Source organism: Mastacembelus armatus, chromosome 17, assembly GCF_900324485.2.
Source record: "Mastacembelus armatus chromosome 17, fMasArm1.2, whole genome shotgun sequence".
Classification (NCBI taxonomy): Eukaryota; Metazoa; Chordata; class Actinopteri; order Synbranchiformes; family Mastacembelidae; genus Mastacembelus; species Mastacembelus armatus.
Window position 1 is genome coordinate 9223941 of NC_046649.1, and position 270652 is coordinate 9494592.

Here is a 270652-nt window from a genome sequence, read left to right on the forward strand (position 1 = left end):
TCTATAAATAGTGTAAGGTTAAAGTACAGGTGAACTCAGCTTGGTCTGTCTCTGTGTTCGCTCGCTGTGCGTTCAGACCTGCACTCAGCCCTGAGGCTCAGATGTTTGAGTCTGAATCAGGGCAAATTATGATAAGCCCGGGGCTAATTTGGTACATGCAGATTTTCCTGTTTCACTGTGGTATTGTGATTTTTATAGAATGAGGAAAAAGTGTGTGCTGAAGATAGGGGAATTTAAATTTCTCTCAGTAGTTGTTCATTTTTATTATCGAACAGGACGTAATTTTAGGTGGCCATCTGCACAGCCCTAATTAGTCCTTTCATTTTTATCTTGTTCAAGAAAGAGACCAATAGAGTCATCTTGGGTCAAAGTGATTTTTTTGTGTAATTTTATGCTTGTGAATATGTCATTTAAGACCCTCAAGTATAAACACCAGAAAGCTGTTTACCCTACAGAGGACAACATTGTTAAGAACAATGTCTCTCCACAGAAAAGGCCCTGTGTATGTGATTTCCCAAGGCTTGATTCCCCTGTTCGAGAGCTGCACCACACCATTTGATTATAGCTTATCTATCCTGCACAACATAGCAAAAATCAAATTAGATTGGGTTGGATTTTATTGTTTGCGCACGGTCCACCTGCTACACAAACAAACAACAGTTTGATTTGGCACAGACATATGATCTCTTTCCCGCTTGATTGAGTGAACATCTGAGCCCTTGTATTTGAGCTACTCGAACAGTACAAAACTTTTAACATTACAAGCTTTAGGTGCTCGGGGAAGAGTGTTTTTTTAAAAAAAATCTCATTTTCCCTTACATAGTGTAAGGCAAATTAAACTAAACCTTTTTTATGTTTTAGTTTTTGTATATACAGTGGGTACGGAAAGTATTCAGACCCCTTTAAATTTTTCACTCTTTGTGTCATTGCAGCCATTTGCCAAAATCCAAAAAGTTCATTTTATTTCTCATTCATGTACACTCAGCACCCCATCTTGACAGAAAAAAACAGAAATGTAGACATTTTTGCAAATTTATTAAAAAAGAAAAACTGAAATATCACATGGTCATAAGTATTCAGACCCTGTGCTCAGTATTGAGTAGAAGCACCTTTTGAGCTAGTACAGCCATGAGTCTTCTTGGGAATGATGCAACAAGTTTTTCACACCTGGATTTGGGGATCCTCTGCCATTCTTCCTTGCAGATCCTCTCCAGTTCTGTCAGGTTGGATGGTGAACGTTGGTGGACAGCCATTTTCAGGTCTCTCCAGAGATGCTCAATTGGGTTTAGGTCAGGGCTCTGGCTGGGCCAGTCAAGAACGGTCACAGAGTTGTTCTGAAGCCACTCCTTTGTTATTTTAGCTGTGTGCTTAGGGTCATTGTCCTGTTGAAAGGTGAACCTTCGGCCCAGTCTGAGGTCCTGAGCACTCTGGAAGAGGTTTTCTTCCAGGATATCTCTGTGCTTGGCCACATTCATCTTTCCTTCAATTGCAACCAGTTGTCCTGTCCCTGCAGCTGAAAAACACCCCCACAACATGATGCTCCCACCACCATGTTTCACTGTAGGGATTGTATTGGGCAGGTGATGAGCAGTGCCTGGTTTTCTCCACACATACCGCTTAGAATTAACGTCAAAAAGTTCAATCTTGGTCTCATCAGACCAGAGAATCTTATTTCTCATAGTCTCAGAGTCCTTCATGTGTTTTTTGGCAAACTCTATGCAGGCTTTCATGTGTCTTGCACTGAGGAGAGGCTTCCGTCGGGCCACTCTGCCATAAAGCCCCGACTGGTGGAGGGCTGCAGTGATAGTTGACTTTGTGGAACTTTCTCCCATCTCCCTACTGCATCTCTGGAGCTCAGCCACAGTGATCTTTGGGTTCTTCTTTACCTCTCTCACCAAGGCTCTTCTCCCACGATTGCTCAGTTTGGCTGGACGGCCAGGTCTAGGAAGAGTTCTGGTCGTCCCAAACTTTTTCCATTTGAGGATTATGGAGGCCACTGTGCTCTTAGGAACCTTGAGTGCTGCAGAAATTCTTTTGTAACCTTGGCCAGATCTGTGCCTTGCCACAATTCTGTCTCTGAGCTCCTTGGGCAGTTCCTTCGACCTCATGATTCTCATTTGCTCTGACATGCACTGTGAGCTGTAAGGTCTTATATAGACAGGTGTGTGCCTTTCCTAATCAAGTCCAATCAGTTTAATTAAACACAGCTAGACTCCAATGAAGGAGCAGAACCATCTCAAGGAGGATCAGAAGAAATGGACAGCATGTGAGTTAAATATGAGTGTCACTGCAAAGGGTCTGAATACTTATGACCATGTGATATTTCAGTTTTTCTTTTTTAATAAATTTCTACATTTCTGTTTTTTTCTGTCAAGATGGGGTGCTGAGTGTACATTAATGAGAAATAAAATGAACTTTTTGGATTTTGGCAAATGGCTGCAATGACACAAAGAGTGAAAAATTTAAAGGGGTCTGAATACTTTCCGTACCCACTGTATATATATATATATATATATATGCTGAGAGAGATCAACACAAAGCAACACAGGAAAACATGCAGTTAGAAAACAAGCACACATCTTCACTCCTTTGACAACACATACATCACTTAAAAATCCCTAGATGCCATTAAAAGACCACAGTGAATAAAAAGATCGTTACATTAGACATAAAACAATGTAAATTCGAGGCTCATTCTTCGCCTTGGAAATCAGGCTTGACAAAACCAACCCTCCTCACTGTCCCAGAGCTTTCAGCCGTATCACAGACTGTAGTCTTCATCAGTGGATTGTGGATGATGCTGTAAGTGTCGGTTGCCAGTGAGCTGACTAACTGCTATGAGTTTATACATAGCACTTTCAAGAGTTTCTCATCTTTGTGAGTGTGGGAGATTTGCAGGAGTCCATGCTTGATCTCAAGCCCAGTGCTTGGTGTTGCTGGAATAATAACATATCACATCATGACAGCCACTGAACCGGCATGTCAACAGGACCCTCTCTGTGACAAGTTAGCAAAAACCACTCATTGATGAGGCTCTTGTGTCTGAAAGCTCCAGAAAATGCTAGTAGATTAACTGTTTTCTCAAAACGCAACGGATGTCTTCAGGGCCTATAAAATTTTTTGTCATTTGTTAGTGGTGTGTCGGCCAGTTCTGTGTACTGGAGTTGATGTGAAATGTGTTGTTTCGGACACTGTAGCCTATCGCATATTTTAAAGGCAAATAAATGCATTTCACTCACGTACCTACCATTGTCATTGAACCATCAGGCTGGATGCCACATTACCCCCAGAGACCGTCGGCCCTTCACCAGCATTTTCTGTTCTCAAACCAGACTCCTAAAGCAGATGAGTTGTTTGTTCCTGTGAACCCACCAGGAGCTGCCACCTCTCGCTGCTGCAGTGAGGAGGGAAAATAATGACACATCATCTGATAATGGCTGCTTTGCTGACGAACAAACCCTTTTAATGGATTTATAATTAATGCTCGTGCGTTGGCCGATGCCACTGATGGCTGCAGAGAGGCCGGATAATGTTCTGGAACTACAAAGTCATTTTAGATCAGTGTGGATCAAGCCGAGGCCACAGAATCAGAGATAAGAGGTGCATTTTTATTCCATGAAAGGTGTTCAGCTGGCAGCTGCAGCCCAGAGAGCTCTCTGTTCCTCTTCTCTATCCCCTATGTCTATTACACCTCTCAGTCGGAGTCATTAGAGGCCAATGACTCTCCAGGTTGCTCAATGCTTATCACTTTAAGGACAGAAGGTTGTTATTGTCCAGGTTTTTGAGGTCAGTGATTCATACCTGGACAACAAAGTCACATAATTGGTCTGTGCGGCTAGGTGCAGTTTTTCATTCTGTAATTTTCTATGTCCCGATTTGTTACAAGCAGAGTCAGATAACGGTGTATTGAGGTCTGGGGTTGTATTCTGGGCTCCCCCCCCCACACACACACACACACACAAAAGGATCTGTCTTTAATGAGCTGAGATAAAAGAAACAGGAAATGAAAGCAAGATTTTGTTGGGTTTTTTTTGTGGCCATCTGGTGGCGTTCTGTGGTACAGTATACAGTGCTACACAAAGACTTGAGGAGCCAACTGATTGTTTGATATTGTTGAGGCTTATTTCAACCACTCTTGAACATATTTATTTCATGGTTAAACACAAAGAGTCTCTATATCTAGAATTTTATAAATGAAAATGTCAAGCTGCTGCATCTGTTTCCAGCTCAGTAGCTCAACTGTGTGAAAATAAAGGCTTGTAATTACCGTGGACTGTACAAAATTTCTATCGTGATTCCAATTTATTACCACAGAGTTGATACATAAAATTACTGAGTTTTTGTGCGACTGCATAGACTTTATACAAGCCTAATGAGATTAATGTAGTGTGGCTAAACAGTTTTGCAATAAAGGCAAAGCCATAATCATAAGTTATCATTAAAGGGTATAAATCCAATATTTTATGTATATGATTTGGTAAAAGCTGAATGAAATTTGCAAAACCTTCATTACAGAAGTTTTATCATACCAGAGTAGTACTGCAAAATTCATTTCAAAATTCAATTGATTTCTACATAAAATAGTTGGTGCTGGGAGTTTAGTCATATAGTGACTACCTTCATTTGTAATTGCTGACCAGACAGTCAGTTAATACATTCAGTTCAAGGAAACACGTTTGTCAAGAATGAATGCAGATACTGTAGCATATTTTCTGTGAAGCAATTTGTAATCGGGGTTATATACAATTGGAACATGTGACACGGCTTTTGAAAACCATTTGGATTTTCACAAAAGGGTTTGGAATTTATCAAAATTCATCAAATCCTGAACTCTGTGTAAGACCTCGGTGCAGATTTATTTACAGTCCACCAAGAGATCCGCTAAAATGAAAGTTTGAAATTTCATTATTATGTGAGTTTGACTGGGCCCTGACATTGCTCCAAATCTCATGGAGACTAACAACAGGAGCTCCTTGGTGAAGGTAATAATTTCAAAAAAATGACATAAACCACTTTATAATTAATGTAATCAGGAAGGAAAAGGCATATTTGTCATTCATCAATGAAACACAGAAATTCCCATTAAAAGCCTTGTAGTGCAAGCCCAGGACTTAAATGGTCATCACAGGGAGATCAAGTTTGAGTAGTTCACCCTACTTTACTGATGGAGTGCAAGTGCTTCCTATTTTCTGTTCCTTCCCTTATTTTTTCTATTTTTGCAAGATCATTTGAGTTTTCAGAGTTTCCATGTCTCTCATTACAGTTACTTTCATTGTATTTTGTATTTAAGCTCTTGTTTTTGCGTCGGTAGTTGCTTGTTTGTTGCTTGTTGCTTGTTGTTTACATGTCAGTGTTGCTTCTGTGTCCCCGATACTGTCTAGTTTGTTCCTCTGCATTGTCTACACTCGTGTTGGACTCTTGATTAGTGTTTCATGTTGGCGTCTTGTCTCCCTGATTCCAATTCTCCCCTGAGACTGGATTAAAGTCTAGACTCTGTTTTCCATAAATTCCTTCAACCCTCTAGACTCACTCCCCTGGAAATGTATTGGACTCTTTCCCCGTCTATGTCCGTGTAGCATGTGTTTCCCTGGTGTGTTTTCCCCTTGCCTGTTTTTACGCCCCTGTTCACTAATTGGACTCTGGAATTCCTGTTCCAAACTTTTCCTGTTTCCCTGTGTTCAGCCTGCAATAGAGCAACTCCTAACATATTTTTGATTAAAATCCCACCTTCGTGGTTTGATCATTTCATTTTAACGTCTACTTGATCAGTGAGGCTGGTGGCACAAACTGCAAATACGGCGTATTCATGTGTGTTCCAACTGTTTGCTTAAAGTATTTGTTTGTGTATTTGTCTTAATGTAAAGTATTTCTTTTGTGAAATCTTACTTGTGCATTTTGACAAACAATGCAAAGATGTTATCTCTATCTCTTTTCCATTCTCACATACATAAACACAAACTTTTTACTGGGTCATATTTCTGCCCCTGAATCTCAAATATCTCCAGCTTTTTTCACCTAAACTTATTTTCGAGTTTTTGGCTGCTGTGCCCTCCTTTGATGCACAACAGCAAGCTTACCCCTTATATGACTGGAGTGACAGAGTGTGCAAATGTTTCCCTCTCTCATCTGTCAGACTGCGATGAAGAATGCCAGTGTCATTTCCGGTCAGTGAAACTCAGTGAATAGACACATTCACAGCTATTTATCTGCTGTAGTTGAAACAATAGTGTCAGCAGAGACTCTAGACCCCCACCACCTCCTCCTCCATACAACAAGACTGAGAGCATATGTGCACTTCATCTACATGTCTTGCCACATTTCAACATATGAGATAGAAGGTTGCATCACTTAACTTCCTCAAAACAGCTCAAAGGCTTCATCATTTGACTGGCAAGTGAACGCTGCCACAGAGTACAGCAGTGACACAAGCCTGCAATGTGAAATGAGATTTTTGAACAGTGATGGGATGCTGTCTGGATGATCGGTGCAATGAGTGGAGGGCGGAGAGAGTCTGGCTCCTTCACTTACCCTGCTCACATTTTCTCATCCAGTCTGAGGGTTTGAACAGACAACCTTTGAGTCACTGTGCAGATTCTTTCACCTTCAGGCGGCCGTCAGTCAACTACAGCGTATTTTCTATTCATGTTACCGCATTCCAGCATTAGGCATTCGAGATGATCCCAGTGGAGATCCTTTCTAGGACGCACACTCCTTCCTGGATCAAAAAGACTACAGTTATTATTTGGCCCCATAGCAAACATGGAAAAATGCTTTTGTTTCAACTTTTCCCTAATGATGAGGACAAAAACAAGCAGGCTTCCAAATTTAGTGATTCAAGCATTTTCCACATAGCAAGTGTGTTTTTTTTTTAATCTGTAGTTTTACTTTCAATTGAACTTCTTTTGCTCAAGTTTTCTAACCATCAAATGAAGGATGACAACATTTCTCCTTAAACTCCTTTATCCTTATTTTCCTGTCTGAATTTCAGATTAAACTAAGAATCTGTTCACTCAATACGCAAAAAAAAAACTACCATAGCATCATTTTTTTGTTTTAAAATCTTCTTTTTCGTTTTATGCTTTTTTTCACACCATCAAGAGACAGAATAAAGACTACTACCTTGTAGAAAGCACATCGGTGCATATTAATACAATACAAAATAACCTGAAACTGTTTAGCTTTATTAGCCTTTATTTCTTGGCCTAGTTTATGTCATTTTAAAGTGCACTAACCAATATGTTTATCTATACTATACATCATATATCTACGTGTGAATGTGTACATGTGGTGAAAAACTCAAATAAATGTACAGCTCCATCCTTCTGTGGAGCATTTTAGCATCTTTTAAATTGTTGTTTTGGTTTTACATCCTGCGTCTTAATAATTTAGCTCTACTAGCACTAAAAAACTCTAAAAACCTACTGCCCACTGTGCAGGTTAAACCAAAAAGCTGACATACAGTTAGTAACCAGCTGGTGAACACAGAGGAATATTTAGCAGCTAGACAAAGACAGTTCCCTCAGACATAGGTACAGATCAAAATCAGAGCTGAAAAAGAGTAAATATTGCACTTCCACTGATTTGGGAAGCAGAAATACAACCCTAAGTGAATGTTACGTTGAATATGTAAATAAGCCTAATATATCATAATATATTAATGTTGTATTTAAATCTTCTGGGCAAAAACAAACATGTCAATGCAGAATTCAAATTTATGAAGTTGTAAAGATCACACAGGAAAAAGACCTTTACAGATCTAACATTAAGATTCATTTGTGCTGCCCCTGTGGCTTACAGGTTAGGATGCTGTTCCTGAACCATAACTTGTCAGTTTCAGTTCCAGACATTTGTTGACTCACTCACTCTCACATTTCCTGTCCTTACACCACCTGTTCTATTTAAGGCAATAAATGTCCAAAACAACAGCAATAAATTTTCCTCTGAGCATGTAGAAACTTTAGAATCAATTGTAATTGAAATTACCGGTCCGCAACTCCAATAAAATATAGTGTGAGAGTCCTGTGGTGTGATTAATTAAGCTTTTTTTTTTAGTCAGTGTTTAAAACATCATAAATTCTTCCTGCCAAAAAATGACAGGCTTTGTATTAGAAAAGCTCAATTATTGTGTTTTTGATGGATGGAAAATATCTTCAACCCAGTCAGTCCCTGGCTAAATTTAGCTGCAGTTATAGATTTGATCTTTTAGAAACTTTAGAACAGTACTGAATTTCCTTTTATGACAATAATCACATATTTATCAATTTTGTGAAATAAGATTTTTATGCTTACCAATATTGATTTTAAAGTTGCATCCATAACGTTACAGCTACTGTAAACCCACATCACTCACACGTCTGTTTCATTCATAATGTATTTTATTAAAACAACATACAGTTTTCCCATAAATGAATACTGAAGTATTCATCTGTGGTTATTGAGATTCAGAGGCTGCGTTAACTTACGGAGCATCTGTCTCTCCTTGTTATCTAACCTTTGTTTTCTGTGAGTAAAATCTAAAACAGTCATGTGCAGCAGGAAAGATTTATTAAAGTTTTGCAGAAAGCTTAACTAGATTGCTATAATAAGGGTGTGATCAAAAGCTGACAAGCTCTAAATACAGTCTTCAGTCTGGGCTGAAATGCTAATTGTTAAATCTGCCTGACTCAGTTGAACGGTCCTGCAGACGTTATTGACTGGATGCAAAATGTGTCTTGTTTATCAGTTGTCAGGAATTCTTGGTTGAGAAAAAACAGAAATCGCGTTCTGATTTAGGTTTAAAGCTGATCTATCGATTGCTCTCCCTTCTTCTGTCAGTGAGTGATATGGCTGCATTTTGAAGATCTTTGCAATTGATCTATTCCTCTCTCAGACAGCAAACACCTGAATTACTAATTCATTACTCAAGTGCTTGACTGATGCACAGTTTGAAGTACTGACTAATTCACTTTGCCAAAAAAAATCTATTGGGCGCAAACTGACATTTTCAGCATGAGTGGTCTCTGCAAGTCTTTTGAAATGAATAGAATGAATATTTGAGGCTGATTTTTTACCCTGCCTGTTAATTAGTTCTTATAACAGGAATGTGGGAAAGGAAGTGTGTCCTCTATCACATCCAAAGTTAATCCCCCTGAATATTAGGAGGGTGGTACCTCGACAGGTCCCTCATGGCCTCACATGAATACCAAAGAAGGACTTTTTTTTGAAGTGAAGAAGAATGCCTCACCTATCTAATTTCCTGTTTTTTGTGATAGCAGTTTTCTCCATTGAAAGTAAATCACATCATATGGTGAGCCCCCCCCCACAACCCTCCGAACTGCACTTTCTCTACACACACAGACAAAGAAACAAAAAGAAAAGAAAGAAACTGGCCAAGTGATGCATAAGTCATCAGTTTATAAGTGAGCTCTGACGTACTTCGGTCCTGTGCTGGCTCACTTGGCCAGACTCTGAGTTATACAAGTGGTGAACCACCCAGTGTGCCGTTCTTTTACCCTTGACTTAAAACAGAGAAGATTGTGTCCTGAAGACAAATGAGGCTGACTACTGGCGCAGAATGAAAGGTACTGTTTAATCCTGGCCTCAGATACTATCTAAGTGGGTTAATTGGGGCAAAACACCACTCCTTCCACCACGGGGAAGATGTGTTGATATAGCTCAACAAGGGCACAATCTGAGATGCATCGTTATGGAGATGATTTGCATCTATACTTTTTAAGAACCAAATGAAATCTGGAAATGGAGTCAGAGTTTTATGGTCCACCTGCTGCACACGGGTCACCTCATCAATCAAACGTCCAACGTGTCTGAATTTGTTTGGATGGGAGCTGTACAATAAACAGCAAATAAAGGGTTGGGAGCAGAATCCCACTCTACAAAACAACCTCCACTGTCTGGACAGAGAGCATTTAAGCTGGGAAACAAAACTTTGTCACTGATTTGTCTTTTACAGATGGTATTTAATCTCTGAAATTTTCTTTGAGGACTGTATGATATCACTATGAAAAGCATACTTTGAGTAAGAAGAGCAAGATGTAGTAGCCAAATGAAACAAAGGAGTAGGCAGTAGGTCAGGAGGCAAACAACCTTTATAATTAGCTCTAAATACAAAGTAATGTTTAGGATGATGAGAATTTAATTTCTTCTCAGGTTTAGTCATTATAGTTTTCACCTAATCATGGCATTGGTTGAAAAGTTAAAGTTTGACCAAAGTGAAGAAATTTGGTGCTAGGTTAAATGTGTGTCGATGCCCATGTTCTCTGGACAGCAGCAGAGGGAACCTGATATTATATATGGTGACACATGCAAAAGGACAAAACAGAAGTTCATTAATGTAACATGTTGCATTTAGAAAAACAAAATGCAAAAGTGATGCAATAATAGAAAACAATTAAATACAGAAATGTGCTAAATAGAACAGACGACAACAGACACCATAGACAATAGGATAATAATCAGTGCTATGCTATCACTAACTTAGGTTAACAGCACATATCAGCAATGGAAAATTCCAATAAATAGTCATATAATGTCTGATACTTCATTTTCCAACAGCTAACAACGGTTAGCTGACTCTGGTAACTGCGCATCACAAACAGTGACAGTGTTTCCAGGTGGCACTGGAGTGACAGACGTGGAGATATACAGATTTATATTTAAGTTGCTCCTAGCAACATTTCTGTTGTGATCCGATATTTACAGCATATTTATGCATTTGGTGATTTTCCCTCTTTGCAGCATTTTTTTTTCTAAATGCTGTGACTGTTTGTCAAGTTAGTGAGATTGTTTTTTTTAATTTGCAAGTGTTGTGTTAGGTTTCAGTGCACTGAGCTGTCAGGGCCACTGTACGATTAGGCTAAATGCTGATACAAACTGCGCAGAGTGAATATAAAGTTAAGCTCGAAAGATTTTGTATAAATATTACATAGTTTGCACAAGTGGAGAATAGTCAGTGAAGTGACCCTTAGCAGTTACACAGCACTATTTTTCTAAATTTGACTAAAATGAAATAATATTCGCTGCCATTAGCTGGTGTTTATGACCAATAAAGCCTGTACCAGCAAAAAATCCTTAATGCACTGAATTGAAAGACGTTATAGATTATATTTTAGCCAATTAAAATTTTTATTTGTAAGATGAAGAGTGTGTAAATTCTTCTTTTAAAAGTTATATCATGCCACTTTAATGTGGCTGCTCTTTAATTTCCCAGAGAAAGTTGACTGGGTGTGCTACATGCTGGGAATTAATATCCATTCAATTTCTGCACAGGTTTGCAGAGAGCTGCTGGAGCCTGTTCCAGCACATTTAGCTCAGCCTGGTACATCTCCAACAGGTTGCCATCTAGCACAAGACAGAAAGCCATGTAAACGCATATTCACATCCACAGGCAATTTTGAGTCTCCAATTCACTAAGTGCATGTGTTTTGACTGTAGGAAACATCTGAAAAAGGCAGGGAGAGAACATGTTAATCCTCACAGATAGACTCCAGTAGATTCAAACCTATTTTAAGCCTTTTGCTCTGACTTGACAGTGTGAGTCAATGAGCAATCATGGAAATTAAATGCCTTGTGAAATTATTTTAATTTAGTAATCATTCAGTGAATTGCTTTTAATTTAACTATATTTTGTGTCTTTTTGTCAACGTATGTGTTGTATGTTTGTTTTTTATAATGGTCTGGTATTACCAATTGTATAGTCTGCTACTCGGTGGATTAGTGGTTAGCACTGTTGCCTCACAGGAAGAAGGTTCCTGGTTTGAAACCCAGCAGGGATCTTTCTGTGTGGAGTCTGCATGTTCTCCCTGTGCTTGTGTGGGTTTTCTCCAGGTACTCTGGTTTCCTCCCACAGTCCAAAAACATGTATGTCAGGTTGATTGGTGACTCTAAATTGCCCATAGGAGTGAGTGTGAGTGTGTGAGGTTGTTTGTCTCTATGTGGCCCTGTGATGGACTGGTGACCTGTCCAGGGTGGACCCCTGCCTTTCACCCAAAGAGAGCTGGGATAGGCTCCAGCAGATCCCTGTGACCCTGGTTCAGAATAAGTGGGTATAGATGATGGATGGATGGATGGACTGCCACTGAAGGCCGACAGCCACACTATTGCAGTGGATGGAGGTGAAGTGCCTCACTAAAAGGCACTTTACATTCAAGACTAGTTATCAAGCAACACGAGAGTCTCATTTATTCACTTCCCACATTATTCAAATCATCACACCCCATTTATAACCCTTATTGTATAACCTCCAGCCTAATGTAACTGCTAAACATCCCTGTGCTACCTTTAAAAGGACTGACTGCGACCACACTCAGTTCAGCTGAAGAGACAAAAAGCATCAGCAGATTTTTAGTGTGAAATGTGATATATATATCAAATGCATTTTATATGAAGTTTAATATTATATTATCATTACATTATAAGCAATACAAAGTTGCACTAAATGGCAGTGAAATTATAGGTTGCCAGTACTACACATACAGAGCTGCTCTATCTGTAATGACAGATACATATTTAGATCTGATTAGATCTGTTGAACTTCATTAACCTTTCTTTAATTTAGATGTTATTAGACTGCGAGAACATGTAATTTACATCACACACCTAAACAAAACTGGACAGATTTTTTTTTTTACGTCTAATATGGCTTACAGGAAATGACACAGTTGCATCCCTATCTTGTCATATGTTTGAAACTTGCTCATTTAAATAAATTAAATGGGATCATGACTAAATCCATTAGTGTCAGCTCAGTGACCATTTAATTCACGTAATGCAAATTGGGTATGTAATATTTTAATATTTGACAAGGCTGCCTCATATGTACACATGGTAACCATAGTAATCTAATAGTTTTTAACTGAACAATCATAAGGCATTAAGAGTAATAGCGGTACATACACACTCACAACTCCCAGCAGTATCATAAGGTGAGGAGGTGAACCATAGATGTGCCCTGGCCTCCACAGTCTTTCTCTTCTTTTTCTTTACAAAAGAGTATCCTACACTACTTAAATCAGGCATTTGCTGTATGTGGAATATAATTACAATAAAAAACACACTTTAAACAAACTACAGTTGATGGTGATGTTCATTAGGTTTTCAAAATGGCTTTGTCCACATTCATGGTAATCAGCCAGGATCAGCCTGAACTTTGATGGCTGGTGAGTCTAATGATGTTCTAAACCTTCACAGGTCAATAGCAGCTCACATTAAATTGCTTCTTTATTCATTTAAAACACTTTAATGAGACCCAAATGATTTGTGTTAACTAGAGCACAAACTATTCAGAATAACTAATAAGCTTTTGTAGTGTATAGTGGCCTGGCAGTGCTGAAAATTGCAGTGTAAACAATAAGATAAGAACATAAAGTAAATGTTGTTAGCTGTTGTGAGAGGATTGATGTTCCTGGTGGTGCCTCATCACCCTGCAGAGGGAGGACATTGAGGTTTACAAACCAAATTTAAATGATACTAAGACTGAAACACAGAAGATGGATTGTAATATTGAAATGATCATCTGGAGGTCAATCCTATCGCTACAGGGAAGAACTGACTATTACTAAGCCCCACCCCTCTAAACTGGGGACACATTGTAGATCCTATTATGGATGGGAGTTGGGTGTCATGACTGGCTGGACCAAGATGGATCAAGTCTGTCCCAAGTACACTACACTACATGTGGTGTAGTGGCCAAATTGTGTTACTACAACTTCCATGTTTAACCCATGATGTGCACTGCCCCCAAAAAAGCATATTTAGAGTGTGGCCAGATTAAATCATATAGTGTGTTTTTAGATTTTTTTAACATTAACATTTTTAACATTTGAGTTGAGACACAATGAGAATGGAGAAAGAAGGATGCAGTGACAGTTCTCATGTTGATTTCACTGGGACTAATTAGTTATCAGTGGACTAACGCCTGAAAAATTTGACCCTATGGCATCGACAGTACAGTCAGTGTAAATATACTGCAATGTGAATTCAACTGAGTTAACATTTGAGTTGAGACACAATGAGAATGGAGAAAGAAGGATGCAGTGACAGTTCTCATGTTGATTTCACTGGGACTAATTAGTTATCAGTGGACTAACGCCTGAAAAATTTGACCCTATGGCATCGACAGTACAGTCAGTGTAAATATACTGCAATGTGAATTTTTTTCAGTTGTGTTTTGGCAGTACAGAAATAATTTCAATGTCAACTGCTAAGTCAGTCTGACTAATTTTATCCTTCAGTGACAGATGATTAATCTAGACGATTCGTTTTTTCAAGACAGATGTTCATCATTGCCAAAACAAATGTGTTTTTTAATAATTAAAAAATAAATGATAGCACTTTTAGATTACACATAGCATAATCCCTAAGTAAACATTTGCAAGCTGTGTCCCCATAGTTCAAATTAAAATCAAATCAAATCCACTTTGTTTAAATAACACCTTTCAGAAACTATTGACCACAGTGCTTTACAAGATTATAAAAATATAGGACAATAGATTAAATAACTAAAAACCAACACATAAAACATACAAACAGCAAGCAAAAAATGATACAATATTTATTCCTTCATTTGTAACATGATCGCTTCTTTTATACAGTATTATTTAAGCATGTCCAGAGACTAACATCAGCTAAACGTAATTTAACTGCTACCTGGGGATGAGACACTTTTAGGACAAAACACACCATCAAAAACAAAATGCAGAGAACCCGAATATGCCCCTGTAGGAGTCTCCGGTTTGACCGATGGATAGTTTTATCGGTGACCTGGTTTCTTTGCATATTAATCATGCTTCCATCCACATACACTCACAAGCAGAGGGATTTCACAGATAACAGTCTGTTTATAGTACACTGATAATTGGCGCAATGTGTTTCACAGACCATCAGCCAAATAATTCACTCTAATTAGACTCGCTTCAGACAAAGTGAGTGCAGGAGAACCGAACTTTCAGAGATTGTGGCTATTGGAGAGGGGATGAGAGACAGCGAGAGGGAAGAAGGGAAACATTAAACTATGACAATAATTCAGAGAGAGACAGAGAGAGATGAAGGAGAGAAAGCAGGTGGCAGCATTTCATTATTTACCACAAATAGTCTAAATGAAAATATGAGGATATATCCTCTGTAATTAGTGCTACAACAGCATGCAGTGGGATCAATCTGACTTGCATTCTGCTACATGGCACAACAGAGATCAGGCGTCACAGGAGAGCTTTCTGCACAGCAATATTGTTCAATTAGGACTTGTATTGATTTACAACTGGAATGCTGTGGGAATGTGCAGAGCATAACAATTTTTTATTTTATTTAGATTATGACACCTTTACCCTATAGAGTTATTTCTGAAATACAAGTTAATAAACAGAGAGAACCATAATTAATGCAAAATACTGGTAGGAGGTTTTTTAGTTCATTGCTATATATTCAAGGCAAGTGTTCCAGAGGTGACTTTTGGGCAGCAGGGTGGAACACTGAGCAGGGTTAATGACCTCAATACCAAAAGGACACGGCAAGAAACCTTCTTAGCTAGATGTCCTAGAGCTCAGTACTGAATCCCCACCAGCTCTACTGGCCTGTAGCTGATTCTGACCTCTGACCTCATTGCAGAAGGGAGGAAGTGAATCAAAAACTCTCCCTGCTTTTAGGCATGACACACTATCTTCTTTTCCCCTGGCTGCACGGGTGTGAGAGCAGCACTGGTCAAACAGATTCAGTGAGAAGCAGGAGTTCTCAATCAGAATTATGGGTGTATGAGGGATTGGTATTCATAAAAAAATGGCTGAGGATTTTCTATTCGGGAAGGCTAAATTGACACACATTAGTAGTCATACCTAAAATAATGACAGAAAAACAGAAAAAATAATCACGAAGTCCATTGTCCATTTCTGTCTCTAATCCATCCACCTTACTGTTAAAATTATTATTATGTAGAACGGGGGGGGCAAGTGATGAATATGTTAATTTCACATAATGAAACAAATATTACACTGATATAAAGATGGTTGTGTGTGGCACAAGCCGGGTGTCTTGCAGAAAGGTTTTTCACATTCGGAGCTCCAATCTCTGTCACAGCATGAATCTGTTCTCTCATAGTCCAGCAGTCAAACGTGTATTACATTTTTTGCTATTGAGCCACACTGAGGTCGAATGTGAAATACAAGTTTTAGCAGTCCAGTGGTGTCCGGGCGTGCTCCAGTATCTATGACGGTGGAAATAAGGAGACTTCTGCCTCTTCCGACCTCAGGAAGGTGGTTAGCTGCTGCTTTCTACTCCAGCTTAATCAGCAACACAAACACTTTTAATTGATAAAAATGATCCTGTTAATTTACAGCAATGCAATTACTTCTGTTAGAATTATAACAGCTGCAGCAGTTGTGTGTCTACCTTCATTTTCTTGCTGTCTGACAGTATTAGCAGCCTGTTTCTGAGAGCGGATGGACAAAATAACTAAATTAATATCGAGATACGCTAAAAACAACATTTTGTTTATATACCTTGACAGAAAATGGATGACAAAAGCCATCCTCCTGAGAGGTCATCCCATTTGTGCATTTTCTCTTACATCAATAGAAAGGTTTGATCTGATTATGGAGACAGGCTTGCAGATGCAGCGTCTCCTTAGAAGTAAATGTTTATTGATCAAGAAAGACTTGAGCATGTAAATTCTGATTTGTATGTGTGTGTTGTCTGGTGCAGGGTAGCTGCAGAGTAGAATCCATCACTATTGGCATGTGGACCTGATTACTGGAGAGACTCTGAAAGTCTCATAGACCTATGATAAAGAACTCTGTCCAGGCCTCTTTACAACCACATCACTCAGGGTGTCTGCACAAAGGAACAGTGTGTTGCAAAAACACCCCCCTCTGATTGCAGGCCTTGTTTTGGCACAATCACCTTAACTTGGCTTATCCCAGCATATATTCTTGTGTCTGGACCACAGGGACACATACCTCAGAAACGATGGCGATAGAATATTTAAGGAATGAAAAACAAACTTGAATTGGATAAAAACCTAAATTAAAATCACATTAAAACATAAATGTCTGGAAAATTGAGAAACTCTAAGCAAAAACAGATGTAATATTCATGGGGAAGCAGAGTAACTTGACTTGCATTTGATTCGCATTTGAAATTGTAGGATTCAGTAGCAGAGCCAATTTGTTCATGAGGCGGGGTGGTCCATTTTGATTTGAAGCACCACACTGGCAAAAGAGAAAAAATAAAACGTGAAAAACGATCTTTCCAACAGCGGGTATGGTAATCAGGACAAAGTTAGCATTTTGCAACTGCAGGCAGAAAAGCCCAGCCTGACTAATCTCCTGGCTCACAGAGCAAGTATAGACAGCATATCTTGCATGTGTCTTATGATAACAGTTAAAACACCAAAATACATCAAGCTGTTAAGAGTCTCCATCCAAACTTCCCATGAGGAAAACATATTTTGTGTCCCAGAGTGAAAGTGAAATCCATGAAAACTACATTACTCATGAGGACGTCCAATTTAGCTCTTCATCTTTTGAGGATGTTCAGCTGTTGGTTGTAATATGATTTCTCAGTGTGACATCAGGTGGCGGCATTGGGTCTGCTTTGCCTGTCAAAGTACCTTATGCAATGTCCATATGTAAACAAAATAGATGCTGGCCTGGATTCATCAGTGTTCACTTGATGACCGCTGACGGATCGCACACACTCATTTTAGCGTTAAAATTAGGGTTTCAATTAATCTGGTGTATTATGTTCATTAATAGTCCATGTGAGTATTATTTTCTTGCCCTTGACAGTTTTTTGATGACAAACTGCTGAAGATATCCAGTTTGTATGACAGTATTTGTCAGCCTTAGCTTTTACCTAAAGCAGTGGCTAATTGATTAATGTCAAACTTTACAGACTTTAAAATAGAGCCTCCAAAATAATTATACAGTTAAATCCACACATTTGTAAAACAGGTTGAACAAACCTTATAAACATTATAACCTTCATGAAGATTAATTTATTATAGGCCCATCGGATTAGACTGACTGAATGTATGTAAGTTATGAAAAAAGCTATCCTAAAATGAAGTGACGCTGTAAGTTGGGGGTTTCAAGAAACTTAATGTAGAATTTGACGAATCAAATTAAAAATATTTTCAAGAAACATTAGAGCGTAAGTTCCTAAATCTAATGTTGATGTTTGAGTACAATCATTTCCCATATCAGAGCCATTTCCCAGTAAACCAGAGCTTGCTTTCCTGTACATTCCCCATTCACATACTCTTGTGAGCTGTCAATTTGCACCGGATGGCAGCTTGCCTTTCATCTGTGAAGACAGCACCTGTGTGACTCAGACAGGGAAATGATGTCACTGGTGTGCAGCCATGTTGCTGTGCTCACTCTGTGCTGTCTGCTTCTCAGATACAGTACATCAGCTAAAATTGGAGCTTATTTCCTGGAAGCTCTCAGTGTTCTTGTAAAGTCAAATGAGGGAGATCCCACGCCTGATCACAGATCTGCAAACCAGACAGAGATGTGAAAACCATCTTAAATGCACAGTGTTTAATGCTTTAAGACACCACGATATGTAATCATTGTAATGCAAAATAAATAAGAAATCAGCTAATGCATTTGCACTTCTTTTTAAAACATTTCCAGGTCTGATAAGTTTCCCCTTGGTGAGATCAGGGTTTCTGGGAAAAGGTTTCTGAAAATAAAAAAACATTCACTGCTTTGTGTATTCCTACATGAAAAAACACTGATTTGATGCTTAAGAAGCATATTGTCTATGGGTATTATTGAGCAGCCATTGCTCAATAAGCAAAAAAGTTACCTCTAACTGAAATCATGTTTTTGTACTTTCCCTTATATAGATTTTTAAAAATCTAATAACTTTGCTTACAATACCATGTTCTGAATGATAATTGTAATACATTCATTCATCCATCCATTATCTATACCCACTTATCCCTATTTAAGGTCACAGGGATCTGCTGGATCCTATCCCAGCTCTCTTTGGGTGAAAGGCAGGGGTCCACCCTGGACAGGTCACCAGTCCATCACAGGGCCACATAGAGACAAACAACCTCACACACTCACACTCACTCCTATGGGCAATTTAGAGTCACCAATCAACCTGACATACATGTTTTTGGACTGTGGGAGGAAACCAGAGTACCTGGAGAAAACCCACACAAGCACAGGGAGAACATGCAAACTCCACACAGAAAGGCCCCTGATGGGTTTCAAACCAGGAACCTTCTTACTGTGAGGCAACAGTGCTAACCACTCATCACCGTGCAGAATTATGATACATTTAATGTTAAAATATCTATTCAACATATTGAAGCCATTTCTCCTGTTTGTGTATTGACTATATTATACAGTGCTAGCATATGGGGCTGTACATGTGGGTTTCTAATGGAGACAATGGAGCTTCAAGAAACGCCCAAGTGACTAAACCCCAGGCCTCACCCTGACTGTTTTTGTGTGCATTTAATTGGGCTCATGTTAAAAATAAGATGGGCCCAATTATTCCCATCAGGTTAAATACACTTTAATATATTACTTTTTGTTTTGCATTCACAACACAAGCAATCTAACTGAGCTACCCAGCAGCAGCATCTGCCATCCTGAACTGGATAGTAAAGGTTATTTCAAATTGTGATATAATTAAAAACAAACAAATTAGATATTCCCAGTATTCCCCCTGACTTGAATCATCTTTGGAGGATTTTAATGCTGAAGACAGAACAATAAAACGTTCTCAGCAAAGAGCGGCTGAATATCATCTCCTGAAAAATAGGTGCAGTTACATAGACTATAATCTGATTAGAGAATTCAACTTAACTGTTTATATAGAATCTGATCCTATTAGATGCGTTTACATGCTTTAGAATAAACTTTTGAGACATGCAAATCACTGGCTCAGCCACAGACCAGTTTTGTTTTGCTTGCCACATGTTTCTGTCCCTGCTGGAAACTCGTCACATCACCTAATGCTTCCACCACAGGGTGCAGACAAGCACAGAAAAATGTATCCCAAAAAGAAACAATCAGATCAAGTATTACCATGGCTAATGTTTTCCTCAACACAAGACACTCCTTCATGTATTGACAGACAGCCATGTGGTCCCACCCCTGACTTTGGCCTTCTCTGATTGGTTAGAATGACAAGGTTCCCTTATTAACTTTAGAAGTGAATCTTTCTGCACTGCTACCAGGACCTTCAACGAGTGTGGGTCAAAGAAGCCACCAAGTTCAGCACAGCTGTGAGTGGGGAGCAATGATAATTACTGTCCCTGCAGGGGACAGCTGGAACAGCTGGAAATGAGCGTAGCAGCAATCTAAGCCTGAACAAGCTCACATCGCCGCATTTATTGTCAAAACTAGAAGTTCTGCTTAGTCTACAACTCTTCAGTCAGACAGAAATGTTGATCTTGGACAATTCTGTTAAACCTGTTACATATGAGGTGAAAAGTTTTAAAAATTCTCGCTTGCTACAGTTTCTGTGCATGGCAACTATGTTGTGGTTAAGCTTAGGAAACAATCATGGTTATGATGACATGGGTAAGGCAACACCAGGACCCAACTTTTGTTCTACAGCCTGAGACTTAAATGTGCCACACGCCCAACTACAATAAAGGGCAGGCTGAAGGTTGACACTGGACGCACAGCATGAGGTGCAAAAATCATCAAATATTAACATAGGTCCTAGTATACTGAACTGCACGCCCTCTCACCCTGCCCTTAACCACATGAAAACGCTTACTGAGATCATCATTATCCTAATACATGTTTGTACATGTGCTGTACCTTCAAATATGGACCATTTTTACATCAACCATTAATACACCCAGCGTATTTGCTACAATCACAGACCATACCGTAGAGTTTGTATCTGAAATCATGCATGGGCGAGTGGAGAATTTCGATGCCAAAACTGACACACTTTTTTCAGATAAAACTTAGTTTTTTTAATTGTTTAATAAATGAATGAGTGGATAACCTAATTTTCATATAAAAATGTGACAGAAACTTATAACTTGATGAATGAATATGGAGAATCATAAAAAGCGATATACATTCTTGAGTCTGTTTTGGTTTGACATTCCTTAGTATCTCTTGGGAGAGATCAAGGCCTTTTCAATGCCTGGCTTTCTGCTGAGCACCCAAACTTCTTTCTCTACATCACACACACTTTCAGTGTGCCATTTTTTAGATGAAAGCAATCCCACTGAGCCTTATTGTTTGTTTGGCATTTGGATGCAGGAACACAGAGGATCTTGCAAATTATGTGCATTTTCAAGAAATTTCCAACCTTAACTTTGTTTCTATGTTTGTTTGTGGTTTCAGCGTATTTTCACTTAATAACAAAATGTGCAGACATACCAGACAGACTACACCAATGTGAACAGATGTTTTTAGACAGGAAGTAACAACACCCCTTCTTCCCCTTTCATCCATGTCAGCATTTTGCACTTTCAACTCCCTCACTTCCCCTTTCACCAAGCAACATCCAAAGTACTCATAAAAATTTTCCTTTGCATGTTTTCACTACCCTCAGATGTAAAGTTCTCTTTTTATGATGCAGTAAAACAGGAACAACATGTGGAAATCCATGCAATACACATGTATGAAATTAACCAACATAAAATAACCAGACATTATGTGATTCCAATTTAGTATAAATGGTGTGTGCAGGCATATCAGTTGCTTACTTCAGTGGCAGACAGACAAACTGGTTATGAGTTAAACTGCTTTTACACAGAAACCGTCCGAAAAACGGAAAATGACTGGCCGAGCAGTCTTTAGTCCACTCTTTGCTAACGACATGATCTCACTGTACCACTGAACCAATCACAAGACAGAGTTGCATAATTACAATTGTGAACGTGAATATTATTTCAAAATGATCAAATGAAACAATCCTAATCTTTTGTGCCCACATGGTGGTTGCACCTTCTTGGCTCTGTGTGTGTATTGATTTTGTAAATTCTCTCATCTGGTATGTTGACAAGAGGCAAATACATACAGCGAAGTTAAATGACTGCTATTTAAATTGGTTTCAGTGATTCAGCAGTGTGCTGTTTACCTGAAGGGAAAGAATACTGGGGCTTCAGTTTATCAGACCACTGAGCTGGAGCTGCATACATGCATTGGCAGAATTAGTCTCTCTTCTGTTGTGTTTTTAAAGTGGGGATGGAGAAAGGCGTTGATTTAGCGTGGAGTTAGAGGGGCACATAACAAGTAAAGACAGGTTTCACCTTGCAGTATTTGGGTGACTTTGACCATTATTACTATTTGTGCAGTCTGTGCTGGTTGGCTACACCTACATGAGTATGTGAGGTGTGGATATGCTGCACATGGGTGATAGCTCAAAATGTACCATTCTTAGAAATGTCCCCCAGACTCCTCCCCTCTTTCCTCTTGTCTATATAATAGATGACTTGGACTCATGATGTTTGGCCTGTGTAACTGAAGTTAAAACATCGATTCAACATCTGTATCATTTGCTGCTGTTGGTAGTTGCAGGTGGAAGCATTGGTATTATTGGTAAGCTCTTTAAACAGTGTTCCCATTTCAATCTTAATGTTACTGAACATAGAAACATGGGACTTGTTTTAGTCTAACAGAGACAACCCAATAGGTTCATGTTAGTGCCATGGGTTTTGATTATTTGGTTTATTTATTACCATGGAAAAGAGATAATTCAGTTACACAAATTATAGTGGTAGCAAAGACAAAACACTTAAGGTGACCCAATGGGACAGGAGCTGCTGAACTTATCAGTAATTCATTTTATTTAAGTTGCAGTTTGTGTTTTCACTTTTCTTAACACTTTTCTCATTAGTTGTGTCACAGAATTTGCACTTTCAGAGCTGTAATTAACATTGCTTTTTATCTACAAGCTTGTACTTTTCATAATGGCACTTTTTCTCTCATATTAATTGGTAATGATTGAAGCAAGTTTCTACATTATGCCTTTGGAAGTTGGGTAAGTTGGCCCAAATAAAATCATCCTCATACATGCAAAGGTACAAACTCAGATAAGGTGTGTGCACGGGCAAAACCAATGTCAAACTCTGCACATCGGTATATCATTCTGCACAGTGAAGGTCAAACATCCATGTGAAGTAACTATAATCAAAAAACACTATTGAGGTTGTGGGGGTGGGGTGTCTAGGAAGAGGTGGTTTTTAAATTAAGCTCGTAATGGTAGTCCTGCTGCTTTTTGTTTCAGAACTTTATTCATTTATTTCATGTAGGAACTAAAGAAACATTGTCAAGGTCCTTTACTGGTACCTTTAAAGACAGTTTCAGTCTAACAGAGACATCACATTTGTCTCCATCTGCCTGAGAACGCACCTATTCCCTGTTGCTTTCCACTGTGTCACAGGGAGTTTGTCTTTTTCCATTAAGACTCTGATGTTCTGCAAAGAGCTAAGCCCAGACTCTGCACAGACACATTTTATTATTCATTACATTTCATTCTTCCCATCTCTGCAGTGTCTGGCTTTGCTGGTGGTGCAAGTGGAATTGCAGAATAAGAATGACTTCTCTTACAATAGCGCCCAGGATCACACAAGACATTTATCAATGAGCTTGATATGATTTGTATATTAACCAGAAAATTGTTAAATTGTTAAAAAAAAAAAAAGTTACAAAAATTATGACACACTTTTTTTTATGTTAACTGTATTTTTAGCTTATAACCGATTCACTAAAAATGTGCCAAAATGTGCCCTATTAATTAAGACAACATAGCACCTGAAGCAAAAACAATAAAAAAAAAAAATTCCAGTCTGTGAATGAGCATAGCCAGCTGTCTTCTTTTAAATTCTAACTAAACAATTGACAGGATGTTGAGCCCAGGGGGGTTTCTGTATTACAGATGAAGCTGTTAGCAGTAAGCAGTCACACTATTACAGGAAGTAGAAAACAGGTACGGGAGATGAAATACGAGCAGGGTTTATAAAAGACGAGGTGGTTCATCGGATGATGGGTTAACATTTTTTCTGAGAGCTATTTGTGGCCTGACGCTTTGCACGCCAGATACAGACACAACAGCATGGAGACACTTCTTTTTCTATTTCCTCAATTCAACTACATGGCCCCAAAGGAGGAAGCATATTTCAAAATGCTTGGTCCAGAAGACTTGCAGGCACCAAAGATGAAGGACGAAAGCAGCAGGTTGGTGTGTGAATTTCAGCTGTTTCCAAATATTTATTTGATTTGGGTATATATATATATATATATAGTGTTAAAACATATGTCAGAAAATAGAGCAGCTAGACTTTAATCGTGAGAAACAAGATTAAGCAACAGTTTCTTTTTAGACAGAGAAGTCTAATTTTATCAAGAGCAGCATAGCACTGAGAAAGGTGATGTTTTTAGCGTAACTAAAAGCCACTGCTCTGTGTAGCTCTGTTGTCTACCAAGGCTTTTTGTTTATCTATATGCGTATGTGTAACTTGTCCTGCAATTTGTGCTGTATCACAAAAATGTTGTGTAATTTAAAGCATGTAAACCACTTTAGGAATGTGTCTGTGAGGAGTGATTCTCTGAGAGGTAAAGGTTGATTTGGTGACTAGTGCCATAGCTGTGTTTGCAGACACTTGGTGGAACTTGATGTATTTTCTCTGTTGTTTGCAGACAGAAAGACAAGGAGAGGAAGAGCCGACTAAGCCTTTTTCTCACCAAATCAGGTTCTCATGAAAACGTCAGTCCCCATAAAAAGACAAATCCAACAACCAGCAAGTGAGGCGAAAACCATTAATTTGATATACAGCCAATGTTGTTTGAGACAAGTGGTATTCATTTTTAACCCCAATAACAGGCATCCTCCATGACATAGTCCACACTTTTAGAAACATGGCAGCTAGAAGTCTTATGAGAAACCAAACCATTTTTTTTTTAAAGCTGCATCATTTGGAAAGAACTGACTGCAGCTCTGATTTTTTCACAGCATCTCACCAGAGGCAGCTCTGCAATGGAGCGATTCTTTTGAAGACTTGCTAAAGCACTCAGGTCAGATTAATACCCCAGACTTCTCAAAAATGTTGCGATGATTTGCTGTCCAAAACAGTTTCTTCTGTTGTTAAATAGTTTGCTCCATTTGAATTGTAAACTCTTCAGGAGAGCGTGAGGCAATCAATAGTTAATGAAGAGAGCAGTGATAGTTTCACTACATCTTTTAATGTTTGCTTGCACACACAGTAATACAGAAACTGTGCAGCTTCCTCATAAGCTGCACAGAAGCAGCACTTTAGTGCCACACTGAAACACTGTAGACCAGTGGGTGGTCTCATTTGGATCTGGTTAATGCAGCGTACTGTACTTAATCCAATAACAATAACAACACTGGTATTTTAAAGCTATTTAAGGTTTCTAGATAAATAAAAAAGTTTATATAGTCGGTCCATTTTAGTGATTTTGGAATGAGGAGGGTATGGAAAGACCGGCCTTCTGTGTTTCATTTACCCGCAGGAGTTATCAGTTTGTAACTACTGTCTCTTTTACTGTCACTTTACTAACCATTTTCACTGTCGATGTGTCTCTGCTTCAGATGGGATAGAAACCTTCTCTCAGTTCCTCCGGACAGAGTTCAGTGAAGAAAACATTGAGTTCTGGTTGGCCTGTGAAGAATACAAGACCATTGATTCTGAGACAAAGCTGCTGTCCAAAGCCAAATATATTTATACAGTATTTATTGAATCAGACGCCCCTAAAGAGGTATGGCATGTTTATTTATCATAAAATGCGTAGATTTAATGCTGCAAAATAGGCCATAAAGTGCAGCTGCAAAGCTCAAACAACCCCTGAAGTTTAGCATTTTCTTTGGCTTATTTGTCACAGAGGGCTGTGAGCGGTTTAAAATATTTATGTCACTATAATAAAAAAAACAGTAGGTGAAATCTAAAGTGCTGCATGGTCATGAGCCTGCAGCAAGTTGACCTTTGTGCACAGTCGTCCTTAGGAGCAGCAGCTTGCTGAGGTCATACATGTATTGCATGCACTACTGCAGAGCGGGTCGTGCTATTTTTGCACGAGAAATCGGCGCTCTCTAAGGTTTCCATTCCCTTTGCGTTGATGATGAGACCACCATGAGATGTGCTTTTAACGGCACATCTGACCATTAAAGAGCCTGGTGTCTGGTTTGAGGTTTTGACATTCTCTACAGAGACAGCGTCACCCACACAGTTTCGGTTTAGGTTCAACGTGTATGTAAGCATGTAAGCAAGCATCGTTTGCAGGAATATCCACATGCTGATATTGAGAGATGAAAAGATTTCTTGTTGCTCTGTAAGAAGTTAGTCTTTTAAAATCAAAACTCTTGGTTAATACCAATTCTCAGTCTATAACTTACATTATTAGGATCATCTTAATCAGTGTTAGAGTAACAAACTCACAAATGGTAAAACTTGGAGCAAGTAAACTGCATTCATCTCTGTGATGATGTCCGGGAAGATGAGTGTCACTGATTGGTTTTTGTGAGTTTTTAACTCAGTTCATGACCTTAAAGCTTTAGTTCATGTGGTGCCAACAACAACAACCTGGCCTGTCGTCCTGTAGCAGTGTACACAAGTCTCACTCTTATATATCATCAAAAGAGCAGGGTTATAAATGAAACAGATTTTAGCTTTGGTTCTCATAATAGTCACAAACCAAGAATGAAAGTGTTGTTTGTGTCCTCAGGGACAGCTCTTCGTAAACAGGTTGAGGAGAATTAATTTGTCTCAATAACAAGCAGCAAAAATCATCTGTACAGTCTGAATAGGACTGTATGTTTGATGTAGGGTTATCTTTGAAAACATGCAGAAGTTTATTTACACTATTCTCACTGTGAACCATGGGATTTCCCCTTTCTTCTCCTCTCTGTCTGATATATTCTCCTTTAGCAGCCGTTCTACTGGGCCCTACATCTATGCTATTTTCTTGTTTTGCTTCAGTCAAATCTACCATAGAGTACACAAAAATCCCTAATTCCTGAATTCAGATCTAGACAGTTTTGATCATCATATATGACATTCCTTAAATTAAATATAGATTTCCTAAGTATAGATATATGCTATGTCAGTGACCAGTTCTGTGTGGGTTTTTATTATATACTAATCTTCTTGCACTCAGGTCAACATTGACTACAACACCAAAATGGCCATCCAGAAGAACATAGCACAGCCCACAAAGAACTGTTTTGATGCAGCCCAGATGAAAGTCTACAGCCTGATGAAAAAGGACTGCTACCCCAGGTTCCTGCAGTCTGACATTTATATGCGTATCACCAGGAGGAAAGGCCCCGGGGCCACCATGTTTCGTAGAAGGTCACGATCCTGTGTATTCAATGAGAGAGGAGAGGCCACGACTGAACACTCAGCCTGGTAGCTGTAACGTCGCAGGGGTGGTAGCTGTGAAACGTATCATATAGGAGAGAATTAATTACTTGCAGCACTGCTGTTGAAATGTAATATGTGGTGAGGAAGCTTATTATCTATAGGTTTGCTTCTGCAAAGGGTGCATTATTTTTTATTACCTAAGGGGTCACATTGAATTAGCCCAGTGACACAGTACTACTGTGACATGCCAGCAAGAAACATTTAAGGGAATAGTTTGACATTTTGGAAAGTATGCTTATTTGCTTTTTTTTTTTTTTTGCTAAGTGCCAGAAATTGATCTTCTCATCTAATTTCCCAGCAGGAAAACAAATAAGCATACTTCCCAAATGTTATACCATTTCCTTTAAATACTGTACTACACAGCTGAATAACAGCTTATACCATTTTCAGCTATAAATATCAATTTAGCAAGGTTATGAGACCACAACATTAAAGCCGCGTGGTTATCTGAAAATAATGCACACCCTGTGACCAATCAGAATTGAGTATTCCCTGTGGCCGTAGAACACATTAAGAGCATTCTGCAGCACTTTCAGCAGCAATCTATTTATTTCTTTCCAAGTGGCTCTGAGCTGCTTGTGGATTTAACTTTTATTAACCACTTCTATATTTTGTCAAATCTTTTAAAACTTGAATGACAATGCGATGTTTGTAGGGAGAATTTAAGCTGAGGTGTCACCATGCTACTGATAGCATCCAGCCAGCTGTACAGGCAGTGATCCTAAAGAGACTCTCCTGAGGTCAGGTCATGTTAACCTTCAGCTGCCTCGCCTCCAATCCAGCAATAGCACCTTATACAACATTAATACAGTTGATATGGCATACAAGCCAATTTGACCATATCTCATTAAAATGTGAGGGACCTTACCCCTCGCACTGTCCAAGGCCCTTCAACCTTAGCTGCAGTTAAAACCTGCAGCCATAGTGACTGTAAAGCGCTGGAACTTTTTAATGACAGCTACAGATCTCTCATTTCTGTTATTAAAAATGTTTCATTTTCACACATATAACATGCATATATCTTATTTAAATACTAATATTACGTTAGATTTGTTATGACTGCTGGTTTCTGATTGCCACCATCTAATTTATGTACTACTATGACGATTTGTGTTGCCTTGCCTAGAAATGTACATACTGTAAGAGTAACTCAAATAAACACTTTCTTATAAAAGCACTTTTAATGAGGTCTTTACTGTCATTAATTAGTTTGAATGACTGCATATAAATGTGACAAATGGAGCCATAATGTGTACATATTACACTAGTGGGGGGAATTGTGATTGTGTGTAGCTCCCAATTCCAAATCACTGAAAAATTAATAGACCTTATCAACTCCCACCACTCCAGCACAGAATTATTCATGTTACTGTATATGTATGCACAAGCTATACTTCTTACAAAGACAAATATGCATTAATTTGAAAACTGTCAGTGATCCAACCGAGTTTGCCCCCAAACTGTTGAATATGTATGAAGAAAAAAATAGATCCCACTGCATACATGTGCAGAACGTACAGCACAGGCCATTTTAGCTCATTAACACAGATGTAAGAGTTTTTAGTGGCTTTCAGAGGGATAAAGTCCACCTCAGCCTACGTTATTGTCATTTTACAAAAAACTGCGTGGAACAGCTCACAGTTCACACTAATTATGCATCTTTGTAGATGGCAGCGGCATTCATATACTGCAGCCTGCTGTCCTCTCACACAAATAGAAAAGGAGAGGGAAACGTAATGATGTGTTAACAAAGGTAGAAGCTCAGCTGGCCTGCCAAATTCATCACAGCTTAAGATTAGTTGCCCACTATGAATTCGCTGGCAGATTTTTTTTTTTGTTGCCTTCCCACTGGTATTTAAATTTGCGACTCAGTCTGAGCAAAAAGCCTCTGAAATCATTCATAAGTTAAAGATGTATTGTAGAACCTCTGAAGGGAAACAAAAGAGAAAGAAAGCAGTTTGCCGGGTGATATCAGGCTTGTAAAACCAGATGAATACCAGTCTAGGATGAGCAAAACGATTTGTTGTGAGGTGTCTAGTATGTTTTACATTTTCTAAAATAAGTAGACTACTTTTAAAAAGATGTTTCAGTCAAAGCCAAAGTGCATCAGTGGTTTAGCACCATTCGACTCTGGTCGCTAAACTTTTAGCCCCCCAGTCATCCGCTCAACCAATTTGTCCCATCTGACAAGCTCTTTTATCTGACATGAGACAAGTTCAGTAATAGATTTGCCGACTGCCTGGTTCATAGATTCAGTTGTGAAATTTACCCTCTGCAAATCTGTTTGCATTTGATGTTGTTGGCCTGCAATGATATTGACATAAATAAATTTCAGCGCAGTTCAAACAGAAGAGACTATTGTCACTTTGAAAACCTCAGGGTCAGAGTTGGTATCTTCCATTCTAAACAATGGATGGTCTTTAGAGCTTATTTAGGGAAGCCTGTTTATGAAGGGGATAAATGACACTATTGAAGGGCTGGCAGGCAACTTCCCTCCATTCTGTCAGCAGCCGCATGATCATCAATGAATAGGTGGCAGGTTTCTGGAGGCTGTTTCTAACTCCTAAGCAGAATTTCTGGAGGCTAAATATAACAGTGAACAAAGAACAGTTATTTGAGGAAGGATCTACACATGCCAGTCATTATTATTAAATGTCTTCCTCAGATATATGATATATAGTGCAAGTACATGCCTGTCCAGGAATGTTTCTATAATCGTTCTTTGTTTTGATGATATTTATTGGTCATCAGATATTGGATTATATTTACTGCTAAAATGGTTAAAGCAGGTAAAAAAGAAAAGAGGGTTACTGCACAAGTTGAGAGAAAGACACAAAACACTTTCTAATTAAAATAAATGTATGCTTAATGAATTACTTTCAGGGACTTGATATCTAATTTAAATAGGATTTTGGTGATATCTCTGGTCTATTACAACCACCATCCTGCAGTCTGGGTCTTGAGCAGCCTCAGCAAAAGGGTCAAAACCCCAGTCATGTTCAAATGAATAAAGCAAGCAGAACCACCAGAGAAGAGAAACACATATTCACTGCTGCTGTTACCAATCACATAGAAAGGTGTGAACACATGAGGTAGGAGGCCTGGAGAGGACTCGAGTGCCACCCTGTGTATAGTGGAAAAAATGCAGCGTGGCTTAAAACCACAGTGAACTGCTTTATCACTAGAATGACACCATGCATTTTATTGTAGATGTATGAAACCGAATCAGTGCTCTGTTACAAAATAAGGCTGCTCAGATACTTCCTTTTCTTCTTGGGTGGTAACATATGATGCTAGACTGTGAAAGGCTAAATCTCATGCTCTGCAGTGAATGCACAAAGCTTACAGTCCTCAGGACAGACCTCATATTGCTTCTGGCAGTGCCTCTTTTGAAAAACAAATTCATCAACCTGGTGCATCTCCACACATGCAAATAGGGGCAGCCTGGGTGTTTTCCATCATCCATTGTGATTTACATTCTTGGTTTGCTAGGGCCAATTACATCTCCACTACTGGTCAGGAAGGTCAAAACAGGTTAAAATGCACTGGAAATCCTTAAGAATATATATGTATTATCTATGTATATTTCTATTATCATGACCTGTTCACACCTGACAGATCCAAAGACAACAGAACAGTCGTCCAACTAGAGCTCACGACTAAAAATTCTATGTTATATATGTGCAGTAACAAATATTTCTTCTGTTTATCTATTTGAAACATACATTTATAAACTGTCTAAATGTTCGTATAACAAGGCATTTAGGCAAATGCACACACTGTGCTGTGTGAGCAAAAATACTAAATCAAGGAACATCCATTGGTTAAATTATGCACCTGCACGGCAAATTTCCCTCAAGCACAATCATTTTTAACCACGTGTTGTTTGGCCCATAACTTTGCTGCAGACCAAGTACCTCAAATATTGGATTTGGACATGCATGTTCCCCTATAGATGAATACCAACAATTTTAATGATCCCCTAGTCTTTCCTCTAGCACCACCAGTAGATTGAGGTTTTCACTTATTCTGTAAAAGACATAATCTACAACATCTACTGGATGGTCAGCATTAAGTTTTGTAAGGACATTCAATGTCCCCATATGAGTTCCATTGACTTTGGAGAAGATGACGACAAAGTTGACATGAAAGGTTTTAAAGAAAATGAATACTGTTAAATACTATGGGTGAAGACATTCATCTGCCCCTAAAGATGGTTTGGGTGACCTATTAAAGCTCCATCAGTGTTTCCACTACCTTGTCTTATGAATTAAACTAACTAAATGACAATGAATCAGCCTTGGCCGTGTTGTCTCATGTTAATTAACACATGATAACATGCTAACACAAATATAGAAAATGTTTTATCTGCCATCTTGTCTGCATCTGTCAATGGGAGAATGCTTTCATGTAAACATTAGCACATAGCCTCTCTGAGATGCAAACAATGAGTGAGCAGTGTAAACTGTTCAGCCACATTAAGATAGAATTAACATTATGCTTGTGGCTTGTGGGTAAAAAATAAAATAAAAAGTGCTCCTCAGTCACTTCATTCATTATTTCTAGCATAATTTTAATCATGGTGAGATTACAGCATACAGTCTGTAATAGATATGGACAGAACCTGCCTGCAGCTTGGTTTAACAGCACATTTGATGATTTTTGTTTTATAGGGTTTTGCTATCCATGTCAGAGCAGTGGTTCCCAAATAATAATATGTGTTGGTATTAACATGTTTGTATTCATCCAGAGTTTCACACTGAAGTCAATTTCACAAAAGCTGCAAAATGAAAGTAGAGAAAGCTGCAGGTGGCAGGTATAGTGGACAGCAAAAAGCTTCCGCAGTAAATCCTGGGCCTTTCTGTGTGTCCACCCCATGCCTCCATGCCTGTGTGGGTTTTCTCTGAGCACTCTAACTCCCTCCTACAAACATGCATGTTAGCCTAACTGGTGACAAAATTTTCTGTTGGCGTGATTGTGAGTGTGAGTGACCCTCGGTAGGAATGTGCTTTATACTAGTAAATGGATGGATGGACATACAGATATACTCATGAAAAAAAAAAATACAAGGACATCACTCTGATCAGATTTAAATTACGTGAATACCTCTGAGTTCACAGAAGAACATTACGTAATTTAACTGTTATTACTGAGGTGAAGGTGTAAATTACACTTGCTGGATGTGATTGAAATTACTAACCAGTGCAAGTCATTACCACACTAGAGAAACAAATCCAGGCCAAATGCAGCTTTTCTCATGTGAACATGAGGAAAGCTCCAGACCTTTTAGTCAATCCACATTTGTACCACAAGTTGCATAATTTTTGTACCGCAAATTGCATAATTTGTGGACATGTAAAAATCCTGTCTAAATCACACCACATCTCTCTGAAGAGTGAACGGAAGGTGTAGTATGAGGGATATTCATAAATCAGTTCTTGTTTATGGTTTCGTCACCATGATGATTAAGGAACACTACAGATATGCAAATGGAGGAGAAAAAAACTTTTCGTTAATAGTGAATTTGTTTATGGCTATTTGTTTATGGTCAGGACCTTTCCCAGAGCTTCCTGACTATTGTTCATTGCTTTACCTTAATCTTATTCAGAATTTAATATGAAGTGAGCTAGTGCAGCAGGCTGCTCCCTTACCATAAACCCATATATATCCTGGATTATTGTTCTTACTATGTGGTAAATAAATAAAGAATTTGATCTTTATAACTGAGTTGTTTTGAATCAACCTGATTAAATACGCTTATTTTTTTAATGCTATAATCCGCCCCCCTCCTATTGTCACCTCTGTGTTCATAATGATCCATAATCATCACTATTTTTGTCATGTGACGTCTGCTTAAATGAAAGCTGAGGGACGTATGCCCTGTCTCTCCCAACAACAACACTTTGCATACAGATTTCCATATATTCCATTCATGTTGGGTGGGGGTCATTTAGATTTGTTCAGTCACTTGACTCCCTCATTTCCAAACAATCACAACCCCATCTTCAGCCTGGCAGGATCTTATCTCTGTCTCCCTTGGTAGAGGACGAGGAGATGGCGATAAAGTGAGTTACTGCATATTTGATTATTGGACCTTTACCATTTTCAGCAGGCAACATCTTACAGCAGCCATGTGGAAAATACCAAGGAGGTTTTCATTCACTGTAAGTCTCAGCTTGCATTGTGCCTTTATTTCTGAAGGGGCTTTTAGTGATTGGAGGATGCTCAATGCATTCATCTGTTTACAGGCCATCCAAAATGCACAAAGATATCACATAGTTTCAGTGATTAATGGATTGGCCTGCCAGTGTGGTTTATAGGTTGTATATGCTGTGGAGTTCACAGATAACTGGGCTAGTGATAGATCTTGATGCTCTTTTCAAGGGTAGATTGTGTTGCTTTCCCAAGGATCCTCTGGATGATGTTGAGACTTGGAGTGAGTCTGTGGACAAACTCCTTGGTTGTAAAGGTGAGCATCGTTTCTGATTCTGATATATTTGACTGTATATACACTTACTACCTCCTTACTGCCATCTGTGATTTCCAGCTGGACAGATAGCGTTCCGGGAGTTCCTGAAGTCTGAGTACAGTGAGGAGAACATACTATTTTGGCTTGCCTGTGAGGAGTACAAAACAATCAAAACAGTTCCAGAGATGATCTCCTCTGCCAACAGGATCTATTCAGAGTTTGTGCAAACAGAAGCACCCAAACAGGTAAATAATTGCAAGCTATAAAAAAGGCCGAACTTTTGGGGAATTCAAATTGGATATATGTACCAGTTGAAACTGAATTTAGTAGGCCTACTGTGATATATTTGCTGCTATAAAGCTGTGCCTTTTATGGTTGTAAAACTGCAGAAATTGACTTTAAGTGCAGTCACGTTGTTTCCCTCTAGAACATTATAGTGAACGATGATGAAAAGAGTTGCTGTAATATACCCCTGGGTGATACTGTTTGATTACAGATCAACATAGATTGCACTACCAGAGAAAACATAACAAAGAACATCTCCCAGCCGACCCTGACTTCGTTTGATACAGCACAGAAGCTTATCTACAGTCTGATGGCCAGGGATTGCTACCCGCGGTTCCTAAAATCTGACATCTATCAGGGACTCCTGAGGAGAACCGAATCAAGGTGACTGTTTTAAAACTGACAGCCTCTCAGACGGAGGCTAGCAAAATCTTCTCTCTAACCCCGATCTGCTGTAGCACTCTGATTTCAGTGTGGATAACAGGTTTATGCCATACAATCCAGAATCTAAGTGTAGGGGAAATAGCTTTTCTCAACCTGTGTGATTCAGTAGACCATTACATCTCAAGAAAATTTTATCAGCTTGTATAATACTTTATCTCTTTAATTATGTTAAGATTTAAAAAAAAAAAAGACTGTGCACATAATTATTCTTTGATCATTTATTTTCTGTCCTCCACTCCATGAATTTATTATTAAAAAGAATCCTTGCATTGTAAAGTATTATCAACACTTTAACTAGTTGATTATGCAAATATAAATCCAAACATATTCTGAAAAATTCAGCTTTTACAATCAAATAAATGTGAGTGTATTGTTAAACATCTGTCTCAGTTTTGTGTTCTATCAAATTATCAAATGTGTCCTTGTCTATTTACATTGTAGTTTTTAGTACTACTATCTTAAAAACAAAAAACAAACTAGATACAGTTGAATGACGTTTGGGTGCGGCCCTTTTGAATGTAATGCAAATCTCCTCAGTTGTTGTCCGAGAAGAGTTGCCTGTGTACTATGTTATGCTCACTGATTACACACCAGATGGCAGCCTTTCAAACAACATCAGCAGCCAAGAGGTCACAACCAACCAAGGTATGAAAGGAAAAATGCCTCACACTCAAGTCTACTAGCGACTTCCTCAAGTCTACTGTGGTGCATTTGTGCAGCAGCTGCAGTTCAAACAAGGAGGACGAACCGTATGAATTAACATTGTCTCTTTCTCTGGCACCTCAAGCAAAGTGACGTGCCAAGTGCCACGCTGCAAGGGCAGGGTCACATGTTCAGTGGCACTTCAGTTGGTTTCATGGTGCCAAGCCAGTTTATTCATTTTTCAAAAAGGAGAGGATTCAAATCACAACATTGAATCTCGTGATGGAAAATTCATCTCGACTAGTTTAGGTTATTTTGTGCAGAGTTTCAAGTAGCATTAGGTTAAATAGCATAAGACAATATTTGTTATTTTATATTCTTAATTATAGCTAGGACAAACTAATTGTCAATGCAAATTGCATGCAAATACAAAAGAACACAATTAAGCAGGGTTTCCAAAGAACGTTTAGACGTGTTCAATAAACTCCCATGGAAACTTTTGCTATGGCCATATAGGATCTAAATAATAGAACTTGTTGAAACAAATGCTGCAGTTACATTGTTCCCTTTAGCACATACTACCTTAACATGCTTACTTTCTGATGCATTTTTTTGTCTTTGGAAAGTGGAAGCAGACACAACGTGGTTTTTCCATGTGACTGCTGGGTGTTAGATGAACAGTTTGTTCTGTTTGTGTTGGTGGCATTAAAAATATAGGTGATTTATTTTAAGAGATGGGTAATGTTTGGCAGAAGCTGCTCTGTGTTGTGCAGACAGCTCACCACAACTTCCTCTTGTTTAGGCAACTCTGGTTGCACTCACCTCATTGTGGGAGGGTTAAGTTTGTTGGGTACTGTAAAAAGAAATAGTGTTCTACAAACCACATTTAATCTGGGTTTATAGTTATGAGGTATAGGGTATGGCTTGCAGAATGTAAAGAAAACAATCTGAACCTGAGCAAAGTTCTAACTCTCAGTGACAGTTAAAGGAAACTCACAGATGGGTGTTGCAACAGGCAATGAAAAACTTTGAGATAAGGAATTTATGTCAAAACCAAGCCGACAACAGCTGCATTCTAGCACAATCACTTCCTGTCAAGCAAACTGTACTCATTTACCTGTTTGAAGGTTATGTACATTTGACATATCACTACATTTTTTAAGCTTGCAGCTTGTTAACCAAACAATCTATAGCACACATTTTAGCTTCATTAAGATGCATAACTTTAAAGGTGATATTTATTGAAATGCACATCCATTCATCCAGGCTCCAGCAGATCCTCATGACCCTGGTTAGGAATAAGCATGTATAGATAATGGATGGATGGATCCATTCATTCATTATCTATACCTGCCCTATCTTTAGGGTCACAGGGATCTGCTGAAGCCTGCTGGGGGCAGTCGTGGCCTAATGGATAGAGAGTCAGACTTGTAACCTGAAAGTCTCAGGACCGGCAGGAATTGTAGGTGGGGCGGAGTAAATAGCCAGCACTCTCTCCACCTTCAATACCACAATTGACGTGAGACCCTTGAGCAAGGCACCAAACCCCCAACTGCTCCCTGGGTGCCGCAGCATTGGCTGTGTGCACTTTGGGTGGGTTAAATACACAAATTCCGAGTATGGGTCACCATACTTGGCCACAAAGTCACGTTCACTATTTCACTGGAGCCTATCCCAGCTCTCTTTGGGTGAAAGGCAGGGGTCCACCCTGGACAGGTCACCAGTCCATCACAGGGCCACATAGAGACAAACAACCTCACACACTCACACTCACTCCTATGGGCAATTTAGAGTCACCAATCAACCTGACATACATGTTTTTGGACTGTGGGAGGAAACCAGAGTACCTGGAGAAAACCCACACAAGCACAGGGAGAACATGCAAACTCCACACAGAAAGGCCCCTGATGGGTTTCAAACCAGGAAGGAACCATCTTGTTGTGAGGTAACAGTAACACTCATCCACTGTGATGCCCTTAAATGCACACTTAGAATATACTTTTTTAGGATGTTTTTTAACACATACATAGATTGACTCCTATTACTTTATTACTCCTATTTTAATCACGTATGTCGTACTATGAAAAATCAGCTTGTACAGACTTAAAATTTGATTGAAATACTGTGGATGCAATAAGCACAGTGAAATCACAATAGATTCATTGGACGTGTGTATTTATATTGTATTGTATTTGCAGATAGTTAAGTGCAGCTCTGATCTTAATTATGTTACAGGTTAGTGAAACCTGGCTGACTGTTCAACATTTTTCAGTGATAAACAAACAGAACTTGATCTAGGATTTCCTCCTAGAAACTTGAAAAGTTTTGATTAGTGTCATATTTCTTACATCACTGAAACTAAACCAAAGCAAAAAAATACAGAGAAACTCCATCTGCCAAATGTATTGTATAACCTTAGTAAAACAGATGATGAGGAAACTAAATGAAAGTGAAACTAAACCAGAACCTCATAACTGATAATGTTAGTCTGGAGTTTTAACTAACACCCAGAAGACTCTCCAGACAACAGGAGAAAGGTTTTGTTTTGCCAAGACATCTTGTCAATATAGAAGCAGGAAGTTTAGGAAAATGGTCCTAAAAGTTGCCATCTCTGCTTGGTATTTGTATCTATACTGAACACCCAACATAGAGATGGCATTAGACATTCTGACTGCATACCTCTGTACAGCGTGGAAACAACAGGGTGGTTTAGTGGTTTAAGATTCATACTGTGTAATCACAGTGCCTCCGTTCTGGTTCAGGTGGGCAATCTGTCATCTCCCTCTCTGTTTCCACTTGTACTTCCTGTCTGCCTCCGCAGTCATTGATAAATCAATGACAATGGAAATGGAAAACATTTAAAGTTGTTTTTTTTTTTTTTATAACAAGCTATTATCAGAAAACAAAAGCTCAAACTGGCAGAAGGCAAGACTGAAGTCTGCTGGAGACTGGCACAAATTTTGTAAATGTATGTTTCTGTCTAAGGCAAAACAGGTACAAGACAGGAATTGCATGTTTCCTGTCCTTATGTGACAACACCATATCAAGTGTATCCTAGAAAGTGAGAGGCCCAATGAGAGCTCAGACAAACTGAAGGAAAAACATTTGAAACTCTGTTGCCGGTGAATTACATTTTGTCATTTCATTAAAGGTTCAGTGACACGAGCTGAGAAAACTAGAGGACAAGAAATACACTGAATTTAATTTGACCCGGTAAATGTGAGAACATCTAGTCACAACAGTGACCCTGTGTAAGTTTTGCTAAACAATTGCTACTGTAGCCACTAGTGAAATGCTAAAATCAGCACATTTACCACTATACGACAGTAGCAAAGAGATACAGGACTAAATGGCTCTACATTATACAGCAATATTTTATATCTTTGTACCCACTCAAGCTACTTATTTCTTCCTGCTTTTCCTCTTTATGCTAAGCTAAGCTAATTGGCTGTTGGCCTTCACTTCATAACCAGCCAACAGATATGACAGTAATATTAAATGTTCATCTAGCTAACTCTCAAAAAGAAATCAAATATAAAAATGTTTATCCCTTGCTTCACTTTAGTTAACTGTCTGTTATGTAACAACCAAAACTAGTACTCATACCATGCTCAGCTATAACAGCAAAATCCTGAGTCTCTTGAATTGGCCAATGATGCATTTTTAGTTCCGCTTTATTTGTAGAGTTAAACTTTTTATTTGTAAGAGGAGAGGAGCCTTAAAAGCTATTGTCCAGATGCTACTGTTCACGGATGCAAAGCTCAAACCAGTCATTAGCTTTTTGGGTTGTCTGAGCCATAATATTAGCATGAAAATGTTTTTAGTGCCTAATACAAGTACTCCACAAGGCTTAATAAAACATCAGCTTATATGTTCTATCTAAATTGGGCAGTGAGCACCGAAATAGCCGCAGTATCTAGCTCGCAAAATGTTCTCAAAACCTCAAACAGTGTGGGACAGACTAATGAATTTGCCTATCTGTTGTTGAATTTCCACTGCCCCATTTGCATCCCCAGACTTTAAACCAAAGAAGTAATGATCAACGTTTGAGTACAGTACAGGTGAACAGCTGTAGCTGCCGTCTGTGCATGTTTGCGTCATCCCCAACTTCCTCTTTCTCTGTGGTTAGCTGGGTTGTGACTCTACTCACCATCATTTCAGACTTCTGGTGTACATATAGACGCTCACAGTGAGCGCGTTTATCAGACAGATACAGTGGCGGTTGGAGCTTGTGCAACTCTGAGAGCAGCCCAGCAGAAACTATTGTTGCCATGCCAAGTCTAGTCGCATCACCACCATCACGGGAACTGCAGCACCTCAATATGAACACTGAGAATAAAAAGAGAAAAAAAGACAGGTAAATGTTTTATTTCTTTCAGTATACTAATACTACAGTATTTTATGTCATTATTGATTTTTCTTTAGTATAACATGAACATGTCAGTGAAATGAATCTTCTTGGTTTGTGTTTGGTTAACAAGGGGAGGAAACTTGAAGTCTCGGCTGCAGTGTGGATCATCTGAAGTCGCTAACATCAAGGGGTAAGTGAAGGAAACCTCTCCACTGGAAACTAAACATCTAAACTGTTGGCATACATGGCATGTGTGAGTGACAGTCCTTCCCTTTTTTGCAGGCTTTGTTTTGAGGAGATGTCCCAGTGGTCACACTCACTAGACAGACTTCTATCATCCAAATGTGAGTGAATGAATGTGTAGCCCCAAAGTCAAGTTTCATAATCTGTATCCTTCCTGATCTGGCTAACGACAGATCATTCTCCCTTTGTGTTTAGATGGAATGAAGATTTTCCAGGCCTTTTTGAAGTCAGAGTTCAGTGATGAAAACATTGAGTTTTGGTTGGTGTGTGAAGACTATAAGAAGATCAAGTCTTCCTTCAGAATGTCCTCCAGGGCTAAAAAGATCTTCAAACGTTACATTCAAACTGAGGCTCCAAGAGAGGTATGTACAGAGGTTTAGATCTACAGCTCTAAACCACTTCTGCTTCTACTTTAGTATTTGGACGTCATTATTTTTCCTTTGTTTCCAGATCAACATTGATCACAAGACCAGGGAGCTGATCAGGCGCAACATTAAGGCACCAACCACACTGTGCTTTGACGATGCCCAGAGGATTGTCTATGGGCTAATGGAAAGGGACTCTTACCCACGTTTTCTCAGGTCTGAAATCTATCAGACTCTTATGGACACCACATCAGAATCAGTGAAGATGTAAATTAAACAGATAAAAGAGACATTATGTTTGTAGAAGCTGAACTGCAAAGCTGAGCCTATAGCGCTGGACGACCTGAGAGAAGATGTGGTGTGTGTTTGCTTGTCTTGGGACTGCTGCTGGTGATTCTAACCAAAATAACCCAAAACATGTTATTTTCAACACATTAATGCCTTAAGTTGGAGAAGTTATGTTTTGGTATTGGCCATGCCCACATATGACTGTGTTAGAGCGGAGTAGCCAGCTCAGTAGTAAAAAAGTTGAACAGCAATTACTCAGAACTAGTTGGTAATGATGGGAAGTGATGTGTCCAAAAAAAATGTGTACAGCAGCTGAGATAGCTGCTGTAAAGTAAAGGACTTTCCAGAGATACCGTGGTTATGTGAAATATCTGTGAAAGTGCTGGGGGTTTTCTGTGAGAGAGACCAGGAAGTGTGCAAACAACGCCTTCCACCCAAGATGCAAGAGCACAAGCTTGTATCAACAATTGCACGCTGTCTTAAGTTTATTATTATCTCAGTCGGTGGTATGTAACTGTGGATTTTTAGGTGACATGTTATGCATTTGAAATGTTTAACAATCTGACATTAGTGCTGTCGTACTGAAATACCTGAAAAGTTACAACAATTATCATAAGCTATATGTCGGAAATGTGTTGTTGGTGAAAACATTGTGAATGTCAATATTAGGATGGAATTGTACATCACATTTAATAAATATTCCATTTGCATTTAAAATCTGAATTAAACAAATCGTGTTCTTTTCAGAGAGATAATTACAAACATCATTCAGATCTTCATCTTTAGTTGTTCATCACATCATTACGAATCCAGGAAACAACTTAGTCAGAGGTTCATTCATTCATTGCTTTCCATCATTCATTACTCAAAATGTTTACCACTTGGTGATTTTTGTGAATGTAGAAATGTTTATGGCAATGTAGCATTCAGCTCATTCTTTGTGATATTGGACAGTGTGCAGTACTTTCACATCTGAAGTGGTTTTATTTTATTTTATACATCATGACCTTAAGGAATAAGTAGATTAGTATTTTTAAAAATATTCACTTTCTTGCTGAGAGCTAGATGAGAAGATTGGTACTGCTTTTATTTCTGTAAAATGTACTGTAAAGATATACTCAGCAGAAGGGTAGCTTAGCTTAGCACAACAATTCAAAATTATTTTGTTTTTTTTTTTGTTTTGTTTTTTTTATCTGAATACCTTGTGACAGAGCCAGACTAGTGTTTTCCTCTTGTTTCCAGTCCTCATGCTAAGCTAAGCTAACTGCTGTTGGCTGTGGCCTCAGTAAGTACAGACACGAGAGTGATACCAATCTTCTTGCATAACCACTGGCAAGAAAGGTTTCCCCCTTATTTTACCCCATTCCCTTTTATCTACCGCCTAACCACCTGCCTAACACTGTGTATGTATTAGTCAGTGGAGTTAGTTGGCACTTGCTTTCATAGTTCTACTGTCAGGAAGAGCAAGACATTTGTCTGCCATTCAGTGAAAATAGGATGTAAAAAAAGTAAAAACTGCGATCATGAGGACAAGTTAGAGATCATTTTTAAACAAATTCAACAGCCTCCTCACTCTAGTTGTGATATCACAGCCACTAAATGTTTCTCTTCATAGAGACGATGCAGAGTATTTCTTATTTTTAACCATTTTAACAAAGATCCAAACAAAAGATAATCTTTTGTCAAAGGATTAATGAAATTTAAAAGTTTAATCTACAGCAGATCAACCTCGTCATCAGTGAATCCATGAACCTATAGCTGGTTCGCTGTTTGTCCTTATTTGACAACCTTTGGTCGGCACTAACCACTGCAGACCGGGAACAACACCTGCAGTCTGGGCAATGCTCTGACCCAGTCATCCAGCCACCACAGTTTGGTCCTTGTCAAGGTCACTCAGATCCTTACACTTCCCCTCATACTTTTCCTGCTTTTAACAGTGTTCACCTGCTGCTAATATACCCCACACACTGGCAGGTGTCACTGTAACAAGATAATCAATGTTATTCACTTTACCTGTCAGTGGTCATAATGTTATGGCGCTGTATGTGGTTTGTACTGAGTGAAAGATTCACAACCCAATTTGTTGTTATGGCCTTTCAGCCAAATGAAATACGATGTTCTGCACATGTGATATCTTTGGGAACTTTCTACATGTTGAGAACAGCTTTCAGCATATAGGACTGCAGTGGTAATGGCATGTTAACATGGTATGTTTCCTACAGCAACTCCTTTAAATAGTCCAGTATCAACTACATGAATAAGACTGTTGCATAATGATTCCACCTACACAGCATCTGTTACATCAGCCTTTCATGTGTCATTGGCCTTTCATGGTTGTGAATGTGTTTCACACTCTTTCCACCGTTTAGCATTCATTCAGCCTTTGTTTTACCATTCAGTCTTTACTGTTCAGTATAGAAATCAGACATCACCCTCATACACTCTTCTTAGAGTAGACAGGTTTAAAACCGAAACTCGCGTCGCACAGAAAAGGAAGTTTATCTGAGGGAACCCATAAGATATCACTTTGCTAAAGGTTACAGAAATTAGGAAGAAGTTAAGGCCCAACTGCTCCACCACATCCTCTTTTAATCTGACTTGTATCAGGACATACACACAAAGTTAGATGTGCGTACACAAGTAATCATGCCTCCAAAACACTTTTTCTGCTTTCAGATGGTAATAGACAGAAATTAAAGAAATTATAAAGGGTGCAAAGCAATTTTGTGTTTTTGCCAAAAGAGCTTTCAGTGGGATTAGAACATCCTTCTTATTTCTTACACAGGTCATTAGCTGTTTTGTTCCTCAGATACAGATGAGGCGTTAAGCTGATGTGGATGTCTGATGTCTGACTAGTCATCATTTCCTTATTGGCATTGTTCTTTTAGTAACAAGATTAAACTGAGATAGATTAGTCATATGACCATGGGAAGTTATACAAAATAGGTCACATATGAGAAACAGGATGTTCAAGTTGTCACGAAATGTATGTATCCACAAAATATATCACTCAGCCACTGAGACTAAAATGAATCTCCCATGTGCTGCAGCATGTCATGAGACAGAAGTCATGCTTTTGGAACCACATGGGCTGTATACAGAACATCCCTAGATTACTGAGAGATGTTGCTCAATCAGTTCAACAAAGGACTCTTTTATTTCAGGCCTGTTTCAGAGGCAGGTGAAAAATGTTCCAGTCTGCCAGATAAAAATCTATTTCAGTCAACCATGAGATTAAAAAATCCATCACTGGCAAAACACATTAGATCACAAAACAAGGATTTTTGGTATCTAAAGACATCCAGTATAGTGATTTATGACAACATTCATTTGAAGTAATAAACAAAGGAATAATTGAGTTCACAAAGTATTTGTGAACAGCACGTACCAGGAGATTCCTCGGAGTCAGTAGGATCCATACACTGGGAAGCATCATGTCTGTACAGAACAATCCACCCTGTAGCTTTTGAGATATTTCAGTCTGGACTAAAGTGGTGAACAGACCACGACTAAACTCCCTGTTATAACACTGCTAGTAAGCCAAGCAGTGTAACAACAAAACTTATTATAGTTTATTACATTTACTGATTCACACTTGAAATTACTTGATAAAGATAAATAGGCAAACTTAGCATCAAGAGTCAGATTTGGTCTTAAGCAGGTCTTTGGTCTGTGAGTGGAAGCTATATAGCACACATGGAAACCCTAGTCGTGCACCTTTGACCCAGCAATGCATCCAGCCAGTGTATCCACCTGTTAACCACAGAACCACTGTGCTGCTGTGACATGAATTGTAAATGAAAAGTTGTAAAACTTTTTTCTCCCTTGGGTTTGGCTGTCAGAGCTGTATTATGTAAAAATAATATGAGATCAAATGACCATAATCTTCTCAGCCTGTCATGCAAATCCAGGCTCTATACTTATTTAAATACATGCATATCTTTTATCTTTTATCTTTTCTATCTTTACAGAATAAGGGTTAAATTTTTTTTTATTTTAAAACAACAGTTTTACAAATTTCTATTTAATTAATTCAGAGCTTTATTCATAAATCAACCAGGAACTGATTTGTTCTCATCCCCCTGGGCCTAAAAACCAGTTTGCGGTAGTTTATGTAGGTAATGGTTTAACACTTGTATAAAAACAGACCTAGATATTCTACTTTGCTTTTTTTCTGTCTGTGTTTACACTACTTCCTCAGTGATGACCTTAATAATGAACTGAGCGAGCGCTACAAAATCATCTATGGTCCCATTCTTAATTTTGACATATCATTTATAAGTAGGTGAGGGCATGTACGAGAAATAACAGAGTTACTCTCAGATAATTTATTGAAACAAAGTATGGACAAACCTGGATGAAATTAGAAGCAGGAATTGAGCAGATATACAGACACATTATGTTAACAGTGAAAATAGCCAAATTGATTAATCTCAAATGCATCTGTTTGGAATCCAATATTTTAACTTCTTTCAAGAAGAAATATACTTATATCTAATACTTGAGTGAACTGGTTCTACATAAATTTACTTTTATTGACATTAGAAAAGTACCTAAAATCACCATGAATGATTTTGCCTGATTCAATTAGTGGTATACTGTATATTAGGTTCAACTCTCAGGCTTGGGACTCCGATGAGGTGCTGCAAGATATATTTGATAATTCTGTGACGAAAGAAGAAAATGCTTATCAAAGAATTATCACTTGCCAAATAATGCTATGTTATGATGGCATAAAATAAGTCATGATTATAAGGCAGAATCATGTGGTTACTATTACAAGTAATTGCTGAAGGCTTGAAAACAAAATTGTCTGGTACTTCATAGGGACAAAGCAAACAGTAGAGCAAACATAATGTTGTGTTTACAGTGCACTTTTTGGATGTGTGATAGTTTTGCCCCTCACAGCAACTTCCTCTTAAGCGTCACACAGTCTGGCTCTGCAAACCACATGTTAATTCATCTGCATCATGTCCTCATTTCAAGCACAGGTTCAGTCTTGTCAATACCAGTTTTTGTTTAGCATGTGTGGTTTTTGTCGTATCTCAAACATGCTAAGCATTTCATGCTCATGTTCTTTGTTCTGCAGAGCACATATGATTGTATTTTGAAAATACTTTCTTTTTAGAGTACATACAGGTTCTTCATGTACTGATTAGTTTAATGAGTCCGAAAAGAGAGTTCTTAAAAACAGTGGCATTGTTTCAAAACACCAGAGAAAGTAGGAAGTAATTATTATTTTCAAATTCATACTCAGAGTTGCAGCTGTCATTACCTAACATGTAAAGCTGCATTTAAAGTTAAAGCATCAAAACATTTTGTCTCCCACACTGCTGGATCATGACTTTGGTCCAGATATATCGCACAACTACTAATAGTTTACCATGAAATTCTTTACAGACGTTAATGGTGCCCAGACAATATGTTGCACTGACTTTGGTGTTGTCCTGACTTTCCTAGGGCCACCAGATGAAAACTTGTGGTTTTGAGTAAAATGTCTCAACAACTTGGGATAATTGTGACAAAAAATTGGTACACCTATTCATGTCTTGGGGATAATCAAGAAACAGACAGAAAGATAGAGGGAACACAACAGAAGCAAAACAACTATCAGAAACTCATGACCACTTGAGCTGTGACTAAAATAGAACAAAGTTGAATGGTGAGCCAAATGACGCAGAAACTGGGAGACTATCAACAGCCTATGTAATTCTTTTAAGTGTGATGAATGTGATGATGGTGGTGATACACAATCACGTTTTGTTGGGTAATGAAACATTAACAGAGAGCACAAGGTTTGACGCACTTTGACTATTTATGTAACAATCAGGCTGCATGTCAACAGGGGTTAAAAATAGTAAGACATAAGGCTAAGGGAGAAAAGTGGCTTCTTGGCATCACAGCTGAACTCCACTCTGTCAGTGACCCTCGTCCGGGAGAAGAGACCATCTGGATGTGATGGTAAAACTGTCTGGTTCGAACTAAAATCTAAGGAAAATTCTTCTGAAGATTCAGCAGCATCATGCATACATGGTTCACACAGGAGATAATGTAATTCAGACTCAACGATGAATGGGCGCTCTTGGACATCTCAGGACCTCCAGGACACAAAGAGAATGTAAGTGGATATGTTTCATTTGTGATGCAGCAAGAATTATTTTCAAGGTTGGGCCAGTTAGACTTTAACATTGCTTTTGTTTTTCCTCTCTTGTAGATGTAACTCCATGAAATCCAGAATACGTAATATCATCCGAACTCTATTACCATGGAGGAAAATCAATAGGTGGATTTTAATATGATACTGCATAATATAATTATGTGAATAAAAATGTGGACAAATCTGAAAACCTTCCTTATCTTCCATCTCCAGACAGGAAATAAATAAAGCAAGCCCACTAGGAGAATCTCTTGAGACCCTCCTTTCTCAGAAATGTAATTTTCATGTTTTATTTTCACATCATTCCGGTTGGTTTTCTTTTTGTTTTGTTTTTTGTTTTTTGTTTTTTGTTTTTACATTGAAGTTATATCCTCTTGTCTTAAAGGTGGACAATCAGCATTTCGGGACTTTCTAAAGTCAGAGTTTTGTGAGGAAAACCTGGATTTCTGGTTCGCATGCCAAGAGTTCAAAACCTGTGATAGTCCAGAGGAGCTACGATGGAGAGCAGCAGTGATTTATGAAGAGTTCATCAGAGCTGAGTCTCCTAGAGAGGTAACAATATGCCGTATTTCATCACCAAACCATGAGAGCAGAGAAATGTGCTTAAATCCAAATTGAATAAGTAAAATGTTATTTAGTCAAACATTAATATTCATTTCCAACTGTGGTAATGATGCACATGGCTACAGTGCAGCACGTACCACACAACGAGTGAATTAAAACAGTACGTTAAGTTATTTTAGCTTTACTTTACGTATATTTACAGGTAAATTTAGATTTCTTAACAAGAGATATCATCAAACAAAGCCTGCAGCAACCAAGTTCATCATGTTTTGCTGAAGCACAGAAGAAAATCTACAGTCTGATGGAGAATGGCTCCTTTCTACGCTTCATTCAGTCTGAGCAATACAAAGTCCTGTTTGGTGCAGTTTCCAAACAGAGAGGCCATGGGAGCCCCCGCAAGGCCTTGAAGTTAAAGAGTACTGGAAACGTAATAACCCGGCAGCATGATTCAAAACTAAACACCTTACAGAATGGCCTCGGTCTCTTGAACAAGGACTAACATTATGTGTGTTGAGGTTGTAAATGTTGCACAGACATGGACTCTGCTGTTGCACAGGCACTTCCCTTTCCCTCAATATGTCACCTAAATAAAATACTGCCTGGCAAGACTGAAAGCTGTCCATAACCTTAACCCAGGTGACTGCAGGCAGTGCCACCTGGGGCACAGGAAGAACTGGAAATCACCAAAGGTAAAGTTGTGGTTTTTATGCAGTAATTATTTTTCTACAGTCTGCACTGAAAATAAACTTTAATATTTATGGTTTATACAAGTGAAATCCACATGACTGCAGGCGTAGTTTACATTTCCGCAATATTTATGAAAATTGAAATGAACTTGCCACGATGTATTAAAGACTTACGTTTATGGTAAAGTCATACTAATTGTCAAACTGTTATAAAAACTAGATAGACTTTCTCTGTCTGCTTCTTCACTAATGTCAAGTGCATCATGTGCTCTCACAGATGGTTTGCTACTGCCACCCAGTGGTGACTGGGAAAACTTACAACCAGAATTACATTTTCTGTTTTGTTTATACAGGTTGCGTGTGAAAATGAAAAATAAAGTCATCATTTGTAACCTAAGCACTCTTCGCTTGTTGTCTGACACTGGCAAGCACCAGAAACACACTATCCAGATGTAGTATTCACTCAGTAATACTGAGCTACTGATGTAACTGAGTAATACATCTTATTTATTAAATATATTTTAAATATATTTCAGACAAATACATTCCCTTCCATTCCATTATAATTGCATTACTAAATAATCTCCAGTAAATGTTTTCCTTTTTATTTTCTGTCAGATGCTAAAGTATCCACATGGACTTTAACTAGCATCACATGTTTTATATGCACCTGTATTTTTCTTTATGTGAAAAGAGTCTATTTACAGACACAGTCAGGTTAATCAAAACTACTATTATCCTCAGCATCATTGTCTTGTTCTGTCCACGTTCTTCAGCCTATCTACATGTCTAATTTGATTATGGAAATAGCGGCTCAAAAGGGGCAGCAATAAAAGGAGATAAGAGAAAAGGAAAGAAACGCTGACTGGAGGATGGAGAGACATGCAAACACTGCGGTAGAAGAGTGTAGTAGAGGAGAGAGAGTTTTATGACAGGTAGTCACCTTAAGGTAGGCCCTTAAGGTAGTAGACAAATCAATGTGTGTGTGTATGTGTGTGTACTTGTATTTCTACCTTTGTTAGGACCATTTTGAGCATAATTGCATCTGATAGAGGACCTTTGGGTAAAGAGAGGACACGGGACAGTGGTCCTCACTTTTTCAGACTCCAGTTTGAGGGCTAAGACTTGGTTTTAGGTTTAGGGTTAGGTCAGGGTTAGGGTCTAGGAAAAGCATTATGTCTGAGTGCCCTCACAACTACAGGTAGACATGACTGTGTGCGTGCGCGCGCGCGTGTGTGTACTCTATATCCCAGTATCCATCGCGGCGCCGCTCCTGGTGATCTCACTGACGGTCAGAGGGGAGGCCTTTTCTCACCAAGCCTCATTATAAACTGAAGCACTGTGCGCAGATATTGTGGTAAGTTCCTTTATATATCACGGCAGTGCTGACTGAAGTGTTTCCAGTAGCAGAGCCTGTTTGTTGGCCGCTTTGGTTAAGGTTAGCAGAGCTCAATAACGTCAGTCCGTCCCGGGCTCAGCCAGGTCTCCGGTGTCCGTCTGGGAAAGAGGACGTGAATAACTTCATACAGCTGCGGTCGAGTGGTGTTAGGGATATGTTGGTGTCCTTGCTAACTGGATAATCAGCTCGATGCTCATTATCAAACGGGCTGAGCCGGGTGGCTAACGTTAACTAGCGTCACCAGCTGATAGTAAGCGGGGCTGGTTAATGTTAGCTCAGTGAAGCTAACTGAGGCTAGCGCCCTGCCCATCTCTGTCACGACTCAAAGGTCACGTCTCTTCAACTTTCCTGATGTTTAGTGAGACTTGCACTTCACTTGAATGTGCCATCACGCTGTGTGATCGGCTTTAGGCTGTTCCTCAGTAAGGTCGCTGTTGTGTTCTGCTTGACCATAGACAGGAGTTTATTAGAGCCCAAACTTTTTTATTTTGATACCGTCGATACTTTAAGAAGTTGCAAAGTTCACAATTTTCCATGATGTCTAATCTTTTCCCGCACTAGTAATATGTGTTGTGGTAGTTAGCCCCCTGTGTTTTGATCAGTATCATTGGATCTGGGCTGTGGAAAAGTTAAAAAGGTTTCTTAACAAACTAAACGTTGTGGCCAGTTATTACAATTTTAAGAAAATCTATCTTTCACCACTTCATGTCAGGCCTTGTCTAGTACAATGGAGCCATCAGGAAGTACTACGACATCTTCATCAAGCAACCACACGCTGAACTCAACAGGTGGTGGCTGTTCATGGGAGGTCAGCGACAAAGTCAGGCTGTGCCGCTTTCTCTGTTATGGCTCGGAGGGAAGCGTGTACACTACCAGAGAGGAGGGCCATGTCAGCACGGAGGGCACCGGAGCCCTGCTGTCCATGCTACAGGAGGGACAAGGTGCTGAGGTGGTGGAGGAGATTAAAACCTTCACTCAGGATGGGCGAGCTGTCAGACTTGGCCCCTCCTTGTTTGCCTTGGCTTTGTGCTCTCAGCACTCTGAGCTGAAGACCAGGCAGGCAGCGTTCAAAGCCCTTAAGGAAGTTTGTCAGGACCCTGCCCATCTTTTTTCAGTCATCCAGTACAAGAAGGAATTGAAAGAGAGCATGAAGTGTGGGATATGGGGACGTGCCCTGAGGAAAGCTGTGTCAGACTGGTACAACAAACAAGATGCCATGAGTTTGGCTGCAGCTGTGACCAAATGTAAACAGAGACAGGGATGGTCACACCAGGATGTGCTCAGGCTCGCTCACACCAAACCAGCTAATGAACGTGAGTTTACTGTAGACCAGTATTATTTGAGAAACATGCCTTACCTTGGAAAGGTCTTAACACTTTTTTAAGGTTTTCGGGGAGGCTGAGGCTTATTAAGTAATTTAGGGGGATCTTTAGGTCAGAAAAAAAAAAAAATGTAGAATTTTTTTTAGATCATTGTTGGCGGTGCGTTTCTATTCTTAGTATTTGAGCATTTGACTATTTTGAGTTAAAGTAACATAAAGTTATGTAATGTGGTAAACAGATTCAGCAGGAAAAACCAGAAGTGACATAAAGACTCAACAGCACTGGCAGTAAAATCCTAAATTTTAAAATCTTTGTGTTTCCAGCAATTGCCTTGATCAGTAAATATGTAACAAAAGGATGGAAAGACGTGCAGGCTGCTTACACAGACAAAGAGAACTCAGAAGAGGTTGTTAAAGTACTTTCGTATCTCAAAGTGGTGGAGAAGGTCAAGCACAGTTGTGATGAAACAGAGGTCATCAGTTTAATAGAGGAACACAAACTGGAGAGGGAGCAGCTGCTAACAGACCACCTGAAGTCAAAACAGGTGAGTATATGTGCCTTTTTAATGGTCATTATTGCAATAATGATCATGTCTTTTTTTTCTGATCTATTTTTAATATTAAAATAATATTCTACCCTAGATCCACAGTGTATTCAGACCCTCTTCACTTTTTTCAGTTTTCTTATGTTGCAGCCTGATACAATTGTTTAAATTCATTTTATTCCTCATTAATCTACACTAAGTACCACATTATGACAAAGTGAAAACTGAATTTTAGAAATGTCTGTGAATTTATTACAAAGGAAAAACTGAAATATCACATTTGCATAAGTATTTAGACCCTTTCCTCAGTACTTAGTTGACACACATTTGGCAACAGTTACAGCCTCAAGTCTTTTTGGGTATGATGCAACAAGCTTTGCACATTGGAGGAGTTTCTGTTCTTTATAAATCTTCTCAAGCTCGGTCAGGTTGGATGGGGACCATCAGTGGATGGGCACCTGTCCAACATCTGGGTTCAAGTCAGGGCTCTGGCTGGGCCACTCTAGGACATTCAGAGTTGTCACTGCTGTGTTGTCTTGGCTGTGTGCTTATTGCCTGTCAGCAATCCTGTCTCTGAGCTCTACAGGCAGCTCCTTTGACCTCATGGCTTGGTGTTTACTCTGATATGCATTGCCAGCTGTGAGGCCTTCTATAGAGAGGTGTGTGCCTTTCCAAATCATGCACAATCAGTTCAATTTACCACAGGTGGACTTCAATCAATGTGTAGAAACATTTTGGGAGGCACCTGAGCTTACATGTGTTGTTGCAAAGGCTGTGAATACTTATGGAAATGTCATATTTAAATTTTTCCTTTTTAATAAGTTTACAGACATTTCTAAAATTCTGCTTTCACTTTGTCATAATGTGGTACTTAGTGTAGATTAATGAGGAAAAAAATGAATTTAAACAATTGCAGTATCAGGATGCAACATAACAAAATTGAAAAAATGAAGGGTCTGAATACCTTCTGAATGCACTATATGTCCAGCCCTAACTATAACAACCCTATAAACAGCATTATTACAGGGCTTGTTTTCCTTTAATGATAGTTCATAATGATATTAAATGATAGTCAGCAGCTATTCTAGAAGCTTTTTAACTTTCAAAGGTTGAAATAATGAATATGAATGGCTGCACACCCTGCCTAAATAAATCCTAAACATGAACACTGATAAAAATCATATAATCTGACATTAATCTGTTTGTTTTTTTATTTTGTTTTTTGTGAAGGTATGGAGAGCTCTGTTGAAGGAAATGCCTCTCCAGTCGGTGCTGAGAATCTTGGGTAGGATGACGTCAAACAAGATTCTTGAACAAGGAAGCTCAGAAACACAAGCTCTGTGTGACAGACTCCAGAGCGAGACGGCACTAAAAAAGGTGGGGCCCAGGATCTTTCTTATTAATTTATAGTTTTGTTTTTAAATTAACATGATTCAAGTATTAATGTGTTCAAGTATTTAATGTCTGTCTTCAAATTGACAGGCGCAGATCCACCCTTTCAGCATACTCCTGGCTTCAGAGAAGTACAAGAGAGGCCAAAGCCATCAGGGTAAAACAAAATGGGAACCAGACAGGAACATCCTCAAAGCAATGGACTCTGCCTTTTACAAGAGTTTTATGGTAAGTCCTTTCATTTTCACCCCTTCTCACAAACAGTCACAGAAGACAACAACCAAAAGTATTTGGCTATTTAATCTCTTGTTTTGTTGCAATTCTGTTCACAGAATGTGGAGCCTGTAGGTAAACGCTTCGTAGTGGCAATAGATGTGAGCCCATCACTGAGCAGCGTCATCCCAGGGGCGTCAATCAACACTGTGGTTGCTGCTGCAGCCATCGCCATGGTGAGGCAGTGCTAGAACTACATAACTAATGTGTGTGAGTAGTTTTTGATGTTGCAGTTGGAGCAGCTGCATCAGTTTGCAGGGCTTGAGCTGCCCCGTCTTTGAAGGAGGCCTGGGTCATGGAATTTGTTGACACATACTCCGGATTCCTGCAAAATTAGATCTGTAGCATGATTATCTTCTCAGTTGAGATACAGTATGTGCCATCACACCAAAGATTCTCAGCTTTGTTGAGAGAACTGTGACTTGTGAGAACACTAGAATGTTTAGTTGTTCTGTTTGCAGCAATGCACATGTTCATGTGTGAGAGAGATTAATTTTTGGAACAGTGATGCCATGCTCTTCTTCTGACCTTTGTGTCTGGAAAAGATTTTTTCAAGGACAGAGGCAGACACTCATGTGTTGGCCTACTCTGAAGGAGCTTTGGTCCCATGTTCTTTTTCTGCTGACATGACTCTTGCACAAGCAGCAGTCGAATTGCTTAAGGTAAGGCAGGCCATACATCAGAGTAAGAAATATATATATTATAGTATAGTATATATATTATATAGTATGCTGACTTTTCTACCATATGTCCCAGATCCCAGGTGGGGGCACAGACTGCACCCTTCCCATCACATGGGCCACAGAGAATGAAAAATCTGTAGATGTGTTCATTGTTCTGACCAACAACCCACTGTGGATATTTACTGCCAATCCAGTGGAGTCTCTAAAGAAGCACAGACAAGTACATTTATTCACTCGGGTCTGCTAGGGGAAGGGGATTTAATTGAATCATGTCCAAATTTAATGATTGTTTTGGAAATATGTTTAATGAAACAGTAAGTTAATTTTATTTTCACTTTGATGGGAAACAGGATGAAGTTCCTTTTTTGCATCAATGTTAATCTCAATCCTTTGGTTTAAATTACAAAATAGCATGGCATTTGACCAGTACACAGTGTGTCATACAGTATTGTTCAAAATAATAGCAGCACAATGTGACTAACCAGAATAATCCAGGTTTTTAGTATATTTTTTATTGCTACATGGCAAACAAGTTACCAGTAGGTGCAGTAGATTCTCAGAAAACAAACAAGACCCAGCATTCATGATATGCACGCTCTTAAGGATGTGCAACTAGTTGAAAGGGGTGTGTTCAAAAACATAGCAGTGTCTGCCGTTGACTGTACAAACTCAAAACTGTTTTGTACAAAAGTTTTTGTTTCTAGGATTTAGCAATCCTGTGAATCACTAAACTGATATTTAGTTGTATGACCAGAGTTCACATCTGTGTGGCATGGAGTCAACCAACTTGTGGCACCTTTCAGCTGTTATTCCACTCCATGATTCTTTAACAACATTCCACAATTCATTTACATTTCTTGGTTTTGCTTCAGAAACAGCATTTTTGATATCACCCCACAAATTCTCGATTGGATTAATGTCCGGGGATTGGGCTGGCCGCTCCATAACATTAATTTTGTTGGTTTGGCCCCAAGACTTTGCTCGTTTACTAGTGTGTTTGGGGTCATTGTCTTGTTGAAACAACCATTTCAAGGGCATGTCCTCTTCAGCATAAGGCAACATGACCTCTTCAAGTATTTTGACATATGCAAACTGATCCATGATCCCTGGTATGCGATAAATAGGCCCAACACCATAGTAGGAGAAACATGCCCATATCACGATGCTTGCACCACCATGCTTCACTGTCTTCACTGTGTACTGTGGCTTGAATTCAGAGTTTGGGTGGTCGTCTCACAAACTGTCTATGGCCCTTGGACCCAAAAAGAACAATTTTACTCTCATCAGTCCACACAATGTTCCTCCATTTCTCTTTAGGCCAGTTGATGTGTTCTTTGGCAAATTGTAACCTCTTCTGCACATGCCTTTTTTTAACAGAGGGACTTTGCGGAGGATTCTTGAAAATAGATTAGCTTCACACAGACGTCTTCTAACTGTCACAGTACTTACAGGTAACTCCAGACTGTCTTTGATCGTCCTGGAGCTGATCATTGGCTGAGCCTTTGTCATTCTGGTTATTCTTCGATCCATTTTGATGGTTGTCTTCCGTTTTCTTCCACGTCTCTCTGGTTTTGCCCTCCATTTTAAGGCACTAGAGATCATTTTAGCTGAACAGCCTATAATGTTTTGCACCTCTTTATAGGTTTTCCCCTCGCCAATCAACTTTTTAATCAAAGTACGCTGTTCTTCTGAACAATGTCTTGAACGACCCATTTTCCTCAGGCTTTCAAATGCATGTTCAACAAGTTCTGGCTTCATCCATAAATAGGGGCCACCTGATTCACACCTGTTTTTTCACAAAATTGATGACCTCACTGATTGAATGCCACACTGCTATTTTTTTGAACACACCCCTTTCAACTAATTGCCCAGTTGCACAGCCTTAAGAGCGTGCATATCATGAATGCTGGGTCTTGTTTGTATTCTGAGAATCTACTGCACCTACTGGTAACTTGTTTGCCATGTAGCAATAAAAAATATACTAAAAACCTGGATTATTCTGGTTAGTCACATTGTGCTGCTATTATTTTGAACAATACTGTATATTAGTATTGTTCATGTTGTAATACAGTTGACTAATATGACACTGTGTAAAACTATTGCATGACAGTTACTAAAAACACATGCATGTCCATATTGTCCAGTTACTGTATGTCATTAAGGACAGTGTGAATGAGTAGCACTGCCATTAGAAATTGATTATCAATTAAATATGAGCATTTTAATGTATGGTTTTCTTTTCTTTTTAAAATATTTTTTGTGTCCATTTTCTTAACAGAAATCAGGAGCCAGTTCCAAGATAGTGATATGTGGGCTGACTTCCATAGGACATGCCATCTCAGAGACAGAAGACAGGGGTCTACTAAGCATCTGCGGCTTCGACCTTGGAGCTTTCACTGTTATTCGTAACTTAGCCCAGGATCTGATCTGATAAAGCACTGGAACCACTGAATCCTGTATTTAGAGTAAAAAACAGAAGACACCAATGCAACTTTCTCATCAATGCAAACTTAAGTGCTAGTGTAGAGCTGGTGCTAGAGCCAGTTCAAAACTGGTTCAACTTGGGAACCTTTGAAGAACCAGTTTCTTTTTCCATGGATTAGAAAACCACCACAAGAGCCATGTACAGTAATTATGTCACTTTATACCTCCCATTCAAGCAAGCTCTGCTGTATAAGTTAAAGTAGCAGCAGAAATTCCTTCAAATAGCTCCCCGTTTGTCTAACGTGATACATGCCGTGACAAACAAGCTGACTGAGCACTGAGCACAGTAAGTAGGTGTGTGAATGAGCTGACGCTGACATTAGTAACTACACTGTCACAGGATGTAGGTTTATCTCCTTGACTCTGCTTCCCTTGTTGCAGGACAAATAGGAAAACAAGTAAAGTAAATATGATAAATTACTTCAGCAAACCAGTTACTCTGTTTAACTTATAGTTTCAGACTCTATCTCTCCTCTCTTTCGTCTTTTCTTCCTGTACATCACAGAGAACAAAATTAGGCACAATACTCACAGACCAGCTGTTTAATGTTTGGATATTAATGTTTGGCTTGGGCTCTTGGTTGTTGTGATAATCCTGCTCTCAGCTTCTGACATAAGAGTTATCACTTGTGGATCAGCAGAGTTGGAACCAGTTGTCCCTGCCCAGAGCCAGTTCTTTGGCTGTCAAAATGCAAAGAACTGGCTCAAAATTAGGTACTGGCTCTGAACCAGCCCTAGGACTGCCTTGGCGATAAAGGGGTACAAGTGAACCAATGTGGCTCACTATAGGGTGCCCTAAAACAGCACTAATCCAAAATAAGTTGATATTTACAATTGAAATTTCTCTTTTTGTATTATGTTGCTTCCAAGTCAATTGACAAAGTATCCAGCAGGCTGGACAACACTCTGAAAATGTTGTGTGCATATATTTCTTTCTGACATCATGTGTCATTGCACTTCTTACTATCAAGAAGTGCATGTCTGTAACAGTGCACTCTATGGTGGGCAGTTTAATGTTTTTATGGTTCTTGGTGGGACACTAACCCATTAAAAAAACGTTCCATTCATTTGTAGCAGATATTGGTAGATTAAATGGGAGAAACAATGCAAGAGTCAGATTTAAGAGGCTTAGTGCAACTGTAGGTTCATTTTAAGAGGATCTATAGTTTGATTATGCAGGTTTAATGTGGTAAAACCTGATCCTCAGTTTTATGTAGCATAATTATAAATTATCAAAGGTATAAGAGATGAATTGAAACAACTCACCAAAAGTCAACAGAATACCTTGCACTTTTTATAGCTATGCTGTTAAATTCTTTGATTTGATCAAAACGTTTTTTTTTTTGTTTTTTTTTTTGGCAATAGTAATGCCTAGAAATCCATTTGCACAAGTCTTGCCTCTGGCTTAGCTACAATTTTTAGTTGTTGCATTAATATTTGTTTAACATTTTATTTTCCCTTAAGCCACTTTTATTTTTAAATGGAGTTGTCCTACTTGAATTTATTTGACAAAACAGTACCCTTGGTACTCTTAAATGTGATGACACATTTTTTTGGGGTGGTATTATTAGGGTTATGGCTTTATTGATTTTGCCTTTGTGAAACAATAATGCCATTGTTTGGAAGTGTAAGACAGTTTACTGTAAGTGAGGCAAAAGGAATTGTTCTCATTTTAGTCTAGATTCTATGCATCACAATTGGGATGTTACTGTGGTTCAGTAGGGACAAATATCTATTTAACAACTGTTTACTTAGAATCTCTTAGCTCAGTAATGTTTCTGTATTTTTGAGGTAAGGGTGTTCATTATGCAAAAACTAACAGATAACTGCAGCCTTCCTGGGATTAAATGAATTGAATGTACTTTTGTATGACATAGATATTTATAGTGCAATGCTTCATACTTCTTAAAACAGAATAAACGCACACTACTTACAGTTTTAGGGGCCAGTTCATTTTATAGAATTGCACGCGAAAGATTACTATTGTTGTTTATTGTTTTAATCAGCGGTAATAACTGGCAACATTCAACAAAGTTATCACTTATCATTCATTATGGTTTAATTTCTGAAGAGAAAAAAACTCCTGACCAAGTTACTGTGAAGGATTTTTGTCCATACATTGCTGTCGATGTCGAAGTTAAACCAATATTCACAATTCACGAAGTTAAATATTTGTGTGATATGATCAATACAGCATTTGTAGTTGAAATTCGCACATAAGAGATAGATTATGAGGTTTGGTAGTTAATAAATGTTTCACAACAGTTAACTTCTTTTCTGTTATGTTTGTTGAATCAATTTAGCTTCACATGTAAGTACTTGACTATAGTGGCATTGTAAATCCTAATAAACACTTTGCTGCTCTTCAAATATTGTTTTGTTTTTTTGTTTGTTTGTTTGGTTTTTTTAGTTCCTGTGTTGGTAGCTTTGAACTCCCGTGGTTGTGTTTGTTACTTTGTTTTGGGTTTATTATTAGCCATGACCCAAATGTTCATCCTGAGGCATTGTCCTTGACCAGTCCACTGGGAGTCAGGGACCATTACTGTCTCTTCCAGTGTCGACAAACAAATTGGTCAAAATTAAGAATCACGTTAATTGACGTCGGGTACTCGCCTCGACCTGGCGATTATCTGCAGCGATCTTTGACAACTCAAGGGGAAATATGTGTAAGGCGTTTCTTTTGCATCAGGCAATATGCGAGGTCACACCGTGTTGATAACTGGGGGCCTTGCCTACGCACTACACCGAGACGAGTGAAGATGGCGGATGTGTTGAGTGTTCTTCGTCAGTACAACATCCAGAAAAAAGAAATCGTCGCTAAAGGAGATGAAGTTATATTTGGAGAGTTTTCCTGGCCGAAAAATGTCAAGACCAACTACATAATCTGGGGGTATGTCAGTGTTAAAAACATTTAAATCGATGTCTTTAGGCCCTCTGATTATGCTCTCGGTGTCTGGTGTGCACGGTGCTCAGTAGCTAACAGATGCTAAGATGCTAACAAACTAACAAACTACTCTCCTCGTTGTACTTCAAACTTTAACAACTTCTCACTTACTTTGGCGTGAAATTTCAGCGTTGTGACCTGTGCCACATAGCGTTTATGTTTGCATCTGTTTATCATTTACTTTACTTCAAATACACTTTGGAGAAACCTACAGCTGAACTTGCAGTAGTAGTGTGATGCTAACTCGTTAGCGACGTTAACTGGCGCAGAGTTGTGTTCATGTGGGGTAAAAACGTCCAGAGGGTCATCGGGGAGCATTTGTGTTTTAGTGTACAGTTATAGCCGAGATCACAAGCAGCTTCGTCTACAGTGCAAAAACATAACACAAGGATTAGTAGATGGACTAGCTGTGACAGTCGAACCAGCGTTTTGTTGATTTAATCAAGTTAGCAAACTATATTTACTTAGTATTGTAAACCTATGTGTTTTAAAATTAGACTATCTGAAATGTGCAGCCTGCCGTCTGTGGACAGCTAAGCTTGAAGTATGAGTCATTTTTGTTTGTGTGTGTGTGTCCCATGTGTTTCTACCTCCAGTACTGGAAAAGAGGGCCAGCCCAAAGAGTACTATACTTTGGACTCCATCTTATTCTTGCTCAACAATGTGCATCTTCCGCATCCATCATATGTGCGAAGAGCTGCAGTAAGTGCCTTAACATTTCAGTGCCCTGTTGTAGTTACCTTTTGAATCTCATGCACAAAAAAAGTCTATATTTCCTCAAAACGCGCCTGAAAGTGTTTTTGCTTGACATAATGGTATGGTGTTTACAGACAGAGAACATCCCTGTTGTCAGACGACCTGACAGAAAGGGTTTGCTGTCATATCTCAATGGCGAGAGCTGTAAGTAGCACTTGGGAGATCTGTGTGTATGCGTTTGTTTTTATTGTGTGCCAGACGCTTTGTGTGTGTCCTCCTTCGGTACATATACAGTGCATTTTAATGACGAATTTCAGTGATTAACACTTTATGATCAGGTGTTACTGTGCACTTGGTAATGTTGGTAACTTAATAATACAGTTTCTAATTTTGTCTTTTCACAGCTACATCAACAAGTATCGACAGAAGTGCTCCTATAGAAATAGGTTTGCAAAGGCCAACACAAGGTAACTAATACGATATTTGTTACACAGGTTGTGGAGGGTAATGTGTTTTTCATGCTACAGGGCTTTATTTTCACAGACGGTTTCTGTTAAAAAGGTCAGAAAAGTTTGTACAAACACAAATGGGCTTTGTGCCAAAAACATACCGTTGTTTTGTTTTTTTTTTGTTTGCTTTTTAGTCAAACGTGCAGCTGATGAAGTATCTTCTGAAGCTAAAAAACCAAGGATTGAGGTGGGTTGATATAAAATATCTCAGCCATCAGTTGACAAATTTAAATTCACCACCCACTTGTTGGTCAGTGTGACTCTGGAGCATATATTGCTTTTATCTTCAATCCGCTATAAGTAATAAGCCAGGAGACAGACAATATGTTATTAACATAACCCTGGTAACAACTGGATAATCAAAATCAGTGCAGATTTGAACAGACAGCTCTGATCCTCACTAGTTTGTTGGTAACAATGTAAATTATTAGCGTATTTTCCAAACTATAAGTAGCACTGTTTTTTACTCCTCTGGCTTGTTGTGCAACTAATATAGCGAAGCAACTTATATGTGTATATCAGAGGTGGCCAAAGTACTCACCTAGAAGAAGTACAGATACTTGTGTGAAAAATACAGGTAAAAGTAGAAGTACTGACTCAACTCCTTTACTCAAGTAAAAGTAAGCAAGTACAGGGTCCGAAAAAAGGAAAATCTTCTTTAACATCAAACAGTTTTAAAATATGGCCATGGATGGGGAATGCCTTGCTTTTCCAAATCTGCTGCATCGTCGCCGGATTCTGCAAGTTTTCTCTCTGTCATAACCTGTACCCTCACTCGATTTCCCTCTCTAGTTAGTTACGTCTTTTACGTCGTGTCATCATTCGCGGAGGTTGAAAAAATAAGCGTGTTTTGATGGTGTAAGGAGTATAAACCACAGATATGCGTGTGTAAATGTGGGGAGTAAAGTACCACTTCTGGTGTATGTTTACAGTAATTACTGTATGTCGAGCAGTCACCAGTGTTAGATGTCAGTCTTGACTCAACTGAATATAATACTGTACTGTCAAAAAAGTAAAAATGCTTGGTTATGCTAAACTCTAACTCCTGTTGTAACAAGTGAAAATGCTATACTGCAGACTTTAAGCTGCAGGTAATAGAGTATGCAGCTGAAACAAAGTTTGGAATGAATATCGGCATTCAGACAATCCAAGAGATAAGGCGGACATGCTGTTTCACTATAAACATACCTGTTTATATTATAAATAATTCAGAATGGCCAAAGTTGACAAAATACTTAGTTTAATTGACATATTTGAGGCTGACTTGGTTAATTGATGATGTAATTTGCTAATATTGTGTATGCTGCCTTGATTTTAAGGATGAAGAACGTGTGCGTATTGACAAGGAGCGTTTGGCTGCCCGTCTGGAGGGCCACAAAGAGGGCATCGTGCAGACAGACCAAATCAGGTTTAATGGATTTTATTCATCTACATTTATATAAGGTGTCCTTTTCAAGTGAGGTAATATAATTTCCCAGGTGAACTATTTCACTATTGAGATCAGCTGGGATTTTTATTTTTTCATACTGTAGTGTAAGTAAATATTAATGTGATTGCAGTTGTGTGATGTGAACATGTGATGTTATGTTGCACTGCACCTTAAACAGTCCCTTAAAGTAGTGAACTGTTAAAATGAGCAATAAACTCTTCTGCCTCCAGATCACTGTCTGAGGCCATGTCAGTGGAGAAAATTGCAGCCATCAAAGCCAAGATTATGGCCAAGAAACGTTCCACCATCAGCCAGCTGGATGACGACATAACCTTGAAGAAGAGCAACTTTGTGGTTGCAGAGGGGGATGTCACCAGAGATATTGTCAGCAGAGAGAGGGTCTGGAGGACCAGGACAACCATTCTCCAGAGCACTGGAAAGGTTAGAGTCCACTTTAACCCTCTGGGGTCTGAGGGGGTTTTGGGGGCCTGGACAAATTTTGACATGTCCTGACATTTGTGCTTTTTTCAGTGTCTTTTAAACATATTAATGTCTAAAGTCTGATAACACTGTAATCAGCACAAAATTGGCTACAATAATGTGTGAGCAGCAAGTTTATACATGATTGTGTTTTTTAGAAAAAAGTGTTTATGCATGGTTAGTGAAAAACTAAAATTTTTTACTCACTGAAATAAGACCATAAAACACAAACAGAACATTGGTTCACAAGACTTTGGAGACCAGCATGTTGTAGGCTGAAGTGTTTACTTCAGAGTGCTGTGAATGTCATCTTGTTCACACATTCACAGTAAACAATACACTGATTTAAATTTTCTAAGACACTTTTTGTCCAGAAAGGCCATATGCAAGAGGGTGTGTCTGAGGATGAATAGTCATGTGATTTACCTGAGAAGACAAAAGACGCACTGAACGACCAGACAAAGCCGCGCATAATGAGCCTTTCAGTCAATGTAGATGGGACGGATTAGTGCAGCACAATACAACACAATGAGGAGCCAAACGATCCTCATTTGAGTTAAAATCAGTGTTTTTACTCTGAGGACAAACTAAACTATTTGTCTCTGTGAGGAATGTAAGGAGCGCCGCTTCACGTGCGTAACGTGCCATCATCCAAACGCGCCGAAAAAGTGAGTGAATTCTATGATGAAGTTTGACGTTTTGTGTCATTTCTCGGGGGTGTGCATATATTTACCTGGTTCACCTGAGATTATTTACATGTGAACAGTGGACAGTGTACAAGGCGGGACCGCATTACCTGTAATGAGGTGAGACAGGAAAAAACGGACTTCTCCTTACGTTCATACGGATTAAATCAAAAGTGATGATTTGTTTTCGACTTGAATTGTTTCACTCAAAAGAAAACATTTCAAGCTTTCCAAGCATATAGTTCTTAATTTTATGAGCCAAGTATTCGCTGAGATTCTGGTTGTTTTATTTACGTGTCTGTGAAGAGAAATGGCAGAGACAGAAAAGGCCGAGAGCGCACCCTGTCGGCTTTCTTTATTTAAAAAAAGCACAACGTTTTGTTGTTATTATGATGGTATACCACTAAAACTAGACCCTTTACAGATTTGAATGATATATTTCATTTATCTGTACGATCAGAATTGACGGAGTAATTTAAGTTTGTTTCGGCCTTATCAGGAAAAGATGCGTCAAAACGCGTCGGCGCGTGCGTCGACCCCAGAGGGTTAAGATAATTATATCCAATCAGAGTTATACATCCCTGCAAACAGTCCTGACAGTGAAGTGTATTATCCTAAGTACTGGAATCTCAGACAGAGCTAAGCCAAAGCCACAGTGTTGATTTTCTTTATGCTAAGACTCATAATTCTACAAAGGGAAACTCCATTCCATTTTCTGCTAATTATCTGGGGCCTAGTTGCGGGGGCAGTGGACTGAACAGGGATGCCCAGATTTCCCTCTCCCTAGACACATCCTCCAGCTCTTCCGGAGGGATACCGAGGCGTTCCCAGGCCAGCTGAGAGACATAGTCCCTCCAGCATGTCCTGGGTCTTCCCTGGGGCCTCCTCCCGGTGGAACATGCCCAGAACACCTCCCTGGGGAAGCGTCCAGAACAGAGGCTCAAGCAGGTTCCTCTCAATGTGGAGGAGCAGCAGCTTGGCTCCGAGCTCCTCCCAGGTGACCGAGCTTCTCACCCTATCTCTAAGGGAGTGCCTAGCCACCCTGCGGAGGAAAGTCATTTCGGCCGCTTGTATCCAAGATCTTGTCCTTCTGGTCATGACCCAGAGCTCGTGACCATAGGTGAGGGTAGGAATGTAGAGTGACTGGTAAATCAAGAGCTTCCCCTTTCAACGCAGCTCCTTCTTTACCACAACAGACCGGTACATCGATCGCATTGCTGCACTGATCCATCTGTCAATCTCCCATTCCATTTTTCCCTCACTTGTGAACAAGACCATGATTTACGTAAACTCCTCCGCTTGAGGCAGGATCTCTCCTCTGACCCGGAGAGTGCAAGCCAGTTTATGGAGAAAAATTGTACAAACTCTAGAAGAAGAGCCAGACAAGTGCAATGAAAAGTAGAGATGCAGGACAAGTTTGTAATTTTAAAAACGAAGAAGAAGAAGAAGAGTGGGAACCCTGGGCCCAGGTGACTGAATATATAATGCTTTGTTGGCCTGATGAATTTCTATATTTACACCATGCCAGTTAGTCTGCATTGATGGACAGGAGATAGAGACTGTGCAGACCTTGGGGTGGTACTGGATGAAAAACTGGAGTGGTCTGTCAATGTGGATGCAGTGTACAGAAAAGGGCAGAGCCGCTTTTTCTTCTTGAGACAGCTCAGTTCGTACAGTGTCTGCAGTAACATGCTGTGCATGTTAGTACACTGTTCTGTGCTGTTGTCTGTTGGGGCAGTGGCATTACGGACAGGAACCGTAAGTAAATATAACAGCTGCTGGACAATCTGAATTTCCCCAAAGGGGGATGAATAAAGTGTCTGTGGCTGGCTGGCAGCAAGCAGTGCTGCAGCTCAAGTAAGAAAACTATTCTAAAGAAATTACTTCACATTTGCAGAGAACTGAGTACTTTTGCCTGTGTTGACTCATGAACACACTTTTGTTAGCTTTGGAGTCAACAGTAATCAATTCTCCTCTGTCCCAGAGACACATATGCAAATGCTCCTGTGTTATTAACAGAAGTATTTGAAATATCTTATGGATGCCTAGGAACAAAGTTCCATAGCTAGAAAAAGCATAGATGTGAAAAATACGGCAACGGTAAAGTAGAGATCACAATCTTTTGGTATGAAAAACATTTGATTGCACAGCTGTGCATTTTCATGGGTTCTAAACTTGGGGCCCTCCTGCTGGACTTGAGATTTGTTGAAACCGTGGACATCTTTTAAAATAACAGCTTAATACCCTTTTTCTTTTGAGAAATCGACTTTACTTCGATGAATTGTTCATGCCATTTACATTTGTATGTTTAAAGGGTTGTGTATGTAACCAAGTATCCATTTGTTTTGATAATCCTTCATGCAAATTATATCATTGCAGTCTGAGGATAACAACCCAGGTCACATGGAGCAAGGGTTCCTGGACTCATTATTGACTACAGAGGGCATCAGGTCATCTGAACAAAACTTGGCAGCCAGTGACTCTGTTAACCAAGCACACAGTAGTGATGATGTGCATCCATCCACTGTATGTGCTGTGTCAACTGTAAAGCTGCCAGGTTGCCAGTCTAGTAAGAGGAGAAGAAAAAGGAGAGGGATCAAGCTAAGGGACACTAGTGCCAATCAAGAGCATGAACGGTCTCAGACCTATACTGCAGCAACACACAGTAGCAGCCAGAACAACGATGAATTTTCAACTTTTGCACTAGCTGTTGCAGACTCATTGCGCAAACTTCCACCGAAATGTGTGGAAGCAACAAAATGCAAAATCTTTACTGTGCTTTCTGATGCGCACTCCCAATAGTTTAACAATATGAAATTGTTGTTTATTCTGCTTTTATGTTGTGTCAGTGTTACTTATGTTTGACAGAGTGCATTGATTTTGTTCTGATGTTTTGAAATTATGCTGTGCTTTTTTTTTGTTGTTGTATGTATAGAGCCACTGAGTCGCTACTATAAAAAGAAGGCCTGTTTACCTGTAATAATTTGTGAAATTCTTTGCTATAAAAAAGATACCTATATAATTAGAAGTTTCTGTTAATTTTATTTAAAATGACTTAATCTTACAACTGTGGGATAAATATAATTTTCAATTATTTACCTGACAGCCTATAGTGGATTTTGAAACCAGTGGTCTGAGAGCTGTTTTTCTTTAAAAACATTTCTAACATCTTTTTACGGTATGTAGCTGTAAACAGATGTGACGGCTGTGTATTCTGGCAGCTCTTTTGTCACTCAGCATCCCAAAGAACTCATACTGCTGTACACGTCGATTATTCATTGAAGATGCTGGTTACAGTTTCCGGTTGTTGAAACTTGACTTGTGATTCACCATTTTTGAAGTTTTATTTTAATATTTCTGTAGGTGCCAGTATTGAGTCAGTGTTTTTAAATTCATTAGCTTACTTAATTAATAGCCACTACACCATTCAAAGCATTTTTTTGTATATGAAAATAATTTTTTTGTGTATGTTTTTTTTATATTTCATCTTTATTTGTATTGATCCTTTGCAGAACTTTTCAAAGAGCATATTTGCCATTCTTCAGTCAGTGAAAGCCAGAGAAGAAGGGCGAGCACCAGAGCAGAGACCAGCACAGAACACTACTCAAGTGGTAAGATTTACTCTGCATTATGTATGTGTGACGTTTTACAGATACATGAGATGTTTATGGAAGTTGTGTCAATGTTACCAGGGCTTGACTTCACCAAACCTGTCAATTACTTCCTTGTCTTTCTAATTCTTTTTTTTATGTATCAGGAATAAATAATTCAACCAATGAAAGCATTATCGACCCTATCAATGACTGCTTAGGGTTTGAGAGTGTATTGACAGGCGTGTACAGTAATTAATTATGTTTAATGGTATTGCCAGGACCCGTCCCTAAGGAACAAGCAGCCTGTGCCAGCAGCCTACAACAGATACGATCAAGAGCGATTTAAAGGAAAAGAGGGTGAGTTGTATTTAGGAGGTAGATATGTGATTATGTGGCAGGTACAATAAAAAATTACGCCCATGCAAGTTATGAGAGCTATTTTTGTTGTAGCAATTAATTACCATTACTTTACTTTGAATGCTCCGGCTTCTTCCCACAGTTCAGACATCTCACTTTGGGGCTGTATGCCCCAAACTAATTCCTATACCTGCTGATTTAAGCAAAGCATGGTTTCATAGTCTTATTTTACTTTGTAATTTTTATTCATTCAAGAAAATTATTCAATTATTCACTTCAGCCCTAGTACCCACACTTAGTGGTTACTTGTGTGAACTATTTCTGGTAACTTCTGCAATGATCACATTATCACCACAAGCATGTCGAGGTTGATCGGTTGATTTTTTTTTTTTTTTTTTTTTTTTTTTGGATGTGTTCTTGGTTAACTTCCACATAATTATTAAAATCAATACTATTTTATGGTTACACTCTGGTGACAGACAAGAGCTGAAAGAATAAAGAAAAAAAATCAATATCAGGAAGCATGTAGTTCTACTGTAAATAAAAAAAAAAAAAAAACATAATGTTAATGCATACTGCAAGTATGATTCTAAAACCAGTTAGCTGCTCCTCCTTAGCCAGTGGTCATCATCAAGTGTAGGCTGCATGAAGGGTAATGAATGAAGGCTTTGTCTGATATAGAGACCCAACCTGATTATATAACCTATTGCTTTATTTAATATTTTACCCTCACTAGTCATCGATGGCTACTGCAATCCAGCATCCAACACAGCTGCTTTCATGCTGACCTATTCCCATAGCTTTGATAGTTTCTGGTGGGTTAATGCTTTTTGTTTCACTTTCCTCAGTATATGCAGGTATATCACAACATCAGCACAGTGTATCCTCTGTTCGGTTTTGATTACCTTCGTAACAAAGGTTTTAGTCTTTAGTATGTACAATAAAAAAAGAAAAGACTGTTTTCTTTGTGTGCGAACATAAAGTGTAACAATGAAAACATTCAGATATTTTACATAATATTTTAGCACGGTAATGCCTTTGGAAAGAACCCATTTGTTTTGCCAATAATCTGCAGCTCAATGTGTGTTGTGTTCTTAGAAACGGAGGGTTTCAAGATTGATACCATGGGTACTTACCACGGCATGACCCTGAAGTCAGTGACGGTAAGAACAAAGTTTCCCATATCTAGATCTTTGCTCCATTTGTGAATTTCATTGTGCACACATCCAGATCGATCTTAGTGTGACGGGGTTAGTATGACACTTGATTACTGCCATGCCATGACCCAAAAGCTTCATTCATTTGGCACTGTCTTGTTTCTCAAGTAGTTAAATATTGTAAATAAAATAATCACTTTTTTAAAAAATAAGAAGGCCTGCCTAAACCAGTTTTCTTTTATCATATTTAAGATTGTCTTTAGAGGCACATCACTGTGTACCATTGAATCAGATCATGACTTGTTGCTCTCTGAAGTTCTTTGAAACAGAATTCACGTCCAGAAATGGAGAATCACTTTTAATAAGACCTTACTGACTGTTTGATTGATACATGTTGTAAATGTTTATTGGCACTATACACTGACCGCTCTAATGTTAAGCTCGTGTCCAAGCACAGTAGCAATCAAAACACTTGGACACACACTAGAACACTGGATCACACATTATTACAAAAAACAGCAGCTTTTGCACAACAGCGAAACACAGGCCTGGTAAAATAGAACAGTGTACATAAATTCTCAAGTGGTTTGGCAGACACAGAAACAGCTTTTGTCTCTTTTGGCAGTAATCAGAGCACTTCATGACAACATCAATGCAGAGTTTGTGTTCCCATGTGAGTAGTGTGGATTAAGCTCTTCATATCAAATCAAGAAGAGGCTTTGCTGAGATAGAAATTATTTATATCCAATAAGAAGCTTGTGAGTTGAATTCAATAATTTATCAGTTATTAAGTTTGTTTCTGTCCGTTCACTCTGTTTGAGTGAATCCTTCCTCCTCTGTCTTTAAACGTGTTGATGCAGGCGTTGTGTTTGTTGCTCTGTAGGTGATGCCAGTATTTAAGTAATTCATTGGGATGAAACCCATGGGATGTTATCAGATGGTTGTACTTGCAGCTGGAATAAGACACACGCCAGTGGTTGAATAGGAACTCGTTTGGTGGTGGTATGGGCTCGATCCGGAGCTTGGCCAGGCATATTCCCACATACACATCCTCTAAATGCAGGTGTTGGATACTTAGTGACACTATGTAGATTTTCCTTGCCAAGTCTCCAGAGAAGACATAACCTGTCCCAGAGCAGAAGGTGGGATACTTCTCACTTGGGTACAGCTCCGGGGGCATGTACCACTTGCTATTTTTATTTCTGTTGGGTGCAAAGCCTCTCATGTTATTACCTGTGAAGTAGTTCTTCTTGGGCTTCAGTTCAGGCCTAAGCAGCTTATAAATGAGGTACTCTGTGTTGACAAACATGTCGCTGTCTGTCTTCATGACATAGCTGACCTGTGGACAGTGCATTGCCACCCAGTTCATTCCCATCAGTGTCTTTATGGTAAGGTTTTTGTAAGAATCCAAAAAGTCCTGCTGAATGATATCATGATGCCTCCGGCTCTCCGCTTCTAGCATCCTTTGTTGTAAAAGTCCCAGTTCCCCCTCATTTTTCCCCAGCAGGAAGAGCCTGATGAAACCTAGACCTGGGGCAACACTCTCATTCCCCCATGTCTGACGTATGGCATTCCTTGCCTCCACCTGCCGAGCTTCAGTGGCTATCAACACCACCACAAATGGTGCACGTTGTGTGTCTGTGCATTTGTCCGGCTCATTGATGATATAAGGAAAAGGTCCATGAGTTACAGAAGTACTAAGGTCTCCCTCTTCACTTTGGCTTGTGTTGGTCGCCAGAGTGTTCTCAAAACCTGGGTTTCCTTGTGGAGAGGTGATGCCTTCCTTGTGATGGACACTGATGTTGACATCGGACTTGAAGGTTGGCTGAGGAACAATGACAAACCTCCACAATAAATGTTGGGAACTCACGTTCAGTTTGGCTTTGGTGGTATGGAGTCCTCCACCTCCATAAATCACCGGATGGCCCCTCCACCATGGCATACCTGTGAACCTAGGCAGCCACTCCTGTTGGACCAGAAAGACCAGTACACCCAACAGTGAAATCAGATAAAGAAGTTTAGCTGCGTGTGTACAGCAATGACGTCGTCTCCACTGCATGGTTCTGCCAACACTAATTCACTCGACAAATTTTACTTAAGTCCAGTCATCAGCAGGTTCCACCCAGGTCTTGGTCGCTGGAGACAAAGTGAATTGTATGTGGTGGGTTGTGTAACAGTTTTTGACCTGCTGTGGATGTCTCACTTTGTTGATGTCCAGTTATTGCCTAGAAGACAGTGGAGAGGAAATGATACATTTGAGAACAAAAACAGATAGAGCATCTCACATTATAGTTGATATTGACAATAGATTGACTATCTGCTGTACATGTCTGTGAAGGGTGTCAGCCTTTGTAATGAAGAAACAGACAATTTTGTCTCTGCAGTTCCCTCAACTCTTAAGAGGTTTAGCATTTTTCAGTTCATTGTTTTGGTTTCATGAAACTTTGCTATTTTTGGTCCACTCTCTGCTCTTGCCAGGCAGGTGTTTTTAGTAAATGCAGCTTTAATAACTCAACCTGACTAGCACCAAGTGACAAATAAAAGTTTGCATAAGGAAGAACACCCCACTTTTTAAAGAGAAGCAAAAAATGGTGGTGGGGGAGGGTTACTAAAATACATGTTGACAAGCCACATTCCTTCTATGAAAATATCTTTTAGACGGATTAAGGAAAACAGTTTTTTTTTAAATCGTGCCAGCTTCAGAAACTTGAACTTGAGCATCATTTTCACAGAAGAAAAATGTAATCTTTCAATTAAAAAACACCATCGTTACTATAACACATGAAGGAGGTGCACAGTACCTTGAGTCTGTGCAGGTCATGGAACCAGGAAACCCAAAATCTTATCGTGTTGCTTTTATAACAAGAGTGATAGAACTATGTTCTGCATTTTCAGCTGTAAATGTATTTACTCTTAACCAGAATCCATATGAGGAAGGATTTTAGAAAGAAGAGTTTTTGTGAGCTGCCACCACACAAAGAGGAAGAACTGTTAATGAGAGTTCACTTCAGCTCTAAAAAAGACTTGCATTAACACCCATGCATCATTAGTCAACCAGCAAGCGTTCCAGGTGTGACCATTTCTTACCAGTTTCTTTTAAGATGAGCCTGTCTGACGAAACATTTGTTTTGTATAATATAATCCCATATTTTCCTCTACTGTCCTGTTAGGAAAAAATGATTCTTTTTCATCTTAAAATTCTCTCTTGCTAGCAACAAGCACTAACCACTTGTACAGCTCTTTGTTTGACTTAGTCATACCATTATCAGACAGTTGGTAAACCACTTCAAAATAGAAATCAAAAGGAAAAGGACACACCCTTTCATGTCCTATACAGTACAAAAAAATGACATATAATTGCAGGTTGGATTACTGACTTGCATCATTATAAACAGACACCCAGTTTAACCTAAGTACCTTTCTCTTGCAGATGTCCATTTTTCCTGGATGTGCCAAATTATAATCCTTGCACACAGAGGTCTCTGCTCCTGCTGCGCACTTAGCCAGTTCAGTCACATACAGCCTGGGGTTGACGAGTCTGATTCTGATTAACTTCCGTTATAGTTTTCCACTGTGACAAACCACTCTTTTCTTATACTCAAAATGACTGCTCTTCATTGCTATATTAGCCGCAAAGACCAGAAATCTGCCACCGTCTACCACATGCATGCTCAAATATGTCTGTGTATGCGTGTCAGAGCCCCAATGTTGTAGTCGCTCCATCTGCCTTGGCGCATTGTCCCCAGAGGCTTGCTGCTAACGGTGCTGCACTGCTACTGCTGCCTCTGGTAGCTGGCAGTCAGCAGCAACCCTAGGTCCTTTAACTGTTTTGCGTGTTATATTCTGTAGCTCAAATCACCGCTCATCTCTGGATGATGGAAAAACCTTACATCTCTCCGTTTGTTCAGCTTTTTCTCCAAATTCCGTGCTCAACCTCGTTTCCTTTCGCTCTTCTGCTTTGCTTGATTCACATGCTACTGTGTTATCTTCCCTGTCTCCCATGTGTTTCTCAGCTTTGCTTTTCTCCCATTTTTCTCTTCTCACCCTCATTATTCAGCAGCTCCCCTGTGCTGTCGCTGTGCTGTCAACGAGAGAACTAGAGGGGTTAAAGCAGTGGGGGAGGAGGAAGATGAACGGTTTGAGTTGTGTGTCCATCCTGAAAGGCAGCTTCAGGCTTGGTGGCACTACGTTCTCCCACCACGTCATGCCGTCTCTGCTGCTGCTGTTGCTGCCTGCTCAGTTGAAGGGGGTTGGGCTCCTGACCTATTTGTATTCACGCCCACTCTCTAAAGAGGAACAAGCATTATCTCAATTTGTTGTACTGTGAAGAGAGGGGTGAGAAGCCGTTATGTCTGCATTTCTACATTCGGCTCACTGATTGCTTTAATTTTCTAATCTGATCAAAAGACGGCAAATGTTATATCTTCACCCCCAAAGGTTATATCCACTTGTGTAGTGGACAGTGGAGCTTATTCCACCGTTTTAGTCAAGTCTTTAATTTGTCTACTGTCAATCTCCTTTGGCTGCCAGTGATTAGAATGTAGATAATGAAAACAGTGTTTCTGCTGTGCTTGTTGAGCTGTGTTGGTCTGCACTGCCTGGATTCTCATATTCAAGTGTTGTCATTTTAATTCTACCAGAATATGCCTGGGAGCAGTATTATTTCCTGAGAAGAGCAGTGGAAGAGGGTGCTCATTTTTGCTCACTCTACCTTTTAGAAAGACGCATTCAACAGTATGTAACTGTTTTACATACCAGGTATCTCAGTTACTGTTGTCGACAGTGGGAGTACTGTAAGATGGAGTTTTATAGGGGCACTGGGTTTACATGATTTTTTCATAAATTTGATGACTTCCATCCACCTGGAAAGTCCCTAAAGGGTTGTTATTTTCACCTTGCAGTCCCTTAAATACTGTGGTGTAAAGCTATAATGTGGCACAGAGCAGATCGTGATGCATCATGCAATATCACTGGGGAGAGAGCACAAATGCCTGAGCTGCTGCTGACAAGCAGTTAATTTGTAATTGACAGTGATCCTGCAGTGCAACTGCTAGACTCTACCCTGGAGCTATTAGGCCAACAGGGGAGAAAATAAATGTATTTCCTACTCAAGACACTTTGGGGTCCACTTGATGGTTAATGGTGGCTTGTTTATAATTCATTTAAAAAAGTGTAAAAGTGCTGTGTGATGGTCTCGGCTTTGGCCATCCCATGAATTAGTTACTTACTGTTCTGTGGATCCCGGGGTGTTGGCCATTTGGAGAAAAAGATTGGACTGAAGCCTTGGGGAGATTGAAATACTTTCTGCCTCAATTGGACTATACCAATGGCTGCCCCAGGAGCAGGGGGGGGGGTCTATAAGGGAGATGTTTAATTTGACTTATATAGTTACTTTGGAATATTATTTATGTCAATTTTGTTTCTTTATTAATAGGAATTAAGTAACTTAATTCCTATTAATTTGGAAATTGCTTGTTTGGAGTTTATTTGTAAATTATTTAGTAGTTGTCTTGTGTTTATCCCCCTGTGTGTTGTTTATCGGTTTGCTTTCTGTTAAGATGTTTAGTTAATATTTTTCCTTAGTTGAGTTATCCTTTGTTGACCTCTTTTAGAGTTCTTTAGTTGGTAATTGATCATTTTTTGAATTTGCATAATTATTTTTTTTAAGGGTGAATAAATCCCCTTCGTTTTCGAAAGTATTCCCTGCATCCCGTGTCTTTCTGCTGTTATGGTGTAAACCTAAACCAGAGACGGTCTACACGAGTCATATAAAATATGCAAGTCTGTTCATTATTTTTGCAGAGGAAACATGAATCATTTATTTCAAGGGACTTCATAAGCATGATTAATGAGGCTAAACACCAGCCTGAAACTATACTTTTTCAGCTTTATTATGATTCAACCCCATTTTCACAGTATCTCTTTTCATATTGACTGATATATTGACGGACAAACAGGTGGACGGTTGCTATGCCCTGTGGTTGCTATGTACTATGGTTGCTTACTGCGTGTCCGAGAGACGCTCCAACTCTTTCTTGGCACCGCAGCGAGAGTGCAAGTCGCGCTTGATGCAAGGATTCTGAGAGTCCGTCAACTTCTCCTGCTGCTCTGTTATCGCCCACATGCCACCGTGAAATTTCCCAGTGCTCCCGACAGTCTGTCCGCCACTGGCCCAAACCATGACACTACCTATACTATGTTAGGTAGCTAGCACATAATACTGTAATCCCTTTGTCTATACTGCAAAGTGACTTGTGCAGCGCCTAGTGTCTTACACAAAACACGTGACACTTGCACTTGTCTTTTTTTTTTGTTTTGTTTTTTTTGGGTTTTTTTTTTTTTGTTTGTTTTGACTATGATCTTTATGATTATTTTTTCCAGGAAGGAGCATCTGCTCGGAAGGCCCAGACCCCAGCACTACAGCCCGTCCCTCGACCAGGTTGGTGTGAAATTCAAAATATTTATGTACATTCATATATGTCCACTTGAAATGTTTTTTCATGCACAGGTTGAGCAGTGCTAGTCTGTTCTAATAAATGGGTATTAGACTGCACAAGTTGTTTTTTGTAGATAGCAGAGGCTTGTTGGTAAATTGCAAACTATGGTAAACATGTTTGAGTTGCTTGTCACAGTGTGTAAAACTATAAGGACATTCTACGATATGAAACCAATTTTGGACATACATGGTCAGGTAAATTGGTTTCTCCTCCAAAAGTGCAGCTTTAACTGGTTTAGTCTTATATATCTTATACTTGATAAAGAAACAGACTTTTGTTTGAAGAGGAAAAATCATGCCTGTTTCATTCCTCAGCAAGCACTGCCCCAGAATGCTTCTTCACAGGTTTTTTTTTTTTTTTTTGTTGTTGAGAGTGCGACAAGGCTCTATCAGTCTTTGCTAGCTGGGTGTAACATATTTGACATACAACTGTAGATTAGTAGGGCAGTGAACTTGACAAGAACACAAATGTCTAAATAAAAGAAAATAGATGCTCATTAAACAAAGTACTTGGACCCTAGAGCTTTTTATTTCCTTTAAGTGAGCTGTCCACTTTAAATAATTTCTGAGTTGTTATTATTATACCTCCAGCACTAGCTAATTTAGTAGTTAGTAGAGCCCTTCAGTCCATTTAAATATGTATGTGCTCATAATGATTTTACATTTCTTTATTAATTTTTTCCTCTGTAGTTTCACAAGCCAGACCTCCTCCCAATCAGAAGAAAGGTACAGTGAATATCATGTTTTGGGCTGAGATGTAAGATAGAGTACACTGTGCATTATGTAGTGACATATATTACATTATAAACTTTGTTTTTTTTTTTTTATACATACCACTTGCTTACTGTTATTTCATATAACTGTCTGCATCTCTATCCAGTAGTTAATCTGTATTAGAGTTTATTTTGAATTTTCTTGACAGGGTCACGGACACCCATCATCATCATCCCCGCTGCCACCACCTCACTCATCACAATGCTTAATGCTAAGGATCTTCTGCAGGACCTTAAGTAATTATAAATTCCTATTACACTGACTAAACTGTGCTTTTGCTATTTTTAGAAAGCCTTAACACAGAGCCAGGAGAGGAGTCATTTAATTATTAAATATATTATAAATAGATATTATTAATAAATATCAAATCAGTAGAAATTCTTTTTAATTTTTAAACAAAATGAGTAGTGAAAGTTGGGACACACTGCTCTTATAAGTCACAAGACCACGTCACACATTTTGAGCATTATGGAATTCATTCATCCGTGTGAAGTAATGTTAAACAACGTCGCCCACGTTGGGAAGAAGGTGAAGCAGTGTCTCCTCCTCCTCCTCTCGGGTTGCCTGAATGCCAACACTCACAGAAAGACCCTCCAATGCAGCAAAAGAAATGTTTAAAACAAACATCACCCTCAGTTTGAGCAGCTAAATTAATAAAAAATAGTATGCCCATGAAATTCTGTTGCTCACTCACCTGTATCAGGCTTTGTTTGAAACAGTAACCCAGTGCGTAGGGTCTTACATATGCACATAATAACTACTTGTTTTCTAAGCTCAAATTAGAAACCTCACTTACTGATGGTCCATCAAGGGAGACATGATGAAATATTTTTGTGTCAGTGACTTAGTGTAAAACAGGAGAGAAGATTAGATGGGATGAGTACTGATAGGTGTGTTTGACACACACACTGCTGTTTCAAAAAACTTTGACTGAGATTGAGTATCATCTTACCCAAGTTGAGTAAAGCAGGACAGAGCTGCCAGCGTCAATTTGCACTACCCCAGCAGCCATTCTGAAGCAGAAATGAAACTTTGTTTGTACCATATCAGGTTTGTGACATCAGAAGAGAAGAAGAAGCAAGGCATCCCGCGGGACAATGAGGTTCTGCTTCAGAGACGCAGAGACCAGATTCAGCCTGGTGGCACGACACAGAGCGTAACTGCGCCTTATCGTGTCATTGATCAGCCACTCAAGCTGGCTCCACAGGACTGGTGAGCTTTTTTATTTTAATCGTTTGTGTGATGAGTTGTCGACCCCACAGGCAAATTATGTGGAGTCAACCAGCAAGCGTTCCAGGTGTGACCATTTCTTACCAGTTTCTTTTAAGATGAGCCTGTCTGATGAAACATTTGTTTTGTATAATATAATCCCATATTTTCCTCTACTGTCCTGAAAAAATGATTCTTTTTCATCTTAAAATTCTCTCTTGCTAGCAACAAGCACTAACCACTTGTACAGCTCTTTGTTTGACTTAGTCATACCATGAAACAGACAGTTGTCAGACCACTCTTCAGATGGCTCAGCTGCTCACACCAGCATCTGAGAGATTGAGTCATTACTGTTTGACAAAAATTACTCAGGATGGCACAACCCTGTGTTATAAGCGTCAGGGTTGTTTTCGAGAATGTTTTAGAATTTGTGTCTAATTGGTATAAAATACAAGCCTCTGTGTGGGTTTATTTATTACTTGTATGTTTTAAAGCAGTGAGAAGGACACACTTTCTATTTTCAAGTCCTCTCAGTTGTGTTTTCATTTTGTCCACAACACTTTGAGGAGTGAGGCTTCCATCCTGTTATCAAACTTAGACTTGGGTGTGTATTGTACTGGTGTTGTCAACACCTTGTTCTTCCCTCATCATATTAGAATAGTGACTCTTTAATTACAGTATCAGCCTGCTACGCTTCAAAAAAATAAATATCACATTGATCATGAAATGATATTGATGTATGATGTTACCTAATAACACCTTTAGTGTAAACTGGTGGCAGGCAAGTGATGTGGTTTCATGTTAACTAATAATAGTTGTTTCTAACAGCAGTCTGTGAATGTCTCTTCCTGCAGGGATCGAGTGGTGGCTGTGTTTGTGCAGGGTCCTGCGTGGCAGTTCAAAGGCTGGCCGTGGCTGCTGCCCGATGGATCTCCTGTTGACATATTTGCCAAAAGTGAGCAATATATGATATGATATGTTTTAATAGATATTTTTTGTTACTATCCTTAACAAGGCATCAGCCCGTGTTTGTTAATGGTGGTGGAACGCCTGCAAGATTAATATAATTTAAAGTTTTAGATTCCCACCAATCTTAAAGTCACATCGAGATCAGAAGAACAAAAGTTGACCAAGCTGAATAAGTCTTTGTAGACATATCTCCTGCAAAGACCTGTTTTTATAATTTCAGAGCAAAATGAGACATGTGGTAAGATGCTGAACACTTGATTTGAACAACAGGCAGCTCTGGAAGCTAATGACTGGTTTTACATCTGCCAGAGTTAATTTATATAAATATGTGGGTGCATATGTCTTCTGCAGTTCGAGCCTTTCATTTGAAGTATGATGAGGCAAAGACAGACCCCAATGTGCAAAAGTGGGATGTGACCGTCCTAGAGCTGAGTCGCCACAGGCGCCATCTGGACCGACCTGTTTTCCTGCGCTTCTGGGAAACCCTCGACAGGTATTTATTCTCCTACACTTTCATTTGTATTCACTGTGTTTGTTTGTCTCCAACAAATGTTATTTTGAATGTTTTATAAAAGCATTTTGTTGACAAGGTCACTCTACTTCCGTCTCTTTCTCGTTTACCAGATATATGGTAAAACACAAATCTCACCTCAGATTCTGAGCTCAGATCACAGCATCCATCTCTGAAAATCCCACCGATGAATTCTTCGACTTTCCAACTCTCCTCGGTCCGACCCATTTAGAGGTAGCCCCTCTCATCCAAGCTGTCATCCCATTGTCCAAAGCCATCCCCATGCGACAGGAGGTGGACAGCACATTGTCCAGAGGGTTTCCTTGAGGACCTCTAATGCAGCACTCTGGACTCTGGAAAGTCTGGACAATTTTTGTGGTTTCGTTGTAATTGTTTTCTAATATTTTCATGTAGTTAAAGAAAAATACCAAAAGATATTTTATATTAAAAAGGCCACATACTGTGGAAGCAACTTAAATGAGCAACTTAACGGGGTCAGAGGAAGAGGAAGTTGAGAGGAGAACTGCTTAGATTGAGAGAAATGTGAAAATAACTTACAAAACTGTCACCAGGTTTGAGGAAAGAAACTTCCTTTACACTTAATGTTTTTCTGTGTTTGTGGTCTGAATGTATATATGATAAATCTTATCAGAGCCAAAGCTCTTTGAGCAGAGGGGGATGCTGGTAAGTGCTTTGTTAATACGAAACTGCCTTGGCTCAGTAAAATGATCTCAGTCAGGCAGCCAGTTCCTAGCTCAGTTTTTTGACAGATCAGCACATCTTTTGGTCATACAATGACCCGTGTTAAAGTCTTCTTTTTCTTTTCTATTGGTGTTGTGCTAGAAGAGAGAAATTATGGAAGTTATTGCTTTAATGTCATTGCATTAAATTAGACAATAAAGCTTCAGAAACAAATGTTTGTGCCACCTGTTGTCCGTGGTTAAAGTTCACTTAATTTTCTCCCTGTATCAGTATGCACATGTACGTTAAATATTCAAGTAGGAGCCCAGTGTCTAAATCTAGGTCTGACACCCTTAGTATTATAGTGTGTGCTCGCAACTTTCTAAATGAAGCTGTTCCAGTAAAACAAATTAAATGACAGTATTCCACAGTAAGAGTACTGGTTGGTTTTTTAGGTTTTTGTCTGAAGCTGGCGGCTAGTGTCAGTCATGTAGAGGCAACAGGGACACCTAAATATAAAGGTTAATTCAGCCCCATAAGGAGGCAGTCTTAACAAACTACATATGATGATAATGAAAAATGCACTCGGCCTACAAACAAAACAGCAGTGTCTATCGATACTAGCAACTAGCAGTAGATTAGGTGAATATATGCGTCGTCGTATATCATGCTGGGTCACCCTGTTGCCTTGCAGAGCTGAAAAACACTGTAAATCTTAAGACTGGAGACTTTATGCGCAGAGATCTGGTTTCACTCTGTGAGTTCCTATGGGTGATTTATGTTGTTTCAGCCAGCCAAACCGAATTGGTGTTTCTGACTGCTCCAGGCTCCCCTTGAGTCCCTCTTACTGTAAATGTGAAGTCGTAAGCAGAAAAATTATTCTTGTCAATAGGAAGCAGAAGATTTTAGATTTTTTTTTTAGATTTGCAGACATTATGGTAAATACAGTGCTATAAAAAGTATTTGCTCCCTTCCTGATTTTTAATTTTTTTGCTTATTTGTCACACTTAAATGATTCAGACCATCAAACATATTGTAATGTTATACAAAGATAACCAAAGTAAATCGAAATGCAGTTTTTTTTAAATGATGACTTCATTTATTAAGGGAAAAAGCTGTCCAAGCCCTGTGAAAAAGTAATTGCCCCTGAAACCTAATAACTGGTTGTGCCACCCTTGGCAGCAACAACTGCAATCAAGCGTCTGAGATAACTGGCAATGAGCAAGAATGGACTGTTTAAGGTCATGTCACAGTCTGGACTTCTACTAGGCCACTCCAAAACTCCTTTTTTTTTTTTTTTTGAGCCATTCACAGGTTGAACCTGCTGGTGTGTTTCAGATCATTGTCCTGCCACATATCCCAAGTGCACTTGAGCCTGTGGTCACAAACCGATGGCCAGGCATTCTCCTTCAGGATTTTCTGGTAGAGCACAGAATTCGTGGTTCCATCAGTTATGGCCGTCACACTACGGCCGCCATGTTTGACTGTAGCTATGATGTTACTGATAAGGAGGCTTTGATCTTTTTATAGAACGCTGTATCAGTCTTATTCCAGATGGAACAAGACCCACACCTTCCAAAAAGTTCAACGTCTGTCTCATAAGTTGACAGAATATTTGCCCAAAGGTCTTGGAGATAGTCGAGATGTTTCTGGCAGGTTTGGATAGCTTTTGTATATAAAATTCATGTTGGTGTACAGTCACTATGAGATTTGTGGAAAATAAAAAATACAGAATATCACCTATTAGGAATCATATTTTGACTACTTGTACCATCCACCTACTTTTTAATGATCAGTGGAACAAAGAACCGAAATCCTCTGATAATAATCGACCAGCTGTAATGGATTAATGAGAATCCCTTTTAAAATCAGCTGCTCATTCTTCTTCATTACTCGTTTATATCTACATCTTGGAGAAGTCACTCACTCTATCCCAAGGCTGTCGAGTTTCACAGAACGTATTTGCAACCCAAATCACATCAGTGCTTTGAAAGAAAACCTTTGTTGCAGGCTCTGATCACCAGACATGCTCTGCAGGCGAGAAGGCCCATCATTCCCATGGCCCTCTGCTTCCATTGGCCCCCACTGTCAAACTTCTCTCTTTCTACTGTCTCACTGGAAGCTGGTGGTGCCAGACGCTCTTATAAGAACAGTCACGTCACATGGCCAGAGGCATCAGCACACATGTGAAAGACTGTGTGACCATAAATATTCTTCTCATAAACCTTGTTTCCTGAGGGTCCACAGCCAGGGCTTCCAGATTTACCTCTTGTGCTGTTTGAAGATAAGTGGAGAAAACTTAAAAAAAAAAGCTAAACTTCCCAGTGAACTTTAGCTGACACATTTATGCTGTAAGGTCCAGATAAACTTTTGATTTATGAACTTGTGCTACAATGTTCTTTTCACAGTCTTAGACAGCAAATGTACTCTGGCTGCAAGGTATTTGTAGCAAATCCTGAATGGGTATCCAGTAAAAAATTATTTAGCAGCTGCACTGGCAGATCAGGTCTGTAGGGCGATGTTTCCTAACATGAAGAGTAATGAGCACTTTATCAGCACTGCTCAGTCTGGACAGTGGGTGATTAAGGAGTGACATCCAACATTTCCAACCTGAATTTGGAAAAGCAGACATCAGATATAAGGCACCAAAGTTTATGTTAAAGAGATGTAAAACATCTGTCTCCAGATGTTAAGTTTATGTTTTTTTTACTAAGCAAGATGAACTTCATTACATCAATAAGGCCAAAATCCACACTGGTTTTCAATATCCTCCTATCACACTTATTTCAGTTCACCCACTGGGAATGAATGGATTTTAAGAGATGTGAGAAGAAACTGTAGGATGAAGGAAGGTGCAGTGTGACAAGACAGAAGATAAACAACAAAAAGCCCAGGAGGAAATTGGCAAGTGTGTTTTCTCATCAGTCAGCAAGAACACGATGGGACTGGTAACGCAGATAGGAAGGACAGATCGATAAAGACCTCATAAGACTGAGGGTCACGCACACAAGATCACTTTCTGAAGTTTCATTTGCTGCAATTGAATCTTCTTTGTGGGTCAGTTATTGGTTTCTGGCGGTTTTAGATTTTGTTTGTAACCCCAGAGCTGAAAATGACACATAAATCTGTTACTGCTGGAAATACCTTAGTATTAAATATTAAGTGTACAATAACAAGAGTAAAAGAAGCCGCAATAGCTGAATATACCATGCTGAAATTAAGAACATTAGAAGTGACTTGACTGAAAGAAATGATTACACTTAAAATATCATTGTCCTAAAGTTTAATGGCCCAGAGGAACAAAACACAACAAAACAGCAAGTACAGCAATACTGAGTCACAAAATACAGTAGAACTACCATCAGTACTATCAGTACATTTTATGGCAGCAAGCAACATTTAATGGGTGCACAGGCCATTTGGACTGGGATACTAATAGTTTTCTGTACACAACACATACAGACCTTCCTGCACCTTCATACAAATGCAGACTGATCCACCTGGATAGATATCACAGACAAAGAGATTATACAAAATATTATAGGAAACCATCCATCCATCCATTTTCTATGCTAAATATTTTCTTATTCCTTAACCAGGGTCACTGGGATCTGCTGGAGCATATCCCAGTTTATAATTTCCAGTTAGCTATATGATATGAAAGATATGGTATGATATATGTTATATGATATGATATGATATGATATGATATGATATGATATGATATGATATGATATGATATGATATGATATGATATAGCAGTGGTAGTGTTAGCAGCTACTGATATATATGATATTTTATATATGTTATGATATGATGTGATATGATATGATATGATGTGATGATATGATATATGTTATATGATATATGATATATTTTATATATGTTAGGACATGATGTGATATGCTATGATATGATATATATTATGATATGATATAATGATATGATGTGATATGATATGATATGATATATATTATGATATGATATAATGATATGATGTGATATGATATGATGATATATGCTATGATATATGTCTTATGATGTGATATATGTTATATATGACATATGTTATGATATGATGATATATGATATATGATATGATATGATATGATATGATATATTTTATATTAAGTCATATGTTGAAGCAAAAAGATGTGAATAACTTGCAGCATGTATTGTATTAAAATGTGTCAGTAACGTTAATAATGTAACCTGTACATTAAGCCGTTTTCCTTTAGGTGAAAAATGGACAGTCAGGTGAAAGTTTTAAAATTATGTGCTGTCATTTGTTCCTCTTTTGAAACAGCGCAGCGTACTTTGCATTTTGGGTGGTGAAATCACAGCAGCGTTAGATGCACACATGCAGGAGAATAATGAAAGAAAATTGTTTTTGCTCTTCTTTTTATGTTTACATAAGAAAAGCTCTGCCTAAAGAGCATGACTTATCAAAAGGAAGAAAAAAAGGGAATATTGGGCTACATGTGCAGCTGTGTGCATATTTTTTAATGTGAGTGGTAATGTGTGAACCATGCTTTATGGATGCCATTCCCCCTCTCTCTCTGTCTGCTGTCATCTATAGCTAAATATAGGTTTCTTTTCAGACCAGTTTTGGCACCAGACCACCCCAGCTCCTACATGTACCAGCCTGAGGTTCAAGGACTAAGCATTTGGCACAACTCTCATAACAGACCCTCTCCTGTGAATGGCCTGTTCTGCAGGATCTGCTGCTCAGTCTCAGGCAGTCACGTCTTTTATAAACCCATTGTTCCATGTTGTGCACGTTTCCCTTTTCTCTCTCTCTCTCTTTGCAAATTCACTCTTGTGTGAGAAGGACCAGGTAAGAATGGGGACGCCTCTATGGTTATCTGTCTTTTTCCCCTCTGCTTTGTTTTTATTATAGATTGATTGAATGCTTTGTTGAATGGGTTTGTCTTATTATATTCTTGTTTTGGCACCCCCTGTGCGTCCTAACATGCCCCCTAGATGACTGAAAGAAAGGTTGTAACAATGAGCATCATCAACTATATTCTTTACAGATTTTCACCTCTGTTTGTATAATCTCACCTTTGCTCTGATTGTGTTTGTTATTGAGTAACAGCGAACTCTGCTCACAGCTCTCCGGGAAATCGTTTTGAAATCTGGATTGTAAACAAACGTGGGTGCTGTTCTGTTCTCATTAACTTAAATACTTAAATAAATGTTTTAGATTTGACACTAAATCCTGAAGGTGCCAAATATAAAAACAACAACTGTCACGTTATTTGATATCATAATGAGATGATCGATTGTTTATGTGTTTTTTAAGCCTGTTTAAGTGGTGTGCAAAATAATATCACAAGGTAGTGATTCTGTAACAGTAAAATAATGAAACATTACAAATACAATTATTTATAAATTCTTATAAAAATCCCTTTTTAAGTTTTTGAGCTTTCCTAAATGTCACTTTGTATGTTAGAACTTTTATGTTTGAGCAAATATCTATAAGAAGGGAATTTCTTATATATTTTTTTAACTTTGTTTTGTTGTGCAGATTTGTATAATATATGTTTACTGCATTTTGTCATTGTGTTGGCTTTAGTGCATGTTAGAACTGACTAGATCAGAGTTACAGATACAGTGTTTGCGCCACATGATTGAATTTTTTGGGGAACAGCCCCAAGCATTTATTACTGGCTCTGATCTGATCAGGGCTTGTTTCTCTGCCTCTTCCTGCAATATCTGAATTTCTAAGAGAATGGATCTTAGAAGTCCTGGATTTGTACTTTTGCTTTGGTTTCCTGGAGTCGTCCTTGGTAAGATCATTCAATTCTGTCATGGAGAATCATTTAAGTTGTCTTTGTTTGTTTGTTTGTTTTTCTTTTTTTTTCTTCTTTTCTTTGTTTTTTTTTTAGTAAATCATCAGCCCATAGTATTCTCTTGCTTATTCCACTGCTTTCAACTAATATGTCACTTATTGTTTGATAGATGTTTTTATAGAATTTATATAAAATTAAAATTTCAAACATTCCTACCATTTTAAACTTGCCATGTAGCTTGTCTGTACTTTTATATGTTTTATTTTATATTATATTATATATATATATATTATATATTAATCCATCATTATTTTTTAGTGCACTCTGTCATTTTTCTCATGATTTTCTGTTCTATCTTGCATTTATAGGACTTTGAATTTTGGTTATTTGTGAAATGTGCTAAACAAACACAAATTTCCCTCGCCTTATCACTGTTTCAGCACAAAGTGCAACACAGAGTTGTCAGGCTCCCAGGTTGGATGGTGGCTACTTTCCTTCCAATGATGAAACTTATTCCAACAACTTCGAGCTCTTTTATGCCTGCAATAATGGACGTAAACCTGTGGGAGAGGGTTGGTGGGCAACAAGCAAATGTATAAATGGCACATGGGTTCCTAAACCACAATGCATAGGTACGTGTTTGTTTGAATGCAATGCTGAGCGCCTGCAGACGTGCTTTTCAGGGTAAACTCTCACCTTTCATGTTCTATATTTTTTGTTGATACCCCTGGGAAACCTTGATGTTTGGTGGTCGTTTGCTAATTTTGTCCTTCTTTCACTGTGTGACATTATAAAGAAATACATTCAACTAAAACATTAATATAGTCATGTTAACCACGACTCTGCCTACCTGTATTAGTTGAAACAAAAAATATAGTGTGTACAATCAGTTTAATCCAATATACACACATCAAGACAGTGGAGCACTCTCTCTAAACAGCAGATCTGTTAAGATATTTGCTGCTCAGGAATTGTCAGACTAAGTCTTTATTTTTTTTTTCCTCAGATGAGAACAACTGCTTTGCACCAAATATTCCTAATGTGCAAGAACTAAGACCCCAAAGGGATTGGTATAATGCAGAAAAATCAATCAGGATAACATGTGACAAAGGATATGAACCCAAACCCCGGGTTAACACAGTTTGTAGGGATGGAAATTGGACTTTTTTGCTCGCCTGTGAGAGTAAGTCTGTCAAAACAGAATCTAAATCTGGATCGTTAAGTTGGATTAACACCTGTGTCTAAATCAACTTACAACCAAATATTTATCCACCTGGACACCTTTTACAATTGGTGATTTATTTCTTTATTTACAGAAAGTGACAATGCATGCAGTGCACCCTCTGAAATCCCCCACGCCGTAATAATTAATCAGGAATACAAGGAGGTGTTTGATCAAGATTCAGAAGTGCAGTATGAATGTGAAGATGGATACACTGTAGAGGGAGGCAGCACCAAATCCATCTGGTGCACAGCTGGAAACTGGAGTGTAGGTCCAAGCTGCAGTAAGTTGACTGTGTGCTGCATCTGACAGGTCAGAAAAAATGGATGGGAGGATGTTTTTGCTTTAGCAACCTTTCCAAAAACAAAAACAAATGTGTTAGGAACTGAGTCAGTGTTTATTTGATATTATCTACTTAGACAAAGCAAAAAAAACAGATGTTGGTCAAGGTGGTTCTACAGGTAGGGGGCACACTACATCTGTTGGCCGTGAGACTCAACCTGAAAGTGGAGGTAGGTTATTGATCTCTATTAAATATGAGTCAGTATATCCATTTATCTAATCTCCCTATAGAGTATGTACTGTAGACAGTGGTGAAAGGTACATTTACTCAAATATAATATATTTAAGTACATTTTGGAAGTATTTGTACTATATAATATTTATATACAAAAAATGTAATGTGTTTTCCAACCTAGACCATAGACCAGGTACTGGACATAGTGGAGCTGGAGTGAGAGAAACTGGGGGGGGGCACACTACATCTGTTGAGCGTGAGACACAGCCTGGAGGTAGAGGTGGGATATTGACATGTGTTGGATATGTACAGTATGAGTATTATTTTGTATCTCCAACCTAGTCTTTCTACTGCATAATATAGTTCTGTCTTCTCAGACAGAGAAACCAGGCCAGCTACCGGTCAAGGTGGAGGTACAACTGGGACCATTAGACACCCTGTAAGTGGAGGTAGGTTATTGACCTTCGTATTATTTAATAAAAAACTATTTTTGGATATTTATATTGATCGATTGAAAGTTAAATTTAGATATACAATTTTGCAGCATGGTGCATGAGTGGTTAGCACTGTTGCCTCACAGCAAGAAGGTTCCTGGTTAGAAACCCATCAGGGACCTTTCTGTGTGGAGTCTGCATGTTCTCCCTGTGCTTGTGTGGGTTTTCTCCAGGTACTCTGGTTTCCTCCCACAGTCCAAAAACATGTATGTCAGGTTGATTGGTGACTCTAAATTGTCCATAGGAGTGAGTGTGAGTGTGTGAGGTTGTTTGTCTCTATGTGGCCCTGTGATGGACTGGTGACCTGTCCAGGGTGGACCCCTGCCTTTCACCCAAAGGGAGCTGGGATAGGCTCCAGCAGATCACTGGGACCCTGGTTAAGGAATAAGTGGGTATAGATGATGGATGGATGGATGGATGTATACTTTTTAACCATAACACAAGAATGGTTTAGATGTGACTCCAAATCAGAAAGAAATGGATCCATCACTGTGGGATGTTTTCCATATTTACTGATGTGTCTTCATTCATGTTTATCTGTTCTGTGTATCACAGGATCTTCTACCACCTCTGACAGACCTATGACCACATCAGGTAAATTTTTCACATCCATTGCTTCTTTCACATTAAATGTATCAGTCTTGATTTATTTATATGATGTAATTGTCTAATAATTTCACCACTTGTTGATCCGTTACTGTAACTTAAGAGCTGAATTTGCAGCCACTGCTCAGTCAAATGAAACTTGGATCAGCTGAGAATTACCTTACTAAGTAGTTCAGAGATGGCTTGGGTTGAAATATTTGCTAATTAGAGACATTCACTGTCTATATGATCGAATCTCTCAATGAATTGTGAATGTGAATGATTACACTGAATCATGACTGTTACTGATGAAACCAGAAAACGTTTTGTCTTTGATTCACAATATTTTGCTTCCTCCTGAATTCAGTTCAGTTCAATTTGGTTTATTTGTATAGGGTCAAATCACAATACAATCATCTCACGACACTTTACAAGGTCACAATGCCACAAAACAAAACAATAATATGTTAACTGTTGAAAATAATAGTCTACCTTTGTGCAGTAGGTGTAGACCAATTGTTGCTGTGCTCACTATTGTGTGTTGATGATCTGTTTTGTTATTACAGTCGACTACTGTGGAGCAGCTCCAGTCATTGCAAATGGTGTTATGGTGCAAAGTGAACGAATGTTTTTGAAATATCAGTGTAATGCTTTTTACACACATGCTGGTCCAGACACAGTGATGTGTTACGCTGATGGCACTTGGTCAGAATTACCCACCTGCAAAGGTATAGACATAACTAGTATAGACTAATATAGACTAATATTCATTCCAAAAGTATATCAAATGTTACCCAAATAATTATATGAGTGTTTTTTTCTCTTCATTTTGTGCAGAGGCATTCTGTGTTCTGGATCCTCGTCTACGTGCTGGGCACAATATTGGACTTTCTGCTCCTGAATACATAAAGGAAGATGAAAGAAAATATATTCAATGTATATGGGAAGCTTACTATATCTATATTCAGTGCACTAATGGAAGACTGACTTTTGGGAGGTGTAAGTATATAAATAAGCTTTATACATGTTAAGTTTCAGCCTTTGTATTGTCATCTAACACAGTATCAGACCTGCAGTGTACATTAATATTTGTACATGATTTTGCTCCATGGTCTACAGACTTCAGAAAGACCTTGTCCATTACCATCCAGCAGCCCCAACAAAATCTGACCTCAACACTTGTGTACAGGTTGAGGTTGACTTACTGAGGCCTTATGCTGACAGAGGTTCACCCTGAGTGAAACACCACAGGGGCTGCATTGATGTGGGTGTGTTGTTTCAAATGCCAGTGACACGATGTGATCAGGCCTGAGAGGTCCAGGTGGATGAACAGATTTATGTCTTTAAAGCTTATTCCACACCGACACACAGCACAGTGGTTTGTGATACTCACAGACACTTAAACACATTAATCTGGCATGGATGTATTGCACTGTGAAATTAGTTAGTTTAATTAACTATTTATTAGTTAAAGGGTGTGTGAAGTCAAGAGCTGTAGGATTATTATTGGCTGTGTAAAGGACAGAGAATAAGGAATTTGTTGAGTGTAAAGAAAACAACATCTGTCTTGTCCTTTAAGAACAGAGCAGATATTAGACTGTATGTGGAGTCATGTTTACTGAAATATTCACTGATCTGCTGCTGTTGTTCTTGGTTTTTTAGGTTGTCATAGTTATGATATAGACCATGTAAGTGTTATTCTTTCATTTTTTTACACAACTACATTATTGTTGAGATCAGTTCAGTTTTAAAGTTTTACATTAATTGACATTGTTTAATGTCTCTACTGTCACCAGGGACTTTGCTAGTGGAGCACAGCAGAGGAAACACTGCTGCCGACGGCTTCACTCACCACCGACTGCCAATAAAACTTAAGCTGCAAACTTCTGAAATGCCTGGACCAGAAAACAGCTACTGCCAGAAGAACGTTGCTGCAGCTGTATTTGATTATTTGAGACGATTATTGCTGCTAACATTTATACACACAAGGCTGGAGCTGGTTGCTCTTTGTCATTCAGCTTGTATCTTTATGACTGAAGCTCTTAGTGCACTAATAACACGATCAAGAGTTTAAATACATTATTAAAGCTTCCATAGCCTACAGTAGTCTGAATAAAATGTTCCTTTGAAATTTCAATGTAGGTTTTTGTATTAGTTCGTTTACAAATGACGTAGAATGGACTTTCCACTAAGTACATCAATGAGACATTTATCCAGACACAGTAGAAGCAGAATAGCAGAGGGTTTCAAGTGAAGCACTATGTCCACTAACCTGATAGTAGAACCTGGTGATAAATGGCTGAAGGTGTGACACATGAGGCTCCAGCAGGTGGAACCAGAGCCTGAGATGGATCTCAGACAAACTGTATGACCACAGGGTAAATATCCCATGAGCCTCTGATCCCATATGAGCTAATATGGAACATGATGCTGTGTGTGTGTTTTTGCTTTATAATTAAATGTATCTTCTATCACTGAATCTTCTGACTGCTATTGTATTCCACACAGTTCCTCTTCTCTTTCTAAAATATCTTCATTGAACCGTTCTGGCCTTTTCCTAATGCTGACCTCTGACCCCAGCGTTGCTGAAAATTCCATCTGAAATCTGGGCTGTAAACAATCTGATATTTTTGTAGAAATCATTGTCCAAGAGATTTCCAAACAAATGAATCTCTGTGGGCATTTCAGTGTCACTAAAATGGGGCCTGGTTAAAACAAAGAACAACACTGACAGAAAATAAGGCAATAGCTCTCTTTAATATTGATCTGTGAAAGAAACATTAATGTAAACTGTATGCTACGGGAAACTCCTCTAACTAGAGTCCATGAAGTCTGTTAGTGTGTTGACTTTTGAGCAACATGTGATACCAGTAACTCAGTGTAATGTTTACTATTTCTCAACTTCTTAGCTGTTTGGAGAAATGTCCTCAACAGTGATTAACTAGCTCAGATCTCAAGGTTCATTCTGCTTTGCTGCAGTGGTTTAATTCCTGACAAAATGTGCATGAGATATCTTGGATTTGTTCTCCTGCTTTGGTGTCCTGGAGTGCTGCATGGTAAGAACATTACATTCAATCACTTAGAGAGTTCCTCATTTGTTAAATAGATGTTTACAATGTACTTTTGTTTTTTGACTTATTGTATTTCAGCACAAAGTGCAGCACAGCCTTGTCGGGCTCCCGTCCTGAAAAGTGGTTTCTTTTTCCCTAAACAAGAAACTTACTCTCATGAATCCAACCTCTCTTATGCCTGTGATAATGGACATAAACCAGCTGTGCAGGGTTGGTGGGCAACAAGTACCTGTCAAAATGGCATATGGTCTCATAAACCACAATGCATAGGTATGTGCTTCATTAATACTTCTGCTGGGTGTGTTTGACGCTGGTTTGAAACCTTTAAAATGAGGTGAGCAAGACGTTTGGTTTATATAATTTAATCAGTTATGTTAATACAAGATAAAATGAACCTGATTCACTGAGAATAATGACATCACATTATTTCAGCAATTAAATATGATGGTTTCCTTCTTTATGGATGCACCTGTTAGAGTCCAGTGTCTCAATGACAAATATTTATCTGAAATAAGATTCACACATAAAATGAAAGTGTTATGTGATCAACAAATTTAAGGAATGGCAAGTATCATGAATATTCCCAAATCCTGATAAAAATGCACAGTAAATATGTTGTTACAATGGTAACAAGTGTCTTAAACATCCTCAGTTTACTTTAACATGCTTATGTTCAGTGGTCCTGAGAGCTCAACACACTGAAACTTTGCAAAAAGAAAAAAAAAATGCAGTGCAATAAAAGAAAACACAACCAATTACAGAAACATACTGCAAATAGCATAGACGACAATGGAAATATTCCCAGAGCAACTTAATATAAAACTATATACAGTATTTCCATGTGCACCACTTTGCAGTGTCCCCTGGAAACATTGCAGACAACTTTAGCCAGCTAATAATTAGCAAAATGCTAACAGCAGATATCTGGTGTTGGAGTCAGACAAATGTTGTGGGTTGGAAAATGAAGTAACGTATGTTATATGATTATAAAAGGAAAACAGTGACCATAATAAACCTGTGTAGAAATCTAAAACAATTGTTACCAACTAAAAGCCAAGTAGTTTTCCATCTGGACATTTTCTTCTGCTCATTAATAATTTATTTCTTTATTTACAGAAAGTGACAATGCATGCAGTGCACCCTCTAAAATCCCCCACGCCGTAATAATTAATCAGGAATACAAGGAGGTGTTTGATGAAGAGTCAGAAGTGCAGTATGAATGTGAAGATGGATACACTGTAGAGGGAGGCAGCACCAAATCCATCCGGTGCACAGCTGGAAACTGGACTGTAGGTCCAAGCTGCAGTAAGTTGACTGTGTGCTGCATCTGACAGGTCAGAAAAAATGGATGGGAGGATTTTTTTTCTTTAGCAACCTTTCCAAAAACAAAGACATGTTAGGAACTGAGTCAATGTGTATTTGATATTATCTACTTAGACAAAGCAAACAAAGACAAAACAAATCAGTAGTACATACAGCAGCAGGACATTTTACAGGACAGGGTTGAAACACTGATAATTGTTATTTTGCTATAATCTGCTAATATAATTGAATGTCTATGTGCAGTGTAAAGGTTGTTGGACACAGTGAGAACCCCACAGAGAATTATCATGTGCAAGCTTTATGAGCTCTGCAGAGATTTCAAGTAATTTTGGGTTCAATAGCCCTCAACAAAGTAATTACTCAAAGATTCACTGTGTATTTCTGAGGTCTAACAAACATATGTTGAATGTATTCATTTTCTCAAAATATTTGCAAACTTAATTTTTCTATAAGTTAAGACCTGAATTTTTAACATTAATGTTTCATTTCTCCATAGTTATACACCAGTCAGGGTATCTTCATCTGGTATGGTTAACGCTCACTGTGACCAAACATAGTGCATACAAAAAACTACAGCAAAGTGAATCATTATTGGACTTTTTCCACTGGTCAGAAAAGCTACTCCAAATGAATTCCTATGGTGCATCATTACTGCTGCGTGTTTAGAATGATGAGAAAAAGGTGTAGACATTGTTCATGGGATGTATAAAAACAACATCCCAGTGTGACAAATAAATAACAACTAATGACTTTTATGTGCATTTCATGTTACAGGATCTTCAACCAGCTCTGGATCTAACAAGGACGAACGTCAAATCACAAGAAGTACCTTTTCAACACATGTACCAGATAATATCTTCACCAGTCAGGGGATGTTACTGAGTTATTTGAGAACAAATGTACAGAAACATTTTCTATGTATTATTAGTGTCTTTATCATAAATAATTCAGAGGCCAAATTACTTGCCAATAGCCTTACTAACTGATTTGAGGATAGGTTGGGTCCATCAGTGAGGCAGTCAGGAAAAACATTAATCCTAATATGTTCATAAAATTTGCTATTCCAGCTTGAAATATTTGTTTCCAGAAACCTTTTTATTTGTCCCACTTCAGTCAGTAACTGTGGAAGATACCCCAGCGTTCAAAATGGTGATGTGGTGGAAACTCACGGAAAGTCTTTGAGATACCAGTGCAATAGCTTCTACAGACTCGTCGGTGCAGAAGGAGTGGTGTGCTACAGCGATGGCAAGTGGTCAGAAGTGCCCACCTGCAAAGGTAGAAACAAGACAGCGCTACTGACCTTTATGCCAAAGATCAGCCAAGGGGTTGACTGGGGAACAGTAAACTTTTTCTGTTGTGGTTGTGTCTTTTTCTGCAGCTGCCTTCTGCGCTTTAAACACTGAGGCACATCCTGAATTAGCACCTGATGGAGTTAAACACATCAAAGACGGGGAGTCGATGCAAGTGCGCTGTGTGGACCGCTGGAGGTTTGAGAATCATGTCGTGGCCCGGTGCACTGATGGAGAACTGACTATGACCAGATGTAAGTGTCACTTTAAGTTCATTACTAATGTTAGGATGCTATTAACAGAAACAGTAGGATCACTGATTTTCAAATTTGTTTCCTCTAATCACTGTCAGTTCACAAACTGTGTGCATGCAAACAATCTGGTTATCATTGTCTTTGGTTATCAATGAAGACAATAAAGACACAAAGTTTAAACAACAGTGTAATCATTCTAGGTCGCTAAATAACAGACATTTGTCACAAGCCTCAACTGTTGCATGAACAACCTGAGCCTTAATGAAACTGTTTGACATTTTTGTAAATGGACTAATTTGTCTTTGTGCAAACAGCTAGATTAAAATACTGACACCTCTCTCCTGTCTCTACAGTATAATATGGTGTTACATCAATGTCAAAACTAGATGGTGCAAAAACACAGGGTGAAAAATATAGACCTGCACGTTTTAACAGTTCGGAAGCATAAATATCCCCCAGTCGCCAACTGATAAAACGTGCAGCTCAATGTTTTTGTGCCCTGTAGTTTTGACATTGATGTAATGCCATATTATAAATGCAGCTAAAGCCAGCAGCTGATTAGCTTAGCACAAAGACTGTAGCAGTGAGAAACAGCTAACATGCTGTCTGTCACCACCTCTACAGTTCACCAATTAAAACATTATAGCTTATTTATTTTGAAGAGTGCACAGTTGATATTCTTAGCTAACCTTTGGGAAAGCATTTCTAAAAAGGACAGACTGCTCCTTTAAGGTGTTACACTTTATTAAAGGTTGGCTGACTTGCACCAAAGGAAAGAAAGAACACACACAGTTTTCTTAATAGTGGATACTACTCCTCCACTTAATCCACATAAAACATTACAATAAAATATTAATATAATGAAAACAAGGTGCAGAGCTTCAGGCATTTAGCAAATCAAATGTTATTTCTGTATTACAGCTGTTGTGCAATTTCACTGTTGTGCTTGTGTTTGATTATTTTTAGGTTGTAACAAGGTCCAAATTAATACGGTGAGTGTTACCTCTGAATTAAGCCTTTGAAGAAAATCACTGATATTTTACTTTTATTGTTTTATTACATGTGTTCATTGTCTGTAAAAACATCTGTCTTGTTCCCAGAACATCTGCTAAGAGTGAATCTTAGTGGGAAGACACTGCTGCTTTTGGATGTGGTCACTTCTGACTGAAAACAAATACCAGCCTCTGTGACACCATGTTGGACTTTTCAGAAACCATTTCTTTTTATTTTGATCAGGAAAATTCCTGCAAAATGTAGAACAAAACCATGTGTCTAGTCAAAACCATGTATATGACTGTTGCCCTGAATAAAATCTGCAACTTCAGCACTAATCATTTTAGAGTTGTATCTGCACAGTGTTTGTATCTAGATCACCCCTGTAATGCAATCCATCCATTAACCATACAGTCTGTCACAATCCCAACAACTCATATACATCAGTGCTGTCAGTTTTGATGTTATTGATCATGACACAAAGTTTGAGAAGAGCATCACCACTGGTTAAGGATAAGAAACTAATCGACTGATTTTGTCAGTCCGCGACAGCTGTTTCAAATCTTCCAGCAGGACCAGCCTGAGATTCAGCCATTTGTGTGGGAATTTATTTTTATCATAATTCATTTGTTCACAATTCCACTTTACTATTTTATTTGTTTACTATTTTCCTCCCACGTCTTGGTTACTAAAAACAGATTGTTTCCCAATTTTAAAAGTTTGAACTATGAAAATCACATTATATGTTTCAACATTCACAAGTACATCAACTTCCAATAATTAATAATCACTGTGTTAATATGTACCTGCATGATTAAAGAATATTCCCTATATGCATCATACATTTTCATTACTAAACCAAAACGGTGTGACAAGTTGTAAAAATACAAATTATATTATATGTTAAGGCCTTTTACATTAACTGTGTATTCAGAATTACAAGGCTGTCACAAATTATTAAATAATTTTATTATCATTAAATTTTGGGATCATAGTTTGAATTTCAGTGGAGCTCAGCTCCTCTGAAAAGGACACAAACTCCCTTCAAAGCCTCCCCTGAGAAATTTAGGGGAAGCTCTAAAAAAATGGTCTTTTTTGTGTTATAGGTTATGGTTTATTTTATCTACATTAATTAGGCCTCCTGAAAAAAAAAAAACAGTATAAATATGTCAATGTTGTGTATTTATTCACTCATTACATTCAAATTCCCAAACATCTGTCTCCACTGATTAACATAAATATGTGTCTATTCCTACTGTGGTCGATCCCATATGAGCTAATATGGAACATGATGCTGTGTGTGTGTTTTTGCTTTATAATTAAATGTATCTTCTATCACTGAATCTTCTGACTGCTATTGTATTCCACACAGTTCCTCTTCTCTTTCTAAAATATCTTCATTGAACCGTTCTGGCCTTTTCCTAATGCTGACCTCTGACCCCAGCGTTGCTGAAAATTCCATCTGAAATCTGGGCTGTAAACAATCTGATATTTTTGTAGAAATCATTGTCCAAGAGATTTCCAAACAAATGAATCTCTGTGGGCATTTCAGTGTCACTAAAATGGGGCCTGGTTAAAACAAAGAACAACACTGACAGAAAATAAGGCAATAGCTCTCTTTAATATTGATCTGTGAAAGAAACAATGTAAACTGTATGCTACGGGAAACTCCTCTAACTAGAGTCCATGAAGTCTGTTAGTGTGTTGACTTTTGAGCAACATGTGATACCAGTAACTCAGTGTAATGTTTACTATTTCTCAACTTCTTAGCTGTTTGGAGAAATGTCCTCAACAGTGATTAACTAGCTCAGATCTCAAGGTTCATTCTACTTTGCTGCAGTGGTTTAATTCCTGACAAAATGTGCATGAGATATCTTGGATTTGTTCTCCTGCTTTGGTGTCCTGGAGTGCTGCATGGTAAGAACATTACATTCAATCACTTAGAGAGTTCCTCATTTGTTAAATAGATGTTTACAATGTACTTTTGTTTTTTGACTTATTGTATTTCAGCACAAAGTGCAGCACAGCCTTGTCGGGCTCCCGTCCTGAAAAGTGGTTTCTTTTTCCCTAAACAAGAAACATACTCTAATGAATCCAACCTCTCTTATGCCTGTGATAATGGACATAAACCAGCTGTGCAGGGTTGGTGGGCAACAAGTACCTGTCAAAATGGCATATGGTCTCATAAACCACAATGCATAGGTATGTGCTTCATTAATACTTCTGCTGGGTGTGTTTGACGCTGGTTTGAAACCTTTAAAATGAGGTGAGCAAGACGTTTGGTTTATATAATTTAATCAGTTATGTTAATACAAGATAAAATGAACCCGATTCACTGAGAATAATGACATCACATTATTTCAGCAATTAAATATGATGGTTTCCGTCTTTATGGATGCACCTGTTAGAGTCCAGTGTCTCAATGACAAATATTTATCTGAAATAAGATTCACACATAAAATGAAAGTGTTATGTGATCAACAAATTTAAGGAATCTTAGGTACATTGACTATTATCTCAAATCTTGATTAAATGCAGATTAAAAATTATGCTACACCTGTTATAAATGTTTTAAACATACTGCATTTTTGTTGTGTACTTTAACATCCTAAGGCCATAAAAATTAAGCAAATAAATCTGAGATGGAAACATCAATTTGAATTGAATTATTTCAAACCTGCAACTTGTGTTTCTTTGTTTTTCCAGAGTATTAATATTACACATTCATCAACATCATATTGTTCAATCTGTGAGTGTTAACTGTAGTTTTGTTCTTTTTTCTTCAGGTGAAAAATCCTGCCTCCCACCAACAATTCCTAATGCAAAATATACTGAAGCCTCAAATGGCTGGTATAAGGAAGAACATACAATAAGGATAACATGTGACAAAGGATATATCCCCAAAAACAATGCCATAACAGCCAAATGTGTAAATGCAACATGGGTTTCTGTGCCCGTCTGTGAGAGTGAGTCTGCCAGTCCTTCATTCAGCTCTGACAAAATAGGACAAAAAAACAATAAGTAAACAGAATAAACATAACAGTGATGATAATAAACCTGTGTAGAAATCTTAAAACAATTGTTACCAACTAAAAACCAAGTAGTTTTCCGTCTGGACATTTTCCTCTTCAAATTAATGATTTTTTTTTTTTTTACAGAAAATGTCCGTGTATGCAGTGCACCCTCTGAAATCCCCCACGCCGTAATAATTAATCAGGAATACAAGGAGGTGTTTGATGAAGATTCAGAAGTGCAGTATGAATGTGAAGATGGATACACTGTAGAGGGAGGCAGCACCAAATCCATCTGGTGCACAGCTGGAAACTGGACTGTAGGTCCAAGCTGCAGTAAGTTGACTGTGTGCTGCATCTGACAGGTCAGAAAAAATGGATGGGAGGATTTTTTTTCTTTAGCAACCTTTCCAAAAACAAAGACATGTTAGGAACTGAGTCAATGTGTATTTGATATTATCTAATGTTTCTCCACTTAGACAAAACAACAGAACCAGATGCTAGACGGTGTGGTTCTACAGGTGGGGGGGCACATTACTTCTGTTAGAGACCATGATGAGAAAAAGGTGTAGACATTGTTCATGGGATGTATAAAAACAACATCCCAGTGTGACAAATAAATAACAACTAATGACTTTTATGTGCATTTCATGTTACAGGATCTTCAACCAGCTCTGGATCTAACAAGGGCGAATGTCAAATCACAACAAGTACCTTTTCAACACATGTACCAGATAATATCTTTACCAGTCAGGGGATGTTACTGAGTTATTTGAGAACAAATGTACAGAAACATTTTCTATGTATTATTAGTGTCTTTATCATAAATAATTCAGAGGCCAAATTACTTGCCAATAGCCTTACTAACTGATTTGAGGATAGGTTGGGTCCATCAGTGAGGCAGTCAGGAAAAACATTAATCCTAATATGTTCATAAAATTTGCTATTCCAGCTTGAAATATTTGTTTCCAGAAACCTTTTTATTTGTCCCACTTCAGTCAGTAACTGTGGAAGATACCCCAGCGTTCAAAATGGTGATGTGGTGGAAACTCACAGAAAGTCTTTGAGATACCAGTGCAATAGCTTCTACAGACTCGTCGGTGCAGAAGGAGTGGTGTGCTACAGCGATGGCAAGTGGTCAGAAGTGCCCACCTGCAAAGGTAGAAACAAGACAGCGCTACTGACCTTTATGCCAAAGATCAGCCAAGGGGTTGACTGGGGAACAGTAAACTTTTTCTGTTGTGGTTGTGTCTTTTTCTGCAGCTGCCTTCTGCGCTTTAAACACTGAGGCACATCCTGAATTAGCACCTGATGGAGTTAAACACATCAAAGACGGGGAGTCGATGCAAGTGCGCTGTGTGGACCGCTGGAGGTTTGAGAATCATGTCGTGGCCCGGTGCACTGATGGAGAACTGACTATGACCAGATGTAAGTGTCACTTTAAGTTCATTACTAATGTTAGGATGCTATTAACAGAAACAGTAGGATCACTGATTTTCAAATTTGTTTCCTCTAATCACTGTCAGTTCACAAACTGTGTGCATGCAAACAATCTGGTTATCATTGTCTTTGGTTATCAATGAAGACAATAAAGACACAAAGTTTAAACAACAGTGTAATCATTCTAGGTCGCTAAATAACAAACATTTGTCACAAGCCTCAACTGTTGCATGCAGCTCTATGTTTTTTACCGTTTTTGTGCCCTGTAGTTTTGACATTGATGTAATGCCATATTATAAATGTAGCTAAAGCCAGCAGCTGATTAGCTTAGCACAAAGACTGTAGCAGTGAGAAACAGCTAACATGCTGTCTGTCACCACCTCTACAGTTCACCGATTAAAACATTATAGCTTATTTGTTTTGAAGAGTGCACAGTTGATATTCTTAGCTAACCTTTGGGAAAGCATTTCTAAAAAGGACAGACTGCTCCTTTAAGGTGTTACACTTTATTAAAGGTTGGCTGACTTGCACCAAAGGAAAGAAAGAACACACACAGTTTTCTTAATAGTGGATACTACTCCTCCACTTAATCCACATAAAACATTACAATAAAATATTAATATAATGAAAACAAGGTGCAGACCATCAGGCATTTAGCAAATCAAATGTTATTTCTGTATTACAGCTGTTGTGCAATTTCACTGTTGTGCTTGTGTTTGATTATTTTTAGGTTGTAACAAGGTCCAAATTAATACGGTGAGTGTTACCTCTGAATTAAGCCTTTGAAGAAAATCACTGATATTTTACTTTTATTGTTTTATTACATGTGTTCATTGTCTGTAAAAACATCTGTCTTGTTCCCAGAACATCTGCTAAGAGTGAATCTTAGTGGGAAGACACTGCTGCTTTTGGATGTGGTCACTTCTGACTGAAAACAAATACCAGCCTCTGTGACACCATGTTGGACTTTTCAGAAACCATTTCTTTTTATTTTGATCAGGAAAATTCCTGCAAAATGTAGAACAAAACCATGTGTCTAGTCAAAACCATGTATATGACTGTTGCCCTGAATAAAATCTGCAACTTCAGCACTAATCATTTTAGAGTTGTATCTGCACAGTGTTTGTATCTAGATCACCCCTGTAATGCAATCCATCCATTAACCATACAGTCTGTCACAATCCCAACAACTCATATACATCAGTGTTGTCAGTTTTGATGTTATTGATCATGACACAAAGTTTGAGAAGAGCATCACCACTGGTTAAGGATAAGAAACTAATCGACTGATTATGAATAACTGTCCGCGACAGCTGTTTCAAATCCTCCAGCAGGACCAGCCCGAGATTCAAGCGTTTGTGTGGGAATATATTTTTTATCATAATTCATTTGTTCACAATTTCACTTTACTATTTTCCTCCCACGTCTTGGTTACTAAAAACAGATTGTTTCCCAATTTTAAAAGTTTGAACTATGAAAATCACATTATATGTTTCAACATTCACAAGTACATCAACTTCCAATAATTAATAATCACTGTGTTAATATGTACCTGCATGATTAAAGAATATTCCCTATATGCATCATACATTTTCATTACTAAACCAAAATGGTGTGACAAGTTGTAAAAATACAAATTATATTATATGTTAAGGCCTTTTACATTAACTGTGTATTCAGAATTACAAGGCTGTCACAAATTATTAAATAATTTTATTATCATTAAATTTTGGGATCATAGTTTGAATTTCAGTGGAGCTCAGCTCCTCTGAAAACGACACAAACTCCCTTCAAAGCCTCCCCTGACACATTTAGGGGAAGCTCTAAAAAAACGGTCTTTTTTGTGTTATAGGTTACATTTAATGTATAGTCATTAGGCTTCCTGAAATGAAAAATAACAGTATAAATTTGTCAATGTTGTGTATTTATTTACATTCCATTTTCCAAACATCTGTCTCCACTATTTAGCACAATTCTGTGTCTATTCCTGCTGTCGCCGTTTGTGCTTCTGCACTCAAATAACTTGATTTACGTCATCACCTGAACTCCTCAAGTCTTTAATTCGCTGTGGTTAAAAACAAGTTAGGAAATGCCACCTGTGTCCCCTTGCTTTATGATTTTTTTATCTTCCACGATTAGGCCATTAAACTTCTTGCGAGCTATATATGTTGCTGTTAGTGTTACTTTATGAAACATTTAACTGCCTGCGGTGGGAATAGTAAAAGGATTTTGGCAGTAACCCTGTTATTGACCATGCATGGGACTCAAGAAGTCGTGGTGCACACTGGAAAACAGGGCTCTCCCAAGATCCACTGGGTAATTCAAACTCTGCTAGGGTTATTTATTTGGTAAACTAATTAATTTAGTCCAAAACAAGAATTTAACTCATTCCAAGCTCGAACCAGCAAGTTATTTTACTTTAAAAAGCTTAAATTGTCTATTAACAAAATAGTATGAGTTTCAATTCATGCAGATTTCCTGCTACATCAGGCCGAGCATTACAGAGGTTATCCCATGCCACACCAGAGCCAAAACAACTCAAGTGCAGTTGTTCTACACGAACACTGTAGCTTGTGCTCCTCTGATTAAACATTTTGGTTGTGTTATTTTATTTTGAAACAATAATACTGTTGTGTAATGCGTGACAGAAACGACAGGTTACCTTGAAATGATGTTATCTTATGACAACCGGATGCTCTCTGTTCAGAGGCACTGACGAAGTGCTGTTGTGGTTCATCACTTCTACTTTACCATACACACATTGTGCTGTGTCGTCATCTTTTTTAAGTTTGAAATGATCCCAAACTTTGGACATTTTCTGGCTTTTACAGACAGTTTCACCCTCTGCCATAGCGCCAACTTTTGATACTGAAATGTGTTGTGCAACAGTGATTTCGGTCCGTGTGGAACAATGATACCTAGGTCCAATTAATTAAACGAATACTCAAGGCAAAGAATTTGCTTCGAGGATTTTTTGTAATTGAATTCCTCGATTCACTCAAGTAATCGTGGCAGCCCTACAGCCCAGCTTTGGGCTGAATAGCTCTAGTGTGTGTGATCAGAGTTGGAGATATTCTGCACGGAAGAAGCTGAATCTAGTCCCAGCAGTGTGCCCAAATAGGACTGCTCCCGGGGGTCCAGCATCTGGTCAGGCCTCACAGGATGAACAATATTGGCAGGCTGGGGGGTGAGAGTGTACTTCTCCAAGAATGCCAGGTCTGTAGCGGCCTGGTATCCAGAGTTCTGCAGGTTCACAACATTATGAGTCTGAGAGGAGAGAGTTGAGGCCCTGTGTGTGTCTCCTCCTGCCACCTGGACAGGAACTAAAGTGACAGGCACACAGACATTGGTCGTGGGCGACGTGCTCTGGAGTGCCGACTTAGGTTCAGCACGGTATGCCTTTGAGGATTCCTCAAAAGGAATGGAGACTATTTTGTCCTCAGTGAGCGTGTTGAGGGGCTGCTCAGGAAACCTGTTGCTGTGCACGTGGTCAACATGGTACTTGAGCTTGTCTTTTCTTTTAAAGGTGGCGGTGCAGTGGGGACAGTTAAAAGGACGAGCATCTGAGTGAATAACCATGTGCTTAGTCAAGGTCTTCTTGATCCGAAATGTCTGATGGCACTCAGGACATCTGTGTGGTTTCTCACCTGTCACATCAAAAAATATATGTCAGAGTACCAAAAGGAATGTTTTTTATTGCACACTCACTTTTAAGAAGAACTGATTTTGGTAAACACCACGATGGAAAAGAGATTTTCCAATCATAGCCTACACTTGTCAAGTGGAGGCCGACACTCTTTTAAGCTCTAGGCTCTATTAAGAGCAGTCCTTCGTATCTGCGGCGTCTCAAGGGTGATGCCATTTGTTAAGACACATCAACAATCAAAAGAGCACAAGCGTTTCTTTTTAGCAGCCTTTTCCTAACAGGAACAGCTCCTGTGTGGGAGACGTGAGGAGCGACAGTAGCTCTGTCCTGCTTCATATTTTGTTTGGGGAGGTTTACACAAAATTACTGTCAGTTATATTAGTCAAACTCTTTTTAAATGTGAAGCATTTTATTTCATTTTAAAGCATGTATTTACAAATTTGTGTTTGTCTGCTAACTTCTTTGCTTACCTGAGTGAGTCCTGAAGTGCATTTCTAGACTGGACTTTCCTTTAAATTCTTTCTTGCAAACCTCACACTGATGCACAGCAGTTTTATACCTTTGGGGGAAAAAAATCTTCATTAACCAAAAAATAAACCAAGAACATTTGCTAAACTTGTAAGGGGCAGCTAGGGATAAAATTACCACTTGTATTTTTATTACCAAAACAGAGAAAAAAATGTGACTGGGTATGCCAACATACTTCTGCCAGACTTTCTCTCCCAAATGAACACTTTTGTAGTGGACTGTCAGATGATCATGGCGCCTGAAACACTTTCCACATTCTTCGCATTGGTGTGCTTTCTCACCTGTATTAAAAACAGGCTCAGTTAAAAGTAACTACTGCTTGGAGGAAATGAAACGCTTACGGCATTTCCCACTGTAATAAGATCATAATAACAAACACCTGTATGAATGACACAATGTAATCCCTGCTACAAAAGAAGAGCCCAAGGAAAGCAATGAGAATCTCACTGCTGTATGGCTTATACTATACCAGAGTGTATTTTCTGATGTTTGGTCAAATGATCGTGGCGGATGAAGGTTTTTCCACATTCGTCACACTCATAGCGCTTATCATCATGGTGGACTCTGAGGTGGAGTCTGTCCAAAGAACAGTTTTCTCATTATATGGATCACACTTACAGTCTGAAAGTTTTCCAAATCACCAAATTCAGAAGCATTCAAATGACTGGGCTCACCTGTAGGAGCTGCCATGACGGAAACTTTGACCACAGATACTACAGAGGTGAGGTTTCTCCCCACTGTGGATCCTCAGGTGCTCCTTCAAGGTTGTCCTATTAAAGACAAATCATTATTATTATTAAACATGATCCTTTAGCAGGACAGCCCATTAAAATAAGAGGTCAGGCATTAATAATATATAATATACATACACTGCCAGAGGCCAAAATAATATGATGCTCTTCCAGATAGGAAAATGTAAGGGAAAAGAATACATACCTTTCCCTTACTGATTTCCCACATACAAAGCAGGTCCACTTTCTTTTGCCTCCATGAGTACACTCAATGTGCCTCTTTCTGTTGCCTGTGTCATTAAACTGTCGGCCACAGATTTCACAGGGAAAAGGACCTGAAAAAGAGACAGAATAAAAGCTCTTTTGTCTAATGCAAAGATTGCAGCTATAACATGGTTGCTGATTAATGTGAATTTTTTTAACAGTTGTAAAAATCACAAGTTTGAAGAGATGCCGAAACATTGTCTATTGAATGTTTATAGTTAATTGTTTTTCATTAGCAAAAGAAAATGTTTATCTATACCACCCACACTATAGAAGCTTAAAAATTTATTTTTTAAAGTACATTTCTCACCTAAGTGGTACTTTTCTTGGTGCTTCAGCCTGGCAAACCTGGACTTGAAGTATTCGTCACAGAAAGAGCATTTAAAAGGTCGATCTTGGGTGTGTAGGATCATGTGCTCCTGCAGATGAGGCCTGCGAGTGAAGGTCTTCAGGCAAGTCTGGATCAGAAATGTTAAAATCTAAATGATCTCTCATTACGTATACTATAATATTTCTTAATTACATTATCATTATTATTATTATTACAGGAGTATTCATTCATCATACCTGGGAATATCTGTTATATAAAAAACAAAGATATGGCCTGTACTTCTAATTGACCTGCATCCTCAGCTGAAATGTGAAGTCTGTCTAAAACTGAAACAAATCCTTACAGCACATTTCCAGCCTTCACTCTTCCTCTTCCTCTTGCTAAGAAACTCTTGGATGTGGTCTGGATGAAACCTGGCAAAACAGGAAAAACAGTCACACAGCAGTGGAGACTTAGTGCAACACAAATTAAATCTTTCAATAAAATTCAACTGGAACTTGAGTTAACTTGCAAAAGTTAGTGCTAGTGTGGCCTTAGACTCTTGTTATTCATCTAATTATGATTAGAGCAGTACACAACCATACATTTAAAAAAAACAAACAAAAGCTGAATTTTAGATTATATATTTTCTATTACGTTATATTATATATATAAATTTATGAATTTATATGAGAGGACATCTGTGTGGTTTGTTGGTTCAGTGTGCAGGTAAAGTCAATGTCATAACACATCCCCAAAAAACAAAAACTGTTAGTAAATAACACAAGTACAATATGTGGAAAGGTAGACTAGATGTCGTGACGCTGCCCTGTTTCACCTTCTGACATGCTTGGCCAGGGTTTTCTTGCTGGCATGGAGTTTGTTGCAGAAGGGGCATTTGTGCTCCTTCTTCTGAAAGGGAGCGTCGCTGGCGTGCTTCTTCTTGTGTACGGTCAGGTTAGACTTGGTGGAGTAACGCTGAAGACAGATGTCACACTGGAATGGTTTCTCCCCTGTGTGCACTCGGGTGTGACTCTCATACTTCCCTGCACAAGCCATGAAAAGGTGCATCTTTTACTATACAATGTCATATCAGAAACTGATCTGAGACAGTAGCGTACTCACTGTAAATCAACAGGCCACTGCTATGACTACAAAATTTTTATCAGTGTTAATTGAAACACTTTTGTTTAGATTTGTTAACGGGATGAAGCAAGCAAATTGAATACATTATTCTTGTGTGGTCTGTGCTAGTCTGTGCAAAGCTATGATGGCCATTCTTCTACTATTCTGAGATGTTATAGACCCAGTTCATCCATCTATCCATTAGGCGGGATAAAATTAATGGTAACGCTAATAATAAAGATGTGTCTCATCATGTTTCCTACCTGCACGATCAAAAGTTTTGTCACATTTGGGGCACTTGAGCGTCTTCTTGCTGGAGGTTTGGATGATAACTGGAGCCAGACCAGCAGGGTACACTGGACTCTGGTTAGAGCTTCCTGCTGCTGGTGTATGCACTTCCACCTCTTCACGACCCTGGTGTTCTCTCCTTTCTACATCTGGACCCTGCTGATCAACAGTCTTGTCTGCTGCACAAACTTCAGCTTCTTTCTTCTGCGTTGTCACATCCTTGCTCATGTCTCCCCCCTCATCCTCCTCCTCTTGGTCCACTACATCATGCACCTGAGCTGGTTTAGATGTCTCATTCACATCCAGTTTGGGCATTGGGTTTTCCACAACCACCTGCACTGCGTCTTCCACTCTCTGCTCATCCTGCTGTCTTTGTTTTTCCTCAGGAGTGTGGATATTATGCTCCACGCTGTCTCTTTGATATTTAGTGGGTGTTTTCCTCCTGCGAGCTGATCTCCGTGTGGTAGCACTCCACTGACCTGCCGTCTTCACTTTCCCAGTTGAAACTTCCTGCTGTACGTCAGTGTGACTCTCAACCATTTGGTTGTGCAGAGAGTCCTCAGTGTTAAACTGGGAACTGCACAGGGTGCTCTGAATATCCCATGGACTCTGGATTTCTGTGCAACCTGCTGGCGAGTCACTGGAGGTCATTTCCACCTCAGGGGACCCTCTTATATCACCCTGGGCCTGGATCACCCTTACAGTGTGAATGTCGCCTTCCTCACACAGCAGTTTTAAGATATCCATCATGTCCAGGAACCGGGCTGCTTCAGTTAGAGCTGGGAGGTCTGTCTCTGCAACATCACACTCACAGGTGTATAAAAAGCCAAGCAGGTGCTGGAAAACACAGTCTTCCACATGGTCCAGAGTCACATGTGTTGTAGCAGGGTTCTTGGACAGCTCGGCGTGAAAGTAGCTGCTCCCATGAGCCAACACCACCTTATGGGCACTGTACAGCTTTCCACCCACAGACACAGAAACATCGCAGAACGTCTGCCGGGTGCGGTCCTCATTCAAGAACTTGAGGAGGCTGTGACTCTGCTGTGACATAGTCAGGTGCCTCATTTGTGAGGCTGTTTTTGGGACACTTTCAGGGTTTGTGGGGGCACTGGAGTCAAGCACAGTGTCCTGATCTGAGGCATGTTCATTAGTGGCACCAACAGGTCTCCGCTGTTTGGGACGCAGAGGGGTACTAGACTTTTTCTTCATTGGTGAGTCTGAAGGATTCCTCCTGAAAACCAAACAGTGTCTGGTGAATAGAAAGAGATTGGCCTTATTTCTGCCAAGTACCAGCCTCAGATGTTATAGCACTGTGACGTTCAAGGGGCTATGAGACAGGGTTAACATGACAATGTGTTGACTTTAACAACACAGCATTGGTACTATCAGCATGAACCTGACAAGAGGGGGACATTGTGATGAAAACTTATTATAAGTGAATCCATGCACAGTAACATCTCATTTCTAACTTAAGCTACATTTCTCCCATCTATTAGTACAAAGCAGAAAAAACAGCTAATATTTATAGTGACTGCAGTCAGTAGACGGGACCTAGTGACCATATATGTCTGTTCAGCTGCATTTGCAAATTCGCTCCCCACCTCAAGGACCCCTACTATTATGTTTTCAGTCTGACGGGCGGCCCCCCGGCGAGGAGAGTGTTGACAAACGACCCTCAGGACGACAGACACGCTAGACCGCAGCATTTATATCAGTGTGTTTCATTGAATTCTTACCGTAGAGCTCCGACCCGCGTCTATAAAACACCTTAGACCCCAGATGCCGTGTGTAACGTGGAAAATAAACACAGGAATAACAATTTCCTGAGTATCTGTAACGCCCCACCTTGTCATCCTACCAGAAATGTCGGACAGCTCAACAAGCCGCTCGCTCATTGGCTGTTTCTAATGCTCTTGTTTACAGACGTAAACAACAGAAAACGTAAACGTAAACAGATAACGTAGTTTCGACATTTTTTCTTTGTGAAGCGTATGACACGGCAAAACACGAATTAAACGAGGGGGACGTGTTGTCGAGCAGCATCAGAGCATTCACGACACAAGATACGGGGCATTATGGGTAATGTAGTCAGAACGGTATTAGCGTCCCCCCCATCCATCCATCCATCATCTATACCCACTTATTCCTTAACCAGGGTCACAGGGATCTGCTGGAGCCTATCCCAGCTCTCTCTGGGTGAAAGGCAGGGGTCCACCCTGGACAGGTCACCAGTCCATCACAGGGCCACATAGAGACAAACAACCTCACACACTCACACTCACTCCTATGGGCAATTTAGAGTCACCAATCAACCTGACATACATGTTTTTGGACTGTGGGAGGAAACCAGAGTACCTGGAGAAAACCCACACAAGCACAGGGAGAACATGCAGACTCCACACAGAAAGATCCACGCTCAGTTTCAGACCAGGAACTTGCTGTGCAGCAACAGTGCTAACCACTCACCCACCATGCCACCCAGGTTACTTACATCATCTAATCAATTTTATTTAATCTACTTTGCCACTATAAGTCATCTCAGTATGTAGTTGTTAGTAGTCGTATGTAGTGTTTCATGGTGTGTATAAAGTATTAATATATTCCTCTACAGAAAAATGAAGATATAACAAACAGAAACTGAATTTCAGTTTGTGCCTGTGCTGAGATAAGATTTACCATCAGTTTCTAAATTCTCACATCCTCTTTGTTTTCATCAGGTGGCCCTTGGTTATATAAGTGTATATATCTAAGGAAAGTGTTTAGAGTTGCTCAAATTAACCTCCAAGATGAATCCCTCCTTACACCAACACATTTAATGTGTAAGACATTGTAAGTGCATTAGCTTAATCCTATCTGGCTTGCTGCTCTCCAAGTGTTTCACTGAACCCATACATGCATGGAGGAGCAGAGCTGCAGACAGAGCTGCTCATACAAGTATTCTCCACCTGCCTTTGACATAAAATGAAAATATTTTCAAATATCTAATAATTTGGAGGACTTGATGAGGATGATCTCAAGATACACCGTGCACGTGTGGATGTTATGGACGCTTTATGGAGGTAGTGTTTGGATAAATCTGTGTGCTTTAAGCAGAAATGAATATTATTTGCAAATGTTTATTATATCTTATCGGGAGAAGAGTGTTAGTAGCGTATTAATCTATATCATTTCTCTTATTGTTACCTTACATGACCAGTGTCATATTTGAAAGTAGTGGTGATATGCTCAGTAAGTGTTTAGTTAATTTAGAACTTAAGTTTGTACAGTTACTTTAAATTCTACTTTTATTTCATATTTATAAAGCAAATACGTTTTTAGATGTGTTCATTCTAAATTAGGACATTTGAGTAGTACTATTTTTGTTTGTTTCTCATCTCTTTGTTTTAAGCTCATACTTACATAGACATGTCTCTCCAGGCACTTTGTCCAGTGAGGACATTGGTGGATGTGAACAGCAGCCATGCAAAAATGGTGGTGTATGTGAGAGCCACAATGGAGGATTTAAATGCCTTTGCTCCCAACAGAACCAAAATGGGCACCTGTATGGAGGGGAGACCTGCACAATTGCACTCTCAGGCTGTGACGACAACCAGTGTGAGAATGGAGGAATATGCTCTCCCTTACTTGTGAATGATCAGCACACTTACACATGCATCTGCCCTGCTGGCTTCACAGGGCCCAAATGCCAGACACCCACCGTCTTCTCATTTGAGTCTAGGGGGTTCATGTATATAGAGACACAGCTTCTAGACCCAGAGGCTCCGCTTAATGTCACATTCAGCTTCAGGACAGGAAGACCCGTTGGCACCCTCCTGCAGCGCAGAGTGGACGACCTGCTCCTCAGCATCGAGCTGATGGACGGGCATCTCTGCCTCCGCAGTCTGAGAGGACAAGGCTCCAGCACGCTGGTGCAAGAGCTCCCAGGGTATTTGTCCAATGATAAGTGGCATACAGTGGCAGCTTCTCTGGGCGGTGTGGTCAGCCTCATTAGACTCCTCTGTACTGAAGAAAGCTGCACTAGAGGCTCCAACACTGAAGTCCATCTGCTTGAACAAGCCTCTGCTCTCCCCAAGGCAGGAACAGTTCGTCAAAGCCTCTTCATGGGAGCATTCAGCAGCAGCTGGAGTTTGGGCAGAGCAGCGAATGAATCAAACTATCCACCAGCTTTTCTGGGCTGCTTCAGAGATATTTTTGTGGATTCACATCTGGTGTTGCCTGTTACAGCACCAGATAATTCAGATGCACAGGCAAACCTTGTTGTGGGATGCAGTGACCAAGACAAGTGCGATGACAGCCCATGTCAGAACCGAGGACGGTGTGTGAGTCAGGGCTGGAGGAGCTACATGTGTGAGTGTCATAGGCCGTATGAGGGAAATACCTGTGAAGAGGGTAAGACATACACACAGACACTGCATTTCATTTCACATTACATGTCACAAAATAAATTCACATCTTCAGTTCACTTTATGCGTTTAGAAATTTTTCTTCCTAATTGTCCCAGAAATCTCACCGTGCAAACTCAGTTCTGTGCACATAGTGTACACAAATAAATAAAACAAGGAGAAGCAAAAGCCTTTTTTTGTTCTGAGGAGGAACCACAACTGCTTCTATCCTTATACTCCTTGATGTTTTACTTTTAAACTAGTGAAGTTATGACATCTACGGTTTAAAAACAGGCACTGGTGCTGATTCAAGTTTAGCCTCAGTCACGTCACTGCAGAGATCTCAATGGTTAGCTATGAGTCACGCTAAAGAGTGATAAAGATAGTCTGCAGACTTTAAAGGAGCTTAGACAGCCAGTAGAAATAGCACAGAGTTCAGAGTCATGCAGTAAGGAGGCATTCAGCAACCCCTGGGCCAAGGATTAAAAAAACGTGAGTTTCAAGAGCTGACCTGGAACACCTTCACCTTGTCAAATCACTTATAAGTCACATGATGCTGAGCCGTTTTTGTTGTTTGGCATCTTGAGCAAAATTCTTTTCACTGAACAGAGAGCACTTTGCCCTGTCAAGGTAATGTTGGAATGAATAGCATATGGACAATAACACAGATACTTGCGCAAGAGCCAAATATTGCATTCACTTAAATAAATATTTGGATGTTTTTGTAAATGTGCTGTTAGGTGGAGAGCTAAAACAGAAGATATCACTCTCCAATCTGTTCATTAAACAGCTGTAGCCAGTCCCCAGTTAGCTTAGCATGAGGACTGGAAACAGAAGGCAGCTGGATACCTAAGCTCATTTACTTATTTTTTTTTAGCACATTATATCTCATTTGATTCATACGTTAATAAAAAGGAAGCGTTGCTGTTTGACTACTTCTTGGTTCTGAGAAGTTGCACAAAACCAGCAGAGATACTTGGCAGTAACGGCTGCCAGCCAAGGAATAGTCCAGTACATAACAGCATGGTGAACTGTCATTTGTGTACTTTTTGTTCAGGTTAAACATGTTTGGTGTGACCTGTTAATTATTGAGCTTTAGAGATGTTTTGTCTTCTTAGTTTTGTACAGACTCTGTTTGCCCTTTTTACAAAATGTTTGCATCTGTTTTCAACCTTTAATCTAAGATAAGATAACTGACTGCTGGCTCCATATTTAATAGACAGTCATTCATTTATTTTTAAATTTTACATCTAATTCCTTGTTTTAAAAAAAATTTAAAACATGCAAATTTGAATTTTTTCTAAAATGTTATAATATTTCTTTAAGATGTTCTTGTTGTCACATTTCCACGGCTTTCTCTCTTTTTCCCTGTACCTATACAGAGTATGTCACTGCAAGGTTTGGAAAAAAAAATTTGGAGAGTTTTGCTGTCTTCTCACTGGACGATGACCCAGGTGATACTCTGACTGTGTCCATGTTCATTCGTACCAGAAGGTCCAGTGGCCTGCTCCTTATTCTGGCCAACACCACTAGTCAGTACCTTCGCCTGTTGCTGGAACAAGGCATGGTCCAAGTTCAGGTCAACAACTTTGAGACCTTTGTTGGTCGCGCTGCTGTCAATGATGGCCATTTCCATCTTGTGACTGTGAAGCTGGAAGGTAAGATAGCAAAGTTGTTTCAGTCAGCCCAGAGCCAGGGCTCCATGTCCATAAGGCACATCAAAACCCATCCTGGAGATCTGGTTTTTGTTGGGGGACTACCGGACTCAAGGGCCTCTATTTTGTTTGGTGGCAATTTTAAGGGATGTATCCAGGATCTGAGGATTAACAGCAAACGGCTACAGTTTTATCCCATAGCAACACAGGTGGACTCTTACAGCCTGGAGCGACTCATCAATGTTGCACGAGGATGCAGCAGTGACAACACTTGTGCTGTGAGTCATATTAAAGCTGTCATGTCCATTATATCATCCTGTGTTTTATTCCTTATCTGTACTAACAGAAGAAAGGACATTTTAGAGCTCACAGGGTTGTTGTCTGACTGTTTTCTCTTTATAAGGTCAACCCATGTCTAAACGGGGGAGTGTGTTACTCCATGTGGGATGACTTCATCTGTAACTGCCCCCCTAACACTGCAGGCCAGCGCTGTGAGGAGGTGAAATGGTGTGAGCTGTCTCCCTGCCCTGCCACTGCCATTTGTCAGCCCCACTCTCAGGGGTTTGAGTGTGAGCATCCTGAGATAAGAACATGTTGCATTATTTCTGTCTTAGAAAGAACACCGTGGAACATCTTTTAGCATACTTTGCTGTGGGTTAAAAAAGGTTTTAGACTCTCTAAGAATGGCTACTCCTATCTGTGACGCATAAAAATCTTTCCTTAGAGAAAAAGATGCATAACAACATGTAAGACTTTTATTGTAATTCTTGAGTTTCCATCCACTGAAGGAACTGTCTGCTGTGTGTGGCCCCTTCAGGGTACTCATAGCAGCAAAACTCAATAAATTACAATGTGGCTGATTTCAGAAGGAGAGTGCAGTTGAGGCATAGGACTCCTTCATAAGACTCCTCCTAGACGTTATAATCCCCGGTCAGATTAAGTCTGCTGCCACAGGCCTGCAGGAGTTCATGATGACACGTCTTTCTAGAGACGTCACATGTTCACAAAGAGAAGAAGGGAGCTGTTGATCCAGAGTAGCCAGCCCAAGACATTGTGGAAGGTCACATTGTATTCATCTTGTCTTTTTTTTTTCCTAACGTTTTGCTTGTCTCACAAAAAAAGATTCCAGTATTTGTATTTTTGTCCTTGATTTTCCACTATTTTGAAGTGGGTTGAGCTCAGATCACACACCTCCATGCACCAATGAGGAACAAACAATACTTAAATATTACACACGCAACAAAGCACACTTCTGCTAGGTGCTGTCAGGTGAAATAGGCTTGTAATATTGATGTTGAGCAGGGACACGTATAATATGGACATTATATTTTGGCACTGGAATACATAATAATAAATAAAAGATGACTGGGAAAACAACAATAAATAGTAACATTTTATTCCAGTTACATTAAGATTCTTCCATATCTGCATTTCAGGTTTGTCTAATGTCACATTTCGGGATGAAAGCAGCGTTTTGCACTACCGGAGCAACGAAAAAATCAAACGAAGTCTCACCAGTGTCTCCCTCAGCTTCCGTACAAGACAGTCAACTGCCACCTTACTGCATGCACAAAAAGACTTAGATTACCTGACTGTCTCCCTCCAGGACTCTCATTTGGTCATGGAGCTCCAGGCTGGGGCTGACAAAAATTCCCCCAAAGTCACAGTTCAAAGCCAGAGTCCAGTCAGTAATGGAGAGTGGCACACTGTGGAGATCATTATGGAGAACCAGACATTTCCAAAGTCCAGGTGGATCATGACTGTGGACAGAAGCATGAACGAGCTAAGCGTGTCTGATACAGCTGCAGGGGATCTGGATTTTCTTAGGAGAGCAGACATCTTCCTGGGGGGAATGAGCCTAGATGCTGGAGTTGAACTGTCTGGCTGCTTGGGTTCTATGGCAATTGGAGGCCTCCTTCTCCCTTTCCTCCTCGATATGGAGTTGAATCTCCCCAGACCTCAGGAGGAGCAGTTTGTGAGGATAAATAGCAACACTACCCTGCAGTACGGCTGCTGGGGAGCCAGTGTGTGTGTACCCAACCCTTGTCTGAACAAGGGTGTGTGTGAAGACCTGTTTGACCTGCATCACTGCACGTGTCCCTCTGACTGGACTGGGCCGCAGTGTCAAGACATGACAGACACCTGCGTCTCCAGCCCCTGCATCTACGGCAACTGCATCAGCCGGCCTGGGGGATTCAAGTGTCTGTGTGAGTGGGGATACAGTGGTGAACAGTGTGAGGTAGAAGTCGATATGTGTGAAAACAACAATTGCAGCAATGGTGCCACATGCCTAAAAGGCTTCCTGAGCTACTCATGCCTCTGCCCTCAAAATATGACAGGCCACTACTGCAGGTAAGTTCAACAGTTTACTAACATCTCAGTGACTCCGAAGTTACAGTAGCACACACCCATAACATGTTGTACTGACTTACAGTACCAATCTGTCTCTTACAGTGAGAAAATTCAAGAAATTCCATGGTACATTGAGACCAATCCGTAAGTGATTTATTGTAGAATACTGAAAACAAACCTAGTCAGTATTAAATCCGCAGGTGGCAAACTGAAAGGCAGTGACATTTTCTTGGGTTCTTTTGCTGTTCTTAAGACTTCCTCACTTGCCTGCAACCACATGTGTGGGAACAAGATGGAACTACAGCTGCTTTAATGGAGGGAACTGCTCTGAAGCCAACAACACCTGTTACTGCCTGCCTGGTTTCACAGGACAATGGTGAGACACACATAGAGAAATGCATCAAGTCTGGGGTTTCTCACACTGGAGATCAGGACATAATACCACATGTGGTCACTAGATATCCAGGCAGGGCCATTCAGATATTTACAATATCTGTGTATCCTAAAATGATTTAAATGTCATTAAAGATACCCAAAAATCCAGATTGCAGATATGTTGTATGAAATTTGAAGTTGCAGATTTAGTGTTTTTTCAGGTTTTGGTTCTTATTCTTCCTTCCAGGTGCGAGAAGGATGTGGATGAATGTGCCTCTGACCCGTGCATGAACGGAGGCTTCTGTGTCAACTATGTGAACAGGTTTGAGTGCGTGTGTGATATGAACTACTCAGGCATGCACTGCCAAGTAGACATCAGCGACTTCTACTTGTACCTCTTCCTGGGCCTGTGGCAGAACCTCTTCCAGCTGGTGTCTTACCTTGTGATACGCCTCGATGATGAACCGGAAATCGAGTGGGGATTCCATGTCAACGGTTAGGCCGCAGCTTCGATAAAACTGGACTACAGGTCAAGTTTACAGAACAAAGTATCCATTTTAGTACCCCAAATTCATGCATCCAGTTAGCAGAAAATGTATAGCAGCCTCCCCTTAACAATGTATAGGAGGAAGGGACAGACACAGCATCTCTTACTGAGTTAAGCTTTCACTGTACTGTGTCACAGCTCTATATGGGAGCAAATTGAGACGACCAAAAGACATGGAGGCAATTAATACAGATTATGGGTAAAACTGTATTTCATTATATCTAGTGCACTGACATCAGTGTTAGAATTGTGTTTGTTGTGAGCATTTACTTGGCAATCAATATTACATATTGCACTATATTGATTACAGTATATTGATACATTTTTCCTGGTTCTCATACTGAGAAAGTACATTAGAGAGTTCTTCTTGTGCCTTAAATTTTCTAGCTTTTCTCTGATATATGGTTTTCTAATCAGTGTCTGCTTTATCATTATTCAGGGACCCACTGACTTAGTGGTAGTAACCGATCTGTAAGATGAATACATAAAATAAACTTGAAATGTTTGGAAACAGTCTGCTTTTATTTAAAACCTATGGTCATATTTCAAACAAACAAAAATAATTAGGACATTGATTCTAGTTCAACAACTATCTCGTTGATCATTCAACCCAAGATTATAAATCAGACAGACCAGTGAAAGTGACCATAGCAGACATCACTATATATGATATTAACTACTTCTCTCCTCCTTTCTGCATGGGTAACAGAAACAGTCTGATATTACTGAAACTTATGCGCATCACATATTGAGAACTGTTAGAACAAAAAAAAAACAAAAAAAAAAAACTCTTCCCTGCGTGTTTTTTTTTTTTTTTTTTTTACAGTTTATCCATAATGTCATATGACAAATGTGGATTTTTTTATGTTTCTCCAGCTTCATAATATTTTTTGTTGTTATAAATAAATTTACCTGCAGTATCGCTGGTTAATTTGATGTTACATTAAACACATCATTCATGGACCATAACCAGATGGGAAAATGGAGGTTTCACAGAGCTAATACCCAGCTTTGTGGCACTGGCAATCCAGGCCATCTTAAACAAATAAGGTGCAAATAGGGTATACGAATATTCTAGGAGTAGATAACACATGAACCATGACATGTTAAATTCATTTCAGTAAGGCTCTACTGGTCTACTGTAAATGTGTCAAACCAACACTAATTTCTTAAATAACATGCCTGATTAAATATTGGTCATATAAATACAGTGATTTTAGCAAGAACAGTGTACCTGATACAAGACTGACACTATTCCATTGGGGTCAGCCTTATGCACTCAGTGCTGTAAGTCTGTTGCAGAGCTGGCAGTGAAGCCCTGCACAAGGTATGGACTGCTGAATACCGAAATCAGACACATACATACTGCACATACAACAATAAGACACTTGTCAGCCCTCTTCATGGAGCTTACAGTCACAGAGTTCTTTGTAGATCCTCTTACGTATCTTTGGTATGTCCCCCTGTGAAAACTGCAGAGGTTCTGCTAAAGCAAGGCGCCTGGAATACTGAAAAGCAGAACAAGACAGAGGGACAATGCAGCAAGCGAAGACAAATCAGACACAATAATAATAATAATGCAAATAAAGCTTGCAAAGTATGTTGGGTACCTCCAAGACAAACACTCCACAGTCATTTTCATTGGTCTGTTGGGGGATTTTCTGTGAAAAACAGCAGGGGGAGACAAGACTTCACATAAGTGAACGTGTTAGGTGAAACTCCAGCAAGTGATGGTTTAAGCCTGCATGTGGCATCTGACATCAGGCTCTGGTTTTTGTGACTTAAGTAATGATATCAGGCTAAAATACTCCTCTTAACTCTTATTCAACTACTAAATTCTTAGACAACAGTCTGATTGACTGAACAGGACCTGGCCCATGTATCAAATATCAACGACCTCATACCTCGTCAAATGACACTGTCCAACCATTTTCAAAAGCTGTTTTCTGCTTCTCCTTTGCTTCTGTCATCAGGTATTTCTGGATGTTCTATATTAAGCAAAACATGAATGAAAACAAAACAGCTGATAAGGACTGACGATTACTTCAAGTCTAACTTCAAAAGGGACAATATATGAATGAAATCTGTTATTACCCTTGCAACCTTTTGGAGTGCATTCCCTTGAGAGTCATACAGGCAGATCTTCTTTTTGACAAAGTCAGCAATCACCAGACACCAGTGAACCTCCAAGTGGACGGGCACCAAAAGCAAACTCTTAGAAAACAAATCCACCTGTCCAAAAAAGATGAGGTCAAATCCATTTACTCTTATTTTCTGTTGTCTTTTAATATCTTAAATCAACCTCAAAGAAATAAATGAATAAATAATACATTATTATTATTGAATAAATTCATCTCATAATAATTTGATCGTAAGGACTTAATGTCTTCCTTGTTAGATCTAACCTGCTTTGTCCACCTCTTAACACCATCATATCCTTTGGTCATGAGCTGCCTGTGGAAGAAGCTGTTGAGAAAATGGACCTAGGAGTGAACACAAAGGGAGATTACAGTTGTAAAACCAAACAAATTGGATTGAGGTCTGTGTAGGATCGCTTAATGTTTGTGAATGGCATTACAAATAAATCAGTCAGCTTCTGATACATGGACACACATATACAAACCTGGGCCCGACTGCACTTGCAAAACTGGATTAAGGTTCTTTAACTACTGTAAAGGCAGAGTTCAAGAAATAGGACAATTCTGATTTCGACACAGTGTAGCTTACAGACCAGTATTGTGACTGATTAAAGGAATATTTCCACAATTTGAGCAATATGCAGCCTCAACGAAGACTCAACGAAGCCAGTGTGCCTGACAAAAACTGCAAAACTAATTTTTGCCCTTACACTTGTTTATTATAGAAATTTAACAAACAATAATTATCCATCTTAAAAGGTGCTGATAGACAGATTTTCTTTTAACTTGGACATACTCAGGCTACCCCTTTCCCCTCTGTCCAGTCCATATGCTCAGCTAAGTCAAATGACCTGTGCAGTGGTTTCATGTTTAATGTACAGTGATAGGAGTGGCACCAACCGTCTCATCTGACTCTTGTCAAGGAAGCAAAAAGGTTTATCTCCCAAAAATGTCTAACTATTCCTGGTGTTATGATTATACTAAGTACTAAAAAAGACATGCAATACTTAGGCTATTTAGAGAGCATTAGCTTACCCTCTGATGGGCAGATTCCATAATCAGTTCTCCATACATGTTCATGACCTTAAGAAGAAACAAAAAAATGTAAATATTATGTTTAAAATCTGCAGGAAAATCTGAAATTCTTGATGTGTTAGATGAGAACCTGGTCATTGAGCCAGTTCTGATCTGCAAGCGTTGACAAATCCTCCAGCGTCAGCGTGTGTTTCTTGTAAACCACCCGGAAAGAGGGAACAGGTTTCTGAACGATCACAGTTCGGTATTTGGTAACTTCTGAGAATATTACATTCTTACTGCACCGGTAAAAAAAACAAAAAAAACAAAAACTATTAGTCTAGGAATAAAACCACAGCAAATGCTCCACCTACAAACATATAAACTTTAAAAAGTTACAACTAAAGAAGTATTCAAAGCGACTCAAAGTGAAAGACAGCTGGTTCGAAATTTCTGGCGAAGATTTACCTGTCACTGAAATCAGTGTTAAACCTCCTCTTCAAGTATTTCAACACATCGCTCTTTTGTAGTGGGATGAAACTTCCATATATTCTGTAGAAGTCATCAAGGAATTCTAGAAAAACATGAAAACACTGCCATCTAAAAAAAAAATTGTAAAAAATTGAAATGTACAGCAAATATAAAGATGAAAAAAGATAAAATTGTATCTACCATGGATGTCTTTAGCCAGTGCTCTAAGGCTGACATCAGCTTGAGATTTCTTACTGGTGATTCTCTCATCAGCACCTCTGTTTGGAGCCTGATCCTGACCTGGAGTGACAGCAGTGAGTTGTCCTGATGGGTTGTCGACTTCAAGCCTTTGAGGTGTTATCATTGTCCTTGGGACCTTAAACTGTGCAACCCCCACACATGCATCACTGTCTGTTCTCAGCAAGGGGTGGACAGTGTCAGAAAGTTTTGATGGATCTACAGTTTCACAGAATTGTAGAAAGGCGTCTGTCCTTTGAGACGGCGCTGTCTCTGTTGGTGTGGTTTGACTGACCACAGCTGCAGTAACATTTGAATCTGTGACCTGGTTCTGCAAAGAGCTGGAAGCAGTGATCGATTGAGACAAAGCAGTAGATTCGACTGGCTTCAGTAGGCAATTCTGGCCTCTCAACATGCCATCTGAAGCTTCAGTGCCACAACCAAGTGGCGAGGCAACAACTGATGTTCCAGACTGCAAATTTTCCAGTTTTAATGTGCGGCATGCAGAAACTTTCCTTTTATTTTTCTGTGATTGTGTCTTTAAACTGAGGTAGGGGCCACCAGCTTGTTTCTTGGCTCTGAAAAACCCAAAATAGCATTTTTCTCTCCGCTTCCTCCACATCCAAAGCTGTAATTTACAATACAAGCGTCTCTTCGCTCTCCTGGACAGATGAGAAACTCCGGTGACAGAAGACATAAATTCCTTCCTCCTCCTGAGGCATTTTGCTTTGCTCTGGTGGCTCTGTGTTCGATGCATCTGGGAGAAACTGATTAGAGCGAACAATGAACAGTCACATGAGACCATGGAGTTGTGGTTATCCTTTCAGCTGTGCGAAGGGTAGGTTTGAATCAAACAGCTCAAATGCAACAGTGCTAAACATAGATCTTATATTGTCTTTTTGTCGTGACAGGGAGATCCTCAGTTTTCATGCCATGGTTCACTCTCCAATGACTCTTTCAGGTGCAACTTTCCCACATCGACTTCTCCAAGCTGGACCAGTGCAGACTTTAAGCAGAAAGGCACATGGTAGTGTTGGTCACCCACACTTTGATTTGCTGCAATAAGAATGAATATGTTATAACATGCATCATGTAACAGTCGGCCCAATAAATAATGCTATGAACGATACAATACAGCACTTAAGTAGGCAGTGGTGGATTGTAACGAAATACAATTACTCCAGTTAATATCTTCGGTACTTCCCACACAGGAGGAGGAATATGATCAATACAACAACCCCAAACTTACAGCCAACACCTGAGACCTGAGTAACAAAGAGTCCTACAGTAGATGGTCTGGCTCTCACAGAAGGCTAAGCTCCATGTCGTGGAGTCGGTCTGGGATCACATGAAGTGACACTGACACTGACCCTGAGCCTGAGCCTGAGCCTAAACCCCAGCAGGAGCTGTGGGAAGACGCCAAACTGTGTGTGTGGATGTAAAAGGGTGGACTGGTGCTGCTTTAAAGGCAAAGGGCAGTCGCATGAATATTAATGTTAACAGACTATGAGTAATATTTGATTTCCCACAGCCTGTCAGACCACACAGGGCTCACGGTGCTGGCCTGCCTAGGTTCACATCTTCTTGACACGTGTTTCCAAGCACAGACCCCTTTGCTAACTTAGCTGCCATAGCTGGGTGTATTGAACATGCTAATGCTAACTCAGCCACGACCTCTCTGCCTTACCGCCACCGCCTCGTCTGCCTCGCTGAAACCACGGAGCGGAACTAACTCCTGTCTGATAATGCTCTACCCCCTTCAGATGTTTTTTCCTTAATACTGGCCACGATACGTATTTTCCAACCCGCTCCACCAGCAGCGCATTTAGCATCATGTATACAATCTGTCGCACGCTGAGGCCGTCGCATGTTAAATGCGTCACTGTTGGGGTGAGCGATACCGAAAACTGTATCGATCAGATACCAAGTCAATGGAGGACTACAATCGCCGATACTATACCGATACTTTTTACTCAGTGTTGTGTCATAATTTATTCAGTGAATGCATCATCAATACCTTCATCATTATCTGAATAGGTTTACATGACCACACAATGATAATAAGTATTTAATGGCAAGCAAATAAGAAGCTTCTTTTTTAAGAATTCCAGTCATGAACTGCATTTCTTTGTTAAAATGAGAACTTTATTCCTTGAAACTAGATACAGGCAGGATTGTTTTTCTTCTGATGGCAGCAATATGCTGCTGAAGAATATCCGATATGACTAAAATGTTATTTTCACCATCATGTCTGAATACAGCTTTTGTATTTGTATGATATTTGTATGTTTATACAATTTTTGTACAATTTGTATGGTAGGTTGGACACTAAGGAGGGAGAGGTGGATTTGTACAGGTTGGCGAGGCAGAGAGACAGAGATGGGAAGGATGTGCAGCAGGTTAGGGTGATCAAGGACAGGGATGGAAATGTGTTGACAGGTGCCACAGGTGTGATGGAAAGATGGAAGGAATACTTTGAAGAGTTGATGAATGAGGAAAATGTTAGAGAGCACAGAGTAGAAGAGGTGACTGTTGTGGAGCAGGAAGTAGCAAAGATCGGTAAGGATGAAGTGAGGAAGGCGTTGAAGAGGATGAAGAGTGGAAAGGCAGTTGGTCCGGATGACATACCTGTGGAGGTATGGAAGTGTTTAGGAGAGGTGGCAGTAGAGTTTTTGACTGGGCTACTTAACAAGATCTTGGAGAGTGAGAGGATGCCTGAGGAATGGAGGAGAAGTAGATGGGCACCTCTACAGAGGAATAAAGCTGATGAGTCACACAATGAAGTTATGGGAAAGAGTAGTGGAGGCTAGGCTGAGGTCAGAGGTGAGCATTTGTGAGCAGCAGTATGGTTTCATGCCAAGAAAGAGAACCACAGATGCAATATTTGCTTTGAGAATGCTGATGGAGAAGTACTGAGAAGGCCAGAAGGAGCTGCATTGTGTCTTTGTTGATTTGGAAAAAGCGTATGACAGGGTGCTGAGAGAGGAGCTGTGGGTTTGTATGAGGAAGTCTGGAGTGACAGAGAAGTACGTTAGAGTGGTGCTTTTTTGGAGAAAAAGCCAGGGAAGCCAGATTGAGATGGTTTGGACATGCCAGGAAGGAGGCCTAGAGGAAGACCAAAGAGGAGGTTCTTGGATGTAGTGAGGAGGACATGAGGATAGTTGGTGTGGGTGAGGAGGATACAGAGGATAGGGTTAAATGGAGGTGGATGTTTCACTGTGGCGACCCCTGAAGGGAGCAGCCGAAAGGAAAAAAAGAAGTCTGAATGCAGCTCCCTGCCAGTGTCCTCTGTGCCTGGGGTCTGGGTCTGTCTGTGTCGGAGGGATTTCCCTCCTCTCTTCCTTTCTTTTGCAGCTTAAAGTTCTCTTTTTGTCTTTTTGTGGTATTTATTAAAAATGGTGGTGTGGCCGCACTAACTAATGAACAGTTTTGTTACACAGAGCACAGTTCGTTTACTGAAGTTACGCCACACAGCGCTCCACAGCTCCTCTTCCTCTTTGCCCTCATGACCTCTGTCATGTTTGCAGTCAACAGGCTCATGATGGTCCAACCATGGTCAAAAGCATGTCTGCTCTTTGATGAAATGGGAGCAATGCACTGAATGTAAATATCGATCACATCACTCTAGTATCGATCAATACCGATAACGCTGGTATCGATACTGACGATATTTGGATCAATCTGCCCAAGTGTGCCCAAGTAAGTGTCTGTGTTCGTGACAAGATGTAAACAGTGTGAGGGAAGACGTGATGTCTGTCAAGGTTCACGTCTGTCAACTCCCTGTGTGAATGCAGCAGACAGTATGTCTGCTACATCCCTGTGTGACCTGTGTGAATTCAGCAAAGGCTTCTGATGCTGCTTTGTATTTCATTAGGAAGCAGATGAAGAGACAGGTAGTCACATGGACACGCTAATTATATTACGTATGTCGCCATGAATTTGCAGATAAGGCGATGTTGAGCAATAGGAGGAAAGATTAAGACTATTAGTTTTCACTAATTGTTCATGATTTTTTGACTCATCACCCACAAAAATCACTGTGAAATGTTCTTTCTTTCTTTCTTTCTTAGTGTGATGAAACTTTTATATATTCTGTCAAAGACATCAAGAATTTCTAGTGAAATGTGAACTAATCCTAAAAAGCTGTGAAGAACAGAAAAGTAAACCAAAGAAAAATTAGAACCACAAACAAACATATAAGTCATGAATGTCCTTCAGAGTACACAAATAACTTCTATTTACAAAACATAACTAATACAACAAGTGCAAATCAAAGTGATATGCAAGTACACATGGTACAAGAAACTATAAAAATGTTAAGTAGTACCTCATTGGGTACTGTAATTTATTGTTATATATATATTGTTATATATTTTATAACAATAAATTACAGTATCACTGAGGCTCCATACGTTAGGCTTAAGCACTTTGCAATCCTCTCATTAGTAGCCTGTCTGTCTGTAGTCTGGTCCTGACCTGGGGAGGCACAATGACACTAGTGTATAGTGCAGATGGTTCAATACAGAGCAAATATGTGGGCAGCAGACATGAGTGTCCATGTCCCTCAACTATGCCCCGCTCTCAGCAAACATCCTCTTTGTCTGTGTGGACACTGGTTATGCAATATGCAGCTTTTTACCATGGAGCTCCACAGAATTTCTTTTGTTTTTGTCAAGAAACATTCATGTCATCTCTGGAGACAGCTGTAAAATGATAGTGAAGGTGTTTACAGATTTCTTGCCAAAAAACTAGTGAAGTTTCACTCATTTTCACCCCCCATTGTCAGAGTCAACTTGTTTTGGAAGGCGTCCTAAAGCAGAGGATGACCTATGACCGACACAGGACACAGGAGGGATGATCGTGTTGTGTATTTTGGATCTGGTTTCCTGTTTAAAGTGCAGAATATATACCAGAGGATGCATGAGTTCTGCTCCTCACACCTTCTCCTCTCAGAGGCCTACGTCTCACAGAAATGAATCCTCTTGGCACTTTTGTTGTTCTGGGCCTACTGGTTGGGGTATGGTCTCAGACCACTGTGGATTTGCCGCCGTGCGATGACCCTGAAGTAGAACACATTGCTCTGGTGGCTCGGGATTACCTGAATGCCCAGCATAATCATGGATACAAGTATGATTTGAACAGGATCGAGAAAATCAAGATCGTAACTTCCGTAAGTCAGCATGTAGATGTTGTGCAGGTGTAGGCAAAGACATAGAGATAGCTACAGTGGGTATTGGTTGTGCACTACACTGGAAAAAAGTCTTGGTGTATTTCACCACTAGACAATAGAATCACATGCTTTGGTATATTCAAATGTGAACAGTTTCAGGAAAATGTGACTATGCATTAACCCAAAAAACTGTGGAAAGGTGTACAATGTCAGAAACATATTGTTGAATACACGTTTCTTTTTGCTGTTCCATTTTGTTAATGTGTGCTGTCTGCACCCAAATTAAACAGTGGGTATTCAAAACATTTGCATGGAAGAAAAGATTAAGAATCAACATGTCAGCTGTGCTCTGTATGTACGCTCATCCAGGAGAACATGACACCAGAATATTTTGTCTGTCAAATTGTGTTCGCTATGGGCCATAAAAAATAAATACTGTTTCACTGCACCCTTGCACCCTTATTGTAGCCGAACGGAGAGCAGACATTTGTTCTGGAAATTGACCTGCTGGAGACAGACTGCCATGTGTTTGATCCCACACCTGTTGCCAACTGCACAGTCAGACCCAAAATACTGACGGTGAGATTGCATAACAGACTCTTCCAGACTTGAGCTACAGGAATTGAACCAAATGTAGAGGTAACCATACTTTTAGAACATAAAATAATAAATTATGCTGTTTGGACTGATTCTATGTCTGCAGGCAGTGGAAGGAGACTGTGATGTGGTGCTGAAGAGGGTTAATGAAGCTTTCACTGTTGTTGCATTTAAGTGTAAAACAGAAGGTAAAACTTTTAGATCACAAACACAGTAAAGTTAATGCCATGTGTGTCACCCTACACAAAAAACGGTATGCTTCTTTGCTTGGTGACATATAGAATCAACAGAGGACCTGTGCCTGGGCTGCCATACCCTACTTTCCCTAAATGATACTACGGCGCTGGACTTTGTCCATGCTTCTCTGGCAACCTTTAATAACAATACCCTGCATGAAACTTACACTATTCTGGAAGTTGGAAGAATGTCATCACAGGTGGGCTTAAGCAAAATCAATTCAGTTGTTTTTTAGACATGTATTATTGCACCAACATATTTTAATCATTGTCTGTCAGTACACTAACACTACCCTGTGCCTTTTTTCAGGTTGTGTCTGGTGGGCCAGCATATACAGCAGAATATGTCATAATTGAGGCTAATTGCACTAATGGCAACTGCTTGCCCCTGAGTGACCCCAATGCTGTAAGTACACAAAGGATAAATTTTGTTTTCCACAAGAAGAACACATTTTTTCAAAGTATGACATGGTCTCTCTCTAAATTCTTACACTTTTTCATGTTTAGTTTATCTAAGAAGACAATAGAAAATATTTCAACATTAACAGAAATTAGTAAAAATTTTGTTTTTCTTTCCTCTGCCAGAAACAAGGTATTTGCACTGCCAAAGGTTCTCGGGCTGCTCACAATGTAGACTGCAAGATGTTTTCCACTCTGGTAAAACAGCGTTTTTCATACATTAACATCTTACATTTATATTGAAGCCATTATTTTTAAGCCTTCATTGATTCATGCATTTTTTCAGATGCCTGTGGTCGATGCCAACACCACTACATTCTTGCCAAGAGTGATCCACGTACATGGAGGGAGCCTGCCACACCAGCATGGTCTGAAACACCATAAGCTGACTGCTCTCCATAACCCTGATCAAAACAGTCATCTGTCTGCAGAATCAGACGAGTCTGCTGAAATTGTACCCAACGTCCCTGCAGTTGTTAATGCTGCACCAGTCGATGCTGCACCAGTTGTTGATGCTGCACCAGTCGTTGATGCTGCTGCAGCCCTTGACTCTTCCTCAGCTTCTGATTCGTCCAGTAAGGAGATGCCTCCTTTGCGGTTTAAGAGAGATGTAGCTGCCATAATGGCTGAACCTGCCCCTGCAGCTCAAGCAGACCCAATTTCTCCAGTGCAACTGTGTCCAGGAAGGATCAGATTCTTCTAAGTGAACACCTCTCATAGACTATATTTGCTTCCTTCAGCTGTTAGTGCGAACATAACATTAAATGATACATTTACAAGCGCTGTGTTAGTGAGGTGTTACACTAATACATTTACTGTTTAGGAATAATCCATTGGGTGAAAATGTTGCATTGCAAAACTGTACAATTGATACAGATTTGAATTTAATGCTGAATAAATCTTCAAGTTCAAGAAATTTGTGTTCTTAGTTTTGAGTCATGTTAATACTGACTTTAATAATAGTGAATGGACAGAGTTTAATTAGTGGTTTGATGTGGACAAACTAAAAGCTTCCTGCACAAAACTATGAATGAACAAATGATCAAAACATTTAATCATTCATGCCACATCTTTAAGCATGATTGCAAAACAATGCTGTTTGCTGAGCTTGTTGACTTATAGCAAAGATATTCCTGTTAACCCATTGACATTTCTACTGATACAGCCATTGCAATAAAAAAAAAAAAAAAAAAAAAAAGGTAGTATGTTCAGGACAATTCAAAGCTTTAATACCTAAACATAAATTGTGGTAATTAACCAAGATATTTGCTACTTAAGTGTAAAATTCACATGCAACTCTACTATACAAATTCATACTAAAATAGTATTAAACAAATGTGAAATTAATCTTACTGCACTGAGCACCACTGTTGAATGGGTTAATCTTAGTAAGTGCATTCACCCCAACAGGTCAATGTTGTCCTCAAGCACCAGTTCATGGCAAAGCAAAATAAGCAAAACTAGTTCACCAGGGGCAATGCACCCTCTGGTTCTAAAAAAAAAAAAAAAAAAAAAAAAAAAAAAAAAAAAAAAAGGCAGATACGCTACCAAGTAGGTTATTGCATAAATGTTACTTATATATATATATATATACACACACACACACTTTGCATATTTTGTTCACCCAACGATATGTACACCAAAAAGCCAACCCAGACCAGTATCTTACTGAAGCTTATTTTATTAAAAAGCACAAGTACAGCAAGTCTTTAAGTAGTTTATTCACATTGGACACAACGGCTTGGTGGCTACATTGGAGACAATGGCTTATATTCCTGCTTCTGACTTCCACCTTCTGTCTGGATTTGTTGGGTCAGTCCTGTAAGACATTAGCTCCAGAGGCTAAATTAAAGTTGCGTTTATATAATTAATATATATATATATATATATATATATATATATATATAAAAAAAAAATCTGATTTATTACATACCATTTGTTTGGTGTGAAGGTGCACTGCTCCATAGTGGAAAGGCCTTTCCTGAAACTTGCGACAGCTTTTCAGGATTCCAACCTAAAGGTAACATGTGCTTCCTCAAGTCTTCAGATTTAGTTTTTGGATGCTCTGCACCAAAAGGTCCTTGGAACAAAGGCATAAAAGGAGGTCTGTACAACAGCAAACGTTCTACTTCATCTCCAGTCCTTGGTATGTAATTAACACTACCAGGTAAGATATTGGCGAGTCCTTTCTCTAGCCATGTGGGAAGTTGGGGTGGTCCCTGAGTGGACTTTAAAGTTTGAGGGTTTTGGGGTTTACCGTTGTGTTGCCATGGAAGATTTTGTGGCAGGAGGTCTGGGTCACCAGCCATGTCTTCAAAAGTAAACAGTGGTTCTTTCACCATACCTGGTGGACCATTCTGTAGCAACATGTAACTCCCTGGTTCAGAATAGGAGTCCAGAGTCTGTTCGTGTTCCATGTATTTCTTTGGCTCACTTTCAAACGAGTCACTGAATTTTTCAATAGACAGCTGCAGTTCTTTGGCTGCAGGTTTTTGTTGCTCGGCTACATGTTGCTTCTGATTCTGGCTGATGTAAGACATGATGTTTTGCCCAGCAGAATTATTCATGTCTTCAGGTGATGGACTGCCCTTTTGCGGCTTTGGAGGCTGCACATAAAATGGCTTATATTGGACCATAGGATCTACTGGGTTATGAGCTGGAGCCTGAGGTATGTTGTATTGAGGTGTTGATTCACTTTGGGGTAAACCTTGGACCTCCCCCTTTTGCAGGAGATATGGCCAATTTGGATATAGTAAATTGGGTACAAAGTATGGATAAAACGGTTTAGGATTTGCAAGCTTGCTGGGATCGCTTGTGGATAGTGCAGCAGGTTCGCCATCTGGTGGCTGAAGATATGGCTGCTTTATATTCCCAGGTGGAAAGGACTGTAGTGTAATGGGTGCAGAGGTGGGAGTTGTGTCAGATTGCAGGTTCTTTGCTTTAGCTGGCATTTGAGGAGAGGGAGCAGAGTCCAAGCTACTGTCAAATCCAGAAGATGTGTCTGAAGGTAGAAATGGCAGAGGTGGATAGACTGGTAGATTATCCTTACTGCCAAATCCAAAAGGAATATTGAGATATTGATGGAAAGCAATTTGTGAACAGCAATTAGAAAATCCAGAGGGGCAAAAACGAGGGCAGTACACAGGGGGCGTGTACTGTGAACCTGGCTGAAGGTGTGGTGGAACTATACCAGTATTACCAGGTTGGGGACCTGCAGTTTCTGGGGAGGTTTGGTCACTGGATGGAGTAGTGACCTGCTGTAAGGGCTGCATGAGGGGAGCAGGACGTTGCATTGCAGAGTGAGGGGGCTGGGGATGCTGTGGGTAGTAGTAGGAGTTAAAGAGATGATATACCTGGCCCTCTGGAGGTTTGACAGCTGACTGATATTCACTTTGCCCTGGCTTTTTAGGAGGAGATTTAGTAACTGGTGATATAGGGGGTTGCAGGTCAGGTTTAGGCACAGGCTTCTTAGCTGGTAGGCTCTGAGACTCTGGTTGATAGTACAAAGGGTAGGGGTATAGGGGACCCTGAGGGGCTGCAGGTTGTGGTGTCGCTTTGGTTGCCCCAGGTCGCAACGGGCTGAGAGGTTGTTTCAGTTGTCCTTTTGGAGCTGTTGTAGAGGCTGGCTGCGGAGTTGGCTTGGGCATTCGATAAGGACCTTGAGGCAAAAACCTTGCATAAAAATTATATGGGTAGAGGGGAGAGTGTATTGGTCCTGGAGGTCTTTCAGAAAGTGGCAGCTTTGTTGGCACAGGCTTTTCAGGAAGTTGTACATGTGGACCTTTAGATGCTGGTGGATGAGAGTAAAAAATGGACGGAGGGTAAAAAAATGGATAAAATGGTTTGAATTCTTGGCCCTCAGCTGGATTTGGGTTAAATGGGGCTGGCTTTTGAGGAAAACCTGGAAGCTGGGGAACAGTAGCCTGAGGTTTTGATATTTCACTTTGCAGTTCTGGTTGAGGTTTTGGGGGTTCAGGTAGAACTGGTGCCAGTGATGGACAAGAAATTTTAGTTTCTCCATCCCCAGTCAGTTCAAGGGTATACATGCCATCCTGCAACAGAAGATGCTAATGTTACATAAAATTCTTTCAATGGAAACTAGAGAATCAAAGAAATATGTACTGTACTTTTTTCTCCAGGCAGGGTGCATATCGAGCAGAGATGACCACACCTTCAGGATGTGCGACGACACTGAAACCACAGCTCGATGAGGCCACCATCAGTGGCTCCCAGTTACCATTCACTGTAGAGTACAAAGGATTATTGCCAAGCACACTTTCAACAATGTAAACAATTCTTACACATGAGCTTTCAAAGATTACAACACAAAATATATAATACTATTGCTCAGTCAGGATGATGATAGAGGGAGAGGACTTACGCATCACTTTAATTTTAGTAACCGGGACAGTCCATTCCACTTCCACCACCATTCCTGCTGCATGACAGGTAACCATAGGAGGATCGGGTGAAGACGGTTTCAAAGGGCAGGACATTCTCACTGGCAACCCCAACCAACGCAATGGGAGGACATAGCTCTCCTCCTGAAAACAGCGAGAATGTCAGGTCTACAAACATAAATGGCTCAAGTCTCTGGTACTTCAGGAGAAATTATCCAACCTCAAGTGCAACAAAGCAACCATCATAAGGTGCAACCAAGATCAAGCTGCTCTGTGTTGACCTCACTGTGTAACCACAGCTTGGGGGCAACATGGACAGAGGAAGTGGAGACAGATGATTTCCTGAAAGATTAAAGTCAACAGATTGGAATAAAAAAAAAAAAAATTAAAAAAAAACATGAAATGCTCTGTTCATTCTACATGATAAAATTGTAAATGCATTGTTGCTGTGGAAACTGAAAACTTACCCCTGTCCACATAAAACAAAGATTTAGTGGTAGACGCAACATCTTTAATTTGGAGCAGCATGGAGTCTTGTGTACATTCAACCTTTGGTTCCATTTTAAAGATTTGTTCCACTGCAGCTTCAAGCCTCATCCAAAAAAAGCCATCAGTCAGCTCTTTAGGTTGGTTAGGATCCCAACCTTTTAAAAAGTGATTTCATAATTAGGTTCAAACAAGCACAATACCATTATTTAAAAAGGGCCTAAAACAATGAACATATACTCCATTCAAATCTTTAAAGGCTAGACAGATCACAATAGTGTTAATTTATTAACTTTGCAGCAGTGTTTTACACTTGGAAAAAAGAAAAATTCAACATACCCATATCTGCTTGATAATTTGAGTAAACATCCAGAAGGTTTTTCATGGCTTGGGTTTGTTTGCGGTTAGGGTCTTCCAGAGACGTTTGTCCAATTAAGAGTCTACCATGGTGCAGACCACTTGCTTTAGCTTGACCTTGGCTAAGCATTGAACTTTCTCTGAATTCACCCAGTGCCTTAAGCCTTGTCAGACTGGCACAATGACAAAATGAATTAGCAATCACAAAAAATACTACACATAATAAAACCATACTGCTCCTACTCTCAATATACGCCATTGGGACACAGAAAAAATGCTGCACTCGGGCAGATTGCTTCAAGAGTGTACCACAAATAGTGAATGCTCCTTTCTCCAGGTAAGTTTAAAGACTGGGGTCTACAGTGTAGCCCTAATGAGGATTAATCAACCACCTGAGCACAGCATGTGTTGCCAATCATCCTATTAAGGGTGGGGTTTCAAATGACGCTGAACACCTCCTGAAAGGCTAAAGTGGAATCTCAAACTTGTAGTACTGAAATAGGAGACGTGTGGCCCTGCAATGGACTTGAGGCCTTGCCTTTCACCCAAAGAGAGCTGTGATAGGCTCCAGCAGATCCCTGTGACTCTAAATATGAACTAGCAGGTATAGATAATGGATGGATGAAATTAGGAGAAACATAATCTTTTTATGGTAAATTCTTTTTGTTAGCCCCAATTGACAATATTGTCAGGCCATTTTTTCATGTCTTCAAGTCACACTATTTGATTTCACTTAAGCATCATGAATGATCATGTTTATTTGGGTAATAAAGCAGGCCACTGGCTGGCTAGTTATAAATTTGTGCTGTGTAGCTATGATTCAGACCCATGCCACTTCATTTCAACTTCTATCCTATGTTTCCAAAGACACCAAATATATGACATGACATGTTTAACAAACATTTTTCAGCCATAGGGGACATGAAGGATTTGGTTTATTTCAGTCAGTGTAAATATTTGTGTAGTCTCTTGGAACAGTTAAGCAGATATAGAACATACATATAATACTGTCCAGAAAAATACGTTTCATCCAACTTAGGTAAAAGTAAAAACCTGTACTGGATTTTGATTTGTACAGGGTATTATTAGCCTTAAACAGTCCATTAATGAAAGCAGTTTGATTGCTATGATCAAATCAGTTTGTCTTCCTTGTGTTTGGTTTCACCAAGAACTCTCTAAAAAGCCCTAAAAGTCAGATTAGTATCTAAATTATTGATAAAGCCAAAGGTTTATTTCTTCTCATTCATAAGATAAAGAACACCTTTGTAATCATGCTTCATAACTGAGTGCTGACATTCACAAATTATAATCAATCAGTGACAGCCAGCAGCCAGTTGTCGCCTACTAAAGAAACACTTCGGTAGGTGACAACTTTGGTAGGCTTGCTTTTTCTGGAATGAAGTACTGACATCTCCGTCCCAATTGCAGAACATTGAAAACTATTGATACAATAGTATCTACAATGAGCAATGCTTGTCTGATTGCATATAAATTACAAGATCCCTATAATTTCTGGTTACCTAACATGATATATCTACTGTTGCTCATGTCATGGAAGATTAACACAGTAAGTCTGAACTTAATACTCCAAAGGAAACAGACAGGACATGTGGGTTTTACCTCTGGTTGGAATAACTTTTATTTGATCTGTCTGTAAACAAGATGTTTCATCAATTCATGGCATTTGAAATAGATTTTGTGGCAAAAGGAATTCCCAACTCAAAAAGACTAAATATTTCAAATTTGTTATTTTATTATTTTTTTTAAATTCTGTATATATATTCCACAAAGTCTGGAGATCACTGATGCCAAAAATGTCCCTTTGGAAAGTGCCATTAAAAATTATTTCTTGCTGGGGCAGCAGTTAAAAATCCAACTTGTAGTAGCAACAGATCAGATCTATTTTATGGCACAGAATACACAGTTATTCTCAGAAAATTTTCACAAGACAACTTACAAATGTTCTTATTCCAACCAACACCATTTTCAATGTTTAGTGTACACAGCATCATTTTTTTTTCTTTTAAATATACTGCTAAGTACCATACTATGACAATTTGTGAATACACTTTTGATGACTAAAGCACAAGGCAAAGAATTCCAAGGTGCTGGAGCCCAACAACCTGGGTTTACAGTCAAAATGCATTCATACTGTAGTAAATGACATTGCCTTTTCATTGGTTAAAAAGTTAGCAACAAATCAAGTAGTGACGAAAGGTTTACGTAGTGTTGACGTCTAAAGAAGCAGTTAATGTTTTACAGTCATCAGAAGTTGTTCTAATGATTACAGTCAACAGGTGATGCCAACAATTTTCCATCAGAACAGGATGAAGCAATTCTGATAACCCTCATATACTGACAGTTGGTCCAAAGGGAAGGGGAGAAAACCGCACCACATAAAATTTGTGTGTAGTGATGTACAGCAAAATTTACAAAGAGCAGGAGCTGACTGACCCACATCTGAGCTGTTACAGGGGTGGAATGTCCACTGAGACTCCAGACTGGTGAAGTATCGAGACATATCTGAAAACCTTGTCTATGCTGACCTTACGCTACACTCAAACAACAGCCCAACATCACATCATTAACTTTTAAGACCACATTCAGGTACAACAGCAAAAAGCATGTGATGGAGGGCTAAAGAAGTTGTGCTTATGGGTGGTGAACCAGTACATACATATAGGACTTTGCCAGAGAAAATGAGTCATTTTTTCAAAAGGAGGCAGGTGAGAATATGGTTTTTGATGGAAAATTACACTAGGACATGGAGGGGATAGGGCAAGAATCTGTATGCTAAAGGGGATATGCATGCAACTTTAAAATGCCCACATGCTGATGGGGGGGGGGAAGACAAACAAAAAAAAAAAATTTTTTAGTAATGCTCAAAAACTATGCAAACTGTCACCACAATTCCATGTGTACTTCCCCCTAGGAATATCAACCTGTTTCTAAATGAAGGCAAGTCCAAATTCATTTAAACACTTATTACACTTGTTATTTTTTGCACTCTTGGTTAAACTTTTTAAAGAACATGCCATTACTGTAGTGTCAAAAATATGAGAAGTACAATGTTAAAGTGGGGAAGGTTTATATATTAAAAAAAAAAAAAAAAAAAAAAAAAGGAGCAGGGAAGCAAATAAAAGCTGTGTATAAAAGTAGACTGGGGAGGAAGTAACATTGCACACCATCTAATCCTGGAAGTAGTGTCAACACAATGCGGTTAGTGGGAGTAAGCTGCTAAATTGATGGATGGGTGGAGAGGTTGCTTAATATCCAGACTCCCTCAGGTACAGGTACTCAGCCATTGTATATGCTTTTTTGTTAAGAATTGCACCATGGATCGCCTCCTTTCCCATGAGTAAAACCAATACTGGAGCACACAAGGAAAAAAAGAGAAATGAACAAAATTGAAGAGTCTCCCCCCCTACAGAATGAAGGGGAGAACAAAGGTGACACAGTATCTTACCACTCTTCATTGCTATTAAAAGTTTCCAAGACATTTGACTGCTTGCAGGAGAAATCTTAACAGCAATATTTCTTTTCTCTTCTTTTTGTCCCTCAATTATATCTACATGAGCTTGAAAACATTAAAACCCTGAATCCCTCAAGTATTTTGCCATTGAGTAAGCCTTCTTATTCAATCCGCCTCCATGGACCCCTTCTTTGCCCATTACAAGAACCAAAACTGAAAGAGAGGAGATAGAAAAGGGACAGTTAAGAAAAGTAAAAAGGTAAAGAAAGTATTCCAAATAAAAAATATCATCACCAGAAATGCATAGAAGGGATGTTCATACATTTGATTGTATCTTTTTTGTTTTTAAAGGATTTTAAGTGGTAACTAAACACTAATGAGCTGATGCATTTCACAAATACATTTGTTGTTAGAGGATACAGCATGTGAAAGACTGAAGTTGCACTTGATCTTCTCTTGAGCTATGTGTAAAGACCATGGTCTCTCACTGCACTTGTCAGCACTGACTAAATTTAGATAATTCATTTGTGCTTTTCTTGATTACCCTTCACAAAGGATAACATGCAAAGCAGGGAGGTGACAGGCAGAAATGACTGAAGAGAAAAAAGTAAGCAGTGTAGGGAAAATGAAAGAAACAGGTTTTGATTGCAACTGTGTTTCCCACGCAAAGTTTAAAGCTGCACAGTCAAGTCTAAAGAGAGAGTAGATTTAAAAACATTGCCAGATCTGTGGAGAACTGTATATAAGGGCTAGTGAATACAAGGTTATATTGAAGTCAATTATCAATCAGATTATTACAACAAACTTATTCTGTGAGAAACACTGAAGCAACGTCAAGACATGGAGGACCACAAAGGCAAACAGACTGGAGTAGGCAAACCTTGGCTTACATGAGGGTTGCAATGAAAAATCATGATTAAGTAAATGTACACAACTTTACAAATATGCATCAACAGGATTTGACCCAGAACATCATGTGATGTTGTGATTTGGGCTGAAATTTTTAGATAATCATCTGGAGATTGATAAAATGTATCTACTGAAAGCTTCAACTCTAATTAGAAACTACTTGATAACCTTTTAATTCTTGAAATCCTTTTTCAAGCACAAATACATGTCCTCTTCTCAGTTTAGATACCAACATTTTGTCCAGTCTTAATATAATACATTTAATATTTTAATTAAGAAATCAAACAATGAGGAAAATAACTTAGTGTAGCATTTGTTCTTTAAATGTGTCAAAATCATCAAAAAGGAAATTATTTCATGATGTAAATTTGGTAAGACGGCCAGTGATGTTCACTACATGTCATTAAGTCAAAAAAAAAAATAGCTCTCAATTTTCAAAAGAAGAAGATTTAGTATGAATGCATTATTTTTTTTAAGCTGCAATGAAGTGAAGCTTTTTGAAACTCAATTTTTACCTTTTCCAGCTCTTCCCACAGAGATGTTGTAAGTAGGTTCTCCTCCTTGGCTCTTTGTCCTGATGTCCATTGTCCAGTCCCCATCATGGTAGAGGCTGTCTCTGATGACTGAACATTTCTTTGAGCCCAGAGTGAGACCGCTGGTGTAAAAGGTCTCTCTGTCCTTACCAATAAGGACCTCTATTTCCTGAGGCTGGGGTTAGGAAAAAATAAATAAATAAAAAATAATTGGGGTAATGTCAGTCAGATCAGTATAAAGATATATGCTTCCAATTACATGACCTGCATTTAAAAACATTTACTGGTTTCTAAATGAATGGGCTGCTTTATTAAATGAATGCTTTATTAATGTCAAAGCCTGTATTGTAGTGGTTTCATGAAGTCATGCTATGCAGCCATTAAATTGTGTAACTTAAAAGCTGTCTGCTTTGACTTCTGACAATTCGTATCCAAAATGACTGTATATTGTCCATTTCCCAACAAGCTGGAGAGATTAGTCAGTCAGTAAATTAATAGTTTTAATATAAGGCTGAGTCAATATAAATGGCAACTACTTTTGCTTAGCAATGATTTTCTGTTTAACCAACAATGAAAATCTTTGCCGCAGCCGTCCCGAGCATTAAAAAAAAAAAAAAAACTACAATGGCACCAGTACTGGATCATCATCATCATCATCATCATCATCATCATCAACGATCCCAGTGTGGTATAAAGTGACATGAGGTTTGTGAATAAAGCTGCAGTTATACCCCCAGTCACAGACAGACACAGCAGGGCTAATAAAGCCCACAGCCTTAGCCTGCAGCGACTAGCGGAAGTAAAGTGACGTCTGTGTCACCCTCATCTCTCATGCCATCCCTTCAATGAAATAAACAATAAAAACCCAAAGACACCGTGTCTGCAGGCGGGTTGTTGGCGTTGAGAGTGAAGCAGGTTCACAGCAGGCTGACCAAACGTCAGGGTTAGCCCTTTTCACCACAGGCAGAGCTTAAACTGAGCTAATCACAGCCGCCGTGCACACAAAGCATGCACGCTGCCTGAAGTCAGACAGTCCCGTCAGGACCAGCCTCTCGCTCATGTAGCAGCGCGCCGATATTTTTATTAATGTCCGTCAAACAGCAGCGACCTGCTCGTCTACGCGGTGCGGTGTTATGTGGTTCAGACGAGGTCTAATCCGGTTTCTTTAGCAGGGAACAACCGAGCCAGGCCACCGATAAACCAGCTAGCACGGTACCGTTAGCTCTGATCTTGGAGGTAATGGATTTAGCACCGCTCAGTCCGCCTGGGTCACACACAGCCTCACTGTCCAGCAAAACCACACCTTCACCCTGATTACCTGTTTTAAGCTACTTACCGTGATATTGTTGAAAGTACCACCGTCATGTGCTGCCCAAACATATTTCGCTTCCAAATACCCAACAATGGCGCTATCCTGACAGCAGCCATCGGACATCAGGCTATCCACGTAGCTTTGCCAAGACATATTTAAGAAACTGGTGCTATATTAAAATACCTACAGCTTCGGAAAGGAGGCTGGTAAACAAGAAGCAGCCGAATTGGAAGGGGAAAAACCCAGAGACGGTTTTAGAGTCTCCGATCTAAGCCGCTGTCCGACGTTAGGCAACGTCAGGGCTGGAGCAGCAAGCGAAGAAAGCCAGGGCAGTGAGGCAGCGGCTGGGTGTAGTCCGGACCAGATCACTCCGCACAATGAGCTCCCCGGCGCGTTTATGGCAGCAGGCGGCGGAATAAAGAGGGACTTAGCAGCTCAGCCAGGAGTCAGCTGTCCGAGGGAAGGCCGGCTATCACAGAGGAGGATGGGGACTTAATGATCCAATCATTTAGTCAGTCCCTGTTTCATTCATTACAAGTGTTTCCATGCTGTGGGAATAACAAAGACTGCTGCACACACTGAACTCCCACAGGGTGTCAGGTGCAGTCAGTGCATACAGAAAACTGTAGGCCCTGGAGTGCGTGTGGGTTATATCACTTTTATAAAATTACCATTTAAAATGCATTTTCACATGACAGAAGCCTGGTTAGGAAGTTCCTCAGTGGTGGCTACAGATTCTCATGAGTATTTGAGAAGGCCTACAGAAAATGTCATGCAAAGAGGTATCACAAATAACTGTGTGTTTAGTTCTGAGGGCTTCAGGAGACCAGCTCAAAAAACACAGCCTGTCTGATCATCTTAATACGTCATGACCTTTCATATGGCTTTTGGTCTTATACAGAAATATTTGAAAAAAACTGAGAAATTTGGGTCAACAAGTTTTCCTGAAATATAAAGTTTCATCTGAAGCCTTTTCTCATATTCCCTTTCATGTTGTATATTTAAATGGTGAAGACTCTTAGTGCACTGATTAAGAGCAGCCTCTCATCGGGTCAGAGAGAGAAAGTCCTCATATAATTAATACCAGATTATCATTACCTGATCCAAGAGTGTAGGACCCCTTCCTGTTCAGGTCAGAGGAAGTGAAAAAAGAATAGCAATCTCACTGTAATCCCTGGCCAGAGATTTTTTCTCTGATGTAGATATGTCATTGTGCTTAGCAGATTCAAAGCACACAGACTTTCACTATTATTCTGCTCTTCTCTGGATGACTTTTTATGACTCCATGGTAAATCATTTAAATGTAAACCAAGAATCCAAAACATAGGCCCATGTATTGCAATGCCAAATCAAACCATTATTTTGATAAAGGTGACTAGTAAAGATGGTTAAAATTGTAACTTCACCTTTTACAAGCTGACCTACTTCACATATTAAAAGAAAAAGGTCAAAGTAATTTAAACCAGTACATTATTTTTGTGAAATACCATCATTACCAGAAGCAGTTCTACCAGCTGACTATGTACAGACAAGTAAATAATGAAATAATTCATTTTCTATACAAATAACTCCTTAAAGCAAATTAAATTATTGATGACTGACTGATGTCTAGTTGACGACAGTCTATAACAAGTGATTGAATTATCTGATATAAGCTGCTGAATCCACACATACAGTGAATAATCCATTTTCTAATAAGCGGACAGAATGGTACCTTTTTGACCAAATCATTAACAATTTTGTGGCTGATTCTATTTTTAAGAGCAGTGATCATCCATGATCGACTTGTGTTCTGTTTGAATTTTCATTTTATAGCAATTTTACTAGCAAATTGGTATAAAACAATAACATTACAAGCTAAAAGCCAGATACATTTTAGGCTGTTCAAGGTAAAACTAAAATAACCAAAAAAGGAAAAAGCATGGCACCCTGTCAAGGTGAAAAATACACACATTGGCCACCAGGGGCAGTGTTCTCTTTTGGTTTGTCAGTACTTGTGAATGGTCCACAGTAGATTTCCCTGATACAAAAGAACAACTTATTTAAATTATTTTAGGAATGTTTTCAGTTTTATACTTAAAATCCAAAGTTTGTCACATTGCAAGAAACTCTTTTTTATTTCTTAGATATCTTGCTTTTCATAATGACATTATCGAGGAAATGTTTTTTTCCTCAAGTCTATACTGTATGCTCTGTGATATGCTTATAATACTCCAGAGCTCCCAGAAACTCAAACCCAGTGTAAAAGAAAAACTGGGCAATTTAAACTGATTTAGATTTCAAACAAAAAGGTGGACAGATAGTATAGACTATAGACAGACAGTACATAGATAACTTGTGTCAAAGATGAAGCCTACATTATACTGCGTTTACATCAGCAATCCTAAATCTGTGAAAACAAGACAACTATAAAGAAACTTTACTTTAATTATATTTAATTAATCTTCAGCGGGTTTAGAGTTTTTAGGCACACATTTGTTGATGAGTTGAACTACCTCATAGAAGTCTCATAGAAATATTCTTATGTTCCAGTGCATGACTGTAAACATGCACAAAAGAAATTTTTAACAATGATTTTTAAAACAAGAAATATCGGCTCCTGTGACATTGTTAATGAAGATGCTGTACATGCTAAAATGCTCTGTACTTTGATGATCTCCTAGTGCTCTGGTAATATCAGCGTTCAAGTAATAATGCAGCAAACAGAATATTTATGGAGGGAGGGAGAGGGAAAAGGGACGCCTTCACGGGCTCTCCCATAAAGTTTGACTTCTGTTTGTTCACTAAAAAATGAAAATAGACAAATTAAATGTATTATACAGTGGTATTCTGATGACTGCTGTATTTTAGAATGACAGCAACCCAGGGCTGAGATGTAGTCCAAGGAAATAGTTCAGCAGTTTTGTCATTTCATGTTCATAAAAATACACAGCTCAGTAGGTTGGACATACTTGATAATAATAAATTCAAAAACTCTTTTTTGAGCTGTAGTTTCCGGCCTGCGCTAGTTTAATGTTAAATTAAGGAAATACATAAAAAAACATGATAGGGCCTATGTGAGTTCTGCTATGTTGGGGTCCTGTCTTGAAAGGGTGCCCTAATCAAAAAATACTTTTATTATTTCAACTTATTTCCTACCTCTAAGGTGCATATTCCTAAATGAACATCTTAAATGAAATGACCACACATCAAATCTGGGATGATGTAGCAATTAAATTAAGTGTAAAAAACCACTGCTCTGAGCAAGCTTCCATTGTCAATACAGCTTTTGTTTATGTTTTTGACTAATCAATTTATCCTGTAGTCTTTAAGATTTCAGATAATAGTACAATCAAAGTTAGATAATGCATGTGGCAATTTACCAGTGTTACATTTTATATTTGCTTATTTTGAAATCTAATTTATTTAATTGACAGTTATATAGAAGCAATTAATCAATTATTATGTTGTTAGAAATGTATTTTTGTCAACTAATAATCAACCTTTTGTTTCTGCACTCCCAGCAGCCCTTTTTGCCTCAAGGCTCAGCAACAGGTTTATCCAGACATGCTCTTTCAGCTAGAGAGACACTAAATTACCAGTACGAATAAAAAGACACTACATTTGGATTTGTTTGGATGAAAACATCCTTACTGTCGGTGGTGGTGTAGAAAGACTGACAGCCTCTCAGACATTTTTCACTTTGTCGTTTTTATTTGAATGGTCTGCGTGTGCATTACAATTTTCCGATGGTGCCGTGAAGGCAGCATGATCGGTATTCTCAGACGTCCTTTACGTAAATATCCTTGCGCAGCCTGTCTACCCATGATGCAGCGCGGCTTCATACAACATAGCCATCTTGTCAGGACTGACAGTGAGGGAGGGAGCTGTGGAGGCTCTCATTTGGTTAAAAGCGTCACATTTTACAGCGTTTTACTCCTTCGGCCGCAGTTTGGTTCGAAGTGACTGTCGCCATCGAGCGACTTTAAGCTGGTGAAGTGAGCGGGCACAAGGGACTGTTTTTGGGAAGATGTCTCACAGATACTTGTTTCGACGTAGGGGGAGTGTGCAGCAGCCACTTGGCTTGACTTGCTAGCTAGCTCAGTGAGTGGAGGGCTGCGGGCCCTCCGCAGCCTATAGTAGCTCCCGCAACCGGACTACACGGTCTGCGACAACGACCGCTTGACAACTGCACAACCGGAACGTTGGCAGGTCGGTCCAGGCGTAGCTGAGGCCCTGGAAACCCCGCACTGGCTCCTGCTGTCCGTGTGTAAAGCCGTATTGCTGGACAGGACGACGCGGAGTTGGCGTTGCGTTATGCGCTCATGAAACGCAACAGGAGACCGAGAGAGGAAGGGGGATGGCGCAGATTCTTCTCGATTACAGTTAGCTAGGCTGAAGTAGGTAAAATAAATGCAAGTGTGCTGTTTAATATGATCTAAGCCTTTAGACGCTGCACTCAGCTCGTCCCTTTTGACGGAGGATACACATCGCCATACGTGAAAACAGGCTGTCATTATGTCGAAAATGCCGGCCAAGAAAAAGAGCTGTTTTCAGATTACGAGTGTGACTCAGGCCCAGGTGGCGGCTACAGGTGTCACCGACGACACGGAGAGTCTGGACGACCCAGACGAGTCACGGACTGAAGACGTGTCATCGGAAATATACGACATGTCACGGGCTGAGTACGAGCCTGCGTGTGACAGGAGTTCATCTGAAGAAGCCCTGAATAATGTGGGGGAGCAAGACGCTGTGACTGTCATGTCACCACCACACATACCTGACCCCGGTCAGTATCCTGTGCTGGCAGGCAAAGTGGGAGTGCAGGGCTCATCTCAAGGTGGTCAGCATCCTCCGGGGATTGGTGTTACAGCCACTTTGCCCCTTATCAACCAGCCTGGGGCAATACAGCAACCGGCTGCTACAGCATCGGGTACTGGACCTGTCAGTTTGTCAGTAAACACATCCCAAACTGCAGCACTGACCAGTTCAGCGCCTCCTCCCACCACCTCAACGGTGACTTGCACCTCACGCTTCAGGGTCATTAAACTTGATCATGGTACTGGAGAACCGTTTCGAAGAGGCAGATGGACGTGTACAGAGTTTTATGAAAAAGACTCTGAGGCCTCTGTTGTCAGTAGGACTGTAGATAGCATTAGACATTCCGGTGCAACACTGGACCTTGCTACAGACAGAGACAGTGGGATTGGGCTTACCGGTGGCTCTGTGGTTGCCCCGGCAACATACTCTGCTCAGGGCTTGGGCTCTATGGCGGACACATCTCTCTCTTCATCCTGCATGCATTCAGTGGAGACACTACCACAGCAGCAGCAACAAATCCATCATCAAAACTACAGCGCTCAGAGTGTTAGTGGGTCGACCACGCAGAGTGTGTTCTCCAGCAGCAAGCCTACAGCTGTCCCAGCTCAGCCAGCAGTGGGAGGTCTTCAGCCTTCTGTTCCCCATAGTGTGTTGCCTGTTGGAGAAAACGGTGTGCCTCAGTCTGGTGTCCACATACAGAAGTCCCCCATCATGCCGCCTCCATCACAGTCCATTGTTTACCCTACCCAGCCCATTGTTTACCCTCCTCAGCAGCAGCAACAGTTGTCTGGACTGCTGCAGAACCAGGCAGAGTACTATCAGCAGCAACAACCTGCGTCCATGCAGCCTGGGCCTTCCATTGGCCAGCCCATCCCAGTGTCTAGCCTCTCTGCAGGGGTGCAGCCTGTCAGCCAAATTCCCACTTCGGTCTTGCCTCCAGCCCCTGGAGGAGCTTCTGTGCCAAGTCAGGTTGGAGATGTCCTCAGAGCAGCAGGCGGATCTGTACCTACTGGACAATCAGGCCTCTTGCAGCAACAGGCTGTAGGAATGGGAGGCGTAGGAGGCTCCATGCTAGTTAGTGGATCCTCTCTGCAGCAACAGCAGACTTTGAGTCAGTATACAGCCGCTGGACATCCTCAACCCCACGGCCTCCACCCTGCGTCCTCCAGTGTACAAAATGTGCCTGCCATCGCAGTGAGCTCCAGTGTGCCCACCACTGTGCCCACTGCTGTGCCCAGTGCCTCCAGTGCAGCCATGCCAAATGTGACAACCTCCAGTTTGCCTCTAGGTCAGATACCCCAGACTCCAGTGGTTTTGGGAGCACAAGGCCTCCTAGCAACTGGATTTGGACCAGTAGACAGTGGTGGTGGAAGGAAGTCAGAGGGTGTCATCAACACACAGTCTCCTGTTGTTTCTGGGAAGGAACCGGTGAAGCCCTTGATGCCTGAGAGCCTGCAGCTCGCCACTCCGACTGTCAACAGCCTGTTTGGAATCCACCTAGGTGTTGACGGGGAGGAGGACAGGTAACATGTTTCTAGATCTTAATGTTAAGTGTTGTCATTCATCCCTGCTGAGTATTACATACAGATGATGTAAAGCACAACTGTGCATATTAAGGTGTGGATTTGGGGAGAAGCTGACATATTTGGCCATTTCCTCACAACTGGCACGTCGGCAGGTCAGACTTAAGAAAGTATAAAAACATAGGAACGGCAATGACTTTTAATGTTGGTGATCCAGGTTTTCAGATAGAGAGGGTTCCCCCTCAGTTTCAGAGGTCTATAGAGAAGGAGGAGAAATGTAGAATACAGGAAGGGGAAATAACTTGTTTTTTATTAGGACTTAAAAAGTAAGTGGAGTGAAAACAATAATTGCTTCACCAGCACAGCAACAACTTGTTGAACGTGTGGATGACTCATGTAATACCGTGTGTAAGGGTGTGTTTTGTGTGTGGAAGTATTTTATTGTTTATTTCTCCAGCCTTTATCTCCCATTTTAGTGATCACTCTCCAGGAAAGTATCTGAGGTAATGTCCTCAGCTGTGAACATCAAGGATGCGTTGCTGGTAGCTACTGTGCTGTGTACGGATAGCTCAGCTAGCCCTTAGCCTCAGATTCTTTTTGGCCACTCTCTGTGCTGCATGCCTGACCTTTTAATAAGTTAGTTCCTGCTCCGGAAAATACTTTGTAATACAAACATAATGGAGAGTGTTTGATTTTGTGTTGCCACATTTGTGATCTCATGGTTTCCACTCCCAACCCTATCAGGCTTCCCCTAGCAGAGTGTTTACAGAGGGTTTTAGAGCGCTGGCTGAAATAGCAGCTAGTTATCTCTTAATTGTTGATATTCTCTTACTTAATTATTCTTTTTAAATGCAAAGACTGTCTAAATTTACAAATGAATCCATGGATCAACCACAGCATCATGATAGATGTTTAAGAATTAAACGTGTGTGTACATTCATTTGCTTCCTTTCCAAAGTCATCTTTCTCTCAGTTCCTGATTGTCATCTCTGTGTTTCACTTGTAGTAGGTGCACGCATGAGCGGAAATGATAGTGTGATGTACAGAGCACTGCCACTACTAATGTGGAGGAAACCTGTCAAACAGTGTATTTCAGTTTGTCATGTGTTCATCTGGGAATCTTACATTTATCAATGTGGACCCCCACCATATCCATAGTACAATACATTTTGTCAATCCTGTTATTCTTTATTGTAGTTTGGAGGATAATCATGCTCCAAGGTTCAGATCTACAGTTCTGTAGTCTGTAAAACATCTTGTTTTTTTAAAAAAAAAAATCCTTTTAGCAAATCAGTGCCATTAAACATAGTCCTAATTATTTATTATCAGTTCCTATATGCAGTGTACATGGATGTACAGAGAACTATCACTGAATTAGTCTAATACTGAAATTCTCTGTGATTTTAAGTAGATGTATGATATTTCTTCATATTAATCTGAAAATGTCATAACTGTGTTCAGATTTGACTGTGAAAGAATACAGTTTTCTGACACATATTGCAGCATTCAGGTGCTAATGGTTTTTAAATAGCTTTATTGCCTTTATATGCCATGTGTTACAGCTGTTGACAGTGTTAAAAATGGGTCAAATCAACAGGCCAAATGCAATAACTAAAATCCTGTTGTTTTAATTATGTGCGCACAGTATCTTTGTTTCATGTTTCTTCCCACACCCCCATCAATAGGCCTGGCTTTCAGTTTGAAACCCTTTGACTTATACTATGGAAGAATAGTTTTTTCTTTTAAAAGTGTTTCTTCAGGAAGTATATACAAGTTTAATTGTACTATGTGGTGCACAAAATTGAAACCTTTTTAAAATTGCTTGCTCTCACACAATCTAAAAGCTTAATGGCCAATTTACTTAAGATACTTATTTATGTCGGTTGTCTCATTCAAAAACATATTTATTTTGTTGATAATGGAGCTGACTTTAGGCAGTGTGTTTTTTGGACTGCCTATGCATTGTTTGAGAGAAGACCCAGCTCCCAGGCTGATAAGGGCAGGGGTCTCTTACGAGAGCCAAGCACTATCAGACATTGAGCAGTAGTCTTTCCACTGTGTCCCTGTTCTGCCGATAAGAAATGTGACAGTGGGGTGTGTCAACCAACTGTTTGTTGTTGCTTTTTCTTCTGCAGTACAGCATAGGCTTAACTACCCTTTATACACTCCCTCTGAAGTACTTTAGAGCCCTAGCTAACTGCTATGACTGATGCTTTGTACCTCTTCCGACTTCCCTCACTATTGACAAGGCATGACAGTTGCTCATGTACAGATAAAGTGCTGAATGATATTCCTTTGCAACAGCAACTGTGGTATGCTCAGAAGAGGTGGAGGAAGCTGCAGAGTGAAACCTGCAGCCTGTTTCCTCAAATGGGCTGGTTTATACAATCTGTACAACATGTGAAGATAGTATATGCACACACGTACGCACAGTAATAACTGCATGTTTAAGGAGGCTGTAGATTTTACACAGGCTGCCTTTTGTTGGCCCTAATGTTTGTCCCTAACTTGCCACTGTGTAGTTTAACTTGCAAGTGCTTAAAGCAAAGCAACGAGATATAGGTTGCAGATTGAAGATGTTGTTCCCATACTTAGAATATGATATGGTCATCTTAATGTTTCCCAGAAGCCTTCAACAAATGAAGGCATAAAATAACATTAGTGAACTATCATCATTTCTTTGTACTCGCAGAGGAGTAGCTTCTGTTTTGCAGGATCATTTGCATGGATGTATTGCATCTGTAGTCTGTGTGTAATTGAGCTCACGCTAGAGAGGCATGGTTTATTGTACTCACATAATACGAGCTTATGTAAAATCAAACTCCTTAGAGGGTAGCAGAGGGGAGGGGAGTCCAGGGCTTCAATGTATTGGAGCAGTTACTGCCAATGTGAATTGAGAGACTGTCTCTGTGTGGGTGGATGTGGGGTGTGTCTTTAAAAGGGGGTGGGTTGGTTTGGCGTGCACCTATGTATGTGTGCGCAAGGGTCTGTGTTGGTCGTGAGGGCTGCTCACTGAGGACAGTGCATTCATAGCTTATTCATGGTGGAAGAGTGTGGGTATATGAGTCAAAGAGGTGACATGTACAGGGTCTTTCCTACCCTCTGTGACCTCTGGTTTACTGCTGTATCCTGTTTTCAGTCCGACTCCCGCACACTGCTCTCCACCCTTTATTCATTTAATATTCCTTAGTTCATAACACACTTCCACGCTCGGGCTCTCTGCTCATATCATATGACATTTGATGGGCACATTTTATCCACAGTGCCTCACAGAGGTCCACACACATTTTTTGTTAATACCTTTCTCCTCAGTAGTAAGCCCAGTTCTAAATCTGCTGGGTGCAGTTAATAGCTGCATTACTTTGCTTTTTGAGCAGCAACAGGTTACGGAACAATACATACCCTTGACTGCATTTACTGTGCATGGTGTGCATTTCTATACATTGGGCAAGTTGTTCATACTTGGTAAACTTATCCTCCACCCTAAAGCCATTTTCAAAAGAAAGATCCATTGTTCTACTTGGACTGACGCTACAAGTCTGTATTTAGGCTGTGCTTCAGTCGTCACCTCCATCCCAGGTATGGAAAGCCCTCCTTTGTCAAGCAGAACAATCTCATCAACTTAGTCCAAGGTTTAACTGAGGATGTGTGGCTTAGTTGAGAATATACTTGTTATTCAAGTCATGGAAAGTGGCATTTATGTGACTTTGATTACCTAGACTCACTTTTCATCTGGCTAGTAAGTGTTGTACTATAGTGTTTGCAATAAAAAATTTGGTGACTCAGGTTTTCATTTCACTTTTCTCTGTTCTGGCTTGTTTACCTAGTTTCTTTCATCATCTCTCAGTGTAACTGTAGTTTACTTTTCATATAGGAAAATTCCTGTTCTTAATATTTGGTAGTACAAACAGTGTCTGCTTGTCGACCAAATGCATTATGTACACAATAATACAGCTTGTGTTTCCACTCTCAAATGTCTTGGAAGCACCGTTAGTATGCTGGAAGATGGGACTTTTTGGAGCAATGGCCTAGGAACTTCGAACGCTAGAATCCACGAATCCACGGTCTCACTCTCCTTCAGCGACCATTGCTGTAATTGCACGGTAGCACTGCGTTCCCTGTACTCAGTCTCTGTCTTCTACAACCCAAAACCTGCTGAAAGAAATTCCCACAGGGAAGCTGAAGTCTAAATAGTTTTGACCTACTTTGCTCTCTGGCAAATGGATGGATGGTGCTGAGAACCTGAAGCCTCATGAGCACCAACAGTGAAAGCTTTCATTACCATCTTTTATCCTCTGCTCCTTCCCTTCACATTAGTTAACCCTTTTTCCTGTACCCTGACACACTCAAGCAACTTGGCTAAGTCTTTTACCGCATAAGAGTAGAATGGGAGTGTCTATGTCTATGGGAGTGTCCATTCCTGGAAATGTGGTAGAGAAAAGACAAGTTGACCATTCACTGTACTGGGGCTTGTCACATGGTAGTTTTTCAGCTTCCATGGCCTCAACCTGTATTTAAGTGTCTGCTCTGGTGGAAATTTTGGTGGCACCTGCCATGACGCCTTCGCAGCACCATAGAGAAATAACAATCTGAAAATAAGAGGTGTCAAAACAGTGTGTTCCTCTTTGTTTTCTTCTAGTATCTATTTTTGCACTTTTACTTGTTCTTCCTTTTCATCAATGCCTTTTCACCCAGCTCCTATTTGCTAATCACTTAAGGCTGCTGTGGATTTCCATGTGCTTAATGAGTTAGCAAGGTTATTATGAGGTCCAACACCTTGAAACTGAGCCTTTGACATGGTCATTGGTTTTCTCTGCAGGCACACTAAAGGGGGAAAAAAAAGCTTGTCATGCTCTGGTTAGATGTGTGACATCAACCAGCAAGAATGCACCAAAAGGTTATTTTTGTCATATGTTTTTTTTCTATCGTTTTTCTGTCAGGTTAGCTTTAGTGCTTAGAGAGGGTTTTGGAAAGCGATGTTTATTTCTTGTATCAGGTTATATGTTGCCTTCCTCACACCATGCTTTTTGTGGGAGATTGCACTTTTCACCAATGCTGAACCCATGGACTAGTTGGTTCACAAAGAAGGGCTTTCAGAAATGGATATTGACATGTTACATTTTATACATACAAAGAGAGCCATTGAGAGCTGGGTGTTTGCTGCTTGAGAACAGGGAATGACAAGTCCTCGAGTTCTTACCTCATTCATAAAGAAGTTTCTGGATTCTAACTCATCTGACCTCAACGATTGCAGCCCATAGCCAGCGAGTACAAAGCTCTGAGTTTTCGCCTTACTAAAAAAAAAAAAAAAAAAGGTGTTCTGTGGAAGTGTGGGCTCCCTACACGTGTGTGTGCCTGGAGGTTTTTCTTGCACTTTTGCCTGCAAAGTAAAATTAAGCAGGAGGCATAGGAGGGGGCTTGTGAGAGTGTTTGGTCATGAGGTAATGTGACAAAGGAAGTGTGTGCCAGAGATTTCTAGGAAAAGCCTGCTATAATATTCACACACATGCTGTAAATCAACTCTTCATTTCCCTGTGCAGTATGTGCCTTGGCTTGCTCCTATGTGTGTATTTACAGTTTTGTCAGTGTTGAAAAAAGAGAAGTTAGTTTTGAAGCGTGTGTGCGTGCGTGCGTGTGTGTGTGCGTGTGTGTGTGTGTGTGTACACACGCATGTATATAGGGGCCACAGTAGGGATTTCTTTTGCTCTTCCCGACATATGTCCCCGGGTGTAGAACACAGTGTACTTATAGCTAATTACCAGGAATACAGGGGGCGATGTTAGGCTGTGTAGTGTGACTACATTTGAACCACGTGGTAGTTTGCATTTGCAATCACCATAGTTAACACCTTTTAGCTTTAACTCTTAATAAACTACTACTATTTTCAGACAGCGTGTTGAGCAATGACCAACATACTGTAGGTGAATGGTTGGTGGCACGCCCTTAAAATGAATAAAACACATTGAAAAATTCCATGTTTAAGTCGAGACTCCCTTTCCGCAGGCTGTTTGCTCCACTCTGCTTCGATGTTCCATATGGTTTTGAGAAAGCGAAGAGTCTTTTGTTCTGTCACACATTACAAGCTACATTTTTTTTCTAAAGGGAATAAAATTTTTATAAAAAAACATTTCTAGGAATCAGAACTGTCTGCTTTCACTTTTTGAACTCTTCTGTGTCTCTTGTCTCTTCTCTCTTCTCCTGAATGTGGTTGACGCAGGAACCCCTCAAAGGCTTTCTACCAGGCCTTCCAGTCTGGCAGCAGACTAAGAGACCCAAAGGCTAACAGTGATAGGTACAGTACTGTATTGGACTGCGCTGGACCAAGTGTAATAATGTCTGTGCAGTGCTCTGTAGCAGCGAGCTTTGCTTTCTCTACGTGCATGGGTTGAGATCGGAAGCAAAGCCTGGCAGCAAGCACCTGATTGGCTAATAGAGATGTCAACATCTCTGCCTGTTATACTCTGTCCCTCTCTCTGGTGCCTTCTCTGATACTTTCTCTTTCTATAACAGTATATGTTGTCTGTGTCACCTAAAATTTCTGCCTTGACTACTGCTTGAGTGTTCTCTCATTGGTTTGGCCCATCTCTAACAGCTTAGTTGCTGAGATCTGTCATTGGGGTACGTACAGCAACAAGCAATAGAACAGTCAAATATGGCAAGCAACACAAGTGGTCAGACAGTCAAACTGGAGATGGCCCTGATCTGATCTTATATTGGTCCGATTATTGACATCATTTGCTCATCTGATATTGGACAGACAGGGCTGATCCACTTATTGATCCATTTTCCAGTCCGCAGCTTGAACAGGACCATGAACTCACCGTGACCTAACCTAACCTGAGTTGTGTCACTGATCCAGACTCTATTTACCATAAAACTCCAGGGAACTGCGAGTGAGTAAATAACATTAGCTGTTGATGACTAAAATGTTATTTGCTTGTATTTGGAGCAGAAGGTTCTTGAGGTAACAAGCATGAGAGCTACAGCTAGTTGTAAAGTGTGTGTGAAGCCAGCATGCCGAGGGGTGGAGGTACAGTCGTACAATAATATTACAACCAATTACTTAAGTACCTGCCGAGGTTTCTCGTGAAAAAGTACCAGGAGGTCATGCTAACCAACACCAAAGAAACAGACTCTCGCTGAAGCTTTCCAGAAACGCAATTAATGTATAGCAGTCAGCCCAAAGGCTAGCTAAAGGGATTCCAGAAGCTGCTTGACTTCATTATACTTGATAATCAACCATTGCCTGTACTGGAAAAATTTTCAGCCTCCCATTGGAGCACTTAGAGGCCAGTTACAATCTGGTATCTCGAAAACACATTTCAGAGACTGTTATAGCCAAACAATTCAACCACGCGTCATTAGCGTTGGCAGCGCAGTTAGATTGAAGATATTAGTGCAGAATGCAATACTTCTGTAAGTAGTAGTGTGTTGTTTATTTCAGCCTCATGATACCTTAAGCACAATATCAACAACAATAGTGATAAAATTAAATTACAAAGAACTCTTGTATTGGAATCAGTATTGGCAGTTGTGGATTGAATCAGATTGGAACTGAAAAAATCTTGATCGGCCCATTTTTAAGTGAAACAGTGAAATATGTTGCGGAATAATTACTAAACATTTGCAGTATAGAAATGTCAAACATGGTAGTTTAGAAAGATCTGTGTGGGGGGAAAAAATAAAAAGACATCTCTGGATGCTTATGCTAATGTTCCTTTGAATAGTAAAACTTAAGTGCATTTAAAGTACAAATGACACATTTAAGTAGAAATGTTACCTTAACGGGCTAAAACTGTGTTTACAACGTCACTGCTCATCTTACTGCTCTTGTTGCTTTTAATAGTAGACTGCAGTGATGTCTCAGAAACAGCAGTTACTTTAAGAAAAAGGTTGAGGAGTGCAGGCATGCTGTTTGAAACCTAAAACAACAAGCTGAGTCAGGGCTCAGTGCAGCACTCTCTCCATTGAGCCACTGGTCCTATCAAATGACCTTTGCTCACAGTTACATTTTAAATTGAACATATAATTATTACATTGATTAAATAACAGTGCAGTATGTGGACTTCAGCTGACATATACTGACATTAAAAACCACGTCCCTATTTAGTGAGTGAGTACCTTATATTTATGAGGCCTTTTACAAAAATGAAAAGGGAAGTACATGAAACCATATCTGAGTGACAGGAAATGAAACTGTTTTTAGAGAAATATAGAGCTGATGCACCATCAGCAGCCACCGAGGAAGTGCACACATCCACGCACTTCAGTCCCTTTTCTGCTGCTAACAGGTATCAAATACGATAACTATGATGTCCAGTAGACTTGTTACTTCAAGACACAAAGTATTTTACATCTGTTCAGTCTGTGCTTTGCTAGCATCATTTGCACAATTCAAGACAAGTTCCACTCTCAACACCATCATGATTCCTGTACTACTTTGTTTTAAGTGGTGCTGTGGATACACTTACTGTTCATAACCAGGGTTTTATTTAAGAATAGATAGATATTGGCCATGTCCTTTGGTGTTGGCCCTTTATGCCCGTTTTGTTCAGGTTTATTTAGAGCCCTGTCTGAGGCCTGTTCATAGAAGAGGATGTGAAAGTAAAATATGTTGACATTTTGACAAAAATACAGTCTTTACCAAAACGTAGCTGTTTAGAAGGCACTATATTGAAATAATGAGTCATTCAACAGCATTTAACTATACAAAAATGTACATGTATTTGTTGATATTTAGGGTTTCAAGCACTGAAGGTACAGTACTAGATACATATCATACTTGTCTGAATTCCTACAAATATTATGTAAATCCATCTACATCTCCCAGGTGATCTTAGAAAGTGCTATAATTAACTAAATTTGAAAATAGGTAAAATACAGAGTAAGTTCATTACTATACTTTTTGCCAGTTGTCTATACTATAGAAGTTACCGCATGCAGGCAAGAAATAGCCTGATACAAAAACCTCTGCAATAAACAGGAATTATAATTCTTTCACTCTGGTTTTTGTACAGATTAAACAGATGACATATTGGCTGTTTAAGCTTTAGAGTGTCAATATATTTGGTCTTTAGACAGAGCTAGGATCTCCCCTTATTTTCATTCTTAAGGCTAAGTTAAATAAGCAAACAGTTGGCAGAGGCTGGTACTCAGCATCCACACTTACGTTCCTTAAGGCGTTATTGAAACTCATCCATAGATTGACAATAATTAGAAAAGCCTTGAATGTTTAAATAGTCATTCACAGAGAGCCTTGATGGTTGTAATTTTAGCATGACTTCATTTTATTCACTGCTGACTGATAGCTGATGTTTTTCTACATGCATAGCTGTGAAATGTAATGTGATATTGGCAGTGGAATTTGTCAAGTCAAAAATGAAGCTAGGTATATGGTCATTTGAGATCCGCACTGTATACTTCTGGTGTTAATTTTACTGTATGTCTGCATCTCAAGCAAGCAGATGTAAAAATTAGGTCTAGATTGATAAAGATGACAATTTGTACTTTACATTTAGAGGTATGTATGCGTCTAGTAAAGATTGACTTGTGAACTTATTGTCTTTGAGTATATGATCTTGCCACTTAAGCTCTGAACTTGTTTTATGTCTCAAGACCAAAGGAAATTGACTTAGGTTTATTTTTACTGTGCTGCTGAAGGAAACATGGTGCTCTTAAATATGCCAGCAGTTCTGCCAGAGGCAAGGAATGACAGCTATTCGATGCTCAGATGAGTTACTCACCATCACTGCTATACTTGCCCACACTTTGTGAGTCCGAGCGTTTTAAACTCTAATGGACTTTTTATTGACATTCCTATTTTACAGTTAACAGTGTAAGGGAAACACCAAACTCTACCCAGAGCTTATAAATGTCACTTGTGTTACTGTAGAAGCTGAAGTTTACAGAGGTGCTGGTTGCGTAGTCAGTGACACAGTATTTTCAGACTCTCATTAGCATTCAGTTTCATCACAGCCCAGTCCTTAGGCCTGCAGGCGCAGTAGTTATATACCATTTGCTTACCAAAGCTGGGCAAATAGAGGCAGTGTCTTTACCATTCATTCAGTAAAATTGGTTTTAAAGTCTCGCACTCATACAAGTTCTTGGCTTTGACCTGAGATCTAGAGGCTTAAACAAGATCATGTGTATCAGGAGCGAGGAGCAGTGCTTGAACCAGGCGGCAGCGCTCTACTGAGCTCCAAAACCCTATTCATCCATTCATGCTGTAGTTTCCAAAATCCCCCCTCCAGTGCCAGTTGTTTCTGGAAGTTCTACTTGGAGTATCAGATGGTGACCTAATATGGCTTTGACTTGATTGGTGATCGTGCTTGCTTCAGTGTAACTAGTACATTGACAGCTGAAGATAGTCAGCTCAACTGCTGTTTCCCAACAAAAAATCATCTTACCCACTTCAACTCCAGGAAGCAGAGCTGTCATCTATGTCTTCACTTCATACACTCTGAAAATCTATCTCACTTTGAGTACTATTATTGTATTGTTGATGTTTACCAGTCTCCATAGATACAAACCCATCACTAGCCGGCCACATGTCCCACTGACGTTACAAGTAGGGGTTTTTGAGTTTTTCTGTTCCTTTGTTCCCATCTCACTCTTTCCCCCACTGCAGCCACTGGAGGAAAACCTCAAGAGAAAAGGCTTCGTATCCACAATATCATTTTCAAGACAACATGACAAGGAGATGAAACAGTCATTTGTGCAGTTGACAAAAAAATAATCTGCAAAAACAGAAAATATGTTATTTGTTTAAAGTCCAATGAAAGTTTTGATGAGCAGCAAGGTTTTTATAGGTACAGTACCTTTGCTCATACGTGTTTTTTTTTTTTTTTTTTTTTTTTTCTTTCACGGATAGGCACATACGACGGTACGTCCAGAAAGTGTTCGTACCTAGCCATTTTAGAAGAAGCAGGATTTACTGTGTTGTCATTGTATGACATTTTTTAAGTAGGCAAATACTGGGCTGGGAATGTACACTGTTCATGTGACATATTGTGCACACGGTCTTAGGAGTCTGTTGTTGGCAGAAGCATGTATTTGTCTCCTGTACTGTCTGGAGCCTCTGGTGGAGCAACGAGGGTGTAGCCCACAGACTCTGTTCAGCGTCTGTACTTTACAGAGTGAAAGATTCCCCTGGGCACAAGCCTATTGAAAACTCCTGTTAGGGAGGAAAACTATAGAGGGGCCTGTGTGACGCCTTGTCTAAATTAAACACACATTTGGAACTGGGTGAAGTCAAGTTTTTATTTTTTATGTTTTTTTTTTTTTTTAACCAACAGCACTTGGTTATGTAACCCCTCGTTGGGGGGTCACGTAATGTGGTCCCCCAGGGCACAAAAGATACTAATGAGTGAGTACTGACTGCTGAAATGTGCATTCTTGTTTGTAATTTATTACTTTATGTTCATGTTGTTCATTGTCTGATGTCCTTGCATGTAGCTTCTGTTGGACCTTGCCGTATCTGGTAAAGATCAAAGGCCGTAGTGCAGGTCAGAGGGTGTGAGTGACAGAGTCCTGTGGCAGCGGAGGTATGGGGGACATTCTTGCCCCAGCACAGCCTGCTGATAGCAATCAACTGAGTGCTTCCACAGGCCTCACACATAAACTGCATGATGTGGAGCAAACAAAACATTTTGTCCTCAGGGGTATTCTCTAGTCAACCTGGTGTCTACCTTTCTACCACATGGTGGCATTTTATTTATAAAGGTTTTTCTTCAGTTCATTTAATTTATGCAGTTCAGCTGGCCACAAAATATGTTGGCTTATACCAAGAAAATATTAATTTAATCAAATGAATGAAACCAGTAAAAAATATGCAAATAAGAGGTTGTTTATTAGTAACACAGATATATGAATAGGTCATTGAGGTTTCATACACCATGCTTTTTTCAGAGTGACAGGCATTTAAGAATTCGGACCCATTTGTGTTGCATTTCATTATGAGGCTGCTGAGAATATTACATAGTATTACAGTTACTATGAAATGGGCAGAGCCAGGAAAAAATCAATCCGAGGTGTTTCTTCGGCGTTCGCTAGTCTCTCTGACCTCTCTGTCAGTTCATGTTTCATTATCCTAAATGTGGTCACAGCTAACCCACTAAACAGCTTCTGGGGCACTTCAGTGGCCTTCTGTTTGCCGACCTGTTGTACGTCCAGCAGCTGTCAGCACTATGCCATGCACGTTTTCCTGCAAGGCACCATGCTGCCTCTGGGACCTGTTGCTCTCCTACAGGACACGCCACAAGCAATAACAGACAGCTGCTGCTCCACTCCGTATGTAGCCTTCCCGCATCTGTTACTGCGTCTGGAAAGTGTGTCGGAAATGCATCTAATTCGTGATGGGTTTAAGGAGTCTGAGAAACGAAATGGGGTCATCATAGTTTCCATATAGTCTGAGAATATGTGATTTCTGCACGTTGCTGGCAGTTTGCCTTTGGAGATCTTACCACACCTATATTAAATATGTCACTTTCACAAAATGCTGCTTTATTTGCACTTATTTGGATCAGTTGTGTTGCCTGCAGCCAGTCTCTTCTAGTTTCTCCTATAAACTCACTGACCTGACCTAGATTGGAGTTATAATGTACTTGGTGTATGACCAAGAGTGGTGACAGGTCATTTAATATGATCTGTCCTACATTTCTGTGGTGAGCTGATGGTGGCTGGTTTGACTAATTGAACACCAATGTCTTCCTTGTTTTTCCTAGATTTTAGGTTTTTATTTTAGTTTTGTGTGTTTCCAGTGAAGTCTTGTTTTCCAGTATTTTTGTCTTTTGGGAAAATACAAGAAAGCAGACAAAATTTGCTGGAAGCAGAAAAATGACAGAGGAAGTTAAGAATCCTGAAAATTGATTGTACCAATACTCAATCTCCCTCTTCTTTTTTCTTTACAGTGCCTCTGGAGCCAATGTTGTTGCCATAGATAATAAAATTGAACAGGCCATGGTGAGTAATCTATTTATCATTCATTGTATGCTTCTGTGAATTAAATTTTCACACTTTTTTATTTAAAGTGTATGAAGTAAATATTCTGGGAACAGCATCAATACACGTGTACTGTATTATGTATATTTCCTGAAGTGAAGTCACTTTTTATTGACTTTTTTAATATTCTCTGAAATAGCTCCTACATCTCTTGTGTTGTTATGAACTACATGGTCTTTGTGTTGGAATTTCTGTTCTGTCTTTAGGCATAAACACTTACTCAATACAGTGTTACATGACATGCAAGCTTCCCATGCAGCAAGGAATAACTATGTGGAGGCTTCAAAACAATATGGCGTAGGTTCTCTCCCTGTTTGCTGTGAGCGTGCAGAGCCCTGGCAATGATCTTAACATACATTATTTGTTACTTTACCTGGATGATTAACCATGCCTCCCTCCAAGTTGTTAATCTGCCAGGGAGCAGACTGCCATCCTGGCTTTGGGGCCCACAACAACCATCTTTTACTCTCCGATTGATCCCCGAACCTCATTGCATTTCCTATATGGAGCTAATGGAGTAAATGTTGGCAGCTGATGTTAATGAGCTCTAATCTTTGCCTGAATATCTCTTATGGTTCTCATCAGTAAAAAAGATGGGAAGCCAAGTTTTTGCGTAAATGACATAAAACCTGAGTTACATATACTGTTCTTTTGGTTTGTCAGTTTAAAGTCTTGCTCTTTGGCCTAAGAAATGCACTAGCAACTTTTCAGAGGCTAATGGAGATGACCCTGGGAGAACTGAAGGGCAACATCTGTTTTTTCTTTCTTGATTTCATCATCAGCTACTCACCATCTTGGCTGAGTACTTCTGTGACCTTCAGGCTGTTTGTCCAAAAGCCCAGTGAGGCAACGGAGACAGTCAACATGAAAAAATGTAACTTCTTCCAACGCTCCTTCAGGTGCTGTGGTCATGTTGTCTCCACTGCTGCTATTCAGGCAGATCCAAACAAAAGGAATGCTTTAGAGAATTTACCTGTACTAACTAACCTGAAGGCAGTTCAGAGGTTCCTTTGTATGTCTGGCTAGAACCACTGGTACATCCTGAACGTCTATCTACCTGTCAACCTACCTATCAGCTGCCTGCTGTCTGTCAATAGGGAGGGATGAAAGAATCTGCCCATCTCCAATGACCAAATAAGGAGAGTCCAACAGGACCTGCACTGCCAGCATTTCTACCAGGCTACCACCTACCAAGTCCTCATATCCCAGAATAATTTAGTTTTTTCAGTTTACCTGGATCATCCACCACTTATCGAACCACACTGTTAACCTGCCAGTAGTACTATTCCTTCCTGGGAGGCAACTATTGGAGAAAATTTTTTTTTTTTTTTTTTTTTTTTAAATGGAAACAGGAATCTTGAGTGAAAGGGAACTCTTGTAAATAATCTAAGTGCCACAAAACTGACCCATAGACCCTGGGAAGGGATTGGTTCTGGGGGGGGTTAAGCTTGTTCACTGTTTTTAAAATACATCATGTTGAGCTGTATAAAGTGGCCTGCTTTGTTTTTACTCGTAGATAAACTCGCTGTTCTTGACTATAAATTCTGCCTGATACCACGAGTGTGTATTGGTGCAAGTGTCTTTTGTAGGGTTTGTAGGTGCCTATTAAAATGAAATGCTGTCAGATAATAATCTAACTAGCCCTACAACCAGTAAACACTACAAGGTTCACTGGTTAGATCTAACATGTTTTTGACCCAGTGGCACATTTCATTTCATGCTCTACTTTCCTGCAGGACCTGGTGAAAAGCCATCTGATGTATGCAGTGCGGGAAGAGGTGGAGGTCTTAAAGGAGCAGATCAAGGAGTTGTATGAGAGGAACTCTGTGCTGGAGAGGGAGAACGCCGTGTTGAAATCTCTGGCCAACAGTGAGCAGCTGTCTCAGCTGTCCACCCAGTCGGCTGCCAGCTCTGGCGCCGTGCCTCCCCAACAAGGACTCAACCAGCCGCAGCAACAGGCCCAGCCCCCGCTTCAAGTTCAGCCTCAGCTCCAGTCACACCCCCAGCTGCAGCACCTCCCCAAACCCCAGCAGCTCCAGACTCAGCCTCAGCTTGACCCTGGCCAACAACTGCAACCCAGTGTCACCTCTGCTTGAAGTGCAACTGCCCTGCTTTGCATTGGGTGGGGAGAATCTTCTCTACAACTTAATACAATTAGTGTATGTGAATTTAAAAATAAAATGTTTGTCTTCTTAGCCACCAGCTTGACCACGAAGTGCAGTGCTTGGGGTTGTATGTGTGTGTGTGTGTGTGTGTCAGGATGAGTTAGGAAGTGTGACTGAATTGGTGTTGGAATGTGTGTATGCTCTGTACTGTGGGCCTTTCCAGTGTTAATGCAATCATCAAGAGACAGACAGAGAGAGACTGTGAACGAAAGTGTGTGTTTGGAGACAGTATCGGGGAAGGTTGGGGTGTTGCTATTTTTTTCCACCTTGGTCGTGTTCCTGCGTTGGTTGACCTGTTGGCTCCAACCTTGCGGTCCTTTCTTGGACCAGGCCCAAGCCAGACCAGCCTGCGACCTGACCTGAAACCTGCTCAGACTGTGGCTTTGGAAAGTAGGGGTTCACCTCCCATACGGGAAAAGGTGTAATGTGATTGTCAAAAAGAGAGCAATTATTTTTTTAAATGAGATAGAATATGTAAAGGGTTATTTTTAGCTTTGCTCTTTCATGATTTGAAGTAAGAAGTGGGGGAGTCTGTTCTTTGGAGCATAACACCGCTGCAGTTACATTTACAATCAATTCAACCCTTGAATCAGTCCATTGAGTTCTACTGTCAAGTGTTTATTTATTATAGGGCTGCTATTTTCATAAATTAACAATTTATAAACAGTAGCCCTTTGATTCCCCCCCCCCCCATCTCATTTCTTTTTCAGTGTTTCAACAGATTGGCCACACTTCCCAGGGGCAATGCTTTATATTAGTTAAAAATGGAGGAAAAAAAACTCTGACAACTGTTTAACACTAAAATTTTATGCTGCAGTTGCCAATTTATAGCTCATGTCAAAATCCAGTATGAATGTCCATTTTTGTGTAGTATAAAGTATTAAAATCCTTGATGGGTGATTCTTTGCCTGTGCTTATCCGGTCTTAACCTGAAGCTGCACAGGGCTGTTAATGAAGACTCAGTTCTGTTGGTAGTCTATCTAAAGGTGAAATAGTACTGCCATAACCCCCTCCACACGTTGATTTTTTTTTTTTTTTTTTTTTTTTTCCCCCCCAATTGTTTTTGTCTTTCTTGAAGGGGGCAGAGGGAAAAGCTGTGAAATCATTCAACCTACTTTGTAACCAAAGATGCAAAGCTGTGTAAATCAATTATTTTTAAATGCACACTTTTTTTTTTTTGTTACTTCCTCCTTCACAAAATATTTTGTTGCTGTTCTGCATGTTCTGATCTGTAATCTTCAAACCACTTTCTTACCTCATTTTTATTCAGCACTCTTATTGTAAGATAGTCTGTGAACAGTGTAAATGGGTAAAATGATGCAGAGCAGAAAGAAAAATAACCTAGTGTTACTGACACTAGTCATAAAATGAAGTGAGCCATGTTTTGTTCATTAAAATGGTGTTTGAATTTCATATGCCAATAGTTTTGTTACATTGCAAATTTTAATGTATTTAAATAAAAGCAATATTCAGATTCCAAATTGTTAATTGCTTTTGTTACAAATTCCACAGTTTCTTTCTACAGTAAATTGGAAAATATCACCAATATTTACTCTTCATGGAGAAACTACCTGAAATATGCCCCAAGCTCTGATTGCTCTTAGTGAAGCACTGAATTTGAATGTAAACACTTCCTACTATTTACTATTTACACCCACATCAGGATACAATGATAGAGATGCAAAGAATGTGTCTGAACAAAGTGCTTCACATATAGTGTATTCTGAAAGTATTCAGGCCCCCTTTGCTTTTTTCATTTTGTTATGTTGCAGCCTGATACAACTGTTTAAATTAAGTCTTTTCCTCAATCTGCACTTGGTACAGATTCACTAATGACAAAGTGAAAGAGCAATTTATTAAGGAAAAACTGAAATATCAAATTTCCATAAGTATTCAAACCTTTTGCATCAAATTAGCATGAAAATTAGCTCAGGTGCCTCCCAAAATGTTTTTACACGTTGATTGAAGTCCACCTCTATAGAAGGCCTCACAGCTGGCAATGCATATCAGAGTAAACACCAAGCCATGAGGTCAAAGGAGCTGCCTGTAGAGCTCAGAGACAGGATTGTTGATAGGCACAGATCTGGGGAAGGCTACAAAAAGTTCTACTGCACTGAAGGTTCCCAAGAGCAAAGTGGCCTCCATAATACTGAAATGGAAGAAGTTTGGCATAACCAGGACTCTTCCAAGAGCTGGTCGCTCAGCCAAACTGAGCAGTTGTGGAAGAAGAGCGTTAATAAGAGCGGTGGCCAAGAACCCGATGGTCACTTTGACTGAGCTCCAGAGATCCTGTGTGGAGATGGGACAAAGTTCAGAAGGACAACCATCATTGCATCCTCCACTGATCTGGGCTTTATGGCAGAGTGACTAGACAGAAGCTTCTCCTCAGTGCAAAACACATGAAAGCTGCTTGGAGTTTGCAAAAAAAAAAAAAAAAGCGTTATGTCTGGAGGAAACCAGGCACCTTTTATCAGCTGCCCAATACCATCCCAACAGTGAAGCACGGTGGTGCCAGCATCAGGCTGTGGGGGTGTTTTTCAGCAGCAGGGACTGGGAGACTGGTCAGGGTTGAGGGAAAGCTGAATGGAGCAAAGTACATCCTCAATGAAAACCCAGCTCTCAGGACCCCAGACTGGGCTGAAGGTTCACCTTCCAACATGACAATAACCCTAAGCACACAGCCAAGACAACACAAGAGTGACAACTCAATGTCCTAGAGTGACCCAGCCAGAGCCCTGACTTGAACCCTGTCCAACATCTCTGGAGAGACCTGAAAATGGCACCCACTGATGGTCCCCATCCAACCTGACCGAGCTTGAGAAGATTTATAAAGAACAGAAACTCCTCCAAAGTGCAAAGCTTGTTGCATCACAATTGCTGCCAAAGATTGAATACTTAGGTAAATGTGATATTTCATTTTTTCTTTTTAATAAATTTACAGACATTCCTAAAATTCTGTTTTCACTTTGTCATAATGTGAAACTAAGTGTAGATTAATGAAGAAAAAAATACATTTAATACTATCAGGCTACAGCATAAAAAAATTGAAAAAGCAAAGGGGGTCTGAATGCACTGTAAATACTAAACACCTGAGGCAGGTGGGGCTGTTTGATTACAAATGAAAATGGAGAAATGGAAACATGCGCTAAAGACTTATTGGAAGCCATACAATTATACCTACTCTTTTAAAAGAAGACTGTTTATTTGAGGAAGCATTACAAAACAATTCTCAAAAATGTCAAAAAAAAAATGTACTGAGAACAACCGTGCCACGCTAAGTAAACACATAGCCGTCACCTCTGGGAAAAGAAAAATACTTCCAATCTGTCAGTTCCAGGTCCAAAGGGTGAAGAGGCTTTCCTTCCCAGTACAGAACACCCACAATACAAAGAGCTGAGTGCAACGATATGGAAAATGAATGGGAGCTTATTTTAAACAAATTTTTCCACTGACACTTGCACATTTGAGTTCTCACACTTGTGCACGTGTAATTGTTTGTCACATGGCTGCCCTCCCTCCCATCAGTAAAGACAGTCAGTGAGTCAGCATCGTCCCATCCATTAGAAAGGTGGGGTTCACTCCGTGGGTCTGAGCAGGACAAAGGGGCTTTACAGTGTTACTTGTCATTGTCTGCCTTGCTAGCCCACAGTAACAAATCGGCTGCCCTTACTGCTTTGTGCTGTGGCAGTTCGCTGATCTTTTAGGATGCGGAATCGCTCGTTCAAAGTCATCAGAGTTTGCTGTGGAAAGACAAGTTCATGAAAACATGTTAACACTTTGTTGACAAAGGAGACACAAATACTTGTAATTAAACTTGTTCATTCAACCACACAGCAACCTAAATAGCACACTCACTGGTTTCCCAACACTGTTAATGTCAAACTGTAGAGGAACTCCTTTGGGTATTTTCTTCTCCACCGTTTCCTCTTTGACAGGAGCAGCTCTGGCAGCTGGAGGATGCAGGGTCCAAGCAGTGGGAGGCCTTTGAACAAAAAGAAAAAACAAGGTTCTTGTCTGGAGGTGTCTTGAATGTGATGCTCAGTGTGAAAGCCATAAACATTCCATGACAAGCTATTATTCTATCTTTCTAAATAAAACTGAATAATGATTGCCTAAAATTGATGTCAAAATTATTATTTCTAAAACCTGGATATACTGATTTTGCAAAGTTTGTGTGGAGGGATACATACTCAGGCTGAGTTCTAGCTGAGGGGTTGTCAATTGAAATAGTCAGGATTCCGCTGCCAGTTGTTGATGTGCGCCACCTAGTGGACAAACGGACGTATTCTATTATATGACATGAATACAACCCTAAAAATTGGAAACAATGGTTTTCTTTCCCTTCCAAATGATTCACATCCTCTGATTTCCTCTTTCTCACACATGCATATGCAACAAAGGCTCATAATAAAAGCAATTCTGCCTGCATTTAATGCTTTGACTGCACTCATTGGAGTGTTTTTGAAGCTGCAGCCAAACTCACTGACACTGGGACATCCTACATCAGTTTTTGTGAGGATGTGTGCGTGCAGACCAAGACCTTCTGCACATACAGCAACAACAAACCATGGCTGACACCCCAACCCCAGGACGACTGCATCAGGCAAAGAGGATCAGGCCCTACAGAAGTGGGGACTGGGCCCAGAAACAAGCTGATAAAGGAAATCAGTGTAACAAAGAAGAACTACAGTAAGAGGATAAAAACAACTTATCAGCCAGAGACTGTCAGTTTGGAGTAGCCTGCAGTACATTGCCAACTACAGGAGACCATCCCCCCACTCTGAGGAAAACCTTTGACTGGCAGAGGACCTGAACAGCTTTTATTGCAGGCTTGAAAATAGTCCCATCACACTTCTCACCCATGTGAATGGACTGCCTGCAAGCCCCCAGTCATTGGTCTCATGAGGACAGGACAGTGATGAGTATATAGAGGCATGAAGTGGAACAGCTGGTCCACTGGTGCAGTCAGAACCATCTGGAGCTGAACCTGCTCAAGACTGTGGAGATGATGGTGAACTCCAGGAAAAGACCCCTGACTTCCTCCCTTTTCACCATTCTCAACACCACTATGTCAACTGTAGAAACTTTCAGGTTTCTATGATCCACAGTTTCCCAGGACTTGAAATGGACCTCCCACATAGACCTACAGAAGAAGAAGGCCCAGCAGAGATTGTACTTCCTGTGTCAGCTCAGGAAGTTTAACCTGCCACACGAGCTGCAGGTCACCTTCTACATTGCCAATATGCAGTCTGTCCTCTGCACTTCAATCACTGTCTGGTTTGGATCAACCGGTCGTGTACTGGTCCATGCCAGGAAACAGGGAAGGAGCATCTCTGCAGAGTCCTCCCCTCTGGGAGGCGCTATAGAGCACTGTATGGCAAAACCATCCTGCACAGAGACATTTGCTTTCCCCAGGCTGACACTCTGATAAACTATTAATGTCAGAGTGGCAGAGATAACCACAGTAAAATAATCACTGTGTGCATATTTGCACATCTGTTCCTTATAGTTAAATCCTTGCACTCATACGGCAATAATTCACACATTATATATATATATACACACACACACACACACACACACACACACACACACACAATACACACACACAAAAACCCTTTTCTCAATTGTTTTCAAACCTACTATCCTTCTTTCTTCTTCTACTTTATTTAATCCTTGTACATACAGAGAGCTAAGTGGACCTGAGTCAAATTCCATGTTTGTGTGCACAAGATTAGCGAATAAAGATGATTGTGATTTAAGCCAAAAAAGTCACTGAGATCAAAGAATACTCACTGGCGTGTTCTGACTGGAGGAGATCGAGAATTTGGCCTTTGCACCTGGGCTTGTACCTAAAAAAGAGGAAGAATGGTGCATTGACTCGATGTACAGTAGTCTAGAAACAAATTGCATCTTAATGCACCATGACAAACTTGTTATACCACATGTGAAAATGAAAATTCAGCTCATATTGACATTAATCTACAAATTCATTAACCTACTCATGAGCATAATGTACCTTGAGTCCCCTACGAAAAAGAAATGTAGCCTGGCGTGCTTCCCGCTGGGTCTGCTGGACAGGTGGTAGGGGTCTGCATGAAAGGAACAGTACTGAAATCCACATAGCTCTATCACACTGTACTGCATTATGTAGTTAAAGCCATAAGGCAATACACTTTGATCTGCATTCATTCATCAGTATCTTTCTAAACAGAGCTATACATTAGCATGAGTGCACTGTGGCACTGTATACAAGTTGTTAAATGACTTTCTCACCGTCGTCTCAACCGAAATGGTCTCCTGGTCTGTGTTGCATTCTGGCCTCTCTGTGGATCAGGCTGCCTGTATGGCCGCCTCTGAACATCTGGCTTCCTGTACTGAGCTTCACTGAGCTGAATCAAGGGCCTCATTTTCAGTCTTGTTTTCTAAAAAGGAAAGTGTGATAGACAACAGATAAAGTATAACCAAAGGGAACACTGAAAATCTACCACTCATCCTAAAACATTCAGCGTCACGGGGGGCTGGAGCCAATCCCAGCTGACACTGGGTGAGAAGGGAAGTACACCCTGGACAGATCACCAGTTTATCACAGGGCTGACACACACACACAGACAGAAATACTGACACTCGCTTTCGCACCTGCAGCATTTAGAGTCAACAATTAACCCAACCCCAAACTGGATTTCTTTGGGCTGCGGGAGGAACCAGAGGAAACCCACACAGACAAAGGAAGAGTATGCAAACTCCACACACAAAGGCCCCAGTTCTGAAGGGGATTTAAACACCAACCTTCTAGTCTAAACATTTAAACTGAATAATATGCCCACTGAAAAACATGATGAGGTACATTGTTTCAAAAAGCTGCTTTTTATTACCAGACTTTGCAAAATGTGTGCCCTCTAACACAACTACATACAGTTCTACATTCTGATTACATTTATTAGTGCACTATTTAAAAGGTGTAGTCCACAATAAGGTGTTGCCAGCCACAAACACATTACCAGAGACCATTAACTATCAGTGGGCTACCACAGACTTGCAGCCGCCTGCTAGTATTTCCTCCATTACCTGACTGCCTGGTGCTCTGGTGAGAGGGCCGACCCGTTTGAGCACGGCAGCTGGCCTCCTGGCTGCCAGTCCTGTGATCACCCCTTGACCCCGTCGCCGTCCCGCAGGGTGAGGGACCTTTCTGTTTCTTAATTTAGGTGCTCCTCCTCGGGGTACGCCACCCCCTGGTAAATAAAACATGACTTCCTTTACACACGTAAAGAGTTAGCGCTAACCCAAACAACAACCGAGACAGACACAGCACACACCTCGTTGGACTGGACCTGCAGTTCTCGGCGAAACTCCCTTTCCTTGGGTTAAACGACCTTTCTTCTTGACTGGTCGACGGTTCCCAGTGGCCTGTCTCCTTTTTAACTGCTGCTCCTTTCTGTTCAGCCGAATGATGTCATCTGTTAAATTTATAACACGAATAATTAGAAACAAGAGCGTCTGAATGTGTTTAGCTAACGTTAGCCAGTTAGCTACTGAGGACCTCACCTAATGACATGTCGACTTTATCCGGAGCCCCCGCTTTCCTCCCCCGACCCGCTGTAAAATTAACGCTGTTCATATTTTTAAAATCACGACACAACAACCCCGAAGTGTAAATAGAAACACGAGCGCGAACAACAACTGTGCGGGCTGTTCGTCGCCTTTTGAAGCTACAACCGAAACAGACCTCCCCCTAACGTAAACGGCGCCGCGCATGCCCTGTGGTTACAATGGCATTCCGGGAAATGTAGTTCAGTCCATCAAAGCGCTGTTACAAAACGTAAACACCAGCGTGTTGATGTAACTGGTTGTGTAAAGGAAATAGGATACACGCTAAGCTCTGATGTCTGGCGTTTTTCTTTGACTTAGCTCTGACGTTTCTTTCAAAGTTGAGCTGAGACGGTTTTATTTCACGTTTTATTCACCGCATGTTTTTCTGTCTTTGGAGGAGGTAAGTTATAACTTGTTTCCTTAGCATCATGGTGCTATTTATCTCTTTCATTTGCTATTTCGATTGGCTCGTGTCATCGTACTCACATTTTAGCAGCTTGTCGTTTCTGCATGTATCTTTTTTTACCATTATCACCGTGTTTGTTGTTGTTTACTGCATCTCATCCTCTTCCTCCGCACCCAGGCGATCCTTGAAGCGTCTTATCCTCAGTGATCCGAGGTCAAGCCAAGTACTCGCCTTCCTCCAGTTCTCCAGCAGTGAAACCATCATGTCAGGCAGAAAACGCAAAGCAGCTCGTGTTCCCGCCGGGGAAGAGCCCAGCGCCAAGCAGCAGAAGCAGCAGCAGCAGAAGCAGCAGCAGAAGCAGCAGAAGCAGCAGCAGAAGCAGCAGAAGCAGCAGCAGAGAGCTGCGGGCCTGGTGGAGCAGCTGAGGTCAGAGGATAAGGAGATGAAGTTCAACGAGAAGCGCATTCGCTTCATGTCTGACACTGAAAAGATAAAGCAGGGCTCAGAGGGTGTCCTGTACTGGATGTCAAGAGACCACAGAGTACAAGGTAAACACTCATAGATCAACAAAGAGAGATCTTTTTGGTGTTTCTACCTGTCTCTTATGCAGCATGTGTGTTTTAGATAACTGGGCACTGATTCATGCCCATCAGCTTGCTCTGAAGGAGAAACTTCCTCTGCACGTCTCCTTCTGCCTGGTTGTCCCAAAATCAGAGCTGTCCACACTGAGACATTACAGCTTCATGTTCAAAGGTCTGGAAGAAGTTGCAAAGGTACAGACTTTCTGATTTTCCAGTAAATTCCATTAACACATTACTCAGATTCTCTTTTTTAATTTGATTCACAGTAAACAAATACATAGCTGAATATACTGTATACTCAGACCATGAAATAATACCACCATAAATGAAATTGATTCCTTTCTTATTAAAAAAAAAAGTTAGAAAATTAAATCTTCCTCTGGTAACTTTACCTGGACATTTGCCATCTATGCAGTTTTACTTATAAAATATTGCATTGAAACAATGAGTCAATAGTTTGATTAAGGTTAATTCATGGAAACAGTCTTGAGAATCTATTAACAATTTAGGTAGGTTTTTGTTTACTTGATTTTAATTAAAATATCCTTGGGTAAAATTAGATGCACTGCACTGTGCAAATTATGTCTTTTGCACTTTCTTCAGTGATTTGTTATCCAGGCAGTTGTACCCACAACCCAGTTTACAAGATTACTCTCTTGCTCCTATCAAACAGGAATGTAAAAACTTAGACATCCAGTTCCACTTGCTTCACGGTCCAGCAGGAGAAGTTCTTCCTGGCTTTGTGTCAGACCACAGCCTGGGAGCAGTGGTGACGGACTTCTCCCCTCTCAGAGAGCCATTGCAGTGGTTGGAGGATGTCAAAAAGAGGCTTCCAAAAGATATTCCCCTCATACAGGTAACGACATGATCTCAGAGAGGTGTTGTATAGTTGACTGGACACTGTATTCTGTATTATTTCCTGCCATTCCATTTTCTGCCACTATTTTTATTATCTATTGTTATGATCACAAAGTAATTTGCTATGGTTATCTTTTTAAAAAATAGCACTTTGTGAATAATTCTTTATATAGCCAAAGAAAGAAAGAACTTGATGGATTACTTTTACATGCTGAATTCATAAGAAGGAATGGATAATTAACAATTTGCTGTAGACAGTGTTATATAAAGTGTGTAAAGTTCCCCTAACGCAACAAATAAAAAAATGCATTTTTTTTTTCAAGTTAGTCTGGGCGACAAAAGGACTGTCCTATTTGTTTAAATTTTGCAATAACTGCAGTATATTTGTCTTTCATGCAAGAAACAAAAGAAGAACATCTTGAACATCTGCTGCTTGTCTTGTCAGTGCCCCTGCTGTCTTATTTTTTGTGGTTATACTCCAGTCACACAATATATTTTGTTTTGAGATGCAGCAAATGGGTATTACGTGTCTAGAATATTAATGTAAGCTGATGACAATCAAAACATGTGTAGGAGACAGACAACTCATGTTTATTGGTGCTGCAGCTGCTGGCATACAAGGATTACCAGTTATAAACATAAGGTTTGATTTATTTATTTATTTAAGCTCAGTGTTTATACTCCCTTCTGTAAACACTGAGTGTTCAATCCATACCTTGAAATATTTAGTTCAGGTTTATGTGTATTGCGCTTACTTGTGCCCATGTTTTTTTTCCAGCAGTATATCCTCATTTTTGTTACATGAGTAAAACACCTTATTATCCTTGTTATAGGTTGATGCCCATAATATTGTTCCCTGCTGGTTAGCATCCCCTAAACTTGAGTACTCTGCCAGGACGATCAGAGGAAAAATCACCAATCTTTTGCCAGAGTTCCTCACTGATTTTCCGCTGGTAGATAAACACCCCTATACAGCTACAAGAACTGCCAAGGTAAGTGCTGCAGTAACAGTGAAGGGCAAATGCATATTGCTGTGGGGGAAAATTTACAAGCTATTGTAAAGAGGAAAAAGAAGTCAAGCTTTTTAATGTCAAAGCACTTTTCGATTAGCCAAGACAACACTAACATAATTTGTCTTTTCCTAAAAATATGAAGTGCTTTGGAAGTACTTACTACATTTAGTACAAGGGTATGTAAGATGTCAGTGAGCTCATTGATGGTGAGTTTGAAGTCAGACTTGCAATAAAACACTTTTAACCTTCAGCTGTCTCTTCTCCTCTGCACATTATTTATTGATGAGTGAATACAAACATATAAACAGACCTTGTAGACTGTCCAAAAGTTAAAATTTCCTTCTAGATGTTAAAACTGCAGGGATGTGTGCTTTCAAGGTAGTGCTGTGATTGTTATGCTATTCACTTTTTGAGCCTCCTGATACCATGAGGTGAAGGGCTCAGAACTTATTTCACAGCTTTTGAAGTTTGCAATTCTAGATAACACCAAAGCGTATATGTTAGCTCTTCACTGTCAGCTGTGACCTCTGCTAAGTTTTCTGTTTTCTCCATTTTCCAACTCACAGCAAATAAACTGGGATAAAACCCTGGCCAGTCTGCAGGTTGACAGAACAGTAGGAGAGCCAGAGTGGGCTAAGCCAGGCACTAAAGCAGGGATGGCCATGTTGGAGTCCTTCATTGATGTGCGCCTTAAACTGTTTGGCACCCAGCGTAATGACCCAAATGCTGCTGCCCTCAGCCAGCTCTCCCCCTGGATCCGCTTCGGTCAGTAATACCAGGCATGAATGCAAAAAAAATATGATTTGGTTTCACAAAAGTCAGTGGTAAAACTCTGTTATGTCTTATAAAATGGAAATATGACACAGACGATTTAAAGGAAGCTTTATCAACTCTTCACATCTTTCTTTCATACTTGTGACCTAAACTTCCTGTATCAGGTTTTCTTGTCTGTCTAAAATCCTAAAATTGCTGCAGATGCCTTTCAAGAGGAAAACAGTCCTTCAGTCACATCAATCAGGCTTTTGACCTAGTCATAACACAGTAACTGCCCAAACTGATATAATAGTTGTCAAATAAGGTGCTTTCTATTGGTTTTGATTATTCTGAGTTTTTGGCAATGGTTTAAAATCAAGTCCCAAAGTGATACAGGTGTCCTACAAGGATTAATAACAGTGCCTCTGTTAATTATTCTATACACAAATAATTATTTTCTAGCTGAATACTTAAATATATTTTTTTATGTTGTTGATAGCATCTTATATTTCACTGGCCCAGATGCATACAAAACCTTATGAATGTTACAGACCACTTTAAATCATGTTTTTAAGCAAAGCAAAAAAAGCTTTATGGTACATCAAACTGTAAAAGTACTTAGGAATTTTGTAATGGTAGATTTTCTTTGTAAAACTCACATTAAACATTCATAAACAAAAAAATCTGTTTGGACTCTTAGACTACAGCAAAGCTTGCTTCTCTTTTCAAAATAGAAGAACCATCCTCCACACTAACACACTATCTACCTGGATAGTCTTGCTTTTTAAGTTGTCAAGATATTGTGTATTATCAGATGAGTTCAGATGGCCATGACACCTGATTACAGAATAGGTTAGCTCTAAATGTTTCTTGTACCAGCTCTGGGAAAAGTGGCGAAGACAACCATTTATTATTGCCTACCTATTATGTTCATCGTTACCATCTTTACGTTTATCATCTTAAACCAGCTCTTCTCCCTTCGATCAGGCCAACTGTCAGCCCAGCGTGTGGCACTGGAAGTTAAGCGCTGTGGGAAAAATGCAGGTCAGTCTGTCTCCTCCTTCATTGAGGAGCTGGTGGTACGCAGGGAGCTGACTGACAACTTCTGCTTCTACAACAAGAAATATGACAGTGTGGAGGGTCAGTTGAAATGTCATCAAATCACATCCTTGACACTCTGTTGTAATAAGTGTCCAATTAGTTACTTCAATCAGATTTAGGGTTATCTGCTCAGAAACTGAACTAATTTGTTAATTAATTGTGAAATTATGTTGTTGTGTGCATTTTCCACTCAGGTGCATATGATTGGGCTCAGAAGACTCTGAAAGATCATGCCAAAGACAAAAGGCCGTATCTTTACACACGTGAGCAGCTGGAGAATGCAAAGACACATGACAAACTGTGGAACGCAGCTCAGGTACAACATTTAGTCCAGAATACACCAGGTCTCAGTAATGAAGTGTTTCTGATACAAAAACATTTGCAGTCATTCTGTGCTTTGTTTCTTACTTCTATTCATTGCATTTCTCCATTAGTATCAGATGGTCACTGAGGGAAAGATGCATGGTTTCATGAGGATGTACTGGGCCAAAAAGATTCTGGAGTGGACTTCATCACCAGAGGAAGCACTCTCCATTGCGCTCTACCTGAATGACCGCTATGAACTGGATGGTCAGGACCCTAATGGCTTTGTCGGTAAGGACATATATTACATTTTTATTTGGGCATGTTTCATACTGATTATCTCAACTGATTGCCCACTTACCAAAGACCTTCTGCTGTTTTTCCCTCCTTCAGGTTGTATGTGGTCTATTTGCGGCATTCATGACCAGGGCTGGGCAGAGAGACCTATTTTTGGAAAGATTCGCTACATGAATTACAAAGGTTGCACTCGGAAATTTGACGTAGCCCAGTTTGAGCGAAAGTACTGCCCTAAAAAGCTTTAAGGCATAACATGTTTTTAAGGATGCGAACAAAATGCCCAGCAGCTTATATCTCCTCCACCTTTACCTTTGGGATCAATTATGCAGCTTCGCTGGAAAGCTGTTTGTTTTTTTTTCGTTTTGTTTTATTTGTTCCATCCAACTGAAGTCATAAAGCATTCTCTGTTGACTTACGGTTTTTTACAGCAGTTTTTAAATGAGTTTTACTGTAATTTGATACTGTTATTACAATCTAAAATAAAGCAAATTTTCTCTTAAGAGACTTGTTCACTCTTGTTTGTTTTTACTTAAATATTTCACACGCCCAGTCACTTAGAACTGAAAACATGTGGAAGAGAAAAATTATTTTATTTGAAAAATTGGTTCTTTAACCCAAAATAAGAATAAACAAAAAAGCAAATATACTGAGATATATTACATCTTAAAACTGTTTTTATTATGAGTCCTATCACAGACAAGAACTGAGTTAAAACAATTATATGCCAAGAAAAACAATGAAAACATCGTATGGGGTACAGTTAATTGGTTAGATGCCTAGTTATTTTTGTTTGAATAATGGTCTATTTGGGAGTGCATGTAACTATCAATTCCTTATAAATTTCTCATAAGTCTCACTTGTTACACAGATGTCCCATGGGAAAATGCTTAACAAGTGACATATTATCAGTTGCGCCACCATGTGGTCACTTCTACATCTTTTATTTTCCACATTCTCTTACTCCCATGTGCTTATAGCTGTTAATATGCTTTTGCTTCGACATCATCTAGCTGATCAATTCTCGCAGCAGCAGCTTCCAGCAATCACATTTCTGCCTCATTTTCTTCAGGAAATGCACATTCTAGTTGCTTTCTCAATCTGGGGTTTTATGTTTTTAATTTGTAGAAATTTCTAGCTCTCATTTTTGTGAGTGAAAGTGGAGATGAAACCCATCACATTTCCCATTATGGTTGATTTGTACTGTAATTTCACAGCCCCCACATTCTGCTCACACAGTTCCTTAAAGTTAAATGACACTGTCTGCTACATATTGTTATATGAAAGTCAGCAGGCGGTGATGACAGCGGTGCTCCTGAAAAACCATAACTGGAGTGTTACTGTGATCCAGACAGGTAAATGAGTCTAGTTGTAGAGCTGTGCAAAACCCAGCGACCCAGCGAAATCATCTTTCCCATGAGCCTCTATTCTTCATCACCTCGATGTGTACGAATGACTTCTTCCTTTCAACTGCACGTCACCCACAGCTGAGACAAGACAGCCCAGTGGAAAGGCTCTTGTAGCTTGGCAGTACAGATAAGTACACCACTTCAACAACACTATTAGACATTTAACCAGCATTTCCATGCTGGAGATGATCATCTTAAAGTAATCTAAATGAAAACAAATGCAAAGACTCATATTTATTTTGCTCTGGGTACAACCACTAGTAAGAACAGTAACTCTGCACATCTTACCAGCAGCTCTTATTTTCAGAAGCATATTTTTGTTAAATACTAGAAAATTAATGAAGGATATGGTTCATATAAATGTGGGGGAGTGTGTATTAGATCAATTTAAAGTATTTTTATAATGTAATACTTCAAAAGCACCTGACTAATCAGCTTCATCGCTTGTACCACTGACAAACCTGAAGTTTATTCTCCAGTTTCACATCATTAACTTTTATATTCACATCCTATTCATTCCCAGGGAAATTTTAAACACTGTGCTTTTAAACAGGAACCATTTTACATTCACATTTTGCATTGACACCATGTTTAATTTGGCTCTCAAAGCTATACAACAATAAATAGGCTTCACACTATATACAGCATATACACTAAAGACATTCTCCTAATAAACAAATAGAAAATGATTTACATATGAGACACTTGATAGGTTGTATTTCCATTGCAAAACAATGCTGTTGTAGCAGGTGTATGATTTTCCCTCCACTTTCTACATTTTTTCTGTTAGTTTGTCACTATCTGTTGGTAACGTTCTTCGACTTGCTTCAGCTCAGAAGATCCTAAGTCCATTTTATGCTTTATTCCATTTAATTTAAGATGCTACTGACACAGTCAGTATAAATTCTCTTTTCCTTAGCAACTTGGTAAAAACATTATTAATGACACACCTACACAGCATATTTGGTGACTTGCAGGTTACATTTGTTCAGTTTTTGCAGGGAGCAGGAGACACACTCCAGGCTAAATATACTTCTCTCTCCACCACCTTCAATACTTGCTCTCTGTGCAGCTGCAAGACAATGAGCAGGTAGAGCATGCTAATTGTCAGCATGGGGAGCAGGAAGAAGACCACTGTGGAAATCAGGATAATCAGGTTGTACATCCAGGTAGACTTGACCACATCTTAGAATGAAGATGTAACGATATGGGATAACATAGATATGACAGAAGTACCATGATCCCACAGGTACTAAGAGTATTACAAATTTAAATGGCACTGCAAAAGGTTCTTGACCCTTTTTAGACCAATAGTAATGTGGTATAAGGGTGGCAACATCAGTCTGTCAGTCAAGCACAGCAGTAGTAAGTATGAACTGAAACGCACAGTAATACGTAGCTGTACAGTCATTTTGGATGGATTACTACTTATGTTCATGGTTTCTAGAGAATGAACCTTTAGGGCTTTGATTATTGTGTGTTTTTTTATATAGTGCTAGGTTCACATTTGTGGACTGATCCATATGACATTTTATACAGATGTTCATGTCCCTCTCAGGATGAACTGTAATAACGTCTGGGATCAGTACTTCCAGGATATGTTAACATCTAAATTTGAGTTTTTATGACCAAATCTCTGCAAAATTTATAACATTCCCGTTAGTCTCCCCTGTAATTTTTTAAAACTAATTAACAAACACTAACATACTAAACTAAATTAGAATACAGAAAAAAGAAATGCGTAAACACATAACAAAAATAATTATCATATACATACAGATAAATTGCAGATCGGGGAAACTGTCATCCAAACTTCGGAGGCAGCACTACAATCCCATGCAGACTAGTGCTGGGCACAGCACACAACACTGACAGCACCCAGAGCACGAAAAATGACCTTCTTGACATGTGCATGCGTGGTCCTGTGTTTGACTTTGAGGGGATGGACCACTGCCATGTAGCGCTCTATGCTGAGTGCTGTGACATTCAGGATGGAGGCAAAGCAGACAGTCTCAAATAGGAAGATTTTGAAGTAGCAGCCCCCCTCTCTGAGCAGGAAGGGGTAATTCTGCCACATCTCATAGAGCTCTAATGGCATGCCCAGCAGCAGCACCAGCAGGTCAGACACGGCCAAGCTCAACAAATAGTAGTTGGTGGGTGTTTGCATCACCTTGGAGAGCAAAATAACCACACAGGTCAGAGAATTGCCCACAACATCCACCATGAAAAGGATGAGGTATGTGATGCAGATAGGAAGAAACACAGGGGACTTCAGGGGCCCCAGGTGCCTGGCCATGTACTCATCTTCGCTCAAACACGTCATTCAGATCTTGTTCAGTAGCATTGGCCAGCACCCAGGAGAGATTTATCCCACACAGCACAGCAACCTCAGGGCAGCCTTCATCATTGAAAACTGCGGCACCAGGTGTGAGAAGATCTGTGAGGGAACAGTTCAGCTCTGGCATGTTGGAGATAGGCAAGGAGGATGCTGTGTTTCTAAAAATAATGGAAAAAAGTAAAGAGAGGTTCAGTTTATTCTTCATGAGGAGTACTACTGAGCCAGTGATAAACATTGTATATTTTTTTCACTGGCTACTTGACACCTCCAGCTTTACAGATTCCAGATGATAAAAACTGGATTCAGTTTTTAGCATGTTTGAAGTTACCAAAAACCTGAGACACTATTTTTAATAGATCTGATACAAATAGTAAAGTGTTGTTAGCAAACAGCTGTAACTAGAGCTGGTCTATGACATTAACCAGGAACATGTGCTCATAGAACCACAAAGAAACACCCTTTGACAACAGTTTACCAAAAACTGGTATGCACCATCACCATGGCAGCTATCTATCTCTTTCTCTCATTAGCTAAAGTATGTTTTATATATTCTCCCACAAAAAATCTACTATTGAACTAACAATACTGTTCTCCTATTAGGAATTTCTGAAAGAAAGGACCTAGAGAAGCATCTGTTTAGATTCTCACACTGGATTTGTACGTCCAACATGGAACCAAATTATTTAGATTAAAAAAACCAAACCTGTAGAACCTTTAGAACCTCAGATTTCCTGCTGCTGAACTGATAATAAAGTATTTGAAAATCAAAAGAACTCTATAGGTATTATAAAGGTACCATACAGGTTTTATGTAAGTGTCATTAAAGTGTTGTGCACAATTAGATCCATCCTAATCCAAGCTGCACAGTATGGTCAGCACAGTGTGCTTACATCTTATTGCATTACATCTGCAGACACTTCTCGTTGCCAGACAACGGAAACAGATGTAAAAATATCTCAGTGTGTAAACAGACACTTTGAATTCACATTACCCATGGTATTCAGCACCTTGTCTTCCTGCATTAGGTGGTATGACATCTTGTTTGGATTTGGACTTCATTGAATAAAATATTTAAATTCCCAAAGTTCAGCATTTTTCCTAATGGAAGTTACAAGCCTAATTATATAAAAAAAAAACTTTAGGGGAATATTTCTACATGTGATGAGCTGGGAAAATATTTAATAAACTGAGGACTGTCAACCCAAAGAGAAACATCCTATGCAGAACTTATATATCCTATCTAGTACTTATACAGACAGGGTCTTCTGTTAGCAATTAATCATGAACACAGTTTCTGTCAAAGGCAGAAAATTCAGTTTTAGACATTTGCACATGCCCACATGACTTTGTCTTGGCCCCCTACTTCCACCTAACTCTGCCTCCCTCTGTGGCAGTGTCTAATTCAATCAGTTTTTAATCCCAATGCAGAGGCTCCAACACTTTCCTGGCAGGAAACTGACATGTTCTCATTGGTGCCTCATTTTTTTCAGGCATTAATTGGGCTCTGTGTCAGACTGACTGAGACAAAAAGCTTTGATTGTGACGAGACTCCCTCATCATGCCTGCCAGGTCAGCAGCAGGTATTTTTAAAATTTCAGCATTTATTCTGCTTATACATATACATACATACAGTATTACAGTTTGGACAATCCACACACCTCACTGTCAACATTGGAACTAACTTTAACTGGAAACTGAGTAATTTTCCAATGCTGTGAGCTCTGCAAACATTAGCTACAACTGTACTGGGTGGTGGCCAGATAGAGACTAATCAAAAACATCCTGTGACATAATTCATAATTCATAGTTCATAGTTCAACACTATAAAATCAGCTCAAGATCCATTTGCTTAGACTTATTCATTTGCATTATTTACTTTGTTTTTAGTCTGTATGTTGTGTCTCTTTATTTTTGATGCAGTCCCGATGTAATGGGGACACTCCATCCATAATCCATCCATGATCTATACCCACTTATCCCTTACCCAGGGTCACAGGGATCTGCTGGAGCCTATCCCAGCTCTCTTTGGGTGAAAGGCAGGGGTACACCCTGGACAGGTCACCAGTCCATCACAGATACTCCATAATAGGAAATTTAAAAAGACTACCATAATTACCAGAAAGCACAAACAGTAAATTGAAGCTAGAGTAAAAAATGGAACATTAAGGAAAAAAACACATTATATGAATGAATTAAATAAAATGGGGAGTCAAAGACAATGAGCACACAAAGTAAATAAAATCTTATTAACTCTAATCTATTGTGGATTTGCTGACTCTGGTCAGGTTGGAAACACATGTACGACCTGGAAATGGGTTTTGCAGCTTGTGCTTGTCACATGTATTTGACACTTGCTTGAAAAGGCATCTCTGTATGTATGAGGAATACTAAACGGAATAAAAGAAACAGAAACATGCTGTTTAAAAAAATAATGTCCCTCATAACAATGCAGCATGACTGCTCTGGACACCCAGGCCTCCGCTCTTGTTCTAGTATATTATCGTGAAGAGTATTAAGGCAAACCGTCATTTGTGACAGGGGTGGCCGCAGTGGCTGATGGCAGCACACAGTGTGACAGTTCCTCCACATTTTACAGCACAATTTTGTTTTGCGGACCATCTAGAGTGAATATCAGGAGGATTTGTGCCAGGAGGATTTATTTTAATTGTACACAGCTCTTTTTGACCGGCAGAGACTGCATGAGAGAATCAAGTCTGAATAAAACCCCAGTCTCCACACAGCACATGCTTGTATCTGTTCTCTGTTATGTTTTAATCGAAACATTCTCACTCGTGACCAACTTTCTCATTTAATTAACTGAATGTGATGTCTAAAAACTGAGCTAGCTCCTTGGAGCGTTCCGCTGTACTTGTGAATATTTATGCAGTGCAATTACATTCCCTTTACCTCTCTTCTCCCAGCACCCTGCTTTTCCACTTTAAACCCACCACCACCTAATCCATTTATCTACACTATTTTTGTGGTTCTTAAGTGGACTGAATTTCATTCTAGGGATAAGCAATTATGTACCATTTTGGAATGAGAGGATAATTGCATCCTTCCCATATTAAATCCTTTTTAGTTAAAGAAAATATCAATGCTGCTGCCTTAGAAACTCAAGTCAGAATTCATTCCCATGTAAGAGAAGGAAATAAGTTTTTTAAGTTCAATTACTGACAGCCTTACTTATAAACTGATGATATAGCAGTAGGATATTTGTGCAGCAGTGTATGTAGCTTTTAAACACATCTGTTGTTTAAGACAACTTCTTTCACTGCTTCTTATTTATTTACAAGTGTGTGTGTGTGTGTGTGTGTGTGTGTGAGTGTGTGTGTATTGATCCAATGAATACTAAAAAGACTAGCAGAGATGTTTTCTGTCTTTTGTGTCCCCTCCAGTGAGTATGTCCAGTCCCTCCATCAGAGACACTGTTGGCAGTGCTGCTGGAGTTTTCCTACACATCACACTGAGTTGACTTGTCTCAGAGATGCAGGTGCTTGATGGACAATGAAGAAAATTAGTCTTCCATAAGTTGGTACAGCAGTCTAAAGTTGGACTGTTTCACATTGAATATGTCTGTATATATGTGAGCACAAAGATAGTTTCTGTGCAGCAAATGTCCAGAGGTAACAGAAATAGCATTTTATATTTTTAAAGGAACAGCGTAAATACAGTACATCAACAAAGTTTAATGCTTTGTTCAAAATATCTCCTTTCAGCTGGGTAGTGGCTCAAGTGTAGCTGCATCAGCACATTACCACGTCATGCTGTGGTCCTACCCCTTCACAGCCCTTTCATCATTTAAAGTAAAACTAGCAAAACCTCTCCAGTGGTTCACGTCATCGTGCATTCACTAGTTTGGAGTTTTTGATTCCTGCCTGGAAGAAAGAAGCAACCTAAAGGTTCTGCATTTGCACTGTGCACAGGCATTTTCACTAATCTATGATACTCTACAGACTGACAAACTGAAAAGAATTATTAGATTAATTAATAATGGAAATGATCATTAGTTGGAGGTCTACTTCATACAGTGTAATGGAGTGAGACTGCAGAGCCCAGTGCCTGGTGAATTCTGGCTGCATAAACTGCAGCTTTACCTGATCTTTGTTATTTTCCACAATTCCCAACAAGAAACCAAAACCAAGAATGAAACTCGTATACTCACTGCAATGCTCATGAACCCAGAACCTGCTTCAGCCAGGCATCATTGTCTGAAAATTAGTAAAAACACACACTGAGCTATGGTATACACTGTTTGACGTGTTTGTTCCTCACAAGAAATGCTTGTCTTTTCTTTTAAAAAAAGAAGACCAAGACTATAAACAGTCATCACATTTACAGCCTCTGAAGTAAGAAAGAGTCAACTGATCTCTGCTCTGTTTACTCTCCCCCTTAAACATTAGACAATCTTTCCTTTGTTTCCTAGGTGGTTTATCTGTATAAAAGGACATCAGACAATGTGACCGTATGTGACTTCTCATTACTTGTCTGTTGGGATTTAGGAGGCTGTAGCAACCAACGACATACACAAGCAACAATGATGATATATTGCACCTTTATTATGGACTGAACTTTAAATACACATAATACTGTCCATGACAAAAAAAGGCTTTTTTTGTAAAGTGCAAGTTCTGGGAAGATAACTAGAGCTAGTACAAATCTCAGGACCCTTTTACATGAAGAAAATTTGGAACATATTTCAACTAAAAATACAAAAAAAAAACTAAAAAAGTTACTCACCAATAGCTTTAAGTTACAAGCCTATGGTGAAATAATCCAGATGATATTATTAAAGTTGTTTATCAAACACTGGAAAACTCTTCCAGATGTTATACCATTGTTTTCACAGATTAGAAATACTTTTTAATTGAAAATCATGTGTGAAACCAGTGGAGTGCAAATCCACTTTATAGAAAAATCAATTTAATGTGCTACAAACAAAACAATTACAGTACTGACTAAAGAGGGCTGTCATTATGGTCCCTGGGTTTTTCTTTTATTTATTCATGATTTGTCAGTTCATTTAATAAAAAAAAAAAAACACACACCATCCCACAACACTCTTTTAAACCTGCTAACAGTGATGAAAAAGAGCCTTATAATATAACTTCTTTCAACTTCTCTTGAAAGACCACGTACAGTACGTCTGGCTACATAAGAAAACCACTGGCCCGTGTACTTGAGTTTAACCTTTTAAAGCTCAATTTGAACACTCGTCACAAACACTGCTCCTGATAGCCTGAAAACAAAACTGTGGTCTTAGTTCCCAAAACACATGAATCCAAAGTTTCATCTTAACAGCAAGAACATGTGTTAGAGTATAAATTATATATTTGTGTCATGCTGATAGACTGCTAGTAACTGGAGAAACACTGCTGGAGATACATAAATCCATGACGGGTTTATGGTTGGTTCATTAAACAGGACAATTTCAACAAATACTGAAACTACATTCAAAATAGAAAATGCTGCCACAGTGAAAAGGAAGATTTCAGGATGACCTTACTTAATCACAGCAGTACATCACACTTCTGGTGCAGTTCAACTATCCTCTTCAGCAGCTCACAACTGCAGTGCATAATTATGTTTATCCCTTCATTTCCAGAGGTTGTTAGATTTTCTGATTATGGAAAGGGCTGCAGGGACACCGTCAGACTATTGCTTCTCCACGCTTGGATAGAGGCCTGTTTTAGGTTCCACCACAGTTTACACAGACGTAGATAACTTAGCACAGGTGGGAGTGATATTTGCCATAAGTAAGTCTACAGTAAGTCCTCTGACTTACTGTAGAGAAATTCTTCTGAAGCACCTGGTCACTCATAAAATACATCATAAAATACATCTGGCAGTTTAGCTTGCTGGTGTGGTTCAGTCAATGCAAAAGTTAAAAACAGCAGCACGAGAAACAAGATGCAGATAATCAACCTGTTAAGCAACCATCTCAGATCTTATGAATATTAAAGAAACAATACAGTGAATTATTCAGCTATAATGTATTTTCTATAAATATAAATTTGTATCACTACACAAAAAACGGTTGTTTTTATGTTTGCTGGTGTTTTTGATACAATAATGTACCTTTACCATACATCACCGTTTTTTTTTCTGTTTGCTTTGTGCATTGCATTGTGGGAAAGTATTTTACATTTACAGCACACTGAAAATCAAGCAGATTTAGTATGCAGACTTTTTTGAATACACTTAATGGTTACTTTTCCATCCTTCATTTTTAAAACCTGTTAAGAATAAAGATGTAGTGCAGAGTTAAGTTTTCTTCGTCTCTCTGACACTAGGGGCCACTCATGTTCCATGAATGAACCTCCACTAATGAGGAGTATACCTACTGAAGCATATAGCAGGTTGCATTGTGATGTAATGTTCCCTGTGTCCTTGTGCCAGATAAAATTACTGAGTCCCCAGCCGCAGTTTCGGTTTGTATAACAAACAGGTTTCTCCCTCTCATGTCTGAGCGTCACCAGCCGGCGAAGGGCTGAGCAGGAGTGGTCTCAGTGGGGGCAGAAAGTCACAAGTGCTAGTCATCATCACCTCTACCTTTAAATTTGGCTGTGAAGTCATTTCTGCTACATGCAAGTTGTTGCAGCCTGCAATCCTCCCAGGGGTTTGGTCTGGCTAATCGGCTCAAATGTGAAATAAGTCTTTCTCCAGGCATTTGACTCACACACACGCACACGGGGTGGTGGTGGTGTGTGGGGGGGGGGGCACATGGCATTACCGTGACCTCATTATGAAAGGGTTTCACAGAGCCTTCAACCCACAGATTGACTCTTCAGCTTTTTTTCCCCTAAGCTGAGACTCATGAAGTCATGGTAGCTGGGTCTTTAGGGGAAAGTAATATCTGTTTAGTGCACAAATCCTACTGCTGGTAGAGGAACTTATTGAAATGGTGCAAATACAAAAGTAATACAAGTGTGTGGAAGTTGAAGCAGATTATTTTAGCTGGTTTGTATTCATGAAAAAGATTGACAAAGCAAGGGACAGGGACAGAGTTTATAAAAATATTTGCATTAGCTGCATTAAAAACATTTATTATACCTGAAAGGACATACTATAGGATAAATAAATACATTTATAATTAGCACAGGGAAATCTACGTAATCAGGTGACCATTAGTAAGAGACATGTTTGAATATTATATAAAATCAACATGTGCCCTCTGTTGACCAATTCAGAAGGATGCACACACTTACAATATATCACATTTTGGGGGTTAATGTGGGGTTGACCTGCTCATCAGGTGTGCAGAAAGGGCAGTAGGATGTCTCAGGGGAGCGTTGCAGTAATCTGCTCAGCCTGTGTGAAAATTTCTGCGCCTGAGTAGACCCTGAAGTGGAGGATGCTGCTGCCTGACACACATCATTTTGCAGATTGTGCAGGGTAAGGAAATACTGTGCAGACCGTTAGCAGGAATGACTGCCAACTCAAGCTGGGACACACCAGCATGCCAGACACTTTTTACTCCAAATGAGAAGTGTAAGAAGCAAAACCATCTGACACCAATTACTCCACCTGTGGGGAGAAGGTAAGAGAAGCTGTTGGATAGTGCAGCAGACATCGCTTACCTGGACACTTGTCCTGGAAAATCACAGAAACGATAAAGAGTCGAAAGCCTTCAGGTTTTCTCTGCACTGAGCAGGACTGAGTGTTAATAATAGATGTAGAAAAAGCTGTGTGGGTTATCAGTATGCATGAGAGTCGAAAATGCAGCATGACCAGAAAGTTAATTACATGACAGAAGTGAACAGATTTGCATTCTGTGAGTAAACAAAGTGATCTGGCACACCTGTAATGACCACAGGCTTGCGGGGGGGGGCTTCACTGTGACCCGCTGTGGCTGCAAAGAGTGAATCAACTCATCGTGAAAACCACTAATATGTTTGTGAAACAGAAGCTATGGCGGAAAACAGCAGGCGCGCTGTCTTTCACTCTCCATCCCCTGTTATCTAATTTATCTCAGTCCTCTTTGATCATGTCCCTGCTCCATCTCAGCTGATGATAAACAATTGGCTGTATTCATTTTCTGCCTCCACTATTCCCTTGTCCTCTCCCCTGCCTTCCTGTGGGAGCCGATAGTTGGCTGTGCTCTAGGCTGGTGAAGGATGTGAACACAGAAAATTAGCAAACATGCCAAAGCCAGTAATTGTTAAATTGCAGCAAATGGACCCCATGTGAACCAGGCAAATAAACTCAGAAATCAGCAAAGCCTACCCAGACCCAGTTTATCTAAATTCCAATAGTATGCTCAGTAATGGAAAAACACTGTAGAAATGCCATTTCAAATAGACCCCGATGTAATCCCCAGCCCTCTGGGGTCCATTTAATCAATGCTACAGACATGAGCATAGAGGAGGAACAGTCTGCAAATGGAAGTGGAGTTCTGAGTCAGCTCACAGGAGATTAAAAAGTAGAGGTGGATGAATAATGGAGGAGGAGAATGGTGGGAAAATTGCAGAATGTGGCGAATCATCAATAACGCCTCCTGTGAATAATTCTGAAGGAAAAAGACTTCTGCTGAAAAACTGTCTGTGCCCACTAAAATGGAATAGTTCTTAATTAGGTTTTGCTGTGTATTGCCTCACTCGGTGGATGAGCACTCGCAATTTCACAAGCTTCCACCCATTCGAGGCTTAGATTACCTGCGGTCCTGAAATATCCAGCTGAAATCCCCCATTATGCAAGCTCGAGTAAAATAACTGACAGGTTTCCACTGATAGCTGTGAAGTTGTGGAGTCAGAGGAAGTGCAGCTGTTGTTTTCATGGAGCTCTACACCCCAAAGTGGAGCTGTAGGCTGACACTGACAGCTTCATGAGATGAGCGGATTCAGGAGCCGTTTCAGTGAGACAAACACGACGAGCTCCTCAAACCAACACCGATTCATATTTAATCAATGAGTGGTGCACGGAGCAACATGCTGACAGCAGTGTGTGAAAAGCCCAGCAGTGTCTGTGCCCTTCAGCACCAGCTAACAACCAGCTCCTTGTCTGAACATAATCATGTATCATTACTTCTCCAATCAATGAAGCAAAATGCCACTCCTGCACTGTTTCATGTCTCCTTTCTGCAGTGCTCACAAGGACTGTGAGCTCTTTATTTTGGCCTTGTTAGCAAACAAGGAGCTCAAACAGACAATGGCAGCTATTCAAATATATGCAGAATTATGTGAAAATTCTTTGGGTCCAAGTCTATTTCTGAGTGTTTTTCCCTCATTATCTGTCATTGCTGTCCCTCATTAACTTTGTCTCCCAGTGATTGTTGACAGATCTTTTTCTGGTTTTGTCACACAAACAACCTCAAATAAAACAGATTATTTAGAAGTTTTTATTGTTGGGAAAAGAGCAAATTCTAGGAGTTTTCTGGACAGGATTTGTAGCATTGTAGTCGTGCTGCCAAAATATGATAACTAGGCTGTTTTATATATATATATATATATACATATATATACATTTTGAGGATACTCTTCTTTGCTTTCTTGCCAAGAGTTGGAAGAGAAAATTAATACCACTTTCATGTCTCTAGAGTAAATTTGAAGCTGCAGCTGTGGAGACAGTATATCTTAGGAGAAAGTTACAGAGCCTGGCCAAGAAATCGTCAAACTCCCATTAAAGAGTGGCTTCCGCGTGGTTTATGGACCACTTCCTTACAAGCTTTATTGTTGTGCTAATAAATACCACTGTTATATCTGTCTGTTCAGTATGAGGCTAATGCTACCAACAGCTGGATAGCTTATCGAAGCACCACAGTGGGAGCAGTGTAAAACAGTTAGTCAGACTGAGCTTAACATGTACAATTGAGGGGGTTATGACTATTTCTTGGCCAGGTGCTGTCAATTTTTTATTGTTTTCTCTATGTTATTGTATATTATGTATTGAGGAATAATATGCCCTAGATGAATTATGGGATTTCATTTTTTATATGCGTTACAATTTTTATTCTAATGATAATGTTGTAAAAGAGAAATATATAAAACATATATAAGAGGCTAAACACCATAGCTGCATTCATGTAAAATTAATAGGAAAATGGCTGCATGTGTCTACCATAAATCCACATATATACAGTGTTTGTTTATTAGACACATAACTTGCAGTGGACTGGACTGACTCTTTAGTTCACAAGTAGTTTGTGCAGCAGACAGTCTGGTTTTGTGGAGATGTTCTGTCATCCCTTCTTGTCAGCTTAACACCGCTGTCCCACAGAGCTAGTTTTCATTCCCTCCACCTCATCCAAGGCTCTTCAAGTCTCCGCTCCATGCTCTGTAAAATATGTATTTTCCCCCCTGTGCCTGAGAACTGATTTCTCATCTGCCGCAAGATGGGAAGACTCTCCAGAGCAGCAATTCTTTATTCCACCTGTCACAGCAACAAGTGAAGCACACACAATCCCTGTCCAGCCAGCAACAGTCAAGCTTGGGATTTGTCTGTCAGTTCATCATGTCGGAGGGGTTGAAAGGCTGCTCTGGAACAACACCTAAGGTGCAGATGAACTTGAAGGCATGACTGCATGGGGCCCCTTTTCAGTCAAACAGATGAAATCAGACTTTTTTTCTTTATGGAAAGAAAGCACAAATAAAGGGCCTGGGACTCTCTGCAATCCAAATCAGTCAAATGTAGCAACATTGGATTCCTTTGTCCAATAATAGGTTAAAATGCTTTCTGGCACTGTGCACGTTCAGATACTGAGGGAATCCAAGGACTTTTGCAAAGATGAATTTGCTAGCAGCCTTTTAAAAACAATGACATTCGAGCTCTGAGCATTTTTTAACAAATAAGAAGAACACACAGTAGCAGATGAGCAGTAGCAAAATAGTAGCTGTCTACTTACCATCACATGTGATTAATTAGTGATCTGCTCATAATAACTGTATACTAGTGCTGCCAATAATGGCACTGTCTGTCTTTTCTCTGGTTAAAGAGAGCTGTCCATCACTGGTTTCAGTAGAGGAGGCTGACCCAAGCCTGCTGGGAACTGAACTGTAGTTAATTAGTGCACAAAGCCCGGGGGACAAAAGGAAATTTTGGGGTGGAGGTTAAGGTGGTGGGGGGGTATGTGGGTGAAGATCTGGGAGAGGGGGATGCACTGGGTGATCTTGTGTTTGTAGCAAAGGGGGATTCATGGGGGTGAAACTTTGTGAGTGTGTGTGTTCCTGTGTAGGGGTGGTGGCTGAGGCAGTGTGAAGGGGAGCCTTGTCCCTGAGCTGAGAACTGCTACCAGCCAGTACACACACTCGCCCGGCTGGAGGCCGCCAAGGGACAAAAAGTCGGGTAGGTCTGGCGGAAAGGGGCCTTAAAGAAGAGACTGTGGGACAGAGACTGCAAAAGGTCAATGTATGAGATGAACTAATGAGGACAGGCAAGCTGTCAAGACACTGCTTTGCACTGAAGATATTGTTCTGATGCACAGTTAACTGCATCTTCTTTCATAATCCCATGGGAAGCCTTCTATATTTGCAGGATTTCTCTGGGGCATCTGTGCTACTGAGTACTCAGGGTTTTCATCAGCTCTACCATAGGACCACCTGAAGGCTTTTATTGTGAAACTGACCAAGTAATTCTGAAATAATTGTGTTTTACATCAGCACAATTCAATTTAGCACACAAAGTCAAATCTGTGGAGTTGCTTTTGTTAACTCACCAAGGGTAACTCAAGTTACGGATTATGCATTATTGCATTGCAGTATCAGCCTCAAAGGCCCGCGGGAGGCGCTGTCTACCCACGGTGATCAAATCTCATATCTCCGCCAGTGCGACCACGGTCCATTTTATGTCACCACTGATGTGCATTTAGTGGCAGGGAGCGCAGCGTCCAGGCCGGTGTTACCTTGTGCCAGCACGGACAAACACTGCGGGCTTGGGGCCGCTTCAGTCTGCCGTCCAACCAACAGTCTCCTCCTCTACTTGGATCTGCTCACCCGCTCAGCATCCACGACCCTCACCAGCTGCGTCAAACCGAAAAACAACATGCAGGAGAAGCCTGGTCCGACTCCAAAATAAAAGCGCACATGTCTTCTTATCCTGAATACATTAGCGGTGGCTTACACACTGAGGTGCTCACCTTTAGTCTGTGATGTCAGACCTTTGACCGCTGATGGAAACCACTGCTGCGGCATGACTGGTGAGGATGAGCTCATGTCCAGTTAACCCTGTGACTCAGCGTCTTACGTGATGAATATTTCTATCAGGTGTAAAAAGAAATGGTGCCTGAGCTGTATTATGATACAAGATGTGTAACTTTGTTGTGAAAATGTGCCATATGGATGAGGACAGTTGTTATAGGGCTAAAACATTTATTTTTTGTTGTGTAGTAAGAGCCTGAAATAAAATAAATTCATCTAGAGATTCATTAATTTACAAACATTATGATGATTATGATTATTCTTATTATATATTTCTTATAAAAAAATATTAATTCCTGGGATTTTCTGTTCAAATAAAAAAAATGCAGTGTAAATTGCAGTACAACTGAGCTATACTACTACTACTACTACTAATAATGATAATAATGAAAATAATAATATCAATAATAATAATAATAATAATAATTGCATACTATTACTTTGAAAACCTTGACAGGAAGTCTGACGGTCATTGTCCCTACCTTGACGCCGCCCCAGCCCCCTCAGTGTCTCTGTCCCAGTGTTGCCATTCCGACGCACATCCCTCGCAGAGGAGCAACAGCTACGCGGAGTTGGTCAAAGTGGACTACACAGATTTCCCTGCAGACTGAGGGGAGCCCATACCCGGCTCTCCACCCTGTGCTGGGGCCGGCACAAGCCGAGGGATGCGCCCCTGGACAGAGGTTCGGCGTCGGTAAAGTCAGATAAAGAGAATGAGACTGAGCCAGGGCACATTGTAGCGCTCCTGCACCGCCGCATTAAGTCCGGAGGAATAACGGGACCTGATTGAAGCTGTAATAAGAATCATCATTTTTGGGGTGGGGGGGGATTTTGGTAGAATGGGGCGGCGGGAGCCCACAGCACAAGTGAAGGCATGAGAATTGGGAGAGGAACAAAAAGCTCGGCTGCGGTGCTCCGTGTGTGAGTCTCCATCCATCCGAAGGGTCCAGTCTACACACCTTTCTTCATGTTGCAAAAGCCTGTTTTATGACAATGGATTACTTGCTGTGGCTGTGCAGCCTCATTGTCCCCGTGGTGCTGGCTGTCGAAGGTATGCGCTTTTATATTTTCTCATCACTTTTGTCTCCTGCGGATGAACAATGGGCTGTTAGGATGTATGATGATTTAATAAACACCTGCCCGTCTATAAGGGAAAAAAAGACAAATCTGTAGAAGGACCAGAAAGACAGTGTGTATGTGTTTATATGAAAACTGAAATCCTATCGGGGTCAGTGCATTCCGTCAGTTTCTATACTATGGCATTAATGTATGCTGTTCCCCCGTTCATGTTTGGCTTAATTAAATCTGTTAATGCGGACCCGCTCTGTTAAATAGGCAATTCCGCTGAGTATCAATTTGCTCTCTGATTGTAATCCATGTACACATGTATCAGCACGCCTCGTTCCCTCTGTGTGGCGGCGTGTGTGTGTGTGTGTGTGTGTGTGTGTGTGTAACATGCCAGTGTTTCCATTGCGGCTGAAGTACTGCCCTGTTGCTATTGTCCCTGTTGTTGTCACACCCACAAGCTGAGTGAGGATGCCCACCTGCCCCACCTCTTCTCCCCCCAGCACCAGAGAGGTTAGCTCCACACACACAGCGACAGAACAGAGGGGCGTCCCTCCTCCACTATCACTGTACAGCAGAAGATCCTGACTGTATAGGCTGCATGTCAAAGCACCGTTGAGTGCTGTGGGCACTTATACTGGAGCGTGTCCATCCTGGCCCCTGAAGAAGCGCCACAGGGACACGCATGTGAAACATATTAGATGACAAGTGTGAATTAAAGGTCAATGGCTTAACAAGTATGCTGCAACCCCTGGAGCTCTCTCCATCACTGAGGGAGTGATGCTCCAGGGAGAAACCCACCCTCTCCCACTGCTGCTCCCCACCCAGCGCCTCCTTTCTGAGCTGTAGCTACATTTCTCTGCCTTGCCTCCTTGTTTCCCTCCCCTGTCCAATCTGCCTCTCCTGGACCGTGGCCAGCCTGATCCCTCATCAATTCTGGTGTCAGCAAGTAAATCAATGCAGTGGCTGCAGCCCTCCAAGTCCCAGTGGGCTCTCATGGCGAGATGATCAGCCCCGTTTTCCCAGCCCGACCACTAACTGTTACTCAAAGCTCAGGGGTTAACTAATGTTTGTCCTCTGAGGATAAACATGAAGGGCAGATTATTGGATAGGTTTAAATGAGGGGTAAGGGGAAGGGGGGAGGAAGTGAGTTATATGTCATTATTAAGCTGCTTAGTCAGTGGATTTCAACACATGGCTTGAATTTAGAATTTGCTCTTTCAAACTGGCAAGTGTTTGCGCATGGATGATGCAAACTGGGCTGCGACTTGAAGTGTGTGCTTATTTACAAACGCTACAGTGATGACTTATCTCCCGTTCACACCAACGGTCTGCAATAAAAAGCATCAGCAACTGTGACATTTTTATGTCGTATTACTCTCGTTTGCAGTCAGCGTTTAGTGTACTCTTATTTTAAAAGCTCATAAACTAGACAGATGACCACTCGGAAAGCGTTTTACAAAATAATCTACAGGACATCGACGTATGGCAGAAGAAAAAACCAGTTCTCAGATGGATTTAACATTAATAGAGAGCTCCATTTACATTTTCTATACATCAGGATGGCAGCTACAATAACTATTTGTTGACCTGTAAAAGCAGATGCAAGCAGCCATGAAGACAGACTGAATTGGGTCAGCTTGACTTGTTCAGAAACTGCTCAACGGGCATCAAACTGAGCGTCTCGACTGTTATCGCTGCGGTTCTACAGAGAGAAACACTCACTCAGATACAAACGAAGCTTTGCTTTGAGCCAGAATCCCAGGTTTTTATGTACCTATTCACAGCCACCGGTTTTGATCATCCTCTGATCACTGATGATGATGTTTGGCTGTTAATATTTCATATGTTTGCTTGTTGGCAGCGAGTGTCAGTGTCGCACAAGGCGAGGCCTCCCTTTCATGATGCAGCCGCTCACACAAAGTGAATAAAACATTAGTGTGAGCTCTCAAAGTGAACTGAGAATGCAGAGTCGTGTGGTATTTTGGCTCTGTTGGGTGATCAAATAAATAATAAAATAAAATAAAATAATAACAGTAAATGCCAAGGGTGGTGGTGATGCTCTTAAGTTCCCACTGCAGCATTGTTTTTTGTTTTTTTGTTTTTTTACCCCATGGGGTGAATGCCTCCACTGTTGCTGTAGTTTTATGGGGGCTGGGGGGGATTTCTGGATTTGACTTATAGCAGCGAGGGGATCTCAAAGGCATTGTAAATTTAACAGGAAAGGGGGGAGAACTGTGGAACAAACGGGATCTTTTTCAGTCGTAACCACTTTCAGAGATTTATTGAGCTGTAGTCAAGCAAAATGTTTCTTATAAGGAAACTGTAGTGTTTCAAAGCAACACGTGACCATGGATTCAGATGTTATGCTTAAAGATACACAGTGCCATCTTCTTCTGCTGGCTAATGATAGTTTTTGCAAAAATAGAAGTATTTTTTCAAATCTTTGTAGAGAAACTTCTCTTTGTCTTGCTCCACAGGGAGGTCAGAGGTCAGGTTTGGATACAGGACAGCAGCTGTGGAGCTGCTAGGGATTCAGAGATACTTTAGCAGGGTGAAATCCTGCTTACACGGGGACTTGAACCCAGCTTTTACAATTGCAGGATGTTCAGTCTGCTGTCTCTGTGTGTGGATTGTGGGAGGTGAAGCCTGTTTAAAGGAGCATCGGCTCAGACCTGTGGTTAGCTGAGGCTGACTGATTCTGTCTCTGTCGCCCATGGGCACCGGGAGAGAAGAGGGACGGGGCGACGCACCGGATCCGACACCCAGAGGACTGGCTGGCTCCATGGATCAGCAGAGTGTAGTCCAGGATTATTCACTCAGCTGTGTGCCACTGAGGGCCGAGTGCAGCCAAGCAAAAACAACAGCCGTTGATTTCACTGATTAGTTCCTCTTCTCTAGCGCAAGCCTTGCTAATCAGTAAAACAACCTTGTTCACAATCATATATTTGGGCTCGACAACTGAAATTATTAATTGCTGTCACTCATGTCCTTAGGCACACAAATATAAGATTGAGAATTCCTTAATAAATCAAGCAACAGGGCTCGGTTTTGCATTTAAATTGCTGCCTGTAAATGTAAATGCTCTTTCTGCATAAATATTACTTATTAAATATCATGCAGAGGTAAATGTGATCCCTGTTGTCAACAAAAGGTAGAGGCAGCCACTTGTTCCACTTGTTTTAAATTCATTGTTTAATCCATTATGCAGCACAATTCATCTGTTTATTCCAACCTACCAGCCTACATTTCATTTCTTAAAATGCTCTGACCTGCACATAAAGAAATTCTGGCTAAGGCAACAGACCACATGCCAAACCAAGGCATTAGTCCTGTCGTTTACGATGAAGAAATGATAAAGTGGCTGTGAGTGATTAATTAATGCTTAGTGGGTCATCACTTGACGATTGTTAATTAAATGTACTTCATACACTAATTTTTATGCCACCAAATTAGCTGGAACCCGGTTACATAAAAAATAACTTCTCGTGGTAATAAGAAGTAATCAAAACCGCTAGTTATACGACAACACCTACATGTTGCTGCATGAGCCAGTGGTCACTGAAACTGATGACCCTGTTAACATTGATCATTTCTTAATGGAGAAGAGCAGGGATTCATGATAGCCAAATAGTGTAGTGGTGCATCATTTAATAGAACTGTCCAGCATTTTGGGAACTACATTAATTAGTTTTCTTGCCGAGAGTTAGATGAGAGGATTGATACCACTTGTGTATATCAGTTAAATATAAAGCTAGAAGAAACAGCTGGTAGTTTTAGTTTATTAAAAAGCCTGGAAATGGGGAAGCCACGAGCCTTTGTTTGAAAATGAAGAACTCTATCTCCCATACTTCTACAGATGACTAATTCACTTTTTTTGTTCATTTCCTAGAAAAATCAGGGTGTAAAAATAACAAATTGCCACTTTACATGCCAAACTATATCTTGGTTGTGGCCAGTTGCCAGTCTGCCACCATTGGTTAACAGCATGAAGAATGGAAATGGGGAAGAAGGTAGCACACTCTTTCTAATAAGAAAATAGCATCTCTAAAGCTTGCTGATCAAAGTTATTCTGTATTCTATGAGATTGGTATCAATCTTGGTATTTAACCCTCAACAAGACATTGAATAGGTACATTTTTCTCAATGTCAAACTATTCCATTAGGTTTTTTATACTTATTATAAAGTGTTACCAAAAGGGACCATGAACTGACAATATTTTGAAGGGGAACATTTCATCTGAAATGCATGAAATACCAGTTGACAGCTCTTGTTTCTGTTTACGCACAAAACAATGGGAACTAAGAACTAGGAAATCTTTATACTTGCTTTTGTTCTTTTTTATAACTGCAGTGCGAAAGTTACCACCACTAAGCACTAAAATAAGGAGCGATAATTGTAGTTCTAGTATGAGCAGTGCCTTTTTGAAATCCCTGTTACAATTATTTGCGACTTTCCATGGCACACCGTTGAGCAGCATAGATGTGATCTATCCTGCTGGATGTACTGATCACTATTCATTATCTCTCGTCCTCTAAAAAGAAGAAAAGCCATTGTGGTTGCTCTAATGAACATGTAGGACACACTGTAAACACTGCGCATATCTCTAGCTTAGCAGCTACAGATGGACCACTGAGCTCCTCACTCAATCAAATTCAAGGACACACTGTACTGCAAATGCAGCATCTTCAGTCTTTGAATACTGGATCAGCATTATGGGACCAGAACAAAGTCTTGTTTTTTGGAAAGACTGCCACTGTTCTGCACAGGACATGCTATTTGTTTACCCTCTCACACCCTCTTTTAGCGCCGTTATCAGCGACTTGTGAGCAAATGGTGCACAGCAGGCATCGTGTCACTGAGTCTCCACGAAGAAAGTGTAATTGTTTTAGTAATTATGTGCTAACAACAACAACTACGAACAATGGGAGCAGCCACAGCTATACACTGAGAGAGAGGCTGGCTCTGTGTTGAAATGAACTCTCTGGACCACCTCTCAGGTGACAACTGATTGGCAGCCTGACACAACAGTGCTCACTGATCCTGCTGTTTATTCTCTGCCTCTCCTCTGATTGTCTGCCCTGCTCTCACCTCCTCGCTGTAAACAACTAGGTGAGGAAAACGTCGCTCAGATCACCTGTTAACTCAGATTTGACAAATCTCAGTCGAAGGATGTCACATTTATGGCACTGCCAGATGTTTTTGGATGAATTCCTTCCCCCCAGATGTGATACATTAAACATCCTTGTGCTTATATGACCTGCCTGAACTCGGTTAATGGAACATTTTCCCACTGTAGGCAGCATAGAGGATGCTTTGTTCTTTGGTTTACAAGTGAATATTGAAAGAAGTGCATTTGTGAGTCCCAAACACAGACAGAGAAAGCCTTAATTAGGCAGCATCACAGACATGCAAGGATTGTCAGTCCATCACAAACCGAGTGCGCGTGGGTGGAGGGTATAAAAAAAAAGGAGAGTAAGAGTCCTACCTGCATCCTTTGTCTAACACAGGAGACTTGTGTGTGGCCTTTAACGCTGTGCAGCCATTTCTTTTTTTCCCTCCTCACACCATTTAATTTCGGTTTGTCAAACTTTCCTCCTACTCTTAATTTGCAGAAACCCTTATGGACAGTCGGTGGGCAACCACAGAGCTGGCTTGGACCACATTCCCAGAGAGTGGGGTGAGTTAGTGTGTTTGCATGTGTTTAGTTTGTTTTGTGTTCCTTTTATTTCTTTAACATTTGTTCCATTTGCTTGTTAATAGAGCCCAGTCTGCCTTGAACAGCACACCTCCTACTGTTTTATATCTTTGTTTTTACAGTGTATGCTTGATTTCTTGGATCCTAAGAAGAAAAAGAGAGACACAGTGTTTGACATTGTGTGGAAGAAATCAAAGATTTTCAGTATTTAGACAATGTAAAACGCGTCACAAACTGCACAGACACGGGGCATATTGTACTTTAAACAAACAAGTTAGCGAACACACAGATACACAGACCAAATCCCTACAGTGGGTAAGGACTATTAGGTAGGCTTTACCTTGCATGTCTCCCCAGGATAGAGCGCCTGATAATTGAAAGCATGTGTGTGTCTTTTATAATATGGGCCCAAGAGCACATTACAGGCAGAAATTAAGGTTTTCAGTTGATACCCCCTATAGGAATGGTGAGAAAATAAAACAACATGAATTTGACCCCAGGGCTAACAGCCTGACAGACCTCCCCCACTCCCGGCCAGTGTAATTTGTCTTCGCTACGTGAGCGCAAAGTCAGTCAATGAAAATGGTGGGTTTCCATGGAAACGGTCTCCGGCAGCCCTGGCTGCTTCCTTTCCCTACAAGGGCCGGCTCTGAATGTCCTAGCATTCATGAAGTCATATGTCACGACTGGTCGAGGCAGCCCCTCTCCTCAGGCCTGACAAGCCCATACGTTCAGGGGCCGGCAATTATCATATTTGTCAGGTAGTGCATCAACGTGTTGCTGGTGATTTACGACATCTAATACTGACTCTTGGGCTCATCGTTTGGGAATAAATTGCACAGGAGCTCAGAGACGTGAAATGAGTTATGCATTATTTTCTTCCAGTTGAAATAATCAATTCTGGGAAGATCATTTGTTATGGAAATGAAGCATTCAGTCCATGGGAGAATTAGGAAAAAATAAACCAAAAAAGACTGGCTACTCAAAAGGTTGTTTCCTAACGAACTGAATTTATTGACCAATGAGGTCGCTTATCATAGCCTGGAATGTTAGATACCATAAGACCAGTTTTACCAATATATAACAACTATAGACTGAAGAAAACAGACAGAAGTCATGTCCATGCCATTTTTAGTCATGATGTAAAACCACTAGATACCACAGCAAGAACAAATCTGCCCTCAGGCTCTATGTGTAGGCATGAGGGAATATATATCTATCACTATATAGATAGCACTCAGGAATGCCACAGTGCAATCAGACAGCATTGCATTTAGGTGACCACTTAATAATGAACTCACTCTGAGCATTATAAATATGTTTACATTTAAAATGCACAGTTGGATGCATTTTAAACCAGATCTCTTCTCCAGGCTGCTCAGATTGCACTGCAGCAGGTCTGTTGTAGCTACATGTGTCTGCAGTTTGTGGTATAGCAACTACAGGAAGACTTTGGTAAAGCCCCAGCCATAATTTGTCCTGGTGGCTGAACAACCTCTGTTTACTAAACTGCTAAAACGTGATCAGCATCACAACTGTTAGTCAAATAATGCGTGAAATGTGTTTTAATGGGAAAATGTTTTCTATTAATAGGCCACAATGATTGAAATTTTCTGACTGATTCATGCAATTAGAAGCATTTTAGCTGCAAATTATTCCTCACAGGCCACATGCAGTATACACAACACACTGTGGGAATATGTGTGTGTGTGTGTGTGTGTGTGTGTGTGTGTTAGTGCACATGTGTTGCATTTTTACATCAGATGTCACGTCACTGTTATAAATGCCCTCTGTGCTTCAATGGTTTGTATTAAGAGGCACTGCATTTATCACTACTCCATAGTGATTATTAACATGTTGCATAAGTGAGTTTCTGTAGCTGTAGCTTTGTTGTCAGAACAAAACAATGGAAAATTAGTTTGATTTGGTCTCATTTTGTTGTTAAACTGATTCTTCTTTTCCTATTGTCTTAATTCATTATCTGTCCTAGTTTTTGTCTCTTGCTTTGTCACAGTGTCTCTCTGTTGTCTTCACAGTGGGAGGAGGTTAGTGGCTATGATGATTTCATGAGCCCAATCAGAACCTATCAGGTGTGTAATGTCCGACAGCCCAACCAGAACAACTGGCTGAGGACAGACTTTATCCCCCGCAAAGGTGTACTGCGTGTCTACGTTGAGCTTAAGTTCTCTGTCCGTGACTGCGCCAGCATCCCCAACATCCCTGGCTCCTGCAAAGAGACCTTTAATCTGTTTTACTATGAGTCAGAGGGGGACACGGCTACAGGCACCAGCCCTCTGTGGAGGGAGAACCCCTATGTGAAGGTGGATACTATTGCCCCAGATGAAAGTTTCTCTCTGCTGGAGGCAGGGAGGATCAACACCAAAGTGCGCAGCTTTGGCCCCCTCTCCAAGGCAGGCTTCTACTTGGCATTCCAGGACCTCGGTGCCTGCATGTCTCTCATCTCAGTCAGGGTTTTCTTCAAGAAGTGCTCCACCACCATCGCCAATTTTGCTGTCTTCCCTGAGACTGCCACAGGGGCAGAAGCCACTTCCTTAGTGATTGCTCCGGGGGCCTGTGTGACCAATGCTATGGAGGTGTCTGTCCCTCTAAAGCTGTACTGCAACGGGGATGGCGAGTGGATGGTTCCTGTCGGCTCATGCACCTGCGTCGCTGGCTTTGAACCCTCTGCAGATGGCACTCAGTGCCAGGGTATGTGTATTTAACAGACATTTGGTCTTTTATTTAACCAAACCTCCTTTATATGCTCAGTGCAAGTCACCTCAGTCTGTGCCCTCTTCTCTGCATTTATTGTGTGGCTCCTGAAAGGGGGTGAAGGAGGGTGGAGGAGAGTATGAATTAATGAGGTGTTGCGGAGAGGAGCAGCATACAAATATTGTGTGAGCAGGACAGAAGGGAGAGAAAGATAGTGGAAAGGCACAAAATAGAGAGCCAAAAGATTTGCAGGAGGAAAAAGCTGATAATAGAAGGGAGAGGCATTGGAAAGCCACAGAAGGGAGATATTAACAGAGAAAGAAGGATAGTGTGAGTTAAGAGGTCTGAATTGCCAATGATAGGACAGAAACAGCAGCCAAAAGAAGAAGAATGAAGAGAGAGGGGAGGGGGGGGTCGCAGGAAGTCTAAGAAGACAGACAAGCAAAGCCTCCTCTCACCTGGGCGTGAGAAATGGTGTCTAACATGTGCTGGAGAGCTCATTTGTTGCTATTTGGCGGCTCAAGGTTAAAAGCTTGCCGCCAGTCCCTGATAAAAAGCTCTCTAGGGCTTCAGCCAGTGGTTGCGATGAGGAAGTGTAATTTCCTCCGTGGCATCCCGTTAGTTAATCTACAGGCGGCCACACTCATTAACACTATTCAGACCAACATGAGCCAACACTGCCACGCTAACATTAATCACTCAGACATTTCATTTCTTACCTCAGTCTCGCCGCTTGCTCGCAGCCAAACACTGCATGAGATGGAGAGAGGGCGAAGAAGAGAAAAGAAGAGGAGAGGAGGGAAACATTAGTGTATCAAAAACAGGAAAATCATTGTGTCCTCCAAAGAGGTTAATGGATTGAACCAAAACAGTGGGTTGATTCAGCACCCTCTCGAAAAAGGAGCGAGAAAAACAAACAAAAGAAAATGACAATGCACTGTGTATTAGAAGAATAATAAATCAGATCAGAGAGTGCAGAGCCTAAAGGTCTCTGTGAATTACGAGAGGAAAAAAAAAAGTCAATTTTCAACATTTCTTCTTTGGCTTTTTATTGCTCGGTTGTAGAGCTACAATGTGGGGCCATTAGCTGCACTGATTTTCCTAAAAGTGCCATTGTTGGGAATTAGGGTGGAACTTGAGTTCAAACTGAAAGACCACTTAGCCTAACTAGTTAATCACACACTCTCTCTCACTGGCTGTTTTTATGAGCCCTCACGCTGATAGGACAGATGTTTGCCAGAGCCCCCACTTTTACACCATCAGTTAGGAATGTGGGAAACAGTAAAACGTGGGGCTCTGGAGGCTGATATAGCCAGACCTTTTGCTACTAATCCCCTTTATCTGAATCCTTCTTTAGTCTAGGCTTATGCTGGTTTATCTTTAAGACTCAATATCAGCCAACCTTCAGCGTGACACTTCAGAATTCAAATTAATCTCTTGGACGCATCAGCTGAGATTACTGTACTTTGTATATTTTTCTAATAACTGTCCACAGCGAATTTACGTCAGGTCTGATGCCCCTCCATTTGACGTGATTTATTAGCTTATTATGGAGCTGTTCTGCATGCTTGTGGAGGGCTTGTTTGTATTCAGCGACGTGGTTTTGGAGAGGCGAGGATCGAACAGACACTGATTGATGGGTTTAGGGTGTATCCCTTTTCTCAGAAGCATTCTCCATCCCTGTTTGTCTGACAACAGCAATCTCCTGTCAGCAGTCTATCTTCATCTTTATCCTCCTTTTCCTCCTCTTCAACGTGAAACTTTGCTGTCATGCCGACTCTCTTTTTTGGGGAGATTAATGTCACCTGGTAGAAAGAGTGAAAATGAAAGAGCAGATGCAAATATCTAGATAGGACCTTATGTTAAAGTGTTTGTGTCAACGTTTTTCTTCATAAATACTGAGCTTTGCAGGTACTTCATGGGTGCAATATTTGTTCTGTGACAACTGTGACAGCCACTTGTCTTTTAAGTGACAGTGAAGCGGTGTCTTTTTTTGTGTGTGTTTTCTTTCTTTTTCTGACTGTCCCTCTTGTCATCTCTTCCGCTCATCCAGCTTGTATCCCGGGGACATTCAAACCCAAATTCGGGGAGGGATCCTGTGCTCTCTGCCCATCCAACAGCCGCACCAGTGCACGTGGGGCCACTATTTGTCCCTGCCAGAATGCTTTCTACCGCGCTGACAGCGACCCCCCTGACTCTGCCTGCACCAGTAAGTCATCCTCCACTGCACAAGCTAAAAAAAAAATAAAAAATCTTCAAATTTTTTAGAAAGTCGGAGAAATGCTCAGATCAGATAAGGCTGCATCCATCTTAAGGAAAAATCAGTATTATCTTTATCTTTAATAAAAACAGGATATTTACTTTTCTGAGGTTCAGTAGAGGGTGTTAATTTGAAGGTATTTTTATTAGGTTAATTGACACTTTACATTAAATTGGATGTGATTTTTGTCATTTGTGGCAATATACATTTGTACAGGCACTAAATATTAATAAATGGTACGTAATGTCACTTTTTTCCTGTGTGTGATTTGAATTCTCCATATGTTACTCTGCTGATTCCTACATAGTGTTTAGGTTAGAGGACTGCACGTTTACTGTGAATATCGACAGCTAAGAGCCCCCATGGTTGGGAGACAGCTAATGCTATAAATATAGACTAGACCCCCCCTCAGCAGGTATCTCCTTATACAAAAACAAATTTTCAGTTTAGCTTCATGTCAAAAGAGAAATCTGAAACTATATGTCAACAATTCATATAGAACGTGGTGAATATTGTTGTCCATAGCTGACTGCAGCATCAGTGCTAGTTTGGTATGGACAGGCCCTTGAGATCGATGTGTGCTGCCTTGGCCATGTAAAATCACCCTCCAGGGGCCTTTTGCCACGTTAAATGACACACATGGCCTGCAACTGTCTTCCCCAGATTCTCGTCACAGGAACACTGTGGACTCTGACATTGACCAGTGCACACAGACAGGCAGGCAGGGACACAAGCACCACCTCCGACTAAACATGCAAACACACAAACACACAGGCCTGACAGTTCTGTCCCTGCGGTCTGTCAGAGCTCGTGCCAGGCAGCCTGTGCTTTGTGTTGGAAGTGGTGTGTTGCACAAGAGAGGCTGAGCCAGTCAATGGCCGACAGCTTGGACTCAGCGTGTGTTTTAGATGGGTGTCCAATTAGAAGAGCCTCCACTCTGAACTGTGTCTGCTTAATTAGAAAGGACAGGGCGAGTGAAGCATGGCTCAGGGCTAGCTGGCGGAGGAGCTGAACTCAGCGGACAGACAGTTTTGGCCGAGAGAGTCTTTCCTTCTCAGTTTCTCTTTCTCTGCTCAGAGACAGGTTATACTTTCCGCTGCTGGAAGCTTAGACGGAGAGCCCTTCTCTCCTCTCACTGTAACAGGATGAAAAGCACGTTAGCTGAACCAATCTTTGTTGCCTACCTATGCAGTTATCATACTTTATCCAGGTTTCAATCCCTCTCCACTCAAAATGCAGCATTGCTTATTGAAACGTGGTGGCCTTGGGTTATATTGATACTAGAACATGAATTTCTATCAAGAGTGCATTAGCAGGTTCCACCAAGGGCGGTTGGCAAAGGAATGGACGTGGCCTACAGTGCTAGAGCTGCACAGGATTGTGTATTTGTTTAAAGATGATCATTGGTGTCTTGTCCTCCTATTTTCTAATATGCTGGATTTTAACATTTTTCCATTGCCCATGCTTCAATTCTAAGGATTTGTTCTGGCCGTGTAACACACTTATTTGTGCAAAAGGATGTAATAAAAGAATAGGCCCTTTTTGCCTGTTTCTGTACATGATATATTGGCTCTTGTTGCATTCTTACAGTGATAGTAAAACATTTCTTTCTTTCACCGTTGAGGGAGGAAAATGTAAGCACTGTATAGGGAACATGACTAACACCTCAGTTGTGTGTTTTTCTGTTCTGCCTGCCCACCTTCTTAAACACCTACGTGTGTCTGTGTGTTTGCGCAGCCATTCCCTCAGCACCTCGCAACGTTATATCCAGCGTGAATGAGACCTCTCTGTCCTTGGAGTGGGAGGAGCCCGAGGACACAGGCGGGAGGAGCGACCTGGTCTACAATGTGGTGTGTAAGAAATGCCTGCGAGACCGGAGCCCCTGCACACGCTGTGATGACAACGTGGACATAGCTCCTCGCAGGCTGGGCCTGAGGCAGAGGAAGGTGGTGGTCAGGAACCTGCAGGCCCACACCCGCTACAGCTTTGAGGTGCAGGCTGTCAACGGGGTTTCTGGAAAAAGCCCCACCTCACCGAGCTACTCCACAGTCAACATCACCACCAACCAGGCCGGTTAGTAGAAGATCTGTCAATAACATTGGATGTGTCGACAAACCAAGTTAATTCATAGAGCTCCTCCAATCAATACCACTTAACATCAGAATGAAACAGGCTGGTTACTAGATCCAGTCTTCAGTCAATGTCAGTGAGTGTCTTAATGAGCTCTTAGTTTCCAGAGCAGTATTAACACCAACAGTAAACACTGCTGAACAAGCTCAGTGAGAGCGACAGATGGAGGAAACTCAGCTGGAGCGCTGCTTATCTGAGCAAGTTGCAGGAAAGATGACAGATAAAATGTAAAGTATACTTTATATCCCCGCTGTCAGCATTCAGCACACTGTCAACCAGGCATCTTACGTTACATCACGGACAATGTCACCTTTTAACATCTCCACTTAATATTTGCAGTGTCATCATCAACCAAAGTGCTCAGCACCTTTCACAGACTGTAATTACTCTGCCCGTTACCCTGCACTTAATCCGGTTTATGGACCCAGAACATTGACTGTGAATTGAGTCACTTTCATTCCTCACAAATCAATAAACAGAACAGTGAAGGTGAAACATCAGTGGTTCTGGTTGGAGTATTTTGAATAATAATTATCTTCCTGTGATGGTCTGTGACTTCAAAAGAGAAAGTCTTGGCAACTCAGAACTTTAAAGTTATCAGAGTCGCAGACAAACTAACTTTCCAGTAGCAGTGAAATATAAACTGTGTCCTCTCTCATGTCAACCCCCAGCACCTTCTGCAGTTCCCACCGTCCATCTAATGCGCTCCACCTCAGACACTCTCAGTCTGTCGTGGCTGCCCCCTGAGAAACCCAATGGGGTTATCCTCGACTACGAGATTAAATACCATGAGAGGGTAAGCTCTGAACCTTTTAGCTGTTGCTTTAACGTAGGTCACATGCATGCCTTATTGACTTGAAATTCTACTTTTCTAGCCCTGTATGGAGAGAAACACTTTAACACATGCTGAAAAATGGAACATTGAAATGTGATGTGTGTCAGGGTTTGGGGGAGTCAATAAATCGTTATTGTTAGAGTGTATGGGCTGGTCAGATTAACCAACTGATGTTGGAAATGCTGCATAAATATCTAAATATCGAATTTTCCCAGTGAAGTCCTGCTGATATAATATGGACATTTTGTAAACCCTGATTTTCTGAACAAACTCTGAGTGTGTTGGCAGAGGTGTGATACTTCAGGTACCCAGACTAGGAGACTGGAATGGTCAGTTTTAGCAACAGGTCAGTTTGCTTCAAGGTTTAATTGACACTAAAACAGATCAGAGCTAATACTATTACAGTACATTCAGGTATCTTCTCTTCTGTGGACCTGTAGGTCTGTTTTTACTTTCCCATGTCCATGTAACTCATTAAAGACAGGCTGTGGAAAACTGGGAAGCCAGAGACCATGACGATGAGTTATTTCCTTCATTCTGTTTAAAATTCAGTTACATATTTGCATAAAGTTTTAACTAAGTTAATTAACATTAGCAACATTAATTGCTTTAAGCTGGAATGCCACTGTAGTAATATAACTCTGGGCCGCCCTACATAATGTTAGTTCCGACCTGGCCCCCTTTAATGTGCCCGTGGCTATACGTTACTGCCTATCAAGTTAGCCAACCTCGGCAATAATTAGCGACACAAGCTGCTAGTCATACTGACAAGACCTTGAAAGCTGAAGCATCTTTGAGACACAATGTGACATAGGGACCACGGCAATGTGGAATCTTGTGCATGCCACACCCTCTGAGAGTGTCACAAATACCTGCATGTCCTGTCAAAACGAGGCCTCCATCCAGACACAGAAGGCTAAGTGTTTGTGTTTGAGTTCCTGATATACAGGTTTACATTCATATAGACGTATATAGAGCTTTCCATTCAAGTAGGTACAACAGGTGTGTTGACAGTCAGATAGTTTGTTGTAGGTAGGCAATGTGTGCATCACAGAATAGGCATGGTCATCAACAGAAATTTTTCCTAGTGGCCACTTGTAGTACTGCAACTGAAAAATCTCCCTGAGCCCCACAAGCATTTTTCCATAGACCACAATGGTAAAACAGGAACGTTCAAACTGCAGGCCAGGCACATTATCATTCTTTATATTATGACCTGTTAATAAATAGGTTTGTAGTTTTACTGTTGTAAAACCAGTGTCGGCGGGGGCAACAGGGGAAACATTGCACATGGAAGAAACATATTTTAGTGCACACACCAGGTGAGCAACTTTCAGTGAGAAGAATGGGCGCCATCTTGTATCCAGCTCTCATAACACCTCCAAGCAAGTGCAGCACAAATCACTTTATATGGGAGAAAGATTGTGTTATTTCTTAAGTTCAAAAATCCAAAAACCAAAAGAAAGTTTTTTTTACCTACAAATCGCTTAAAAATAATCAAGACACATGTGATAATTGCTCCTTTAACAATCTTTTGTTGCATTCAGGGCCAGGTGATGTCGCACACCGTGACATCCCAGCACAGTTCAGCCAAGGTGGAGGGGCTGAGGGCTGCCACGCCCTATGTGGTGCAGGTCAGAGCTCGCACAGTTGCTGGATATGGACGATACAGCAACCCCATGGACTTCAGCACCAGCCTACACAGTACGGAAAATTTCTTTCCTGCTGTTCTTGATGATCTTCTGCTGCAGTTTTCTTAATCAGGGCTCAAGCGTAATAGTTTTTATGGCCGTCTTAATTGGTATCCATTACGCATGGAGAAAAGGTCACTCTCTATTCTCTCACTAGTGATTCTGCTGTTATTTACTGATTTGTATCTTGCTTGTTATTTGACCAGGTGACCCTCAGAAGTCAGTGCAGGACCAGCTCCCTCTCATCATCGGCTCAGCCTCCGCAGGTCTGGTGGTCATTGTTGCCTTGGTGGTTATCGCTGTTGTCTGCCTTAAGTAAGTGTTTGATTTTTATTACTGACAGCGTGAACTGCATGTTTCATTTTGCTAGTTAGACTCTGAACAAAGAGACGCATTAAATTTTCACATGCTTTCAAAGGGTGTATACTTGTGCTTAAGCTTCAAAAAGGAGGAGAAAAAAAAAACAGCTGCTCTGGGAGGTTGTGGCTTGGCAGTCTGTGGTTTCATCTGAATTACATATTCATTTGAGTCGCTGTACCTGGAAAGGGTCAAGACTGATTATGTGAATGTGACTCTGTTTATGTGCTGCTTGTTTACAGGAAGCAGCGCAGTGGCTCGGAGCTGGAGTACACTGAGAAACTGCAGCAATACAGTGAGTTTCTGTGTTCGGTTTGGGGATCTAGTCTGTGGTCCTTTGGTCATGCCTGTAGCGTTAACCGGCTGATTCAATCAATTACCTAATCACCTAAGTGAGGCAGGAAACTATTGACTGTTTGCTTAGAGGAATGGCTGACCGGACAGCTGAGTTGAAAAATATAGAGCAGAGTCATGTAGAGGAGGAAAATAATTTAATATCGGGAAAGGAAAGACCACAAACTGAAATCTGCTGAACTTCAAATTGTTTTTTTGATGCAATGAAACTGAAAATGCAGGTGATCAGCACCAACACTTTAGGATTCATCCTACTCAAACCATGAACACCATACCAGTTTTTTAATGCATGTATTCATTCAGTGCATTAAAAGGTTTGACTTCTTTTTGACTTTTCCTTCTCAGTTTCTCCAGGAGTCAAAGTCTACATCGACCCCTTCACCTACGAGGATCCCAACGACGCTGTCCATGAGTTTGCCAAAGAGATAGACATCTCCTGCGTGAAAATAGAAGAAGTTATTGGTGCAGGTACACGATGCCATTGTTTTTTTGTCCAAGTGGATGGAGAATGATTCAGATTTGTTAATGATTTATTTGAACAGGAGTGTACCATCAAGCCCTGAGGTCTGTTCTGTAAGAGAGGCTTCTCTGGGAGAAAAGGGTTAGGATTCATAGTGTGCATAAGAGCTGGGGGTAAAAGGATTGAAGTGAAAATCTTCTCTGTAGCTTTTCCCCTCTAGTCTGTTTTCTCTCTCCAGTGGCATGTTGTGTCCTAACTTCACCTTAAATGACAGTGTGCTCCTGCTCCTGCTCGTTCAACTTCCCTCCCTCTCTGTCTCTTCTTTCTCTCTCTCTCTCCTTTGTTAACATCCGTACTCAGGCACCAAATGCAAAACCCCGAAGTTCCTCAACCGTCCTCTGTCTCCCCCCACTGCTCCCGGGTTGCACACTCGATCGATACCGGTCACTCCCTCTCTCCCCAACATCTTTGACCCCTGACCTTTTTTTGCTCTTGTCCTTTCTAATCCTCTTCCACAGTGGACGCCGACCCTCAGTTCTTCCAATTCAACTCCTTCACTCCTCAGTCCGGCTATTAATGCTCCCTCTCCCTGCACTTTCACCCAACATCCTCTTTCCCTCCACTATTCCTCTTCCTTCCTCTGCTCACTCAACTCCTCTCCCCCACCACCCTCACCCCCTCCTCCCCGTTCCCCCCACCCTGTTGTCTCACTCCAGGTGAATTTGGCGAGGTGTGTCGCGGACGTCTCAAGCAGCCCGGTCGCAGGGAGATGGTGGTGGCAATTAAGACGCTGAAAGCCGGTTACACCGAGCGCCAGAGGAGGGACTTTCTGGCTGAGGCCTCGATCATGGGTCAGTTCGATCACCCCAATGTGATTCGGCTGGAAGGCGTCCTGACTCGAAGCTGCCCCGTCCTCATCATCACCGAATTTATGGAGAACGGAGCTCTGGATTCCTTCCTGAGGGTAAGCTTGGTGCTGCAACGCCTATGACAGCAAAGATTACTTACTGTTTGTATCAAAGCTGAGAGGAACATACACACACACAAACAGTCATTCACGACACCTCTGGGTTATCGGTATGTTTTACTCTGTAAAACACCCCGAGGCTCTCGCTTGCTGAGTGATAGAGATTAAATGTGCAATATAACGCCTGGAGACAGGCATAGTGTCTCTGCTTGACGTGACTGACTGATGCTGACATACTTTCCAGTGCAGAAAGTCCTGGTGGAAAACTGTCACACAGCAGACCTTTGGATAGGTTTGCTTCAGTGTATTAGAGAGTCTTTGTGCAACTACAGAATACATTACTGATCAGAGTTTTTGGTTCACACCACCACCACCTACACAAAATGCTGAACAAAAGCAGGATGAGAAATGAGGTGTCACACAGTACATTTCCAGCTGCGTGGGGGCTATTACATGTCATTTACATTCAATAAAATGCGTTTTCCTGCATGGCTACACTGTGAAGAAGTCTACTCACTGTAGCTCGTTACTTAACACCGGTGGTAAATCAATGAAATGCTCTTGCTTTTAAAAGCAGCTTATCTTTAAGTGATATTCAACATTCTCCATGTTTGCCTACTGTAGATGGTAAGAATCCTTGGGTAGAGTTATTGGTGTTATTGATGAGTTTTGACATCGACCGGCTTGTTTTGGGATCTTGTAGGTTTAGTGGGCTTGATGCCAGGAACTTGATGCCTTGTAAGTCGTATTTTTCTCCCCGTGTTTCCTGTCGCTTTGACACTGAAAGGCAAAAGAAGCTTAACTCTGATAGGTGGGTGTTGTTTAAAGATTTTCAATGCAGTTTTTGTGTTTCTCTGTCATCGCCCAGCAGACAGTTCTATTTAATAATTTTGACTAAATGGTTAAGCAATCTGTCAGTCAAAATACCCAAATATTTGTTGATACTGTTCGCTGAAAATTTGTGCATTTCCTGTTTTTATTTGTTTTTCAGGTTGTCCTTTTGGGCTCTATAGTAGATCCATCCATAGATCCATTATGGATCTATGGATGGATGAAATGCTAAATAGCTGTATACCAGTAAGGAATAAGTAAATGAAACTATAAACCTCAAACATGCACTCAAGGATAATTTGTTCTGTATCAAAAAAGCCTTGAAGCTGATAATTTGCTCAATTTAGTCATATAATAAAAAATAATTAAAATTGAGTCATTTATCAGGCAAAGCTGCTTTTGCTGCAACAAGCTTCTATCCTTGCTAACTCCATGTCTTTGGTTTTTGTATTGTTACTCAAACAAAGCAACCAACTAAATAACAAATATTGTCATTGTGGATGAATCTGCTAGTTACGCTCCAATGGGTTAATGTCGTATTGTCAAAAAAGTTTTAAATCCTCTCATTTTATTAGCTGAAATCAGCAGATATTTTGTTTTTCTTGAAAAGTGACAAGTGGTGAATCAGTTGCCAATTAATTTATTTTAGAACCATCACCTGGGACACTGCAGCGTAATTTCCTGACATTTTATAGACCAGACAATCAATGTGGAAAAAGACTGATTAATCAATAATGAAAACAAACATTAGTAGCCCTACATCTGATAGTCCAGCAGCCTGAGCCTCTTCCCTTCCTCTCGCCCACTCCTCTCAGTCAGCTCTTCCACAATTAACACGAAAAATCTCCTCGGCCTGTGCTGCCCTCACGCCCTCTCTCCCACCAGTATCACGCTGCCTGTGACTCAGAGGAAGTCGGACTTCTTCCCTGGCATGGATGTTATGGAGTTAACTCACACATGGACACACCTTCATACAAATGACATATGCACATGTAGAAGAGATACATAAATAACACACACACACACACACACACACACACACACAAACTTGTGTGTACGACGTGTCTTTTAAGTCCTGCTATGAATCATGGCTGCTTATACATCCATCCATCCTGGCTTGTTTTGCTGTCAGACTTCGTTGGAGTGTGGAGACTACAAAGCAGAATGTTTCTGATTTTGTCATATCACATCTTGTGTTTTTTGCTTTCTCACTGTGCAGTCAAAGAAAGGACTGATTATGCCGAAAATCTATTATTTTTTTCCTTCAGATTCTCCTCGTATAAACAAAAATCCTCAGTGCAAGTTTTAGGTTCATCCAGGTTCCCAGATTTTTTTTAAATGTGCATTGACTTTATATTGATTAGTTTCAGTTCAGCTGTTACACATCAGGTTTTATGGGCCTTCACAGGTTGCAGTGCTGATTTATTATGACCGGGAGTTTATCCCACAGCTGCACGCTTCATAAACGTGGAGAATTATAAATTAAACCCTGAAAGCCTTAATCTCAGATTTGTTTCATGCTCCCAAATTGTAACATAAAAGGGCAAAAATCTGCAAATCAAGGACTTTGAAATGGGGAAAATGAGCTGTGAGCGACACGCCATTCTAATTCAGGCGATAGGCCAATTTTGTTCACAAGCAAAAAAATTCAAACAAAGCTTTTCGCCTGTAAGAATTCCTGTTAACAACCATGTACCGCCTGTATTTGCAACTACTGTGTCAGTGAGAGAAAGAGAAAAAAATACCTGCAGTGGTCTGGTTTTGATTTGAGCGCTGCAGCACTCGTTTCTTGTTTTTGTGCAGAGTCAATATTGAGCCTTAATAGGTTTGGTTTGATAGTAAAGAGTCTAATTAGTCAACTAATTGGACAGCATGCATGAAAAGGTCAGCTGTCAGTGACTGTCAGGAGCAGCCGTGTGGCATCATGACAGATGTCATGTTTATGTGGCTGCAGTGACTGATTGGCTGTCTCCTTATCTCCTGTACTCTGCCCTCATCCATTTCTTCTTATTTCAACACAGTGTTTTTATCCTCTTTCTCATTTTTCACTCCTTCACTTTCTTCCTTGTTCGTTAACTGCCCTCTCTTCATCTCTCGTTCTCTCTCTATCTCTGGCTCTGATTTTGTAGCTGAACGATGGGCGCTTCACAATGACACAGCTGGTTGGGATGCTGCGTGGCATTGCTGCGGGGATGAAGTACCTGTCAGACATGAACTATGTTCACCGAGACCTCGCTGCCCGGAATATCCTGGTCAACAGCAACTTGGTCTGCAAGGTCTCTGACTTTGGCCTGTCACGCTTTCTGGATGACACCTCTGCTGACCCCACGTACACAAGCTCCCTGGTCAGTATTCAGTATTGTGTGTGTGTGTGTGTGTGTGTATGTGCGTGCATGTGTGTGCACTCTGCTCCTGTGTGTTTGTAAACTCTGTGTGTGTTTAATCGAGCTTGTTAATTTGATCCTCTTCACTTGTTTCACATGTGCAAATGCATGTGTGCCGATATTTGTGTTAGCACGCAAGACCGTCTGTGAAATCTGCGTGTGTGCAGGCTGTCTCCTGGTGCGTGTTGTTTTAGGCTTGCAGGGTTTCCAAGGGTGCTGATGCCATCCTCTTCTGTGTGTCTGAGCAGGGAGGAAAGATTCCCATTCGGTGGACGGCGCCAGAGGCCATCGCTTTCAGGAAGTTCACCTCTGCCAGTGACGTGTGGAGTTATGGCATCGTCATGTGGGAAGTGGTGTCCTATGGCGAGAGGCCTTACTGGGACATGAGCAACCAGGATGTGAGTGAGCTTGACAGTCTCCTGAGCAAACACAGACCAAATGCACATGCTGGAGTTTTATGGCTAAGTTTAGGGCGGGCTGAGAGTTTCTCTGAGCTGCTGCGGCTTTGATTTCCAGCGTGACATGTTGGACCTGGGCCTGTTTTTCTGTCTTTATCTCCTCACTGCAGATGCTGGTGCAGTTGTGTGTCTGTGTTCTAGTTTTTACCACCTTATTTACAGCCCCTGCCTGCCCACCCCCTACAAAACCGTACTGCAAAGCGTCCCTCCTTACACACACACACACACACACACACAAAGGCATACCCAGGAAAGGCTTTTTTTTTTAACGGGCGTTACTGTGGGCTATCTGCACTGCACAGGCATCGTAACTACAGGGGTGAGCTTGCAGGAAAGAAAAAAGAAATCTCTTGGTTCTTCCTCCCAGAACATAGCACTGAAGCAATATGTACACCTCCACTTTATTCCCTGAGGAATATCTGCTCTGCATTGTGCTTCAAAAAGAGAGTTGTAACGCTGATAGCAATAAAGCACAAAAAGGATCCCGAAATGAAAAACACCAGTAATGTATGTATAACTTTCATAACAAAACCCACATGCAGTAATGAAAGCATCAAAGTAGAGGACCTCCATTGTTCCCAATGGCTTTTATGCCACAGTCATCGCTCAATAAGCAGCAGAGTCAACAAACACGAGATATAAACAGAGGTACTCACCGGCTACAGGCACGACATAAAAATCAAAGGACAAGCAGCAGGAGAAGAGGAGTGCAGCAGAAACGCTTTATTGTTCCCAAATGGCAATTTTTTTTATTGTTTTGGGGAGTTAAAACCCATACAGAGCTTATGGACAGAAATACAGTTGCTAGGAGAAGTCAAATCAATGAGTGAATGTTTTCATTCTCCACTTATTGTTTCTCCAATCAGTCATGCCAGTTCTGGAGTGACAACTCTGAGAATACTTGAGGATATTGTTTTTATTGTTTTGTAAAGATACTGAAAGACAGATCAGAATATGTGACAGTGTGAGCCAAGGAACTGTCTAGTGTAGGACATAATACGGTGACTGGGGATTATTCTTCAACAAAGACCAAACAGAATGAGCATAATACAAGTGAGTCAGAGCCAAAGACTTTGCAGGAGCATTACATGAAATTTGATGAAATCCTTGTGTGCAAGATATTTGCGGTTGATTTTTGGCAAAGTAAAACTTAATGTTTATTGGAACTTGTTAGCATTTTTAGCTTCGCTGGCTGCATTGTTGTATGGATGGCAGTGTCATTTGAGTTTGTCTCAGAGCTGACTAGATCTACAGATTCGATTGCAATAAAATTTTATGGACATTCATGTTCCCCAAGAGGACGAATTTTAACTGATCCCTGACATAAAGTCTTTGGTTCTGAGTGAAGTACTGGATGGATTCCCATGAAATTAGCTACAAATATTCAAGGTCCACAGAAGGCTTCCTCTTGCACCAGCATCACATTAAAACTTATATCTGTCCAGACAAACCTAATGTCTTCCCATCAGTCCGAGCTATACTTTGAGAGGATGTTAGTATGGTAATTAGGCCTGTTTTGGTGACTCTTCTTGTCGCTCAGGTGATGACGGCAGTAGAGCAGGACTACCGGCTGCCCCCACCCATGGATTGTCCCATGGTGCTGCATCAGCTGATGCTGGAGTGCTGGATGAAGGAGAGGAACCTGAGGCCCAAGTTCTCCCGCATTGTCAGCACCCTGGACAAGCTGCTCCGCAACGCCGCCAGCCTCAAGGTGGTGACCAGCACCTACTCAGGGTGAGTCCGTGTTAATGTGCTTAAAACCAACTAGTTAGGTGTGATGCGTTGTCTTAGCAAGAAGCTGTTTAGAGCTGCCACAGCTGAAGGTCAGAGGGGTGAAATGCGATAATTGCTCAAAGGGCGATAACGAGTCATCCTGTCGGCCTCTCCTGGAGAGCATTCAAAAAGTTACACTTTGTCGTGCAAATGAAAAGTGACTTCAAACCCTTCTTACTTTCTCACCTGCACCAATCACTGCATGAAGTGGGCGAGCTTGTCAAATTGTCAGTTTTGGAAAGTTACAGAAACTGATGGATGCAGACCCCCCCTAGTTCCAGTGACGGAAAGAGGTGGGTGGAAATGGCTTTAGACGCTGCTTGATCATCCAACAAACATGCTGTTAAAAACATACAACACCTTAATCCTTCACTTAGAGCCTAAAGTCCTTTTCTAAGTCACTTTTCTTAAAATAAGAGATCCATGCTATAGTTTGTGCCTTTTGCACATTGAAATGAGTGGAGCGGAGCTGTAAAGTGGATGGAAATGCTTCTGGAAATGTGTTATATCCCATTTGTTGCCACTTTGGAAAGTTTGTTGGGAGATGTAGCAACTTTTTAGACTAACTTGCAGAATTTATTTTCTGTATAGCTGCAGCAAGAATCTCACCGGGCATTTGTATCCATGTATAGAAAGTTGTACCAAATGTACGGTCATCTTTATCATTGTCTCGTAACGTCTGACCACAGGGAGAATCTCAGTTTCGCAGCAACCAGAGCTGGCAGTAAATGCGGAGGCTCATAGTAGAAAAGGGTTGTTGTAGTTTGCTGTGCGGTTGGCTGGAACCTAGAGTAACCAACCTCTATTGAAAATGTATGCATTATGCTGCAGGCATATAGGGACAAATACTTTTGAGGTTTTTCTATCCTAACAGCAGAAGCAGTGCAAATACAAAAAAGCGGTGATGCAATTCCTTCACTTTCACTTTGTGTGAAATTGTCCCCTGCATTGTATATGACGGCTCTGAAAGCTGAGGATGAAGACTCCTCCTGGTGCAGAGACGAGCAGTGCTGTGCCTCTGGGTTGTTGAAATAAGATGTCACAGAAAAAAAATTATGGCTGGCCTAAAGAGAGGCACAACAAGATTCATGCTTGTTGGGTCTGGTTTGTTTTATGCTTTTGGTTGATTCCAGAGGATGCTTCTTTGAGCTGAAGGGTTCTGCTGCCAGGCAGACATCTACCTCTTTTCACTGACACTTCCCTTGGAAGTGTAGAAGTTGACTTATTCATAGGTAAATGCCCTCACCTTGACAAGTTGTTTTTCAGCTTTGTTTTGAGCACAGAGGCTCCAAATGTTCCAGCCATTTTTACTGACGTGTTTGTTCTGAATTTTTTCAGCCTGGCATCCAGTCAACAGTATGATTAGTGCTGGTTTAAATGCTAGATCCTCAGCTCGGTAGTGATGTATAATGAATCAAGCGCACCCCCTCAGCTCTGTGGCTCTGACTGTGTGATAGTTTCCTGTTTCCGACAGGCACAAAAGGCAGAATTCATACATACAGTATCCAGGTCTTGTGCCAGTGCCTTGGCTCACAGTTTCACTCTAATACAGAGCCCCAAGTGCGATTCCTGTGCCAGGATTTGGGCTCAGTGAAGCTAATTGTGTGTGGAAATGTAATGGCTGACCTCGGTTTAATTCCCCCTATACTTGGCTGAATACTGGAATGTAGGTGATAGGACAGACAGCAGCCAGAGCTGCTGATGTGGAAAAGCAGGAGGTGATGAAGTGTAAGTAATAAGGGAGATTGAGGAGAAGCTAAAAGAGAGGAATGTGTTTAATTAGGTTGCTAATGAGCTTTTTAATGCATCAGGGGAGGGCGCGCCCAATGCTGTGATGGGCGAATAGGAGAGGGATATGTGTGTGTGGCGCTTGTGTGTGTGTGTGTGTGTGTGTGTGTCTGTGTGTCTGTTTGTGTGCGCTTATGTTATGCTACGTGTAGCCGTGTGCAGATGACATGCCAATGATTAATTTATGGCCTCATCTGTATGCAACAGCAAGAGATAGACGGAGAAGAAGCAGGAGGAAGAGACGGAGAGAGAAAGGATCATGTTGTCAGAGCATGATTTAGAGAGCGTCTCCTGTGTTTGCGTGTGCATCTGAGGCTGCGAATGCTCGCTGCTGCTCACTTACCATTGGCTGCTCAGTGATGTCGGGCCAGATAACGGGAGGAGAGGGAGGATATGAGATGCAGCGCTATCTGTAGAGTATCTTCAGCCACGATGGCCTTCAAAACAAGGACACTGGACGAAGAACAAAGGACACCGAGGCTGCAGCACCTTTTCCAAGAGCTGAGAAATATGTTGAAGTTTTATTAAAACTGAAAATGTGATGAATAGATTTGGCTTGGCATTTGAGTAGGAAGCACTAGATCAGCAGTTTTGTGCATATTCTCATGGTGCTGTTTTTCATTGTCTATAAGCAGGAGGTTTAAGCATACAGAATTTAGCTACTCTGACACTAAGATGGATTAGACCTTTAGCCACCTTCAGCGAGAGCACTTAGCGCAGTCATAATAAGCTGGGGCTTTTGTTTAAAGTGGCTGTGGGCCTGCTGCTGACCCGTTTGGCTTTGTGTTGGCAGGGACCTGTTGCGGCTCGGAGGAACGCTGCCGGGGCACAACAGGAAGAGTCCAGACAGCAGCCAGGAGATTGTTCGTCAACAAATGAGCCAAACTCTCCCCATCAGAGTGTGAGCTGCTGCAAACCGGAGTCTACACAACACATGAAAACTACCTAGAAACTCTGACACTAAGAGCCTGTTGTAAAATAAAAAGAAGAGAATAAAAAAAGGAAGCTCCGGCTACACCGAGAAAAAGGACCGTTTTGGAGGCTTCTTCCCGACAGGAGATGTAATGTCCTTTTAAAGAGAACTTTCCATTGCAGTGTGTATGTTCATTACTTGACACGTGGATTTGTGACTATTGACATAAAGCCAAACTTCCTATTACTCCCTCTCAGGTTGTGTTTGCATGTCTGCATGTGTTTTCTGCTGGTTGGGAATCAGTCTTTCCATCTCTTCACCCTCACGCTGAGGATGGGAGAGCTCAGACAGATGATAGAATTCAGTATCTAGATGATTCAGCAGTGCCAAGATATAGCAAACATTTGCTTAAAGCTGACTCAAAGACAGACAGACATCTGTAGATCTTCAATACAGCCAAGCTTTTCTTTTGTATCCCAACCAACTATGTTCTTTTATTTATCTTTGGGTTTTTGTTTTTTTTTTTTGGAAACAGGAAAAATACACACACACACACACACACACACACATACATAAAGTTTTCATCCACTTCCACTTAAATACTGTCTTCCACATGTACTGGGAGATATACCTGTTACAAATCTGTACAAAGCATCCGAGTCTTCACACCGTCTCCCTGTCTGTCAGAGGAGAGACGTAACTGACACTGTGCGGGACACGCCATGTGCATGCCAAAGTGGAAACGTCTTCATGAGAAAAGTACAAGCAGGTTCCACGTTAACTGTTGCTTTAGTGGCATTTTTTGCTGTGGGAACTTTCAACATCTGTGTTTTCTTAATCTAATTTGGCTCATGTTTCGAATGCTAAGTTATGTGTTATTACAAAAAATGTTTTTTTTTTTTTTTTTTACGAGTACGGGGCTCAACTTTTTTATTACTATGGTTGTGTTTTTTTCACACGGTAACAAACCAGAGAGAGTGACTGAGGGAACTAGAAGGGTATGTTCTGTTCAGACATAATTACCTTTAAAAACACTGATGATACTTTGTCAAATTTGCTGTTAGGCTTTTCTTTTTGCTTTTTTTTTTTTTTTTTTTTTTTTTTTTTATAAAAGGCGCCCGTGATAGTGCTGTGTTGTATATTTCACTTTGGCAAATGTGTAAGAGATCAGCAGGAATTAAAAAGGTCACTATCCAGATGATCACTTCATGACCTTAATATTGACTTGACCTACAAACAGATCACTCATTTGGTTCATTTCTCTTGACATGTGTTCTCTTCAGCACGCCAGCTGTCAGCGCAGTTCCTATTTAAAACTACTGCCTGTATATAATACTATATTTCTATTAGACCAGTCCACTCAGCATTTCCAACTATCTGACCTGACTTTGGCCTCTCTATGACCCTCGTTTATATGCTTGTTTATTGTGGAGGAACAAACAAATGGAGAAATTACAGTGTAATGGTCATTAAATATCTGAACCTATATGTCACAATGAAAGAAGAAAATGACATGTGTGTCTGTTAGGGCAGACGTTTTCCTGTGCAATTAAAGGTGTGTTAGATTGTAAAAAAAAAAAAAAAAAAAAAAAAAAAAAAAAAAAAAAAAAAAAGCCAGAAAACTAGAACAAAAATAAGCATTTCTCTTTCAGTATTTTTACGATAATCATATGCAAATAAATTATTAAACGGATCTCTGGTATTCTCTTTGATTTCTCGGTGGGTTCACTAAAGCTGAAGTTCCAGGTCTCACATCCGGCAGAGGGATGAAAAGAAGGAATAGCAAGTGTGTTTTACCTCCTCAGTCGGAATATCACAGCAGCTTTGGATGGACTCATTAAGATTTAAGATTAATCAAAGGCTGGTCCACGCAGCTCGCCAATTAGAGAGACAGCGCTATTCTGGGGATTTCAGTCTGTTGCTGCTGGAGAGGCTTCAAGGAGGCAAAGTTAATCTGGCTTCACACCAAATGTCACTGCTGTTTGGCTTTAATCTGCCAGCCAGGACACAAACCGGATGTCTCTCCACACTAGCGCAGATGAGTGAAGCTGTCACCTTGTCTTTTTATTGACTGAGAGGGAGCTGGTGTGCTGGCTGCTCAGACTGTGGGGCCATTCAGAAAGGGAGGACTGATATTGTCATGTTTTCTAATCATCAGGTCAGGGCCCTCGGAGGCGCACAGATCTAAATGCGCATTATTTGCAGACACCGAGGATCCGAGTGGTATTCCGCGGTGTGGCCGTGGCATTTATCATGTGTGTTAAAGCTTCGCAGGTGGATGGCAGGTAAATGCTTTCTAGGCTGCTCTTTCCGCTGACGCGAGAGAGAAGCTGCATAGAAAGGTTTGACCTTGGAGCCGAATATTATGCATCCAAACCTTCCAACTATTTTAATCATGTTGACTTGCTTTTTCCAATTACCTGCGAGATCTGACACAATGTCAGGGGCGAGATTTGCATCCTGTTTACCTTTAAACATGTCGAAGCGTTTCCAGCATCGCAGGTCGCTGTGACTCGCTGCAGGTCACTCGTAGCCCTCCGTCTGCGCGCAGAGCTGGGTGGGTAATATTTCTCACTGCTGCGTCTTAAAAGAAATATGCAAAATGGCAACAGAGCTAAAGGAAAAGATCTCATTATTGTATTACAAACCATTAACTGATGAGAAATCAGCTGCGACAGAGATTTTAATAAGTGTTCTTGGTGGAGTGGAAATTGAGGAAGTGGTGGCAGGATGACAGACGCTTTTTATTTCATGGCTGCTGGTTGCTCGTCAGTGACCAGACACTGTGCAACAGTGCAACTGGTTCAACGTCAAATCCCTACATCAGCGCAGTGGTCCCGACGATTACTGCGGGATTAGAGGCGGCTCGGCTGTTATACCGGACGGACATAATCGCGCACAAAGAGCAGCCAAGACAGGACAGAGGAAACAAAAAACAAAAAACACACACAGGCACAGTGAAACGCATCCTCTCTCTCTCTCTCTCTCTCTCACACACACACACACAGGTCTGCAGGATTGACAGTGATTTGCCAGATTTAGCCGCATCTACTTGTGCGCCCTTTTTCTGAAAGCATCAGTCGGTTCTCTTCCAAGCTCAAAGCATTCATTTGCCATCCTGTCCAAAGCAAGTTTAATGCCTCCAATTACAGGGGGTCTGCAAGCAGGCAGATTTGGAGCGAGGAGGCTTGGCAGGAGAGCTTGCTACGCATCAGGGCCTTTTAACAGAGTAGTGATTTGCTGCTGGTGGTGCTGAAGCTGCCTGTGCCGGCTCATCAATGGAAAACTACCCTCTTTATGCTGAAGCGCATGCAGCACTAAGCCCAAACTGTGAGGACAGACACACAAATATCCTTTTTAGCGACTTGCTACTGGTTCTTTTTCACACTCTGTGTTGAGGAATGTCTGCATCTCTGCAAGCACAAATGGAAATCAAAGTCTTTTCAGCAATATTTTCATGTGAAACGGGCTCAATTTTAATTAAATTATCCCGAGTGTCATGGTGTGAAAGCCGCAAATGAAGGAAGCGTCGCACTGAGAAGAGATAACTGCAGCAAAGCTGAAACATACCATGTGGCAGTCACGAGAAAACATTTCCTCACCAAAATCTTGCATTTTACCAAACGCTTTCATTTGAATATCATGCATTTCTGATGAATCTTACTCTTAAGCAGGTTAGATCTTTAAAGTTGTGTCTGTATGAAAGTGAAGTGAAGTCCTAAAGTAGCAGATTTGCATTCATGTCATTTATAGATGGACCAGAATGAAGCACAACCTTTTTAGCATTTCTTACAGCATAAAATATTCATTGCTGGAGTTGTATTTTATCTGTTGAAAATGCTCAAATATTTAATATCTTTATCAACCTAAGACATATATTCATTTTCTCTATTGTAATAGATTAATTAACCTTTAGAAAATAGTACTGAATTGTTCAATTTGCCCACATTTTTACTTTGAAATCAACATTTCAGAACAAAGCCACAAAGTTAGCAGACAATCCTCTCTTCTAATTCAAATGAATGGATTATAGTCACCATTTCTTGTAGTCAGATTATTGTAATCTTGTTAAAGATAATCCGTTACTCCCTAACCCTGGTGTTCCAGCAGTATATCTGAACATTTGAGTGAAGCAGTTGCTACTGACTGCAGCTGTAATCTTTTCTTCAGCATCGTGTTTAATGAGAAATATAAATGGGGCCTTCAAAACATCCTATTACAGAAATACTCAATTTTCTCCTCAAATGATTTGTTCACATTTAATTAAGAAAGCCGCAACACACAAACACCTTCACACACACACACACACACACACACACACACACACACACACACACACGTGTCTGTGATGGTAAATGCAACCTCCCAATTTCTCCTCTACACCCCCCAGCACCTTCCTAAAAGCCTTCAATGATGCAGGGGCTGATCATTAACATGACAGTGCACTTTGTGCTCAGAGGCTTCTCCACCTCCGTCCGTCTGTGGCTCAGTCTCCACTGTGTGTGATCCAACAAATGGCCTCTGAAGCCCCAGCTAGTGATTAACGGGTGTCAGTACCCGCTTGGAAGAACAAGATACTACACATCAGAAACATGCTCACTGCAAACCCCCCTTCCCTCCACCCTCGATATGCTACTGCAGCCACCAGGGCTGCTCTCTGGGCCACAGCCACCCACGGTTTGAGGAGAATCAGCAGGGACAGAGCAGCAAATGAGGTCAGGAAGGGAGCAAGGGAGGAAGGGAGGAAGGAGCCAGTGTAAGGATGAGGCGGGGTTGCTTGTTAGTTTGGAGCTTTCTTGTCTTAAAGAAATTGTTTGACAGTTGTGAAATATGTTTATTCATTTTCCTGCCAAGAGTGAGATGAGAAGATCAATATCACTTTCATGTCTGTTAATTATGAAGCTGAAAGCTGAAGCCGGTTGCTGGTTGAATTTGCTTTGCATAAAAAAACTGAAGGAAGCAGCCTGGCTCTGTTTCTTTACATATAAAATCCAGCAGGTGGAAAATAGCAATTCACCATTTTAAAGATAGATAGATAGATAGATAGATAGATAGATAGATAGATAGATAGATAGATAGATAGATAGATAGATAGATAGATAGATAGATAGATAGATAGATAGATAGATAGAATAACAATTCATCCTGACCTGGGCGTATTTTGTGTATTTTGTGATGTTTTGTTTCACACAAGATAAGAATAGTAATAATATATTGTTTATTCAATATTTCTCTTTTAGGAGCCTTTAATGAACATCAGGACAGAGTGGGCTGAAAGGCAGACAGGCAGACGAAAAAAAAAATTACAACATTAAAGTTGGAGGAATGAGAGTGTTCGTTAGAGGTTGGTTTTATGGATATGGATGAAACCAAGTATGACATACACAGCTGCACTGCACATGACTTTTCTTAGGAGCTGCAGTTTTTTCTGTGCTCACAGAGAAGCTGTTCCTTAAGTCAGTTACAATGACATAGGCAACTGCTGTAGTGGATGCCAATTTGTTTGAAAATGTGAACTTCTTAAGAAAGACATGAAAGAAATGCTCAATGCTCAACACTGCACTGACTCGCAGAGACTAGTGGAGCAGAAGCTTGATGTCAGGACTTTGGCCCTACTGCATAAAACCCCCGTCAAATAACAATTTCTTGTTTTTCTACTTTTTGTGTGAATTAAACGAACAAGAAATAGTGTGTTAATCAGTGAACTTTAGAGGTGCTAGTAGTTGACAAAGCCATACTAGCTGTTTCCAGCCTCTGTGTTAAGCTAAGCTAAGCTAACTGGCTTTTGGCTCCAGGTGCTGATATGAGAGCGACATCAGTCATCTCATCTAACTGTCAGCAAGAAAGCAAATAAGCCTATTTCCTAAAATCTCAAGGTGTTCTTCTAATTGGTGGCTGCTATCATGACTCTGACACGGTGGATGTGACATTTCACAGCTGAGTTGTGGTGTATGTGTGTGTGTGTTTGACTAGGAGGCCATGACTGCACTGTCGTGTTGCCAAGAACTGAAAAATCATCAAACACTGTGACATTGTTCACTGTACACTGCAAAAATATGACAAAAATCTAGACTGATGCAGCATCTAAGGACAACATCAGACTGCCAGGGTGTGTTTCAAAGCACCAAAGCACTGAGCTCTTGGTGAAAAGAGGGACCAACAGAGATCATTAGCATGCATGTGAAAGGAATGGAAAGAAAGAGCAGATTATGCATTTGTATGTTTACTGATGAGCTGGAGGGGTTTAGATTCTTCAGCCCAGTTTGAATCACAAATCCCCTCTAGGGGAGGGGAAAGGCCATGGATAGAGGAGAGCAGGAAGAGACAGAGTTTAGGCTTTTGAGTAAATGTAGAGGGGGTGTGCCGCTGTGGTTTCAGAGCAGATGTCCCAAATTGGCAGAGAAAAGAAAAGAAGACCAAAGGGGGCTGGTGGATCCCGGGCTTAACTCCTATCTTTCTAAATCTGCAAAGTATCTGTGTGGAGCATCGGGGCGAATCGCACCGGCAGGTTGCCAGTCAAAGTTTTGAGGGGTTGTTTTCAGAGCCCCTTTTGTTGTGGCCTGTGGGGCGTGTTAGCAGCAAGGCAGCAAGTGAGAAGGCTGGCTGATTGGCTTCTGGGACTCTCCTCTACATGGTGAGGGCTTTACAGTTCGCTGGAAAGATGAGGAGAGACAAGGAACAAAAACACTTCCTTGCCGTCCAAGCTGAGAGCAGCAATGAGCCAGTATGTCACACTGTCTCGTCCTGTTACCGGGGTCAGCAACATCAATGCTGACAGTGATGTGTCACCACAGGTTTGTAATTAAATGGGAAGGGGCTGTTTGACTGAAATGCAGCGTGATCTCTTTTTGTCCATATCACAGACAGACACAAACACACAGACACAGGCAGATTCTTATCGCCTGAAACTACCTGTATATTTGAAATAAATGGCCTGCCAAGCATTTGATGGGTTGGCTAGAAATCCCAAATGCTTATACTGCCTTGCCTGCTTTCAAGTAATCATCCCCATGGTAACACCTGACACCAGCTATTCATCATGCAGCCCATATAAACTCCAGAATATTCACAACAAGTCACACAGTCAACTTTTATACCCTGCCTGACAAATAGCCACACAAAACATGTCTGTGTTTGATAATGCATTCAAAATCAAATCCCCTTATTAAAACTTAACAGTGCATCTACCACGTCTGTGTGTGTACGCTTGCACGTGCACACGTCATGTTGCATCATGGACTTCCCTCCACATTAACTGTCGGTCATTAGAGTTAATGTGACAGGTGAAAGTGAATTTATTAAGATGCCATTGAGGCTAATCTGTTGCTATAGTTTATATCAGCCAGTCGAGTGAGCTGCAGCATCAGCGGGTGAATATTCAGAAATCAGGGCCTCATTTAGCGTTGACACAGGCAGAAATGGAAACTCTTTAGCTTTAAATTAACCTAGATAAGGATGTACACGTTACACAAATAGACATACTGTATGTAGCTGTTTCTGTTTTTTTTTTTGTTTTTGTTTTTTTTCGCACTCTCGCTGCATTTCAACCATCTGTCAGTGATACTGATGTTTCTCACATAGAGCTGCAGGGCGCAGGAAGAAGGAAAGGAGGCAGAGTGAGAAAATATTTGTGGGGCCTGGTCATCTTCTCATCACTCCTGCAACAATAAATTTGGGGACAAATATGGAGAATTGATGTTTGAAGCTGGACTGTAATACCACAATTAAAAGTCCTACCAGCAAAATGTACTCTTTATGTAACACAATGTAAAAGTTAATATGTATCTATATTGTTTTAGTTAAACGTGTTTTAAGATTTAAGTAGGACTTTAATATTGTAACTTTGTTGCAAGAGAATTCATTTTAATGTAACTTTATTTTTATAACCTGATCTTTAGTGTTATCTTGATCTGCAACGTAGAGCCATTTCAAATTCATGCAGGGAAGTAAACAATCAATATTTCTCTTACAAATGTGATAAAAGCCGATCCCCTGAATTTTCATTTAGCACAAGGTTGACGTCTTTGTTTTCCAGTGAACTGTTTCATCAAATAATTAAAAATAAACCGATTCCCATGGGATTTTTATAGAGACATCCAGCAGTCTTTTCATTATGGTGCTGTTTGGCAAACATTAGTTTGATATTGTGCTAAACTAAAACAGTGAAAAGGCTCTGTCCGAAATAGCTCTTTTGCCCATTCATTCTCTGCTCCCTTTGTAATATACTCTCAATATTTATCTCTACTGTGAGCAATTAAGTGTAATTTCAGAGACCTAAAAAAAAAAAATTTCTACTTGGTATCATTCCTTACAACAGGAGTGTCTCCTGGCTGTTATATCATTCACCTGAGGGACTGTTAGCAGAAAGCAGCCCAGTGTACGCACCAGGGTAAGAGTACAAACTGTGCACTCAGGGAATGATTTTGGACAATGATTATGAGAATGTTATCATGCTGACATTTAGTTAAAAGCACTGTTGTGTCTGAGTCCAACCATGGCTCTAGACTCTTATTTAAATGTAGATGTCAGGCTTTTTTCCCCCAAAGACAAGAAAGTATTTTAAAGTCTTAATTTGTCACAAAAAGTGCTGCTTTTTAAAGGGTTTGTCAAGCTGGAATTCTACAGCTCATTGTTTTTGCTTTAGCTTCAAAGAGTGGAGTAGAAGAAAGCTTTACTCCTGACGGCTAGAGGTTCCCTATCTGTGGACTGCAGATAATGAGGTGGTATCTTTTAGCTGGAAGTGAACAGCCCATTCGGACCAGCGCATCAGTCCGGAGAGAATCTGTGTCTCATCCAGTCAAACAGTAGCATGAGGTTTTGTAAGGTACATCCTGAATTCCACCAGGTTTAATGTCTCCATCAAAAGAAGATCAAAAGAAAGGGATTAGAGCAACATAACAGAGGTAAGTGTGGAGAAGAGTCTTCGCTAAACTCCAGAGCGCTTTGGATACTGCTCATCCCTGCCAAACCGTAACCATGGCAACAGAGGAGAGGGAAGTGTGCGGCATTGATAAGAGTGCGACAGGGGATGAAGGGGTTGACAGATCATTTTGGAGGAGTCTGACCCTTCTGCAGAAGGACCATCGTCTTGTCTGGGAAATTAATACCATACGCAGATGGTGCGTAGAGATTGACAGTCTCGGACCCAGTTCTCTCTGTGGGAGCAATTTAACACATATCATACTACAAAGTGTTAACTTCAGACACTAGTGAGGGTATTTTCACACTATAAATGTCTGTAACTGTGGGTCTCTTCTTCAAGTCCTTTAGGATTTATCTGCTCTGCCAAGCTTACCCTGCCTCACATTGTTAGCAGAATATGCACAAAACTCCACTACCATGCCTTTAGCTGGGCTTTAGCATGGTGCTACAGTAACGCTGCTCATACAGAAACAGATGTTCAGCATCAAGAGATCCAGTTTAAAAAGACAAGATCACATAAGGGGACAAATTAAATATCGAAACTCTGGCTCTTGTCTAATTTATTAAAAATTGCACTACTTCCTAGTCAGGTTTAATGTAAACATGACTGGGAAAAAAAAACTTACTGGCTATGAAAAACCATTGGGAATGCTTCATTTTCTCTCTCTCTCTTCATCTAAGACAAGGAAGAGCAATGTACAGTAGAAGGGCCTCCAGCTTGCCTCAGGGGCAGAATGCCGGATACAGCATATGATTTGACAAACAACGTTAGTTTTTGCACCACTGATTCAGGGAGAGTGTACTTAATTAGTAAAAATGGACACTAATTGAGCCCCAGCTGTATGTGGAAAAAAAGATGTGAATCTCTAAGCACACACCAACCCAAGAGCTCCAAGTCTCTCTGATCCTCTTCTCCCCCCAGAGCTCCGTCTGTTCACTCACTGAGCGTAGCGGCTTGTTAGCACACTGGGAGATTTGTAAGGATAATGAAAGTCTGGAGAAGATGGGAGATTCAGCATGAAGAAGAGGGACTTCTGGACTTGTTCTTTGCTGAACAACATGTCCTGCAACTGTTCTAGCTGCACTAAAATATCTCCAATGTTCATGAGCAGTAATACGCAAAATGATTTACATCCAAATGTTAAGTCTCTTAGGTGTAAGGGAAGCTATAGCTTTGTCCTGTGCATGTCATAGATTGTTTCGCAGCATCATTTGCACATTTATTCTCAGTGAAGACGTGTCGAACAGTAAATACGAGTTCAGGATCTGAGCCAGACTGACTCAGCGGCTGCAGCTAAATGAATGAACACAAACTTGGAAGCTGACTTTACTAAAACATGTAAATGAGCTTTTAGTTATGCTAATGAAGATGTAAATTTTCCACAAAAAGTAAACCTTATAGTGAGAAGGCAAAGGAGAAACAATTAAATACGATGAATTAAGTCTTTTTATAGCCATTATGAGGCTTCATGTTTTTAGACTTACTGCATAAATCTGTTGGAATCAGTCAATGTGCTTTGTAGCATGTTATCTGTGCAGGTGTCATTCAGTGTTTCATTTTAATATAATAATTGACTATGATTGTGTTAAAGATGGTATACTGACAGATGTTTTTATGTTCTTAACACACAGATGCTCTCACATGTCACAGAGAATGAAAATAATTGTAACTGTTATTTTTGTGTCACAATAATTTTTCATGTAGTAAAGTGTGTCCCTTTAGACTCACTCACAGTTTACCAGTTGAAATACAGAAAAAAAAAACAATAAAAATAACATTGGCCTAAATTCTAAGATTAAGAAAATGAAACGTTTGGTATTTTACACATTCATGACAACATATTTATGAATACTATATTACATTTATGCTAATAGATTGCTCTAAATAGTGCACATTGAACCAGTAAGTAGGGTCAAATCAGAAACTGGCTAATATGTTAGAAAACACTAAAATGCAGCATAAGCTCACACTTAATCAATTTTCCTCTTAGAAGGTAATTTGACTTATCAACATGCCATAAATCCTCTTAAATCTGTCTGGAGGAACATAATTAAACTAATTTAACTGTTTAAGATGAATTATTGATAGTGTGTTATTACTTTAATACTAATAACAGATCCTTCTCTTAGTAACAAAGTTTGCTGTTCATTCTTTCTACTTACTTCTTACTTTGCCTTTAGTGAGAGACATCTGCACTGTCCTCTTGATGCTGACTTGAAGCTTTTCTTGGCCAGAACACAGGGGAACACAGAAACTTAGCATTTTGTTTTACCAAGTAAAACCGAGTTGAGTTAAAGAGCTTCTGAATATCTGAAAGAAATATTTTCTTGTGCGTTCTCATGTCTTCATTGAGCCATCAAAGGACTGGCAAGGATTCAGCCTAATTTTAGTAAGACTGTAGATGAATAGACTTTCCTGCTGATTTTGGTGTAAACAAACAGCAACTGAGAGCATCAGAGAGAAGATGTGTGTGCAGATATTTAAGGAAGAATATGGGTGATAAAGCTGTTTTTCACATAGTAAATTTAGTAATCCTAAAAATGTGCCGCCTAAACAGGCAATCCAGCTTTTATGTGCCAGTTTACTAAGTCATATGAATAACCACTTAGTCTAATGTAACACTGTATGTCTCAGCTGTATAGTGTGTCCTGTGTCTCTGGAGGAGCTTTATCAAATTTGAGAAAACAACCCTGGAGATGTCACAGTGATCTCATCATGGCTATCTCAACTTGTGCACGGAGACAACAAATTAAATCACTTGTTTACTGATGCTGAGTTTGAAAGACAGGCATTTACCAAGCAGTGAAGGTCTGACAAAAGGTGCCAATTATGGGAAATGTGACACCCAGTGTTCTGGGAGCTCAACCTATTCTATGGACTAAAAATCAGCATATGTCAGTCTTTGCTGCTTCTATGGAGCTCTATGGAAACACAATACAACTTTAACACAAAGCACAATTTACAGAGTGCAGGTTTTATATGAGGAGAGCCACCCCAGGCTTTCTTTTTTTTTTAAAAGATGTTTCGTGAAGATAAAAACTGAGTCTGCAACTTTCATCAGATTTTTTAGAACACTGTTCTCATTACATTAAAGTCATGTGAGAAGGCTTTTCTCTAAAGCAGTTTTGTCATTTTCCCACATTTATGTTTCCATTTTCTAATAAGGAACAACAGTAAGTAAAAAAAACCAAACAAGAAAACAAGTTAAAGAGATTTTTCACAATCTGGCAGCCCAAATTTTTTTCTTTTTATTGAAACTGATTAATAAGTTTTCATTATGACAGAACTCTCTCCTTAATAACAATAACGACAGCATTTTAACACTTTCCTTTAATATTGTGCAGTGAACATCTGTTAGTTCCCTAAATATAAGACTGAAAATAAATGTGTTTATAAGGCTTCTGGAAATATGGTGGGTAAGTTTTTATTTGAAGTCTGTGTCAAGCTGCAGTTGTCAGCTAAAGGTCCGAGACGAGTCAGTCTGTCTGTTTGAAGCACACAGCTTTTTATCATGTGATTTCCATTTAAGGTTGCTGATTAATCCAATAAGAGCAAAGTTTATTTTAATTCTGGGAGCCTGAATTCAGGACTTTTTCAAAATATCTCATGCAGGGTACTAGCAGTCATTGTGTGATCAAAACATAATATGAGAGTTTAGTGAAGGGAAGGACACACTTGATTTAATTAGGGGGGGAGATTTTTCCTGGTGCTGACTCATAATCGTCTTGTTTTTCCTCTACTGTGCCATGCTATTATTTTCTAACATACAGTAATGAAAGTCAATGTTGATTGCAGCCACACCGGTGGATCCTCTGCTCATTTTAACACATTAACATAGTTTGCAACAACTAGATGTGTTCTTGATGAAAGTGCTTTGATTAGAAAATGTTGGAGGATTTTCAAACGAAGGCTACAATACTAAAGTAAATTCCACTGAGAAGTGTTTTATGTGACAGCCACTGATTGCACTTCTAAAAAGACGCTGATATAATGTTTTATTATTCATATTACCAGTAACTTTACAAACCTAAAATATAATATGGGGTCAAACAGAAATCCCACTTTGATCTATAAACATCAAGTGTGCTCTAATATTGAGTGTGTCTGTTGCTATTTTTACCAAAATTTCATCAACTTACATCAGATGGATGACATATTACAGTGGTATTCTGGCAGCACTGTAATGTCAAAACACAGACTACAAGCTGAAAAGCCACATTCAGCCTCCTGTTAACCAAACACTGGATCCAAACACAGACTCTGACCTCTGAGCTCCCTGTGGAGGAGAGGTGAAGAGAAAGTCAATTTACAAATGCAGGTCACTTCACATTAATACCTGCACAGAAGGTTCATTGCCAATCAAATCAAACCTAAACATAAGTCAAGTAACAAAGTTTTTTTTTTCCAGTAAAGTATCTTGTTGCAGCCCTTTAAACAAATAAGATAGTAATCAAAGGGGAAGCTTGATATTAAACCACTGAGATAAACAATCATCTCGAGCTCTGAAAAGCAAAGCAGTTCCTATGAATACCTGCCAGGAGATGTTTTTTTTTTGCATCCATATAACATTATCCTCTATTTAAACAATGATTGTGTCTTCCCCCTGTGTGCGATTGCTGTTTTTTTTTTTTTTTTAGCCCAGCTTCAGGCATCACCAATCAGAACATGTTTGCTTTCCAACACTGTTGGACAACACACCATAAAATTTGTTTCTAGTGTAACACAGCCCTGACTGATGTTACAAAATTTGCTTAATTTTCTCAAATATCTGGGCACTGTAGGTTTGAGTAGATGCTACTTAGGCAGGAGTGAAAAGTGCATTTTTTAGCAGCGTATTTTCAAACATGTTTGGTGCTCCAGAGAGTGCTTACAGCAGCAGGATAGTGCAAATGGGAAGGACACAAGATAATGTTCATGTTTATCGTAATGACGGGCAACAGTGTGGCTCACTGATGTGTTTTTAGCTGTTTGCAAACACCAACAAAGGTTTGTAGCATAGATGAATTAACTCTGCTTTATCAGCTTTAGCTACACAGACGATACTTGTTAGTGGGTTCAATTCCCTGTTGGCTTTGGTCTTTTCATGGGATTTGTTGACAGTAACAAGAATCCACAGACTTCCTATTCTTTAAGCTTTTTGATTCTCTAAAGCATAAATCCTTTTAATGATCAATACTTCTTCTCTTCTTTGTGGGTAAATGTCAACACATTTGCACTCTTTTCTGAGACAGAATTTATGCTTCACCATTACTTTTTTATGAATCACACCCGGAGACTAAAAACGCCCTCAGGGCTACAAACATGAAAACAGCAAGGTCAGTATTTATTCTGGCGTTGGTAATATAAAGCTCATCTCAGCACTAGTGTCTCCAATTACGACAGACCACTGGGCTCGCTGCACTGCCTTAATAGCTTCCTCCATATCTGACACTCTTCATTTCACGTAATAAGAGTCTTCAAGATGTGAATAAAGGTATGCATATGATTTGGTACAAGGGCTGAAAATGAGATATGCCTCGGGGCTCACTTCAAACAAGACAAAATTTGCAGCTCAAGAGAAACTGTGGCTTCAAACCAGACATCTGTTCCACGTCCCTCATTGGGGCCCGAAAGCAAGCAGCCTGGACTTTGGTGCCAAGGAGCCACTTGTCTAAATCTATGCCAACTTATTTGTCACTGTGGCCTCATTGACCAGAGAAACAGAAAGCCACTCAACCTAATGGTACGGTCATCTGTTGGTTCATCTAGCAAAGTCGAGGCTAAAGCCTTATGACAGAACATCAGTGAGATGTGGAGGTGGAGGAGGGAGAGGAGAGTGAAACTAAATCCCAGACTGGATTCACTCCTTGCTGTTAGCACCATAAAGTCACCTAAAGTTTATTGCCTGTCCATTTGCGAGCAATCCAAAGAGGGACTTTACTCTCCCAGGAAGCTGCAGAAAGCCCTTTAACTGCCTGACCTTCCCATGTTTTTATGGAGCCAGGGAGCAATTTAACATGTTTTAGTTTCTCTGCTACACCAGCTAAGATGCAGGAAAGTGATACGAGCTGGGAATCAGCATCAGATATCTGACCGGGGGAGAAGGTTTCCATGCCGGCTGTACAGAAGCTGATATCTGCATCAAACATCTCAGCCACATTCATTAGTGTTCAGCCCAGCTGGCTGCATGGACGTCTGTCCAACTCCAGTTTATCATTAAACTGGCTTAAAAGTACATTATGTAATCATCCTAAAATCTAAAGGCCTCTAATAGAAATATTTAAGTACACAGTGAAGCAAAGACTGGAAGAGACATGTGACTGCATCAACAATAGACAAAGAGACAGAGAAAAGAAATCTCTAGAAGCCCTCTGACTCCCAGATAAAGAAACTGTCATACAGCCACCGCTCCAGTTTATCTTTTAATTAACATCTCATACACCAAGACAAACACGCCATCAATAATGCAACAGTAACATGCTACAATATTAATGTCAGATGAAGTGAGGTAATTAGATGGGGAAACTATTTTAAGCACATGTCTGCCCCAGCAAGCACACACAGCCAAATTATTCAGGAAAAATAAAGAGATCCCTCTAAGATAGAGCCATGAGAGGAGGCGAGCAGCTGATCCTATGTGTGACCGTGGCCAAACAGGAGGAGACCCAAGGCCACCATTTCATTTGTCAGGATGAACAAATGGTGACAAACGATGGCAAATTAGAGTGAAGGCCCCCTGCTGAGTTATGGTAGGACCACTGGGCTCCCAATAGAGCAGAGGTGCTGGCTTGGGAGAATAAAGAAGCACACACACATGAATAAAGTTATCGAAATGTAATAAAGTTCAAGGCATGGCGTGCATACAGAAGCACAATACTACAATCCCAGAGAAAGGGACTATTGGACGACCAACCCAAAAGCTCCCTGACTATCTAATCCAATGTTTCACATGAAAGAGTTGAGCCTCTGCTCAGGCCTCGAACAGCATTTGGTCTAATCCTATAAATCTATGTGATTGAGACAGATGGAAAGTAAGTTTTCTGTGCCTTTGCCTTTGGAAAAAAAAAAAAAAAAACCCAGCCACCTCTAATCTTACACCCCTGATTTCCAGCCTCATCCTGTGGACTGAAGTGAAGCTCTCAGCAGTGAGTGGCGTAGTTGAAATGGTACCACAACACAGTCATAAATAGATTCCGGGGGCCAGCTCCAGCCACATACAAAAAAAATGTATTTCATTTAATTGGCTGGATAAGACAAAGATTTTTAATTTCCCCTGAGACATGGGTTGCCAACTTTTGTTTTTACACTGCAGAGAAGAAGAACAGCACTCAGAGTAGTGCCAGGAATTTACAATCTTCTCTTTTCCACAGGCAATGCTGTGTTTTTTCTGTCCTCAGAGAGCTCCACAGATATAGGATTAATTATGCAGATGTTTAAATATCAACCCCAATAAAAGATTGTTACTAGTCTGTGAACCTTAGTTTGCCTGTGCTCAGTATCCTAAGACCTATTGTGGCATACGCGCTGGCACAGAGGACACACACTTGCAGCTTTTATTCTCTCTCTGTCTCTCTGCTTCCCTCACCCTGCCTCCTTCTTCCACACAGACAGGCCATTGTGTGCAGGCTCAGATGAGATTTGCATGCATGTTAGACTGGATTACACATGCAGGCTCTGGGAACCTGGACCCCTATGGTCTCCCTTCACTGTTTGGACCCAAAACCGGCGAGCGCTCCTTTCAATATACAACTTCAAACAAATACCTCTGCTTATTTGGCTCAGGAACATATCAACTCAAAGGTTAAATTCCAAGATTTGAGAGAGTGGAAGACTGGAATCTGCCTCATAATCAATCTCACGAAACGCCCCTCATCGAAATTTACATCCATCAGCATTAAGAGAGAAGAGTGTGCGAATGGGTTAATCTTCTAAGTGATATGTATAACGAGAAGCTTAATCCTTGATTTGAAGATGCTGTGTGTAAGAGGGTAGAGATAAGAGCAGCCAAATCTCCTTAAAAGGACCCAGCATCAGTCTGCCAGAAGATGCAACAAACATTTGATAAAATGATTTTAATTTTATTGCTTCTATGTCAATACCTGCCTTGATCTTGTTTTTGTGTGTGTGCGCTTTTGTCATTCTTCTCCATCATCCGTCAGTGTATTTATAGTGCAGGGGTTGACAATGAAACAATATTAAAGTACCTGTAAATAGACAATAAAACATCTAATCTCAAAGCACTTGTGTGTCATTACATTTATTCATATGAGCATTAAAGTAAATTGTCAAATGCTGACTTCTTTAAGCAGCTAAGCTCCACGGAGCCTCTCTGCTCAGCAGGATTATAAATGAGATAGGATTTAATATTGATCCTCGGCTGACCTCCTATGAAGTTCTCATCATTTTATAATATTCTTCACACATACTGTTAATCAGTTCAGTGAGATCCCCCAGGTCCTTGTGCAGATAAACCTTGACCTTAACGCTGTCAAACAACAAGCATGGCCGGGCTTTCTCACAGCCACAGGCGGATAAAGGACGGCGAAATGAATTGTGAGAACTGGGTGTTTACTTGACTTGTTTACTGCACTAAGTCAAATACAACAGTGAATAAAGAGAGTTTCTTATTTCTCATCATTTCTCCATGCAACAGATTGGACAGGGTTGCATCTGCACATAAAATAAAGGCATTACTTTGAACAGTATTTCATTTCTTTGCTCCATAGCACACTGAGTAACACCACCTTCAAAGGGGCCAGACCATGAAATATTGGATAATTTTTTACCTCACACTGGAACGAAACTGGTTGATGAGCAAATTTACTGTCAGCTCTGAGGCTCCCTGGTGCTGCTACTGAAAAAAAATTCTCTCTCTCTTTCCTCACAAAGCAACACCAGTTTCATAACCACGCTACTTAAACAAGTCTGATAATTATCTAAATATATTTCCATTGCTGTTAAAATGGAATCCAATCAATGAGCAAGGTTCCCTTAAACTCAGTGTCCCAAAGGCATTAATTTCACTGAGGCTCACGTGTAAGTGTGGGGGTGGATGGTTGGCGTGGGCAGAGGCAATTGATTCAACGTATCTGAGGTGACACCAGCCATGCAGAATCCAAATACACAGTATATGGAGCTATATGAATGCAGATGGAGGCTACCTGAGTGACTGTACCCTCTCTGCATATACATACCCCTGAGTGCCAGCGTCACATGTAATAAATCAAATCATTTGCCTTCCCGCCAGCTAGTCTACTTTTTGAATCTAAAGCTGCTCATGAGAAAGGGGGAGGGTGGGCATGAAAAAGTGTGATTTGTATTCATCGATACTGAGCCATGAGCACACACTGTCCCTTCTCCCCTCATCTCTTCTCACTCCCCTGTCAGCTCATTAGTCGCCCATCTCGATATTGCTATAAGGTGTAGATTCAAACTCTCATCCAATTATGTCTGCTCACACACATAATACTGTGAATTAGATAAAAAAAATAAAAAAAACTTTCACACAATTCATTGCAAACTTCCCTCCCTGTGTGTGTGTGTGTGTGTGTGTGTGTGTGCGTGTGTGTGTGTGTGTGTGTGTGTGTGACAAGCAGTCTTTTAAATCTTCTCCAGACACACTCACACATTATTGGACATAAGCCACAGCAATGACATCCTGAAGTCAGTTTCTTAAGTCAGCAACAATGACAGTGAGAGTGTAAATCTTTGACCAAGCTGGCAGCAGACCAACCGCTGACATCTATTCAAAATACTTTTTTTTAATAAATAGCCTTCAACAAGGAAACAAAATTACACCCTAAATAAATATATTCCTGTAAAATGAAATCTCTTAATAAATGATTTGTTATCTTTCTGCACAAACTGTGGAAGGCAGCGGGCAGAAACAAAGTGAATCATGGAATGAATATAGCTGGCCTGGTTTCATCACCCCTCGTATTTTTCACCAGATGATAACTCATCTATCATCTACGACCCATTAACAACCATCCTCAGTCCAGCTAATACCATCAGGAAGAGAGGAGCCACTCCCTGCCCTTCTGCTGCCGCTAACATAATTGTTATACATTGGCCCCAGTCAAATACTGTTTTCCTCTATGTGACCAATTACCTTTATGTTTCTTAGATGACAGCATCAATTTACCTTCAGTGCTGGTGAATGCCAAAAATAAGAACTGATCATTTTCCCTTAAAAAAAATGAATGTATTTCAATAAGTACATTGGTGCATGTAGAACAATAATTAGATGGGAACTAGCTGTATATAGATTTGAAAAGCTGTATTAGAGCATACATACTGTCTTATTTTGTTTACAAGTCTCTGTCTTCAGTCTCTGGAAGTGGTTCGTTTTGGTCATCAAACAAATTGGCATCACATTTTCTGCACACTGTCTTTGCAGGATAAATATAGTATATTTGTGTGATTATGTTGTTTTCTCCTCTTCTTCTTTCTTCCACAGTAATCCACTGAGGATCACTCCTGGTGTAAGACAGGTCTGAATCTATAAGGACTAAGAATATATATTTTTTCTGAGAAACAAATCTGACCTTACTAGCTCTGGTTCCTGTTGCCCTTTTAAAAACTAAATATAAACAGGAGGGTGTTTGGGTGGAAAAGACATTATGTTGCCTCAGGCTAACGATATACAGAAAGATAAACCACCCAGGCTTGGTATCATGTGTACCTCACCACAACCGAGGGTGAAACTGTAATACAGCAGACTAACCTGCAGTCTCTTCAGCGCTCACAGCTCAGTTTCTTGTACAGCCGCAACACAAAAAGGCACTAAACACTGAACAATAGTTACAGCTACCAAGATATTTTTACACCCAGCTGAACTGCTATAATAACCGTACATAGCCAAGTCCTTCTTCCACAACACGGCATGAAAACAGTCAGTATATAGAAAGCAGACTGAGCCATTTATAGTCACATAGTAGTAAAACAAGCGGCTGCTTCCACTGAAGCTCTACTACACCTTCATCTGTTCCACAACCAGCTCCACCAGAGCACCCAGGGCTTCCACTCTCCAATTACATAATATTATTTTATATTTTGCTTCTTTCTGTCCCCACGCCATCTCCATAGCGACCAGCTCTCGTGCATGGTTCATAATCGTTTGCTCCTGCATCAAATGGCTGTTCTGTGTCTCTTTAAAATTTTACAACTTGTGCATCTTTGCTTACTTTTGATAGAATTTACAAAAAAGCCTGAGGCGTCTATTTACGTCCTTGGGGTGGTTTGTGCCAGCTTTGTTACAGAGGAGGGTAGTTGATGAAATGGATCCAGGCACTCTCGGGTGTGCAAACATGATCATCACACAAAAACAAGAGTGATTTGTGTTATATTCTGGTGCCACATAGAAAAACCTTTTACCCATCTATATTTTTTTTTTGTTATAATGTAACAGATAAGATCCTAAAAATCTATTTTCTTGGCTTTCTACTTCAAATACGCAGTCTTACTGTTTTCTGCCAAAGTTTGGATGGTTCTGAAATTTTCATAAGAAAAAAAAAATTCCTGTATTTATTAGATGGCTTCTGTCAGTCAACTCTGATCAAACACACCTGCACAGTTTTTCCACTATTAAACACTCCATAAATAATACCCAGATATTTGATTTATTCACATTCAATCACATATACATAATGATATAGAGACACACTGCATCCATGTAATCACAACGTCCTGGTTTAAGGCCATCCCATCAACCTCATTTCTTCTCTGAGCTTTATGATATGCCATATAAAAAAGGGATTAAAGCAGGAAAAAACACATCATCATCAGGGCAAAAACATTTGTCATTGGGTGATTTTACTTTTCATGGATAAAGTCATTTAAAGGTTAAACGGTTATGCGTTAAAATCTACTTTAATAGTAGTAAAAGTGTGAGGCTGAGGTCAAAACTGTGCAAATGTTCTCAGTCATATTAAAAAGATTTGTCAAAGGCTTGCTAACTAAAGCTAGCTAACTTTAGCCACCAGTCCACACAAATGAGCAGAGAGTGAGATTTGTTTTTCATGATTTCATTTTTTTTTTCTCAGAGGAAGAATGTTTTATTTCTGTTTTTTTCTGAGTACCATACTAAAAATTTTGCTTTTTATGCAAATTAATGTTTATTTTGTTGTGATTGTTCTATAGAGGAAAACTGATGACTTAAATGCAAGATTTCAGCTTCTTTAAAAATTATTGCAGATATCTGTGTTTTTAGGAATAAAGAAGATAGTAGGAATCAGAAAGAAAATGCAAGATATAGTTCAAAGAGTAAATTCAGGCTTGACCTCATTTTGTGCACCCTGTTATCTCCTTTAAAATGTCAGGCACCTGAATACGCTGATCAGGGCATAAAAGTACTCATATATATTATGTCCTTGAGTCCCAGAGATTAGAATTTTCATTTCAAGCAAAAAAGCCTCTGAAAAGCCAAACATCACATGCTGAGTATTGAAAACTGGAAAGGTTACTGAGCCTTATCTGCAATTATGCAAAAACACAGAGATTGGCCAAACCCATGTTCATTGGTACAAAGGGAATCTACAATGCCTTGATGTTGCTTACAGCGTTCTCCTCTTAGACACAGATGTGGAGCATACAGCACATCCTAGAGGAGAATATGGGCAAGAACAGCTGAGTTTACACTATCCTTTATCATGTTTTGAATTATGAATACAGGTAATTAAATTTTAAAGCCACCAGAAAGATAGAGAGTGCTAATTAACAGGTATTTTTTTTATTTAGTTTTAATCCAGGAGTTTTTCATTTGTGCATATAGAGCAATGCACATCCAGAGGAATAGATTGAGGTGACATCAAACTGGTTTAGTCGAGGCTCTGTGCTTTATTTTCCCAATAGAAGAGCACAGTTTTCCTCCAACACTACAAATAAATACCAGGAAATCTGTAAAGCCTCACTTTCTTTGACCTGCCTCTTCTGTCAGCTACACTGACATGAAGCTGCTAAGATGGTGACAACTCCACTTCTGCACTCATTGTGTCAACTGTTTCATTTTCAGATAGAGGTTGCTTTCATAAGATGAAGAAAGGCTCAGAACAAGAAATGAAAATTCGGTGCATGGGTCACATGGAAAAATCCTGCTGTCTTATCTTTTCATCAGCACCTGGGAATATAAATAGTTCAGTTTAAAAATAATGACTTTGATCTTCAATTACGCCTCTGAATATTCAATATGAGAGCAATGGTGCCCCCTTGTGTAAAGTATCATCAGTGGTCTGATAGTGATACGCATGCAAGGCCGATTGTAAGAAAACCTGCCGATAACAGAGGTGTTTTACCTGTGAGGCGTCATCGCCTCTGTGACAACTTATGAGGTACAGTAGATTATCTGAGCATTTTTATTCCACACTCACACGCTTTCTTTCCCAGCAAACTTATATCGATTCTCTCAGCAGTGAAGGCCATCCCCTCTGTCCGTGTTTAGCCTCTCCTACTCGTCACACAGACTGCAGCTCTATCCTCCACTGTCAGACCTCTGGGCGCACTGCACTGCTCTGGGCTCAGTCAAGCGGTCGTAGGACAGCACCATCATAACCTGCAAAAATAGGATAAGAAGATAAGATAAGATGAGAAAACATTCTGGGTTAGTACATTATCTTTGTCAGTTCCAGTTGCTTGACAAAAGCACAATAATGGTTCAGTAATTTTGAAAATGCACTGAAATGAAAGACTGATGCCATTTCTGTATGTTAAATATGAACAGACAGATGCAGATGATCTTAAAGTTAAGTTTAACATGCCTGGCGACGCCTTGTGTTACGTACTGTGATCATCATGAGGAGAGCGAGCATCATGCCCAACATTATGTACAAGTTATTGGTCAGTCCTCCAGCCCACAAAGGACCCAGTATGGTGGCTAGGCCTCCAACTGAGCGTCTCACACCGTGGCTGAATCCTTTAGGTGACGCATCGCAAAGAATAAACTGTTATTTATTTCTTAGCTACAACAACATTACAATATGGTTCAGTAGAACAGTATGAAGAACTTTATTCATAGCATATGCTGAGCTGCAATCTGTTGCTTTAATATGTTGACTGGTGTAAACAGCTCCAAGGTAAAATGAGCCAACCTTGTGTTTTCTCTGCTGTGACTTTGGAGAACAGAGACACCTGAGACACGGCCACAAAGGGAAGCCCCAGCAGCTGCAGAAACACTCCGATGATGAAGGCCGTCAGCTCCCATCCATAACCACCTGGTGGGGATGGAAATGTAGTACCACAGTATTATTGAATGGCAATAGTTGACCCCAAAATTATATGGACAATATCACTGAACAATTACATTTATCAGCCATAACCTAACACCAGTCCTCACATATCTACTATTCATAATTTGATGAGGCTCTAAATTATAGTAGGCTATTTAGTTGTTTTTTTATTGCTGATATCTAGTGCTAATAATTTGAAGTATTTGACAGATTATACTTCAGTTATTCAGCCCCCTCTTCTTTCAGTTTTTAAGTTCCTTCCACCAATGGGTTGGCACCACTAGAGATAGCTCTATCTGAAAACCACTGCCAAGCTGGCAGCCATTACATTTTTGTTCTCTGCTGCTTTGCATCATGCACATGTTTGTGAGAATCTGTGCCCACTCATACTGTTAGATGTTCCTGCATAAGACGAATCTTACAATCAAAATGCAATTTCACCAAACAAACATGTTTCTCAGTAGTCTAAGAAAAAAACCTTTTTTTTTTTCAGGTACATGCTTTTTAGGTTTTATTTGTTGTAACTGTGACAAATAGCAAACAAATGTAGGATACGCTTTAAGAAATAGCATTTTTTTTTTCTAATTAGATTACTGTAATCCCTTTAAATGTACTCTGGCACTCCCCAGCTCCTGCACCTGTCACTTGCAATCAAAGCGACAAACGTGACGAGCTGCAACAGACGCAGGCCAACAGGAACATGCAGGATCCACTTTGCCTGCTTGATCTCCTGCTGGCCTGCCAGAGTCTGAATGATATCATTTACAGAGCACATGCAATTCAGCCAGTGTGTAACCCAGTATGGCTCGCTGTGCTCTGCACACCAAACACCAGAAAGGCTTTGGCACAGTAAATGAGGAATTTTAAAGTCTGTGTGTGTCTGTGTCGGGGTGTGTTTATATGTTTTCCTGGACAGGTTAGCACCTCGGGGGTTGCAGAGGAAGATGAGGCACCAGATACAGGCGGTACAGCAGATGACCAGGCCCACAGCCAGAACGGCACGGTCCGCCACCTTTGTGCTCAGCCAGCGTACAAAGAAGAAGCCCAGAATGACCTCCACTCCGCACAGACTGTACATCAAGCTGTTGCCCAGCTCGCCAAAGCCGAAGTAGCGCTGCGTCAGAGGAGTCACCATGGTCTGGAGGTTTTTGAATAGATGTTTGCAAGGTCAGTCAGTTAGACGAAGCAACACAGGCAGAGGAGAAGATTTTTATTAAAGCTGAATGAGCACCTTTTAAGTTCTTCAAAGGCTTCATTCATTCCTGATAAAAAAGAACCGTTCTGTTTTGATATTAAAGCCATTATATAATCCAGGCCTGCACTGTCTGACTATTCAGTCACCACAGTTTAATGAGAAGAGACAAGACCTCTTCATTTCACGCTCAGGACATAGAGACTGATTATGTCCCCTCATTATACCAGTTTTACATTGAACGTTAAGCAATACTTCATTATTTTCTCAGAATAAGCCTTTACAGGTAAGGAGCAGATGGATGCAGCGTGGATGAAACCTGGGTAAAACAGCGTGACATTGCGTGAAATGTTTGGAAATTCAGGCTGATGGAGCTCGACAGTAGTTGCTCTCACCTCCAGCGCTGTCTGATTGAAGAGAGTGATGAACTGAGCTGTGAGGAGAACAACCACCTCTTCTCTCAGGAACTCTGCAGAGAGAAGGACAAACCAGAGAAACCAAAAGAAAAGTCAGAAAACAAGCTCAAGTGCTGCCATTAAATTGAAAAATGAAATTAAAAAAGTTTATAGAGAAGAGAAAAGAAAACTTGGGACTATCTGAAAGTAATCCTAAGATTAAAAGAACCATGCAGGATGAATCCTGGTTAGTTGGTCATGTCCAATAAACTGTAGATTTATTTTTAAGAAAAAGTATGAATTGTGCTATTTTATGTCCAAAACATGATAACACAAGAAAGATGTATTTTGACAAATTCCAAATTTTGATACCAGCTTTTCCTGGAACAAAACCTCCCTTATGGAGTTGGAGGGGAGGAAAAATGAGCTGGGCTCGCTGCTAAATTTGGTTGCACATGCCAGATGGCTAGATGAATGGTTTGATATTACAGTCTGTGATTTACTATGCTTCAGTTCTCTTTGTTTAGAGTTTGCACAATTATTAACATGATTTCATTTTTCATATACTGCTACATTACGTACCTGTATTGTGAAGTGGGGGTTAATAATGATCTTTAAAATGTAGTGTATGATATGAGTTTAAAGGGCCCCCCAGGTGATTTAATACTGCTCATACTGCCCAAACCAAAACCTTGTATACAGTTTTCATCCACATTAAACAAACAAGATTAAGCATGTTCATTGGCTCTGAAGTTGTTGAAGGCTGTTTTCTGCTTCTATGGACTTTCTGCTAAGCTAATTAGCTCTTGGCTGTAGATTTAAAAGGGTAAACATTAAGAAAATGCAGTGGTTGGAATTTTCTGGTGATTGCACACTAATAACAACATGTTTATGAATACTATATTCCATTTCTGGTAATAGAGCCTTCTAAATATTACACATTGAACCTTCAAAATAAAGTGTTACCTATATAGTTCAGCCCAAAAACATGGTAAAAATCAATTGAGAAAACTATAAGAGGCTTAGGGAAAGCAAGACAGTTATACAGTCTACTTTTTTCTTCTTCCAGAAGCAAAAATTGACACAGGTTTTACTTGTGTTGTTTCTTGTTCTGCAACATGAACCAGACATACAAAGACGATGACAGCAAGTGAAAGATCTGCCTCAGTTTCAAAGGTTCCTCACAGATACACAAAATTTGGGCAAGATCAATAATTCACAAGCACAAACACCAGACACAGTGTAAGGGCTAAGAGACACTCCCACAGTATGTGCTAGAGCTCCACACATGCTCCAGTTTTCCTCCCGAGTTTCTAGTGTTGTAGGTTTTCTTCAAAACAAAAAGGAATCAATAAGAAGAAAGTTGGCCATTACCAATTCTGTCTCCATTTCATCCTCAAGTCAACCACAGCAAGCCAGTCAATGAAAAAAGAAGTCTGCTATCCATCCCTGTGCCACATCTTCAAAGAGTGAGATAATCGATACCAAGGTTTGACATAGTACACACACACGCAGAGAGAGAGAGAGACTAACAAAGAACAGACAAAGTTAATCAATAGCGGCATATGATCACTGCTTGATTCCCATGTAAACTTACCATGACACTAATCTAATAAGACGCCTGACATCATATATATACACACACATAAACACAGTCTGACATGAACCAGACACATACACACAAGTCAAATCGCCACACAAGGAATCGGATCTGACATGCCACACAGAATTCCACAGAGAGACCCGGAGAAGGTGGAAGGAAGGTGCATGTGTGTGTGAGAGAGAGTGTGTAAGAAAATCAATAGAGTAGATACAAAACATGTGCATTGGCAGTGACATGTCTTCCTACCTGAACTTCACAAATACAGTAGAGGGAAGCTGACAATCATTGCTCAGGACAGGCAGTGAAACCTGCTCACTCACCTCTGCCGGCACTGAAGTTTTTGAAGGGGTTTGAGATCAGAGAGACACCCTGGATGGCCTGTATCTCACATGAACTGGAGGCCTCCGACTGGTTGGAGACGACAGTTCTGTAGGTGAGCACAGGCTCCTCGTCGGACCCCATCAGCGGCACCTCCTCCTCATGATCCTCATCATGTTTCATCTCCACCATCACAGCCCCCTCTTCTGAGCTAACGGGCGGTAAATCCCAGTACACAACCAGGATGACGAACTGGATCATCACCCACAACAGGCACATGAAGATCTGAGCATAAAAGAAAAACAACATGGATGTCCTTTCACAAACCTATTGAAGATAAAGCAACAGATACACAGAGGAGAGTGTAAAAAAAAAAAAGAAATTAACCCAGCACAGTGAAATAAAAAGCAACATGCAGTGTCAAATTATGTGGAAAGATGGATTCAGGCGTAGTGGAGCTTTTTCATATTTCATTTAGGCTACATCCTTGCTACAGGTGTTTTATTCAGAGTGACTCATGAGATGGAAATAGATCGATATAAGTTGTTACAGGCCTGAGTATTGCTGCAGGTGCTTTGCATTCTTCTTATTCAGAGGAGAACAAAGAATAAAAAAATGCATGTAAGCCAGGGGAGTGCAGAATACAGAGCGACACTGTCTAAAGATTGTGTCTGTATTCATGGGGCTTTTGAAGAACCTTAGATTACTGATTATCTAGATGCTGTTACCCCAGGAGATGTATACTTGTTCACAACAAAGGGCCCCAGTTTGAAATCACACAGCCGCAGGAACAGGTTGAATGCCGGCCCTGGAGAGACAGCAGGAAACACTTTAAAGAGGAGATGGAATAAAAACAGAGGACATGTAGAGACAGTAGCCTCCAACATAGTGATTTTATTGAATGTCTCCTTCTCACTGTTGAAACTGAACATAAAAGAAGACATCACAAAATCCTTCCCAATGTCTGATATTTCTCAGAAGACAGAGTATGTGGAGAGAGGTGAAATGACACGTCTCTTTGTGGTAAGATGAAGGTGTGTGGGGGGGGGACCGACCGACAAGAAGGCCAGCTTGTCGACAGGCCATGATGGCAGCAAAGATACCAGCACGCTCCTCTGGCCGAGTGCTCCTAGTCAGGAAACCAAAGATGGAGGAGCCTGCTCCTGCACCGACACCTGAGAGGAAGAAAACAACGTCCTTCTGTTACAAATACACAACATGCTTTGGTATGACTGCATGCATGTGTGTGTGAGTGTGTGTTACCTGCTACAAGACGACTGCATAACAACAGCCACTTAGAATAGCCAATAAAATACATGAAGTTACCTGAGGACAAATAAAAATAAAAAGCAAGCTAATTTTTAGCCATGTTAGCAGGATGGCTAAGACAGAAAATATCTACTAATGTAGAGAAATTTGTTCCATGAAATCATTAAAACCTAAACTTTCTATCCAGGACCATCACTGCATAATTTAAATTTGTCCAGTTTTATTCCTGAACAACTAAAGATATTTGCATCAGCCACAACTGTACCTTGTTTTAAGAGTTAAATAGATCATGTTAACATGCTAAAAAGTTAAATTAAGATGGTGTTAATGGCAAACACTACATAGATATATACACTTACTTACATGATGATCATACTGATCATATGATAAATGATCATGGTATTAAAGTGTCTCAAATATATAGTTTAGTGTGGATTATATAGGGAGTAGCAAACTGCTGAACAGTGAGATGACTCCTGACACAGCCTATAAACCTAAGTCCTCTGATGTTCTGTATAGATCTTCTTTATCTTCTTTATATTTAACCGAAATTAAGCCGCATTGTGCTGTAAAAAGTCAAGTACAACTCACGGCCACTACAATTACAATCATGCATTGCAAAGAAAGGTCTAGATGAAAGGAATGACATAAAACCTGTTTTACTTCATAAAGTCCTATAGTGGATGAGTGAATGAGCTACAGCAATTCACACACTCATTATTTGCTCAAGATCTGACTCTGTCATGTGATTTGTCTTGTGATTTGACTACTCACCGACTATTTCAAAAAGATTTGAGAAAAGGATGATGGACTTTGTGGTTTTGCTCCTGTCTGACCAGAATCCAAAAATCGGGCCTGTGAGCAGCCCACTCAGACTGAAAGCAGACAGACCCAGGCCCAGGAAGTATGAAGGGGCCTCCAAAATCTGCAGATACATCCATATCGTAGGCAGAATGACAGCTGAGACAAATGACGCAAGATAAGTTTAGAGGAAAAAGGGGGGGGGGGCATGTAAATGACAAGCTTGTTTACTGACAGCAAAATATATTTGAATTGAATTTGCTGCCATATTCTCTGTGATGTGTGAGTCCAGCTAAAATGCCAGGCGCATTTTTATTCCTGAGTCCGCTCTAATGAGACCATTATCTCATGTCTTCAAGTTTACAAAGCTGTAATAATAAACTTACCATATTCAACGCCGCTCAGCATAAATATCAGTCCAATGGTAAGAAAAGTCAGATTTCTCTTGTGGTGATTATCCATTCTGCTTAGTGACTTGCTGCCTTTTATACACTGACCTCAGTTTGCACATGATCAGAAATGGTCTTCAGAGTTCTAACCAAATAACAGGAGACACTCTGCGTCCAATTACAATTGCTGGCCTGGTTAATCAGAGGAATTTGTTGCACCACTGTACAAGGCAATTTCAGAGCTTCTTAGAGGTAGAAAACAAAGATCTTCTCCTATAGAGGAGGCTCAGCAGAGGTTAGACCTGTAATGTGGGACAGAACACATCAAATCAGCAATGGAGACAGTACAGACCAGTTTGAAATGGTTGCCATAGTCCGTTTTCATTAGGCATTGATGTTAAAGATGAAATTCTGTTTGAGTCATCTCCGCAGTGCAGCATCAAGCTTCAAGCTTCACAGTCATAGCAATGTCTCAGGTTACCAGGTGAGGTAAAGTACACCGAGCTTTATACATTTTTAATCTTGTTTTTTTTTTTTCAGTTTCATCAGAAGTGCTTGATTCTCACATAACCCTGTAAAGAAACGTGCCCGGGCTACATCTTCCCTTCTAGGGTGTAGATATGAGTAGGTTTAACTGTTTTCACAAAATAGACTCAATTTGCAAGTTCACAAATACAATAAACGATACACAGAAGTAAAGCCATGGTAATAAAATATATCTGATAAACCACAATTACATTTCCCAGAATATGAAGCTGTGAGTTTGTGATAAAGTGAAATATTCAAAATAACACTCTATTGTATTCAATACAGAATAAATTAGGTACGACGTCGCTGTCTGTTTTATTGAATGGTTGGCTCCATTTCCAAGCTGCTGTGGTGTTCCTAGCCTTGGGCTTATATTAAAAAGAACTGTCACCAAGTTAATTTGCCCATATGTTTTTCTAGCAACACATGAATAATACAATGAGTTTCCATTGTTTGAATAACACATATAAACTCGCTCGGCCTCTTGCACTCAAATCACACAGTGTCTGGACTGTCCAACAGGTTTCAAGCTCAACGGTCAAACAGGATAATGAGAAGGCTCAGGGTACATGTGCTTGGGTCAGTATCTTTTCTGTATGTGGTCTGTAGTTGTGTGTACAAATGGTTGATTTGGCAAACAATTGTCACTTTATGCCTTTTTCTCCTGCTCTTATGTCAAACTGACTGAGAATATATTCTGGCTCTGAACAGTGTTATCATGCCGCTTCATTTTGTGCGTTAGCAATCAAGAAGGGATTCAGCTCTTCCATGGCAAACTGCTCAGTGCAGCTGAGCCTCACAGGCCCATTGAGAGGCCATTAGCATCCTACCTGCTTTACCTGTGGCGGTTTCTATAGAAACACACATGAGGATGGAAGGTGTTGTCGCACTCAACTTTGAGCTTTGGTAAACAACAGGAGCTCCCGGGACAATAAGCTGCAGTCTAGTGCAGTCAGTCACTGCAATGCATCGGAGCCTGTTGGAGACACAACATGAGCTGTTGACAAAAGGACATATGACTTGCAGATAGAGAGAAGCTTGTTAGGTGGCCATATATACATGTGGGCTGGGAGCAGGCTGAGATAGGACTTGGCATGCACTTGAACACAGCATCTCCCCGGAGGACGCTCACCATGCCCGTCAGCATCAACCTGCACGGTGCTCGCAGGCGGCAGGCACGGTAAGAGGGGCCCATCGACTGGGCCAGGCAGCTTTGAAAACACTGTTGGGAGTTCATTAACAAGGAAAATCTAATATTTAACAAAGCTTCACATTCAGGTCAACACATGAGCAATATGAGCACATGTGGTTATACACATTGTATGTGCCCACTAGTTGTGTAAAAAACAGAGGACAAGTGAAAAAGTTTGTAATATCAATTAATATTGCACTCCACACCTTCCACTGATGAAGTTAAAGACTTATTTACTTAAGGTTATTAGCCTGTGTTCCTCTGGAGAAATGGTGTCTGGGGCTTTGTGGTGTTTTCTGGAGCAATGGGCTCCTATTACAAATAGGTTCAGTTTTGTTTCTATCATGCACATGTGCATTAGCACACTGGTTTCACCCAATCTGATGACTAATGTAGCAATGCCCAAAGACAGCAAAGTAGATTATTGTATGGAAAATTGGATTGAGACACCACAATATTCACAATACTATCAAAATCAATTGAGGTATATCCCTGGAGTAAATGCATGTATTTACATGAGGGTTATGTGGACCCCTGTGTATGTGTATGAGAGACACAGGGACGCCTTTCACATGGCAGCAGCACAGGAGCAGGAGTGGAGAGGAGGGATGGATGGGCATGGAGAGCAGCGAGCTCGGACCCAGATGCCAGCGTCAAGCCTGGGGGAGGACCGAGCCATCCTGCTGGGCTTTGCCATGATAGCCTTCTCTGGGCTCATGTTCTTTGTGGTTGGCGTCACTATGGTCAAACCCTATGTTAACAGGTACCCTGTCTGTTCATGCCACATGCAATGATGCTTGATAGACAATGTTATGATTTATAAATGTGATTTCCATTGGTAGTACACATTTTACTGTACATTAGATTACTCTAGTAGTAACAGTAGTCAATTATTAGTAGTAGTATTTTTATTATACTGGCAGCTCATATTTTCATTAAATTGATTAATTAGGTGTCAATAAAATTAATAATGTTTATGGCAATCATGATTGAATCTGGATTGATTAAAAGACAGATACCCTTTGAGCCATGTTTGCTCACTGATAAAAGCTAAAATAAAAACATCAGATGAGAAACAATGAGTGCCTATCCGGTGTGAGTTTACATGTGCTGGGAATGTGAGGGCCCTGGGCTGGTTACCCTGAACCTGTCCTGGCTCTTTTTTACCAGTAACTGGGAGAAGGAGGAGGCCGGCTGTGTGCTGATGCAGGCCGACATCCTGAAGGACTGGGTGGACTGCAGAGGAGTGAGCATCGTGCCATGCCTCAGAGTGACGGTTAACCTCACAGGATTCAATCAAAGTGCTTTTCTGCACTTCGATGAAGAATCGGTCCTCCTCACTTCTGAGGTAGGGATTTATGGCCGTAAATTCCAGCTTTTAGATCTGACCTTATAGCTTTATGAGTCTCGGGTTTGGATCTGCTTCACACCAGGTGTTGCTTGTCGACTGTGGGGGAGGAACCACCTGCAGATTACTCATGGCTCCAGAGGGCTGGATATGAGCATTAACACTTTATGTCTGTGTAGTACAACTGTGATGAAGGACTACTTTATTTCTCAAGATTCAGAAGTTATCCTGGTTTTAGGATCCTAGTTTAAGCCATTTGAGCTGTGGCTTAATGAAGTCAAACCACTATACTGAACTAGCTGACAGGATGTAAACTAGCAGGACTCTGGTTCCTGTACACCTATTAATAAATGAGTATCATTTATTAGGAGATTCTCTTATGCTGCACTTGAAAGAGACTGTATGAAACATTTTCAGTACCTGTGCAGTATATGGAGGCTAGGAAGATTGGTTCCTTTTTAACACAGCTCTGATTGCAATCAGAGCTGACAACTGTAACAAGCAGCTCACTTTAATCATATCTTTTCTTTCCTAGTGTTTCTACATTCCCAAATGTCAGATGGACAGAACAAATCTCCAAGCTGAAGCCCAGAGATTGAAAATGACCCTGGACACCCAGATGGGGAGCAGCTCATCATGCTTCACCGACCGCATGAGGCACCCAAAGGACGTGATCTTAAACAGAAAGTACACTTTGAGGAAGGCTCTGCTCGCACTGCTGTGGCCCTGTGTGATGCTGGGTGGCGGAGCTCTGCTGGTGGCCTTTGTGAAGCTGACACAGTGCTTAGCCATTCTGTCATCTGAGATGTGCAGTGAGACTGCAGGGGGCAGGATGACTTCAAGATACACCCAGGGCAAACTGTACAGACTCCTCCGGAGGTCCAGCATGCAGTCGCCCTCATGACATATCTAGTGTTTGTGATGCAACATGCCAAAAATACCATTTGGAAACATGTAACTGGTACAGGGCCAGTATATATGACATGAAATGTTAGTTTTAAGTGCACCAAATTCTAAGAATGACAGCTTATTGCTTTTATTTTATGATTTAGTGCCAGGCTGAAATCATCCTTAGTGTTAAGACTTGGTCTGAACTCTGAAATTATTGAAGAGAGCTCAAAAGGATTCCTAACCCAAAGATATTTCAGATATTTCAGAAATATGCAATGACAAATTGGGCTATGAAATACAGGATCTATGGGCTATGTTTGTTAAACCCTAACAGAATAGTCCTAAACTTTATAAGTCAGAAAAATGGCAATTAAATGGGGAGCTAAAAAAAAAAGCTTTGTGCAAAATCCAATGTGCAGTGATCTTGTGTGTTTTATATATATGGATAAGGACTACCCAGAATGCCAACACTCAAGCCAATCAGCCAGTAGCAGGTCTACCAAACATGCAAGGGTGGATCTCCTACAGTTACTTCCACAGCATGAGTACTCTGTGTTTGGGATATTACTTGAATAAGTCTCAAAAGAGTTAAAGGACAGAAAAACCATTAGAAATGAGAACCATCTGTGTTGATCTAATTAAGTGTTTGTATGCAAAGCAACAATATGTTTAATTACTCCTGTTTTTCAAAGCGGAGTCCACAGAGGCCAAATTTAAAAAAAGAAAAGCGTTTACATAATTGGCTTCCAGGCACATTTATATACAGAGACTCATTTTTTTCAGCTTTTTATTCATTGACTATCAAAGTTTATTTATTTATTTTATTTAATCTTCATTTCGGAGCTGACTTCAAGTCTTAAGACTAATTAACTAGCTCTCAATTCCAAGATTAAGAGCCACAATATATCACTCTGGGAATTTTGATGCATTTATAACTAACATCATGAGTAAATACCCTGATGAGTTTGAAACAGCAGCAATAAATAAGAAAATGTAGACATTGAAAATGAAGCTTACTATACATAAACCTGCCAGGAATTTTTATTTTTTTAATTTCCACTTTTAGGATTAGGATTAGTCCCTGTGCATTTCGTAAATCAGAAACAACTAATATATGAATATTTTATACAGCCTCCAAAAATTATTTTGATATCCAGTACTTACTAAGTCCTTTTTAAAGATTTGTATGAATATACAATTTGTCAAAACAACTATATATTTACTGTATCTTAGCTATAAAAAAAAAAAATCACTTTTCTAAAGTTATGTGACTTAAGACCATTTTCTATGTTTATCCACATCAGTCTAGTTAATCAACTACGGTCATATGCAGTTTTCTATGGAACAACTGAGAATAATTTTCTGATCCAAACCTTGAACACATTGAACATTGCAAAAGTATCTTGGAAATTAGACTATTTGTTTAACAATGTAATAAAAATTATATAAATTGGAAGAAATGTTTTTATTCAATGGTACAATGAATGAATTCATACAGTTTCTTATGAGACATGGTCATATGTAGATGAACAGAACAAGTATCTGAAGAGGTTTTTATGATATATACAGATGGATAGATAATTAACATATGAATCTGCTTCTTTTAAAAACATGCAGGGTAGCTTCTTCCTCCATATTGTGCTTGCAAATGTCTATTTAGGGCAAGAGATCTCTGCTTGACGTAAAGATCGTACTCTGACAACAGCGTCTAGTCCTTGTCCTTCATTCAACAATTCTCTTCTGCTTTGTCATTCATATCGTTTCAACAACTAGAAGCTGTCTACTGGGGTTTGTTTGAGGATGGTGCAGGTTATGCAAGATTCCTCCTTTTTTTTTTTTTTGTTATCGCTTACATATACGCGTTTGCGTACATTTAAAAATACAAAAATATATTACCTCTAATTATTCAAGGAAAGCATTTGCACATGTAGTAGCAGTATCAGTATCTGTTACCTTCATTGTGAGTTTGTTGTACCTCAAACAAGTAACAAGGTCATTTCTATACATGAAATTCAAGTAAACAACATCAGGTCAAACAAAAAAAACCAAAAAAAAAAAACCCAAAAAAAGTAGATATTTGAAGACCTCATGCATAATGCAGTGTGACAAACAGAAAACAACCATAATAAGTATGATAGGAAAAGCATCATTTAGATAGTTCTTCTGTAAAGTTTTTGGGGGTCTCTCAGTTTGGGTCCGGCCCACGGTTCTGTAGCCTGTACAGAAGCACATGCATCTCGGTAGGCTCAGTTTCCTGAACATTTTAACCCATGAACATAAAACAAAAACTGGACTTTCAGGTATAGTTGATCGTCCGGGAACCCACCCTATCATGTATCATTTGGTAAAGCTAGAACATTTACTGACCTGTTCAGAGAACAAACCTGCAATAAGAGCGGCAATCATGGGACAGAGTAGGAAGAAGACACTTGGAAGTTTTTTTTTTTTTTAAATTCACTTCGGTTACTTCTCATGTCACAATCTGGGATGATATGGTAAATGTCAGGAGAGAGAGTCTGTCTTAAATGATCTGTTGTGTGATTGAGAACAAGGAGAAGCGAAACATGTCAGACATTTTACAAATAGCTTAGAGTGAAGCTCTACATAGAAACCTGGTAAGGAAAAGCAAAGGGCAATGTCCAGAGACTTTTCTCACAGTTCATTTTGTTGGGAAGGAGTAAATGATACTGGTACAGTGCAGGAATTGTGCATTTTTTTTTCTTCCATGTACTGTGTGCACAAAGTTCACAGACACGCTTCTCTGTGTGAGCAAGCCGGGGGAGATGCCTTCCTCTCTCTGCCTTACTCTGACATCTACTTTGTTTTTTTTTTTGTTTGTTTGTTTTTTTTTTGCAGTATACAGTACATATTAGGGCCACAACTTGCATAGTGTAACAGCACAGCACACTAAAGGAACACTACGCGTTCCTTTCTCCTGCGTTATTTTGCCTTTACCAACTGAGTAACAAAAGAGACTCAGAACACGTTATACTGCTGGCTACAGCTGCTTAGAAAAGTTTCCTGCAGTCAGTCTGTGTTCCAGCTGCATGGGGTGGATGACGGACATTTGTGCCTCAACATCTGACACACAATAATACTGATAGACAAAACAAAAACAAATACTGCAAAGATCAGTGCTATGAGTACACACAAGACTTGGAATAGTAGTGACTTTTTTTTTTACAATAAGACTGCTGAGTGGTGGGGGTTACACATAAAGTACTTTGGCTCAGTAGAAAATAGACTCAAAAACAAAAATGTGCGTTGAACGCATACAACTCCTGGGTATACAGCTGTACAAATGTCGGTTATCTGCCATTTCTAAATTGAGGACGTTTCATCTGTAGGCTACAAATAAGTAGTCATCTCAGTTGCTCCAAATGTTAGTGTTTGCAACATGTCATCTAAGAGTGTTGGTGACCGTTTCTGTGATTGTACGAGGAATCATGATTTTGTGGGCACCTGCCAGGCTTATTTCACTTTGTCTCAGCTGGCCCGGCCGTGTGCGCCGACATATCCCCGCTCTTCATCAGTTCAAAGGAAGTAGTAGAAATAATGTAGTGACAGTCTGTCAGTTTATCTTTCAAAAACACCAGCTGTGCTCATGGTATACCACTTCATAATATTCATGTTTAATGCTGATGGTTGCAGATGTAATGTGAGGAATTAAAAATATAAGGAAAATAAAAAATTGTCTATAGCTGGATTACATAAAGAAGGTCAACATAGTTGAGGTCCATTACGCTCGTTTAGTTCCTATGAAGAAGACAAATGAAATATAACGTCACCCTGCATTCTCAATTTCATAGTGCAGGGAGAGTTTTAGTGACCTGTAACACAGGACCAGTTAGCCTTTATGTCCCTGAAATAGGCCGTTGTGAGCACCCTTATATTTTGTGGTTTGTTGGCAGGTAATGTTTCACAGCCATACGCTGGGAGAAATATTAATCAGGCCTTAGTGTGTTTGGGGAAATACCTCACTAGCTTCTCACTGTTTTTTGGTTCTTAGTGTGCTGTTGTGGCCTCATTCCATTCCTCCTTTGCTCTGTCAGTTTCCATCTCAGTTCATGGCGTGCTGGCGAATTGTGTGGAAGATCCAGTCCATCTTGGTAGTCCAGCCGCCATGGTGAGCGTCGTTCATCTGCTTCATGAAGTAGTCGAGGGCCTCCTGCTCCGACTTATCCAGGGCCAGGGTCTTCCTGATGTAAGCAATGTCGTCGAAAGACTGCAGCTCGGGCATCCCTGAGCCCAGCATCATGGAGAAGAGGTTAATGAAAAGGTTGGCATGCTGTCTGATTGCCAGGTACGCTTTGTAACACATCTCCTGGAACCTGAGGGGGTAGGGGGAGAAAATTACAAAAGAGCTGAAAGAAAGGCAGGGGTTTCTACAAATTTCCCACAAAGAGAAGGCAGACGTTTAGTCCTGTAATGGTGTAAAACTTCTACAACAAAACAAATTTTTCTGTTAACTCCATTGAAGAAGTGATGTTGACTGCTGGTGTTACCTTTCAAACTCCCTTGTTTTGGTACATTCTTGAGTTCCTTTGCTAATCACGATCAAGAAGTCCTGTGTAAGCACGAAGGGCACCCGCTCCCTCTTGTATCCAAACTTCTTCTTTTTGTGGTCGAGGAAATGGCCGAAATCTATATGGAACAGCTATAAAAACATGGTGAGGAAATCAATCATTCATAAAGAAAACAATGCATTTTTAACATAGAAAAACATGTGAAAGTGTAATCTTTACCTGTCCATCGTCTTTGACCATAATGTTGCTATTGTGTCTGTCTCCTATACCCAGAATAAACGTGGCTACACAGTAGCCTGCACACGAGCGTGTGAACAGATCTATGGCTTGGTCATACCTGCGACATCAAACAAATGGAAAACACTTTGTCTCAGAGAGGACAACACCACCTCTACACCTTGGAGAAGACCTGAAAAGCCGTATGAATCACTGTTTTTGTCACTCACATCTCTCCCTTGTTCTTATCCTTGAGCCACTGATGCAGTGTGTGGCTGTTGAACTGCAGCGCCCCCTTCAGGCCCCCTTTACACTGGATCTGCATGATTGTGTGAGAGTTCCTCACCACCTCAATCAAACCCACACAGTCGCCAATTGACAGGCAACCATATGGCAGCATCCTGTGAGAGGAAGGACAGAAACCGTAGGGGGAGGCGGATAAAATGAGGACAGCATTGATGGACTTTATATGACATGACCTGAGGTGACTTGCAGGGGTTGCCACTAATCTGCATTCAGGCATGGAATAGACAAGATAAAAGGTGCAGTTCCTGTTAATATGTACGTGCATCCTTGCTGTCGCAGTAAGTAAGAAGCCTACCTGAGATCAAGGCCTTGGTTCTGCCAGATGTTCTCCATTATCCGAATGATTTGCAGAGTCAGCATGTCCTGCCTCAGATCTGCCGAGGCAGCGAGGGAGAGGAGTTAGATGACAGTGAGTGAACATTAGCTGCTTAGCTGCTCTTTGATCAAAGTTATCGAGAAGAGCTGTCAAAGTCAGTTTGGTCAGCAGAGCTGTCAAAGTCAGATGGTCACAAAATCCGCTACAGCAGAGTGTGATTCAGATAATGTAACTCGCTGTCTCTGAATTCAGTGTAAAGATGCACAGATGAGGTATTGTGTGTGTGAAAGAGAAGCATAGAAGAAGAAAATCCACAGCCAGAACTCACCGTCTCCATTTTTGAAGATGATTTCGTTGTTCTGAAAGAGCAGCTCTGACATCATATCTGGGTTTTCCCAGTTAAGCCACAGAGGTCGCTTGGCTGATGACATCATCCTGCATTCCTCCAGGCTGCAGCAGACAGGCATATGTTTGAGGAGGAAGACAAATGATAGAAAAGCAGACAGAAGGCCTTCTTGTGTTTGTGGCTCAAAAACTCAAAATAACGCATGCATTATTTCATCTCAACTTATTCATTCAAACTAGAGCAATGACTGCATTAAATCAACTGCATTAAAATACAAAACACAATTTTGTTTGGTCTAATAATGTCCTTGAAAAGGAAAAGGTAAAAGCGACATCTGCAGAGGAAATGCACATTAAACGCCAACCACTAGAGAGGAGGGGGTTAGATAAGAAGAGTGCTGATGTACCGGAGGTTTCCCAGCTGATGTGCTGGGTTCAATGGTGAGGTGAAGCTTTGCAGTGCATCCATGTAATCAGGCCTTCTCATCTGCTCCACCAGAAACTTCATCTGTACCTGAGAAAAGATGAACAGCATTGGAGTTATTAATAACGTTTTGTTGAGCAGCTGGAGGAGCATGTCAGCCTAATAAATGTGCACTAAATACAGACAGCTTGCTGCTGTTTTTCCTCAGCAAAACTGTCAAACTCACACAGGTAAATCAGGAAATTCTGATTTGCAGAGGAATCTTGGGGGTAATGACATGCACCCTTTGTTTGCTGTACAGCTTGCGGCTTTAACAAGTGAAAACTGTTAACGCTACGACCTGATCTGTAAAACAGATCAGACCGATTTTGTGCCAAGTGGAGGGTCACAGGTCATTTCATCACCACCAGTTACTGATCAGATCATGTGGAGTTCGTGTTCATTCATTCAGTTTGCAGGTTAGCTTGCTAACAAACACAACTGCTTAAAAAGGTAAGCTATTAAATTTAACATGACTTTATATGGCTTGTTACATAGCCAGCTGACAGTTAAAAATGATTTATTATTATTACTAAAACAAGGCACATCTGCAAAATATTTTAAAGCGCAATCATGGCTGGTGCCTTTACCTGGTCTTAAACTGAGAGTAAATATTAGAGAGTTGCCTTTTTCTAAAGTAAATTTTTGTATTTTAGTGAGAAGTGCCTCTGTTTACTTATCTGCATCAATTTGCTCTTACTGTATTTTTCCCTAATACGCACTCTATCCCCTCCTCTCATTAAAACAGTTCCAGAGGTTCATGGGGCATAATCTTTTCACTTTCCTAGAAAGCTTCAACTGCAAAACATCCACATGAAGCATTTACCTTCATTAACAGCAGCATAATTTTAGAAAGCAGAGCAAAGTACAATGGACTAGAAATAAACAGCACAACAAATATATTTCTGTTAAAGCAACTGATAGTGATGAAAATGATGTTGTTGAAATGTAGATTTTGATAAATATACTAACATTATAGGAGAGTTAGCAGTAATTTAACCGCTGTTTTTCTCCCTTATTTCTCCCCTGACCTTATTTGTACCAGCTTTTATTTGAGAATGTTCCGTCTTCATTTGTGGCTATTACTGTAAGGATTGCTCCATTTTTAGAGATGTATGATCCTGGTTTGCCTGGAATATAATTAGCAGCAAATTGAAAAAGGCAACTATCTTATCCCTCTTCTATGCTGCGGCATCTCTGTGGGCAGATTGGGGCCAGGTGTTGTCAAGATTAAACTCAGTGATTCAGTGGATTACAATTAACAGCTGCCGGCTGTCAGATCACCTTCTGTGCCTCATCTTTTTTCTCCTGTTTGAGGAGGTCAGTGAGATTGATGAGTTTCTCCATGGCCTCCACCTGTCTGCTCAGGTGCTTCAGGTACATGCCACAGGCCCGGCAGTATGACTCCAGCAGCAGGCCGAACCGCTGGCTCACTGTCTTGTTGTGCATCTCTGACCTGAGCAATCGCAGGCAAGAAAGAAAAATAAGAGTTTCTGTGTGCCCTAATGGAAAATGTGTACATGCATATATATATATACATATACATATATATACATATATACATATATATATACATATACATACACACATACAAAACACAACGCACCCACTGACAGACCTCAGTTGTTTTTCAAAGAATTTCCTTAAATTCAACACAATTCAGGAACAGACAGTTAAGTGACATTCAAACAATTTGACCTTAAAAGTCTCATACCAACAGTTCTAACTCACTTTAAATGCCAGAAAAAGAAGTGTCCTATTCTCTGATTGGTTAATGCCTTTTTCAGCAGGAAGCGTGCAAGTGGGTTATCAAGGTACTGCTCATACTTTAGAACCTGGACACAGACAGAAAATATAGAAAATGCAATAAAAACATGTCTCTGAACACTGTAGTACAGCAAGTTGAAACTTTCCATCATGAAAAAGATGTAAACTATTTATTTAATTTGTATTTATAGCCAGATGAACATGCAACACACCTGAACCAGTTGAATGAGGTACTGTGAGAGCTTGTCATCAGTTAGGTATTTCTCAAGGCACTTTACGGCAAACTCTCTGATCATAGGATCTGGGAAATTGCAATCCAGCAACTCCATGGCTTGTTCTGGCTTGATAGCAGGCCAGTCCTTCAAAAGGCAATACATCTGAAATAAAGAACAAACATAAACTGACTACCAATTTATAACTTCAGTATTCCTAAAATTCTAATCAGTCGCACAATGAATGAGGTAGCGTTGACCATCTGTGTACAAATTAGCTGAGTTGCATTTACATCACTATTTTAAGCACACACCTACTTCCCGATAAGATTTCCCCGACAAAATAAAGGAGTGTCAGCAGTAGAACCTGATCTTACCTGTGCAACCTCATCTCTGGAGTTCCATTTCACAGCCAGGAGGATCTTGGGAAGGATTTCTGGCATATTGACACAGTCTTGTCTAAAACAGTTCAGAGATAAAGAAAAGATTAGTTGTATAATATCTAGATAAGATCTAGCCCCATTCGACAGTTCAACGACTCTTGTGTCAAATGTGATGTAGACCTTTGCCACACCCTCTCAATCCACATGTATAATGGTGTACAACCAAACACGTATTACCTGTGCCTCCACAGAAAATCTTTCTCCTGCTCAGTGATTTCAGAGAGCGGGTCTCTGTTACACACCTGCCGTAGCTGCTCATTGTCGCTGTCAGTTAGGGGGTTGTCACGCGCCAGTCTGTTACTCTAAGAAACCAGAAAACACAGTTAAGCTGAATGAAAATCAAATCTCATGATATGTGAAGCAAAACAAACGCTAAAAAAAATGATTGGTATCTTACCAAACCTGTGTGGCAGTAATTAAAGCCGAGCTCTCTGGAAATATTCCAGTTTGCATGGTCCTCTATGGTGGTCATGTCAGGGAACTTGACGGGGCAACTGAAATGGTCAAACTCCAACTCAAGGCAAGGGGTTTCCTGCAAGTTCAGAAAGGGGTAAAAGGGGGAAGGTCATTCAAGGTGTAATCAACAAAACAGAGATTCCAGTGTCAAATGAGATAAGAAGCTTGGTTACTTAAACTGAGGCAGCTTAAATCCAGCTCAATTAAAACTGGATCATGGGGCTTAGAGGTCAGCACCAGAGCCAAGCATAATATATATTTAAGCAGCTTGAAATATTAGGATAAAGTTGATGTTTTGTGCCATGTTATTCTAATTTCTTAGTTTTACAGTGGTCTATTTCGCTCCGTGTCTCTGAAAGAAATACGCTTTAACTGTGCACAATGACATCATTTTAATTTGTTCTGACATTTGCAATTCTGTATTTTGTTTTCAAAAACATTTTCCAGTTAACACTCTTCTGTGACAGAACAGAGAGCAACACCCATTAATATTTTAATTCTCTCTGGCACACCTCACAATATTTGTTCTGCAAAAACAAATATGAGACACCACTGCAAGCACAAACAGTACATGAACATTATGCTCATAATGTTGACATTTTCTCTTCACCTTGTTGGGGTTAGAGCCTGTGACACCAATAGGGTTGAGCAGGTCTTCCAGGCCGTGTGGGACCGGCCATAGGTTGAGAGCCATCTTCCCTGCTACTAGTGTGTGGGTGTAGTCAAACAGGTTGACGTTGCCCCAGGCGAGAGGACAGTGCTCCTACAGGAAAATACCAGTAAGATGATGCATATGAAAATAATTAAACAGTCAACAACTTGGGGCTATGAAACACACAGGTGCAGTATGTAACACAGGGAGGTTTCTTATTTCCCATGCCTTCATTAACCGAATACAAATTTAAACAACCATACTGCATCTTAATATCTGAGAATTGTTGAATTAACCTTTTTCAAGCTGTAATCCTTAATATCTTTATCAAATCAAATACCGTTTTTGACACTATTTATGGGTAGATTTTTCAGCAATGATCAGTACATGAAATTTAAATCTGTAATTACCCCTGTATTTGTTTACTGTTGGAGTCCAACATATCTTCACTGCACGCAAAGTGCCTACTTCAGTGTGAGGGATTCATAGCAAATCCATCGTTGACAGCTCCTCTAACACTATTAGAGCTCTATTATGTTACAGCTAATGCCAACCAAATAATTCCTACTAATGCTGGTTCACATTAAATGCTTTCAACTGATAAAAAGCAGGGTAGCATTTATTGTGAACTCGTATAGATATGTGACAGATGTTAGGGTTATTGTTCATCAAAAATGCATAAATGTACAGCACATCTGGACAAAGGATCAGTTTTAAATACAAGCAGCTGTTAGATCAGGAGTTGTAAGATAAACATTTAAATGGAAAATGGCCAATCACATATTTACTTCTTTGTTATCATACTGTGAGTTTGTTTGGCTGCACTGTATCTGTGGGCATCACAAAATCATCAAGGATACAAATCTTAAGCATTATAACTTTAGTTTAGCATTTCAGCTTTTACTGCTAACCTCTTTAGCTCCCTTTCTTCCTTTCACAGAGCAGATAGAAAGGCAAAGGCGAGCAGCACGAGGGATGTCTGGAATGTACATGTCGTAGTTCAGCCACTCATTCCACCTGGAGTAAACAAGAAAACATTAAGATAGTAATAAACAGCATTTCAGTTGCAAAGCTGAGTATGAAATACTGTTCTTGATTGTATACTACCTTGGGTTTGAACAGGGCACACGCTGAGTATTGACATTGTCACACAGCTGCTCTCCACCGTGGTATATCCCAGTCCTGACATAGATCTAGAGCAGCCACAAGAACAGATTTATATAATAAGCCATTAAGTGTTAAAGGTATCTTTCACTGCATTCCTGGCTGCTTAAAGTGAGGATAGAGAGTTTAAGAGTTTATTTCATTTAAACCAAAGCAGAAAATAATTAACAAGATACAGTGGATACAGTGTCACATTCAGGTACTGCATTTGTACCTTGTCAATGTCTCTGATGTTGACATTGACGTAAGTGGCACACAGTATCCTGATCCTCAGCGTTCCATTGATAGTCCACAGAGACTTGGTGGCTGTTTCCCCATTCATGTAGGGGGTTGCTGTGGATATTCGCCTTGCATATGATGGCATAGTAAAGTTGTCCATGGGTAGCTGGGAATACAGGCTGTCTTTTGCCATTAGCATCAAGTTGGGCATCCGTCCCAGCATGATGCAGCTGCGCACATACTGTTGAGGACAAAGTGACTTTTTGAAGTAGCAGCATTTGTCACATTTTGAAGCTATTCATATCATATAAATGACAAAATAAGTTGTCAAGCACATTTGGACTGTACAATATTTTCATACGTGAAGTGGATCTCCCCTCCCTCTAAGTACAATGATACTGATAATCAGCTATGCTCAGAGGAAATTAGATTACCTTGTACTGACTTAGAGGGTATTTCTCCAGCAAGTACTCGTCACAGCCGCAGACTTTAAGGATGTACTTTCCCTGATACTCTTGCACACACATTTTTAGCTGCTCCTGGGACAGCAGCATGCTACGCGTCTTCTTACGAATGGCTTCTGCGATCACCTGCTCTGGCACATAGTCATGGTTGATTTTCAAGGTATATTTCTGTTTGTCATTGCTGGGTGACACAATAACCCAAATGACCACGATGATTTGACCTGAGGGGAATAAAACAAAAGATCATGGTTAGAAATGTGAAAATGAAATCACTTTACATGTGAATGTTTAAAAAAATAAATTAAAAAAATAGACATTTTTATTAAAAAATAAGTAAAATTTCTTACCTTTGTCCAGCTTGTTATAGATGTGTCTGGGAAGTTCTGCTGAAGATTCTACATTAGGTGGATAGACGTACAAAGCTCGACTGTGAGGTCCATTACTGTCTCTGAGGTCCACAGCCTCTTTGCAAACATTTAAAATGTTTCTTCTGAAGTCCTGCACTTCTGAGTCTTTTACCAAATCAAACTCACATATAGGCATTCCAATAGCAAAACCTGCAAGGGAAAAATAAGACATTTAGAAAACTTACTTATGGGTCCATTAACCTCAGATTGATACATTTTTCATGACATGAAACAACAGTACAGTGCAACTCCAGACTCAATATATACTGTGACCAGCTATAGCCAACAGTATTATATTAATCCTCCTCACCGTCGGGAATGACATTGCCAAGGCTGTTACAGTACATTACTGTATACTACAATAGGGTCGTTTTGTGTGTGTGAAATAAATCAAGAACTATACCTATCTCTCTGTTAAGAATTTTCTCTTCTCTGTTGCCTACTGGCTCAATAACTTTGAGGAAAGCCTGGAAGAGCCTAAGATCACACAGCCTCCTGGTCTCATCATAAAACTCTTCCCGCTCTGCCTCCTGTGTGACACTGACAAAGATGTAGGAGCTCTCCTCCTGCAGCAGATGGTAGAGAGGGTACTTCCTGGCCTCTTTGAAAAGCTCGTGCTTGACTGTGATCAGTGTGGCCTCCCGGAGGCACTCCAATGTGAGAATCATGCCATTTGGCAGAAGGCAGTCCACAAGGATGCTGGGGGGCATCAAGTGCATCCCCCATAGTTCTCCTGAGGAGGGCCGGGGAGGCATGGTCGTCCCACCAAATCCGCTCTTTTCAGGCCCTGGCAATTACCAGATGAGGGTTGTCAACTGTGGGAAATAATGAAAAAAGAGAATGATATGAGAACCACTGACTTGGGCACAATAAATACAAAACGTTTTCACAGAAGTTACAGTTGTATATTAAAATGCTAAATAAACACTATTAAAACCATCCCAAACTGACAGGAACTGACTAAAGGTTTATGAAATATGTGAAATGAATGTTATATAGTGGGACCACTGTATATTTTGCTCTTCCCATATTGATAAAGCCAATAAATGCTCTTGTCAGATGATAGCACCACATTTATAACAACTGTGAACTATGCAGCTTCCACTAAATGAAGCTAACACAGTTTATTCAATAACAGTGTAATATCACCTGTCACTGCCTGAAAGACAGAAAAACAGAGCCAACCAAAAAGTTTCGGGTTAAACTAAGTCGTGCTAAGTCAGGAGGAAGCAGTGACACCATGTAAACAAAGCTGTAGCTAACCAGCATTAACCCAGCGCGGCTAACACTAACACGGGTTAGCTGCTGGGTCACACCGGACGGTCACCTCGGCGGGATTCTTGGCTGTGCTGCGGCTTAGTGGGTTAACATTAGGCGGTGTTTCTTAGCCAGCTAGCTAGCTAACCGTGCTAAACAAGTTCACTAAGCAGATCAATGTCACTGACTACACGAAAGCATCGCCATGAGCTAACGAAGCCTGTCGGTGCTGCACCACAGGGTGCGACCCCAAAGTTTGCTGTGTGTTGAACTAGCTAGGTAGCTGTTTTGATCACCCGTTAGCAGGGAGCACACAACAAAACATGAACCAACAAACCTAATGCTACCTGTGACAGCTAACACCACCCGGTTAGCCGAGAAGCTAGTCAGCCAGCACATTCACGAGCAGCTAGCCGAGTAAGTCCCATCCGTGCCCGCTGTGGAGTCTCACCCAGCGGCGCTAGCTCCAGCTCTGGTCCATCCAGTGACACTCGGCTGTCGGGACAGCCCCGATAAGACACGTCTCTAGCTCCCAGCGATGCTGTCGATATGCTGTAAGGGAGTGAGTCTATAACACTTCAGGATGATCGTCATTGTGCTGTCCCGAAAATGAACTCCACACTTTGGTAGCACGCTAGCTCTGCACTGCTAGCCTGCCCGACCAGCAGGGTCATCGTCATGGCCCGCCCTCCCACACACAGCTCCGAGGGCTCAGCTCCGGGAGAAGACACTTTGTCATGAGATGAAACTGAGGAATTCAACTAAAACAACCTGTTCACTGTTTTCTTGGATGGGGGCTAAAATTCCCTTTCAGAAATGTCCCAGAAGAACAGAAGAGACGGAGCCAAAGCTGCTGAGCTGTACAGTCACAGGCAGAGCCCAAAGCCACACACTGAAGTTGGCTTCTGATTCGACAGATAAGAGGGAAGTTAAAGGGAAACTTAATTTACAACATGAGACCACATCAGACCTGGTCTAGACCAACAACATCTGTACTTAGACTTGTCACATCTGGACTAGATGAACAGCGAACCTATTGAAAATACAGTTTTACAATTCTGAAACTGTTTTAAACAAACCGTACACACTCCATGTTAATCTAGTCCAGGTCTAATCTGGATTAGTGATTTTTTTTGGTTGTTTGTTTATGTAGACCTGGACTGATGTGGGCTATATGTGAAAAGAGCAGTGAATGATTTGACAGTATATTGATTTTTAGAGTTCATCTTAAAGCTGAAAGTGGCAGAATCAGGGAATCTTTTAAAAATAATGGACATGCTGCTCCTAAATTCAGGATGTCTAAATGTGTAATTCACAAAGCCTTTTAGTGTAAAAAGTACCCTATGTGCTTAGTCTGAGGGAAGTTAGAGGTAGTTTACAGGACTTGCTAAGTCATTAACACCCACTCACAGTTGTAGTCATATACCATGTTTTGATGGATTCAGTCCACACATCACTGATGAATACTTTCACTTTCACTAACAAAGACTTGTCACCAATTAACCTGTTGAGAAAAGCTGGTAGGTTTATTCATGAAGTACAATGTCATCCACAGCAGCAATGCCAACTCCATCTCTTCTGCTATCCCAGGAGCTTGCCCAGTTTTTTTGCTGAAAGTTGTTCTCAGCAGTTTTGTGAAAAAAGTCTTAGATGAACATCCTCACTGGGACTTTTAGCACCATTTTGGAGGACACCTAATCCTTTGCGAGTGTGGCTCCCAGTCTTTTGTTTTTTCAATCTTTAGAGGTTTTCAAAAATCTGAAAGTGGGTTTCAAACACTTTAAAGACTTTAAGAGGTTTATCACACTTTCATAACAGTGAATGGTGCAAAAAAAACAAAAAAAACAAACACATAATCCGTCTCTGTTAACTGCGGAAATGGAGACCAACTTTAACAGAGCCTCGAAGGAGAGAACATAAAGTGAAAGAAAGCATTTAGCTAAATGTGTGATTCATGAATTTCCCTGTGTATTGCCTTGCTCTCGGTCTGCTTTCTAGTTTTCAAATAACCTGGGGAGAGGATTGTTTATTACAACTGCACAGCCACAGTGTGCGTTAGAGCAGTGTCACTGCAAATGCACCACAACAAGTCCATTAAATTGCTGTTTTTATTAAGAGATAACCAGTTTAGGTGGATGCGGTAATTGCATATAAGCATCTCAGTGAGATTCACTGAATGTGCATAGTAGTATGTTAGGCTTTGTGTTTAAACATAAAGCACCATATTTCATAATAAAGGGCCTGTATATTAATTGGTAATTTGAATAGTGGGTTTAAATAAGAGCATGTGACTGTTTTAGAAAACATGAGATTATCAAAAAAAAAAAATTCAAAACTGTATCACGGTAACATTGCAAAGCATTAACAACCACAAACACACAAGGCATATTTGGAAAGACAGCAGTGTCAGCTCTGTCTGTTTGGTTCTTATTATTATATATGTGATGGCAGGCAGATGATCATAATACACCGTACTTCAGATTCCAGGCAGAATGAACTTCCTTGTAAACAAATAACCTCAGAATAATTTACAATACTTCAACTCAACACCATGCAAAATCCAGTCATAGTTTCCCTGTATAATTTCCAGTTACATGTCTGACAGTTTCCGCCTTGGAACATTCAGTTCACTTTTATAAACATCCTGGATCCAGAGGGAAAGTCAGCTGTAAATGTATCAGCTGAAGAGGAAAGTTTGCAAGAGGTCACAGCAAGGTAATTTGGTTAAAACAATCCCTTTCATATCATATGTCCATCACCAAACTACCAACATGCTGGCTTTCCCAGCTTTTGCTTGTATTTCACCTGTTGACCTTCCCTATCTCTTCACACAGTCTGGAGAGATACTGGGTGAGCTTCACCATCATGATAATGAGGGCCCCTCCTGTGAACATGCAGGAGGGCCAGAGCAGCGAATGGAAGACAACGCTGTGGTCATACAACCGGGTCAGGAGAACAGTCTCCTGCTGCTCGCTGGGGTCGTAGTAACAGAGGATCTGCTGGTTCGTCTTCAGGCGCTCCGAGATGTTCATTACCACACCATGCATAGCCAATCTGTCTTTCTGGCATCTGGGCACATAAAAACACTGCAAACACAGGTTTGAAGGAGACTGAGGTTATATAGAGGGCAATAATTTGTTCAAACCTTTTGTTGTGGTAATGAGGGGATTGGATTTTTTTTTTATTTCACACTACTGAACACATCACTCTCCATGTATCATCTTTCAGCTTGACCAGGAAATATTCCAAATCCTATCAGCTAACATTCTCTGAATTTTTTACAGAGTACATCTACAACCAAGCCAACATCTGACAGCCGCTATCAACATTTGAAACGGTTCAGTAATTCCCTGTATTTTCCCTCTGGCACAGTACTCACTTCAGAGCTGGTGTCCTGGGTCTCTTCATTGTGAGATAAACGGCTGACACGGCCAGTGTTATTGACGCTCACATAGACCTGTAGACAGGGGTATTTGGAGACTCTCCAGCAGTCTGACCCACAGTTGTAGGAACAGTTCATGTCTGCTGTGACCGTAGAGTTGAGTACAACACAAACACCCTCCTGTGTCCACACACTGTGTTGACATTTAAATGAAGATCAGATTTAATGCAAAAAGCATTTTGGTTTTCTCGTGGTATGAAATCAACCCAGCTTGGGGTATAATTTGCTCCTGAAAATCTAGTTTTATAAAGTATTGAAATTTTCAGGTTGAAAGAGCACTGAAAAGTAGTTTGTCAACAAGCACATCTGATGAATAAAACATATTTTTCACGGGAAAGTCAGAGTAAACTTCTTCATATGGTGTAAAAGAGACAGTTCTATCAACAGGCCTGTACCTGTCTGCATAGGAGCGTAGTGTGGTGATCCCCAGGACAAAGTACATCATGACAGAGCAGAGGATCATTCCAAGCCCCAAAAGAATCGCCCGATCTTCTCCAGGCTTTAGAGCTGTCACTGTCTTCCTCTTGTCCAATAAATCTACCTCACGAAACTTCTGGTAGATTGACCTGATAAAAGGAGGAGTCATTATTTGAAAGCTATTGCACAGAAAGTACATGCAAAGCACCCTTTAAACCTCCACATTTTAATTAAATTCTTAAGCCTGAAATGATATAAATCACTTACCTCCTTTCATTTCCTTTCCCAGACCCTGCAGTATTTTTGGCCCTTGTCACAAAGAACATTTTTCCCAATGATCCACGTCCTCTTTTGTTCAATGAAGCACAATGGAAAGATTGCTGAAAACACCTGTGAATTATAGCAAATTTTATATTTAGCTGTCCTGAATCTTAACAGTTTTATTAGACTGAAATATACTTTCACTTTAAAGTTCATGGGCATTTCAGAAATCCCAAATCCCAAACTAAATTCTATGATACCTGTGGTAGATATTTGCTGTCAAGCTCAAGATTTTCATAAATATGTCCAATTTTGTACAAAAGAAACATAAATGCTCTAAATAGCCCTGCAGCTCCTGATTTTCTCCTGATTTTCTGGGTTTTATAAAGCGCTGGCACAGGAGACACCCCTGGTAAAGTGGACTCATCTCATTTTGAACACAAAGCAATGATATAAACGCTAAAAGGGAGGACAGCAAAAGATGAAGATGGTGTTAATGCTGATGAAAAATCTACCTGTTGTATCCTGAACACTTCTGCTGTCAACAAAAAGTCACTGGATCCTTCTTGGCACAGCAACAATTCCTTGCATGTGCCTCCTCTGGCACCCTGTAGGTCCTCGGTTGCTTTGCAGGAAACACAGCATTTATTGCTACATACAGTGTGTAGCTTTAAAAATCATAAATAACATTAGCCCTGATTCAGATGCTAATGAATGTGCAACTGAGACAGTGTAAGTTATTAGTTTAGAGCTAAATTCAAGGATTACTGTTTTCATTACTGGTTCAATGCAAATCCACTCTGGAGATTTCCAGAACAAATATATTTAAATGGTTAAACTATTAGCTAAGTGTGGTCATTTGGTAATATAAAGCAGTAATGTCACTACCCTGCTTCACATCAAACGTGTGCTCAATCAAATGGGAGTCAACAATCAGATCATGCTGTTTATTTGCTCCCCTTTGAATGCATAACAATCTGTACTGAATGAGTTAGATTTTTATATTCGGCATTCTACCATTCAGTCCACTAACATTTGTGCATAATGAGCAGGCTATTTTCATTTTTGTGAGGGATAGCAACCTCACCAGAGTGCTTGGAGCAGAATAGTTGGAAAGCAAGCCAAAGTTCTTCTTAGATGAGTAATTTCCTTATTGTATTACATTCCCAGCTGCTTAGGGGAAATGTTGCTGAGACACGACCCCAGTGTGACTCAAGACATCTGAGGAAAACCATACATTTTTCAACACATTCCACATTATTTTGCATACAACAAAGAATAGCACTTACTGTATGTGATTTTTTTGTTCTGATGTTCTAACTTTGCTGTCCTGTAAAAGCAGGGTAACAACTGCCACATGAGTGCTTCAGGTTCCACACATAACTGTATTGATTTCAGCTGAACAAGGACACACACATGTTCAGAAAGATCGCCTTACAACTTGTGTCTACTTTACATCAAGTCATAGATTTAATGGGCTGTCCATATGTTGGTAGATGTGCCTCACACATAGAGGCAGGACATGCAGGGACAGGTGACCTCCTACCTAATAACCTAAATGGAATGAATGGTGACAGTCTTTAATAATGGACAGTACAGAGAGGGCACTCTCACCCATGCTTTAGACCTCACCCTTTAGGGCAGTCCTAACAAACTCCATAGATTTGGTCAAATGTTCAAAATAATATTCTAATTTTTCCATTCCAGACTTTTTTTTCACATAAAACACTGTTTCTGCAATTTAAAAAAATCATCACTTATCAAAATTGACATTGTATTCATTTGAGGCAACAAAAAAAAGTTAATTCATTTGAATCAAGAAGAAGACACTGATGAAAATCTGAAATTTGAAATTACTGAAGCCATTAACCAAATCAGCATCAATCATGTAGTCATTGGGTGAAAAATGGCTGTGAATGACAGTGACCAACTACAAAAAATGACTTTATATGTCTTTGCTCATTTCCTTATATCACTGTTTATTTACAAAGCTACTGACTCTGCAGTGTCACCACATGAAACAGTGGAGGGAGCCAATCTTTGTGCGCCTGAGGAAATGCACCAGCACCCAGCCCTATAGTGTGAAACTGCTTATCCCAGCAGGAACATACTGTTCAAATTTTCCTGTTATCAGTTTAATGAACTGTTTAATGAAAAGTCTAATGAAAAACATGCTCCAACCAGACTGGTAAACATTTGCAGGATAGATATAGAGCCTGTTCAGATGTTCACATACCTGGGTGTCTACCTCAACAATAAGTTAGAATGGAGAAAAAAGACACCACAACGGCAGACGGAAAGAGACTGGACAAAGGGAAAAGGAAGACCAGCTCTGTCCGGGGTGTGCTGTGGACTCAGTAGAGGAGACAGGAAAGAGGATGGTGATGGTCAAACTGCTGACCATTACACATCATGTCCCTCTGAGCAGCACATTTAGCACCAACCTTTGTTTGTGATGAAGCACTACCATAGATTTGTGTCTCTGCTGCCATCAAACTTCACAACCTACATCACTGCTCCTTAACAAGTACAAATAAATTAGTAACTTTGGAATGACTGGTCCAAGTGCACAGCTTTACACACACTTCTCTCATTGGTCAATTCCTTTTTATTCTCAATAGTATTATATTGTATTATTACAGTATTATTGCTATTATTCTGCACATCACAGTATCCTAGCTTTCTGTATTCCCTTCTGCTATAACACCTGAATTTCCCATTAATGGAGTTTCAGTGAAGTGTTATTTTATTGCATCCATCCAACCACATATTTTGAGCCAGAGATAGATAGGATCAACTGACTTCATTGTATATTCTTATTGGGTATTTCCTTGGTTCATATTTCTACTTCTCTCCTCTGAACAAGTAAATGTACAAATTCAACCATAAGTGAAAGTTCTGCCTCACCTGCAGAATGTCACAAAAGAGACACAAATGGATGCAAAACATCCACAAGGTGACACAAAATACCCACAAAGAGACATAAAACCAGCACAAGAACATTAAGAAGTACTACAAGGGCAAAAAAGACAAAAAAAAAAAGAGAAACATAACAATTATAGACACTAAATGAATACAAAGGCACAAAATGACAAGATTAGACAAAAACACAGGGACACAACTTCTACACGAAGATGCAAAATGATTACAAACAAATAAGAGGAGCAAGGGTACAAAACAACTGCAAGGCGCCGCAAAATGACCACAATGAGAAACAAGACAATTACAAAGAGACACAAACTGAAATATAATTTTTTCTTTCATTGGATTTTTTTGAGTTTATTCAAAATGTATATCATAAATGTGAGACAGAGGCACTAGTCCAAGGTCTGAAGACTAACCCTCAAGCCTACAATTTTTGCTCAGTAATAGTTTAGTCAGGGTGACACAGTGGTTACGTGATTAGCCATGTTCTGGCTTAAACCTAATTTGACCCTGGGCCTATATGTTCTCCCCATGTCTGTGTGGATTTTCAATGAGTACTCTGGCTTCTTCCCACAGTCTTTACACATGCACGTCGGAGTTAGGTTAATTGTTGACTTCAAACTACCTGTAAGTGGGAATGTTCTCCATATGTGTCAGCCCTGTAAAATACCGGAGATGTGTCTAGGGTGTCCTGCAGATCTCACACGGCTGGGATTGGCTATAGCCTCACCCCCACGACCCTAGATAGGATTAGTGCTATATAAAATGATGGATGGATTGTCGTTTATGCTCACCTTGCATGCTTAACAGGACTGTGGAATGCAAAGCCATACTTGTTGGTATTTTTTATTTATTATCAGATGCCTGAGTGTTTGGTGCCTTAAAAAAGTCACATGCTCCACTGCAGCACCCCACAGATGCATAACAAAGCAGCAAACATTAACCTGAGGTGCACACTGACAAGTGACTAGTGTTCACAGTGCAATGCATACTGAGCTGCATGTCTCAATCATACTATACATACTGTTCATGTAATTGTACAATGTGATGTCAAAACCTTGTCATCCATTTGTAATTGTATGTGGTGTATTTTGCAGTTGTTGCTGTCTTGTTCATCAAACAGATTGGAGAACATGATGAATGGTCAAATTATGATTCATCAGGGCAAAATTGTAATAATGTACTCATAATATACTGTGAATAAGCTTATTCAGCAGGCCAGTCACAAAGTCCACATTGTAGCAAAATGAATACAACATAAAAGAGCCTTTAAAAAGATTGAAACTCTTTTGTATTCCTGGCTATGTGCTGTGTTGTATGCTGGATCATTATTAGACACATGGTTTATGCTTTCTGTATTCAGAGTCTCTGTGTTTCGCCCTGGTGGCTATAATGATCTCTTCCTTTGGGCTTTCAAATATTAATAAGCTGAGTTGAAATAGCAGTGCTTTTATGTCCAATCATTGAGGTCCTACCTCTTGTCGCTCGGTTGTTAAAGCAATCCAGGCATTGGGGTACAACTGTCAGCTGTGGCTCTCCACCATGGTTTGGGCTCCCAGGGACAGCAGCTGGCTACCTCTTATTTAAACTCGCACCCCAAGTGTACAAGATGCCTGCCATACGTGTCTTAGTAATATGAGTTCCCTGCACAATGTTGCCATGCTTAAACAGAGTTGGTCCAGCTCTATGAATCTCCAATGTAACTCAGTTGGGTCTGACTGGCTGCACTGGGGACCTGTTGCTCTGTGTGTCACAGACACTGCTGCACATCCACAGACAAGGAGAATTTAAGAGAAGTTTATTTCCAAAGCTGCCATTACATGAAGCTAATGTGTAGTCAGTAAGTACAGGCAGTCTTCTGTCTTCAACTTGCTTCTATTCTGGCCACTAGATGTCTCTGCCACCTCAGAAAATGGAGAAAGACAAATTGCGTAGGGAGGCGGTGTTGGGTCCTGCCCAGCTGATTATCAACAGATCACATGAAATTCCTTTGATTTTTGGTGGTCATCATTTTATTAGTAATTGTTTAGTAGGTCTGGACAAGTATCAAAGGCCTGTTTGGGTAATGTTTTGGTAATAATTGAAAGTTACATATTTGTAACCAAGACCAAACCATATTTGAGATCAAAACCGATATTCCATTTTCACAGTGTTTATAGAGAACATCGTCATCATCATCTAATCATTTTTTATTGTTGCCAAAAAAAAATATGCATCAAAAATGTATGGGATGTGCAGGTACATTAAGTGAACTCTAAACTTTTCTAGCTAGTTTGCAGGAGCCCTATAAAATGGAGAAAATGCTCAAAATGTTTTCCAGTTAATTTAATCTGTACAGGATATTTACTAGTTGTTTTCACATCATCTGTTCCTTCAAAACAGCTCTGGTCTGATCCGATAGGGGATTTTCCTTCCAGATTGCAGTTGATGAGCCATATTGGATGCAAGTTTTAATCATCCCTGCTTAACTGTGTGATTATGACTGTCCCTTATGTATCAAATACTGTTTGAAGTGTCCACTGCATACCACTTTACATTCAGTCTGTTCCAGGCCTGATTCAGTTTGACCAGATTACAGTATAACACAGGCCAATCTCCATGAAGAACTACATAGTTGCTTTATACTTCTTAGCTCATATGATTTCCCCTTTAATTATACCCTGACCTTAGACTTATCCTTGAAAAAAATAATATTCCTTTTACATTCAGCAAGACATCAGGAAAACATGTGAACAAGTATAGCAGGGCAAGAAAAAGACTCAAAAGCAGATGGACTGGCATTCATATTAATTTGAGCTTAGGCCTAAACATAGCTACAAAGAAATGCAGACTGTCTTCGAGTACCACATTTGGAGGTGAAACAACATAGTTACAGGGGGATGAAAGGCAACTCTGCTTCTTTGTTTCTTGGAATCTAAAAATAGCTCTTGCTGAGCAGGCAGTGAATTCGAGCTGTAGCCTCTTTTCTTGCTCCGTTTTCCTCTTTTTCCCTTTTCTGTCACTGAATCTCCCACACAAATAATGCATCATCCTAATATCAAATGTAAAGTAACTTTTACTTTGTTTGTGTTATAGTTATGGTAAAAGAAAAACCACAGTGGGCCTCAATCTGAAGGTTGGGACACTCCACTGTACATACACACAGGCTCTTTGTGATAGATGATTTTATCTCTAGAAATTTGGAGCCACAGATAAATAAAACACATCTTCAGCCTGGCACAGTTCCTATTCTGTGAGTGGAGAAACAAGGCGATCACAAACCGGCATTTTAATGATTTTAATGTATTGAAAATAAAAAATGAGCTTCTGACATTATTGATAGCATGACCTTTTCATTAAAAAAAAAACTAAAAGCTCCTTATCTGTCATAGAACCACTTTTCTGCTGTTCATTTTCATTCTTCTTTACACACAAAAATGCACACATACACAGATGAAAAGACAATACTGCTGTTGCTAAGGTAGTTGATAAAGCTTGTGGCTGCTTGTGTGGCTGTATCCAAGCAATTACACAATGCCAACAGGTCCAGCACATATTTATCAGTGTTGCTGCTGTGTTCACATCCCTAGCAACCTCATGTTATTGTTCTGCTGATTAGTTCCCTGCCCCCACACAAATACCATATACTGCTGTACTCACATTTATGGGAAGAAACCATGCTCATTTCATTTTAGGGAGAACTACAGTCCTATGCATAGAAAACACTACCTTTTGCGATTGTCACAGAATTATGCAGGCAGAGAAGAGGTGAGTCAATTCCCAATATGTGCCCTAGACTGAATCATATATTGCATAAAGCCTGGCATTAGAGAGGAGGAATCTGCCTCATGATTCTTCACGAACAGCCAAAACATCCCTCACACAGCTGAAGTGTAAGAGCACATATTTTTATTTTTCCTGGCTTGAGAAGCTCAATGTGGGTAATCACCTATAAATGAATTAATAAATGCAAAAAATACTGAAACTCAATCTG

General features: G+C 40.3%; 24 protein-coding genes and 1 pseudogene across 40 annotated transcripts; 15 read left to right on the forward strand and 10 right to left on the reverse strand.

The window, feature by feature from the left end:
• The first annotated feature begins 23895 nt into the window (after window positions 1–23895).
• On the forward strand, window positions 23896–28538 carry rgs18 (regulator of G protein signaling 18). The gene is made up of 5 exons (XM_026313583.2): window positions 23896–24158; window positions 24621–24725; window positions 24934–24995; window positions 25534–25700; window positions 27096–28538. Exons 1-5 carry the CDS (start codon window positions 24037–24039, stop codon window positions 27348–27350), a joined length of 711 nt encoding a protein of 236 aa, XP_026169368.1. The 5' UTR covers window positions 23896–24036; the 3' UTR covers window positions 27351–28538.
• Window positions 28539–33218: 4680 nt separating this feature from the next.
• Window positions 33219–34661, forward strand: rgs1 (regulator of G protein signaling 1). Its single transcript, XM_026313373.1, has 5 exons — window positions 33219–33234; window positions 33371–33426; window positions 33746–33830; window positions 33909–34075; window positions 34327–34661. The coding sequence occupies exons 1-5, from the start codon at window positions 33219–33221 to the stop codon at window positions 34501–34503; spliced, it is 501 nt and encodes a 166-aa protein (XP_026169158.1). The 3' UTR covers window positions 34504–34661.
• A 4716-nt stretch (window positions 34662–39377) lies between these two features.
• Window positions 39378–41188, forward strand: rgs13a (regulator of G protein signaling 13a). Its single transcript, XM_026314571.2, has 5 exons — window positions 39378–39558; window positions 39683–39742; window positions 39835–39896; window positions 39991–40157; window positions 40246–41188. Exons 1-5 carry the CDS (start codon window positions 39473–39475, stop codon window positions 40429–40431), a joined length of 561 nt encoding a protein of 186 aa, XP_026170356.1. The 5' UTR covers window positions 39378–39472; the 3' UTR covers window positions 40432–41188.
• A 5086-nt stretch (window positions 41189–46274) lies between these two features.
• On the forward strand, window positions 46275–47954 carry LOC113134453 (regulator of G-protein signaling 21-like). The gene is made up of 5 exons (XM_026313832.1): window positions 46275–46566; window positions 46663–46731; window positions 46819–46880; window positions 46991–47157; window positions 47372–47954. The coding sequence occupies exons 1-5, from the start codon at window positions 46517–46519 to the stop codon at window positions 47666–47668; spliced, it is 645 nt and encodes a 214-aa protein (XP_026169617.1). The 5' UTR covers window positions 46275–46516; the 3' UTR covers window positions 47669–47954.
• Window positions 47955–49081: 1127 nt separating this feature from the next.
• ro60 (Ro60, Y RNA binding protein) lies at window positions 49082–57751 on the forward strand. 3 transcript variants are annotated; one of them, XM_026313829.1, is made up of 9 exons: window positions 49082–49212; window positions 49967–50567; window positions 50900–51120; window positions 52351–52497; window positions 52603–52740; window positions 52845–52961; window positions 53331–53447; window positions 53542–53688; window positions 55747–57751. In XM_026313829.1, the coding sequence occupies exons 2-9, from the start codon at window positions 49982–49984 to the stop codon at window positions 55897–55899; spliced, it is 1626 nt and encodes a 541-aa protein (XP_026169614.1). In that variant the 5' UTR covers window positions 49082–49212; window positions 49967–49981; the 3' UTR covers window positions 55900–57751. The 3 variants fall into 3 exon arrangements, with proteins under 3 accessions (XP_026169614.1, XP_026169615.1, XP_026169616.1); XM_026313830.1 differs by lacking the exon at window positions 53331–53447; XM_026313831.1 differs by lacking the exon at window positions 49967–50567 and having other exon boundaries at window positions 49110–49212.
• A 943-nt stretch (window positions 57752–58694) lies between these two features.
• Window positions 58695–78689, forward strand: cdc73 (cell division cycle 73, Paf1/RNA polymerase II complex component, homolog (S. cerevisiae)). The gene is made up of 17 exons (XM_026313205.1): window positions 58695–58841; window positions 59492–59597; window positions 59726–59795; window positions 59996–60058; window positions 60235–60287; window positions 61420–61508; window positions 61760–61970; window positions 66208–66306; window positions 66567–66645; window positions 67744–67808; window positions 74184–74241; window positions 74989–75024; window positions 75221–75308; window positions 76123–76284; window positions 77136–77236; window positions 77602–77743; window positions 77875–78689. The coding sequence occupies exons 1-17, from the start codon at window positions 58711–58713 to the stop codon at window positions 77909–77911; spliced, it is 1590 nt and encodes a 529-aa protein (XP_026168990.1). The 5' UTR covers window positions 58695–58710; the 3' UTR covers window positions 77912–78689.
• LOC113134025 (beta-1,3-galactosyltransferase 2) lies at window positions 68146–72021 on the reverse strand. 3 transcript variants are annotated; one of them, XM_026313207.2, is made up of 2 exons: window positions 71693–72021; window positions 68146–70027 (listed from the first exon to the last, which is right to left on the reverse strand). In XM_026313207.2, exon 2 carries the CDS (start codon window positions 69859–69861, stop codon window positions 68590–68592), a length of 1272 nt encoding a protein of 423 aa, XP_026168992.1. In that variant the 5' UTR covers window positions 69862–70027; window positions 71693–72021; the 3' UTR covers window positions 68146–68589. The 3 variants fall into 3 exon arrangements, with proteins under 3 accessions (XP_026168992.1, XP_026168991.1, XP_026168993.1); XM_026313206.2 differs by having other exon boundaries at window positions 71220–72021; XM_026313208.2 differs by lacking the exon at window positions 71693–72021 and adding an exon at window positions 70890–71142.
• Window positions 78690–84785: 6096 nt separating the features above from the next.
• LOC113134135 (sushi, von Willebrand factor type A, EGF and pentraxin domain-containing protein 1-like) lies at window positions 84786–88263 on the forward strand. Its single transcript, XM_026313374.1, has 9 exons — window positions 84786–84813; window positions 85244–85420; window positions 85554–85753; window positions 85879–85971; window positions 86103–86256; window positions 86354–86425; window positions 87026–87064; window positions 87622–87783; window positions 88175–88263. Exons 1-9 carry the CDS (start codon window positions 84786–84788, stop codon window positions 88261–88263), a joined length of 1014 nt encoding a protein of 337 aa, XP_026169159.1.
• Window positions 88264–89855: 1592 nt separating this feature from the next.
• On the forward strand, window positions 89856–94820 carry LOC113133962 (complement factor H-like). Its single transcript, XM_026313057.1, has 8 exons — window positions 89856–90111; window positions 90205–90396; window positions 91243–91431; window positions 92224–92274; window positions 92563–92724; window positions 92828–92992; window positions 93959–93984; window positions 94093–94820. The coding sequence occupies exons 1-8, from the start codon at window positions 90054–90056 to the stop codon at window positions 94102–94104; spliced, it is 855 nt and encodes a 284-aa protein (XP_026168842.1). The 5' UTR covers window positions 89856–90053; the 3' UTR covers window positions 94105–94820.
• A 932-nt stretch (window positions 94821–95752) lies between these two features.
• On the forward strand, window positions 95753–99531 carry LOC113133961 (complement factor H-like). The gene is made up of 10 exons (XM_026313056.1): window positions 95753–95902; window positions 95996–96187; window positions 96772–96951; window positions 97144–97332; window positions 97476–97517; window positions 97656–97706; window positions 97995–98156; window positions 98260–98424; window positions 99167–99192; window positions 99301–99531. Exons 1-10 carry the CDS (start codon window positions 95845–95847, stop codon window positions 99310–99312), a joined length of 1077 nt encoding a protein of 358 aa, XP_026168841.1. The 5' UTR covers window positions 95753–95844; the 3' UTR covers window positions 99313–99531.
• zbtb41 (zinc finger and BTB domain containing 41) lies at window positions 99357–107205 on the reverse strand. Its single transcript, XM_026313054.1, has 11 exons — window positions 107065–107205; window positions 105304–106559; window positions 104754–104961; window positions 104280–104349; window positions 103916–104063; window positions 103547–103676; window positions 103285–103380; window positions 103080–103186; window positions 102786–102891; window positions 102553–102641; window positions 99357–102083 (listed from the first exon to the last, which is right to left on the reverse strand). The coding sequence occupies exons 2-11, from the start codon at window positions 106535–106537 to the stop codon at window positions 101482–101484; spliced, it is 2790 nt and encodes a 929-aa protein (XP_026168839.1). The 5' UTR covers window positions 106538–106559; window positions 107065–107205; the 3' UTR covers window positions 99357–101481.
• Window positions 107206–108329: 1124 nt separating this feature from the next.
• Window positions 108330–114653, forward strand: LOC113134136 (protein crumbs homolog 1-like). Its single transcript, XM_026313375.1, has 8 exons — window positions 108330–108387; window positions 108746–109717; window positions 111093–111643; window positions 111769–111934; window positions 112802–113717; window positions 113820–113861; window positions 113971–114093; window positions 114340–114653. The coding sequence occupies exons 1-8, from the start codon at window positions 108330–108332 to the stop codon at window positions 114590–114592; spliced, it is 3081 nt and encodes a 1026-aa protein (XP_026169160.1). The 3' UTR covers window positions 114593–114653.
• Window positions 114654–115140: 487 nt separating this feature from the next.
• On the reverse strand, window positions 115141–120360 carry LOC113134916 (sentrin-specific protease 1-like). 3 transcript variants are annotated; one of them, XM_026314508.1, is made up of 10 exons: window positions 120187–120360; window positions 118464–119555; window positions 118260–118365; window positions 117943–118090; window positions 117813–117860; window positions 117045–117122; window positions 116734–116871; window positions 116544–116627; window positions 116250–116300; window positions 115141–116147 (listed from the first exon to the last, which is right to left on the reverse strand). In XM_026314508.1, the coding sequence occupies exons 2-10, from the start codon at window positions 119302–119304 to the stop codon at window positions 116031–116033; spliced, it is 1611 nt and encodes a 536-aa protein (XP_026170293.1). In that variant the 5' UTR covers window positions 119305–119555; window positions 120187–120360; the 3' UTR covers window positions 115141–116030. The 3 variants fall into 3 exon arrangements, with proteins under 3 accessions (XP_026170293.1, XP_026170291.1, XP_026170290.1); XM_026314506.1 differs by having other exon boundaries at window positions 119749–120360; XM_026314505.1 differs by having other exon boundaries at window positions 119679–120360.
• Window positions 120361–123419: 3059 nt separating this feature from the next.
• ahsg2 (alpha-2-HS-glycoprotein 2) lies at window positions 123420–125877 on the forward strand. Its single transcript, XM_026313856.1, has 7 exons — window positions 123420–123669; window positions 124138–124248; window positions 124373–124454; window positions 124548–124702; window positions 124813–124908; window positions 125088–125159; window positions 125248–125877. Exons 1-7 carry the CDS (start codon window positions 123472–123474, stop codon window positions 125662–125664), a joined length of 1131 nt encoding a protein of 376 aa, XP_026169641.1. The 5' UTR covers window positions 123420–123471; the 3' UTR covers window positions 125665–125877.
• An 805-nt stretch (window positions 125878–126682) lies between these two features.
• On the reverse strand, window positions 126683–131668 carry LOC113134517 (extensin-like). Its single transcript, XM_026313932.1, has 6 exons — window positions 129829–131668; window positions 129582–129703; window positions 129343–129505; window positions 129089–129204; window positions 126895–129013; window positions 126683–126780 (listed from the first exon to the last, which is right to left on the reverse strand). Exons 1-6 carry the CDS (start codon window positions 129956–129958, stop codon window positions 126710–126712), a joined length of 2721 nt encoding a protein of 906 aa, XP_026169717.1. The 5' UTR covers window positions 129959–131668; the 3' UTR covers window positions 126683–126709.
• A 150-nt stretch (window positions 131669–131818) lies between these two features.
• Window positions 131819–136811, reverse strand: LOC113134518 (profilin-2-like). Of its 2 annotated transcripts, none has more exons than XM_026313933.1 (3): window positions 136455–136811; window positions 135101–135293; window positions 131819–133574 (listed from the first exon to the last, which is right to left on the reverse strand). In XM_026313933.1, the coding sequence occupies exons 1-3, from the start codon at window positions 136581–136583 to the stop codon at window positions 133471–133473; spliced, it is 426 nt and encodes a 141-aa protein (XP_026169718.1). In that variant the 5' UTR covers window positions 136584–136811; the 3' UTR covers window positions 131819–133470. The 2 variants fall into 2 exon arrangements, with proteins under 2 accessions (XP_026169718.1, XP_026169719.1); XM_026313934.2 differs by having other exon boundaries at window positions 131819–133889; window positions 136455–136808.
• A 3459-nt stretch (window positions 136812–140270) lies between these two features.
• On the forward strand, window positions 140271–159392 carry LOC113134033 (TSC22 domain family protein 2-like). 2 transcript variants are annotated; one of them, XM_026313223.1, is made up of 4 exons: window positions 140271–142753; window positions 148971–149045; window positions 155662–155713; window positions 157489–159392. In XM_026313223.1, the coding sequence occupies exons 1-4, from the start codon at window positions 140928–140930 to the stop codon at window positions 157846–157848; spliced, it is 2313 nt and encodes a 770-aa protein (XP_026169008.1). In that variant the 5' UTR covers window positions 140271–140927; the 3' UTR covers window positions 157849–159392. The 2 variants fall into 2 exon arrangements, with proteins under 2 accessions (XP_026169008.1, XP_026169009.1); XM_026313224.1 differs by lacking the exon at window positions 148971–149045.
• A 1431-nt stretch (window positions 159393–160823) lies between these two features.
• On the reverse strand, window positions 160824–166128 carry LOC113134508 (UAP56-interacting factor). 3 transcript variants are annotated; one of them, XM_026313916.1, is made up of 10 exons: window positions 165463–165658; window positions 165234–165374; window positions 164986–165149; window positions 164280–164342; window positions 164194–164249; window positions 163937–164009; window positions 163714–163769; window positions 162108–162182; window positions 161773–161899; window positions 160824–161657 (listed from the first exon to the last, which is right to left on the reverse strand). In XM_026313916.1, exons 1-10 carry the CDS (start codon window positions 165533–165535, stop codon window positions 161556–161558), a joined length of 930 nt encoding a protein of 309 aa, XP_026169701.1. In that variant the 5' UTR covers window positions 165536–165658; the 3' UTR covers window positions 160824–161555. The 3 variants fall into 3 exon arrangements, with proteins under 3 accessions (XP_026169701.1, XP_026169700.1, XP_026169699.1); XM_026313915.2 differs by lacking the exon at window positions 165463–165658 and adding an exon at window positions 165994–166128 and having other exon boundaries at window positions 164194–164342; XM_026313914.1 differs by having other exon boundaries at window positions 164194–164342.
• cpdp (CPD photolyase) lies at window positions 165731–171321 on the forward strand. 2 transcript variants are annotated; one of them, XM_026313913.2, is made up of 11 exons: window positions 165732–165907; window positions 166091–166248; window positions 166300–166461; window positions 166538–166686; window positions 167168–167350; window positions 168186–168344; window positions 168932–169130; window positions 170106–170258; window positions 170414–170535; window positions 170654–170813; window positions 170916–171321. In XM_026313913.2, the coding sequence occupies exons 1-11, from the start codon at window positions 165885–165887 to the stop codon at window positions 171062–171064; spliced, it is 1617 nt and encodes a 538-aa protein (XP_026169698.1). In that variant the 5' UTR covers window positions 165732–165884; the 3' UTR covers window positions 171065–171321. The 2 variants fall into 2 exon arrangements, with proteins under 2 accessions (XP_026169697.1, XP_026169698.1); XM_026313912.2 differs by having other exon boundaries at window positions 165731–165907; window positions 166091–166461.
• Window positions 171322–173175: 1854 nt separating this feature from the next.
• LOC113134137 (neuromedin-U receptor 1-like) lies at window positions 173176–174690 on the reverse strand (annotated as a pseudogene).
• Window positions 174691–187240: 12550 nt separating this feature from the next.
• Window positions 187241–213874, forward strand: ephb3a (eph receptor B3a). 3 transcript variants are annotated; one of them, XM_026314183.1, is made up of 15 exons: window positions 187241–187745; window positions 193376–193440; window positions 195495–196167; window positions 198224–198379; window positions 200168–200503; window positions 201232–201356; window positions 202943–203099; window positions 203293–203401; window positions 203686–203738; window positions 204143–204265; window positions 204974–205221; window positions 208185–208400; window positions 208688–208837; window positions 210438–210631; window positions 213252–213874. In XM_026314183.1, exons 1-15 carry the CDS (start codon window positions 187682–187684, stop codon window positions 213361–213363), a joined length of 2781 nt encoding a protein of 926 aa, XP_026169968.1. In that variant the 5' UTR covers window positions 187241–187681; the 3' UTR covers window positions 213364–213874. The 3 variants fall into 3 exon arrangements, with proteins under 3 accessions (XP_026169968.1, XP_026169969.1, XP_026169970.1); XM_026314184.1 differs by having other exon boundaries at window positions 204152–204265; XM_026314185.1 differs by lacking the exon at window positions 193376–193440 and having other exon boundaries at window positions 187698–187745.
• A 21825-nt stretch (window positions 213875–235699) lies between these two features.
• mfsd8l2 (major facilitator superfamily domain containing 8-like 2) lies at window positions 235700–242556 on the reverse strand. The gene is made up of 11 exons (XM_026314230.1): window positions 242460–242556; window positions 242047–242232; window positions 241267–241329; window positions 241059–241178; window positions 240732–240811; window positions 240006–240288; window positions 238083–238156; window positions 237420–237633; window positions 236358–236480; window positions 236052–236182; window positions 235700–235822 (listed from the first exon to the last, which is right to left on the reverse strand). The coding sequence occupies exons 1-11, from the start codon at window positions 242533–242535 to the stop codon at window positions 235742–235744; spliced, it is 1431 nt and encodes a 476-aa protein (XP_026170015.1). The 5' UTR covers window positions 242536–242556; the 3' UTR covers window positions 235700–235741.
• A 1528-nt stretch (window positions 242557–244084) lies between these two features.
• Window positions 244085–246434, forward strand: kcnmb3 (potassium calcium-activated channel subfamily M regulatory beta subunit 3). The gene is made up of 4 exons (XM_026314229.1): window positions 244085–244170; window positions 244736–244945; window positions 245353–245530; window positions 246066–246434. Exons 1-4 carry the CDS (start codon window positions 244085–244087, stop codon window positions 246432–246434), a joined length of 843 nt encoding a protein of 280 aa, XP_026170014.1.
• Window positions 246435–248248: 1814 nt separating this feature from the next.
• Window positions 248249–260533, reverse strand: LOC113134226 (phosphatidylinositol 4,5-bisphosphate 3-kinase catalytic subunit alpha isoform). Of its 3 annotated transcripts, none has more exons than XM_026313474.1 (21): window positions 260086–260533; window positions 258781–259192; window positions 258318–258527; window positions 257941–258191; window positions 257502–257747; window positions 257231–257316; window positions 257035–257140; window positions 256082–256234; window positions 255413–255547; window positions 255193–255317; window positions 254950–255031; window positions 254573–254737; window positions 254325–254428; window positions 253878–254049; window positions 252538–252644; window positions 252114–252235; window positions 251765–251843; window positions 251394–251564; window positions 251167–251284; window positions 250927–251078; window positions 248249–250752 (listed from the first exon to the last, which is right to left on the reverse strand). In XM_026313474.1, exons 2-21 carry the CDS (start codon window positions 259130–259132, stop codon window positions 250482–250484), a joined length of 3207 nt encoding a protein of 1068 aa, XP_026169259.1. In that variant the 5' UTR covers window positions 259133–259192; window positions 260086–260533; the 3' UTR covers window positions 248249–250481. The 3 variants fall into 3 exon arrangements, with proteins under 3 accessions (XP_026169259.1, XP_026169257.1, XP_026169258.1); XM_026313472.1 differs by having other exon boundaries at window positions 259982–260533; XM_026313473.1 differs by having other exon boundaries at window positions 259972–260533.
• Window positions 260534–261473: 940 nt separating this feature from the next.
• Window positions 261474–268268, reverse strand: kcnmb2a (potassium large conductance calcium-activated channel, subfamily M, beta member 2a). 2 transcript variants are annotated; one of them, XM_026313612.1, is made up of 7 exons: window positions 268155–268219; window positions 264842–264975; window positions 264270–264379; window positions 263761–263883; window positions 263472–263642; window positions 263014–263209; window positions 261474–262720 (listed from the first exon to the last, which is right to left on the reverse strand). In XM_026313612.1, exons 4-7 carry the CDS (start codon window positions 263817–263819, stop codon window positions 262436–262438), a joined length of 711 nt encoding a protein of 236 aa, XP_026169397.1. In that variant the 5' UTR covers window positions 263820–263883; window positions 264270–264379; window positions 264842–264975; window positions 268155–268219; the 3' UTR covers window positions 261474–262435. The 2 variants fall into 2 exon arrangements, with proteins under 2 accessions (XP_026169397.1, XP_026169396.1); XM_026313611.1 differs by lacking the exon at window positions 264842–264975 and having other exon boundaries at window positions 268155–268268.
• Between the last annotated feature and the right edge of the window lie 2384 nt (window positions 268269–270652).

Bases quoted from the DNA above. Each gene is read 5' to 3' on its own strand.
- rgs18 (XM_026313583.2), top strand. From the start codon at position 24,037: ATGGAGACACTTCTTTTTCTATTTCCTCAATTCAACTACATGGCCCCA. The intron at 24,726-24,933 runs GTGAGGCGAAAA...ATTTTTTCACAG, and splicing joins ACAAATCCAACAACCAGCAA to CATCTCACCAGAGGCAGCTC. The intron at 24,996-25,533 runs GTCAGATTAATA...TCTCTGCTTCAG, and splicing joins AGACTTGCTAAAGCACTCAG to ATGGGATAGAAACCTTCTCT.
- rgs1 (XM_026313373.1), top strand. The intron at 33,427-33,745 runs GTGAGTTACTGC...GCTCTTTTCAAG, and splicing joins GACGAGGAGATGGCGATAAA to GGTAGATTGTGTTGCTTTCC. The intron at 34,076-34,326 runs GTAAATAATTGC...GTTTGATTACAG, and splicing joins AAACAGAAGCACCCAAACAG to ATCAACATAGATTGCACTAC.
- rgs13a (XM_026314571.2), top strand. From the start codon at position 39,473: ATGCCAAGTCTAGTCGCATCACCACCATCACGGGAACTGCAGCACCTC. The intron at 39,559-39,682 runs GTAAATGTTTTA...TTGGTTAACAAG, and splicing joins AAAAAGAGAAAAAAAGACAG to GGGAGGAAACTTGAAGTCTC. The intron at 39,897-39,990 runs GTGAGTGAATGA...CTTTGTGTTTAG, and splicing joins CAGACTTCTATCATCCAAAT to ATGGAATGAAGATTTTCCAG.
- LOC113134453 (XM_026313832.1), top strand. From the start codon at position 46,517: ATGAATGGGCGCTCTTGGACATCTCAGGACCTCCAGGACACAAAGAGA. The intron at 46,881-46,990 runs GTAATTTTCATG...CTTGTCTTAAAG, and splicing joins GACCCTCCTTTCTCAGAAAT to GTGGACAATCAGCATTTCGG. The intron at 47,158-47,371 runs GTAACAATATGC...GTATATTTACAG, and splicing joins GAGCTGAGTCTCCTAGAGAG to GTAAATTTAGATTTCTTAAC.
- ro60 (XM_026313829.1), top strand. From the start codon at position 49,982: ATGGAGCCATCAGGAAGTACTACGACATCTTCATCAAGCAACCACACG. The intron at 50,568-50,899 runs GTGAGTTTACTG...TTGTGTTTCCAG, and splicing joins CACCAAACCAGCTAATGAAC to CAATTGCCTTGATCAGTAAA. The intron at 52,741-52,844 runs GTAAGTCCTTTC...TTCTGTTCACAG, and splicing joins CCTTTTACAAGAGTTTTATG to AATGTGGAGCCTGTAGGTAA.
- cdc73 (XM_026313205.1), top strand. From the start codon at position 58,711: ATGGCGGATGTGTTGAGTGTTCTTCGTCAGTACAACATCCAGAAAAAA. The intron at 60,288-61,419 runs GTGGGTTGATAT...CTTGATTTTAAG, and splicing joins CTAAAAAACCAAGGATTGAG to GATGAAGAACGTGTGCGTAT. The intron at 66,646-67,743 runs GTGAGTTGTATT...TTGTGTTCTTAG, and splicing joins GCGATTTAAAGGAAAAGAGG to AAACGGAGGGTTTCAAGATT.
- LOC113134025 (XM_026313207.2), bottom strand. From the start codon at position 69,861: ATGCAGTGGAGACGACGTCATTGCTGTACACACGCAGCTAAACTTCTT.
- LOC113134135 (XM_026313374.1), top strand. From the start codon at position 84,786: ATGGACGTAAACCTGTGGGAGAGGGTTG. The intron at 85,421-85,553 runs GTAAGTCTGTCA...CTTTATTTACAG, and splicing joins TTTTTTGCTCGCCTGTGAGA to AAAGTGACAATGCATGCAGT. The intron at 87,784-88,174 runs GTATAGACATAA...CATGGTCTACAG, and splicing joins AGAATTACCCACCTGCAAAG to ACTTCAGAAAGACCTTGTCC.
- LOC113133962 (XM_026313057.1), top strand. From the start codon at position 90,054: ATGTGCATGAGATATCTTGGATTTGTTCTCCTGCTTTGGTGTCCTGGA. The intron at 90,397-91,242 runs GTATGTGCTTCA...CTTTATTTACAG, and splicing joins TCATAAACCACAATGCATAG to AAAGTGACAATGCATGCAGT. The intron at 92,993-93,958 runs GTAAGTGTCACT...GATTATTTTTAG, and splicing joins AGAACTGACTATGACCAGAT to GTTGTAACAAGGTCCAAATT.
- LOC113133961 (XM_026313056.1), top strand. From the start codon at position 95,845: ATGTGCATGAGATATCTTGGATTTGTTCTCCTGCTTTGGTGTCCTGGA. The intron at 95,903-95,995 runs GTAAGAACATTA...ATTGTATTTCAG, and splicing joins GTGTCCTGGAGTGCTGCATG to CACAAAGTGCAGCACAGCCT. The intron at 97,518-97,655 runs GTGGGGGGGCAC...TTCATGTTACAG, and splicing joins TAGACGGTGTGGTTCTACAG to GATCTTCAACCAGCTCTGGA.
- zbtb41 (XM_026313054.1), bottom strand. From the start codon at position 106,537: ATGAAGAAAAAGTCTAGTACCCCTCTGCGTCCCAAACAGCGGAGACCT. The intron at 104,064-104,279 runs GTAAGGATTTGT...TTTCTGATCCAG, and splicing joins GTGAAGGCTGGAAATGTGCT to ACTTGCCTGAAGACCTTCAC. The intron at 103,677-103,915 runs GTGAGAAATGTA...TCTCTTTTTCAG, and splicing joins CCAAGAAAAGTACCACTTAG to GTCCTTTTCCCTGTGAAATC.
- LOC113134136 (XM_026313375.1), top strand. From the start codon at position 108,330: ATGAGGATGATCTCAAGATACACCGTGCACGTGTGGATGTTATGGACG. The intron at 111,935-112,801 runs GTGAGCATCCTG...TCTGCATTTCAG, and splicing joins CCACTCTCAGGGGTTTGAGT to GTTTGTCTAATGTCACATTT. The intron at 114,094-114,339 runs GTGAGACACACA...TCTTCCTTCCAG, and splicing joins CCTGGTTTCACAGGACAATG to GTGCGAGAAGGATGTGGATG.
- LOC113134916 (XM_026314508.1), bottom strand. From the start codon at position 119,304: ATGGTCTCATGTGACTGTTCATTGTTCGCTCTAATCAGTTTCTCCCAG. The intron at 118,366-118,463 runs GTAGATACAATT...ATGTTTTTCTAG, and splicing joins ACTGGCTAAAGACATCCATG to AATTCCTTGATGACTTCTAC. The intron at 116,872-117,044 runs GTTAGATCTAAC...TTTTTTGGACAG, and splicing joins TTAAGAGGTGGACAAAGCAG to GTGGATTTGTTTTCTAAGAG.
- ahsg2 (XM_026313856.1), top strand. From the start codon at position 123,472: ATGAATCCTCTTGGCACTTTTGTTGTTCTGGGCCTACTGGTTGGGGTA. The intron at 124,249-124,372 runs GTGAGATTGCAT...CTATGTCTGCAG, and splicing joins TCAGACCCAAAATACTGACG to GCAGTGGAAGGAGACTGTGA. The intron at 124,455-124,547 runs GTAAAACTTTTA...GGTGACATATAG, and splicing joins ATTTAAGTGTAAAACAGAAG to AATCAACAGAGGACCTGTGC.
- LOC113134517 (XM_026313932.1), bottom strand. From the start codon at position 129,958: ATGAGGCTTGAAGCTGCAGTGGAACAAATCTTTAAAATGGAACCAAAG. The intron at 129,704-129,828 runs GTAAGTTTTCAG...TTAATCTTTCAG, and splicing joins TTTGTTTTATGTGGACAGGG to GAAATCATCTGTCTCCACTT. The intron at 129,205-129,342 runs GTAAGTCCTCTC...TGTACTCTACAG, and splicing joins TACTAAAATTAAAGTGATGC to TGAATGGTAACTGGGAGCCA.
- LOC113134518 (XM_026313933.1), bottom strand. From the start codon at position 136,583: ATGTCTTGGCAAAGCTACGTGGATAGCCTGATGTCCGATGGCTGCTGT. The intron at 135,294-136,454 runs GTAAGTAGCTTA...TCCTAACCCCAG, and splicing joins GTACTTTCAACAATATCACG to CCTCAGGAAATAGAGGTCCT. The intron at 133,575-135,100 runs GTAAAAATTGAG...TGTGTGCTCCAG, and splicing joins TGTGGGAAGAGCTGGAAAAG to TATTGGTTTTACTCATGGGA.
- LOC113134033 (XM_026313223.1), top strand. From the start codon at position 140,928: ATGTCGAAAATGCCGGCCAAGAAAAAGAGCTGTTTTCAGATTACGAGT. The intron at 142,754-148,970 runs GTAACATGTTTC...TGGTTGACGCAG, and splicing joins GTTGACGGGGAGGAGGACAG to GAACCCCTCAAAGGCTTTCT. The intron at 149,046-155,661 runs GTACAGTACTGT...TTTTCTTTACAG, and splicing joins CCAAAGGCTAACAGTGATAG to TGCCTCTGGAGCCAATGTTG.
- LOC113134508 (XM_026313914.1), bottom strand. From the start codon at position 165,535: ATGAACAGCGTTAATTTTACAGCGGGTCGGGGGAGGAAAGCGGGGGCT. The intron at 164,343-164,985 runs GTAATGGAGGAA...TTTCCTTTTTAG, and splicing joins CCAGAGCACCAGGCAGTCAG to AAAACAAGACTGAAAATGAG. The intron at 162,183-163,713 runs GTGAGTATTCTT...TTTGTCCACTAG, and splicing joins CCTCCAGTCAGAACACGCCA to GTGGCGCACATCAACAACTG.
- cpdp (XM_026313912.2), top strand. From the start codon at position 165,885: ATGTTTTTCTGTCTTTGGAGGAG. The intron at 166,462-166,537 runs GTAAACACTCAT...TGTGTGTTTTAG, and splicing joins AAGAGACCACAGAGTACAAG to ATAACTGGGCACTGATTCAT. The intron at 166,687-167,167 runs GTACAGACTTTC...CCTATCAAACAG, and splicing joins GTCTGGAAGAAGTTGCAAAG to GAATGTAAAAACTTAGACAT.
- ephb3a (XM_026314183.1), top strand. From the start codon at position 187,682: ATGACAATGGATTACTTGCTGTGGCTGTGCAGCCTCATTGTCCCCGTG. The intron at 187,746-193,375 runs GTATGCGCTTTT...CTTAATTTGCAG, and splicing joins CGTGGTGCTGGCTGTCGAAG to AAACCCTTATGGACAGTCGG. The intron at 203,402-203,685 runs GTAAGTGTTTGA...GCTTGTTTACAG, and splicing joins ATCGCTGTTGTCTGCCTTAA to GAAGCAGCGCAGTGGCTCGG.
- mfsd8l2 (XM_026314230.1), bottom strand. From the start codon at position 242,535: ATGGATAATCACCACAAGAGAAATCTGACTTTTCTTACCATTGGACTG. The intron at 240,289-240,731 runs GTAACAGCATCT...TTTTATGCTCAG, and splicing joins ACAAGTATACATCTCCTGGG to ATCTTCATGTGCCTGTTGTG. The intron at 238,157-240,005 runs GTGAGTGAGCAG...TTCTCTCTGCAG, and splicing joins AAACTTCAGTGCCGGCAGAG to AGTTCCTGAGAGAAGAGGTG.
- kcnmb3 (XM_026314229.1), top strand. From the start codon at position 244,085: ATGCACTTGAACACAGCATCTCCCCGGAGGACGCTCACCATGCCCGTC. The intron at 244,171-244,735 runs GTAAGAGGGGCC...TGTGTATGAGAG, and splicing joins GCTCGCAGGCGGCAGGCACG to ACACAGGGACGCCTTTCACA. The intron at 244,946-245,352 runs GTACCCTGTCTG...CTTTTTTACCAG, and splicing joins GTCAAACCCTATGTTAACAG to TAACTGGGAGAAGGAGGAGG.
- LOC113134226 (XM_026313474.1), bottom strand. From the start codon at position 259,132: ATGCCTCCCCGGCCCTCCTCAGGAGAACTATGGGGGATGCACTTGATG. The intron at 255,548-256,081 runs GTGAAGAGAAAA...CTGAACTTGCAG, and splicing joins CAGGCTCTAACCCCAACAAG to GAAACCCCTTGCCTTGAGTT. The intron at 251,844-252,113 runs GTGAGTTCTGGC...CTGCCTCGGCAG, and splicing joins CATCTTCAAAAATGGAGACG to ATCTGAGGCAGGACATGCTG.
- kcnmb2a (XM_026313611.1), bottom strand. From the start codon at position 263,819: ATGTTCTTTGTGACAAGGGCCAAAAATACTGCAGGGTCTGGGAAAGGA. The intron at 263,643-263,760 runs GTAAGTGATTTA...TCCTTTTATCAG, and splicing joins GGGAAAGGAAATGAAAGGAG to GTCAATCTACCAGAAGTTTC. The intron at 263,210-263,471 runs GTACAGGCCTGT...ATGTCAACACAG, and splicing joins CTACGCTCCTATGCAGACAG to TGTGTGGACACAGGAGGGTG.